Below are 288,358 nucleotides of genomic sequence, written 5' to 3'. Positions count from 1 at the left end.
CGCGAGTAGTGTTGACAGTGTCCTTGAGGCCGCCAAATTTTTCACTGTAATTCAGAGACTGTATGTGTTCTTTGCTGTCTCACCTAAGCGATGGAGGTATCTTTTGGACAGCATGGGCGGAACTGGCCAGCAGCTTGTTTTGAAAAGTATCTTTGAGAGCAGGTGGTCAGGACACGCTGAATCATGTAAAGCCATTCTGAAAATTTTCAATACGGTCTTGTGTTGCCTTGAAGCTATATCAAAGAACGAGGAAGAAAACGGTGACACTAGGAAAGAAGCACACGCTCTCTTCAAGAAAATGACAAAACTAGAGTCTGCATTCATGGCGATTTTCTGGAGTGAAATCTTGGAGCGCTTTGGCAAAACGAGCCTAGCACTTCTGAAACCAGCCCTAGATATTTCAACTGCTGTAGGCCTGCTGAGCTGTCTGGAAGGCTTTGTTAGTTCTTTGCGACCTCTCTTTGATACCTTCGAAGAAAGAGCACTCACGCTAAGTACCAATTAATATTATCAGGATGAGGGCAAACGCATAGTTTTGAGTAAACTCCCGGACGGAAAAAGCGATAGTGTGCTACAGGGTAGAAAAGTTTATCGTACAGACTTACAATGTTGTACTTGATAGTCTAGGCTCTGATTTGCGAATGCGAAAGGCTGCTTACACTTAACTCTGCGAGAGGTTCGGATTGTTAAAATGGCTAACAGAAGTTGGGACAGAGACCTCTCTGGCACAGCAGGCTGAGAAGACGGTGAAAACCTACAAAAATGATTTGGAGCCAACGTTTCCCGCTTAAATTGTTCAGTTTGCGAGCTTTCTGCACAACTCTGTGTACCAGGACATGAGTCCCCTGGGAGTAATGAAGTTGCTGCACGAAAGAAGGCTTATTGATGTGTTTCCTAACCTTTCTATTCCTTTGCGAAGGTAGTTAAGCATACCCGTGGGAAACTGTGAGACCGAACGATCGTTTTCCAAGTTTTCGATAATAAAAAATTGCCTTCGTTCGAGCCACCTTGACGACAAGGTGAACTCGCTTGCTATCATGTCCATTGAAAGTGACCTCCTCCGCGATCTATCCTTCGAAAAGACTATATCTAATTTGGCCAGAGCGAAGGCGCGAAAGATGCTATTTTAAAATAGGACTGTTTGCGCTATACATGAATAGTTCCAATAAGTGTGTTGTGTCCCCTCCCAGCCTCCACGTTGCCAATGAAACGCTGAGCAGTGTAATTCAAGATATGCAAATCGTTGTTGGTCTGTTGTTTGTTCTTGTTGTGATATTTTGCGTGCATATAAAGAACTATATTTTTGTTGTCTTTGATAGTGCCACGTTGATTTGATGTCGTCCTTGCTTGCGTTAGCGAAAATATTTTCAAATAATGTATTGTAATTACAGTTGGTAATTTTCATCCGTATTCTAGTGCATTTTTATGGTGTTTGTATTGCCTTAAGTATTGTATATATCTATTGGATATTTTTAGAGTAACGTGTGTAACCATTGCTGAAGTCTGATGCTTGAATTTTAATAAAGAATGTTTTGGATACAACCATGCATCCCGTAGCGGGATTAAACTTAGTGATGCAAACAAAGCCTAGCTTCATCTGAGCTGTGTTGTGTTTTCTATGTTCTTGTTCGTCTTGAGTGCACTAAACTTTCCCTTAAAGCCTAGCTTTTGCTGAAAACAGAATGCATATTAATCACAAAATGAACATATTTGGTGTTTACAACAGCACGCGTTTCAAGCAAGTTTTGTTGTTTTCCTTATTATAATAACAATAATATTAATCCAGTTGATCGCACTTTGTTGTTTTAATTTGGTGAAATTAAAAAGAAACATGGTATATTACCAGTAGCGTAGCAGGGGATAGGGGAGAGGGCGGGTAAGTATAGGGAAAGGGGGCCTGCATGCGCATTAACCCAGGGCCCCCGTTTTTCTTAATACGGCCCTGGGCGTCAACATAAACCACGTTCGGGGAATTGGCTAGGCGTCGGCGTAGGTAGGATACTCGCGCTCGTCGTCTGCTTGTGTGAACGCCTTTAAGCATATGTTTCGGTATCGGGGACACGCTGATGTATTTCCTGTGCTGTTTTTCTAGAAAGGATTGAGAATCTTGTGCGCGGATGCCCGCAACTGTGCCTATTAGGCGAAGGATAGCTCGTCCAGCATGGGTGGTCTGAAGTCTTAGTGTTTGAGGTGCACGGATGGCTTCTGTCAGTTCCGAAAAAGGTGTTGATTCCTAGTTCGGCCAAACGGTCCGTAGAGGTGTTTTTAGGAAGGTTAACGGCCGTCGTGTATACCCCCAATAATGGTGTCAGCTTGCTGCTCCTCTCCCTTTGTTAGCATGTGAAAGGATAGTCCGTATGTGATTCGGCTAAGTACCGGCGCTTGCACCAGCCGAAGAGTGTCCTCTTCTCGCATTCCTTGGCGATGCTTGATGATTCGGCTGATCATGCGAGCTGTCTGGTTTGCGGTGGTTTTGAGAGTCTGGATGGTGTGGGTAACACGGAGCTGCCGCGGGTACATATTTGTCTGTCACCAAAAGAGGCGAAGAACGACAACAGAGATCCAGTTATCCATCAAGAGATTCGGCAATGGGAGCTCTCCGGACGTGTCTGTTCCATGTCTATATGCGGAATCGAATGATTTGTCTCTTGATAAGCACAACTTTTTTTTTTCTTTTGGTGCATAACCTTTTCTAAGACTTCGAACCCTCCCAGAAAACCCAAACCGGGTCTTGACTCAAAACATAAATAAGAACGTCATTTTCAAAGTTCATTGGAGGCACTTATATATCTCGTAACTTAAGGCGAAAGCAGTTTGCGACTCATTGCACTGATTTGAATTTGCCGCGCATGAATTAATTTCTCGACAGTGAAGAGCAGCTGGCGCGAGCGTGGCAGAGGAAGCGGTGACGTCACGCTGCGCATGCGCAGCGCTTCGGCAGTTACTGCTTGGCGGCGTAACGCACTACTGCGTCGTCGTTTCGTCTGACGTGACCTCACCATCCACGCTTCCTCCTTTTTGAGCAGTTATTGCCCAAATTATACTTCACGTAAGGTCACGTGACCTTAAAACCACTTGACATCACAAGGTCACGTGACCTAGGTGTCGATGTAACGGACGGACGGTCACCGCGAGTATGAGCCATTAAAGGCGGTTGCTTTAGCATTGGAACAAGCATGGCTAAATAAGATACACTTGTCCATGGCCACAAAGAGCTCGCCCACAAAATTAATATCAGTGACATCTTGGGCGATTTTCTTTTCGGAAATAAGTTGTGCGACGAAATACATTCTTGATCGTGCGGTAGCTTTTGAATAAAATGAAGGACCGTGAACTTCATCACAGTAAAATGTGTCAGCTTTCTTCAAGCTATCGCAGCCCTTGAGCTCAAATTATCCCCTCCCATAAAATCTGCATTCAGCTCCCTGTGTTGCCGCTTAATTCGTCATTACAACTTTTGCTCTTTGACTCCTGTTTGTGTCCTTTGATTTGTATTCAGCCTGGTGGTCAGTTTACATTTTCGGCAGATGTCTAGTTCATAAGCCGTCTTTAAATTTTGAATTGCCAGCTACGTTACTGTGGAAATTTTTGTACAGCCCAGTGTTTCTTAGACAAGAAGTGTTCAAAAACTACATTTAATTTTTGAATTTTAGCAATTCTTGTAGAGGAGGAGGAGGAAACAACTTTTTTGACTCCAAAAACTGGGTCAAGTGAGGGGGGTGGGGCCGGGATGGGAAAGAGGAAGACAGAGGGCCCTCAGGCTGCTCTAGGTGGCCAAAAGTCGTTGGACTTCGGCGGCCCCTATGGCCCAGCGCACGATCCGGATTTGATCTACCGGCCGTGAGCTGCCTAGTACAGCCTCCCATCACTCCTGTCGCTCAGCCGCATCAAAAGGGGGATTAATGTTTTGGGAGCAATTACAATATTGTTACGACGAAGTGTCAGTGGAAGACGAAGTGGCCTCTCGCGTGAAAGGACGAACGAAGAAGAGGTGGTTAATGCAGCTCCCTGTTCGTGTTGGTGCTCCCTGCTAGGAACTCTTTATTCTAACCCCAACACTTGTAAATAAATGTAAATAGTTTTTCCCCGCAACATCCTTGGTGGAGGTGCGGCAAGACGGAACTACGTAGCGGATGATACCTACCACGGCTGACAATGACGGAGGCATCCCCCCTAGATTCGGCATCATCGGTGTCCTCCGTCATCCTCACTAACCCTCGTGATCCTGGACCCTTCTCTGGGGACGATGACGCCGACGTCGAGACTTGGCTTCACAGGTATGAACAGTGCAGCGCTAACAACCGCTGGGACCAAACTTTCATGCTTGCGAACATAGTTTTTACCTGAAGGGCAAGGCGTTCAAGTTGTATGATACCAACGAAGAGACGATGACCAGTTGGGCTAACTTAAAGCAGGAGCTTATCGACCTTTACTGCAAACCACTCGGCCGGCAGCTTGCCGCTATAAATGATCTTGCCAGTTGCGCCCAGTCATCCACGGAGTCCCACGTCTCTTATATTCAATATGTGTTGTCTCTGTGCTACACAGTGGATACAAAGATGAGCGAGGCTGACAAAGTCAGACATGTGCTGAAAGGCATCGCACACGACGCCTTCAATCTTCTCATCTACGAAAACTGCGACAAGATCGCCGACATCATAAAAGAATGCCGCCACTTCGAGGACACCAAGAGCCGACGGATCACCCACCATTTCGCACGCCTGCCCAACACGGCTACGTCTCCCTCCTGCCAAGATCTTTGTTCTCGGAACCAGCCGACCTCACCTGAGAACGTGACCCGTATTGTGCGCCGTGAGCTTGAAGCAATTGGTCCGGCTCCCTTAGCAACTCCTGTGGCCGACCAGCCTTTGACCCTTCCTCTTTTTCAAGCCGTCGTGCGACAGGAAATTGCTAACTTGGGTTTCAACTCAGTCGCCACTATTCATCCCCCCAAATACCCGAAGCCCTCCTCTTTATCCTGTCCGCCCTCTTTACGCCACTCCTCGACCACGCAATCTCTCCGAGTGGCGTACTCCTGACGACAGGCCCATATGTTTCAATTGTTCCCGTGTAGTCCACATCACCCGTCATTGCCGTAGTCGATGGTACTCCTCCGAGCGGACCCGTTCCTCCACTCCCCCTTATCGCCCCGACGCTGCCCGCTCATGCTCTCTCTCGCGATCCTTGGACCCATCAAGCCCCACCACCGACGTCTCGCCGCCCCGCTTCAGCGGCTCACCATCCCCACAGCGCCGCCAGTCCCGTTCGCCGCAACGACCACGCTTCCTCTCCTAGCCCCTACGGACGATCACAGGCGGAAAACTAGCTTCCGCAGCGTATAGAGGTAATGCTGCAGTGACGACCTCACCCCAAAATCCTCGTCTAGTTCTTCGTGTCCCGCGGAATTTACTGACCATACAAGTCGATGGAGTTGCCGTCTCTGTTCTGGTTGACACGGGCGCCCACAGTTCTGTGATGAGTTCCGACCTACGTCGCCGCCTCCGCAAAGTACTGACGCCTGCTCCTACAGCCCTTGTTCGATTTGCCGATGGCACAACGTCCCTAGTTTTCGGCCTGTGTGCTGCTCGTGTGACGATTTCTGATCGCCAAACCACCGTGCTCTTTACCGTTCTCAACCACTGCCCTCATGAAATCATACTCGGCCTTGATTTCCATAGTGATCACGCAGCCGTTATCGACTTTGCTACAAGTGTTGTTGAGTTGGACCTACCGTTCCTCTTAGAACCACCTGCCCCAGTTGTGCACCGTCTCTGTACTGCCGAGTTCACCCGCTTACCACCTGCAGCCAATACTTACGTATTGTTTAAATCTGCTCCACCTCTTCCCAACGGCCACTATGTCATCACTCCTGACCTTGATTTGCAAGTCACAAAGAATGCTGCCCTTGCACACACAGTTGTCACAGTATAGGCAAACAGCGCATGTCTACCTGTTCTCAACTTCAGTACGCAACTCCAGACGTTTCCTCAAGGCATGTGCTTCGCCACGCTGTCGCCGACCGACGAGTACGTGATCTCCGCAGTCGCAAACTTTCTATCGCCCTCTTCGGACGGTCATTTCACAGCTATTTCGAGACCTGACCATTATGCCAATATGATCGCTTCCGATCTCTCCGCAGACCAAGCACAGTCGCTTACCCATTTACTGGCATCCTTTCAGGACATACTTGATTTCAATGACCACCCTTTAGCGCGTAGGACTATTGTGCAGCATCGTATCAACACCGGTGACGCCGCTCCTCTGCGCCGCCGGCCTTACAGGGTGTCCAGTTCCGAACGCCAAGTGATACAAAAGGAAGTCGAAAGAATGCTCGCTAAGAACATCATCGAATCATCCTCCAGTCCTTGAGCCTCTCCCGTCGTCCTGGTCAAAAAGAAAGACGGCAGTTGGCGTTTCTGCGTTCATTTCCGCCACCTGAACCGCATCACGAGAAGAGACGTGCACCCACCCCCAAGAATCGATGACGCTATCGACTGCCTCCACGGATCTCATTACTTTTCTTCCATTGATCTTCGTTCCGGTTATTGGCAAATCGCCGTTGATGAGCCGGACCGCGAAAAAACGGCTTTTGTCCCACCTGATGGTTTACACCAGTTCAAATTTATGCCGTTCGGACTTTGTAATGCACCAGCTACTTTCGAAAGGATGATGGAACCCTGATAACAAATGCGTTTTGCAAGCTTGTTCGCCTGCTGAGGTCATCACCGATTCTCTCACACTTTGATCCCGCGGCCCCTACTGAACTATTTTGACTACAAGAACTGGGTCAGGTTGGGGGGGAGAGGAAGACAGTGGGCCCTCAGACCGCTCTAGGTGGCCAAAAGTCGGACTTCGGAGGCCCCTATGGCCCAGCGCACGATCCGGATTTGAGCTACCGACCGTGAGCTGCGCAGAGCAGCCTCCCATCGCTCCTGTCGCTCAGCCCCCTTAAAGGGGGGATTAGTGTTGTTGGAGCAATTACAATATATATGAATAAAATCTTCTTGCGAACTGGAGCAGAGACGATAATGGGATGAAGCGTCACCTGGACGAATTAGGGAATTAAGGCAATGTGACTGCATAATGCTCGCTTGTAATTGCCGCCACACAACTTGCTTGGCCTGGGAAAGGGATTTGTGAGGGGAAGGGTAGCTGAGGCGGAAATTGCGGAAGTGTAAAGTAATTTCGTGGTAGGTGAATAGGCATTCACGCGCCTGCGAAAGGGAGGTAGACTGTCCGCTGCCTTGGGCGGCTGTAATCCCGGCGTGTCCTCAGTGCACTGGGACCCATGGAATTGTGATTATGCGTTAGGTAGGCGGGATGAATTGGAGGACACGGTAAACGGGTGCATAGATTTGGCGCATAGCGAAGTTACGAATCGCCGTTTTTGGGCCTGAGAAAATGTATAAATCGGCCGGAGTGTGAGCAATTGCCAGAGAAATGGCTGCTTCTTCCGCCTCGATTGGTTGAGATACCCTGTCGGGGGTGGCTCAATGCTTGTATTATCCAGTGGTTTTTACGAACGAAAAGTTAGTAATGATTTTGCAATACTTGTATTGCTAGATTCATAGGGAAATTCTTGTGATGCCCAGTGTTTTCCCTCATTTCCAAGAATTTACTTTTTTATTTTATTACAGATACCTCAAGGTTCCTTGTGTAAGGGGTTTACATGAAGGGGCCTTTTCTTTTGTTAATTTATTTATATAGCATCTCAAGAACAATGCAATCATTGATTTAGCACATTCGCTCGACTAAATACAAACTGAAATTTACGTGTGCAGGAGCATGCGCGGGGAAGGCGACAGGATACGGTTGAAAAAGAAAGGTCCCTAACTGTGCCGCAGCCAATGCCAGCGCCTATGTAAGGGTGTTCTCTATGCAGTTTTGGAGGAGTGCCGAGTCGACAAGACCCCCGTCATTATTTTTTATGGTATGAAAAAAAATGAAGGTCGTCTAAGCCACTATCATATTTAAGAGGGAATGAAATTAAGCAATTTTCCCTCAAGCGAGGAGATTTTAAATGGAAAATTATATTTCCCCGTCTTCCCCCCCCCCCCCCCCCCCACTTCTTCGAAAGAGAGTGAAAGAATGGCAGATATTACCCTACCGTCTCCAACTACCGCTGCCGTGAGCTGTCCATTAATTCGCCCATGTTATAAGCCCGGACTAACAATTAAGCTGTAATGGGCGCAAAAGGTAAGGAGTGGTGGGGAGGGGGAGGCGAAATGGTTTTGAAAAGCATGCACATGGCCAGCTTTCTGGCGGGCGCCGCGATTATTTCCCAGCCTCGGCGTTCGTGCCCCTGTAGGTGCCGCCATCTAGTCGCACATTTTCGAAGCGTGACAATGTAACCGGCAGCTTATTGCCATGTCAGTTATTTCAATGCCTCTTGGTTTATTCTCGTCTTTCCAAGCCTATACAGGACCTGGATTTAGTAGAGTAATAATGACTGAGAAGATGTATGTTTGCAGGTTAACTTGGGGTCAAAACAAATTGCTCAACTAGCATCGGCTCCGAGATTGTTGATGGGGGAGGTGAAATTTGAGTCAGTACAACATGACTTTGAACCTTAGTGCCTTGTTCCACTGTGCTGTCATCGTTTCTGTGCCTCTGTGAAAGTTCTGAATGACGCATCTTAGGGAGGTGCGGAGTGGGGTGGGGGAGACGAAATGGTTTTGAAAAGCAGACACATCGCCGGATTTCTGGCGGACACCGCGATTATTCCCGGCCTCGACGTTTGCGCCATAGAATTTCCTCAATGTTAGTGGCGCTGCAGGTGCCGCCATCTATCCGCTGTTTTTTGAGCATGAGTAGGCGACACAGCCTATTGAGAACTGTGTGAACCACGCCTGGACTCATTGGCGAGCTGCGTGATTTACAACTTCACAGGAGCGTCGATCGCTGTCTGCTTGCCTTTTTGTGCTTTAAGTGAGTAATCAGCTTTGCTAGTTTTACACATTGGTCTTACTTCTGCGCTGCAATCCTGCCGACGCCTCATATTGGTACTAGGAAGAAGGCGAAATTTGAGTATCTATTGTGGCGCCATCCCATTACGCGAAAGAAAACTAGGTTATTGTTAATGTTCCTCGAATAGATTGTGAATGTTTTCCTTCATGGATAACTATGACTATCGTCATAGCTAAAATTCACCGAGCATTTTTTTTGTTTATGACAGTCGAAACCCAAATGAAATTGTTTAACAGAGATTGCGCCTCCTTGCGGAATTAAATCAGACCCTAAAACCGCTCTCCGCACTTCACATAGCCGAACGTAGTTAAATCTCTGGCTGATAGGTGGCGAAACCATCTGCTCTCTGACTTAAAATGGCCACCACGTATCTGAACCGGAGTTTCGCAACTGGTGCGATAGAAGTCGGAGAGCTGCTCGTACTTGAAGCTGAAGAGAGATAAAATAATGTGACGCGAAATATTGCCGCAGATTCCCACTTTTCGCCGTCTCGCACAAATGAGAAGTAGAGAATCGCGAAGTAGCAGCGTTGAGCAAGCCGTCGCGTATCGCGGCCGACGTCGACGATGCTCGAGCGGTCTCCGAAAGTATTCGGACGTTGGATGTATTAATTTGGAGTTATCTGCGTCGAAAATGAAATGGAAAAGAGCCATCAATTGAAAGAACTGAAAAACTCCGCCCATGTATATAAATAGCTATTTGGTGCGCGTGCACAATCACCGCAGCCGTGGTCTAGTGGGTTGGGTGCCCGCCTCGGCTTCGGGAGGTGGTTGGTTCGAAACCCACCGCCGGACACCCACCGGTAAAAATGGGTACAAGCGGCCCCCGGCCTGGCGCCCGGCTTTCTTCAGGGGTGTCCGCTTGGGAGAAGCTCCGTAAACCCCGCTGCGCCCCTCGCGGGCGAAGCCCCAATTTCGGACAACCTCGCAGCCTGCTAAAGGTGGTACTCCGGTCGACGTGTGCTCTGCAATGGAACACGACACAAAAAAACATGGGTGTGGCCGTGACAGTGGCGGGGGTTGCGGTCAATTCGCCCGCGGAGCTTCTTTTTTTTTTGTCCCGCCGCCATTCTGATTAAGTACATTGTTGGGAGAGTTCCCCAATCAGGGTACATGTGCACATGTCTATTCGGAACTGCAGATTAAAGTGTACCGGGTGTATCACCGCAGATGTTTCCCAATTATTGAAAATACATTTTTCTGGGTTATAAGAGCGCTTTTTTCGGCACAGCATTGTTAGCAGTGCAGCGCATCACGCTACAACAACATGTGCGAACAAGTAGGCTGGTTAGCTAGTGAATAGCTAGCTTTGTTAGTACACTGTTCGTCTCCCTGTTTACTTAGAGGCGTGTACCTGACGTAATATCATATCAGTCTTCCCAATACGCAGTTACCTTCGGCACTGTGGCCAAAACTTTTTTTCCTACATCGCGACAAAATACAAGCGCTGTTGAGAAGCTTCCAGGCGAAGTAACCCCTCCAGTGCAGGTAAACATTGTAGAATATCTAAGGCGAAACGCCCGTTAGCCCGCAATCACTTCGACTTTGTCGAAAATAACATGCACTGCAACGCGCAAACGCGAAAAATGAGTAAATTGTAGGGGCGGCATTATAGTATTCTAGAGCACTATAGTGGCATGCCACCGCAACAGTTTACTCACTTTACGCTGTACATAGGACAACTCTAATATTTAATTAAATTAACAATTCGCTTTAATATTTATAATGAGCTACAGTTCAGCAGCGTGCAAGAAAACATATATGAGAAAACTCCCTTCTTTATAGGATATATATTCCTCAACCTATTGCCCATTACCGCTATAGCTTCCACTTTCTTTTTTTTTTTTCATTAACTCAGCCTTGTCAACAGCTATTTTATGAGGTAGAATACAGCCTCTTTTTTTCCTTGTATACCCGCGTACAAAGGTCCACAGGGACCAGTTTTCGGAAGCCAGATTATACGACTCCCGACAAACAGCTGCTCGCACACTGCACAAGTATTACATATGTGCACGTACGTACACAACGGAAAATGCAAACCATCTGTAGGCTCGTTTACGTTCAACGTGCGGTCGTACCTCGCACGTACTGGCTATTGTGCACGTGCACGTGTGTTTATGTGTGTGTGCACCGAAGGATAAATCTGCGAAACATCATATGCATTCATCACATATACCCACAACTGGGGAGTCTAAGTTATTTATTTTTTTTATTTCAGAATACTGCAGGCCACTTCTTGGCCCAAGCCGGAATAGAAAATGCGCATTAATTACGCGTACACAAAATCGACATGTGCACACAACTAAGTCGTTCTAAGAAGCTCAACAGAAAAATTAGCCGTGTACTATTTTCTTTTTTCTTTAATTTTCCTGCGCTCCTGAGCGTTCGTTTCGTTGTACCTGCAGAGGGAGTAAGGCTGGGATCCTAATAGAAATAAAAAATGAATTTGTTGAGTATTCCGGACTATACTCTGGGCATGGTGAGCAACGAGAAGAAAAAGGCGAGGATCCCGTTTTAAGGTAAGATGAAGAGAGAGAAAGATACTTTATTTACACCGCCATGGACCTTGGGGCAAGGGCTCAGCCAGAGGGAGGGTCTCCCCCATGGAGGAAGAACCTCCATGGTCTCCCCCTTGCCCGCCCTCCAGCGCCGTGACCGCAGAGAAGGTCTTGAAGTAAGCCTCCTTCTTCAGGGCGTAGGAGGAGCTTTTGTACATCCGCATGCGCATCTGGGCTGCGGATGTAGGACTCCCAGGCAACTTGATCAATTTAGGAGATCACTCTGTTTAGCTCCCGGAGATTCGGGGCATTGCCAGATTAGATGATTTTGACTACGAGATGCGTTGCAGATATTGCAAGCCCATGGGTCGCCTGTAAGCTCATTATACAGAGTAACATAAGGAAAGAAGCGATTGGCCTCAATGTTTCGCCAGGTCATACACTCTCAAGGTGTTAGGGACCTACCTGGTGGTGGATACATCCTTCGGCCTGCTACTGGTGCGCGTATGATGTCGGAAATCTGTGCGTAATGATAGAAATAAATTTGCCTGAATTCTTGCAAACATGTAAAGTTTATTCATTATACCTACGTGTGTTCGTTTAACACCTTACGCGTACTTTTTCAGTGTTAAAGAAGGCTTGGAAGGTAAATATAGTTGGTCTGGCTACCTCAAGGTTTTCAAGTGCGATGTGAGATTGCAAGCCTATCGGTCGCCTGTAAGCTCATTATGCAGAGTAACATGAAAGAAGAAGCGATTGGCCTGAATTTTTCGCCAGGTCATACATTCCCAGGGTGTTAGGAACCTACCTGGTGGTGGATAGATCCATCGTAATGCTGCTGGTACGCGTATGGTGTCAGAAATCTGTGCGTAATGATAGAAATAAATTTGCCTGAATACTTGCAAACACGTAAAGATCTTTATTCATTATACCTTCGTGTGTTCATTTAACATTTTACGCGTACTTCTTCAGTGTTAAAGAAGGCTTGGAAGGTAAATATAGTTGGTCTGGACACCTCAACCTGTTCAAGTGCGATGTGAGCGGCGCTCTATTAACTCTCCTTCTACTCGTGCTAATTTTTTTTTATTTTCGCCATCCATCATATCTTCCAAGTTGTTTATCACGAAAGAGAAAGGAGCCCTGTCTAAGAATGCTGGTCCGCAAACACCGATCTTCTGCAGAAAATAAGCAAACTGATGTGGTGTCAAACAAAGGGCGGCAGACGGAAGCCCATCAGTGCAGGAGCCGGGCGCGCGCACATCGCGGAAACTTAGGCGCACAGAAGACAGGCCTGGCCAAGTCGCCGAACCCGCAGACCGCGGATACAACGTCTATAGCGTAGGAGAAGCCGCCATTCTGTGCTCGGTGTCGCCGCAGATGGCTTAGTCGTCCTGCGGCGCATGCGTGCAGAGTGAGTGGTTGTGCAGTGAAGCATGCATTAAGGTCAAGCAGCGAACAATCAAGGCCGGAATGCAGCTTTCTGCCTACCTTAATAAAAACACGCCCTAAGTGAGGCTACCCTCTCCTTTCGATCACGTTCCACGTGACACTGCAGGACCTTGTATATGAGCCGCAATAGACGAGGGTGGCGCTGGTGAACATGGTCATGGTTGGGATGCACGGAACATAAATACCCCCCCCCCCCCCCCCCCCAATTAGAAGTCTGGACCGCCACCGCCAAAGCTTACTTGGAGGAGCACCATGCACGACATTCGGAGGTTATGGGTTCGGATCCAACCGGCGGCATTTGATTGTTTTCTGCTTTCTAATCAATGATCTTTCCGCCATAAAATACCACGAATAAAATAACTATTCTCCTATGCATCCGTTCCTTTCGGTGACTGTTGGCTTCCTTAACATGTATGTTTAAGAAGCCCCTTATTTCCTTCCTTACCCTTGGCTCCTTAAGTGCTGCTTAGTACCGCGTGTTTAAATATTGACCGAAGAAAAGGGTAACGCTCTTAAAGCACCCTCACTGAAAACGGATCATTTTAAAGTTTGGCTCTATCACGCAGTGACTGTAATCGCTCAAGACAAAGGGCCAAATTCTAGAACGCTCCTTGCGTCAGTAAGGACGTATTAAGAGCACCTCGCCGTCCTTCAGTCAATTTGAATACGTCCCACTAAGGTGCAGTGCCTTAAGTGAGTCCTCCGTTGGAAGCTCTTTTTCTTGAGTTAGGCACAACGCTACCTTCATGCTTCTTTACCTCCCTCCTTGACCTGGACGCATGCTTCATTGCACAACCACCAGCTCTTCACGCGGGCGCAGTGGGTTGACGCCGGCGGCTACGGCGACAGGGAGTTCCAATTGGTAACTTCGTTCATATTAAACTTCGTATCGGCAGCATGCAGGTTCGACTACTTCCGCAGATTCCTTTCTATGTGGTTGAATTAGTGCGTGGACGTCCCACAGTGATGTTCTTGCGGGACAAGACCAAATACGATGGAACCGTACAGAGATCAAGAGTTTTCCCTCCGATTTTAATTCTCTAAGGAATCGGTGCTGGCGCTAATGAGAGACCTGCAGCTCCACCACAGCACTGACAACCGAGGGCATCCGCTTCCGCCGTTGCTCACGCTCATCATTACGCTTAGACTGTGTTTACAGCTGTTCCCGAAGCATGTGCGAATGCCAACAGCCAGGGAATCGAGGTTAGTGATTGCCAGGCGGAGGCAACCTGGAAGTATTTCACAACAGGAATGTCGTATTTATATCAAAGCACAAGTAAGTACTGTAGAGTTTTGAAAGAATATTTTATTATGCCGAAAACTGGCAAGTGTTCTTTATTTGTGCGTGCGTGCGTGCGCGCGCGCGCGCGCGTGTGTGTGTGTGTGTGTGTGTGTGCGTGTGTGTGTGTGTGTGTGTGTGTGTGTGTGTGTGTGTGTGTGTGTGTGTGTGTGTGTGTGTGTGTGTGTGTGTGTGTGTGTGTGTGTGTGTGTGTGTGTGTGTGTGTGTGTGTGTGTGTGTGTGTGTGTGTGTGTGTGTGTGTGTGCGCGCGTGCGTGCGTGCGTGCGTGCGTGTGCGTGTGCGCGTGCGTGCGTGCGTGCGTGCGTGCGCGCGTGCGCGCGTGTGTGCGCGTGTGCGTGCGTGTGCGAGAGAGAGAAGACGCACGCATATATTTTGATGCAATTTCTTGTGCCACAACGCATAATATGCGAAGTTGTCTACCAATTCTCAAGCTTAATAACTGCAATGATTCAACACTGAGGTTTATATAATATCAACATTATTACTAGTCATCCATGAAGTACCCGAGGCACTTCTACGTCCTGTCAAATAGCCTATCCTTTGTTCGTGGTGCTTTTCTTACGACAACTGGACAAACATATAGGCATCTGAATATTGCTTACAGGCAGTTACTGACCCTGAGTTGCAGTGTTTTGACGTCGCAAGTTGCCCATATGGTCCGCATACGACAGCAGAATTCTTTCGGGCAGTCGTGTAATGGCGATGACAAGCCGCCGTGGTCGCTCAGCGGTTTTGGTGCTCGCCTTCTGACCCGAAGGACGCTGGTTCGATCCCGGCCACGGCGGTCGAATTTCGGTGGAGGCGAAATGATAGAGGCCCGTGTTTTGTACGATGTCAATGCACGTTAAAGAACTCCAAATGGTCGTAATTTCCGTAGCCCTTCACTACGGCGTCCCTCATAGCCTGAGTCGGTTTGGGACGTTAAACACCCATAAACCATAGCCCATAATGACAAGATTATACGGGAATCTTCGTGTATGGCGTTTTGCTTGGGGACCAGGGATATGCCTTTCTTCCCTCGTGACAGCCCTTAGGACCCACGAACGTCCGCTAAGATAAGGCATAATGTAATAGCGTCTTTTTATTTTTTTACCGATACGCTCAGCAGAGGTCTGAAAAAACCTGCAATTTAATAGAAAGGACGCCCCGCAGGGGGGCGCCTGCAACCTGCAGGCGTCGCGACGGTGTGTGGCGACACCGCGGGTTCCCGAGCATCCGCAGGGACATCCCCGAAAGGGGATGTTCCTGTTCACCACATCCCCGAAAGGGGATGTGGTGAACAGTGCATCACCACGGACCCGAGCACCCACGTTTCGCCGTGCGTGGCATCGCCGTGTCCAGGGAAAAGGGGATCCTGGTGGTTGAGCCGATGCCGAGCGTTTGGACCTTAAGGCCCCTCGGCGGAGGCAACACACCACTTTGGCCCCAGCTTCCTGTAGACGGCACCTTCGGCCTGTCCCGACCGGGGGAAATCGGCAGTCGCCTTTTCCTATTCTCCACTTCATCTTTCACTTTCCTACCCCTTTCTCACAACTCTCCTGTCTCCCACTCACTTCTTTGTTTTTTTCCTTTTTCCTGGCGGCGAGGGTTAACCTTGTGTGGCTGACAAACCTTTGTTACGCCATATTTGGTTATAGTGATGGTGTACAGCTGGCGCAGACAGGGCTTTTTAAAGGCACCTGTCCCGTCCCCATGTAGGGCTCCATGGTGGGTGGCTGCCACCATTGCCGAACAAAGAACACATTCCATGGCTTCTCATTTTTTTCAACCCGATCTCCCTCGAAACAGAGGGCGCACCGAGACAGATAAATTCTTCAAAAAAAAAAACGCTACAAGCTTCCCTCGATTCCACGTTGTTCACAGCGAACACGAGGAACAGACTGCTAGACAAGTGTCACCATTCATTGTTACCAGGACTTTAACAAGTGCCATAGGAGAAGGGTACAAGATCAAAAAACTAGCAAACGGAGACCTTCTTTTAGAAGTTTTATACAACCACCAACAAGAGAAATTGTCAGAAGTAAAGTCATTCGGAGATATACCGGTCACAATCAGCACACACCGATCTTTGAATACTGTTAGGGGAGTTATCTCAGATGATGACCTCAAATATGTAACTGATGAAGAACTTTTGGAAGGTTTGAAGGAGCAAAACGTGACCAACGTGTACAGGATAAAAATGAGACGAGATAATAAAGAAATCCCCACAAAGCACATTGTCCTGACATTTGCATCTAGTATCCTCCCCGACTCCGTAGAAATAGGCTACATAAAGCTCCAACTAAGACAGTACATACCAAACCCACGACGCTGCTTCAAATGCCAACGTTATGGCCACAGCTCTCAGAGTTGCCGGGGCCAACTCACATGTGCAAAATGCTCTTCCCATGAACACGATTCCGAAAACTGTGCAGTTGAACCACACCTATGTGTAAATTGTGAGGGCAGCCATCCTGCATACTCACGCGCATGTCCAGTTTGGAAACAAGAAAAGGAGATTGTCACAATCAAAGTCAAAGAAAACATAACATTTAGGGAAGCGCGGAAGAGGGTAGCTTCGATACACAAACCTACTTTCTCCGATGTGGTGCAAAGAGGCACAGCACCACAGCCGCTTTTGGCTCCCACTCAGGTCACACGCAGTGAGCCTGTAGCGGGGCCACCCGTGCCCAAGGTGGCAGCAGCTAGCGCTGCGCCACCGCACACAAAACAGGACGCGCGGGCCTCCAGGTCCGCGGGCCCTAAGGTCCCTCCCCACACGGAGAGGCCGAACATGAAAACAAACGTGCGGCTCGCACGTTCGTCCAGCGTGTCGGAGGATGCGATGGACACGATGGACACAACTCAAAGTAGTCCTAAGGCGTCGACGTCGGAAGGGCGGCTGGGCTCCATAGACCGAAAAAAAAAGAAAAGCCCCGAATAAGGGCGCCTGAGAACCCAACCTAGTCCTTTCAGTACCCCCATAATACAAGATGGCTTTTATACACTGGAACTGTAGGGGACACTTACATAACCTAAGCGACATAAAATACATATTAGCCACATACTCACCTGTCGCCTTGTGTTTACAGGAGACAAATTTAGGCTTTAAACACGAAAACATTCTAAAACACTATAAGGTCTTCCGCCGTGACCGAGAGCAGGTGAGCCGGCTTTCGGGTGGCGTAGCCATCATTGTTAACAGTGGAATCGCAGCCCGAGAACACAAGCTTAAAACCAAATTAGAAGCTGTGGCGGCCATCGTGCACACATTTATAACACTCACAGTGTGCTGCGTTTATATAGATCCACATCTTAAAATAACACTCCAAGACTTGCAAGACCTTTTAGTGCAACTACCAGAACCGTTTTTCATGGTCGGAGATTTTAATGCCCACTCCAGTTTTTGGGGCAGTAACAAAACCGACACTAGAGGCCAACTGATTGAGGATTTTATACTCTCCAATAACCTTTGCCTCCTGAACACTGGCAAACAAACCTATTGTTCCCCTAGCTCAGGAAAATTCAGTTGCATAGATTTGTCTTTTAGTTCGTCCTCGATTTTTACAGATCTTAATTGGGATGTCTTAGATAACCAATATGGAAGTGATCATCTACCCATACTAATTAGCTTAGCACATTCACCCGAAGTAATCCCAACTAAACCACAACGATGGAAACTGCACTTAGCCGACTGGGCACTGTTCCGTGAAAAAGCCAGCCTAGATAGAATAGTTTCTGACGACGTGAGTGTAGACGAACTAAACGAATGTCTCACAAACTGTATTATTGCCGCTGCACGCCAAGCTATTCCTCAATCCTCTGGAATAGTAAAACAAAATCACAAATACTGGTACACAAAAGAATGTAAAGAAGCAAAAAAGAAACAAACCAAAGCCTGGGGCATTTTTCGCAGATACCCTACACAGGAGAATTTTATAAAATTTAAAAAGGCGAGAGCAAAAGCTCGTTATATCCGTCATAGTGCAGAAAAATCTTGGAAAAATTACGTGTCGTCGATAAACAACTCAACCACATCAAAACAAATGTGGGAGAAGGTCGGAAAGCTAAAAGGCAACTACTCTCCGTTCACAGTCCCCCTTCTTACCGCTCCCGGTGTACAGACTAGTCTAGAACAACAGGCAGATATTTTAGGCGAATATTTTTCCGAAGTTTCCAGCTCATCCCACTACAGCGATTCATTTTTAAAATACAAAAAGACAGGAGAGAAACAAAGACTGCCGACAGGTTGCGGTACAAACGAACCGTACAATAGTTTAATTGCAATACAAGAAATCCAAACAGTACTTTCTGCCGGTAAACATACCGCCCCCGGCCCAGACCAAATACATTACCAAATGCTAGCCCATCTTTCTGAACCTGCCGCAGAGGCACTTCTAAAGTTTTTTAACGAAGTTTGGGTATCAGGAAAAATACCCAAAGCTTGGAAGGAAGCTATTATTGTGCCGTTTCTTAAACCCGGGAAGCCACCAACCGCTCCGAACAGTTATAGACCCATAGCCCTTACCAGTTGCCTCGCCAAGTTCTTTGAAAGTGTCCTAAACATAAGATTAACTTTTGTCCTTCAATCCCGTGAACTTCTCGACAGCCATCAATGTGGTTTTAAAAAAAGGATGCTGCACCACAGATCACCTAGTCCGCCTTGAAAATACTGTCAGAGATGCGTTTATACACAGACAACAATGTCTTGCAGTCTTTTTTGACTTAGAAAAGGCATACGACACAACCTGGAGGTTTGGGATTCTGAAAGACCTTGCCGAGCTTGGCGTCCTCGGCAGGATGTTAAATTTCATAAAAGACTTTTTATCCAATCGCTCATTCCATGTGCGCCTAGGCTCTATCTTTTCAAAGAATTTTATTCAGGAAAATGGGGTACCCCAAGGCTGTATTTTAAGTACAACTCTCTTTGTCGTAAAAATGAATTCTATTAGGAAAATAATACCAAGGTCCATTATGTATTCTGTTTATGTGGACGATCTTCAGATAGCATGTACATCCTCAAACATATGCACTTGCGAAAGACAAATACAGCTAACAATAAATAAACTGGCAACATGGGCAGACAGGAATGGTTTCCAGTTCTCTCCACAGAAAACAGTGGCCTTACTTTTTTCACGGAAACGGGGTCTACAGACAGACCCCACATTACACTTAAACGAAACCCAGTTACCTTTAAGAACTGAACACAAATTCTTAAGCATAACATTTGACCGAAAACTAACTTTTCTACCTTACATAAATGCCTTGAAAAATAAAGCTTCTCGATCGCTGAATATACTCAAAGTGTTTTCACACAAACACTGGGGTTCTGACAGGGCAAGCCTTCTACACATCTATCGCTCTGTGGTACGGTCCTGCTTAGAATATGGTTGCCTGGTGTATAGTTCTGCAAGGCCATCCTACTTGAAACGACTAGATCCAGTGCATAATTTGGGGTTGCGTCTTTCCACTGGCGCTTACAGGACGTCGCCCATAAACAGTCTTTATGTCGAAACAAACGAACCATCACTTACAGATAGAAGAAGCATGCTTACATGCTCATACGTCCTAAAAATCCGTTCCCTTCCAAAACACATCTGTTATGAAATAGTTACAGTGTCCATCCAGAACCATTTTTAACAACAAACCGCAAACCACCAGGCCACTGCTCTTACGCTTTGAAGAGATCTGCCGGAATCTCGGCATACTGAACACATTACCCAGCATTGCGCAAAGACGAGGTCCACTGCCTCCATGGTACGATTTTCCTACATTGTGCGATTTCACTCTCACACAGTTCCGCAAAAAGCAAACTCCGCAACACCAAATAGTACAAGAATTTCTGGCACTTGAGGAAAAATACAATGGTTTCACAGCCTTTTATACTGACGGTTCGAAAACGGATACTTATATAGGAAGTGCAGTGGTGCGAGGGAATTCGGAGACAACAATACGACTTCCACAGTGAGCATCCATCTTCACTGCAGAATGTTACGCAGTATATACATGTGACCGTAGAAAAAATACTCAGCGAGAACCTCGAAAACGCTATTATTTACACAGACTCTTTAAGTATACTTACAGTCCTCCACTCAAGAAACGCAATCACTCCTATACTTGGTGACATTATACATGACATAGTAACAGCCACAGCTAGAAGACAAAACATTAAACTCTGCTGGGTCCCGAGTCATGTCGGCATAAAAGGCAATGAGCGAGCAGATTTCTGTGCTGCTCAAGCTCGTGGCAAGGAAATAAAAAAAATAAATATACCCTTGAATGACTGCATGAAATCAGTACAAAGGAAGTTAAGGAAAAAATGGCAATCGGCTTGGAACAGCGAATTGAATAATAAACTACACTTAGTAAAGCCGATTTTAGGTGAATTTAAGTCATGTGTGCACCAAGAACGTTTTAAAGAAGTGATTTTATGCCGTCTCAGAATAGGCCACACGCACCTTACGCACAACTTCTCGCTAACAAAACAAGATAAACCTGTTTGCGAAGAATGCGGAGATGAACTTACGGTTAACCACATTTTATTCTCATGCATAAAACTAGAAAAACTAAGAAAAAAATACTTCACTCAATTTTATCATGAATGCATTCCTTTCCAACCTACATTGCTTTTAGCTTATAATGCCATTGCTAACATACCTTCCATTTTTAGCTTTTTAAAAGCAGCAGGCGTACTTGAAAAGCTGTAATTTTTTAAACCACTGGATCGCTTTTATACATGATACACCTCAGCCACTTTCTCATTCTTGAGAAGTAGGCTGAGGCTGTTTATTTGATTGGTTGGGAGCCTCAGGATCCTTGCTAGCCAAGGAAAGACGCTTAGGCTGCCTGACCATCTTTAAGGCTTTTACCATTAGCCATTTCCAAATTTCTTCCCTTTTATTACTAGGGAGTACAATCTTTTTAAGTCATCTGCACCATCGCCTCTTTTTCATACTCCAAAATATTCTGTAGAAAAGCAATTCTATACCTTGTGCTTGGCGCATGATGGCCTTAGCTGCCTATGTGCCATAAAACCCAACACAACACAACACAATAGAAAGGACGTTCGATGTCTGGAAAAGGCGCTTCCCTTGCCTCAAAACAGCGCTCCGAACCAGAACGGCGAGATTTTGCGCAATCATTGCTGCATGTGCTGCACTCACAAAGTCGCTCGCAAAATGCATAACTTCTGCTCAGACGGTGACGATGATAAACCCGAGGATGATCATCCAGAACCAACAAGTCAAGCCGCCGGGGTGACTCAGGTATCACGGTGCTCGGCTGCCGACCCGAAAGACGCGGGTTCGCTGCCGGCCGCGGCGGTCGCATTTGGATGAAAGCGAGATGCCCCCGTGTACTGTGAGATGTCAGCGCACGATAAATAAGGCCAGGTGATCGAAATTTTGGGAGCCCTTAACTACAGCGTCCCTGAGTCTCAGTCCCTATGGGACGTTAAGCCCCCACAAACCATAAACCAAACCAACCGTGGAAACACAATAATAAAACCAAGTAGAGTAAACGGTTTGAGAAAAATGCGGACGTCTTTGACGTGACCTGGCACATGTCATCTCCCGGTAATGAGGAGCACATCATGGGAAGAGTAGCCTAAGCATATAACGGCTTGAAAACGTGCAAAAAGGAGTAAGCGTTCACCTGCAGTGACAAGGGTACTGTTAGCTTCTTGCTGACGAGCATGCAAGCTCCAAAGTCCTATTCGTGATCAAAGCTGCAAAAGTAGCAGAATTTGGCCTTCTAGGTATTTCATGATGGTAGCAACGCGCTTGACAGTTCACGCTCTTTGTCATGTGTCTTCGTTCCGTTATGCCTGTAGAACGTTCAGCGCGCTTACATCATTATGACCAAAGTTCCTATTTTATGATCTCAGAGTATCTGCCACATTCGCTTCACCTCATTCTTTTTCTGCAACTTATTTCAAGCTCGTAGTCCTGATCTGCGGTAGCTAGCTGCGCTAAGGAGATGTGTTCGTTTAATGCCTCCGATGCTTTGGCGCCTACTGTCAACTGCTTTTCCTATTCCGGGCTGTTTTCGTATCATTATTACTTAGACACACCGCTCTCATTTGCCTGTTTAATTGAGCAATCATCATCTGCATTTGCTCCACTGAGTTACTTGGCACAGAACTGTTGTCACGAGGTGGGAATTTACTCAGGCATTCTCCAGTTATGTGTATTTCTATGGCGCGAGAGTAAGTCGCATCGCACTAGCTGGTCCAGTTACCACTGCTGCGGAGCGTTGGCGCGCTTTGCGCGGCAGTCCCACTCGCGTTAGAGGTCAACAGCCCAGAGAACTTAACTTTCCCTTCATATCTGTCGTAATCGCAACACCATACTCAGCTATGCAGTCGCAATGTCGTTTTGCGATAGCGCAACACCATTCTTAACGACATTTATGACAAGATTCACGCACGTTCCATTCCGAAGGGGAACAGAGGGTCTGCACAAGCGCCAAAACACTCAAAATCTCAACATCTCCGGTTGCCTTGCTGCGCAGGCGCCTGTAAACACGTGCAGGCCTATATGTGACCGTTACGTGGAGATATGACACTTCGAGAGTCAATTCAAGACTGTATACAGTCGCCGCAGGCATGTTATACTATATGCTTGTTAACGATTTGACGAAGATTGAAAAAATTTTCGTACTACATACTCAGAAGCTAAGTGTTGCAGCTTTATGTCAGGACATTCAAGGACAATGCATGCTCTTCTTGAAAAGCATCGTTCCCATTCTAAAGGGGACATCACTTATAAGTGCGCGCTTTGTTATGTCTCTCACTGGCTCCAACCTTGCTGTGCTACTCTCTTCAGTTACCTTCAAGCAGCACGATTTTTGCCGTACGCAAATGTTAGCAACATGAATATCCTGTTATCGCAGGTTTCAGGGGCCAGACAGAAATGCAGCTTCAAGCCTAGAGTACAGCTGTACAAGGGTCTATGAGCCACTTTTTATTTAATGTCCATGTCTATAACATATCAGAGACATCCACGCACAAAATCCTCACAGGTGAAAACATTGTGTACCGCTGGCCAGCTTCCGATGGTCAACGGAAAGTCCAAGGACTGTTAGCTCGAAAAAATAGGTATCTACTAGATGTGTCGAAAGTTCCGATGCTCCCAGATGTTCACGAGACGTTCGTAGTCAAGTAGCTTGAAGAGGACTTGGCGACATGCCTGATACGCTACTTTTGCATCGAGTCGTTTATTCTTATCCACTTTGCTGCTGTTCCACACACCGCTCACCATCTCCGACGACAGATCCGGCGTTGCTCGAAACACCGTTTCGCGAGCAAAACTTCCAACACGAGGACCACCGACGCAGTTTCACAGCAGCCGAGGTTAAGGGAGCACAGCAGTTTACACACTAACCTGATTTCAGCTTCGCTCTGCTCCCACATTTTGTAACTGTCGTAGGAAAGATGATATAAGGATCGCAGTGAATGTATAGCCAGCCTGTCTCTAAGACGCGCGCCACAAATGACGTCATCTTGTCCCTGCATGGACTGTCCCTACAGCCACTAGGACGGCGGCTAGCTGCGTGTCGAACTTCGGTTCTCCCCGCACGATTCCGGAATAACGCGGATCGCATTCGACATTCTCTTCGGTCGCAAGGACGTGGGTACTACGGGTAATCATGGACGGGCACAACTTGTCGAAGTCAGATGGCGCTGCGCACGCCACCAACGCAGCATGGAGATCTCGGAGGAACTCGCTGTAAGCGGATTCGGTAGACAACGCCTTCACCACGTACGTGTCAGGGTCGGCGCACACGCGAAGTTGTCCCCTGCGCAGTTTGGGGACCAGTTTCTCGGCTGTGTCGTCGGAGTCCAGGCGCTCGCCGACGCCCACACTGGTGGTCAACACGCTCTGCACGTAAGCTGAAAGCAAGAACACACCCAGGGCCCAGAAGGTCAGGAACAGGCGTCCGGGGAGTCGGGAAATCAGGTTTCGGGGGTACGTCGGCGACAGGTTAAGCAACGCGCCCAACGCGGCGACCAGGAAAAGCCCCATGCGAAAGCGTGGACTCCTTCCTTGCGCTTTGTTTTGGAACCAAATCGGTACGACAAGCGAATAGCCGCAAGCGAAGACAGCGACCAAGAGGCTGGAGGCAGCGCCGTACGAGACGAAATTGACCCGGCAGCTCATCCTCTTCTGAACGTAGTAGCACACGGCGTTTGTTATCTTAGTGTAATAGAAATGTCAGGAGCGATCAAGGTCGTACGTCTTGTGCGCGTCCATAGCGTCGGCGCTGAACTCAACGGCGGCTCTCAGCCATCCATCGCAAGCTATATAAGTGTACTCGCAACTTGCGTTGAGCACAGTCAGGGTGTCCTGTAATCTATTCGCGCACGTGATGTTCCCTTCCCATATGTCAGTAAACGTGACGTCTTTGCATGGGAAGTTAGTTAAATTTTCGTGCAACATCTGCGTCTTCTCTGGGTTGCTAAGCAAATCCGATAAAATCTGTGCGGCGTCTCTGTGATTGCTCTTCCTGCATTTCAAACCCGCTCGCACCGAATGCGGCGCAAAGGCTCTATGAACGTTGTTAGTGGATTCGCAGATGATGTACGCGCTGGCGTTTCCACCCCGTCCGGCCATACTCTCCGCGACCCAATGCACGAGCGGAAAAATGTTCACGCGCGACTGCATGGCGGCGAACGCGCCCTCGGAGAACAGAGCTATCGGCAAGATGACTACAACCCTTTCTCCTCGAATGATGTGCTCGTCCAGGAGATCAAAGTACTGAGGCCACTGGCCGCACCGGCGCCCCGCCTTGACAGCACACCGCCGGAGAGCCGTCGCTGTGTCTCCGCACATGTCGGAGGAATAGAGCAGGTCAACGACGAACTCGTTGTTTACACTTGGCCGTTGGATTCGCTCGGCGGTCGAAGGACTGCTGAGAGTGCACGCCAAGCTCATCGCCAGGTGACAAGCGATAACACCTTTGAGCTGCATCTTCCCCGCAAGACGCGCTGTCTGCACTTCGCTTGCTTTCGCCGACAAGACAAGTGTTCGGCCAGATTCGCATTTTATGTAGACTAAGACGTCATCCGGAGTGCAGTATACCCTGTGAATGGGTCACATCGAACTTCCTGAATGACATCCGCGACTGCTGCAATGTTGTAATCGCAGAAGACAAAAAGGAGTATGATAGCATGGATCCGAATTAAAGGGAGGTAAATGGTGACGACAGAAGCGTAACTGCGTGCGCTGAAAGCACACGCCATGAGCGCGAACCAGTCAATATTTACGAAGATATGCTTGCACGCGTACTGGAGGCGGTTCTTGGCCCAGTCGAGATATCGATTAAAGGAGTAGCCTGCTCTTCTGTGCTCAAATAGAACGACGGAACAATAGTAATGTAGTCTATGCCTTAATAATAGGAAAGCGAGATCTGAAAACAATGTAAAAACCGTGCATAACATTTATTGAAGGACGCTGTGCGGCGCCCTATTTTGGTCTTTCGAGGAACATCAGAGATGACCGGTTTTTGGTGTTGCTGTGAGCGAAGGCGCTGTATTCGTGCGTGCATGTACAGGAGAGTCCCTGCACGCAATCGCAGTATCAAAGTGCTCACTCACTCCGCATATTCAGGGTATTAAAAATTAAGCTTTAGAGATTTCTTAAAATCAGGTGCCGTGAGGTACGTGACATCGAAATCTCCTCATAAGCTGACAGGCGGACACAAAATGAGATGATAATTCTCACCGTCGGGCACCTAATATTCCGGAATATATTTCTGAACTTTCTAGCCAATTCGCTTAGCGAGAATATTTGTATTGGAAAAATACAGGAGGTCACATTTCTAGGCTACCCCATTTCGTAGAATTCGTCTAGAGCATGCGTGTTCCGAGATATTCGCCCCCAAAGTTTCCATTCATTTCGAGTAATCACGCATTGATATGCTTGGGTATCGGGACCGAGGTCTTCACCGCATGACGATGAACTCTGCAGACGACGGAGGGAAGCCTTCAGGAGGGTTGGTAAACTTGTAGGTTTATTTACATATTTACAACAGAAGCAGGGAGACCAAAAGTCAGAGATGAAGTGCCGTGAAACCAGCCAAATTGCGGCTTAAATACAGTGGATATTCCCTAGGCACCTAGCTAGGGAAACCGGTGGCTGATCAAACGTCCAATGGGCAGACACACTCTTCATACTCTCTTCCCTAACCCCGTGACCGCTCCGCCCTCACAAACACGTGCACAGGCGATAAGGAATCCTGGCACCTTGAGGTCCTGGAATGCTGTTTCCGACGGGTTGACCAGGTGCATAAGGTCGTTGGCTTTGCAGGCGGTGATCCCCTCCGTGGGAAAGAGGCGTCCTGACGGCCCCGGGAATTCTAGAGGGTAAGATGAATCAGCCGTGTCCGCCCCAGCCTTGTCTCGCCGCGCAGGAGCAAGCGAGCGGGGAGGTTCCGGCGCCTTTGTTCGGGTCTTTCTGCCGGTCCACGTGAGGACGCAGTTCGGGAGAAATGCCGCATTCCATACTCCGGACGAAGGGATGAGAGGCCTTTCGTCACAGCTCACCGTCGCCAGGAGCCGTTCCTGATCCTCTTCTCAGGACGACAGCACCTTTGGTCAAACATAGTTCGATGGCGCCTGCCGGGCTCGTGTGTTCCCGCTGTCGGGGCCTCCGATCACAACAGCATACAAGGCGGTGGCAGTCGGCGCGAAACTCCTCCCTGGTGTGATGCAGCTGTTGCGTCGGGCATCATTCCCATTTCCATAGCCGAAAGTGAAAGGAAAACAGTGATCAGCTTCACCGGTCTCTCTGCGCCGTTGACAGACGAAACACCGCGTCACGACGGGAGGAGTTTCGAGCCGGTCTTCACCCCAACTACGCGGATCGAGCTGAAAATTCGGATGCAAATGTCTCAAAACACACGCATGCTAAAATAATTGCATCAAATTGAATTGTGTATGTATACGATTGCCTCTCAGTTTCCAATATAAACATGCCGGCTAACTGCTGTCACAAAAAAAAATTCATGAATTAATTTTCATTAGGTGCCTGACGGCGAAGTTCACTGTATCCTCCTGGGAACGTAACTTACGTGCAGAGGTAGTTTTCACAAACCGGCCAACGTCTAATTTATAAGAATCTATAAAGCGCAATTTTAAACACCTTGTATGTAGTTATCTTATTCAGAACACCGCCAGCAGCGCATGCGCCTTTCATGATTGTGTCTTCCTTTTGCATGTGTGTCATCTCTTTTTGCCTCTGGTTTCCGCTCGAAGCGCACATGTCTGCCGAAGAATCTTGGATTGTTTGGCCTGGCGTCTTGCTATTGGCGACGTGGAGCTGCGATGGGAGTTCTGCCACTCTACCGTTTCGAATGGAAGACATTTAAAACCGCAGGCTTAATTCCGAAACCTTGTTCGATCAGATGTTTCAACTATGCTACGACATTTATCTTTTGTTAATTTATTTGCCTGTCTCTGCACCGGCGTGTCCAGTGGTGTTCTGATGTGAAGACCCACGGGAGCGACCGCATACCCACCTTCCTCAAGATTCCAGGTCTTGGGGCGTCCGGCCCAGCTAAACACGCGCACATAGATTGGACGGCATTTAATACTCGAATGGAAAAGGCGTGTAAACAAGCCCTCACTTCCAGTTTGGAGGGCATTATAGCAACAGCAATGAAGGCTGCTAGAGGCTTCCTCACGTCAACTAGGATGCGCACCAAATTTGATGTCGAATTAGGCCACCTACGAGCTATTCATCGGCGTGCCGAAAGACGTTACAGACGGAACATATGCGTAAGTGACCTCAGGGAGGCGCGTCGTGTGCAGAGTAAAATCAAGCGACGAACGGACACGCCGGCAGACCAGCGCTGGAAGTCCTGTCAATCTCTGGATCCTCGAAAGCCTAAGTCCCTTATTTGGCGGACAGTTCGGGGGCTTCGAACGATTCCACAGCAAAGACAACCTTTCCACGCGTTGGCTCTACATCAAAACCGTCACCAGATTGATGTTGCAACTGACTTCTGCAGGACAATCGCGGGTGCAGTGGCTACCTCGAGTTCCCAGCGTGTTCCTCGTGCATTACGGGATTCAGCGATGGATGTTGTCTTTACTCGTGAAGAACTTGATGCTGCCCTTGCAGAATATAAGCATTCGTCTGCACCAGGTCCAGATGGCATTACATATGCTGCGGTGTGCCACATTGGCCACGACACGCGTAGATAGCTACTCGGCCTTTACAACCACTCGTGGCAAGACGGAGTTGTCCCTCCCCAGTGGAAATCCAGTCGATTGATACCATTACTAAAACCAGGGAAATCTCCGTTCGACCTGTCATCATACAGGCCGATAGCTTTAGCCAGTTGTGTGGGAATAGTCATGTAAATAATGCTTCTGGCGCGTCTTGAGTGGTACACTGAGCACGATAACGTGTATCCTAATGCAATGGCGGGTTTCTGACGGGGCCGCCCCTCTATAGACAACGTCTTTGATCTTGTGTCCACAGTACAGCAACAGGAACGCCAGAGGCGCATGTGCGCGGCACTTTTTCTTGATATCAAAGGTGCACACGATAACGTTACACATAAGACCATCCTTGATGCTCTAGAGGCTGTTGGAATCGGTGGACGGATGTTTAGGTGGATCCAAAGCTATCTGACCAGAAGGACATTTTTATTATGTATGAAGATGGCTTCCCACCCGTGCATTACACCTACCTGGCCTTGCCCTAGGCCGGAGTGCTCAATCCTACTTATTTTAATCTAACACTTATAAGACTCCAGGAGCACCTACCTAATACCATCTATATCTCTATGTGTGCCAATGACATCTGCATCTGGGCCTCCTCTGTCATGCGTCTCCAGGTGCGAGCAAAAATTCAGAGGGCAGGAACCATAAATTTCTCGTATTTCCGAGAGCAAGGCCTAGTGTGTCAGCCGAGAAGTGCGCTATAGTGGCATTTACGCGCAAAAGTATGACTCGTTTCCGCTAACTATTGACGGCATGTCATTGCATATCGTGCATCTCAGTTTTTAGGAATTGTTATAGATCAGAATTTATCATGGAGCCCACATTGCTGCATTGTAAAGCAAAAGCTAATCTCTATCACACACCTACTCAGATTTCTTGACGGCAGATCATGGGGCTTGCCGATTCTATCAGTGCTAGAACACTACAGAGCACTCTTTTTGGGATTTTCGCGGTATAGTGCACCAGCGCTTCCAAGCACATACAAGATGAATTTGGGTGCCCTCCAAACTATACAAGGTCAGGCACTTCGCACATGCCTGGGTCTCCCTCGCAGCGCATCAACAGTTGCCACCATTGCAATCGCCCAGGACTACCCACTCTCGACGCATATAACCCTTGAGACCCTGCGAATCTACATACGCATCTAACGAGGATTCCCCAGCACCACCTTGTGTCAGTGGCGGATAAAAAACCACACGCAGCGTTTTTAAAGGTTATAATAGCCCACCAGTCGTCCATTCCATCACAGTTCACCTCCCTGGCAGCACGCCCTTCCGCGGCGCTGTGGTGTCTCCGGGAGCCATGCAGGCGCCTTACAATTTCGGGCATAACGAAAAAATCGACATTATTGACACCGGCCGTTAAGCAGTTGAAACTCTACCTACTTCACGCCACATATAGTGACCGCACTCATGCGTATACAGATGGTTTGGTCTGAGGTACAAGTTCAACCTACGCCGTGGTCATTCCTGCGAGACAGACCAGTATTATCCAGCAAAGTTCGCATCGGACAACCTCCACCGGTTCAGAATTGGCCGCTCTTCGTACGGCTGTGCAGTACATCGGTACACAAACACCCCACAAAGGGCTGTTCTGCGACTCAAAAGCAGCCCTACAGTGTCTTAATTCTGCTTTACGCCATGGCGATCACGATCAACTCGTAACTGAATTAAGTCATCTCCAACACCGGGAGCAGGAATAGGGTCATGACATCGTCTTTCAGTGTATACCGGGACACTTTGGCATTGTCGGAAACGACGCAGCTGACGCTGCAGCTCGAGCGGCCCACGGCAGTGCCAACATTGTCCAGATACCGTTGGCAAGAGCCGACGCAGCAAGACATTGCGAATGCTTGGCCGAAGAGATTTTTTAGCGTCATGGTCTTCTACTGGCAACTCTACATGCCGTCTGCACCGCCTAGACCCCTTACTCCAACTCAGTCCTCCGTCCGGCCTCTCCCGCTGCGATTGTACGCTGTTGTGTCACCTGTGGCTGGGAGTGGCGTTCACAAATGCCTACTCCCACTTAATCGCAATGGCAGACTCTCCTGCGTGTGAGATCTGTGGGTGCGACGAAACTATAGAACAACTCCTTTGTAACTGCCCTCGGTTTCAGCGTGAGCGTGCACTCCTGGCTGCAACACTCCGCCATTTAGATCCTCGGCCCCCTCGTGAAGCCAAGATTCTGGGTCCTTGGAGTAAGCCTTCATCGCAGAGGACAGCTTTGAAGGCACTTTTCAAGTTCTTGAAGGACTCAGGACTGAGTGCAAGGTTGTGAACTGTCAGTGTGTGCCCTGTGTACCCTGCAAGTAATGGCCAACGGACATGTGGAAAAGTAATCATCTCCCTTTGATCTCTCCCCTTTCTATCTCTCCCTCCGTTCCCCTTCCCACGTGTAGGGTAGCATACCGGGCGCTGCCTAGTTGGCCTCACTGCATTTCCGTTTGTCTTTCTCTCTCTCTTTCTCTCTCACTCTCTCTCTATTTGCCTGTTTGCTTGTTTGCAATTTGTTTCTGTTAAGTGGGCGCGGAACATCTCTGTTCACCATGCGATTGATCGGCCCATATCAACCAAAGTCGTAGCCTCCACCGGTCAATACCAACTCCCTACTCCTCGATGCTAAGTAGTTTTCGTGAACTGCTAATCGCGAACTGCGGGTTTCAATGTCCCGAAGCGACACATAAGTTACGAGGAACGCCGTAGCGAAGGGCTCCGGATTAATTTTCACCACGTGGGGCTCTTTCGCGTGCACTGACATCATAGAGCACAGGAGTGGTTTTATATTTCGCCTCCACTAAAATACACGGCCACGACCGGGATGGAGCCCACAACCTTGGGATCTCTAGCCACAGAGGCACCGCGGCGAGTAGTAGCAGCTTTTATAGGGTGACGCAAAGTAATATGTAGCAATAATGTCATCTCGCTCTTTTGCAACATTGTTGTACAAAAAACAACTGCCACAAAATACGAATGATTCTTAGAAGGAAAAAAATTTCATCCAGTGAATCGATGCGGGCGTGGAAAGGTGCAGTACGGATAACGCTGACATAACGCTGCCGCGAAGATAATCGTGGCCTTACTTTTTTTATACCTTCAACACCTGTGTCGCCAGAGGTTTCCTCTAAATAAGAACATGTTTTCAACAATACTTTTACGCTCTATGAAGTTCGTCTAAAGCAGCATTGTAGTCAGTTGCCTTGTCCAGATGGGAATATCCTTAAGGAACTCAGTTTGCTAATTACAAAAACAAATGAATTAACTTTCGATTATTAACTTCAGCACAAATTTTTTTTATGTAAGACCTGGTAGCGCTGTGCTGAACACTGCCCATTTCAAGTGGTTCTTTCAATATAACTTCTGCGTGGTTTTTTTTTCTTTGTCTCAAAAATAAAAGCAGTAAGACTTAAAGACCGCTACGTTATGATGGGTTTCCACATCGCAATGTTAGCACCCTCAAAGTCAGCCCGATTTGAAGGAACTCAGTTGTGCACTCTTAGTCTCGGTTCCACATAAAGTGCTGTGGTTCCACACAAGTTCCGGTTGAAGCCTCTGTTCATTTATTTCATCTGGAACGAGGCTCGTTCCATCTTCTTTTCTAAGTGGGACGCACACTTTTAGTATAGATTACCAATATCCCTCAATAGAAAAGTGTACAAAAGGTATATGTTACCGGTACTCACCTACGGAGCAGAGACGTGAAGGCTAACGAATAGGGTTAAGCTTAAGTTAAGGTCAGCACAGCGATCCATGGAAAGGAAAATATAGGCGTAACGTTAAGAGACCGGAAGCAGGAAGAATGGGTGAGGGAACAAACGCGGGTTAATAAGCCTAGTCGAAATCAAGAGGAATACATGGGCTTGGGCAGGGCATGTACTGCAAACGCAAGATAACCTCTGGTCCTTAAGGGTGTTAGATGCGGGCCCCTGGTTCGCCTGTGCCGTCTCTCGCCAAGGTCGGTGTCCCCGGGTTCCGGATCGGGAGACTGCTGTTGTTGGGGTGACGAAGAGATGAGAGGGGCTCCGAGGTGAAGAAGAGACTGAAAGGGTTTATTTACATTTTTACAAAGTTCAAAAGAGTGAATCGGGAGCTGGCGAACACACGCCAGATCGTTGCTTAAATAGGGTCCCCTGTCCCCAGGTCCTTAGTTCATTAAAAATGCGTCGAATCACTGTGATGTAGATCACGTGTCCAGTCTTCCGGGTCCGCCTTCCAGGACGCCCCCAGCCACACACTCTTGCCACTTCTGGTAGATTATGGTCTGCGCTGTCCAGGCTTCAGTGATGAATAGCCCGAATGGGGTCTCATGGCAGCGTCGAAGGTCAGTCACCTGCACTTCACAGCGGTAGCGTGGGAACGAAAGGCTGCCACCGCAGTTTGCAGAAGCTTTCACGTGGAGCGTGGGAACTAAAGGTTGCCACTGCAGTTTGCAGAAGGTTCCACGTAAAGGAAAAGCACAGTCTAAGACGAAGTTGTTTTCGAAGCACGAGGATTCCGGCGACGTTGGCTTAGTCAAACCCGGCCGCATTTGCCACGGCTCATTTGCAGTCCCGCCGCTCGCCGGCTCCCCCGTCGTCCCCTCCAGGAGAAACATGTCCCGGGTGAGTCCGGCGTTGAGAACAAAAACAGGTTCACCAAAGCCGTTCTCAGACAGCGGAGGGCCGTTTCACCCCATAAACAGCAAGGGGGGGGGGGGGGGGGAAGGTCCCTTGTAGACGCCACCACCTGCACTCGTGGCGCTGCAACCACGTCGACGGCCCTTTGAAGCCTCTGTCGATTGAGGCTTCTCAGTGGCTTGAATATTCTTGTCATGTTGGCGTCTCCAAACGTAACAGCTCCTCCGCGGCCAGGACAATCTCGATCGGCCAGTGGTCACAATCACTGGTCGAGGAGAGATGGGAGTTGCAGCGTGGGAGGCCCTTCTTGATCTTCTCTGTGAGCACAGAACAGAGTCGTAAACCTCGTACAACAGAGGCATTAGTGAAACCAACCACTCAACATAGCGCCACTCCCCAGGCAGTGCCCAAAATTCCCCCGAGAGCCGCCAGGCTGTTATGCAAAACGACTGCATTGTCGACATGAACGTAAGCACAAAATTTTGTAGCTGACAGCAATAGTCTCGGCTACTAAGACCAGCTTCCATGTCTCCCAGATTCGCTGCCAAGGCCCGATTCGCCGAACACGACTTGAAGAGGGGTGACAAATTTGGAAGCAAAACTAGAATAAACAAACAAACTAGCACCTAAATTTTGCTCGAAATTAGGGTCATGAGAGCGTCCACGTCTCATCTGATGTCACCAAAGACACACTGCCAAGTTGTACAATACGCGGTGGTGTGTCAAAGCCTAAAAATTCTTGATTAGAAACTCTATTCCTTATCACTCAAAGCTCTGATCCCCTTATACCACCGGAATACCGATAGATTGCTTAAAATTTGGCCCACGATCAAATTAATCCACTGGCTCTTTCCAAAGAAGCTTGACGCTCGAGCCTAATAATCAACTGTTCGAGTTGAACTCGTAAAGACGCGACTGCGCATCGCAATTCTTACTCCTTCCCGTACTGGCGAGAGACTTCTCATAAACTGAATGAGTCAGTCATGCGCCTCGTCACCATCACTTGTACAGAAAGCTGCTACAGCTGTTCTCCAAAGAATTCTGCAGCCTCACTTCGTTCGCTTACTCTTTGAATGCCAAAATCGGCTAGCTAACCAAGCGCCGCTAAACACAGGTACTCAGATGGGCACAAATACCCGTACATTCATTGCGTCTGCAATGCGTTAGCTACACTGTAGCGAATGAGACAAATGTTTACCTAACTATGGCCCCCAACAGAACTTGTCCTCCGGTATCTGCTAAAGATACAAAGCGAAACGTGTGCTCAAAATTCAAACACAAAGAAATTTGCTTGCTCGGAACGGTTCTACATAAGCAAACAGCTCATCGTCTACTCGGGAACTGTCTTCGCGAAACTCCTGTGAGTGCCGTTATCACTCGGTAGCATCCCAAATTAACGCATGTCCTTTCTAACTGAATGGCACAATAACCTTGATCTAACTGTTAAGAAAACAGTAACACCTGATCAAATCCTAATCTTTAACGTAAAACAAAGTGGCATTTCCTTCCCCAATTTTACACGCACACACAAAAAAGAGGAATAAAAAAACAGCTACTTCGAATTGCTACGCGGGGTCAAACATGGCTCACCACCCCGCGTCGAAAGGAGTAGTCTTTCAGCCGAGCCCGCCGGGGTCGCGCTCTGACTGATTGTACGACTGTCAACTCGTGACAAAGGGCAACTGAAAGAAGACATTCCTGATCGCTACTGTCATCTGCACAGCCCCTCGACGCGCTCAGTAGGCCCCGGTAGCCCATGCAGTGGCGATAACCGATTCCGGGCGACGGACAGCGACCGGAGCGAGAAGCTGCTCTCTGTTCTTGCCCCAAGCAAGCCCGCCTACCCTTTCGCCCTGCGCGCTCCCTCGAATACAGTGCGGAAAGTGCAGGAGGCATCCTTCTCCAGAGCGCGCGCTGAACATGCCTGCGTGCGCGTTCTCTGTTGCTCGACCACTACACTCGCATGCGCCGGGTGTCCCGCGATCTAGCGCCTTCTGATTTTTCGGGCAGATTTCCTTTCTTCCTGACAGCCTTTCTGTCAGGTCGCGGTGGTCTGTGTCGTCCCGTAAGCCAATGCCCTCTGCAAAAACTCGCTCCTGTCCTGCTTGCAAGATGCGCTTTTCTCTTTCTGTTACTGCGGTCACCTTTAGAAGCACCTGCGCGTGCCGCCTGACCAGTAACTGTAGCTGCAAGATTACAAGGCCCAATGCGGGAAGGCTTTTCTTTCCCTTCAGCCGCACTTTTATCTGTGCTAATGTTAGCACCTGTCTGCGCCCCTGAATTTAGGGCTTGACATTTCAACCGTTTTTTCTTGGTCCGTGCCCTCTTCTTGTTTTTACGCCTAGACACTTCCGTTTGCGTCTCCTGATCACAACTAGCCTGATCTAGTTTTACAGAGGCAGCTCGGAGACATTCATTCAATTGCAAACTGGCCGCTTTGACTTCGCAGGTCAGTGTCAGCTCCACACTGCTGACACACGGACATTCCGCTGCCCCCGAGTTGGGCAGTTCGCTTTCCTGAAGGCAGTCCTCCACCGCCCGCTTATCGGCCTGAGCGCTTACCCCTTAAACGCCCTGCTCGCCTGCAATGGAGTTTTCGTCCTCTGTCTCCGCGCTGCTTTCGATACTGCGTTTCAACATTATCGCTCCGCAGTCTTCCTGGCGGTTGTGCGCTGTTTCACAATACGGTTTTATGTCGTCACGTCTGTCCAACTGGAACGATCCGGCCTGACTCGTTCTCTCTGGAGTCTTGGCTCTTGAGATCTCATCTTCCAGTTTCTTAATTTCATGCGCAAGCTGCAACCTTCTGAGCTCCCGTTCCTCTTGCTCGGCCGCTAGCCGTTGCTTTCGCTCCGCTTTGAGGAGTTCCCGCGTACTGCTAATTATTATTTCCTCCGCGGTTTCCAAGAGCAATTTGCAAATGTCCGTCTTTTTGATCTTAACCCCTACATCTACACCCAACTCTTCGCACAATGACAGCAAATCTGACCTTAGCAACTTCATTAGATCCATGTTTCCTGTTCTGAGCCTTGACTTTGCTGAACTGTTGACGTGAGCTACACACACTCGTCTCACTGATCAACTTCCCACGATTCCCAGCAGTTCAAAGTTTTAACCCAAATAATTGAAGCCTGGCGAATCTCAAGCAAAGTTCAAGCACTCACCCACGGAAGCAACACCAAGCCGTATGGTCGATCCAACCGCTGCCAACCAGTTGTTAAGTGTGGGGCTTCTATCCCATAGCAGGCCACCGGTGTTGGGGGATTGCGCTTCGATCCCACCGCTGCCCCCAGTTGTTAGATGCGGGCCCCTGGTTCGCCTGTGCCGTCTCTCGCCAAGGTCGGTGTCCCCGGGTTCCGGATCTGGAGACTGCTGTTGTTGGGGTGACGAAGAGATAAGAGGGGCTCCGAGGTGAAGAAGATACTGAAAGGGTTTATTTACATTTTTACAAAGTTCGAAAGAGTGAATCGGGAGCTGGCGAACACACGCCAGATCGCTGCTTAAATAGGGTCCCCTGTCCCCAGGTCCTTAGTTGGGGAATCTAGTTCATTAAAAATGCGTCATATCACTGTGATGTAGATAACGTGTCCAGTCTTCCGGGTCCGCCTTCCAGGACGCCCCCAGCCACACACTCTTGCCACTTCTGGTAGATTATGGTCCGCGCTGTCCAGGCTTCAGTGATGAATAGCCCGAATGGGGTCCCATGGCAGCGTCGAAGGTCAGTCACCTGCACTTCACAGCGGTAGCGTGGGAACGAAAGGTTGCCACCGCAGTTTGCAGAAGCTTTCACGTGGAGCGTGGGAACTAAAGGTTGCCACTGCAGTTTGCAGAAGGTTCCACGTATAAGGAAAAGCACAGTCTAAGACGAAGTTGTTTTCGAAGCACGAGGATTCCGGCGACGTTGGCTTAGTCAAACCCGGCCGCATTTGCCACGGCTCATTTGCAGTCCCGCCGCTCGCCGGCTCCCCCGTCGTCCCCTCCGGGAGAAACATGTCCCGGGTGGGTCCGGCGTTGAGAACAAAAAACAGGTTCACCAAAGCCGTTCTCAGACAGCGGAGGGCCGTTTCACCCCATAAACAGCAGGGGGGGGGGGGGGGGGAAGGTCCCTTGTAGACGCCACCACCTGCACTCGTGGCGCTGCAACCACGTCGACGGCCCTTTGAAGCCTCTGTCGATTGAGGCTTCTCAGTGGCTTGAATATTCTTGTCATGTTGGCGTCTCCAAACGTAACAAGGGTTACAGAGTGGATTCTAAGAGAAGGCAAGCGTATCAGGGGGCGGCAGAAGGTTAGGTGGGCGGATGAAGTCATGAAGTTTGTAGGCAAAGGGTGGATGCAGCTGGCAAAGGACCGGGTTAATTGGAGAGACATGGGAGAGGTCTTTGACCTGCAGTGGGTGTAGTCAGGCTGATGATGATGACGATGATGATGATTGAGGAGGGATTTCTACACGGAAAGCGCTTCATTGAGCTTACCGTGACTCTTTCTTTTGAACAAATGGCGGCTTCCGGTAAATGTGCATCGTTTGTGTGACTGTCAAATAAGAAACCACGTTTTTTGGTGCGAAAGCAGTTCTCGCTGCATACTCGGCGAAAGCTGTGGCATGAGTGAAGGCTCGTGGCGGGTCACGTGGCTCAATTAGCAGCGGCTGTTACGACCATTAATTTGTTTTGTTTGTGAGGAAAGTAAATGGCGCAGTAATTATCTCACATCACGGTGGAAACCAGAACCGCACGATAAGAGAAGGGAGGAAGGTGGGAGGGAAGAGGTGCCGTAGTGGAGGGCTCCGGAATAATATCGCCCACCTGGGGATCTTTAACGTCCACTGATATATCAGACACAGGGGTGCCTACACGTTTCTCCTCCTTCGAAACATCGCCGCCGCCGCCGGGTTCGAACCCGGGTAAAACGGATAAGCAGCCGAGCGCCTTAACCACCCAGCCACCGTGGCGTGTCTGTGAAAACAGCTGTTAAAAGATTTGGCCATGCCCCTGAAGGTTGGGGATGTGATTATGACATACCGTGGCATGGTCCATGCTCAAATATTGCATCGAACACCCGAAACTTGACCTTGATTTCACCTTGGCCAAAATTGGCGAAAATTGAAGGGTGGTTTCCTAACAGGTAGTAGGCATGTCCCTCATGTGGCCCATGCCCAAATATGGCACGGACAACCGAAATTTGAGCTTGAAGTGACTGGGTGAAATCGACGAAAATAGAATGGTGGGTTGCTAAGGTATAGCATGGCGCGTCCTCAACAAAGCCCATGGCGAAATATTGCATGCAACACCCAATTTTTTTATTTGGAATGACCTTGGCCGAATTTGACAGCCGGTGAATGAGGGTGTGCTCGGGTGAAAGACAGGCTCGACCTAATCTCAAAATGGAATTGGCCTACCTCCAAAAATTATTTTGGCCCATCCTCAAAATTTGCGTGGTCTAGCCCCAAAAATTGAAAATTGTGTTGACCCACCTCCGGAACCGACTTGGGACACCCCCAAAATACGCTCGGCCCACTCCATAAATTTTGAAAATTGAGTTCACTTACGCTCAGAACCGACCTGGGAACTCCTAGAATTGGTTTGACCCACACCTAAAATTTGCATTGCACCAGAAATTTGGGTGTCACATTGTGTTCGGCAGTGGTAAACCGCCAGCCATTTTGTTTGTGTTTCTCTACGTGGAAGGCTGCTCATAAGTGCATACTATGAAAAACGAGGAGGGTATTTTGTCCTGATCTATATATGAACGCTAAGAGCAGTTGGTCTGTACTCCATCGAAAATGATCGACTTTCGCTTTGAACGACGTGCTTTGAGACAACGGTTCCGTTTTATGTTGTTTTCGAGTTTGATCGTTCATTATTGTAACCCTTTGTTAGGTTCTGAATTGAGAGGCGTCTTTCTAATACCGAAATTTCCTTAGAGGTCCAAATTTCGTCAGTATCTTTTCGCTACATAGGCAATGCAAATGCGAAAATGGTTACGATAATCCTTTAACGACAATGTTCCAAGCCCACATTTAAAAGCTGTTCCATTTCTGTGCTTATAAATTCTTTGCATTCTTGGTATGCAACTCGTAGTAATTATTTGCGTTCTGTGTGCACGTATATTTATCACGATTTCAAAGTAAAGCATTTCTTTCGCGTAATATTTTAAACATATTAACAGGCTTTTTTTTCGCGGTAGTGATGCATGTATTTTTCGGAACACCCTTTTTCACTGTCTAAAAATAATCTCGATTTTCTGTGCAGAACATCTTGATTAATCGTTTTTTAACGAGCACTCCAATTATATCCGGCTGTATATAAGACGGTTTGATTGCAGCATTCAACACGCATGTCTCGGCTCTGCTCTTCACTTTCATTCGCAAGCACTTTTGACCTGAAAAAGTGGAACGCCGCCAAAATAAATACTTACGGTCAAGTTGCATGACTGAATATACCGGGTGCGTCATCGAAGGTTAACCAAAATTTTCAAAAGCATGATTTTTTATTTATGAAGGCGGCTTTTGAGGCACAATCCTACCTGCGCTGGGGGACATTAGAAAAGAGTGAATAATGTTAACTGGTTGGCAAGCTAGCTAATTTCTGCTAGTTAATTTTTTAACTATTACAGGTAGGCACCTGATTGCAATTAGAGATTTCTTGCCGGTCATTGGTAATACCCATGTAAGTTTTCACAATTCACAAAACGCGATTGCTCTCGACGCTGTGGCCCAACAAATTTTGGCTACATAGTTCCAGAATGCATGCTCTTTCGAAAGCATGCAGGCAAAGGAACCCCTCCAGTGCGCGTCTCATGTCGAAATAGGTAAATTTTGTTGAGCCGCAGTGTTAAGAGTGATCGCGTTTTCGAAATTCTAAACAACTGATATGGCTATTACTAGTGGCCAGATACACATCTCTGATTGCAGCCAGGTGTCTAACTGCAGCAGTTAAAAAGTTAATTGCCAGAAATTTCGTAAACGCCTTACTAGTTAACATAATTCCCTTGTTTGTGCCACAGAGGCCGCCCTAATACTTCAAAAAGCCTATTTTTAAAAATGGTGGTTCACGTTCGCTGAAACACCCGGCATATTCTAAAATGCCCCATGTGCACTGCAACGTTTCTAGTCTGTAGTGTAAGCAGTTTTAGTATATATATACTCAAATCTTCCATGAAGAAAAAAACGCATTAGTCACAATGGTAGTTCCGCGATCTGCCGAGCACTTCGTTTTGTCAGAATTATGAAGCAGCAAGTAGTGCGATCAAGCCGTCGACGTGTTACGGCTTAAAGCGCAGATAATTAGCTGCACGAGAAAAACTACAGAAACGGAATGACTTACCGGCTCTAAGACCGGAGTCATGTTCACAATGATAGCGAAAAATAGCGACAGAATATTGAATGACCGCCTTACTACGGCGTGTGACGGACTCCAGGCATCTTCAGTGGTCTATCGAAGATTTCCATAGTTGCGATTAAGCATGCGCGCAGTCTTGTGTATAACGAGCGACTTGGATTGCTACGATTTTACTCAATGACAAGGAACTCGCCTTTCTAGAACGGTATCAATGTGACTGCTTTTCCTGAGCTGTATTGACACTACTTTTGCATTATGATAGCTCTTAGGTTTTGTTTGAAAAATGTATCATGTGTTCTTTCTTCCGACAGCTTCCTTCTGTTCTGACCAAACTACTGCCTTATCACATATATCTTTAATGAAAAAGCTATTCTTGCCCCTTAGCCTTCTTCTGACCTTGAAACGCAGCTGGGGCCTAGTGGTTGGGCATCCGCTTCTCGTGCGCGAGGTGCGGGGTCCGATCCCCAGTGCCGCCCGGTGCCTTCCGGTCATGCAGAGGTTACAAGCTAACCCTGGCCTTGTGCTCGGCTTAATGAGAGTGAAATCCATGGGAAATAGGTATTTGACCTCATCTTGGCCAAACGAAAACACCCCTGTGCCATGGCGCGCTTTGGCCGCAGATGCCCTCGCGCCATAAATATTCACTGTCATCATCATCATCACTTCTGACGCTGTTTCTGCAAAAAAAATGTCTTGCCTCTTAGACTGGTATTGTTCTTAGTATCTGCCTCCTTTTTTGGCACATCCTTCGTTGAGCTCAGATTTATCTTATTTTCAAGCGGCAGCTTTACTTGCCGCGAACATGCGATTTCGCTGTGGCGGTGCTCCGAGGAGGCACATGACGTCACAACGCGCGCCTCGCCGCGCCTTTCCTCAAAATCCAACTTTCAATTTTCGGTTTTCTCTTTCTTCGTTCCCTCCCTCCTTTATTCCTTCCTTTACGGCGCGGTCCGGTTGTCCGCCGAGATATGTGAGACAGTTACTCTGTCATTTCCTGTCCTCAAAAACCAAACAAAACAAATGAGCCGACGGCGTTCATAGAGTTCACTGGCGTTGACAACTTTACAAAGGCCGTTCCATTCCACGAAAGGAAAGGCGTGCAACTGGCTCCGTGAGTCAGTGGAGACCTCATGCTCGCTTTCATGTACATGGCATTGGCGTCCAACTGCAAAAGCGTGTTTTGATTGCGTTCCGCACACTGGTTAGGCAGCGCGCCCTCCCTGCCACCCTGAGAGGTGGCATGCAGTTAATGGTTGATCGCGATAGATTGATCACCAAATGAACTCTGTGGCCTAGCTTTTGCTGCAGTGCAGCATGTCAGCCACAACGCTGTCACCACTAATGCATTCAGGCCACATCTCTCTCTCACCACCGCCACATGTATCAAAGCACGAATGAGGCGTCCGCATATCCACGGATGGAGCCAGTTATGCGCCCTTCCTTTCCTCACATTTTCAACGCCAACGCCAATGAACACAGTGAACGCCGACATCTTTCGCTTTGTATATCCTAGATTAGCTGGGCTAATGCACATTATTTTTTCTTTTCTTTTTTCCTATCTGCTGTCACTGGCTCCGATTCCTTTTACAGCTCTGGGTTTTGTTGTCATGACGTCCTCGTGATGACCGTGTTTAAGCACCATTCGGAGAGAGGCGCTTTCCTTCCGCCATCTTTGCGTACTTTTGTTCTTTTATCGTTTATGTTTACTTCCTCTTGTCATTTGTGTCACAGCTTGGGTCGAATTCTATAAACTGCACATTTTGCATTGTCCATTTTGCGTTCATTTGATCGTCTATCGTAGGTCCCTCCGATATACCCGCGGCTTTCAAGCGTCTGTCGGGAGCGACCCGGCCATTGGGGGTTGGCGACCGGACCTTAGCATTGGCATTAGCATACGCAGCCAATGCTAAGGTCCGGTCGCCAACCACCCAACTGCCGGGTCGCTCCCGACAGACGCTTGAAAGCCGCGCGTATATCGGAGTGACCTACGACAGAAGACTAAATGAACGCGAAATGGACAATGCAAAAGTGAACACCTTACAGAATACGGCCCATCATTGCCGTTCAGGTATTGCTCTTTTTTTAGCTTTACTTTTGCACATGCTGATTCACTGATGGCGCCGCATTACGGAATCGCTTAAATTTGAATCATCATCAGCAGCAGCCTGATTACGCCCACTGCAGGGAAAAGGACTCTCCCACGCCTCTCCATTCAACCGTCATTTGTCATCTGTGGCCATCGTACCACCGCAAACATCTCAATCTCTTCCGCCCACCTAACCTTCTGCCGCCCCCTGCTACGCTTGCCTTCCCTTAAAATCAAATCCGTTACCCTTAAGGACCAGCGGTTATCTTGCCTTCGCATTAGACGCCCTGCCCAAGCCCATCTCTACCTCTTGATTTCGACTAGAATGTCATTAACTCGTGTTTGCTCCCTCACCCACTCCGCCCGCTTCCGGTCTATTAACGTTCGTCACAAAATTCGGCGCATATTCGAAAAAAACCGGCGCTGCGCGTAAGGAATCGCGCCCACGCGCGGTAAAATAAAACAAAAACAGCGGGGAAGGATCCCCGGAGAGCGCGTAATGTTGTCTGTGCTGCTGCCCTTTCTACTTAGCTCGCCGGCGCGGAGCCAAAGTAAGCATAGCCACGCGCGGCGTCGATTTCTCTAGAATGTATGAGTAGTTTCTACTCGTCGTCGACGGAGAGGACGTGACCTAGACCGCGCTGAAGTGATAACCTCTCCCCTTCGCTCTCGCGCCGGCGTCTTCGCATGCGAGAAGGAACCAGAAATTTCTCGAAGGTGGTTTCCGCGCTCGACCAATGGGGTCGCGCCCGGCGCAAGAAGGAGAAGGAGTTTGTGCAGTTGAAGCTGCGTGTATGTGCGCGCCTGCCTTGGCGCGAACATCAAACGCGGACTACGCCTATAAATGAGGGGCTTCGACAGCTGTCGGTTAGAGCGCGCCCGCTCGACTCTCGGGAGAACAACACTCGCCCAGCCACGGACCTGCGAGGCGACGTGCGCCAGTCTGCGGATTAGACCCGTCGGGCTCCTCAGGCCGTCGGACTGTCGCAGTACCCGGTGAACAAATTGTGTTGAGTGGGTGGCTACGTGTCTGCTTCTAGCTCTGTGTTTTCGCTTTTCGCTGTCTTCTCGCGTGTGGCGTGGGTCGGACAGTGCCCTCCGTGAGACCGAATGCTGACGACGCCCCTGCGGAGAAATTCCCGGCAAGGTGGGCGCATTCTCAAGTGAGAAAACCCAACCGGAACCCTCAGGGGCAAGCTAGGCTTAGCTCGGCGCTGCCGAGCGAGGCCGCGCTACGCGTCTGCATGGATTCTGCGTTGTCGACGACAGCTACGCGGATGCCCGCTGTGTTGCCACCTGACGCAGCCTCCACGTCCACGCAATCGTCAGCGCCTCCGGGCCTCCAGCCTGCGCCGTCTTCCGATGCTACGACTTTGGCCTGTGACATGGACTGCTCCACCGCCTCCGTGCCCGTGACACTCCCTCAAGAAACTGTGCCCGTCGCGCCGTTTCAGTATTCCCACCAAGGGCCGTCACCAGCGTCTGAGCCTCCTCCACAGATGCCTCCCGTGAGTCAAGGCTCTCTTCCGCCTGCGGCGAACTCGTTCCGCGTTACCATCAAGCCTACATTGCGCTTTGATATGACTGCCATCCCTGCCCGGAATGTTCAAGCCACAATTGACCACGCTCTTGGCTCTTCGAACTACTGCGGGTTTGTCGTCCATCGCCCGTCGAACACCATCAGGGTAAACTTGTCATCCTTGATGGACGCCCAGAAACTTTGCGCAGTTACGCGGATCCCCCTGGATGACAGCAAGCATGTCCCGGTGAAAATATATTTTGCATCTGGTCCAGACACACTCCGCTGCATGGTTTATCATGTCGACAGCACGAGCCCTCCCGAGGAGGTGCGCGCAAATATTCGCTGCTCAACTCACGTTGTACTACAAGCACGGCCTATGGGTCGCCGGGGCTCATACCTGCTCATCTTGCAAGGCCCGTTGAATCTCCCGAAGTACCTTATCTACTACGGTGCGATTGTCAAACCACAGCCCTTCCGACCTCGTCGTATTTTTTGTTATCACTGTCACAAAGAAGGGCATATGCAAAATACCTGCCCTAATCCAGCAGCTGTGGCCGATATGAATGAACCAACAGTTCCTTGTGCCCTGTGCAAATCGCCGGACCATGAAATTCGCTCCCCCGCTTGTCCAAAGAAGAAGCAAGCGAAGAAATTTCACAAGTCGCCTGCAAAAATGGATATTCCTACAAGTAATTGCTTTGCAGCTCTCGCATGTGACGACAACGACTTCCCTGAACTTCCTTTATCTGAGCCCGCTGCTCACCATACGTCTCCTCACCAGCGTACATATGCACAAGCGGCTCACCTTCCCGGATCAAATGGTACGCCAAAACGTCCAGTGCATCCATCACATGTGGATACCACAGATGAAGACACAGCTTTAGACAATGCAATCGCGGAGGCTCGCCGCCGACTAGACGAACTCACCCAGCGCCAGGAACAGCGTCGTTCTCAATCCTCTCGAAGAATTATAATAACTCGGCAGCAATCATCAGAGTAATCACCTCGAGTAAGCACAGGGCCACAATCAGGTGCCGACCACCTGTTAGCCGTGACTAACCCGACAGTGGATAAGATATTAGCGCTGATGAAGCAGGTGACATCCCTCATCGTGGAAGCTCTTCGGTCTCGTCATGGATAGCGCATCATCATCTATGGTGGTGCAGTGGAACTGTCGAGGATTCGCTAATAAGGCCTCTGAAGTGAACATCCGCCTTCGCGACGGAAAGCTGAGGGCATGGGCGCTCCTACTGCAAGAGCATAATGTACTTCCACGCCTTTCAGGTTTCTGCGCATACCATTCACCCTCTATCCCTCATCGCCGTTGCAGCGCCTTCTCCCTCAGCCCAGGTAAATCTGCAACTTATATTCACAGTTCAGTTCCGCACGCACCGCTCGACCTTACACGGTGGTGCAACACACGTCAAGAGGCTGTCGCCCTTCTCGTAAAACCTGCACGCACACCCGTTGTCCTAGTTTCTTTTTATAGTTGTCCTGGCTCCGCATCTCCCAATCTGGGATGGGTTCGTTTTCTACGTTCTACCAACTCGGGTATTCCTATTCTAGTTGTCGGTGACTTCAACGGCGCACGTACTGCGTGGGGTTACCCATCGGATTCCCCAATGACTGCACACATCCAAGGGAGCTTTTCGGATCATTCCTTTCAACATTTAAGCCACCCGAATACTTCTACCTGCCAACGAGGTGGCCCGTATTCACCTGATCCTCATCCTACCATCCTCATCCTTCCTGTGCAGTCAACTGACAACACGAAACGGCTTAGCAGGCAAGTCGTCTCCGTAGAACTCGAGGACCTGGTGCCTAACGAAATCAACGACGTTCGAGTGAATGCGCGGAAGAACATTGTAGCCGTTTATGTCCACCATGCGGCTGCGTTGGAACCACTGAGGCCCATAACCCAGCTCGCCGGATTATCAGTACGTACTGTTATCCCCCTCGGCGGGAACGAGTCCTCTAACGGCGTAATTTGTGATGTCGACGAGGCTATCACGCGAGATGATTTGCCCATACTCTTGAAGCCGGCAAATGATGGCACCGTAATTCTATGGGTATCACGTCTGGGCAATTCACGTTGTGTGAAGATTTTGTTCCAAGGCGACAGACTTCCATCACACGTGAAGGTGGGCCATTTCCGTCTTACCGTGCGGCCATCCGTTCCGAAACCCCTGCAGTGCCACAAATGTTTGAAACTGGGTCATGTGAGCGGGGTCTGCGACAACACGACAGTGTGCTCTCATTGTGCCGGAGCTCACAGCGCTGAGTCATGTAATGCACAAGTGCTTAAGTGTGCCAACTGCAACGGGCCTCATGACGCCTCATATAAGAATTGTCCGCGCTTAAAAAACGAGCGTGCCGTTCTAAAGCAAATGGTCCGAGACAATTCTATGCACCGCGAAGCTGCTGCGACAGTTCGGGAAAGGCGTTCTCGCCGCAAGAAGAACTCAGAAAAGTGTATTGTAAAAAGCAACCACATCAACGCGCCCACGGCACCTCCTTCTCAACCTCCTCCCGTGTCGCCACGTACAAGTGTGTCCAGTCCGCAAAATATCGCCAATAATAATCAGGCCTCTTCGTGTGCGGATGCTTGGCTAGCACTTCCACCGTTACGTCCTGCTGAGCCTCCTCAGCGCAAGCTCCCATCGCCGAGCTCACCTGTCGTTAGAGAAAGGCTCCCAGAGCAAGATCACCAAGCCCCCGTGATCCTCAGGACAGTGGTCAACGCCATTCGCTTCGCCCTCTGATACAGGCCCTGCAATCGTCAACCGCCCGAAGCGTCTTACTGGTGCTGGACTCTCTGGTTCCAGCACTACAAGATCTTTAAAACATAATGGCTGGCCAGCTTCCAAAGTTGCATGAGGAAGTCGGGGGCGCTGCGGTCTTCCAGTTAAACGCAAAAGGCATAGAGTCACGAATCGCAAGTTTTCTGCAATATGTTTTCAACAACCACTTTCCGATATTAGTCATCTGTGAACCTAACTTGTGCCAAGCAATCAGCCTATCCGGGTACGACCCCTTCTTTGCTCCGGCATGCGGGGAGCGCAGCAAAGTTCTGGTCTACATCCGCACCGACATAACGTACGTTTGCTGCCCAGTTCAACCCCACAATGACAATCAGTACGTGTGTTTCATTGTCAAAAAAGGATCCATAGAGTTCACACTGATTGCGGCGTATGTCTCCCGTTCCTCTCAATTGGACTACGAGAGGTTGAAAAATTATGGAGGCAAGCCGGGCTCCTTGGATTATTAGCGGAGATTTCAACGCCCACAACCAACTTTGGGGAAGCCTATAGTCAACGCCAGAGGGCGGAATCCGGCCTTATTTGCTTCAGAAAACGAACTTTCCGTAATGAATGACGGCAGCCCGTCATACCTGCGAAGCAGTTCATACAACAGTTGCCTAGACCTGACGCTAGTTTCGCGGTCTCTGCGCCGGCGTCTCCAGTGGTTTTGTGATGTGAAAACCCACGGGAGTGACCACATACCCACGTACCTCAAGATTCCAGATCTCGGGGCGTACGGCCCAGCTAAACACGAGCACATCGATTGGACGGCATTTAAAACTCGAATGGAAGAGGCGTGTAAAGAAGCCCTCAGTTTCAGTTTGGAGGACATTATAGCAACAGCAATGAAGGCTGCTAGAGGCTTCCTCACGTCAACTAGAATGCACACCGAATTTGATGTCGAATTAGACCACCTACGTGCTATTCGTCGGCGTCCAGAAAGACGTTACAGAAGGACCAAATGCGTAAGGGACCTCAGAGAGGCGCGTCGTGTGCAGAGGAATATCTAGCGAAGAATGAACACGCTGGCGGAACAGCGCTGGAAGTCCTTCTGTCAATCTCTAGATCCTCGAAAGCCCATGTCCCTCATTTGTCGGACAGTGCGGGGGCTTCGAATGCTTCCACAGCAAAGACAGCCTTTCTGTGCGTTGGCTCTACACCAAAACCGTCACCAAATTGAAGTTGCAACTGACTTCTGCAGGACAATCGCGGATGCAGTGACTACCTCGGGCCCCCAGCGTGTTCCCCCTGCATCACGATATTCAGCCATGGATGTTGTCTTTACTCGTGAGGAACTTGGTGCTGCCCTTGCAGAATGTAAGCGTTCGTCTGGACCAGGTCCAGATGGCATTACATATGCTGCGCTGTGCCACCTTGGCCACGACGCGCGTAGAGAGCTACTCAGCCTTTACAACTACTCGTGGAAAGACGGAGTTGTCCCTCCCCTGTGGAAATGGAGCCGCATGATACCATTACTAAAACCAGGGAAATCCCCGCTCGACCTGTTATCATACAGGCCAATAGCTTTGGCCAGTTGTGTGGGAATAGTCATGGAAATAATGCTTCTGGCGCGTCTTTAGCTGTACCTTGAGCACAATAACGTGTATAATAATGCCATGGCGGGTTTCCGACGGGGTCGCTCATCTATAGACAACGTCATTGATCTCGTGTCCACGGTACAGCAACAGAAACGCCAGAAGCGCATGTGCACGACACTTTTCCTTGACATCAAAAGTGCATACGATAAAGTGACACATGAGGCCATCCTTGATGCGCTAGAGGCGGTTGGGATCGGTGGACGGATGTATAGGTGGATCCAAAGCTATCTGACCAAAAGGATATTTTTTATTATGTGTGAAGACGGCTCCACAGTCGTGCATTACACCTACTGGGGCGTGCCCTAGGGCGGAGTGCTCAGTCCTACTTTGTTTAATCTTACACTTATTAGGCTCCCGGAGTACTTATCTAATACCCCTCCATATCTCTATGTATTCCGATGATATCTTCATCTGGGCCTCCCCTGTGATGCGTCTCCAGGTGCGAGCAAGACTTTAGAGGGCGGCAACCGTAACTTCCTCCTATCTCCGAGAGCAAGGTCTGAGCGTTTCAGCCGAGAAGTGCGCTATATTGGCATTCACGCGCAAAAGTATGACTCGTTATCCGCTAACTATTGACAGCCATGTCATTGCCTATCGTGCATCTCATCGTTTTTTAGGAATTGTTATAGATCAAAATTTATCATGGAGGCCGCATTGCAGCATTGTAAAGAAAAAACTAATCTCTATCGCACACCTGCTCAGATTTCTTGGCGGCAAATCATGGGGATTGTCGATTCTATCAATGCTGCAACTCTACAGAGCACTCTTTTTGTGATTTTTGCGGTATAGTACACCAGTGCTTTCAAGCAGAAGCAAGACAAATTTGCGTGCCCTCCAAACAATACAAGGTCAGGCACTTCGCACATGCCTGGGTCTCCCTCGCAGCGCATCAACAGTTATTACCATTGCAATCATTCAGGACTACCCACTCTCGACGTATATAACCCTTGAAACCCTGCGGATCCACATACGGCATCTAACAAGGATTCCACAGCACCACCTTGTGTCAGTAGCGAATCAAAGACCACACGCAGCGTTTTCAAAGCTTATAGCAACCCACCAGTCGTCCATCCCATCGCAGTTCACCCCGGTAGCACGGCCTTCCTCTGCGCTGTGGTGTCTGCGGGAACCATGCTTGCGCCTTACAATTCCGGGCATAACGAAAAAATCGAACTTAGCGACACCGGCCATTAAACAGTTGACATTCTGCCTACTCCACACCGCATATAGTGACGGCACTCATGTGTATACAGACGGTTCGGTCTCAGGTACAAGTTCAACCTACGCCGTGGTCATTCCTGCGAGACAGACCAGTACTATCCAGCAAACTTCGCATCGGACAACCTCCACCGGGTCAGAATTGGCCGCTCTTCGTGCGGCTGTGCAGTACATCGGTACACAAACACCCCACAAATGGGCTGTGTTCTGCGACTCAAAAGCAGCCCTACAGTGTCTTAATTCTGCTTTACGCCATGGCGATCACGATCAACTCGTAACTGAATTAAGTCATCTCCAACACCGGGAGCAGGAAGAGGGTCATGACATCGTCTTCCAGTGGATACCGGGACACTCTGGCATTGTTGGAAACGGCGCAGCTGACGATACAGCTAGAGCGGCTCACGGCAGTGCCAACATTGTCCAGATACCGTTGACAAGAGCCGACGCAGCAAGACATCTGCGAATTCTTGGCCGAAGAGAGCTTTTAGCGTCATGTTCCTCTACTAGCAACTCCACATGCCGTCTGCACCGCCTAGACCCGTTACTCCGACTCAGTCCTCCGTCCAGCCTCTCCTGCTGCGACGTTACGCTGTTGTGTCGCCTGTGGCTGGGAGTGGCGTTCACAAATGCCTACTCCCACTTAATCGCAATGGCAGACTCTCCAGCGTGTGAGATGTGTGGGTGCGCCGAAACTATAGAGCAACTCCTTTGTAACTGCCCTCGGTTTCAGCGTGAGCGTGCACTCCTGGCTGCAACACTCAGCCGTTTAGATCCTCGGCCCCTTACCCATAGCCAAGATTCTGGGTCTTTGGAGTAAGCCTTCATCACAGAGGACAGCTTTGAAGGCACTTTTAAAGTTGTCGAAGGACTCCGGACTGAGTGCAAGATTGTGAACAATCAGAGTGTGCCCTGTGTACCCTACAAGTAACGGCCAACACGTGGAAAAGTGGCCACATGCCTTTGTTCTCTCTCTTTTATATATCTCTCTCCGTTCCCCTTCCCACGTGCAGGGTAGCATGCCGGGCGCTGCCTGGTTAACCTCCCTGCCTTTCCGTCCTTCTCTCTCTCTCTCTCTCTAATCTCTCTCAAGTGTTACTTTGCACGAGTTGCATTGTATTTGTAAATCACTTCGTATGCGCTCGTACGAGTGATTACGAAATCCTCTGTATCGTCTCTTTGCTGTATAAACTTTGTTTTTTTTGTGAACGTTTGGCTGCGACCCATTCTCTGGCTTGCGACCGGCGAAAGCTGGGCACCAAACGACCAACCCCCTTGCCACTTGGTAGCTGGTCTCCGGCTGAGCTTGCCAAGAAGAGTCGAGGGCATCTCCCTTGCGACCGAGACCGCTACCCCCACACGCTCTAAGGGTGTCTGAGAGCGCACGCAAAAGTGCGCGAACTGGTGACAACGTTACACCTATCAAGTTTTTGTTTCATAGCTCACTGCACTGTCCTACACTTAAGCAGAACCTCTTTCGTTAGCCTGACCTTTCTTGCCCCATAAGTGAGTTCTGGTACGATACAGCTGGTATATTGGTAAATTACCATTCACAATCTGAGAGAATCTGCCATACGCGCTCCGCCCCACTCTTACTCTGTCATTTATTTCCCTCTCATTATCCTGATCAGCTGTCATCACCTGCCTAAAGTAGACGTATTCCCTTACCACTTCCAGCACCTAGCTACCAATTTTGAACTGCTGTTTCCTTGCGAGACTGTTGAACATTACTTTGGTTTTCTACATGTTAATTTTTAGACCCACCGCTCTGCTCTGCCTCTCTAACTCAGTTATCATGCTTTGCAGTTCATCTCTCGAGTGACTTCGCGACGGAATTTCATCAGCCAATCGCGCATTACTTTATTCTGAATACACTGTCAATCTATCCATCATCAGTCTATATGCATAGTCTGTCAATCTATACATCATTAATCCATCAGAGACTATCAATCTGACTACAGTCTCAAAGACCCGCAACTATTGGCCGGTCCTGAACATGGCCAGGGCGTGCACCAGGGGCGACCAATAGGAGTGGGGCTTTGAGACTGTTTCGAGACTGTCTTCAGGTGGAGAGCGGCCCATAATTTTGGCCCGTATTTGCTGGCTGGCGCTCGCTCAAGGCGCATATCACAAGAGCGCAACATAATGCCGCGAACCTTTAGAGTGTTTGTTTGTTCATTCCTGAAAGCTGGCGCCACGCCGCTTTATCACTGTGTGGATGGAAGACGCGACCAAATTTATCTCCACTGATCGCATCCAGGCGGAGCCGATTTTACCTCGTTCCAGAATGTTCTAGTAACTTTGCACGCTTTATCTCCAAAGTTCGCTATCAGCCTTAAATTGAGCAAGGTTGGGAGCGGCGGACATTCTGTTCGACGACCGCCGAGCACGCTTGTTGCTACGCCGTGTGATTCAGTCCACTGTAGGCGCATTGTCAGCCCAAATAAACAGTTTTGATTAGACACCATTTTAACCGTCCCTCTGCTCTCCGGATCGCAGTCTCCACTTCGTGACATCTGGTGGAGGTGCAGGGTAGCTATCCATGTACCGGGCACCCCCTTCAAGTCTTGATGCCAGCCCTCTGCGCTTCGCACCCGAGGACGCACCAGCAGCTCACCGAGCCCGCCGACGTCTCCAGGGAGAGCAACCTGAGTTCGGGAACATGACGGACCGCACCCGACAAAGAAAAGGCGCCTCAACGTCGACCATGGCCTCGTCACAGACGTCGATCCCGATCGTCCTGCAGCAGCCGCCAATGCCGCACACATTCAGTGGCTCCCCGGGCGAATACCCCGAGGAATGGTTGGACCAATTTGAGCGTGTTGCATCGTTCAACAGTTGGCGTCATGCGACTAAGTAAGGGCACGTCTTTTTCTCAGTGGAGGGCTCAGCACGCACGTGGTACGAAAACCACGAGTCACCCTAACGACATGAGGGCTATTCAAGAAGGAACTATTGAAGGTATTCACCAGTGTAGTGAGGAAAGAAAGAGCCGAACGACTCATCGAGTCCAGGCTCCAGCTTCCGAACAAGCCCGTCCGCGGTTACGTCAAAGAGATAAAGCCCCTCTTTCCCCACGCCTATACCGGAGACAACCGAGGAAAAGAAAGTTTAGTTTTTAATGCGCGGCGTGAAAAAACATCTCTTTGCCGGCCTCGTCCGGCAGCCCCCCAAGAACTGTCGAGCAATTCATGGAAGAAGCCTGCACCAACGAGAAGACCCTCGACGTCCGGACCCGGCAGAGCAACCACCCTTCCTATGTCTGTGCAAGTCAACCGGACACGACGACCACCACCAGTGACAACATCGCAATCAGCATCGCAAGAGGCATCGCACATTTCCGCAAATGCCAGGCCGAAGTACTGCTGACTAACTTCAGCGAAGAATACCGGCACAATAACAGAGGAACGACGATTGCTTTCTTCGACGAAGTATCCGACGTACGAGACTCCGTTGTCCTCTCCGACCCCTCCGCAGAAGATTCGCCTGACCAAGAGAACTCGCCCATTTCCGACATCAACCCAGCCCTGCACCGGAATAGAAAAGCCCAGATCCGCAATCTGCTTCGAAGCTACAGCGAGTGTTTTTCTTCATCGTCGAAGGTCCGACAAACACTGATTACCAAGCGTCGCATTATAACCGACCAGCACGCCCGACCTCACCACCAAAGCACCTACCGTGTATCGCCGCGAGAACGACAAGCCATCTGGGACCAACTGGAAGAAATGCTCCACGACGACGTCATCCAGCATTCAAAAAGCCCATGGGCGGCACCGATTGTTCTAATGAGAAAGACAGCGCACTTCAATTCTGCTTTGATTACCGCCGCTTGAACAACATAACAAAGAAGGAAATCTACCCCATCCCCAGCATCAGCGACACTGGACCCAGTGTGGCCAAATCGTGGGAAATTTCCCATATCGGATGAAAATCAAGCCAGTGAGGGAATAAGGGAATTTTTTTTAATAACCCCTTGAAAACGTGGTAAGTATAGGTTTCGCTAAAGACCGGTCTTCTAAATGTGCTGTCTCGGGTAAATGGGCAGAGATGAAGGGAAAATGCTGTTATCATGGCGACCTGATTATAGTCCTGAGAAGAAATTTGGCTTAATGTTTTCCTTTAATTTGCTGTCTAGCCTTGGATACAGAGCCTTGGCCCACTCAGGTTCATTCGGGCTTCGTGTGCGGCGTCCTTGGATTTCTTCCAGCTATAGTGGCGGTGACCCTTCCATTAATTGCTTCCAAACACTCCCAGCTCTTTAGTCACACAATCACCCATGTATGCATCTTGTAAAGGAATTCCCGAAAATTTCTACGGTCTATCAGGAGAGGCTAGAAAGTAAATGGAAGTAGCCGAGCTGGTCCCCGTCCCATAAGGAGTGGCCTACCTCAAGATCGAGCACAGCGCTGCTATTATACACCTTTCCCTTCACCTCCAAAAAGTAACAACGAGCAACGCACATCCCGAAGCATGGCCTCGCGCCCCTTTATTAAAAGCTTATTTTCTGTATTGTCGTGCGTTTTGTGTATTTATGTGCCTTTGTATTCTTTTTCGATAGTTCCTCATTCTTTACACCTTGGTTTCTTATAAATATGGCTGCGTTCGATCGTCTAACCGTACTGTACATATGCCCACGTTTACTGCCCCTGTGGTCAAGAGTAAACAATTTTGGTACGTGTCCTGTTATGCCCGCGGCTCGTGCAGCGGACGACTACAGGAGACGAGCGGGTCCCGATGGGCGCTTGATCCCCTTACAAGCCAAGATGCTGCGCCGCATGGCACCGGCGTTAAGAGAAAAAGCCACGGCGCACCAGTGCTTGGCCCCGCGAGAAAGTCCCGCGAGAGATTTTTCCAGCAGGCGGAAGCATATGTTGTTGTTGTTGTTGTTGACCTCACACAATGGCACATACCCACAAGGGGGATTGGCCATAACCAGGCGGTGACTATTTAAATGACCAGTTGCATGTGGCAAGCATGGGACGACCTACCGAAATTTGGATCGCACAGTTTCCGTAGCCGAGGTGGTTGCAGGAGGTTAGGGGGGTCATACAAACTAAAATTTAGGCAAAGAAGGGGTAAGGATTACTATAAGTGGTTGTAAAAACCGAAATACAGAAGCTGATAATGGGATGGGCAGGACGAAAGCTCATGATGGTAGACGTTTTGATTCTAGGAGATAATTTTGAACGGCAGAGCAAACATTCCCATTGGTATGGCCAAGCATAGAAGCGCCAAGAGACACAACAACCGCAGAAGACAGGCGCAAACTGAGATTCCGTATTGGAACTTCTAACAGTCGCCTCCTAATCGATGAGTAGCGACGGCAAAAAAGAAGAAAGTGCTCTATTGTTTCCGGCTCCGCACAATACGGACACAATGGGGAGATCGCCAGACCAGGCCTGTAGAGGTAAAAATTTAGTTGCGGCACCCGGCAACGAAGCCTCGTGAAGGAAACTTCAAGATTGCGCGATCGCCAGACTGAGCTTCTCCAAGGGAACAGTAGGTGCTGGAAGTCGTCCAAGGAAGTAAGCGCTGATGCGCCCAATTCGTTCATTACAGTGTACCGTCGAAAGCGTGCCGCCGTGATGTAAGCAGTTGTTGGAAGCGGGTCAACAATCGGTCCACTCAGGGCTGCCTTCGCTAAAGCATCAGCTGATTCATTTAATAGAAGACCCCTGTGCCCAGGAACCCAAAGAAATCGAATTGATGTGATTTGTGGAGGGATCAGGAATTTTAGTATCCGAAAGAGCGGCGATTCAGTGGACGCCGAGAGGGAAGTGCATAAAGATAACGAGTCCGTAATTATTATTACTGCTGATAAAGAAATTGGTACCTTGCGCAGAGCGAGAACCACTGCTAGAAACTCAGCCAGATAGATAGGAGTGAAATCTTGGAGACGGAGAGAAAAGACCAGTCAAGGGACTGGGAGTAAATACCTACACCTGCCTTTTCTGCACACACCGAGCCATCAGTCGCAATTGCAACATGTGAGCTGAAGGTCCACAAATAACCCTGCAACATATCATTTAACCATGAGAAAGGCAGTAATTTTGCATTACATGGATAAATGTCATCGTAGATTATAGACACAGTTGCGGGGATGGACCGCACCGGAACAATTTCAGGTATTTGCACATTGAGTGAGCCCAGCAAAGATTCAACGAAACAGATTTGGGGAGTTTGAAGGCGAGACCATCCGACACCCAAGAACTCCGCTCGCTGCCCTAGGAAGATCAACTCGTATGCATGCTGCTCCGAGTCGCAAAACATTAAAACGTTTGTACTGTCAAAAGGCGAAACCTTGCAGTAAGAGACGGCACCCGCGCTTCCAGATACAAAACATTGTTTGCCACGTATTTAGGGAGACCCAAACACAGGCGCAGAGCTTCTCGCTCTAAGAGCAGAAGTGGGCGCAGTTTGTATGCAGCTGCTCCAGAAAACAAAACGCAACCGAATTCCAAGATTGGCCGGATATACATTTTGTAAATCAGCAGAAGAGCATGTCTGCGCATACAGCAGCGCGGGCTACTCATCCTTCGCAGAAGGCCTACCGCCCGAATCCCTTTCGCAGCAACCTGATCTATATGTGACCACCGAGAGAGAGAGGAGTCATAAGTTACCCCGAGATACTTTAGGGAACATACCTGAGGAATGATATGATGACGATAAGACAATGAAATGTGTACCTGTTGAGTAACCGGAAAAGGTAACAAAGCGCACTTGTTTACATTAAGACTTAAGCGTAATTCAAATAACCATCGGTCAAGGGAATTTAAATATGACTTTAAAACCATATACACAGAATGTAAGTCACTCGCAGCAGCAAAGAAAGCTATATCGTCTGCATACACGTACGTAGTCACGTCAGGGGAAGTCATAATCGAACTGAGTAAGAGGTTGAATAGAACAGGGGAGAGAACTGCACCTTGAGGCACACCTCTAGATTGATGAAATTTCCTTGTAGAAACTCCGCGTTGACAACAATAAAATTCTCTGTCAGCCAGGAAAGCTGACACCCATTCCACAAAATAACTTGGCAAGCCCAGAACCCGTAGTCTGTACATCAGAGGCCCATGTTCGACACTGTCATATGCTTTCGAGATGTCTAGAGTTACCAGCGCAGCATACTGTCGACGCCGGCGCGCTAGTCGGACACGGCTTTCGAGGTCAGTATGCGCACACCATATAGAGCACCCAGGCTTGAAACCAATCTGACAGGGGTTAAGTAGTCCCTTTTCAGTAATAATGGGCATGATTCGTCCATAGAGCACGCGTTCAACCAATTTCACCAGATTCGATGTCAATGAAATTGGTCGAATGTTGTCTAAGACCAACCCTTCGCCTGGATTTTTAAGCACCGGGATAATTTTGGAAACACGCCATACATCCGGGATCCATGGGGTTCTAATAGAGTAATTTACCAGCTCCAATATAGCATTGGGGGATTCGTCGAATAGTATTTTAATCATCGCAGAGGTGACACGGTCAGGACCAGGAGCTGCAGAAGGTAACCGATTTATCACCTGGGAGAGCTCAGAAACCGAGACATTAAGGAAATCATCATAGTGATTCCCAAGCAGTTGTGGGCGAGAGAGCGCAGCCGAAAAACGGTGTTCAAAGCCTTTGCCAATTTCTTCTAATGACCTGGCAAGCTCTACTGGAGTCAGCACATTAGAGGGAATGTTGTGAGGCGGTGGCAGCCTGTTCCTTGACCTCAGAAAGCGAGACAAGGCTTGTCTGTTATTAGATTTTGATAGATGGTCATAATTCTCTTCATCATATTTTTCTTTTGCCCTAGCGACTGTGCGCTTGAAGGTAGCTGCAAGAAACTTGTAATCGATCCAATTCCGGGAACATTGATTATGGATAAGTTTCTTCCAGGCTGCCTTGCGCCGCCTATAATCCTTTGAACATTCTGCATTCCACCAAGGGCTCAGAGAAGTGCCTATGCTATCGCACCCTGTAAACTCTGATTGCCTCTGTACCCGATCTAAAATAGAGCATAAACCTAACACCCTGCTCTCCTGAGACAAATTCGGCAAAGAGTGTAGTTCTGAACTGAGTGAACTTTTGAACTTGTTGTAATCGACTAGGGTGCAACTGAATCCGCCGATAGAAGTCATCGGACACACAATGTCAAAAGTGAGTGGGAAATGGTCACTGTTTGTTGCAGAGTCAACCGGAGTCCAGGAGGAAACTGCTACCCCTGGGGTTGAAAACGTTAAATCCAATGCTGATCGGGAGTGCCCACGGAGAAAGGTCGGAAAACCCGAATTATGACAGTTTAGGTTATTCACACAAGCCCAATCCCATAAACGCAAACCGCACTGATCTGTTCGATAACCCCAAGTCAAGTGATGCGAATTGAAATCCCCAACAAGCAACACATGTGATCTGCTGACAGAGAGTAAGGAATCTAATGGCCGTGTGTCATGAACCCCAGATGGAAAATATACATTTGCGACAGTAATGGGATGGAAACCAGGAACTGAAAGATCCAGTGCCTGAATTTCGCAATGAGCGTCCACACGCTGAAACACCAATCGTGCCTTGTGACAGAATCTGGATGAAACCAGCAGAAGCAAACCACCCCCCTTTATGGGCGGTCCATTCTAAAAATTCGATAATGTTCCATTTGAAATGAAAACTCTTTCGACAACCAGGTTTCTTGAAGCGCAATGACATGAGGAGAAAATTGATTTGAAAGAGTTACTAAATCAGTGAAAGCTGATTGAATGGAACGGCAGTTCCACTGCAGCACTCTCAGAGACCCTATTCTGCCGAGAGATCTGCAGCAGCAACTGCCTTTTCCAAAATGCTGTGGTGACCAGTTTTTCCTGAATTACTCTTTTTTGTTTTGGATTGAGGGGAGCTAGACGGACCAGCAACGGCCAAAGGAGACCGGCTACGTTTCTGAGCTCGAGCATCGAGCTCCATCAGCTCAACACACCCATCAATTGCTCCGGTCGTGACTTCAGGTACATGAGTTGGAGGCGTGCGCTCTTTTTGCGGCTGCACTGAAACAAGGGAAGGCGTCTCCGCACTGAGTTCAGTAGGTACTGCAGGATCCACGGATGACTTCAACGCAGCATTGGAGGTCATTATTGAAGAGGTCATTTGCGCCACCATTACTTGCGATATGCACTCTGTTACTGAATTCACTAGCCGATCCATGACCTTGGCCATTGCCTCTTCAACCGCTGTAGCAATCGCATCTGACAGGCTTGAATCCACGACCGCAGTCGTCTGCCGTGCTGCCACACTTGAATACCCGTACGTCCTTTCCTTAACAATAGCCATAGCCTCGCGCCTTGAGCACCGGCGCTTTTCTAACACTTCCAGCACCTTAACCTCCTCAGCCCTTGCAGGACAATTAGAATATGTGGCGGAGTGACTACCGCTGCACAAGCAACACATCTCATCTTTTGAACACCTTCCTTCACGGTCATGATTACCACAACACACACTGCACCTTGAGCTCGACTTGCAGGCGTTCGCGCTGTGGCCAAACCTCCAGCAGTTGCGGCATTGAAGTGGCCTTGAAGAATACGGATCGACCCTGAAAACCACGGGCCACACCTTCAACTCAGATGGACAGGAGAGACCCGCAAAAGTGGCAATTACCGTTTCAGTTGGAAGTTTTGTTCCCTCGACGACCCGAGTGCACGGATGTACAGAAATCACCCCTGCGGAGGAGAGTTTCTCTAGCGTTTTCTTAAGGCTAAGGCGTGGGTCAACCCCTCGCACCAGACCTTTAGAGCACGCCAAGTGCGGCGGTATAAATGCGCTTACCGACTGGCTTCCAAAAGCTGTGCACGTTAACAAATCCATGATGCAGGCCTGGTCGGCCGACCTGCACACCACGCCTCCTCTGCCGTACTGCCGGACATCGCAGATTTTTAAGAAGTGAGGCGTAATCGCCTGTAGCGCAGTCTGAACCGCATCCGGGTTATTGAGTCGAATGGAGCCACCATCCGATGGAACCAAGGCCACGGGAATAGTGCCGACGCCACCCCGAAAGAAGGCGTCCAGGGGGAGTTGGTTAGGGGGGAGGCTGGCCGACCAGGGGGAGTTCCCCTGGCCAGGAGAGGACGTCGACATGCGCCCCTAGCGACCTGCAAGCGCCCTGCAAAAGCGAAAGACAATCAAGCAATCAGAAGCTAGTGATACGAACAGTCACCGCCTAGTGAGACCACGCCCGCCTGTGGTATGTGGCTGGGATAGCTACACCGCAAACCTGTACAGCATATGCCTTTAAATCAAACCTCCAAACGCAAAAACTAATAAGAACGAGATGGTGATTGACGATGATGCAACCAAGAATAATCCAGCCCTGTTGTTCATTATTTATTGGCTTTGTATTTTTTTGTTTTACTCATTCTTATATTTACTATCTTGGCTGTATTCCCTCTAAAATTACTGTATTTTTGAAGAAAAAAAAATGTTTGTGGGGAAAAATGGGAAATTTTGAGCCGAACTCTGGGAAAAACCAACTGTCCAATGCGGCAACACTGACACGACCGTCTCTGCAACGCCAAGTATTCCTCATCGATGGACCTTGAGAGCGGCTACTGACAATTTGAGGCCGATGGAAGAGATCGCGAGGTGCTCTTAATGTGCTCGTTTTTAGAGCAGGTCCAATTTCAAACACTAGGTCAGTTTCCACATTCTAACCATAGCATTTGCCATTGGCAATTAGTTTGTTGTGCCTTAAATTGACTTTTAAACGAAACTCCTTTGCATAGCCAATCAGCCGCTTTCTCGCCTTACGTGTCGCCGCAGAAAGATCCTCACTTAAAGATACTTCTTGTTCCTTCAACAACGATCGCTTTGGGTGCACTTGAACCGTGGTTTTTCGTGCGGCGAATTTTGCCATCACGGGCCTGGTTTTCTTCTCGTCGAATCTCGTCGAATTCTGTGCGCACGAGCAATGCAGTCACTCGTTAAGGAGGGATTAATGTGTCGGAGAAAAGGTTAAGAAATTTTTCTTCACATTGCGTCGCTTGACCAGCGAACTGCCTGCGGGCGTCTGCGGGAGCCAGCCCCGTGTCTTCAGCGTCACTTCACCAGCGCACTGGCTGCGGGCGTCTGTGGGAGCCAGCCCCGTGGTTTCAGCGTCACTTGACCAGCGCTCTGTCTGTGAGCGTTTGCGGGAGCCAGACCCGTGGCTTCAGCATCGCTTGACCAGCGCACTGGCTGCGAGCGTCTGCGGGAGCCACACCGTGGCTTCAGCGTCGCTTGACCTGCGCACTGGCTGTGGGCGTCTGCGGGAGCCAGCCCCCATGGCTTCAGCGTCGCTTGACCAGCGCACTGGCTGCGGGCGTCTGCGGGAGCCAGTCCCGTGTCTTCAGCGTCACTTCACCAGCGCACTGGCCGCGGGCGTCTGCGGGAGCCAGCCCCCGTGGCTTCAGCGTCGCTTGACCAGCGCACTGGCTGCGGGCGTCTGCGGGAGCCAGCCCCCGTGGAATCAGCGCCACTTCACCAGCGCACTGGCTGCGGGCGTCTGCGGGAGCCAGCCACCGTGGCTTCAGCGTCGCTTCACCAGCGCACTGGCTGCGGGCGTCTGCGGGAGCCAGCCCCCGTGGCTTCAGCGTCGCTTGACCAGCGCACTGGCTGCGGGCGTATGCGGGAGCCAGCCCCGTGTCTTCAGCGTCACTTCAGCGCACTGGCCGCGGGCGTCTGCGGGAGCCAGCCCCCGTGGAATCAGCGTCACTTCACCAGCGCACTGGCTGCGGGCGTCTGCGGGAGCCAGCCCCCGTGGAATCAGCGTCACTTCACCAGCGCACTGGCTGCGGGCGTCTGCGGGAGCTAGCCCCCGTGGCTTCAGCGTCGCTGACCAGCGCACTGGCTGTGGGCGTCTGCGGGAGCCAGCCCCCGTGGCTTCAGAGTCGCTTGACCAGCGCACTGGCTGCGGGCGGCTGCGGGAGCCAGCCCCCTTGTCTTCAGCATCACTTCAGCGCACTGGCCGCGGGCGTCTGCGGGAGCCAGCCCCCGTGGCTTCAGCGTCGCTTGACCAGCGCACTGGCTGCGGGCGTCTGCGGGAGCCAGCCCCGTGTCTTCAGCGTCACTTCACCAGCGCACTGGCTGCGGGCGTCTGTGGGAGCCAGCCGCCGTGGCTTCAGCGTCGCTTCACCAGCGCACTGGCTGCGGGCGTCTGCGGCAGCCAGCCCACGTGGCTTCAGCGTCGCTTTTTCAGCGCACTGGCTGCGGGCGTCTGCGGGAGCCAGCCCCCCTGGCTTCAGCGTCGCTTGACCAGCGCCCCGGCTGCGAGCGTCTGCGGGAGCCAGCCCCGTGTCTTCAGCGTCACTTCACCAGCGCACTGGCTGCGGGCGTCTGCGGGAGCCAGCCCCGTGTCTTCAGCGTCACTTCTTCAGCGCACTGGCTGCGGGCGTCTGTGGGAGCCAGCCGCCGTGGCTTCAGCGTCGCTTCACCAGCGCACTGACTGCGGGCGTCTGCGGGAGCCAGCCCCCGTGGCTTCAGCGTCGCTTGACCAGCGCACTGGCTGCGGGCGTCTGCGGGAGCCAGCCCCGTGTCTTCAGCGTCACTTCACCAGCGCACTGGCCGCGGGCGTCTGCGGGAGCCAGCCCCCATGGCTTCAGCGTCGCTTGACCAGCGCACTGGCTGCGGGCGTCTGCGGGAGCCAGCCGCCGTGGCTTCAGCGTCGCTTCACCAGCGCACTGGCTGCGGGCTTCTGCGGGAGCCAGCCCCCGTGGCTTCAGCGTCGCTTGACCAGCGCACTGGCTGCGGGCGTCTGCGGGAGCCAGCCCCGTGTCTTCAGCGTCACTTCAGCGCACTGGCCGCGGGCGTCTGCGGGAGCCAGCCCCCGTGGCTTCAGCGTCGCTTGACCAGCGCACTGGCTGCGGGCGTATGCGGGAGCCAGCCCCGTGTCTTCAGCGTCACTTCAGCGCACTGGCCGCGGGCGTCTGCGGGAGCCAGCCCCCGTGGCTTCAGCGTCGCTTGACCAGCGCACTGGCTGCGGGCGTCTGCGGGAGCCAGCCCCCGTGGAATCAGCGTCACTTCACCAGCGCACTGGCTGCGGGCGTCTGCGGGAGCCAGCCCCCGTGGAATCAGCGTCACTTCACCAGCGCACTGGCTGCGGGCGTCTGCGGGAGCTAGCCCCCGTGGCTTCAGCGTCGCTGACCAGCGCACTGGCTGCGGGCGTCTGCGGGAGCCAGCCCCGTGTCTTCAGCGTCACTTCACCAGCGCACTGGCTGCGGGCGTCTGCGGGAGCCAGCCCCGTGTCTTCAGCGTCACTTCACCAGCGCACTGGCCGCGGGCGTCTGCGGGAGCCAGCCCCCGTGGCTTCAGCGTCGCTTGACCAGCGCACTGGCTGCGGGCGTCTGCGGGAGCCAGCCCCCGTGGAATCAGCGCCACTTCACCAGAGCACTGGCTGCGGGCGTCTGCGGGAGCCAGCCCCGTGTCTTCAGCGTCACTTCACCAGCGCACTGGCCGCGGGCGTCTGCGGGAGCCAGCCCCCGTGGCTTCAGCGTCGCTTGACCAGCGCACTGGCTGCGGGCGTCTGCGGGAGCCAGCCGCCGTGGCTTCAGCGTCGCTTCACCAGCGCACTGGCTGCGGGCGTCTGCGGGAGCCAGCCCCCGTGGCTTCAGCGTCGCTTGACCAGCGCACTGGCTGCGGGCGTCTGCGGGAGCCAGCCCCGTGTCTTCAGCGTCACTTCAGCGCACTGGCCGCGGGCGTCTGCGGGAGCCAGCCCCCGTGGCTTCAGCGTCGCTTGACCAGCGCACTGGCTGCGGGCGTATGCGGGAGCCAGCCCCGTGTCTTCAGCGTCACTTCAGCGCACTGGCCGCGGGCGTCTGCGGGAGCCAGCCCCCGTGGCTTCAGCGTCGCTTGACCAGCGCACTGGCTGCGGGCGTCTGCGGGAGCCAGCCCCGTGTCTTCAGCGTCACTTCACCAGCGCACTGGCCGAGGGCGTCTGCGGGAGCCAGCCCCCGTGGAATCAGCGTCACTTCACCAGCGCACTGGCTGCGGGCGTCTGCGGGAGCTAGCCCCCGTGGAATCAGCGTCACTTCAGCGCACTGGCCGCGGGCGTCTGCGGGAGCCATCCCCCGTGGCTTCAGCGTCGCTTGACCAGCGCACTGGCCGCGGGCGTCTGCGGGAGCCAGCCCCCGTGGAATCAGCGTCACTTCACCAGCGCACTGGCTGCGGGCGTCTGCGGGAGCCAGCCCCCGTGGAATCAGCGTCACTTCACCAGCGCACTGGCTGCGGGCGTCTGCGGGAGCCAGCCCCGTGGCTTCAGCGTCGCTGACCAGCGCACTGGCTGCGGGCGTCTGCGGGAGCCAGCCGCCGTGGCTTCAGGGTCGCTTCACCAGCGCACTGGCTGCGGGCGTCTGCGGGAGCCAGCCCCCGTGGCTTCAGCGTCGCTTGACCAGCGCACTGGCTGCGGGCGTCTGCGGGAGCCAGCCCCGTGTCTTCAGCGTCACTTCAGCGCACTGGCCGCGGGCGTCTGCGGGAGCCAGCCCCCGTGGCTTCAGCGTCGCTTGACCAGCGCACTGGCTGCGGGCGTATGCGGGAGCCAGCCCCGTGTCTTCAGCGTCACTTCAGCGCACTGGCCGCGGGCGTCTGCGGGAGCCAGCCCCCGTGGCTTCAGCGTCGCTTGACCAGCGCACTGGCTGCGGGCGTCTGCGGGAGCCAGCCCCGTGTCTTCAGCGTCACTTCACCAGCGCACTGGCCGCGGGCGTCTGCGGGAGCCAGCCCCCGTGGAATCAGCGTCACTTCACCAGCGCACTGGCTGCGGGCGTCTGCGGGAGCTAGCCCCCGTGGAATCAGCGTCACTTCAGCGCACTGGCCGCGGGCGTCTGCGGGAGCCATCCCCCGTGGCTTCAGCGTCGCTTGACCAGCGCACTGGCCGCGGGCGTCTGCGGGAGCCAGCCCCCGTGGAATCAGCGTCACTTCACCAGCGCACTGGCTGCGGGCGTCTGCGGGAGCCAGCCCCCGTGGAATCAGCGTCGCTTGACCAGCGCACTGGCTGCGGGCGTATGCGGGAGCCAGCCCCGTGTCTTCAGCGTCACTTCAGCGCACTGGCCGCGGGCGTCTGCGGGAGCCAGCCCCCGTGGCTTCAGCGTCGCTTGACCAGCGCACTGGCTGCGGGCGTCTGCGGGAGCCAGCCCCGTGTCTTCAGCGTCACTTCACCAGCGCACTGGCCGCGGGCGTCTGCGGGAGCCAGCCCCCGTGGAATCAGCGTCACTTCACCAGCGCACTGGCTGCGGGCGTCTGCGGGAGCTAGCCCCCGTGGAATCAGCGTCACTTCAGCGCACTGGCCGCGGGCGTCTGCGGGAGCCATCCCCCGTGGCTTCAGCGTCGCTTGACCAGCGCACTGGCCGCGGGCGTCTGCGGGAGCCAGCCCCCGTGGAATCAGCGTCACTTCACCAGCGCACTGGCTGCGGGCGTCTGCGGGAGCCAGCCCCCGTGGAATCAGCGTCACTTCACCAGCGCACTGGCTGCGGGCGTCTGCGGGAGCCAGCCCCGTGGCTTCAGCGTCGCTGACCAGCGCACTGGCTGCGGGCGTCTGCGGGAGCCAGCCCCGTGTCTTCAGCGTCACTTCACCAGCGCACTGGCTGCCGGCGTCTGTGGGAGCCAGCCGCCGTGGCTTCAGCGTCGCTTCACCAGCGCACTGGCTGCGGGCGTCTGCGGGAGCCAGCCCCGTGTCTTCAGCGTCACTTCACCAGCGCAATGGCCGCGGGCGTCTGCGGGAGCCAGCCCCCTGGCTTCAGCGTCGCTTGACCAGCGCACTGGCTGCGGGCGTCTGCGGGAGCCAGCCCCGTGTCTTCAGCGTCACTTCACCAGCGCACTGGCCGCGGGCGTCTGCGGGAGCCAGCCCCCCTGGCTTCAGCGTCGCTTGACCAGCGCACTGGCTGCGGGCGTCTGCGGGAGCCAGCCCCGTGTCTTCAGCGTCACTTCACCAGCGCACTGGCTGCGGGCGTCTGTGGGAGCCAGCCGCCGTGGCTTCAGCGTCGCTTCACCAGCGCACTGGCTGCGGGCGTCTGCGGGAGCCAGCCCCGTGTCTTCAGCGTCACTTCAGCGCACTGGCCGCGGGCGTCTGCGGGAGCCAGCCCCCGTGGCTTCAGCGTCGCTTGACCAGCGCACTGGCTGCGGGCGTATGCGGGAGCCAGCCCCGTGTCTTCAGCGTCACTTCAGCGCACTGGCCGCGGGCGTCTGCGGGAGCCAGCCCCCGTGGCTTCAGCGTCGCTTGACCAGCGCACTGGCTGCGGGCGTCTGCGGGAGCCAGCCCCGTGTCTTCAGCGTCACTTCACCAGCGCACTGGCCGCGGGCGTCTGCGGGAGCCAGCCCCCGTGGAATCAGCGTCACTTCACCAGCGCACTGGCTGCGGGCGTCTGCGGGAGCTAGCCCCCGTGGAATCAGCGTCACTTCAGCGCACTGGCCGCGGGCGTCTGCGGGAGCCATCCCCCGTGGCTTCAGCGTCGCTTGACCAGCGCACTGGCTGCGGGCGTCTGCGGGAGCCAGCCCCGTGTCTTCAGCGCCACTTCACCAGCGCACTGGCCGCGGGCGTCTGCGGGAGCCAGCCCCCGTGGCTTCAGCGTCGCTTGACCAGCGCACTGGCCGCGGGCGTCTGCGGGAGCCAGCCCCCGTGGTATCAGCGTCACTTCACCAGCGCACTGGCTGCGGGCGTCTGCGGGAGCCAGCCCCCGTGGAATCAGCGTCACTTCACCAGCGCACTGGCTGCGGGCGTCTGCGGGAGCCAGCCCCGTGGCTTCAGCGTCGCTGACCAGCGCACTGGCTGCGGGCGTCTGCGGGAGCCAGCCCCGTGTCTTCAGCGTCACTTCACCAGCGCACTGGCTGCGGGCGTCTGTGGGAGCCAGCCGCCGTGGCTTCAGCGTCGCTTCACCAGCGCACTGGCTGCGGGCGTCTGCGGGAGCCAGCCCCGTGTCTTCAGCGTCACTTCACCAGCGCACTGGCCGCGGGCGTCTGCGGGAGCCAGCCCCCCTGGCTTCAGCGTCGCTTGACCAGCGCACTGGCTGCGGGCGTCTGCGGGAGCCAGCCCCGTGTCTTCAGCGTCACTTCACCAGCGCACTGGCCGCGGGCGTCTGCGGGAGCCAGCCCCCCTGGCTTCAGCGTCGCTTGACCAGCGCACTGGCTGCGGGCGTCTGCGGGAGCCAGCCCCGTGTCTTCAGCGTCACTTCACCAGCGCACTATCTGCGGGCGTCTGTGGGAGCCAGCCGCCGTGGCTTCAGCGTCGCTTCACCAGCGCACTGGCCGCGGGCGTCTGCGGGTGCCAGCCCCCCTGGCTTCAGCGTCGCTTGACCAGCGCACTGGCTGCGGGCGTCTGCGGGAGCCAGCCCCGTGTCTTCAGCGTCACTTCACCAGCGCACTGGCTGCGGGCGTCTGTGGGAGCCAGCCGCCGTGGCTTCAGCGTCGCTTCACCAGCGCACTGGCTGCGGGCGTCTGCGGGAGCCAGCCCCCCTGGCTTCAGCGTCGCTTGACCAGCACCCCGGCTGCGAGCGTCTGCGGGAGCCAGCCCCGTGTCTTCAGCGTCACTTCACCAGCGCACTGGCTGCGGGCGTCTGTGGGAGCCAGCCCCGTGGTTTCAGCGTCACTTGACCAGCGCTCTGTCTGTGAGCGTTTGCGGGAGCCAGCCCCGTGGCTTCAGCATCGCTTGACCAGCGCACTGGCTGCGAGCGTCTGCGGGAGCCAGCCCCGTGGCTTCAGCGTCACTTCACCAGCGCACTCGCTGCGGGCGTCTGTGGGAGCTAGCCCCGTGGTTTCAGCGTCACTTGACCAGCGCTCTGTCTGTGAGCGTTTGCGGGAGCCAGCCCCGTGGCTTCAGCATCGCTTGACCAGCGCACTGGCCGCGGGCGTCTGCGGGAGCCAGCCCCCGTGGCTTCAGCGTCGCTTGACCAGCGCACTGGCTGCGGGCGTCTGCGGGAGCCAGCCCCCGTGGAATCAGCGCCACTTCACCAGCGCACTGGCTGCGGGCGTCTGCGGGAGCCAGCCCCGTGTCTTCAGCGTCACTTCACCAGCGCACTGGCCGCGGGCGTCTGCGGGAGCCAGCCCCCGTGGCTTCAGCGTCGCTTGACCAGCGCACTGGCTGCGGGCGTCTGCGGGAGCCAGCCGCCGTGGCTTCAGCGTCGCTTCACCAGCGCACTGGCTGCGGGCGTCTGCGGGAGCCAGCCCCCGTGGCTTCAGCGTCGCTTGACCAGCGCACTGGCTGCGGGCGTCTGCGGGAGCCAGCCCCGTGTCTTCAGCGTCACTTCAGCGCACTGGCCGCGGGCGTCTGCGGGAGCCAGCCCCCGTGGCTTCAGCGTCGCTTGACCAGCGCACTGGCTGCGGGCGTATGCGGGAGCCAGCCCCGTGTCTTCAGCGTCACTTCAGCGCACTGGCTGCGGGCGTCTGCGGGAGCCAGCCCCCGTGGCTTCAGCGTCGCTTGACCAGCGCACTGGCTGCGGGCGTCTGCGGGAGCCAGCCCCGTGTCTTCAGCGTCGCTTGACCAGCGCACTGGCCGCGGGCGTCTGCGGGAGCCAGCCCCCGTGGAATCAGCGTCACTTCACCAGCGCACTGGCTGCGGGCGTCTGCGGGAGCCAGCCCCCGTGGCTTCAGCGTCGCTTGACCAGCGCACTGGCTGCGGGCGTCTGCGGGAGCCAGCCCCGTGTCTTCAGCGTCACTTCACCAGCGCACTGGCTGCGGGCGTCTGCGGGAGCCAGCCCCCGTGGAATCAGCGTCACTTCACCAGCGCACTGGCTGCGGGCGTGTGCGGGAGCCAGCCCCGTGGCTTCAGCGTCGCTGACCAGCGCACTGGCTGCGGGCGTCTGCGGGAGCCAGCCCCCGTGGAATCAGCGTCACTTCACCAGCGCACTGGCTGCGGGCGTCTGCGGGAGCCAGCCCCCGTGGAATCAGCGTCACTTCACCAGCGCACTGGCCGCGGGCGTCTGCGGGAGCCAGCCCCCGTGGCTTCAGCGTCGCTTGACCAGCGCACTGGCTGCGGGCGTCTGCGGGAGCCAGCCCCTGTGGAATCAGCGTCACTTCACCAGCGCACTGGCTGCGGGCGTCTGCGGGAGCCAGCCCCGTGGCTTCAGCGTCGCTGACCAGCGCACTGGCTGCGGGCGTCTGCGGGAGCCAGCCCCGTGTCTTCAGCGTTACTTCACCAGCGCACTGGCCGCGGGCGTCTGCGGGAGCCAGCCCCCGTGGCTTCAGCGTCGCTTGACCAGCGCACTGGCCGCGGGCGTCTGCGGGAGCCAGCCCCCGTGGCTTCAGCGTCACTTCACCAGCGCACTGGCTGCGGGCGTCTGCGGGAGCCAGCCCCTGTGGAATCAGCGTCACTTCACCAGCGCACTGGCTGCGGGCGTCTGCGGGAGCCAGCCCCGTGGCTTCAGCGTCGCTGACCAGCGCACTGGCTGCGGGCGTCTGCGGGAGCCAGCCCCGTGTCTTCAGCGTCACTTCACCAGCGCACTGGCTGCGGGCGTCTGTGGGAGCCAGCCGCCGTGGCTTCAGCGTCACTTCACCAGCGCACTGGCCGCGGGCGTCTGCGGGAACCAGCCCCCCTGGCTTCAGCGTCGCTTGACCAGCGCACTGGCTGCGGGCGTCTGCGGGAGCCAGCCCCGTGTCTTCAGCGTCACTTCACCAGCGCACTGGCTGCGGGCGTCTGTGGGAGCCAGCCGCCGTGGCTTCAGCGTCGCTTCACCAGCGCACTGGCTGCGGGCGTCTGCGGGAGCCAGCCCCGTGTCTTCAGCGTCACTTCACCAGCGCACTGGCTGCGGGCGTCTGTGGGAGCCAGCCGCCGTGGCTTCAGCGTCGCTTCACCAGCACACTGGCTGCGGGCGTCTGCGGGAGCCAGCCCCCGTGGCTTCAGCGTCGCTTTTTCAGCGCACTGGCTGCGGGCGTCTGCGGGTGCCAGCCCCGTGTCTTCAGCGTCACTTCACCAGCGCACTGGCTGCGGGCGTCTGTGGGAGCCAGCCCCGTGGTTTCAGCGTCACTTGACCAGCGCTCTGTCTGTGAGCGTTTGCGGGAGCCAGCCCCGTGGCTTCAGCATCGCTTGACCAGCGCACTGGCTGCGAGCGTCTGCGGGAGCCAGCCCCGTGGCTTCAGCGTCACTTCACCAGCGCACTGGCTGCGGGCGTCTGTGGGAGCTAGCCCCGTGGTTTCAGCGTCACTTGACCAGCGCTCTGTCTGTGAGCGTTTGCGGGAGCCAGCCCCGTGGCTTCAGCATCGCTTGACCAGCGCACTGGCTGCGAGCGTCTGCGGGAGCCAGCCCCGTGGCTTCAGCGTCACTTCACCAGCGCACTGGCTGCGGGCGTCTGTGGGAGCTAGCCCCGTGGTTTCAGCGTCACTTGACCAGCGCTCTGTCTGTGAGCGTTTGCGGGAGCCAGCCCCGTGGCTTCAGCATCGCTTGACCAGCGCACTGGCTGCGAGCGTCTGCGGGAGCCAGCCCCGTGGCTTCAGCGTCACTCAACCAGCGCACTGGCTGCGGGCGTCTGTGGGAGCCAGCCCCGTGGTTTCAGCGTCACTTTACCAGCGCTCTGTCTGTGAGCGTTTGCGGGAGCCAGCCCCGTGGCTTCAGCATCGCTTGACCAGCGCACTGGCTGCGAGCGTCTGCGGGAGCCAGCCCCGTGGCTTCAGCGTCACTTCACCAGCGCACTGGCTGCGGGCGTCTGTGGGAGCTAGCCCCGTGGTTTCAGCGTCGCTTGACCAGCGCTCTGGCTGTGAGCGTCTGCGGAATCCTACCCCGTGGCTTCAGCATCGCTTGACCAGCGCACTGGCTGCGAGCGTCTGCTGGAGCCAGCCTCGTGTGTTCAGCGTCACTTTACCAGCGCACTGGCTGCAGGCGTCTGCGGGAGCCAGCCCTGTGGTTTCAGCGTCACTTGACCAGCGCACTGGCTGCGAGCGTCTGCGGGAGCCAGCCCCGTGGTTTCAGCGTCACTTACCAGCGCTCTGGCTGAGAGCGTCTGCGGGAGCCAGCCTCGTGTGTTCAGCGTCACTTTGCAAGCGCTCTGGCGGCGAGCGTCTGCGGGACCCAGCCCCGTGATTTCAGCGTCACTGCATTCAGCCTGGACTCCATGTACGCGAAAACTCACGCGAACGCGAAGGCGACGGCGGCGGCGACGGCTGGCGTTCGCTCTGTCGCTTGTGGGCAACCTCCATGCAAGCGAAGGCGGCAGGCGACGCGAACCCGCGACGTGCGCAGCGGATTCCGTGCTTTGCGCACTCAAGCTTAGAAACACGCCCGTAACCTGTTCTCTCTCTTAAAATTTTGTGAGTGTGCCTCATAGTCAGGGCCAAAGGAATATTTCCTCTACGGCAGCGGTGTACCGGCAGTGGAGATAGCCAAAGGCGTGCTTGCGGAGACGAAGTCACATCACGGGTTCACGGGGGAGGTGTGCTTTCGTTCGGTGCCTGTGCACTCCGGCTTAGTAAAAACACTCCCATGAACTGTCACCGCAACCTGACTGTAAGTGAGCAAACTATAATATACCACTGAGAATGCGCGCCGCGAGTGTTTCTGCACAGTTGGAGCGCAGCGGCACGGTGGATCGAGCGCCGGTACCCGCGGCTCGACACGCATCTCCCCCTGCAGTACGCCCGCTCGCGTAGCCCGCTCCAAATGCTGTTAGCCCTCCGCACCCAACAAGTAGATTGTTTTAATTATTTAAATCGTGCGGGTCTCCCTCTCAGCTACAAAACCAAATATTTTCTCGACGGTGGCGATGACCAAGACGACGGGCTGGTTTCGTGAGATGTGCCCGTGAGAAACCGTGGACAAACCGGAAACGGCTTTGGGGGGCTCTGATTGGCCAGTCGCGTGGGGGACTTCCGGGCGACGAGCGAAATTTTCTGTGGGTGCAGATCCGAGCGACACGGCAAGCGACACATGCATTTTGCTTCGCGCGACGGCGTCGCTCGTCGCTTGCCGCCGTCGCCTTCGCGTTCGCGTGAGTTTTCGCGTACATGGAGTCCAGTCTTTCAGCTCCCTGTGTTGATTTTATGGGAGGGGATAATTTGAGCTCAAGGGCTGCGACAACTTGAAGAAAGCTGGCGCATATTACTGTGGTGAAGTTCACGGTCCTTCATTTTATACAAAGGCTGCCGCACGATCAAGAATGCATTTCGTCGCAGCTTATCTCCGAAAAGAAAATCGTCCACGATGCCACCATTTATTCTGTTGGCGAGCTCTTTGAGGCCATGGAGGAGTGCTATCTTATTTAACCATGCTTGTTCCATTGTTAAGGCGACAGCCTTTAATGGCTCCTACTCGCGGTGACCGTCCGTCCATTACATCGCCGCCTAGGTCTTGTGACCTTGTGATGTCACGTGACCTTGTCATGTCACGCGACCTTAAAGGGACACTGAGGAGAACTCTATCATTTTGTTTGTTAGCAAAATCTGATAGTTCGGCATTTCATGACTTTGTTGCCGCTTGTCCGGGCGCGAAAGATGCATTTATTTCAAAGAAATTTGGATTCGAAGATGAAGTTTTTCCCGCCGCTCTGATTCAAACTCAGGGAGCTCTTATGACGCCACGGCAACTCTTATGACGTCTCAGAACGGAGTGACGTGATACGTGTCGTAAACGCAGACTCCGTGATTTCTGACGGCTAGCGGTGCGGTGCGCAACCTTTTTTTGCTAGCCTCAGAGATTCGTGGCTTCCATGAAGTAAGGAAAATTCCTCCAAGGTAGCGCCTCTTGTCCTAGGAAGTCATCACGCTTGTACTTGCGAGATTGGCCTGTGGCGGCGACACCTGTATTTTGATTCTTGCTATTTTCTACATTACAAGAGCTTTGTTTTCAGTAAGAGTGGCGTTTTTGTGATCAGGAGCTGCTATTCTATAGATACAAGCCAACTTCAATTTCTCCTCAGTGTCCCTTTAAGATCGCAAACGGTTTTCGCCTTCCCGCAGTTAAGGGATATCAAGTGCCTCCTCCATTCAGTTCCCTGTGTTGGATCCGGATTACCCGGGTTCGAACCCGACCGCGACAGCTCCGTTTTTATGGAGGAAAAACGCCAAGGCGCCCGTGTGCTGTGCGATGTCAGTGCACGTTAAAGATCTCTATTTGGTCGAAATTATGCCGCAGGCCTCCACTACGGCACCTCTTTCTTCCTTTCTTCTTTCACTCCCTCCTTTATCCCTTGCCTTACGGCGCGGTTCAGGTGTCCGCCTATATATGAGACAGATACTGCGCCATTTCCTTTCCCCAAAAACCAATTATTTTTATTATTATTATTATTATTATTATTATTATTATTATTATTATTATTATTATTATCTACCTGCCGCGAGCTGCGCAGAGAAGCCTCCCATCGCTCCTGTCGCTCAGCCCCCTCAGAGGGGGGATTAGTATTGTTGGAGAATTACAACATATACGAATAAAATGTGCTCACGGACTGGAGCAGAGACGATAATGGGATGAAGCGTCACCTGGAAAATTTAGGGAATTAAGGCAATTAGACTGCATAATGCTCGCTTACAATTGACGCCAAACAACTTACTTGGCCTGGGACAGGGATTTATGAGGGGAAGGGTAGCTGAGGCGGGAATTGCGGTAGTGCAAAATAACTTCGTGGTATGTGAGTAGGCATTCACGCGCCCTGCGAAAGGGTGGTAGACTGTCCGCTGCCTGGTTGGCGAGAACTCTGGCGTGTCCATGGGCGGCTGTATTCCCGGGGTATCCGCAGTGCACTGGGACCCATGGAATGGTGATTATGCGTTGGGTAGGAGGGATGAATTGGAGGATACAGTAAGCGAGCGCATGGATTTGGCGCATAGCGATGTTACGAATCGGCGTTTTTGATTCTGAGAAAATGTATAATTCGGCCTTGGTGTGAGCAATTGCCAGAGCATTAGTGGCTTCTTCCGCCTCTATTGGTTGAGTACCCTAGGTGTCGAGGGTGGCGCAATGCTTGTATTATCTAGTGGTTTTTACAAACGAAAAGTTGGTAATGAGTTTGCAATATTTTAATTGCTAGCTTGTTGAGGAAATATTTTGTGATGCCCAGTGTTTTCCCTCACTTCCCAGAGTTTACTTTTTATTTTGTTACTGATACCTCAAGGGCCCTTGGGTGAGGGATTTACACGAGAGGTGTCTTTTCTTTTGTTATTTTATTTATATAGCATCTCAAGAACCATATGGAATCATTTATTTAGCACATTCGCTCGACTAGAGACAAGATGAAATTTACGTATACAGGAGCATGCGCGGGGAAGGGAACAGGATACGGTTAAAAAGAGAGAGGGCTCTAACTGTGCCGCAGCCAACGTCGGCGCCTATGTCAGGTTGTTCTCTATGCAGTATTGGAGGAGTGTCGAGTCCACAAGACCGCCGTCATTATTTTTTATGGTATGAAAAATGATGAAGGTCGTCTACGGCACTATCAAACTTAAGAGGGAAGGGAATGAAGCAATTTTTCCTGAAGCGAGGAAATTTTAATTGGAAAATTATATTTCCCCGTCTTTTCTTTTTCCCGGAGAAAAAGAGTTACGGAATATGGCAGATATGACCCTGCCCTCTCCAACTACCACTGCCATGAGTTGTCCATTAATCCGCCCATGTAATAAGCGCGGACGAACAATTAAGCTGTAAGGGGCAAAAGGTAAGGAGCGATGGGGGACGGGGAGACGAAATGGTTTTGTAAAGCAGGCACATCGCCAGCTTTCTGGCGGACGCCGCGATCATTTCCCAGTCTCGGCGTTCGCGCCGCTGCAGGTTCCGCCATCTAGTCGCACTTTTTCGAAGCGTGACAAAGTAACCGGCAGCTTATTGCCATGTCAGTTATTTCAGAGCCTCTTGGTTGCTTCTGGTATTTCTAAACGTATACAGGACCTGATTTTAGTAGAGCAATAATGAGTGAGAAGATGTATTTTTGCAGGTTAACTTGAGATCAAAATAAAAGTGCTCAACTGACATGGCCTCCGAGATAGTTGATGAGGGAGATGAAATTTGAGTCAGTACAACAGGACTTCGAGCCTTAGTGCCTTGTTCCACTGTGCTGTCATCGTTTCTGGGCCTTTGTGAAAGTTCTGAATGACGCATCTTAGGGAGGGGAGGAGGGGGGGGGGGGAGACGAAATAGTTTTGAAAAGCAGACATATCGCCGGATTTCCGGCGGACACCGCGATTATTTCCCGGCCTCTACGTTTGCGCCATGGAATTTCCTCCATGTTTGGGCCGCTGCAGGTGCCGCCATCTAGCCGCACTTTTTTGAGCATAAGTAAGCGACACAGCCTGTTGAGAACTGCAAGAACCACGCCTGAACTCATTGGCGAGCTGCGTGATTTACAGCTTCACAGGAGCGTCAATCGCTGTCTGCATGCCTTTTTGTAGTCTAAGTGAGTAATCAGCTGTGCTAGTTTGACACACTCGTCTTCGTTCTGCGCTGCAATCCTGCCGACGCTTCATACTGGTACTAGAAAGAACTGAAGACAGTAAAGCAGAAGCAGACGAAATTTGACTATCTATTGTGGCGCCATCCCATTACATTAAGGAAAACCAGGTTATTGTTAATGTTCCGCGAATAGGTTGTGAATGTTTTCCAGCACTAATAATCATGAATATCGTCATACTCAAAACTTATCGGTTTCCTTTTAATTGTTTATCACAGACCAAATCAATTTGAAAATGTTGAGTAAATTGAGATTCTTTGAATGTTCGGTGGAGGTAGGGAGGGGGGGGTGAAAAAAATGTTGAGTAAAGATTGCGCCACCTTCCGGAATTAATTCAGCTACTTAAACCGCTCTCCACACGTCACATGGCTTACAGTAGTTCCATCTCTGGCTGAGAGGGGGCGAAACCATCTGCTCAGTGGCTTAAAATGGCAATCACGTATATGAACCGGGGTTTCGCAACTGGTGTGATAGAAGTCGGTGAGCTGCTCGTACTTGAATCTGAAGAGAGATAAAATAATGAGACGCGAAATATTGCCGCAGATTCCCACTGTTCGGCGTCTTGCTCTAATGAGAAGTAGTGCATCGCGAAGTAGCAGCGTTGAGCAAGCCGTCTCGTATCGCGGCCGACGTCGACGATGCTCAAGCGGTCGCCGAAAGTATTCGGACGTTGGATGTATTAATTTGGAGTTATATTCGCCGAAATTAAAATGGAAAAGAGCCACCGATTGACAGAACTGAAAAACTGCGCCCGTGTATATAAATAGCTATTTGGTGCGCGTGCACCATCACCGCAGCCGTGGCCTAGTGGGTTGGGCGCCCGTCTCGGCTGCGGGAGGTGGTTGGTTCGAAACCCACCGCCGGACACCCACCGGTAAAAATGGGTACAAGCGGCCCCCGGCCTGGCGCCCGGCTTTCTTTAGGGGTGTCCGCTTGGGAGAAGCTCCGTAAACCCCGCTGCGCCCCTCGCGGGCTAAGCCCCAGTTTCGAACGACCTCGCAGCCTGCTAAAGGTGGTACCCCTTCGGCCAACGTGGTTCGAACGCGAGCATAGCCTCGATGCGCTGTCCCTGGGCGCGCGCACGCCCCAGCGCAACGGCCTCTCCTCCTCCGTGAGGACAAAGCAGACCTTCTCCGCAGAGAAGGCAACTCGCCCAGCGCCACGGTGTCTCCGCGATGACGTGAGACGCATACCGTCGCCCGCAGTTCTCTCGACAGAACTCTCGCCGAACCTTGATCCGCTGGCACACAGCAACAGCAGCAGCAGTCATAACAAAAAGCATGGGTGTGGCCGTGACAGTGGCGGGGGTTGCGGTCAATTAGCCCGCGGAGCTTCTTTTTTTGTCCCGCCGCCAATAACAATGTTCGGCGAGTTCCCATTGAGCGGGCATGTCTGTCGGAACTGTGGCTCAAAGTGTACCGGGTATTTCGCCGGAGATCGTTCGCAATTTTTCAAACTACATTTTTCTGGGTTATAAGAGCGCTTTTTTCGGCACAGTGTAGCGCATCATGATACAACAACACGTGCGAACTAGTAGGCTGGTTAACTAGTGAATAGCGAACCTTGTGAGCACACTGTTCGTCTCCCTGTTTATTTAGAGGTGTGTAATATCATATCAAGTAATATCATATCAGTTTTCAGAATTCCGAATACCCAGTTACCTTCGGCACTGTGGCCAAAATTTTTTTTTCCTGCATCGCGACAAAATACAAGCGCTTTTGAGAAGCTTGCAGGTGAAGAAACCCCTTCGGTGCTCGCAAAAATTGTAGAATATCTTGGGCGAAACGCCCGTTAGCCAGCAATCACTTCGACTTTGTCGAAAATAATATCCACTGCAACGCGCAAACGCGAAAAATGAGTAAATTGTAGGGGCGGCATTATAGTATTCTAGAGCACTATAGTGGCATGCCACCACCAAAGTTTACTCACTTTACGCTGTGCATTGGACAACTCCATGATTTAATTAAATTAACAATTCGCTTTAAGATTTATAATGAGCTACAGTGCAGCAGCGTGCAAGAAAACACATTCCACAACCTATTGCCCATTACCGCTATAGCTTTCACTTTCTTTTTTTTTTCATTAACTCAGCCTTGTCAACAGCTGTGTGATGAGATAGAATACAGCCCCTTTTTTTCCTTGTATACCCGCGTACAAAGGTCCACAGGGACCAGTTTTCGGAAGCCAGATTATACGACTCCCGACAAACAGCTGCTCGCACACTGCACAAGTATTACATATGTGCACGTACGTACACAACGGAAAATGCACACCATATGCATGCTTGTTTACGTTCAACGTGCGGTCGTACCTCGCACGTACCAGCTATTGTGCACGTGCAGGTGTGTATATGTGTGTGTGCACCGAAGGATAAATCTGCGAATCATCATATGCATTCATCACATATATCCCACAACTGGGGAGTCTGGGTTATAGATAATGCGCATTCATTATGCGTACATAAAATCGACATGTGCACACAACTAAGTCGTTCTAAGAAGGTCAAAAGCAAAATGAGCCGTGTGATATTTTCTTTTTTAAATTTTCCTGCGCTCCTGAGCGTTCGTTTCACCTGCAGAGAGTAACGCTGAGATCCTATAATAGGAAAAAAAAATTGAATTTGTTGAGTATTCTGGACTATACTCTGGGCATGGTGAGCAACGAGAAGCAAAAGGCGAGGATCCCGTTTTAAGGTAAGATGGAGAGAGAGAGAGAGACTTTATTTACACAGACATGGACCTCGGGGCAGGGGCTCAGAAAGAGGGAGGGCTTCCCCCTGGCCCGCCCTCGTGCGCCGTGACCGCTGAGGTGTTGGAGTAAGCCTCTTCTTCAGGGCATAGGACGATCTTTTGTACATGCGCATTTGGGCTGCGTATGTAGGACTCCCAGGCAACTTGGTCAATTTAGGGGATCACTCTGTTTAGCTCCCGGAGATTCGGGGAATTGCCAGATTAGATGATTTTGACTCAGAGGTGCGTTGCAGAGATTACCTCTGGGTCCCCTGTAATCTGATTATGGTGATCGGGTAACAGGGGGAAGAAGCAATTGGCCTGAATTTTTCGCCAGACCCTACATTCTGAGGGTGTTTAGGGAGCTATCTGGTGGTGGATAGATCCTTCGGCCTAGTCTGGGAGTCTCGAGCTCCTTGTAGTTGATGAGGGGGCATTTGTCTCCGGGTAGCGCGGGGTCTCAGTCAGCAGTCTCCTCAGCGCCATTAGGATCCTGGGGTATTTCCTACAGCAGAACCACCATCCTTAAAAAGCTTCAGACGTATATCTACCAGGTAAAGGGGATATTCAGGCGAATCTCCCTCAGGCACAAAAGCCTAGCTCAGAGAACACTGCCTAATAATAAGGCTGGTTATTTAGTGCCTTCATAATCAGCAGAATAGCTTATGCCACCCCCTTTCTCAATCCCAATCATGGCAAAGCGGAGAAGTTCGATATAATTATCAGAACGTCATTCAGAAGAGCTTTAGGCATCCCCCCTCCCCAACTCCTCCAGAGATTTCCGGCAATATCCCGGAGCAAAACAATTGAAACTCGCGCCAGAAACACAAAAAAGTGTACGCAGGCGTCACCTGTTGTATAACAAATTCACTACTGTGCGTGCGTGTTCACTTCTGAGCATGAGATGACGCGGCTGGAGAATAAGAATTGCAGTGGTTCGCGCGGCTGTAAGGCTGCTGTGCGCGCTTCGGCAGCTTCGGTCTGCGCTGCTGTACTGCCGGAGGTTCGTAGGGGACCACCCTTTTCCTCCGCCTGTTAAGCCAACGTCGCTGCGTCGTTGGATTGCGTGTTGGATTGCCTCGTGTCAGCAGTGCACGTACTACGGCCTCGCTTCGCGAGTCAAACCGCGCTATCGACTCAGCTGTGCGCCTCAGTACTGACAGACGGTGCCGATAATCTCTGTGCGATTTCGCGCGGCCCTTTCTTCGGACGATAAAATTCGCTGTTGGCAAGTTGAGTGGCTGATAGGGCCGCCGGCCTCGTGACGGGGGCGTATTCGTGACGCCCTGTCAGATCTGCCGCGCTCCGAGCACGCCGCATTCCCTTTCGCCGCTGACGGATAGCACCTTCCGACCACGGCCTGCCGCTAGTCTCTTCGAGCTGCGTCGCATACTCCTCAACAATGGCCTGGACCAAGTACCAAGTGTTCCTCGCACTCATGCTCGTCTTCACGGGCTCCATCAACACGCTGGCGACAAAGTAAGTCTGGGATGACACCAACTTTCGTTTCTCAGCTCCCGGAACACTCGGTTTACCGTGGAAATGGTTCCATTAAAACCTGTCATCGCTTGGGTGATTTTTTAGTGTGGTTGCGATTACACTTGGGAGGCGTGAAACATTGAACACCTGGCTTCAGGGAACCTAATTGTTGGCATTTGATTTCAGATGGGCGGACAACTCCTATTCGATCGGTCGGGACGGCAAGCTGAGGCTTTTCGACCATCCATTCTTGCAGGTAAGTTGTTTTGCTTGTGTAAAGCGCGTCCACGTGATGTGCTGCTGTGACACTTGATCAGCGGCTCGAACATTGGACTAGCTGAAGCGCTCCGTCGAGAGCGGTCACCGCGCGTCGCTTGCTTTGGCTAAACTTTCGTGGCATACGCAGCGCGTCACACCGACCGCAACGCAGGGCGCACGTTCGGCCGATGGCTCAGCCGTGGCGACGCGGTGACTCAGCGCAAGAAATCGTCACGTGCGTTCGTGACACAATTCGGTGAACGATGGGCCGTCTTCTGTTTCCGCGGGGTTCGGGGCTGCTCTCAACCGCGCGCAACTTTCGGTGCGTTCAAACGCAAACGCGTGTGAATCGCCATTCGTAGTTGGTACTGGCATAGTTTAGTTGCAGCACGCGCTGTCGCGGGGGCGTACGCGCGTTATTAAGAGGGCCATATCTCGGCCACTGCCGCTAAGCCGGGCTGGCCGCAATGCATCAAAAACAGTCACGCATTTCCCCCGTTTCTTGAGTTTCTTAGCCTATAGGAAATTGTGTGCCGCCTTTGAGAACCTAAGCAAGACCAGTGAAGAAAATCTTCGGTACCAAGTAGCAAGCGTTATGAAAGCACCAGTGTGATCATATTAGCTTGTGGCACATTATAACTCGTACATTCTGCGAGAGCTTTTGTTTAGGTCGTGAATGGTGAGCTGCTTAGCAAAGTTTTCGAGATTGAAAGACTGCTCTTGAACTTTAGCTACCTTTTCAGCTTGAATTAGAATAGCTGCAATTGTCTTGCACCATAACTCACGGAGCAGGATGTGTGTTGGGTAATTATGTGAATTAATTAGTCATGGAAGTGTCGTACAGTTGGCCAGATATTGGGATTAGCATGCCTGCTTGTTCCATTTATTCGTTTGGAAATGTTGGCATGTAATATTTTCTTTATCTGTCGTAAAAGAGTACTGTGCTGTGAACCGGCTGCTTTCGAGTGACCTTCCCCGGGAACGCTTGGAGACGGCATTCTGAACAAGGTTCTGAACTCGTGCCTTTTTTTTTGCTCAGTTAGCGGTTCGAGCAAGTATCTTCTATGATTGTGAGCAGGAATATTAATTTCATACTTTCTAATTAGTTTCACCCAGTAGCATTTTAACACTCGTAGGTGGAATCAAGTGTTGGGAAAGGCTTTGCTTTCTACTGGGTCAACTGCAGGTGCATAGACCAACTTCCTGAATGGTGCTTTGACTCTCTGTAGCAGCTGCAGGCACACAAAAGGAAGTACAACCACAGAGTCGTAAATGTTGATTGCAGCCACCTGTGCCAGAATACTTAAGCCAGCCATTAGTGCACCCTCATCTGAGATTAGTGTTGTAAGTTGTGTCAAAGCAGGGCCAGGGTGCACCTTGTGACGACGTCCACGCGGGAGTGTCCAGACTTATACTCGAACCTTCAATAGCAGCATGCCAAACTCTGCACTCATTGGTGGCGTTTTCCTGGAATTCAGCTTTGAATTTTGTTCTGCATGCAGTTGGAAATGAATGAATGAACTTTCACTGAGGCATAGGAAGGCCTGTGGCCATGGTTGGCAGATGGGGAAGAGGATTCATTACATGAACTGAACTCGTAGGGCTACAAGTCAGAAAGGAGGTATGAGTTACCCACTGAGTGGGTTGAGAAGCCCCGCCTCACACTGTTCGTATAAGGCCACTTTGTCTATCATAGGCAGGAAGGTCCTCCTTAATGCTGTGGAGGTTAAAATAAAAACATAACCTGAGCTTTATAGCAAAGTCCCATCTTGAGTATCTTAGTACCAAGGTGTGTAATGAAGTTTCATTTCGTGGCCAGCCTGGAAGAGCAGCCAGTTTGCACCAGTGGCATGGTACAGCCAAATTGTGTTGAGCCACTTTCTTCAAGGTGCCCGTTGAGTACTGCTCAGTAATTTGGCTAGCACCAGACTTCAAAAGCACATTGAGGTTGATGCTTGATCAGAAGCAATCATTGGTGTCAGCAAAACAATCCGCCGAGCCTTGTTTATGTAGATGCCTCTAAGTGGAAGACCATCTTTAGGGCCTTGATTTTACTACCAAACATGTCTCCCCTATTTCTCCATGTAGGTGGGTACTCGTGGCAGCAAATGACCGACATGGCTGTAGTATTCGCTGTTGTATTCTGTCGAATGCCGCAGGTTTTGCAGAGTGTACAGACACCACAAAGGGAACCTTTGTGTTTAGGCCTATGTCTGTATTGTGCAAATGACCACATCCACGGGAATGCGGGTTCTACTGCTGGGCATGCTCTACAATTGCTTCAGAAAGCGGAAAACACTGCCATCACTGTTTCGGATCGCATTAGTTGTCCCACTGCATCTAAATCACTCAACTGCCTGTGCTTGCTTTCAAATGCTTTAATATAAATTGCAAATAAAGTAACATTCCGTCGTTTCAGCCAGGATGACGTCACATTAAAGACAAGTCAGCTGTCATCACACAGCTGTCATGTTTGCATTTAAGGCTCCAGCCACTTAGCATAAATCGAAGCAGACATGTGCTCTTGGTGGACATTTCCAGAATATAGACCCATGTCTGCAGTGATCAATGTTCACCTCTTTGTGTGTGCGCTGGTGCATCCGTCAACCTAGCCTGGTGGAGTGTGATAAGCTCTTTTGTTCTCCTCTTGCGGCCATTCTGCGAGTGCGGTATCCTTACGCGCACAATAGGTGCTTGGTTTCCAGACTGCCAATAAGTTAGGTCGTGCGACGTTACTGCTGTATTGCTCATTCTTTCTGGCTGTGGCGGCAACAAAGAGAAAGATTGTTACAGCTTTAGTTGTGTGGCTCACAGTGTCGTGGAACTTGCCTTTCAGATTATCTGAGACAGAGAGAGGAACTTTATTGGGATGTTCATGTGGAGTTTGTGTGTACTGTCGCCCTCATTATGATATCCAACGTGTGATGACTGGATTTTAATGACGCAAGGGCAGCTTGGGCAAATGTACTCGGCTGGCTCAAGCTCCGGTTCGGCATTTATTTTGCAAGCATTTCACTCAAGAGAAGCAGAGTAGCAGGCCAGAGGGAAGCTTGCACAGATTGGGAACCTGGTGGGTGCCCAGCAGCACTGGAGGTCCTTCCACATCCAAGTCAGATGCTTCTCGATAACCTCGGGGGAACCCAGATGGCTTTCAGATGAGGAACTTCAGTGTCTGGGCTTCTATCCCTTCCTGTCGAATGTACACACAAAAAGAAGAGCCTGCATTAAAATTGTGCATAAATTAAAATAACTGGCTGTATAATGAGGCAGTCCACTACTAGGAGAGGTTGGACTGTTTCAGTTCATGCCAAAAAATACTGGTGACAAACGGTGCACAGTTCAATTTCTTAAATTCGGTTCTGACTGAGAAAGCTCAGCATCCCTGAAATGCACGCTCCAGCTGGAGTTGCACTAAGTCGAAGAGAAAAATTTACAATGTACAGAAACGTCAGGAGTGTCGTGAGACGGTGGTACCGTAGTATTATGGTGCAGTTTTGCATTCTAAAGCATTGCTCCGCTACCTTACATGCCTCTGCAGAGTGGGAAGCTCCACCTCCTCACCATCTGGTAGCAAAGTCTATTTCCTCACTGTAGTATCACTCGTTTAAGGCAGTTACTTGGTCAAGGATGATCCTCCATCGCATATAGAGACACTGAAGAGGAATTATACATAAAGGTTGTGAGCGCCATATTCTGACCACCACGACAATGCAGCGGCAGTTCCGTCGTAGCCGTCAACACGCAGATGACGTGATGCGCCATCCTCTTGCTCAACCCAGCGCAACCGAGCGATAGCATGCCAACCCAGTTTTAGAAGTAAACTTCTGTTTGAGCTGTTGTCTGCCAGCTCCATCACTTGACTTCCATTGCATTTTTAAAATTGCGTCAGCACTTCCTTCAACAGGCACACGTCCAAGTGCTACAATTTGTGCAGTACCGGTAAATCGACTGCTTGTGCCCACAAAAAGGCCATGACAAACTTTAAGTGACTTTTGATCGCACAGGAGTGCCGCAATTTATCTCCAAAAGAGCACCAGTATTTGACTGAATAAAATAACATTTGCTGAAAAAAAGTTGAAAATGCGTTCTGAAATAAGTACCGAGAAGTCAAACTTCTAGCCACCAGCTATTACAGTATTAGTTCCAAATTGAAGCTGATAAAGGAAAGTCATAGGCAAAAGCATATACAAATTTATGTGTTGGAGGAGCCCAAACCTAACCTAAAAAGAACTCGAAGGAGCTGAAGGTTTCCACAGAAGCCAGTTAATAACCTCCCTGCACAAAGTCAGTCACCACTGCAGTGACTTGGTGACAAGCAGTGGCCAAACAACGGTGACATACCCGAGTATGAAGGGAAGGCTTTGCCTTTTCTACAGATTCATCTTTTCAAGATTCATCCTTTTCCTCTCAAGTGGCAAAGGCATGCATTCCCACTGGTGATCTCTTCATTTAAAGCCTTGAGGAGGTAGTGACCAAATTTTTCATCATGAATTCTTGCTTTCGAATGATGCGTGAAGCATTAGTACACATGGATCACTGGATGACATTCGCTTTCGCTGAGTGATTGAAAATTGGATTTCTTCTTCCATGCAGTTTTTGTTTCGGTTTCAGCAGTCGGAGGGTGGTTTTGACGTCACAAGTATATCACGCGGGGCACACAAAAACTGCAAGATAATAGCCCTTTGTTCGCTTGCTGTTGTTCTGGCTTCTAGAGCTGTTTAGTGTAATTGTTGCAGTGGATTGAAATGAGAACAACGATTATATTGCATCTTTTTTATGCCTGACGTGATCATGTACCTTTTTGTGACCTTGCAACCATCGTTCGGCAACTGAAACTACTAGGGGAGAAGAAATTCAATTTCAAAATCTATTTGTTGAGTGCTGGCAAATTCCACATTCTGATCTGTGTTTAATAATGTCCTATGCATCACTCGAAAGTAAAAACTCACTGTGAAAAAATTTGGTGTCTGCATCCCTTAAAAGACGGGACTCGGATCAGGCACTCTCTAAAGCCTGCCTGAGTGGGAACTTAGTATATTCAAAGCTGCATGTAGGATAGTCATTTCATTAATAACTTTGCAGTCTTGCAGTGAAAACTAACCAACTTTGTAAAGCCACGCTCAGTGAGCCATTCTTAATGCTATCATACCCTAGGTGCACCCTGGTTTTACTGCTCCTTTCAAATATATTATGCGCCGCCACAGTGGTTCGGTATTTATTGTGGTTGGCTACTGTCGTGAAAGACGTGGGTTCAGTCCCGGCCACGGCGGTCGCAATTCGATGGAGGTGAAATGCTAGAGTCCTGTGTACTGCAGAATGTCGGCACACGTTAAAGAACCCCAGGTAGTCGAAATTTCCGTTGCGCTTCACTACGGCATCTCTCCTAGCCTGAGTCGCTTTGGGACGTTAAACCCCCACAAACCAAATACATTTCCCCAGCCTTGACTCAAGCAACTTTCTTGCTTACGCAGCAGAGAAACTGCTTGTTTTAACAGAGCAACACAGTGTTCAGTGTTGCACTCAAGCCTGCACTTATTATCAGCATCGCTTACAAAGCGCGCTTTACTCTTGCTTGCATTTATCTCTCCGTAATGCTGCAATGCAAATATAGAAGGGGATAAGACAAACAATGTTTTACTGACATGTTTGCTGCTGACACAAGGAAGTTTGAGCTTACCGTGTCTGCACTGCAACATTGTAAAAAATCATTCAATAAAAGATAAACATGAGCAGCACCTTTCCTTCGGATCTCCTCTTCGTCCATGTGTCCCCTTTAGCGCTTTTTTCAGCTATGCATTTCAACCAACTTGCCCAACTTTCCGCTCTTCTAAGCAAAGCAGGATGTATAAGAAAAACAAGTGCCAAGGTCTTAAGCTGTTAATTATAATGTTTTTATGTTAAGAGTAATAAGGCTGCTGGGAGAAAGAGGAAAGGATGTACAAACACAAGTGTCAGAATTTTCTTTTCTCCTAGTCCCTCTAACCACGTTATTTTTAGTCTGTCAAGGCGAAATGTTGTTTCTCTGAACTTGTGCCAAGCTCTGGTGCTGTGCAACATTGTGAACATCGTCCAAGTTTCCCAATATTGATTGCACCCATTTACAATTTCTCTGTCTGTTCGCTTTACCTGTTGACCCACTGTGGTGGCTTAGTGGCTGTAGTGCTCACATGCTGAGGCCAAGAACATGGGATTGGATCTCAGCGGTAACAGCCACACTTTGATGAAGGTGATATGCAACTATGCTCCTGCACTGTGTGATGTCAGTGCGTGTTAAAGCATCTAGCTGGTCAAAATTAATCGGAAGCTTCCACTACAGTGTACCATGGTAGCCATGTGCAGCTTTTAGATGTTACGTCTCGCATACCAAACTGTGTTCGGCTGTTTGTGTTGCAGTTGCACTTGTAACAGACGTGTACATGCCCACTGTTGCCACACTTTTTGTTTGATTGCCTTTAAATTAGAAAAAAAGGAGCAGTGGAAAGAATCTTGTGTTGAGTGGAACATGTTTCTTATTACATTGAGCCCCCTGTTGCTTGCCGTAATTAAGTCAGTCTGAAATTTTTGGTTAAGACAACACATCAGCCTTCTAACGTGAGAGCAGTTTTGGGTTTAGCAGATGCACAGGGCGAAATGTTTACCTGTCCTCAATGCTGGGCCTCTCTGTTCTGGATGTGGCAAGCAAACTGTAAACGTGGTTTAGAAAATGGGGGTGGTTAAGCAGCAGTCATACAGGCATTGCAGATTCAGGGTGTGTAGAAGAGCCTTATGTCAAAATACTGGAAGATATATATATATAACAACTACACAGCTACAATAGTCCTCCATAAAGTCAGCAGTAAAATTCCATAAAGAAGGGTGTCAGGCAAGGAGACACGATCTCGCCAATGCTATTCGCCGCCTGTTTACAGGAGGTATTGAGAGGCCTGAATTGGGAACAGTTGGGGTAAGAGTTAATGGAGAATGCGAAAATAATCTGCGATTCGCTTATGACATTGCCTTGAATCATTCAGGAGTTGAACTGCAAATGATGATTCAATGAGTTACAGGCAGAGCAGAACGTTTGGTCTAAAATTAACATGCAAAAAATCAGCCGTGTTAGACAGTCTTGCAAGGGAAACGCAGTTCACAATTGGCAGCGAGGTGCTGGAAGTGGTAAAGTCTAGTTAGGGCAGGTAGTGACAGCTGATCCGTATCATGAGAGGGAAGTAACTAGAAGGAGGATAAGAATGGGGTGGAGCTGATATGGCAGGTTCTGTGATCATGAATGGCGGTTTACCAATATCCATCAAGAAGAAAGTGCACAACAGCTGTATCTTACGGTACTCACCTGCAGGGCAGAAACATGGCGGCTAATGAATAGGGTTCAACTTAAGTTAAAGGGCAGGTGAAGAGGTTTTATAATTTGACATGTTTAAAGGGCAGATTGTGTGAAACTTGGAGGTAATGCATGTGAAGTATTTTTCTGCTAGGATTTGAAATGGTGACGTAATTGCAGAATAAATCCGCATTGGTGGTCAGGCTTCTCTGCAGTGCGCAGCGATAGGCAGAGGCTGCAACAATGACATCACATAGGGCGGAGCTGTGTTTCCAGCTAATAAACGGTTGTTTCAAGGAAGTAAATCGATGCCGCCAACGGCGAAGCCCATGAAGCATTGTTTGGTGGTGTTGGAAGGCTCACTGCAGCTCGTGGGAGAAGGTAGCGGACATACGAGATTTCGGCAGCAGTGATGTCATCACGAGTTTTTCCGCACTTCTCTAGCGTAATGAGGAGAAGCCTGACTATCAATGTGGTTTTAATCAGCAATTTCGTCAATTTTTTAAATACTGGCAAAAAAATGCTTGGCATGCTTTACCTTGAAGCTTCATAGATTCGATTTCTTGAACCTCAAATCCTCAGAAAACCATTTCACCTTCTCTTTAAGGACAACGCAGAGAGTCATGGAAAGAAAAATGGTAGGTGCAACGTTAGGAGACCGGAAGCGCGCAGAGTGGGTGAGGGAACAAACGTGGGTAAGTGACATCTTAGTCGAAATCAAGGGGAACAAATGCACTTGGGCAGGGCATGTAATGCGAAGGAAAGATAACCGCTGGTCCTTCAGGGTAACGGAGTGGATTCCAAGAGAAGACGCATAACAGGGGGCGGTAGACAGTTAGGTGGGCGGATGAGATTAAAAAGTTTGCAGGCATAGGGTGGGCACAGCTGGCAAAGGGCCGGGTTAATTGGACAGACAAGGGAGAGCCCTTTGCCTTGCAGTGGGTGTAGTCAGGCTGATGATGATGGTGCATTTCTGTGACAGAGGTGGACTGGTCCTTCTCTGGATTTGTGTAGTTTCTTTTTGCAGTTTTCACTGCATTGTCGGAAAAGAACGAAAGGTTTAGTTTGTCGAAACGGTAGTTTCGGACTAATACTTGATTACGGGGATTAGCCTTCATGTCACGCATGAAAAACAAAGCAGCTACAGTGCAATATTGCGTATTTCTTAGCAAGTGGGGCTAGGAAGGACTCGGAGCTAGCTACAACAAGCATCTGTTTGTAGTAGTGGCTGACCAAGTCTTCGTGCAATGCCTCTCGATTCTTATTTCATGGGATTTGGCGACCCCCGAATGTTGTCGTGAGAATGCCAGGGAAAGCTGCACAAACAGTTTTAAGAGTTCAGACTTCCTTTTCGCCTAGTAGGATCAACGATAGTATGAGAAAGACATGAAGAAAAAATAAATTTCAGTGATACCCTTATATACTATATGCACCATGTATGCATCAGCATCTTGGAACACTGGGGAAGAAAAAAGAAAAAAAAGACACCACATATTAGAATACAGATGCTTCAGTATCTGCAGGTGGGGTCTCGGTTTATGGGCACTTGACAAAACAGAGCCAGCCTGTATAGCTTCAGGAATAATATGAACAATTTTAGGAGCATCACAGCCTATGCTTCTGTTGAAGACTGATGCTTCTGAAACTGTTGGAGTGGATCTAGTAGCTGAAGCATTGATCTTTGGGTGGAGGTGGGGCAGGCTTTTACCACCAGGTGATGTTCCCAGGGTTGCAAGGTTAGATTTTTCTCCAATTTGTACTTTGGCTGCAAAGGATATGGCTGTAACATTGTTATTGTTTCTGTGCTGCTATGAAGAGTAGCCACACCCCCCTCTCAAGTGTTGCCTCGTGGCGTTCACAGGCGGTGGGCATGTTCCTGGGTGAGCTGTCGTGCCTGCTGGCCTTCCGGCTAGTGTTCTGGTACTACTCGCGCAAGGCCAAGGCGGGCGAGCCGGTGGAGCTGCCACCCAGCGCCAGCGGCAGCCGCGACTTCAACCCATTAATCTTCTTGCCTCCCGCTATGTGCGACCTGGTCGGTACCTCCATCATGTACGTCGGGCTCAACCTCACCTATGCCTCCAGTTTCCAGATGCTGCGAGGTGAGTCGTAAACCCACCATCGGTTTCTGCTGTGCAGCCATTCAATGAGTGGCTGGTGGTGGCCATTGTACTCTTTAGTGTGGATGGAGATTCTCTCTCTGTTTAATGTCTTTCCTTTTGAACTCTGCAACATGGCTGTAGTCGTCACACTGTTTCGCCTGCATAAATCATTTATGGCTTAGTATGGCTCACTGCTGGTTGGCAGTTGCAGGTGTTTTCCAAACAGCAGCTCACCGAAGGAAAAAGGAATCGTTGTTGCCTTTTCCGTACCTATCCCCGTGCTTGAGTGGCTATGTGTTACGGAGCAAGAGGTTGTGGGTTCAGTCCCAGCTGTGGTGAAATACAAGAGCACCATTGCGCTAAGCAGTCAGAATTGATCCCAAGCAAACCGCAGGTGCCCGTGTGCTGTGCGTGCAGGTTAGAGATCCCCAGGTGGTTGAAATTGTTCCGGAGCCCTCCACTGCGGCACCTCTATCTTCCTTTCTTCTTTCACTCCCTGCATTACCCCTACCCTTATGGCGCAGTTCAGGTGTCCAAGAATATATGAGACAGATAATGCGCCATTTCCTTTCCCCCAAAACCAATTATTATTATTATTATTAAACTGCAGCCTGCCTCTTGCTGTCCCCTTGTTTGTTTATTTATTACAAATACCTACAGTGCTTGTTGGTAGGGGGGTTACTTGCAGACACAAAGGTAAAAAGAGCATGAACAAAAGCAACAAATCATTTATAAATTGAAAATGCTACAAACTACTAACTAAAAGTGGAAGACAACACATTGAACAAAAAGCAAGGTATCCAATTACAAAAGCTGTTACGCAATTCAAAAAACAGAACACTGGAAGTATGAAACAAATTAGATTGCTGTGATGCTTTCTATGGCAGATGGGTGCCACGCTACGTACGCTTATTCTAATACAGGGCTAATATTAGTAAAGTACAGTTTCCTTCAAAGCTTTAGGATCTTTGAAATTGTGAAATGGTTACATCATTGTTGAAGACTTAATTCAAACCCATGACAATTTCAGGTCCATGCCACGCTTGGCCATCTCTATTCGAGCTTTCTTTTTGAACACGGCATAATGTACAGATCTTGTTCATTTAATATCCTGAAAAAACTTTTCATGTTCCTGCTGCAGTACACTCCTTTAGCATTGGCTGCTTGTGCATTTGGTGGCTGAGCAGTGCTTGTTCTAAGGCAGAAGAATCAGTAGTGGTTTTTTACCCTTTTACTGCAGTGAGTCCAGGCAAAACGTAAAGTGACCTGACACACTGACACAGACAAAATGGGTAAAAGTGACAGCAGGGAGAATGCAGGGCTAGGGCGGTTTCCTTCTCCTTGGCAAGCATTCTAGGACAAGCTCGTTTTCACCCGGCATTGTCTGAGCCCTGGAATAGGCCCCTATCAGTAATGCTGCAGCAGTGGCGTCTTCAGTAACACTGTCGGTGTGTGGCTGTGCAGGCTGGCCGACTGAGTGGGTCACTCCCGTGGTCCTTATCAGGCGAGGCCACAGTCGTAAGATAGCCACGGCGTTGTGATCGGCACAAGTTCTGGAATGCGGTCATTGTCTTAGATACTGTGATACAGGAAAGTCTCTTGAGCGCCTTTCAATGCTTCGAGTGTGCCAACTGTTTTGTTGACTTTTTTCGCACACACACGGCAGTAGTTGACAATGCAGATTAAAGCGCTCATCATAGCCGACACAGGTATCTGGGATGCCAAAAAATTGGTCTATGATAGTTCATCATAGCCGTCTTAGATTGTCGCAGCCGACAAACTTGTCTTGCTTAGTAAAAGTGAAGCTAGCCTTCAGTGATGTAGACTTGCCATTTGCCCGTGTTAGATTCGTTTTATCAGTCCTTCTCTTGCATTAAAGCACTTTGCTTATCAAGCATAGGTTAACTAAAAAAACAAACTACCATAGTATTGCAAGCATGGGTTAATTGCCATTGTCTGCACACTTGGTTGTGGATTGCAGTGCGGTGTGATAGCATCTGTGGCTTCATCACAGGGCTTGCTGTGTAGTGAAGTTGATACCCGAGGGCCAAGCGTGCTCCAAACCTCGAGAAAGCACTTTGGGACCTCACTTTGCAATGCACAAGTGTTTTGGACAACCCATGTTTATTGCGTGTCATATCTAGATGTACTCAGGAAATGTTTGAGATTTGGACACCTCTAGCTCGCATTGTGGTCGAAGTTGTTGCTTCTCATGTTTCGCAAGGCGCAGTTACCTGCCTGGCATTACACTTGTAAAGTGCTTTGGGCTCATTGTGAGGCCTGCAGTCAGCGAGTGCTTTTTGTCCATGTTTGGTTGAGTCCGCTAAAGCACATTACTCTCTCTGTCCCAGAGTGTTGCCTTTATATCTTCCATTGCTTGCTGTGTGCTCCTTTCAATAGCCTGCTAGTTACAGTGATTGGCAAGCTTTGGCTCCTTCATTTTGGAGGATGGTGGCCAGCTGTTGCTTATTAGTTGAGCTGCAAGAAAATCTAGTAGCCTTCCTCTTGTCGTAGCATTTCTCATGCTAAGAATCTTCATTTGGCTCCTGGATTGGATAGTTGCACTCCCTCACTACTTCCTGTACCTTGGTACCCATTTGCAAACGTGTACCTTCTTCGGGCTCTGAAATATTAGCTTAGTTTTATTTAAATTGCTATATTCAGTGTTTATTGTTCAGTTGCGAGATGAAGCATGGCCAGCCTTGCAGTTGCCCGTGGCCATTGCTCTGCTGAAGTGACACCTTAGATAAAAATCAATAAGGTACAAAAATGTTGTTTGTGCTCATGTAGAAAGCTTTGGAAATGTTGAGTGGTCTTTGCTAATTTCAGTGGTTTGGCATTTCTGCTGTGGCACTTGCGATGCTTTTATGAGCCACATGGAAATGGCGCTTGTACACAACTCCATTTGGTGGCACTGATGTTTGCTTATGCCAGCTGTCTTCCTAGTGCTACATGTGCATTCTTTGCTTAGCGTGTGGCTGTGATCACAAGTGACTAAAAGCATGTGGCAGTAAAGGTCCTAGTTTTGGGCATACATTGTTGCAGATTTGCGGTTACTAGAGGAAAGCGTGGAAGCATGAGAGCACTTTGCTCATGGCGATTCATGGATTGAGTTTGCAGTGAAAGAATAATTTCCCCCACACATACAGGTGCGGTAATCATCTTCACGGGCCTGCTGTCGGTGGCATTCCTGGGTCGGCGCCTGCGGTCGTATGAGTGGATCGGCATCTTCACCGTCATGTGTGGCCTGGTGGTGGTCGGTCTGTCTGACATCCTCTTCCCCGACAGCCATGCCACAAAGGGACCTAACAGCATTATCACTGGTGGGTACTGGGCTGGAAACATGGCCTGTCTCCTGCATCAATTAACTGCTGCTGCACTGCGCTAGAAGTGGTGTGAGAACTCCCAGGGATTGCCGTTGAGGGGGTTGTAACATCAACACCATGTGACCACCAGTGGACCAGTCATAGGGCTTTGCCAAATTTCGAAGCTGGCGCATCCCCGAGATGGATTAAGGCAAATTAGTGGGTATTAATGGGTGAATTAAGGTGTATTAGTGGGTTGGTTTAGTATAATCCTATATAATCCAGTGGAAGGTGCTCTATCATTCTTGTAGGTGATGACTCATGCATACCATATAAGGGCAATGGAACCAGATCCAAGTGGCATTTTGGTGGGAAAATGGGAAGAAAAATAGACATTGTAACCACCATAGCAGGCAACCTAAATGCTATCACATTTTCTTCTTTAATAATGTGATTAAGAACGCTCTCAAGTTTTTTGTAGCAATAGCTACATTATGGTAGCATTTCGAGCCTTCAGCCTGGCGGCGCCATGGCGGTGCCGCCACCCTGTGGCTGCGTTGTCACGCTGTCGCGTGGTGCGGAGCAGCTGCTGGTGGCATGTCGCCATGGCTGATCACGTGGTTCGTCACATGGTTGGTCACGTGAGCAAGTTCCACTTGGCCAGCTGTAGCTATCGCATCACTCCAAGTTTAACCAAAGCTAAACCACCTCCAAATTTTTTTCCTCAGTGCCTCATGTGCTAAAATGGTGTAGTTTGATTTTCCTCATCTTCGTTTGACTTTAAATACACTTAATACAACTGTGGTCAGTATGTCTAAAACTTTTATTTGCTTAAAATCCACTTAACTGCTGTGACTAAGGTTACCTTCGCATTAGTGATGTAAATGACAGACAGCATCATTTTTCATGCATTCAACATGCTAGCATACACTGCTGAGAGATCCTGCTAGGTGTGGAGTGCCTTACAGCCAGTGCTTGCCATCTGCACACATGTAACTGCACAGGACAACATAGCAGCATACTAACAGGCAGTAAAGGAGCTTACTTCGGTGTTTGAGTGAGCTACTTAACGTTTCAGCAGAGTAGTTAAAGCACATATATGAAATCAGAGGCGAGATGGCTACAGCTCGTTTTGAGTTGTTGTATTAAGGAGTACAGGCGCCAAATTTTTGGTTGATGTTTTCTTCTTTGGAATAGCTCGTAACGCATTAATATGCGTGGATGAGCACGTAAATAATTTGATTACATTTGTTCTTTTATGCTGTTTCGGTTTTCATTTCACTGGCCAAAGAGGGATTGTTTCCGAGCATTGCTGCAAAGAAAGATCGTGCAAGCAATATTTTATGACTGCCCTTTAAAGTGCTGCTGGGGTCCACTCTGACCTTCTGCCTGGGTGACGTCTCTCTCCCAGGTGACCTGCTGATCGTCCTGGCCCAGGTGATCACTGCCTCACAGATGGTCATCGAGGAGAAGTTTGTCACCAAGTACAAGGTGGCACCACTGCAGGCCGTCGGCTGGGAAGGCAAGTGCCAGCTGTGTCCTTATTGATATGTCGCAAAGCGGCAGTGGAAACAAGCGTCGAGAACTGGCGCAAAGCCTGCCACTGTAGGACCTTTTCCCGGCTGTTCTTTTCGTCTTGCGTTGCAGTTTTTTTTTTCTGGCACAAGTTCACCACACAAGAATCGGCATAGAATGCTGCTTTTGGAGCTGTTGGTTTTTCACTGGCAAGCATTGCCATGCTTCTGCTGGCACCAGTCAGTCTGAAAGTGTGGGAACAGGCCTCTTGTGAACGCCTTTTTTTTTCTGTTGGGGCCATCTCTGGTCCAGAGCACTAATGCAGCTGAGCAAGCTGGCTGCCGCAAAGCTTTTCATGAAGGTGAAAGTTAGCACAGTGCGAGGACACCCTCGTGCCCAAAAGAAATTTTCATTTGGCCTTCTGGCTTGAAATGGTTAACTGTTTAGCAACTGCTGTGCGCGTTGATTGTTTCGTATTTGGACGAGTTTTTAAGTGCCTTGAAACGGAAACGGGTAGTGGGAGGAAGCAGCAAAACTACAGCATGATTGAGCAAAATGTCCATAGGGCGCAAATTAGTGGTCTCAGTGGTCACAATGTAGGCAATAGAATCCACAAATGCTACATACCAAGGGTGAAAATTTAAATGACAAAATTGCTCCTAACACGTACTTACTGCTTGCAGCATGTAATACTGTAAAAAATGACTACTGTAAGCTTATGAAATAAGACTCATATACAAGGCTACTTAAAACAACAGAATTTTCCATCAGTGAAGTGTTCAGTCAACAAGGCTGTTGTTGCCACTGTGATGTAAAACAGCTAAGGCATTGCAAAAGCATTGGATATTAATGCTGAGTAAATGCTTGAAAAGGGAGTTTTTGCATCATTTTGGCATTTGGCCCAATAAACAGTTATTTAATCAAGGAGGAAGGGGAAGAAAGGCAGGGAGGTTAACCAGAAGAATAAGTGGTTTGCCACCATGTAGGTACTACTGTCAATGTCTCATAATATTGACATGGGCCGCCGCCGCGGCTAAGCTCTTATGGCGCTCGGCTGGTGACCCGAAAAACGCAGGTTCGATCCCGGCCACGGTGGTCGAATTTCAGTGGAGGCGAAATTCTTGAGGCCCATGTACTGTGCAATGTCAGTGCACGTTAAAGAACCCCAGGTGGCTGAAATTTCCGGAGCCCTTCACTACGACGTCCCTCATAGCCTGAGTCGCTTTGGGACGTTATACCCCCATAAACCAAACCTAAACCAATCATAATATTGACATGTTTTGAGGTTGAACGAGCGAACTCCAGTATAGTTGAACCTCGTGAATTCGAAGCCTGTCATACTGTGTAAAATATTCGTATTAAGTGGGTTTTAAATTATCGGAAGCGGTTTAAATTATCGGTTCAGCATGAAGTGTTCAACTGCTTGCGTGCACATTAGCATTGCTGCCATTGCACTCAGCACAGCTGCATTTGACTCCTGCGATGGTAGCTCGTTTGGATTCATCTTGGTGTCATTGTCAGTCACCCAAAGTTCTATCTGGCTGGTTTAGATGTCTGCAGAATATAGTCATGCGTCTCTCAGCATAGCTATTATTGCCAAAGCTCTTTGCTGGCAATTTTGTACTCAGATTTTCTCAGCATACATGAGGGCAGCGGTCAAGGTGGGATACTCCAGATTAGTGGCGTTTCACAGCTATGTGCACTGTACAGCTGCCGGTTAAAAGGAAACAGGAAGAGTGCACACACGGTCCATTCGGTCAGTCTGGGTATGACGTGGTGTATTTTGTATTGACGAGTTTGGCGCAGCCTGAGTGTTAATGCAGTGTGCACAGTCAGTGCCACACTGTCTGCGTAATGGTGCGTGAAGCATTGATTAGTTAGATTAAGCATTGCACTGCTTAACGCGGGCTCATACGCCTATTATAAGCGGTGTGATGCTGTTTTACCCAGTCGAATTTGGCTGTTCCGGCAGAGCCCCCCAGGTCTTCGATTTAACCAAGCCGTTGCAAACTTCCAGCTTGAATTATCCGGTAAAATTAACATCACAAAAACGGCCACGGGGATTCTACCGAATTATCCAGAATTATATCAAGGTTTTAGCATACATTGGGCTCCCCTTAAAGCAAACTTTTTGCACCTGAATCTTTTTGTGAGACAAGCAGTTTGGAAACCGTCTAAAATTCCCATGGACACAATGCATTGATTCATGTATCTGTACCCTGCGTGCATTCTCTCTCTCTCTCTCATGGCCTCCTTAGTGATGCCAGCCAGTGGTGAAGGCTCACTTTTTCATGCAGTTTTACAACCTCAAAGTGTCAGTTTTGTTGTTTATTTGCAGAGGCATATTATCAACACAGTGCTTACACCTTTTTTTTGTTCTTTGGCGCTCCTTGCAGGCTTCTTTGGCTTTTTTGTGCTGGGCATTCTGCTGGTGCCCATGTACTTCATCCCGGCAGGCAACACCATCTTCCAGAACCCTGGTGGCCAGTTGGAGGACGCCATTGATGGCTTCATCCAGATTGGCAACAGCTGGCAGGTCTGCGCTGGTGTCATTGGTGAGTCCACTGGTTCCTTTCCTGGGGCTTTTCCTGGCCCATTGCTCTGTGCCAGCCATAGCTACCACTTACCAGTGTGCATTTCTGTACGGGAATTGTAATTTATTTGTTTTGGTTTCGTGTGTGCATCTGAGTTCCCAATACGGGCATTCTCTTCCGTGTATGTTTTCATGTCAGCTGTGTTTGTGGTTTTATAATAAGGGCAATGAGAAATCAGTGATGGGGCATTTCGGGCTTTGCATTGGCTCTTGAATATTCCATAGTGGTGGCTGTGCAGGTGAGGTTTTTTGAAGTTAACGACATTGCGGTTATTGGCAGTTGCGGGCGTAGCACATTGTAGCCGAAAACGATGTCCCACCCAAGCATTGCATGCATGATTTCGGTTTTTGGTTCCCCCAATGAGAAGGCAAGGAAGGAGTGCAGCGCTCGCTTTGGCATCACTCTGGGCAAGCTTGGAAATGCCGATAGTTGTTGCTTTGCTTACTAGTTTCACTACTGGTGAGCCAGGCTCTTGTTGTGTTTTAAGCTGCTGCTTGTAAATAGTTATGAAGTGGAGGAAAGAAAGCCAGGGAGGCTAACCAGACTTGAATCCACTTGGCTACCCGGCCATGAAGGGGCACAAACAGGTGTAAAGGAGAGTGAGGAGCCCACATAGGGTGCACATATGCACTGCAGAGTGCCTGCACGTGTGTCGTGTGAAGTGTGCTGGCGTTCCACTTGTAGACACCAATTTTGAAGAGCGCAAGCATTGCAATGCTGGGTGTGTGCTCATTCATTGAAGCAGGGCCTTCACTGCATCACAGTATTTTACTTTCTCACAGGCTCTTTTCTGCTTCTGTGAAAAAATTTTCAGCCTGGCTGTGTATCTTAGCTAACCCATCTTTGTAATGATGCACTGGAAGTTGAGACATTGAAGCTGGCCGTATGGTCACTTTCTCAACAAGTGTATTCTTCTCTTCTTGTGCTGTTTGTCCCCTAGCTATGATTGCACACCTTGACCTTGGTTATATACAATGGGGCAAGAGGCAAATTGGAAAAATCTATTGGTGGTAAACAGCAGTTATTGGGAGAGCAGTTGCTTCAGCCTAAGGATCATAGCGATGTTTTGCAGGCTGACTCATTTTTATGTCCGCCTTCAGCAGTGCACATGCTAATGTAGCATTGTTTCTGCATGTGCAGGCACGGTGCTGAGCATATCCTTCTTCAACTTTGCTGGCATCAGCGTGACCAAGGAGCTGAGCGCCACGACACGCATGGTCCTGGACAGCGTGCGCACGTTGGTCATCTGGCTCTTCTCGCTGTCTGTCCGCTGGCAGAGCTTCAACTGGACCCAGATCGTCGGCTTCGTGGTGCTCATCCTGGGCATGTTCCTCTACAACGATGTCATCGTGCGACCATTCCTGCTGCGTCAGGGCTGCCTCAAGGAGAGCCAGCCCCAGGATGACCTCAGTGGGCTTGTACAGGAAGAGCGCGGACCTTCGCGGCAGTCTTCTACCGCGGACGCGCCGGGCCCCTGAAGAGCGTGCAAAGGAGTGGCACCTTTCGCGCGGGGAGACGCAGCAGTGGATTTATATGCAGATTAACACTGCGCCTTTTGAAGGCACATTGGATCGGTGACTGTTCAAAGGCAGACTTATCGTTCAAATTTGGAAAGTTTGGGTGCTGGCCTGAGCTGCAAGGACTGCCTTTGAACATAGTGAGATTGGCTGGAATTATAATTCGGTGCCTGTCGACTGGCATCATCTAACTGTTCACTTGTAATTTGCGAGGCATTAGCAACTTACAGCCGCCCACTTCCGAGGCCCAGAGCTTGTCACAGTTGTTGACTTTTCCTCTGGTTGGTTTATGTTGCTGTCACAAAGCTCCTAATGACCACAGGGTGCAGGTGCAGTGCCGTGAGACAGTGTTGTGCGTGCCCGATTCTTGGTGCATTGCTGCGTTCCTCCCCACCGTTGAGAGAATGCCTGCAGAAGAGTTCCTCCATGAATCCTGTGAGCATTTGTGGATGCACCCAGTGCCTGCTACTGTTTAGGTTTTGGAGGTGGACTGTTCTCAGTGTTGTCGTTATGTGCCGGCCAGTGTCTTGCGATGACATGTTCTGCTGAATGGGTGCAGTGCTCACATGTGGGCCAGTGTGTGATAGGTGTATTCTTTTCCGACGGTGGCTTTCAGCAGCATTGGCAGGGCTGTGCCCCTGTTTAGGCTCCAGCTTATGTGTGGTCTTCCTCACTTGCAAGGCTAGGATGGGGCTGTTTTACATGAGCATTGTTTAGGTTCTTTTTTGAAGCCAGAGTTGACCTTGAATGTAATCCCCGAAATCCTCCGCAAGGAACCCTAGAAGGCCTGCGCTGTCCGCTCAGCCTGCCAGTGTTGTTATGGGCTTTTTTTTCTTTGTTGTTGCAGTACCTGTACATTAAATTTCCCCATGGCTACGTTTCCATATTGTATTGGAGAATCTCTGCTATTCTCTTCAATATAGGTACAAATGCAAAGCAGTGGAAACTTTTTGAGCCATTTGCAGTGGGTCCAGGGCTCCCTGCCTAATGGTTACCACTTGTTCTGAGAAAAAAGTACTTTTCTCTCCTTTTGTACATTTTGTACTCCTCATTCTGGTGCACATTTGCAGTCCAGTCACCACCTTGGCTCGTTACATTCCAGGCATTAGCAGGTGCCGAGCAGAGCTGTTGTGCACTGTTCTATTTGTCATGTGAATCTGCCAGAGAGTTGTAAATAAGTTGAACTCTCGTTGTTTGGAAGTTTTTCTGCTTGTTGCCAAGACATGGCACACTAGGAATTAATGAAGTTTAGTATTTTGCAGGAGTGCTTGTCAAGTTTCATGTGCATATCAGTGAGTTGTAGTGTCAGCTAGGACAGCTACGGTCTTACGGTTTTACACCCTGTACAGATTTTGTTTGTGTATGGCACTACTTTTTAGCCAAGTTATGCACACCAAAAACAGTGGCAGTGCTCTATAGTGGTTGATGAAGTTCTGACTCTGCTTTGTAGCCACACGCATGCTTTTATCACCAAGTGCCTTCTTGAGTATGAAGCTGTGCAATCGGGGTCACAGTTGCATTGGGCTTGAGAAGTTTTATTTCCTTGGATATTAATGTAATTGCTGCCACTAAATTTTTAACATGTCCATGGTGGTTTTTTATCCGGTTCCCAAGGAATCCGATTCACTGCCACTTAACTAGTTTCTCATAAGTGCTCTTCAATTAAAGATTATGATTCTCCACCTTGTCTGTCCTCTCGTTTTTACTAGTTGTCCTTGGCAAAAACACGTTGCGCGACTGCATTCCATCACAGTCGTACAGGTGTGGCCAAAATAACACTGAGCACACTTTGATGTTTGAACTTGAGAAAAGTTGGTAACATATAACTTTTTCGGGTTTTTACTCGAGTGCAGTAGCTGCATTTTTTAATTTTTTTTTTTTTTCAGTTTACCTTAAAAGCCCACGTGGGCATTACATAGGTGGCAAACATCACTGAAAAAAAATGAACAAAATACAATAGTAATTATAACCAAGCATGCTGAAGTACATAATGGAAGGGTTCAGCAATTTGCGGCAATTAATGTCCTGTGCATAAAGTACCTCATAATTTCTGCTGGTTAAGCAGTTATTGTTGCCGATGCATGCTCCACATTATTGCGGTGTCACTGTACATGCTGGGAAAACCCTAGTGCTTTTTTTGTAACCGAGTAGCTAGGCACAGTCACTTCCTGCAGCAAATGTCTGTCAACAAGCGTCTGCTTTTCTTTTCGGACGTTTCGTTGAAATGCGGCAAGCTGTGCTTACTGCGTTGGATGGACCATAGTTGCAATAATGGTGATGCTTTTGTTTTGATGGCATGACTGTGGTTCCCTTTAACACCCTTTTTTGTCTTTCAGCATACATGCAGCTATACTGTGCATGCACTGGCATTGCTGAACACTGGTTTAAGGAAGCTTCCAGGAAAGGTTGAATTGGAAATTTCTCCATGGCGGTGCTGCATTGGCCCTCTGGTCTATTGGAATGGAGCACGTTAACACAGCTGGGGGAAGAGTAGCAGTGATGCCAGTGGCAATGTGGCTACGTTGCCTTGCATATTGCCTCAAGGCTTTCAACAGCTGACTGTTAAAGGGTGTACATGCTTTCCTAGTCTGTTGAGAGATTGACAACCCTTTTTCTTGTGGCATACTTTACTGCAGCTCGTTTCTAAGTCCGCACTGTTGCCTGTGTAGTTCAGTTCAAAAGTTTCAGCTAAGTATTGCGTAGAGCAGCATGTCTTACAAAAGACATTCGGTGGTGTGCGAGACTTTGCAGAGGAAATCTTAAAATTTAGGGGTCGGTTCTAGTATCGCGGTCAAATGCAGAACCATGCCGAGGGAAGGGAAAGAAACTGCTCAGCAACACCGAAGCGGCGAGAGGCAAAAAAAAATTGGAACAATAACTTAAGCGACATGCCAATCAGCGTTCAAAAAATGCGCTCAGCTGGGTTATGTTGGCTCGCTGATGCTGGCTCTCCGAGCCTACGTCGTGGAAGCTAGTGCGAAGCTCGGGAAAGTGACACCGAAACTAAGCGGTCTGGCTGTTCTTAGAGGCAGTGGTGTTCATTCGTCACGACGACTGTCGCGCGCACATCAGAGTTATGCGGGCGACTCTGTAGCATGCAACCAATGGAACTCTTGGTTTTGTATAGGGCTATTTCAAGATTTCCTGCTGTGCCGGTCATATCTGGACGAGGCCTCCTTCGGGAGCCCATTCGAATTAACTAGTGCGAGACCCGTAGCATCCAAATTAGCGAGCGTCCGCTGCCATTCATTTACATGGGTGTTGACCAGGACCGAGCCAGCAGTTTGCCGGAGCTGATCACGAAGCTGCAAATTACCGTATTTACTTGATTCTAACACAACCTAGATTGAAACGCGCACCCGTTTCGCCACGGTTGGCAAGTGATGGCCAATGAATTATATTTAGTCAACTCAAAGTAACTAAGGTCCTATGGCTGATGCTGTAGATATCCTCAGTAGAATGCAGAGCTACATTGCTAAACCAAAGCTGCAACAACTTTTGCTGTAAAAAGCAGGCAAAAACATGAAGTCGTATTCTTGTTGATGCTTTACGCAGCACTGCTGGTGATCCTGAGGAGTGGTGCATAGAAGTCTCTAAAAGTGAACAAAAAATAATGACAGGAATTTCCATCTTCATTCACATGAGGAGAGTGCAAACAAGCTTTGTGCAGCTGTCACCTGTCTTTTCACTGTGATAAAATGTGCAATCTGAAGTGTCTCGGAAGATATGTAATTTGCATGAGCGTCTCAGCACTGTCCACATGCTGCCCGTGCAACTACAGCTAATGAAATTGTTCATTAAACGTTATGCTAAAGTATTCTGCTATCTGAAATGTCCTGGTTACACGTTAAAGCGAGTATAGGTATTTTACTGCCACAGCTCTAGCAGCAACTACCAATTGATTCATTAAAATAACATGAGACTGATCATTTCAATGGACAAAGCAGCCGTTTAATCTGACGTCAGTACAATTTAATGCAATAAAAAGAAAAAGGCACACTGCATTCAGCCAAGCACTGGAAACGTGCTCAGTGACTGTAGATACAGTATGCATGTATGTGTTGACTCGGGCAGCAGAGGCGAGGCAACTGCACAATCTTCACACAGCAGTTGACACAGCTATCTTGACTTTTGTTGGGATTCTTGCAAAACAACTGAAGGACCACCTGCATATAGGTATGTCAATTATACTGTTGGCATTCCTGCAAACATCTTTGTGTGAAGTGCACTTGATAGGACTAAGCAGAATTTCTAAATTTCGGAAATAGATGAAAGGGAACTTGTGGACAAGAAAGCAATTTGGAGCTTTGAAAACAACCATGACAGCATTTCTGATCTCCTCACAAATACACTTCTAGGCATCTCCTTAATGTTCTGACACCAACAAATACACTGGTCCAAACCGCTAGTGCCAAAGCTATTAGCAGCTGAAGTATTTCCGCAAGAGGGGTGAACAAAAAGTTTCACACAGAGTCTCAAGAAGTGCCTTTAAATATTCAAGAATCAGTATGCTGATCTGTGTAACCTTGAAGTGCATGTCATCTCCTGCACAAGGGACAATCAAATTTGTTTTTCTTCAGCTGATGCGCAGCATGTACGAAAATTACATCACAATTACCAAATCATTTGGCCATGTAAAGCAGGCACTTAAACTTCTTCCAGATAAAATGTATAATTACACAAAACGTAGAATGTATCCTGTACAAGAAATTTGTGGCAGCAACCAGCAGTTATACGCTGCAAACTGGCCCACTTGAAAAGATCTAAGCTGTTGCTGAACCCTCGGAATCTGTTGCATGCAACAGCATTCAGGTTTCTCAAGACAATGTGCATGGCTCTGTGAATGCCCGACGTGCCGTCTCTTGCGCCATACTTTGGCTCTCATCACTGGGTGGCCAACAATGTGGTACACAAGAGCAGCGCCTACGCCATTTCCGACACTGGGCATCACTGGAACTGGACCGTCTCGACAACAGTCTCTACGCCCTGCACAGACTCGACGGCGCCCAGCAGCAGTGCATCGGCTGGCAGCGTCTCAGCCGTAAGCGTAACAGTGAGTGTGCCGTCGTCAGCCACGCTGAGCGTGTCTTCCGCCTCAGCACCCGCGATGACCTGGTGGTGTTGCAGCTCGACCACGTCCTCTTCCTCAGCCAGCACCGCATCACCTCCTCCCGCAGCCACGGCGGAGGTGGCGTTGAGAAGCAGAGCAGCCACCGCCTTGGTGTGCTTGCCAGTGGCACCCAGCATGTGGCCGTGCACGTGGACCAGGTGTCGGCGCAGCATCTTGTTGGAGACGACGCCCTTGTGGCACATTGGGCAGAAGATGTGGTAGTCACCCGTGTGGAAGCGGGTGATGTGGTGCCGCCGTGACATGGCCAGCGTGAACGCCTTGTCGCAGTAGGGGCACTTGAAGGGCTTCTCGCCCCGGTGGCGACGCATGTGCGCCTCGAACACGCCCTGCAACGGGGGAGGAGAAAGGGGAAGGCTCACATGCGAGCCCCTGCCATACCTCATCCAATATTGAAGGCAGAAATAACTTGACCATCCTTCATGCAAGTGAGGCTGTGCCCATTTTATGCCTTCATACCTATTTGTGATGACATATAACACAGTCACAGCTAGCCTCCCCTTGTTGGCACTCTTAGCTCCACATTAAGCGACTTCAAACTCAGCACAGCCTTTGCATTGCCACCAGCAGTGATGGATCTTGAGTGAGCTTTTCAGGCTGCTAGACATGATGGCAGGGTATCATAAGAACACGCACACCGTGCTATCCCCTTAAAGCAACTCCGCTTGAATGGCGAAGCGAGCATCTGTTGTCCTCACTGCCTGCCATCAGGCATTTAATAATACTCACTATAGTAATTTATTACGTAAAGTTAGACCATATTATCAGTGGAAACATATTTGAGACCATTTTGCCTTGGCAGTAGCCAGTCAGCTTGTTTTTTCTACAGTATACTCATGCACGTTGTCCCTGTTATTTGAAGAAAACAATGTGCGAAAGGCACCACCTTCCATGGGATGCCAACCCTCCCCTGAAGGAAGACGCCCACCTCCGAGTGGAGGGTGACTTGGCAGAGGTCGCACTTGAAGACGGTGTCCTGTGCGTGCCGGTAACGGTGGGCGGCCAGGCTGCCTGGGTACTTGAAGCGCTTCTTGCACACCTCGCATGCGTGGCTCCAGGTGCTGGGGCCCGCCTTCTCGTGCTTGTGCACGATGGCGTGGAAGTTGAGCGAGGCAATCTTGTTGAAGCCCTGGCCACACGTGTGGCACCGGTAGTGCAGCTCTCGGGAGTGCGCCTGTACAAGCATCGCCAGCCACATTACCACGATGGTTGGCAGGGAGAGGTGCCACACTGGTCTCAGTCAAACAATACCGGCTTGTCACATGCACCTTCTGGGTGCAAAATATGCTAGTGTGTTCCCCCCGTGAATACATCAAAATCATATTCTAGACCTTTGATACATAAAGCACTGATTGACAAATGTACGAAGCAGATGGTGAGATGTGGGAAAAGCATTGGCGAACAAATCAGAAGTGACCATTCTGGGTAGCCAGTCTGCAGGCTGAGCAATGCTCCGAGGCTGCAACTAAACTTGAACTGTCTGATCAGCAGTGCATTGACTTCTGAAACTACCCGGTAAAATTGGCATGGTAAATGTCAGAACCACCAAAATCTGAATTAATGAGGACTCCGAATAAACCACTCACATTTTATCAAGGCTTTGCTGTGTAACAGGGGACAGGACATAAAGCTTTAGTTGTCCTGGGACTGAAACTAAGTGAGCTACAAAATGTGCCTGAAAACATGCAATCATCTAGTGTAGCTTGTGTGGCGCACATCACGTGGATTCTGAGTTGAGAACCTGGTTATCATGATGATATGCCAACGTGGTAACGAAAATACTTTACAAAGCAAAGGTAACAAAACAGCGGCATTTAATAGAGTTTGATTCGAAGCACATAAAAAAAGAATTAATAGCACTCTGCCTCTGAGACCTCTGGCCAGCCATATCTACTGCAAATCTTGAACGAGTGCCCGATAATTTTAGTATGCACAAGTTATTAGTTGATCTGAATTTAAAACTAAAATGTTTGCACGCTTCAACTAACACGTGCATCCATCTTTCAAATGATTGAATGCAAGTCTGAATGGCAAGCAAACACATTGGTAGGTGGAGTGCAATGCAATAGATTGAATTGCCATTCTCTTATCCAGATTGATCATATATGGCTCAGTCACAAGTAGATGAGAACTACTGCTGCCAAGTACCAGGATGCCCGTCCACAAGGATTTGTAAGTGCATCTCTGGGGACATAAGTGCATGGCTTCACCTTCCAAAATGCTGCCTCCTTCCCTCCATGGCCTATTTTCCCACGGCCTGACTGAAACTGAATGCATCCTAGCTGGCTGTCTTAACACAGGCTCAACACTCTAAAGTTTCATCTCTACTTGGTTTTGTGCGATCCAATTTGCTCCGTCTTGTCACACAACTTCTGCATTGCTGGCTTTTAATGAGATATATGCTAGTACAAAGTCCTCAGGACCAGTGTCCACACTGTGCAGCCCCGTGAAAGCTACATAGGAGGAGAGGAACACCATCTGCAGTGCTTGGCCAGCTGGCACGATGAAGCACTGCGAAAGTTAGAAGAGGGAGAAAAAACACACAGCGATGCACAAATGAAGCATTGTAGAATCTAGGGCAAGGGGAGAAATCCACTGCTGCTGCACAGGCACAGTGACAGTTTACACCGTACAGAGAAGCCGGTACGGGGTGCTAGCGTCGAGGAAGGACGTGAACCATGTGGTGTGTAGTGACCGTATTGGGAATAGATGATAGGCGCATGTGTATGTATATAACAATGTGACAGGGCACGTGCGTCAGTGCTACGTTGCATACAATGGATGCAGCTGGACCGCACAGTGCCATGTTCATGCACTGCACTCGCAATTGGGTGTCACGGATGTGGCGCTTGTTTTGCTCCATGACATTCTACAGCATGTAGCTATGTGATCTACACTAGTCTAACAGCTATCACCGAGTTTCGCACATTACATAGCACAGCATAGGTATTGTCAATTTCTTTGTTACTTCCGCATTACCGCGTTAAAGAGCCGGGAGAGGAGACAGGCAGGTGTGTGCACATACCTGCAGGTGCAGGTCGTACAGACCCTGGGTCTCAAAGTACTTGGCACACTGTGGGCAGGCACTTCCCCGCTGCTCCTCGTGTGCCTCCAGGTGCTCCTGGAAGCTGGAGGGCAGCACAAAGACACGCGGACAGCGGGGACACGGGTAGCTCTCGCTGGTGTGTGCCGTGCGGATGTGGCGCTCGGCCTGGTTGCGCTCAATGAACCCTTTGCTGCAGAGGTCGCACGCAAAGGGCCACACGCCCGTGTGGTCCACCAGGTGGCGCAGGTAGCCCTTGCGGCTGTACGACATGTACGTGCAGTGCTCGCACCGGAACAGCTTCAGGTTGGGCGCACTCTGCACAAAGGCGAGAGATGTAAGGCTCTACCAGCTGCTACACAGGTGAACAGAACAAGGAAAAGACCAGGTGCGAAGAAAAAGCCTTGGACAAAGAAAAAAAAAGCTGAAAATATTAACAGGTGCTGACTAGAGAGTTCAGTTTAGAAAACACCAGAATACAAAGTCTATCTGGAAAGTGTCCAATTTACCCACTCCAGAAACCTGCGACTCAGACTGCACTCAATTTGGCTGTCTGCTACAGCGATGACCTAACATTACATACATGTAAATCAGGGCCCTCATTTCTCGCCGCTAAATGAGGAGATTTATAGTACTGGCGTGGTATTCACAATGGCAGGGCAACTTGATCAGCACATTTGCATCAAGGCTTCTGCCCCTGAACTGAGAGCAGCAGGATTTTATTGGTGCTTCACTCTAGGAACTGTCCCCAAAACGCTGATGAGTTGATGATTCAAACAGTTTGAAAGGGTCTGAGCTCTGGACAAGAGAAATAAGCAAAATGCAGTGATCCAATCTTTCCACCATTCTGAACCCAACACTGGCTTCCTTTATTCTCTGAGATCCCGGTGCCGACTGACTAGAGTAAAACAGCACAGTTCATTTACACACACAGCCCCTTCCAGCAAACATACATCCCAACGAGGTGCAGAATCTCAACAAGCTACTATTCTGAAGGAGGGCAGTATGAATAAGATGCGCTCTGGGCAAACAGTGCCTGTTTCAGGAAAGAAAATGTCACCCACATCAACTTTTGAAACATTTGCGTGCTTCTTCTTAGCGTACTGCGCATGTTTGTCTGCACCTGCAGTTAGGCAAGCGAACCACAACAGGTTACGTTCACACCGAAAGCAATCACATATTCCATGACGACACCCAAATGATAGCAAAACCACTGTGAAGATTATGCGAGCATACATGACAGCTAGCAAAGTCTCAAAGGTTTTATCCCTAAGAATAGAAGGCCTATGCTTCTGCTGGTCTCTTTTTGTGCTTCTATGCTTTTTTTTTTTATTTCTTCCACACCATGGCGCATGGCAAGAACCTGCATTAAGCAGAGAAAGATTTGAAGTGCAGACTGGTGCCACTCTGCTCTGCGATCTCAAGACTGTTGGGTATTCTGGAGGAAGGCAGTACGAATACACAATTGAGGAGCTTGGACACAAAAGCCTGACACAGAGAACCCGGTGCCTCAATACCCAGCCAAGAGCCCAAACAGATGTTCACAGCCACAAGCAGAGGTTTGATGGAATGGCATTCTACGTCATTACAGAGGGAACGCTATGATAAACACAAGTGACACCATGATAATCTGACTGTTACGTTTGAATGCATGTGCCATCTTAATGTCCTTGCCACTAGCTCGTTTGCAATGTTTTGAGATGTACTGGTAAGACTCTGACGACCTAACTTTATTTCTAATTTTACTTCCCTGTCACCTTTCAAAAATAACATGTAGAAGCCAAAAGGTCACTGCTCTTAATCCTACAGCTCCCACATTCCCACCAAAGACAACTCAATGTAGTGTCACATTTTTCTCCAGGTGTTGCCCCTTATAAAACTTAATGCTCTGACAAAATGAGTGACACTGGGACATTAAACTTACACGAGGTCAGTTTAGGACACTGTAAATCACAAGCATCACACACATTGCAATCTATGGCACGAAGCTAGGTTACAACCGAGCAAAATGAAAGTCTCTGTGAGCACTGGTGTTTGCTGAAGATTCTAGAAGGAAGCAAAAGGGAGACTAACCGTTCCATCAGGCATCAAGGCTCCCCCTTTCTCCGAAGTTTCTGGCTGGACTGTACATGAAAAAAAAAAAATTATAAGCGTACATCGTGCAATCAAATTATGAAATGAATGTAGAAAAACATTTACACGGATCTGCATTTGCACTTGCCACATTTATCTAGGCACACCCTGTCTAAGTACACCACAGACGCACATCAGTGCAAGCAGAAAAAGTCAACCACTTTGATTCTTTAACAGGAGCACTACATCAAAACGCAGCTCAGCAACAACGCCAACTTGGTCGATTTCTCCGCCAAGTGCGATCAGAAGCGACATCCATCTCATCTTCAGTGTGAGAAAGTATTGGAAAAATAAGCAAACAGCCAGTTCATTACTGCTTCTGAATTAAAAAAAAAAAAGATTTTCTGACATCTTTCCTAGGAGTAACCAAAGCTTTACTAGGCCTCTTTGGAATTCTGTCGCACTTGCAAAAAAACAGCATTCAAGAGGTACCTCCTTGTATATCAGAGTAACTGATAGCAGTCATATACCCAGTAATTGTAAACCTTAATGCTGCATTATTCCAAACCATTACACTGGCTTCTTCCTCTGCATAGAGAATGTGCTCTTTCACTTCAACCACAGTAAAACCCCATTTACACATTCCTGGTTCATGCGATTTCCAAGTCCGTATGCTCAAAATTACAGACACTGAAGCTGTCTAATAGAGTTACAGTACATTTCTCCTGGTCGTTACACTCCCGGATAACACGATTTCTCAGCTACTATGTTTAAAATTTTGACAAATGGTGGTCATATAATACGTTCACTGACCAGCCACACACGTGCAATCATAAACGTGGGCCGAACATGAGGGCACGCAACATGGGCTAAAATACAGTGGCAGTCACCCACCATGATGGCTCCTCTGCAGTGTCTAGGTGCAAAGATGATGATGATGATTATGGGTTTTTATGGCGCAAGGGCATCTATGGCCAAAGAATGCCATGACACAAGGTATTTTCAATTACTCAAGGTGGGGTCAGAGACCCATTTCCCAAGCATTTCACCCTAAATTGGCCGAGCACCAGTCCAGGGGAAAGCTTGTACCCATTGTATCACCGGTGGGTACCCGGCGGGACTGGGGGGATCGAACCCCGCACCTCCCGCATACGAGGCGGATGCTCAACCACTTGGCCACCGCTGCGGTTTCCTAGGTGCAAAGAGGCGAAGCACCACCACCACCAACAACAACAAAAACGGTGCACTAGCATTCGAGAGAGATGTTTTTGCGTTTTCTTTAAGAAACATATCAACGAGGTTTTACTCTACTTCCCTTGCTTTCTGCAGGATATAGTTACAGTAACTCAAGCAGTTTGCGAAACCCCAGATCCCCTAGAACCTCTGCAACTGCTTGCTTGGGGCTGGAGGCGGTCTACACCACACGAAAACACAGACTCCGCCTGTATGGTAAACAGATGTTACGCACACTTGTGTCCACAGAGCAGGTGCAGCATGAGCTCGCGTCGTGTCATGAAGCGCATCGGGCACAGGGAGCACACGTGGTTGGTCTGGCGCAGGTGGACGCGGCTCACGTGGCGCTTCTTCTGCGCCAGGAAGTTGAAACCCTTGGAGCAGTGCTCGCACTTGAACGCCCGGCTGGTGCCGTGCTTCGCCTGCCTGCGTAAGGGGGCACCAAGTGTGGTGAAGGGAAAGGGGACGCTATGCACCGGGCTGTAGTTCTGGACCCATTTCATATTCTGACAGTGTCTTCCACGGTATAGACAACACTGCTGCAGTCCAGAAAGAAAGCCAGTCCATGCATGAAACTGCAGCACTGTGCAGCCACTGCACATCTGCGTATCACTCTCTAAAACACAATCCATTTGCTTGAAAAGAAAAAAAAGCCCCGTTTTCCCAGAGCGTTTTGTAAAACATGATGTGGGTGATGACGAAACTAGTAGTGCTTGACACACAAGGACGTAACAAAGTGGACAACACACGCGTCACTCAATTCGTTCCACTTTTGTGTGTCAAGCGGTAGAAGTTTTGTCGCGATAACTGTGCCATCTTCACTAAATTCACTGCCTAAAATTCCCTCATCACGCTATTTTGAAAGCAGCACAGCCTCTGCAGGTTCCCCATGGGGTACAGCAGTGAAGACCTATTACAGTCGAACCCAGATATATCGAACCCGCATATTTCGAATTATTGGCTATATCGAACACACAGGTTACCCCCTTGAAAATACTATGTAAAAGTATAGGACAATTGCGTAGTATATCGAATTCCATTTTCGTCGGACATTCGATGTATCAAACGGTGCGCTGCACCGCGCCAATGCAAGGTGCGCTTTTCCCAAAGACATTCATGTCCGGTCCTGAGAGGTAAACTTTTCCGCAGAGTCAGTCAGCAGGCTCCTCCTCTGCGCATGCGCGGCCGTCGCCTAGCAACGGAGACGCAGAGCCTTTCCCCCGTTCTTGCGCCCCACCGGCGCGAGCTCTCTCGCTCCTCCTCTACCGCCGGCATGTGCATTGGGCAAGGGCATTGGAGCTCATCGAAGAGAGTGCGCGGCATGGAGACGCGGCGACGTTTCCAAGCCACGCTTCCTGGGAAAAGGGAGAGAGAGAGAGAGTGAAGGGTCGGCACGGTCGCTCGTGGGCCAGGGGAGACGAGAGAGCCAGAGAGGGCTTAAAAAACGAACATAGCGCCTTCGACGGCATATTCCGCCGATCTTTTTCCCCGCTCTCTTCTTTCTTTTCCCTTTGTCGTTCCTTCACAGCCCCGTTGACTGTCGCTCGAACAGGCTTCGCTCGGACTGCTCCATCTGCACATCGTGCGTGTTGTTGTGCATACCTCTGTTTCAACGTGCCGTGTGTAGCGTGTGTGATTGCAGTCATCTGGTGAGCTATGGCATCCGCGGACATAAAAAAGAGGAAGAATCTGGACTTTGCAAGAAAGCTTGAAGTAATCCGGCGTGTCGAGAATGGAGAAAAGAAGTCCTCCGTGGCAGACGCATTCGGCATTCCGCGGAGTACTTTAAGTACGTTGTTAAAAAACAAGCAGGACATCAAGCTTAAAGCAGGTGAGGAAAGTCACTCGGGAGCGTGTCGTGTGCGCCCTGCTGCTTTTGACAAAGTGGAGAAGGCACTCTACACGTGGTTTCTTGAAATCCGAGCGAAAAATATTCCCGTGGATGGCCCGACCTTAATCGAAAAGGCCAAATGGTTTGCTACGGCTCTTGGCGAAGAGAACTTTTGCGGTGGCACTGGATGGCTGCAACGGTTTAAAAACCGCCACGGCATTGTAGGAAAGGCCATTTCAGGCGAAAGTGGGGCTGTCAGCAGCCAGGAGATGCAGCAGTGGCTTTCTGAGGAGTGGCCGAAGATCACTGAGAAGTTTTCGCCTGCAGAAATCTTTAATGCAGACGAAACTGGTCTCTTTTGGCAAATGTTGCCGAATAAGACACTCGCTCTTCGTGGAACCACATGCCACGGTGGTAAAATGAGCAAAGTGCGTGTGTCGGTGCTGCTTGCAGCCAACATGGACAGCTCGTGCAAGCTATGGCCATTCGTGATCGGGAAGAGCAAGTCACCGCGCTGCTTCAAGAACTGTAAACAGCTTCCCATCCGCTACGACTGTAATAGGAAGGCCTGGATGACACGTCAACTTTTTGTTGAATGGCTGCAGGCTTGGGACGCTGAGTTGGGCAAGTCGGGCCGCCGAGTTTGCCTTCTGGTAGACAACTGTTCGGCCCATCAAACAACTTGCAAGCTGCAGCACATCGAATTGAAGTTTCTCCCGCCGAACACCACAGCGAGACTGCAGCCCCTCGACCAGGGTATCATAAAGGCATTCAAGGTAGGCTATCGGAAGTGACTTATTCAACGGCTCCTCATAAACCTCCGCATGGGAACCGATCTCAAGATTGACCTGCTTGGCGCGATCCAGATGATTACCGGCGCTTGGGGCGACGTGAAGCAGGCCACAGTAGCCAACTGTTTTGGCAAGGCAGGCCTTGAAGTGGCCAGAGATGAATGTCCGGAAGCTTTAGATGACGATGAGTGCTTGGAGGACGCGTTCCGCGACTTGTCCAATTTTTCCGGCACCGTCCCGCCCGAAGTTACTGTTGATGATTTCATTAACGTTGACAGCGAAGTTCAAGCAGTAGCCGACCTCGCTGATGAGGACATTGTGGCCGGAATAGCTGGCGTTCAAGACAGCGATTCCAGCGACAACGAGGGCAACTGTGTTTTCGAAGAAACGCGTCCGTGCACAGCCACTGAACTGGCGTCAGCATTCAGCCTGATTCGACGCTGTTGCGGTGAAATGGAAGGCACTGGGCGCTCGCACCTAGACAGTCTCGAGAAGATTGAAACTAGTGTTTTAAACTTCATTTCCCAGAAAAAAAAGCAGCCCAAAATTAGTGATTTTTTTTCCGTGAAATAAAGCGCTTTCATATTGTGTGCACATGCCATGTGATTCGCGGCTGTTCCAATTGGTAAGCCACAATTTTTTATGATCGCGAGTGCTTTTTTGGCCTATATCTGTATATCGAATTTTCGCTATATCGAACTATTTTCCGATCCCCGTCGAATTCGATATATCCGAGTTCGACTGTAATACCACTCCCAGGTTAAACACTACCAATGGATGGCAGAAGAGCAGAGAGTTCCCATTTGCAAGCATAGGTTCTTTGGACATGAGCAACTCTTCTGAAATTACAGACCCATTTTACTCAGCGGGAAGGCAGATGAAGAGATCATTTGCCACAGCGGCCTCATCACAGCAGCCAAGACACATCAGAAACTGCAAGTGCAGCACATTGTACTATCTCATTTCATTTAGAGTTTCACAAACTGGATCTACTGCTCGGCTGATCTGATGCAGCACTTTCCCCTCAATGGCTCCACAGCAAGCAATGCCAACAGGAGGGGCTGGAGGCACTTACTGGTGGTACTTGAGCGTGGTGCTGGTCTTGAAGCTCTCCCCACACTGTTCGCAGCTGAAGCTGCGGTCTTGGCCGTGGCAGAGCTGGTGGTTGCGCAGTGCTGTCTTACTGCTCAGACACTTGCCACACTGGTCACACTGTGGGCGCTGCTGGCACCGGCGTCGTTCCACGTGCCGCTGGTACCGGACCTGTTGACACAGCACGAGAGCACAACTATATAGCGTAGCCAAAGTCCTCTGCACCCAGCTTCTCCATGCAGCAAGGGATCTAGAACCAGCACAGTCTTCAAAAGGTTAGCTAAGCACTTTTAAGGAAGTGCGTAGCCCGGTCTTCCTCAGCATTCTGGAGAGATGATTCACGAGGTCTTCCCTCTCAAGGCAGGGTGCAGACAATCTACAGATGCTGGCAGCAGCAGCACTAGATGGCATCAGCCATCCAGTGTATGCAAAATATATATGCCATTACATTTATTGCTGCTTTAGGCCACACAAGGATGGTCTTTAGGAATGACACCAAGTAATGCACAGTTGCAGGCTTGGTTTGTCAGCCAGTGGTTTGCCTCAGCACTGGGAAGTCGAATCACAATAGTGGTTGAGTGTTTGCAGGCTATGAAACCCCTTTAAAGAATCTCCACTGAGGCTGCATGCACTATCAGTAGTGAGTTGGAAGATCAACTTGCATTGGGAAGACAGCACCAGAGTGAAGGCAACAGAGCCTGAACTGCAAGCAGGCACTGTGTGTAAAGCATAAGTTTGCAGGAGGGGGAAAGGAGTGTGCAGCAGCTGCTGGATTTGTTGCAGCTGATTTGTGCAGCTGTGCTGCTCTCTGAAACCATGCAAGCGTGAATAGCCTTATTTTGCACGTTAACTACAACTGGGGGGTTATATAGGACTACTGCAATAAACAAGCAGTCTTGCATATGCACTTTCATTATGCCCAATTTAAGCTCACTGAAGAGTGTTTACATAAAAATGTAAAAGATCAAGCAGTCTATAATCGCTTGCACAGATTCAAGGTCTTCTACTTAGAGTCTGCTATAAAACCGACATTAAGACTTGTTACAAGGTTTGTCCTGAAAGCTATGACAGTGCTAAGCAATAAAACTGCTCAACAGACTGGCGCAGTGTCGACCTGCTCAATACTGGAACATCTAATAGTATAATGAATGACTCTGAGATGAATGAAGGACACCTTGCTGGTACTTGTGTTCCAGTTCTTCGGCTATTTGCATTGTAAGTGAACATTAATTTACTCATCTAAATGTAGAGCATAGTCAACACACTTGTGGAGAAGAGAATTAGTAAGAGGACTCTGTCAGGCAGCGGGGGCAGTGGAGACGTACCTCGCTCGAGAACTCCTTGTCGCAGTGGTCGCAGGCATAGAAGCGGATCTCCGGGTGGGAGGACAGGTGCCCCTGGATGTCCTCCAAGGCAGCCCCGATGTAGGTGCAGTAGTTGCACTTGAAATGCGGCAGGCTGGGGCCAGATGCCTGCAGCACACAGTTAAAGACCTCGGGGGCTCTCATACTGCTCAGATTGCTGTTGGTATTCGAGTCAGTGCTGCCCTAATCACACTCTTCCTGACACTGCCTCTACTGCACATTCACTGAAATTTATCACTGTTGCAAAACTGTTCTCAACAGCCTTGCTTGTTTGTGGTTTCGCAGTCTGAGGCATCTTTGACTGCAATGAGTCATGTGCGGCAAAAGAATGTGACATTAAGAGACATAGCTGCTCCGGGGCGCAAGACAGGAAAAGAATAAGGACAGACCAGCTACGTCAGTGCTCTGGGTCACACATGTGCATCTCTTTCGCTTCAGCCATTTCCCAAACGATGGCCACAAGTGGTTGTAATAGTACAATAAATAAAGCATAAATGTTTGCCCACACAGGCTTTGTTCCCCTCTGTTACGGTGGGCCTCCCAATGTGGAGCTGATATCAAATAAGGCAAAGAATTAACACTATGCTGTACAGGCAGTTGGGCACATTAATAAAGCTTCAAAGCAGAATTAGGGAGTAATTCCTCGTTACCATCCAGATGCACCCGTAAGGCTACAAAAAAAAAGTTATAGAGCTCTGTAACTCTATAGACCAGGAAAGTGACTGGTAGTGTGAGCAAGCCAGGTAAACGGCACATGGAGTTTTAATTTTTGATAGCAGAGCCGATTTGGATATGAATAGAAACCAGTATTGACCCCATATATAGAATGACACCCCTATTTCAGATCATGACTTCTGGGGAAAAAAAGAAAAGTCAGCTTTTACGCAGCGATATACAGTAAATTACACATGAGAACAAGCGACAGAGGGTACCCCTTTGATGTCTACCCTACGAAACCTTAAGCAGCATTGACAGCAGAGGCGTCAGCAGCGCATCAGTGATGGAAGTGCACTTTGGTCAATTCAGCAGTGCGTCTTGTTATTTCATTTGTTCCACAAGGTTCTCAATAGCTTCTAACACCTGGCTGCTTTGAACCATCTGTGACAGAACAGGAGGCAACCAAGGTTTGCAGTCCCGCATGCTCTTGCAGCATGGTAAAAAAAAAAAAACGAGCGAGGGCAGGGCTCCAATAAGGTCCCCATCAAGGTAACAGAAAGGCACAGTGCTAAGCTGGGGGGAGAAGGAAGGAGCATTGACCCAGCTGACCACTGTGCAGTGTATCACTGCTGAAGTAGCAACAGGCAATTTCATCACTCACTGTCGAAGATGGTGACAAAGCTCAACGCCAAATGACAGCCATTAGGAGCCTCATGCTTTTTTCTTTTTTTTTTTCCCCCAGCTGAATTCACAGTTCAGCTTCCCCTGTGCAGTGCTCAGCTTTGCCTCTCACACAGTAGGTGAGCCGGGTGACACTTAAACTCTGCGCCAGCAGCTGAGAGAAGCGAGATAAAAATACTGAAGGCCTGTACCGGAGAAGGAAATCACCTGATGCAGAACGTACAGTAGTGTGGTGCACACACGGTATTTTTGCATCCTTAAGGGGGGAAAATGCAACTTTCAAAACCAACCCTCTTATTTTTGATGAATTTTAATGAAACTCTTTCTGCACATTAGTAATGTTTCAAACTTAAGTGCACAAATTTTCAGCATTATATGTCAAAACTTTTCTGCACATTCATTTTTTGTACACCTTGTGGAAACCCTGCAGACCAGACAAAATGTGATAGGAGACTGCTTCTATCACATTTCTTCAAACAGCTTCAACTTCACTGGATTTTTGAATGTACACTACACATCATGGCAATTTTTTTTTTTTTTTACCCCAGCATAAAGTTTTTGGTTGTCATTTTCTGTGGTATATTTTCCGTAGACATGTGTAGACTGCAAAGAAAATATCATAACAAGAACTCAAAATTCAGCGTCCTCAAAAAATAAGATTGTCATTGCATTTGATGCAGTTCAGGGAGTGCAACGAAACAAATGGGGCCAAACTAAACCGCAGCGGTGGCCAAGTGGTTGAGCATCCGCCTCGCATGCGGGAGGTGCGGGGTTCGATCCCCAGTGCTGCCGGGTACCCACCGGTGGTACAATGGGTACAAGCTTTTCCCTGGTCTGATGCTCGGCTTATTTAGGGTGAAATGCTTACGAAATGGGTCTTTGACCCCACCTTGAGAAGTCGAAAATACCTTGTGTCATGGCGCTCTTTGGCCATAGATGCCCTTGCGCCATAAAAATCCATAATAATCATCATCATCACCAAACTAAACATACGTAATGGTCGTCAAGAAATCAGCTCTACAAGGTGAGTAACAGCCCAAGAAAGCAGTTTTGAGAGAAAGGCGTCCAATGCTGAGCACCATGTTTACTTTTCCAGAGGACAGCAAGACAGTAGCCCACGGTGCCTTGTGCGCTTTTGATGACTCCTTTCTGTCCAAGTCGTACTTTTGAGCTGCTGGCAGTAGATTGCTGCGCATTAGCAATGGCACCCCAAGAGCTCGGCTGTACTTCCATGACGTCCGCCACATGGCTTTCATCGCCGATCAAGCCATTTTTTTAGAGAAACACCACCAGCAGAACCTGAAGTGCTCAGATACGTGTCTATGAAACTTTCCACAATAAATTCCCTCGCAGAAGCCTGCAAAAAGGTCTTCTTAGTATTCTCGGCGGTTGGCAGCTTTCACTTGCGGCTGCCATAACAATTTGACATTTTGTACTTCTCAAAGTGATGCCAGTTTCCCAAGACTTGAGTGTCGCTGAAGTCCCAACCAAAATAATATAAGGGGAGACAACCAAGCATAGCTCACCGAGCACAAGAGCCCGTGCAATCTCCATCCATTGCCAGAAACAACCGCTGAGCAGACCAATGCTGACGTGGGCAGTCAGGTGGTGAGATACTGAAACTTTTGCTTTTGTATATTTGCTCGTGCTTGTAAAATCAAGCTCAAAAACCAGTTTTGAAGATGAGAAAAAACAAAGCTTCTCAGCAAGCCGAAAATAGAGCCGAGTTGCCGTGCCACAAAAATACCAGGGTTCAAAAAATGCTTATTTTTTGCCAATTCAAGTAACTGAGGTTATAAGAACAGTGCAGCAGCAATCGGTATTCCATCACTCGTCACTGCAGCGCGCAAAAATTTTTAAGCTAGCTTCATTAGCACCGATAGATATCAGCAATTAAAAATGATGCAACCCCCTCTCCCCCTTCAGTTCATACACGCGGCAGAAAAAAAAATGTAATGAAACAGATCGGAACTGCGCCCTGCCAAACGCCATCCTGCCCACATCACTTGGGCACACCCATTCCCCACAGTACGTCAGTGGGGTAAGGGCGGCTAAAAATGCAAGGTGAGGGCGTTCACCCCAATTTTTAAAAATCATTTGTAAGTTATAAAGTTCCTGGAGAGCTTTTAAATTTCACTCGAATACTGAAAGAAGCCACCTGTACAGATCTGTTTGCATTAGAATATAAGCATCAAAATCATTTCAGGGTCCCCCTTAAGAACTCAGAGGCAACCACCCTGGCGAGTATCCGTGTCAGCACTCCCATACATTAATTGCAACCCCTGAAAGGAACCTATCGAAAAGACTCACGGCTTCATGCTGTGCGCCTGTGGATGAGGCAGGTGCTGTTGCTGACCATGTAGTGACCTATAGAAAAATGAAAACATGTTTTAACGCGACAGCGTGGTACAGCTTGTTCCGGCCGAAAAAGCCATCGCACACCACGTGTGGGAATAATCGGGGGCTGCGAAAAAAAAAAATCGTATCATGGTAATTTGTGGTTTGTAGTGATTGATGACTGATTGGTGTGTGATAAGCATTGTATGTGTTAATGAAATCATTGTGATTAACTGATTAATTAAAGGAAATCAAAAATGAAAAAACAAGGAAAGGGGGGGTTTTCAAGCTGTCAGAATGCTCAGATGAAAAGTCAATGCTTGATGATTGCAAATTAAGGAATTAATTCAATCAATTAATTAACCGAAACAATTGCAAATGCATCAAAATGCATGTCAAAGGTGTTTCCAAAGGGTAAGGCGTCGCGCCGAATGGGCAATGGGTGTTCTATGACTCCCTTGCAGCACTGCAACACCCTGTCGCATTCCACTCTTAACAGCGAGGCTTAAACGTCCTGCAATTTTTTAAGGAGTAATAGCTCCACCGAATGCAAACTGTACCGCACCTCCCACAGGCCAGAAGCACCTTTCAGGGACAGTGCTACACTTTCAGGTTAAAATTCGACAGACTAAGTACAAGTGCATTTGCCCCCAGGGAGGAAACTTTGCTCCGACGGGTCCACAGTCAAAAGAAGCTTCTCCGCGCTTTCATTTTACACCCAGTATCGACAAGAAAACTGCACGTCTTTTCACTAGCTCGCTACCTGGCAGTGCCGGATCATCACTCAATCTGTGGTGGGCGTCCTGGAAAGTGCCCGGTCCAGGTTCTTCTGGAACATGAACCCTCGACGACACATCGTGCACTGCAGCGGGTACGCCTTGGGTGTGCCTTGCCGCACCACGTGGTGGTCTCGTTTCAGGGCCCCGCTCAAAATAGCTTGCCGCACAGTGGGCATGCATAATCTGTAGCCGCTCTGTCCAACGTCATCTCTGGAAACGCAACAAGCCCAGGTGAATAACAGCAATCAGCGACTTGTGAGAATTGAGTTCCATGAGCTCTGTTAAAGGCAGCTACACCTTCGGCCACCACTGCCCCACAGTTAACACTGAATTTCTAGCGCTAATAGCATCAAGCTGAGGGGCACTGCAGAAACAAGAACCTCCAGCAGAACTGGTACTCGCTTACATACGATATCAACTAGAGGCGTGCAAATATATTGAAATTTTTGAATACGAATCGAACACGAATGTGAAGAAAAAAAAAGCCTTTCCAATATGAACAATGGTTCAGTATGAAAAAAATATCTGAAGATAAGAGGAAAACACTGTTCTTTTTTTTTTTCAAAAACAGTGTGTGGTATTTACAAACAAAACTAGGCTGAATACCTTACAGAAAAAAAAAAAATTACATGCACAGAAGTGAATACCGCTTGATTTAAACAGCATTAACAGTATGCAAATCCCACCTGTACATGCGGTGATGCAAAATGAGTGACAAATGATATCCATGAATAACTGACACATAACTAAGAAACTATACACAACACAATGAGCAAACCCTCATTAATTTCGACTTCAAAGAACCTGGACAAATTGACCGATTTATGCGAAACCTCAGTTGCAAAAATCAACCCCCACCCCCCTCAGCTCCTCAAAAAAAAAAAAAAAAAAACTTCTGTAAATGCAGTGAAGCGTTGAGACTAGGCTCTTATTACACAAACAGCAAACGCCTCTCAGGAGCGCAGTTTCGCCATGCTGGAGAACAACAAGGACGTAAGCGAGGGAAAACACACATTAGCGCCGGAAATGGCGAGGACTCCTTATAAAAAGACCCTGAGACGCACCAGTTGGCTTCGAAAGTGGCACACAGCTAGGTTTGGACGGCTGTAAAATGCGCCAGCTGTTAGCCACTGCCGTCGCAGGTTGGCGATGAAGCTCAGAAACCAAATCTGCAAAGCCAGGCAATTGTTTGGTCCTAGAGACAGGGGCTGTTCTATTGTTGTAGCGACTGCCATTATGAGAACGGTCGGAGCTTCGCGGGTTATAATTCACCATTCAACAGGCTGGATTTTTACACGATCACTTGCCCCTGCATGTGACACCTCAACTCAGCCCAGCTTTGGAAGCCCACGCAAAAACCCACAAGTGGGTTTCCCCGCATATTCCTTGTGACCAAAACAAGCCAACGGAGCTCATACTAGAAGAGCGGACAGGCATGAGCGTCATGGGTGTGGGCATTAAGTATGAAACAAATAAGCATGAATCAAAACAAAAAACAGGCACTGGCCATTTTGTTCTCCATCATGTGTGATATAGGGAAAGCCCAGTTACGGACTTTCGCATGGGGTCCACGCAATAAACATCGGAGAGAGAAAGCGAGAAGGACGCCTTTGTACTAATCTCCCGGCACTTTAAACTCGATCACTGGTTAATCTGCCCAATGCAGTGGTTTTTTTCAAGTCTGACTTATGAATCTCGGCGCAGTATACAATCTGCTGAATATTCCCGAAATTCTCAAATGTCAATTTCTCAGACCGAATATGAATGGAATAACAAACATATTCACTTCTTACCTAAAATTCTTTGAATATTTGCACACCCCTAATACCAACCTCTGAACCCTTTGGGTTGTGAATCCAAAACTGAGCAAGCATATCACATGAGGTTTGAGGCAAAAAATCTCTCATGCTCATCTATAGAAAGGGAGCTCAAAGGAGTAAAATACACATGATAAAAAAGTTTCTTCAGGTTTGAAAACACCAGGGACTTCGACACAGCAAATCTTTAGCTGTAGGTGTGCTTTCCGAACATTGTTACAGGGTGTGCACTTCTGTCAATAACAGTGCAATGCAGAACCAGCACTTCAGCCTCTAGCAGTGTCCTCCTGAACACCGCTCAACGAACAACAAAACAGAACGTTACACTGTGCAGCACAATTTCCCTTTGTCCTTTGTTAAACTACATTTAAATCAGTAATGCACTACAGTTGGGCACAAGTCAAGAAAAAGTGGCTTTTAAAACCCCGTCAAAGGACCTCCTCCGGCCAGTGGCATCAGCCGATTCTGAACCGGAATGTACTGCGACCATGACTGTAATGCAAAGGCTGGGTTGTTGTGGACGCATAAAGAAAAAAGAAAACAGGAGGTAATGTGCCGAAATTGATGCCACCAGTATTACAGAGATGAGTAGAAATTTACAAAATTTACAAACAAAAGTACCTAAACAAATGGCTTTCACATGCCCTTTCTGTTTCAGAGAGCCACGCAAAAGATTGCCCAAATAGGACCGATACAAAGATAAGTACAGAGTCAGACCGCACCGTCACTGCGGTCGCCCATGCGTTTTAGTGACGCCTCGTCGTAAAAAATGAAACTTCTCCCAGTTGCCAAAACCGAGCGACGAGTGATGCTTCCTGAACGTCAGTGGCAGTTCTCGGCAACATTTAAGGGGGGGAATGTGAGTCCCAGCAAAAATTTTTTATTTCTTAATGTATTTATTTTTTCATATTAAAAATAATTTTATGACTACCTTGCACAAAATTTCACCGTTACATTCCAGAAATTTGTTTTCCAATATATTTTTCCTCTGAACCTTGTGAAAAGGCTGCAGAGCTAAGGCTGGTAGCAGAAGGCTGGTTCAGCATTCATTACGTTTCTACAAACATGCTACACAGGTCAAGACATTCTTTAATTTTTTTTCACGACGCTCAAATGTTGATTGTGGTGAAAATTTCATACAAGAAATTTAAAATGTATAAATTTGAAAAATAAAGAATGCCTTGACATGCGCTATGGTCCTAGGTGTGCAATAAAAAAAAAACGGAGTCAAAATAAATAAAACAGTCCTGAAAAAATCTGCTCCACAAGATAATTATCTGGGCAGAAAATTGTAAGAAAAAAATGCCGAATTGATTGAGCATTTCCCCCAGATGCAAAGCCACCGAGTGTTCAAGAAAAAATGTTTTTAGAGTACTTCCCGGTCGATCACAGCAATGAAACTTTGGGCCAACGTAAAAAATGAGGCGCACAAGTGGATACAATAATTTTCAAAAAAAAAATATTTTTTGTACATATTTCAATATCACTCCCCCCTCTAAATGAGTCATTGCCTTGTGTGGAACTAATGTAAAACTGCTCGATTTCAACGTCGCCGAAAAGTGCAATACTGAGAAAAGTAGTGAGCGCGCCTTTTCAAGTGCAATAGCAACGGCAAGCTTTCCACGCACCAGAAGCAGATTATTGCCATTAGCGTGCAGCATCGGCAGCACTGTGAAGATTCTGGCAGCATGCTGAACTTTCAGAGAACGAAACATAGGTCTTTATGATGCTTTCAAGTAGCGTGCATTCTATGGCATTTCCTCAAGCTGATGCGTAGAGTCTGTGCTCGGTACTCAAATGTGCCATCTCTGGCAAGAAGTTTCTGACTGTCCGGCCACTGCTCTGATATGTTATGATTGGTATTTGTGGCTCAAAGCTTCCGCTAGTCGACCAATACGGCATTCTAAATTTTTCTTCTTCTGTTTCCAAAGTTGGGGGCCAGCCTGCCCAAAGCATCAACCAATGTGCAAGTAAACTCGCATTACATTCGAGCAAATACTGTACAACATGAACGCGCATGTTGTGTTCTTTGTGTGACATTTTTTTCAGGAAGGAATGGCATGGCATTTTGTCGCACCAAACCTTCCCGTGAACAAGGGAGATTTCATTTTCTTTACAACCCACCGCATGCCTACCCTTCAGCACTGGTGCAAGCAAGAAGGCTCACGCATGGCTAAGAACTGGATAAGAACTGTCCCTTGGTAGTGTGATGTCAGCCACGACACCCCCATCTGTCATTCTGCCCACACTGGTGCCTCCATCTAGTTGTGACCCTACTTCCATGGGAGTGGTGGGTCCAAGGTGGGCCCAGCCCTTACGCTCATGACTGCCCTCGTCCGCAGCTGCTGTTCCAGTCTCAGTGTCCATGGCTGCCACTGTTGCCATCCCGGCGTTGCTATCGCCTTCCTCACTGGCAGCGTCCTGAAGCGCTGCCATGGGTGCATCCGAGAAAACGGTCGCGGCGCCCGCAGGCATGGCGGACACCATAGTTGCCACGAAAGGCGTTGCTGCAGCTGTTGTCTGCAAAAGCCACAGCAAGGGATGTGGCAGATCAAAAAGGCATCACAGAAGCCACTCAGCTGGTCACTTTTATGCACTTTTGCCATGGGGCTGTTTTAAAAAAAAATGTAGCCAATTTCCAACATATAATACCTCTCCAGTGGCGAAATACAGCAGAACCTCGTCGATATATTTCTGGTTCGTACGATTTTCCGCTCCACGCGCTCAAAATCATGAGCAATAAAAATGTCCCATAGAGTGCATTGTTTTTCATCCAGTTAACACATTCCTGGATGATACAATTTCCTGGAAAGTATGTTCATGAATTTACGAAATTTCAATCATATGATACATTTAGTGACAAATAGAAGATGCGCTAACAAACAAGCAGGCCAAGCCTGGGGACACATGGCATAGAGGCGCTGCGGCAATCACCCACTAGGATGGTTTCTCCGCAGTGCATAAACGCATTGTATAAACGCAGTGAAGAGGCATCGATTACTGTCCCCCTTGCCGGTAGCCGAACAACGTAAATGTGGATAGAAGTCTAAAACCACTAGAAACGCTCTTCAGATTTGGCGCCCACAAGAACTGACAGGCCTCCTTTTTAAGTGAAAGTGTTTGCAAATGCCTTTGCATTTCAATCTTGTCACAATTTTGAAAATAAAAAGTGGTTTCGATTAAACGCTTTCCCGGACAATACAGTTTTTTCCAGCATCAAAAAAAAAAAACAACGTATCAATGACGTTCTACTGATGTCACAAGGTGTCACAAGATGTCACAGAATATCACAAAAGTAAGGTTTGGAGGAAGCAAAACTGGGTAGCACAGTGATTCCAACACCACACTTCGCTGAATGCTAAAACAAAAAAATAGGGACGCAGCCACTACAAGCTCCCCAAATACAATGAAAAAAGTACTTCAAGTGAGATACATGCCAACTACAACAATGTCACATTTATTTCCTCCCAGTCCATCAGTGTGCATCCTCGCAGCTGCAGCACTACAGTGAAATGTGAAATTCACACTAATACCTGTGTGTGTGACCCTTGTACAATTCAGAAAATTTTCCAAGTCAGATTAATAGTATGGTTATGTGCGGAAAGCATTAAAAGTGGTCAGAAAAATTTCTTGCAGTAAGAAAACAGGCCAGAAGAATTAAAATAACACAGAGATCTAGCAGTAGCCTTGAATTTCCTAGTGATACTAATCTAATGCGTCAACTTGCCATTACATCCACAGGGACATAATAACAGGGGGCAAGGTTTGGAGCAAACAATCAACTTGTTCACTGCTGTTCTCACATGTGATAGCTTTTTTTAATGTTTTTCATAACAGAGCCAAGCATGTACCATGCGTTGGTCACTGCTCGTCTCGAAGGGTCTCGGTCACAAAATTTGGACCTATAAAAATCTGGGCTGTGAAGCCTTGAAAGGGGCCATCACAGTCATTAGACCACTCGGTTTACATATCACGCTGCAAACCATGGCCTGAAACAACCGAGCGCCACAATATGCACCAGTCGGCGCAACTGACAGCCAGTGCATGCAACCTTCTCTGCCAGCTTCGAACCTTGGAGAATTTGCACAGAAGATGTGAGGTGACAACGGGATCCATTATTTAGGGCAACAATTGATGGGGAGATCGAAAGAGGGAAAGTTGGAAAAGGCAGGCACAGGGTTGCTCAAAAGTTCCCATGCCACAAGGTCTGCCTTTCAGCCAGGTAGTGAGGCACTTACAACTGCCCCAATCTCTGAAGACTGAGGAGGGGTTCCATCCTCACCTTCGAGAACCTTGGTAGATTCATCGGTGCCTTCAGTGCCTGATTGTACTGCTTGTAAAGGTGCAAATCAAGGAATAGATATGGACGACCACAATCTTTGTTAGCACACCGCAGCTCAGTAGTCAAGCATTTGTGAGCGCCAAACTGAACCTCGTCGGCTTCGTCTTCTCTCCTTCGGCGGCACTGGCCGCTGGGGCATCAAACCCCAACTGTCTGTCTTACAATACCCACAAGGTGAAAAGGCGCCATCCTGGTGGCCTAAGGGCACAAGATGAATAGCGGGGTCGTAGTAGGGTTTCAGGCGGTCGAAGTGAACAATTTACGGCCGCGGCGGTGATGATCCGGCGAAGGCGAGAGGGGCTCGACGAGATAAATAACTGGATATGTCTGCTGAACTACACGATAGAGGCCATGGTATTTTCTCAGCAGTTTTGTAGACTGGCCCGGGCTGGAGGAGGGCACCCAAAGCCAAACAGGATTCAGGAAGGTAATTCGGTGGCAGACAGGTAGAAGTGGAGCGGGAACTTTTCTGATAGTGCTGGTCGTGGGAAGTAAAGGAACGGGCGAGTTGACGGCATTCTTTGGCATGTGCAGCAGCTTGAGAGATGGTAGTAAATTCACAGGAATCTGGCCGGTAAGGGAGTATGGTGTCCATAATAGAAGATGGTTCCCGGCCGTAGAGAAGAAAATATGGGCAAGAACCAGTAGTTGCTTGCGTTGCAGAATTGTAAGCGTAGGTAACGAATGGTAGAATGGGGTCCCAGTTTGAGTGATCGGATGAAATGTACTTGGCCATTATGTCGCCGAGGGTCCGGTTAAAGTGCTCGGTCATGCCGTTCGTCTGGGGATGGTATGAAGATGTTGTGAGGTGAACGATGTGACACTCCCGAAGAAGGGCCTCCAAGACGCCGGACAAGAAGACGCGACCTCGATCGCTGAGCAATTCCTGAGGCGCACCGTGGTGAAGAATGATGTTCTTAAGTATGAAACCAGCTACGTGAGAGGCCGTTGCAGCTGGTAACGGGGAAGTTTCTGCATAGCGCGTGAGATGATCTATGGCGACAATGATCCAACGGAACCCTGCAGAAGTGCTAGGAAGAGGGCCGTAAAGGTCGATTCCAACATGGTCGAAAGGCTGGGCAGGACAATGTAAAGATTGCAGAGGAGCCGGTGAGTGCTAAGGTGGATCCTTATGATGCAGTAGTCAAGCGTTCGTGAGCGCCAAACTGAACTTTGTCAGCTTCGTCTTCCGTCTGCTTCCTCTCCTTCGGCAGCACTGGCCACTGGGGCATCAAACACCTATTGTCTGTCTTACACAATAAAAAAAAAAGAAAATATTATAGCCTGAGAACTTTTGAGCAACCCTGTACCCCACCCTTCCCCTTCACGGGTGCCCGCCAGTACCGCAGCTGCGACGTAAATAGTAGCAACTGCAGCTGCTGTTGCACTGTCAACATCATCATGCGCTCAAAGCTCGTAAGTTTTTTTGTTTGTCACCCATGCTTCTTCACTGCTGCCACGGTGCTACAAAATACTCCTTTATTGTTGTTTAAGCGCTCGGCTTATGCAGCAGAGCTTGTGCTGCTAAGTAGATAGAAACAGAAAGCATAAATTTACGTAATCACGATAATAGTATGAACCTGGTTGGTACAAATTTATTTTGGCATGATCCAAATTCGTAAAATTCCCCGGCCGGACTGCATCCTGCACAATGTGCAGAATTTTGGATGTTCCAAGCATTCTGTCGCACCACTACAGACGATGCAAACTCTCGAGCCATGACTGCACCCTCGAGCACTAAGCGCTGCCCGCACATCGCCGACTCCACAAGAGCGAGTCGCAGTGTTCCACACTGCGAGTAGTGAGCTTTGGCCGAGCGATCGTAAATAAAGCCCGTCAGTCATAAACAGATCTGCATGAACACATTTTCCAATGCTTCTGTATACCGACTTTGTTAGTTTTGGATGATACGAATATTTTTCGCGACCCTGTGAGATTCTACTGTACATTGTTTGTCTTGAAAAAATCTCCCATTTTTATGATTTCAAGTTAATAAGGGTTCACTGTAGTATGTTCCTACTCTATGGCCTTATGCACACATGTAAAGGCAACTTGATGCATGGCATAAATACCAATTAGAGATCCAGTGCCGCTCTAGCGTCAATATGTCACTTTTAAAGCCCTAATCTGCTGTCACGTTACTAGCTGGAATTCTCACCAAGATGAAACGGCAAACCCAAATGAATGATATTCCCATAAATACAACAACCATTGGCTCAACAACAGCCTTGTGAACTTACTTCTCTACATTACTGGTTTGTTTCTGCTGAAATTTCCCACGAAAAAATCCTATACCGTGATCACTGTGTGTAACAGTTTGCTTGGTATGGCTCTCTAATACTTGCATGGTTTGCATAGCAGCAAGAGGAAACTGCTTTCATCTGTACTTGGAAAAGCTAGCATTGCAGTATTCCGACCGACATAATAGGAGAGTATAGAGAGTGGACCAATTTAGCCGACTCCCAGAAGAATGAAGTGAACAGCCCTGTTGAAGATTTCCATCATTCGTGACCCCCCCCACTGGTTAGCTAAACCTGCCTCCACTACCCCAATCTAGCAAATAGTAGAAGTGTGAAATGTGTTCACAAGTGAAGAATGCCCGAAAATGTGATGTCCATTCAAATTTTAGTGCAAGCAAAGCGAAGGTGCAGGAAAGGTATTCTGGGGCAAGAAATAAAAAAGCAACCGTACGTGCACAGGCGTTACCATACGGACACGACTGACTAGCCGTGAGCCGCACCACACAAGAGAAGGGAGTCACCTCGATCGCAGGCTGAGCTTTCGTTGCGGCAGACCCCTGCTGGCCAGCCTGCCGGGAATGCTTGCGTTGGTGCATGCGCAGGCCTCGGTAGCTGGTGAAGGAGCGGTCGCACTGGGTGCAGGCGTGCTCCCCGCTCGGTGGTTGGCCCTCGAAGTGCAGCCGCTCGTGCACCTGCAGAGCGGACGCTGACGAAAAGGTGCGCGAGCATGCGCAGCACTGCAGAGTTGGAGGGCCCCTGCCCACTGTGGTACCCTCGGTGTCGTTTGCATCGGTCTCGTCCTCATCGTCGACACCGCCGTGGCGCTGCTCTATGTGGCGCTCGAGCCAGGCCTGCACACCAGCGGTGAAAGAGAGGGACGTGCAGTCGTGCACTTGATTATTACCATGACCCCTTTGAGGGTGCAATGTGGTTTTGCTTATTAAAAGGACAAACTGATGATGGCCTCTATCAACAGACTGCTTCATTCTGATGGCACTACTAGCACTGAAAGCAGAGCTTCTGCAAGCTAAAAAAAAGGTTAAAAAAAATGTCACCACTGCAACAGTTTGTGCAAGCAAAAACTACAATGGCGTCAGTACTATTTTTCTACTGCAGATCTCACTGGCTTGGTCACATTGTCAACTACTGCCAAAAAACCAGCTAGACAAACTGACCATGATTCAGCCAATATGTTTTAAACTCTTGTTGTTAACCATAACCAACCCACATCACCTTGTGTTTGGCCCATTACGGTTCAAGTCGCCACTGAGCCATTAAACCTTCAACTTCTTCTACTACTACTGCTACTGGCCTGTTCCGGACAGTAATCAGAGGATTCTCTTTGGTCCCTACATCTGAAGTTTAATCAAGCAGGGGGATAAAAAATTATTAATAATATAAATCCAGTTTCTCAGCAACGAATGTGTCTTTTGCACTCTTTGCAGAAAAAAAAATTTCAACATAGCCAGAATCCGTCTGGCCCTGGACACCGCTGAATCCCAAGGGATCCCAGCCTGCTGAAAGGGGAGGAAGATGACGGCGGTCAAGACTCGTCTTTTTCGCCCTCTGATTCCTTGACGGGTGCAAATAAAGTTATTTCATCAACATAGCCAGAAAGTGTCATACAATTTATTTGTAACAAGAACAGAAATTGGATAAAGGAGCTGTGCTCAGTGTGCCTTTAATTTGTTCCTTGCTTGACCTTCACAACCTAGACTGCACTAGAGAAGAAAGTAGGTGGTGTGTCACATAATCTAAGGCACAAAGCAAACTATAAATACAGCAAACACCGCTACAAGCACTGCAATAGCACACAACTTAAAAAAACAGCAGTTGGTAACCATGGGCCATGATTCACGGCATAGGTGGTATTTAGGGGAGTTTGCCTCTCTCCACCTGCCATCTGTCAAGCCTGTTTCACATGCAAGCGAACCGCTCGCGAATTCCACCGCGGCGGCGAATACACCCTATCTCAAGTGGCGGAGAAAGCTCCAGCGGCTGGAGCGACGAGGTTGGGGCAAGCTGGAAATTTTCGCGGCGGCGACATCTCAACCAATGATGGCCCCGCGTTGCCACGAGAGTTTGTATGCTGCACGTACAAACTTTTGTTTAAAAAAGAAATTGTATAAAGTGCTGTTTAATGCTTAAAACGCAAGAATTATATTTATTTAAATTAACTGTGAAAAGAAATGACAAAATAATGCTTTTATATTACGCTTTTTTGTGTTTGCAGGCCACCAAAACCGGTTGCAAGCGCATATCTTTTGCCAGCAACATTGGTTTTCGCAGCGGTGGGAAACGCGCAGCGGCAATGCATGTGAAACGAAAGCTCGCGAACCGCTTCGCAGCGCCGCGCCGCCGTTCGCTCTGTTCGCCAATTCGCTTGCATGTGAACCGCCCTTCAGCCGTCCTCCCCCTCTCGACTTGTAGGAGAGAGGTGGGAGACACCAGACACAGAATGACTCAGCAAAAACGAAAATGACTAAGAAAATGACCCAGACAGCAGCAGGCCTGCATGCAAAATACACAGCCTCCCAAGGAACTGTGTGCGCAAATATTATAAGGCCTGCGGGAGCTATTCTTTCTTGCAGAGATGATTACGTATTTACACAACTGTAAGTCGACTCGAATGTAAGTCGACACCTCCCAAATCACATTTCCGAAAAAAAAAAAAACTTAGAGGTTGTTTAAGCTTGGAATTGAATAATTGAATGCGACAGCATTATCCAGCGGCCGTCGTTTATCGCCAGCCGCTATCGGCTGCTGCGCGTGGGCGTGCCCGTGGGCACACTCCAAAACGAAAATGTATTAGTCACTGGACTACTCGTCCACACTTGCGCCATCGTCCTCACTCGTGCTGCCATCGTGATCGCTGCTGCGGTCCCACAGCACGTCGTTCTAACGTCGTCGTCCAGCGAAACCCCGCGCTTTGTTAACAGCCACATCACGACATCGCGTAGAACAGCTGAAAATTTTCCTCGCTGCAGCTGCCACACCTGTGTCGCCCGTTGTGAACGTCGAACTTGCGACCCGGCATGCAGCTGTTCATTTCTTCGGCGTAAAGAATAGCAGCCATCTTGAATGTAGCCGTGAACGAGCACCGGTCGCTTGCCGGACCTGGAGCACAAATGCCGACTGACGAAGCACTACATTAAAACTTGTGAAACGCGGCCGGCAGTAGTCAAATGCGTCAGAGCCAAAGAGAAACTACGCATGAATGGCATCGGCTCTTCCGTCAGCTACAGACACTCCCCGGCACTGCTGCTGTTTCGAGTGGGGGTGCCGCCTCGATTGGAACAGCGGCCCTTCCATTAACTATCAACGCTCCCTTGAGTGCCGAGCGCGCATTTGAAAGTAAAAAGAAAACTTGTTGGACGCTTGAGCTTCGCGTAGAACGCACTTACGTTATCGGGCCGCCGCCACTTACCAGCAACCACAGTCAGCAGCCATGTATGGGGTGCCAGTTTGCTGTTTATCGATAGCCGCCATCGGCCGCCGCCAGCGCACGCGAAGAGGGGATGCCAGTTCTGCGCACTGACATAGCAGCTGCTCAAGGCCAGCACCAAAAGCGATGCGACGGAGCCACGCAGCAAAAATGCAACCGCACTGTAGCATACCTGATACCTCATTTGTCTCGCCTTTACTTATAGTACGATGTTTTCGTTTTTATTCTCTCCCCCCCCCCGCTTCGGCTTTTCAAGTTTTGAAAAATACCTAGGTCGACTTACAATTGTGTAAATACGGTAGATGACTACATAGCTCTCACTCTGCAAGAGGCATCTTCTGCAGGGAGGCAGGACTCCCTCCAGCTTTTGCCCACTAAATCTGGATCTAAGGTACATTTCACACTTCAATGCAATACTACAACTGTCACTGGTCCCTGCTTGACAAACTCATTCACAGTGCCCTGGAGTGACAAACGGTGGCCGCTGCTGCCCCAGGATACCTGTGAGCGGAAGAGCTTGCCACAGGCACCGCACGAGAGCAGAGCGGCCCTCCGGGGGTGCACCGGAGCGGGACGAGGAGGTGGCGGCGGTGGCTTGGGGGCATGCTGGTCGCAGTGCTCCTTGAACTCGGCCAGTGTGTGGAACTGCTGCTGGCACAGCTTGCAACACAGCTCCCCTTGCACCGCGTGCAGACGGATGTGGTAGCGCAGGTCATCCCTGCAACCGCGGCCAACAAGAGCAACCGTCATAACAAAAGCAAGGAGCCAAAAGAAATGCAGGACTAACTTTGCACCATTACTGGAAATTATTTTTTTTTCTTTCAAAAAACATGCCATTAGTTTGCTCACAAATTTCTCCTAATTTATGCCAGCCTCATTCCTGGTTTGTTAACAGTGCCTAAACGCTCTCAAAAAGCCTGACATTTGGGGTCTTTCTGTAAGGCTGAAGAGATTTAGAAAGTACTATCATATCTGCCATAAGGGCTCTCTACAGTAGTACGACGGCTGCACTGCACTTAGCGCAACAGAGTATGCACGCTACCAAAGATAGGGTGACCCAACGAAGAGGATAAATCAAGAAAAAGTCCACTGAAGCATGCAAAAGTGATTAAACGGTAAACTCCCAAGTACGTAAGCTTCCTCACGCAGATTCAGTCACGTAGTCGCACACGGTGCAAGTCCGGGCACTGGAACTGACGGGAAGCGCTGAAAACGAGAACGGTGATAGCCAAGTGGCCAGAGCTGTATCTGCACTACAAGGCATACCACAGCCAAGTTCTCCGGAATGTGTTTTGCTGCCCGCTGTTTGTTAAAAGCCCAGAAAGGTGCCTTTGAAGGGGGCCCAGTAAGAGTTCCCTAAGACTTATCGTATTGACTTCATGATCGTAATGACTTCAGCGCATTTAAGCAATGCACACAGGGATTTTCAGAAATTTTAAGAGCTAAGGAACTAGGCGTAACCACGCTGCCAACACTTGTGCACTCTGCACCACCCACCAGCACCAATTTGTGACCAGCACACATCATGACATTCTGTGTCAACATCATTCAGTTATATGCACCCAGGAAAGCCGTACAAGATGAAAAAAAAATGTTTGGCACATTCCTAAAGAAAGATTTAATATAGCATTCAGAGGTAATATGCTGGAGGCTTTTGCTTTTGGGCACTTGGGAGTAACTATGGCTGTAAAAATGAGTTAACAACAAAATACAGTAATTCCCCCGCTATGAGAATAATCACAAATAAATGAATAACAATCATAATAAAACTGAAAAAAGTGATGGTTATAATTAAGATTTACTATATGTGGGCCGGTCTGGCAGAGAATCTAACAAATAACAGTTACATAGAGTTGCTGTACCTCTTTTCTGCAGCACGTGTTTTAGTACAGCTCAGTGCTAAAACTTTCATCAGAAACTCAAAGCTGATATCTGTGTGAAGGTCACTCTCAAGCACTTAAGATAGCACACGCTAGGAATAAAACGCAAGCAGCGAATCTACTACTTCATATCTCAGACTTCAAGCAACTACAACCTGAAACAATGCATAAGACGATGTAAGAGAAAGGTGGAAAGTTAGAATTCTGTGCTTGCCTCAGCATCATGTGGAGCTTGACAATCAAGTTGTGAATCACATCCACCTAACTGCACTGCATGTAACATGAGGGAAGTCCTTCAATTAACAACTTATGTATGAGTAACATGCTCCAAGTAGACAGTGGTGCTACAAATGAACTGCAGTCAGTGGCATTCTCATTCCTGTGACTGCTGTCACTGCTAGTATCACTGGCACAACCATGTAAAAACCTTCCCACTTGGCAACATAATCTGTGCAAAATGCATTTACATTCCAAAATGTTGCTAAGAAATGCCGATATATTCTGAAACAAAAAATAAAGAGCATTCTAAAAGAAGGAAATGGATCATTTTATTCAATACGTGGATGGTAATCACATTCTTATAAGCAGTAACTTTTGCAGTGAAGCAGTACGAAACTGGACACAAAAGTGCTAATGATTAAACGTGTAACTGCCAAAGTAGCATGCACTGAACACAGGAGTGCATTCAGTTTTACTAAAACCACGTAGGCTTTGTACAAGCTAGAGCTGAATCTAACATGCCTGTGCATAAATAAATACAGCTCATAACTGACCGGCAGTCATGTGCCGCCTCATCAGGGCACCTAATGAAGCAACACAGCCAACTGCAAATCAATGTCACAAACAACCAGCACTGTGGTTTCATCCTGAAAAAAGCTGACACAAGCTCTACTCAGCCAAAAACAACCAATTGGATATTCCAAAAATACAGCTGGAACCAAGTGAAGACTAAAAATCAGTTGGATTTCAAATGATACCAACTGTGTTCCTAGAAATTCCAACTGACTTAATTTGCCTGTATAGTTTACAGAGTATTCAATGGTTTGGGATTTGATTATCACAACAGTGCAATAAAGGGTACCTGCAGCAAGGCTGTCCGCCATGTCCGAGTCCTCCTGAAAAATTATAAAAAACAAAAGGTATTATACGCGGGCATACTCGTGACTGTAGGCACAGTGAACCAATTGTTGTAACTGTGTCCAAAAAAAAAGTTTGAACATATAATCTACCATGCCAATGAAAGAAAATCTGCACCATCTTCTTAATTTAACCCGCACACAACTGTGTACAAAGCGAACTTGCAGCTTTTTCTGAGAATCGTTGCACCTAGCAGCGATTTCTTTGCTTCAGGTGAATTTCACATCCTTCTTGAAAATTAGCTGCCATATAGTGAATGCACTAAAAATATTTCACGAAACAGTGAGCGGTGTAGCATGTCGTCCGCTATTTTCGTGCAAAAACATTTTGCCAATAGTAGTAACATCATTTTCGTTCCACAATTTCAAGCGTAATGTGCACGTTCGAAATAGGAATTATTTCCAGGACCCTTCGGGAGTCTACTTGACAAGTCACAGCATTTCGATGTTGCTGGTTTCATCAATTATGACAATTTGTACAAAATTTCGCACACCCCAGTGAAAAATGATTTGCCAGCACTTTGCACTGGAAAACTAACAAATTGTCTTTCTTAAGGCCAGAATATACTATTTAGAAGGTGCAAAAATATTTAACATTTTGATAGGAACAAAAAAAATGGCATGTCAAAGTGTTCAAATTTACCTTCAGTGAAACTGACAGATTTACTCCTGCTTATTTGGAGAATTCGATCACAAAGCAAAATGGCAAAAAACGTCGCCAGTGCAACCAGGAGTGGCAAAATGCAGTTATGAGGACAGTCTTAATCCTAAATGGGCACAATTGAATATGTGACGACTAGAGCACGCAGAACTCCAAATAATGCACTCATTTCAAATTTTTTACATTTCCAGTATCTTATACTAATTTTTATCTTTACAATTTTCACATGTTCGGAAACATAACAAGGTACCTCCTGTTCTGTAAAGGTTGTCTGCCCAACAGACTGCTGCTTACAATAATGTTCCTGCACCTCTGCCACTGAGCTCAGCACTTTTCATGGACAAATGTTTCAAACCCTGCAGTCAAACCCACAACAGGCCGGCAGCTGGAAGGCTAGACGCTCAATACGCCAACCAATAATGCTTTAGCCAAGCGGCTCATCACCCACCAACTGGCAGCTTGGAAAGAAAAAAGTGCACTTCTGACCGGCACACTACTCACCAGTGCAACAGGGAGATTTGGAACATCTGGAAAACAGAAGGTAAATCATTGCATATGAATTCACAGCAGATAGTGCAAGTTAGCCGGTCGTCCACTCAGTGAGCCAGCGAATGAATCAGTGGGAAATTTTTTTTTTCAGGGCAATAACGAAACGGCCCCAGTTTTCGGTAACGTGAATGGCCATTACTAACAAACAGAAATGTTCACTGACACACACCACGAAAGTGCTTGGCTTTTCATGAGCATTGGTGTGCGAATATGTATTAAAAATTCAAACTCAGTATCACTCATTTAAATTGCATGTTACTTTAAAATTGACTCTTTGGCATCACTCATTACTGAAGCATAATACAATAATTATGTCCATATTTTTAGGCTCCCTCAAAGCAAAGTCCATCACTGCTTGTATCACGATTGTAACATTCAGTGTTGTATAAGTAAATCTATAGCATTCTGTTTTTAGCCATTATTACAAGCTGTTTTATCTATAAAATTATAGTGTGTTACATTTGGTCAGATTGTGACCAAACATAATTTTCACATGCAACTTGTCACATGTGTTTCCAGTGTTCCATCATTATTGCTGTCATGCAGTAAATGCTACCCAGTTGAGTGAGCTTCGATTTCCTTGTAAACAGCACCACGTGCTCACATGGCTGTAAATAACATTTATCTACACCCTTGCTCTTACTGACATTCTTACTCAATATCTAGGAACACAAAAAAAGAAATCATCATTCATTCAATCCACTTAGTTTGCCAAAACAGCGAAAATTTTTTCTCCCTAAAAACTGTTGACTCTCAATAATTCGAATTTGACTGAGATTAAAAGTTTGTTTGAATCAGGCGAAGCTGAAAGTAAGGGAAGCCTTTTTTTTTTAGCCGTGAAGTGCGAGTTCAAATAAACCAGAAGTTTAAATTAAGCATGTTCGAATTAACGGATGTCCACCATAATGTTCAATGTGTCCGGTACGTTGATGCAACTTATATATGCTAATGTCAGAGGCAAGCTCAGCTTCAAACCACTTCACACTGTGTCTAGGAATCATGGATGATCGAAAATTTAGTCAAGGATAGCCTAACCTGATATGATACACAATGATGATCAACGTAAAACATGACTACAGGTGGCATCATGCAGCTATGAGAATGTGAACCGATAACGACAAAAAAACCATCACAAGAGTAAAGACATGAACCTTGTCTCATTGTTAGTTTGTTTTCGTGAATGCACAAAGTCATTAGTAATTTCTGGCCATCATTCTGGCATTGCAAGAAAATGAACCATTCCACAACTTTCCTTACAGCACAAGAAAAGTCTGTTCCCTTACAGTGTGTAACCACTGCTTTAATTTCTTTTTATAGCTAAGACCAGTGTATTATGTGGATAGGGCCACATTAAGGTTTTTCTTAATGAATTCGAGAACTTTGTGCATGTCATAAAGACAGCAGGTATAAGAAGACTCATGATTTTGAAGTTGTTGTAATCACCACTAATAGTTTTGTAAATTACACAAGCGTCCAACTTATGCACCAACCATCTAAAAATAAATACAACTTGCAGGTCTGCCAAGACTTACAAAAAGGTGCGAGCTATAGACTGCTAAATACAGGAACACAAAAATTTCGCATTCTTAACAGCCACAGTGACCAGCATTTCTGCCATTGTTAAGCTAACAGTGCACATTTTAACAATTCCAGCCCTTAGACACACAATGGTTTTTTGGCGCAGAATGACTTCAAAGTAATTCACCCTGAAAAACCTTGACCAGCCAGTTTAAACAACTGCACCATGAGATCAGAAGATTCAGCACAGCAATTACTGAAAGGTGTGATTCTAGAAATAAAGGGGGCCTTCTTAATCATGTTCTTAGAGCAGGAAATGCTAGTGCATTTAGGCTGCCTGCTGTGGTGCCTACAGTGAATGTCTAACGTTCTTGTAATTTTCCCGCCAAGACTCCAGTTGGAACAGGTTCCATTGCCCTTATATGGTACGCATGGGTCATCACATCCTATAATTTTGAGGTGCCTTTCAATGGATTATCATATGGGATTACAGTCGTGCCCCGCTAATACCACCTCCGTTTATGTGGATGGCTAAAATTATGGACAGTTTCTTGGGGTACCAAACTTTTTCAATGTATTTACACCTCGTTAATATGGAAACTTGCTGTCCAGACAATGGACAGGGTGGAAACGCACAGAGACCATTGCGGCCCATATATTTTTGCTGTATTGATATGGACAGCGATGAGAAGAAAACATCGACTACCCCAAGAGCAAGAGGCAGTGCAAAAGTAGAAATGCCTAAATGATGCCCCACCCCCTACTTCCCAGTCAACGCACCTTATGACTAGCAGTACTGCGTAAATGGCTGTCAAGAAAAACTTCTGCAGCTTGCGCTATGTTAAAAGCCACGTACAGCAGCTGTCAGTCGACTGAGAACAGCTATGTACTATCAGTTTGTGGGATATGTGAACAGCACTAGTAAGTCATCTCGCATTAGGTGCCATCACTTGTCTCATGGACCACTAAGTCAATCAAACTGCCCCACATCACCTTCAAGATAAAGGCAACTAAGATAATGCAGTTCTGCATCCTAGATTTTGTCTATTGTCAACTTCACTGCTCGCCATGTATGCACAGAAGTAGGCCTTAACATAGTTTTAATGTACTTATTTTTCTTTGCGATTCGTTACTACGGACAACTCACTTTATGGAAATTTTTGTCCCGGAACCAAGGTGTCCATATAAATGACGCACGACTGTATACTAATCCGACCCATTAATCCTCTTTAATCCATTTTCTGGGGTGGGCCTGCTTCCAAATTTTCGGAGGTCCTTTGGAATTGTTGGGGGTTGGCCAACATCCGAATTCTGGGGCTCCTCAAATTTGGCAGAGCCCTGATTGGTCCCCTGGTGGTCAAGTGATGTTGATGACATCACGACCCTCTCAATCGCATTCACAGATCGCAGGGAGACCTCATACCCTTACTGGTGCAGCGGTGCAGCTATTCAGCGATGCGCCACTGCCCAGGCCGGTAGATGGCTTTTTCAAACACAGCTACCAGTGGGGCTTGCGAGACCCACGTTGCTCTTCCCAAGCTCCCGTATTACATGCAGTACCACGGTGCGCACATGGCAAGTGCACTGAATTTGGTCCGGAGGGCAGGTTGCAATCACTTCACAGGGTCACGTGACCTATCTCGACCAGTCCGGGAATTTCGTGACAGAGAAGCCGGAAATGTGTTGCGAGACGACAACCTAAATACGATTACATTAAAAAGAATTATGAGTGGGACAAATACGAACTGAACTGAAATTAAGTGCATCAAGAGGCCCCACAGGCATGACAAACAGCCCGCCTCCAGAGCCCACCCTCGACCGTCGTCAAAAGTGGCACATCTCAAAGGTGACAAAGTGGTAAGCCAACTTGTGCAGTTAAAAATAAATGCATGCGATCCTACACTAAGCCAGCAGTTCTAAAAGCAGGCATCGCAAAACCCTTGGGCTCCCTGCAGTGCATTTTGAAATCCCAAAGCACTTAGATTAATACATGGCTGCACACCCACTGTTCTTTCATGCACTTTACTTAGAAACTAACCATACTGTAATTGCTTGTAGTAGCGGATTGTCTCACACTAGCAGTGTTGTTACTTGAATTTGGCCATGTTTTGAAGGGTCTTGTATATGAATGCTCGTTTTTGACATGCATGTCTGGCAGGAGGGAATATAGAAGCTAAGTCATGCGGGGCTGCTCGGCACACTTTGAAAATCGCTGGGGTCTCCCGAGCAGAAAAGGACTGAGAACTGCCGCACTAGGAATTTCTGCAGGGAGGTGAAGCTACAATGTGTGGGCACTTACCTTGCTGCCTGCTGGGTCCACCAAATGCACCAGGGACCTGGCGATTAGAAGGCGGGTGTGCTCATGCTACAAAAGCCACTTTTTCCACCACACAGACCATTGTGTAAAATTAAAAAAGGACTGACTAGAGCAGTGTACTGCACATTTGGTGCAAATGGTGGAAATAACGTCCACAAGAATGGTGGGCGTATATGATGAAAAATGTGCATGAGATCAGTCACCATCACTGCTGCTGTCATCAGCAAAGTCTACTACAGGCCAAAGCAAAGCCCCTTTCCAATGTTCTCCAGCAACCTGCGATCACTGCTGGCCACACCCAGAGCTGATGTGTAAATTCTCGACCTCAACACTTCACCTGATGCTATGCCACCCCTGGCATTTCCATTCCCTGCATGTCTGCCATGTTGCCCTAACAGAACATCAGATAACCAGTAAGTTGTTTGCATGTTTCACCACTCGTTTCCCCCCGTTTCAACAAGAACATGCGTCGGCTCACTGGCTGGCCACACTGCTTACCAAGCTCACCTGAAAATCAAGGTCGTCATCATCTTCATCCTCTTCAGCAGAGCTGGCTCCAGATGCATCTGGGGAGCCTGCAGACATGAGACATGCACACAGAGTTCAGCAGATGCATGTCAGAGAAACGATGCACTCAGCTCTACTAGGTCACTACATGCTTCTGCACTGCAGATGCGGGAAAGCTGTGCACCGCCAAACTAATATGGCACACACGTGCAGCTAAATCTTGATCTGACAAACGCTCGAGGCAGCATTAAATTATTTCACTACATCGAGAACAGTAAAAGCTTTTGGCCTCACAGCTGCCCACTCGGAAATTGGAATCTGCTTGCCGAGTCAGAAAAGCAAAAGAGCTCAAATTTTCTCAAGAAAAATCATTCTAAAAAAAGAGTTCATTTTCCACTCAGTCATCCCTCCTAATTTTAGCTGAAGTGTTCGAAATCCTGAAATGTTATCCCGGAACCAATTCACAGTTTCAAAGCAGACTCCACCGAAAGCACCACTAGCAACAGTGCGTAACTAGGCTGGTTGGTGTAGATTCAAGAGCACGATAAGAAAACAGTGCACCGATGCTTCTGCTGGACTGAAAAAAAAAAAAAAAGGATAGTCTTTATAAGGTCAGGGCACTGCTTCCCATGTGTACGCACACAAGGTCTGCAGTGGAGGGCTAGGAACATCCTCCAGTTAGTGAAAAAAAAAAATAACTCCACAGTGCATTGCCATCTGGTACTATTTAATAATAATACAGTAAAACTCCAACTCCAGTTCCACCTTCAGCAGTTCTGCTATAGCTCCCCAGCTTCTTTCATCTGAGGCTAAACTATCAACTGGGCACCTCTACTTGGAACGATTTTTCATCACCATCATAATAACCAGCCTGACTACACCCACTGCAGGGCAAGGGCCTCTCCCACGTCTCTCCAATTAACCTTGTCCTGAGCCAGCTGGGGCCACCCCATCCCCGCAAACTTCTTAGTCTCATCCGCCTACCTAACTTTCTGCCACCGTCTGTTAAGCTTGCCTTCTCTTGGAATCCATTCCATTACCCTTAAGGACCAGCGGTTATCCTACCTTCGCATTACATGTCCTGCACAAGCCCATTTCTTCCTCTTGATTTCGACTAAGATGTCATTAACCCGCGTTTGTTCCCTCACCCACTCTGTCCGCTTCTGGTCTCCTAACGTTACGTCTACCATTTTCCATTCTATGTCTCGCTGCGCTGTTCAAAATTTTATTTCAAGCCATTTTCATTAACAAGAAAACACAGAGTTGTTGCAAAACTTGGTGAAAAAAACCAAAAACCTGCAGAGAACATGACATGAAAGTTTTAGTAAAACCAGACGAGGTAGAAAAAATGTTGGAGTTGTTTTTTAACACTATCGCATCACATATCCTTAAGGTGAAGCTTAAGTGTTTCCTCAAGATTTTCCGTAACCACTTCCAAAGCTTTAATACCTATCGTAAACAGTTGTTCCTTTCTGAGACTGATTAGTTTTCTGCACATAAATTTTTAGGCCCACTGTTCTGCTTTGCCTGTCTAGGTCCTCGATCATTCTTTACAATTCATCCCCTGAGTAACTTAGCAAGGTATTACCTTACCTTAATAATCTCAGTAGCCCGTTAGTGACATTAGCAAGATACGCATTTTAATGCAACAGCATTAGAGGTGCCATTCTTGAGGGAAGCTGCCGTCTGTCCATCCGTGTCATGAAAAGGCAGGTGGCAACAAAATTAATGCAAATATAAATTCAATGCAATCGCCACCTGTCCACTGTGGCACTGTGCATCAGCTCATTGGTCTAGACAGGCAGTCTTCCAAAGAACTATCTGTGCAAAAATGAGCCTTGAAAACAGCCACAATTACACAGAACAACCTAACATACCAATTCTTAGCACAATTTTGATCCAACATACATAATGTGTATGTTGTATTCTGTCACAATGATGATATTCCTAGGTTTGCAGTTTAGTCGTGAACTGAGAAAAAGAGACTCACTGTTTCAACAGCCCGCAATTTCATTTCAAGAACTGATATTTAAAAAAAAAAGTTAAAATTTTCTTCACGACAAATCATTCAAGATTCGCTTTTTGAGAACTATCAATATGTTACAATTTACCACCCAGTTAATCTACTCCAATCAATTTGTACTGAGTAAAGCGAAACATCTGTGCTCTGCAGCAGGCTTCTGTGCACTGGAAAGGGTGAAAAATGACACTTCCCCAATGAGGTTAATATTTACTTCCCAATCAGCTCCTGCTGAACATCAAAAGAATATTTTCAAAACAGCATACGCAAGCACTTTTTCGGAATTCAAGACTCGCGCACCACCAGCATTTCAGTAAACTTTAATTTGCTGCTTTCTACTGCAAATACTGCACTGAAACTTTGCACACAGCTCCTTGAGGTGTTGGGGAGTGGACTGCAACCACTTGACCTGAAAACGCATTTCTTGGAAAAAAATTGCAGCCTTTGCCCCGCACCTACCCCTTTCTAAGATTGGTTAACTTTTGTTGTCCTGTCAAATGTCCAGATGAGACAGCGAGCCTGACGCTCCAAGCTGCAGTTTAATGAAACAAAGTGCAATGCCTGGGCATCACAGGATGTGGTGTTTCAGAGAGTGGGTAACCTACCAGCTGGAAACATGGTGGGGCTGCTGGGGAGGCAGTCGAGCACCTTGCCAATTGGTGGAAATGACAGGTCCTGCTCTGTGGTGACCTGCAGCCACAGGGATGATCCAAGGATCGTGCATTTAATGCCATTTGGCATACAAATTCAAGGGGAGGGGAAGAAACACTTATTACTTAAGTGCATCCTTAAAAAGGAAGAAGCTCCGAGGAAACAAAGTTTTCATTGTGACTATATTTTGTTCCTTCTCTTTTTTTAACCTGTCAACTTGGCAATATAACCCAAATTCCAAGCTTAGCATTGCTGTACATGCTACAGGCTGCAACTTCCTGCAGCTCCAACTCTGACTTGCACACCATGCACAGTTTGTATTCATTTAATTGCTCTGAAGAACACTTATCTCACTGTGCTCCCAGGTTTCTACTGAAAAAAAAAACAAAAACATCAGGTAGTTTCGGCAGCAGTTTCTCCTCAAGCACTTCTCTGCAATAACTGTTTTGTAGCAGATGCGATGAATTTTTAGACTGAAAGCAGATGGCACGAGAAGGGCACCGCTTGGCATATCCTATGATCTAACACTGACAAAGGCCAATACCTCATGCTGATTCATCATCTTTCCCTGTTAGCCACCTCTGAATGTGTACTGCATGGTTCAATGTACTAGTTCAAAGCCTAACATCTCCTCGAGTGCCTGGCCACAGAAAGTGCTGTTCCATATGCTAGAACAACTTACCAAAGCAATCACATACCAGGAGCCAGGTGTGAGCTACCTGCTGCATTGCACCACATGGAAGCAACCAAGTGCAGTTTGGGGAATCCTCCCTTTTTCGTGGAATTTGAGAGGTGAAATTTGGCAAAAAAAAAGTATTTTTACGGAGTTTCATGGAGTTTCGAGAACCAATATTGTCTCACTTTTCCCAAATTTATAGTTTTACACTTTCGCAGGGAAAAGGAGCCAGAAGTACGGAATTTTGGGTCTAAATGAGGAAAATTTTCAGATTGGATATGATAAATGACCGTACCATGCCTTGCACACTGTGCATTAGTCACATAAATGCCTAGCTGTTTTTAATAACATTATAGCTTTACAGACAATGAAAGCTATGCTGCATCAGGAGCCAGGCACATATGCAGCCATAAAAGTCAGCACAGTCAGGCTAGGTACCTCAAAAGTGCTTTATACAGTGCCTTATATGACAACTCACACAAGAAGCACAAGTAGCTTCCTACTACAGCAAAATCAACTTGACTGGTCACAAATGCTGCCAAGGTGTAGAATCTTGATGCCAGGGTAAATTGTCCCGGAAAATACTGGTAGCCCTTCTTGCAGATTGCTCATCTACTCTTTCCTCTCTTGATATGAGCTTGTGGAGGATGTGTCAAGACTCCGTCAAGACCACCAGCAGTATGAATGAGTAGTCATTTTTTCTTAGTTTGGCACACAGGCACAAGCATGGTGCATGGAATTATCTCATCAACTCAATTGTTCATGTTCCCTTCCCAGAAACCTTAGTGCATGTTCAAAATTATTTGAAACAAATCAAATATGTTCTCAAGTTTTCCAATACTTTTCAAATAATTGACACAAAGTTCAAATAAGGCTCGCTGTAAGTAGTTTTCTTCGGCGACAGTTCCAGAACACAGCATGCTGCCATGACTGGTCTGTGCGAAATGGAAGGTTTAGCGCCATAATGCTGTCCATTTGCTTTGCGGTGTTCATAATGCTCATACATGACCTCCAAGATTAGGCAGGTTGACCAAACCCTGCTCTGATGCCTAATCTCAGAAGCAATGACGTCTACGTAATTGTTGGCACTGTCACCCACTAAGATGTGGTGCTAGATTATTCGCGCTCAAATTCAATAAAAAAAGGTAATTTTTCTATAGATGCAACATGATGGTCATAGAAAAAAAACTGTACACTCAGTCTGGCATCTTTTGGTGGCTACAGCTAGAACTCCACATGCTACAACGCCACACCAGTGCCACTGGTAGAGCTTTGCTGTTTTGCACAATTATTCGTTTTGTGCGAATTTTTGTACAAGCAGCAAATATTCAGAAGATTATTCGATCTGTATCTGATTCGATTTTTAGCTACACTATTGTATTCAATCTGGCAGCAAAGCTACATTATTCATATTCGATTCGGTTTTGGAAAAGTACTATTCGCAGGTCCCTACCAACATCCCTTCCCACTGAAGTTCAGAGTGCGACAAAATCCCATCTGGCTGGGAGGGTAAACATGAAAACAAAAGAAATGCTGGCCAGTAAAAAAGGTCGTTGTTGACGTTTTGGCTTCCAGTGCAGAAGCCTTGTCTTAATCTTTTTTACTGGTCAGCGTGTTTTTTGTTTTCATGCCATCCTGTTGTGCGACGTGCCCTTTTACTTAAGTCACTCGCAAAAGCGCACAACTTCGCTCCTGTGTTTGGTGCACGATAGCCTCAGCCACTTGTACATGCCCTGGCAGAACACCACTCAACACACAACTTTGCTGCACACTACACAAGTTATCACTATAAATTCTTATGTCTGGGCTATTTCGTTCATTCTTGCAAAAATGTCTTATTGGTATCATTACTGTTCATTACTTTTTTGTACCACATTACTACAGGTTCTCTATTAACACAAACCACTGAACACATTATGTCAAGTGCACAAGAGCAGACATACGTGAAAACAAATCTAGAACAAATACTGCCCTGAGGGCACACATCATGGAAAGAAGCATAAAGAGAATGACATACGAGGGTAATCCCAAAAGTAAGGTCTCCAAAGGGCTGCGGCTGCAGGGAAACTAGGTATTTGCGTGGCTGCTTGCCATACTGCTACGTTCATTGTTCCCGTCTTCCAAACAAGCCATGACTCAGCGCGAAAGGGACTGTCAGTCTTGGCACGGCAGCTATTTGAAATGAAGCTCCCGTTTGTCGCTACCACCAGGTGCGAAGTTCGCACAGTTATTCGATTTTTGAACGCAGAAGGCGTTTAACCAATTGAAATTCATCGCCAGTTGACGGAAAGGTACGGAGAGTAGTGCATGAATATTAAAAACGTCCGCTAGTGGTGTAGGGAGTTCGCAGCTGGTCGCACTGAAATTCACGACGAAGAAAGAAGCGGGAGACCGTCAATTTCTGAAGAGACAATCGCGAAGGTCGAAGAAATGATGCAGCAAGATCGGAGGATCACACTCGACAAACTCTGCATTTTGGTTCCTGGCATTTCTGGAAGCACTATTCATAGGATCTTGACGGCAAAGTTGAAATATCGCAAGGTGTGCGCAAGATGGGTTCCGCGAATGCTCACAGACGACCATCAATGGCAATGTGTTGACTCCTCCCACGAATTTCTTCGGTGTTATGGAGATGAAAAGGAGACCTTTTTGGGTTCCATTGTTACGGGTGATGAAACCTGGGCATTCCACTTCACGCCTGACAGCAAACAAGAAACACGTGAGTGGCGGCACTCCTCTTCGCCCAAGCGACTAAAATTCAAGCGAACCCAGTCTGCCGGCAAAGTCATGGCAACTGAGTTTTGGGATCGAAAAGGAGTATTGTTGGTAGACTTCCTGGCTCCTGCCATCACAGTAAACACGGACAGATATTGTGAGACCCTTAAGAAACTTAGAAGGGCGATTCAAATGCGCAGAAGAGGAATGCTGAGCAAGGGCATGAGTCTTCTTCACAACAAAGCTCGCCCCCACGTTGCCTGCCAAACAGTCGCTCTCCTGCAACAGTTTGGATGGGACGTCATCAGCAACCCACCCTACAGTCCGGACTTGACACCAAGTGACGACCACTTGTTTCCGAAGCTAAAAGAACATCTCACTGGAAGGCGCTTCACCAATGATGACGAAGTGAAAGATGCGGTCAAACACTTCCTCACCGGCATGGCGGCAAGCTGGTATGACATGGGCATACAAAAACTGCCCCAGCATCTGCAAAAATGCATAGACCGCAACGGCGATTATGTGGAAAAGTGGAAGAATGGTCTGCCTTTCAAGTGATTTGTAAAATGCTTAAAATAAACATTTCTTTCGATTTATAAAAGAACTGGAGACCTTAATTTGGGGATGACCCTCGTAACTAGCGAGAAAGAGGTGGAACAGAGAAAGAAAGAATGCTGCCCCACCTCTTTTTCTGCATAAACCTTGGGTGCCAGCCTGACAACGCAGGGCAGTTTGCCTGCAAGAGAGACCACAGTAATCAGTGACAACTTCTCATCCCATAAAGCGACAGTGGGTGCAGATTAACTGGGCCGGGGAAAGCAAGCTCCTCAGGCTTTGGCATTCCTTTGCCATTCCTACAGTGTTCCTCTCTGCGCTCCTAGCCTGCTGGAAAGTACAGTGCCTACGCATACTGAGGGCTGTAACCAGTGCACACGCACCACACAGTGCTGCTGATGTTTGGGCAGTGGTGCGCGAGCACATTAGTATTATTTTTTTCACCTTTTTCTTAATAATTCACTTGTCAATGCATTCAACTCTTGGCTTGCATAAAGGCCAGCCAATGGCAACATTCTGCTACATGCTTTGATGAAAAATAACCGGGTATGACGAACCAGTTAGAGAAAAAACAAGGTGAGGTCAAAAGATGATGAGAGCAGAGGGGGTTTCGGAGCCCCTGGTTCAGCAACTAAGGTTTAAAACATCAGCATGCATTTTGACTGTTTTGCCATCTGAGGTTTAAAAGCTTCCTCATTATTTCTTCAGGCAAACATGTTTCACAATAGTCCACTATGCACTGTGCAAAGCATGTGAGAAGCAACTACGCAATTATCTGTTCTTTAATGTCTTAATGACTGGATGAACCAATAAAAAACCACCCCAGGCCATTACAACCATGGGTCCCCATAAAGGTAGTAGTGCAGCAGCCGAACAAAAAGAAATACTAAATGATGGTTTATGGGGCTTAACGTCCCAAAGCGACTCAGGCTATGGGGGATGCCGTAGTGAAGGGCTCCGGAAATTTCCGCCACCTGGGGTTCCTTAACGTGCACTGATATCGCACAGTACACAGGCCTAGGTCTTTGGCCCCACCTTGAGAAAAAGAAAAATACCTTGTGTCATGGCGCTCTTTGGCCATAGATGCCCTTGCGCCATAAAAATCCATAATCATCATCATCATCTAGAATTTCACCTCCATCAAAATTTGACCGCCGTGGCCGGGATCGAACCCATGCATTTCGGTTCCACAACCAAGCACCATAACCACTGAGCCACCATGGCGTGCTCAAATACTAAATGAGTTCCTCGTACTCAAACAAGTACTCAATGATGTGCAGGATGTCAGACTGCAAGTAAACAAAAAGTCTAACTACTTCCACTCCTAAAATAGAGCATTACCCAGATTCACATGCACAGAGAAGTGCACCCTCACCACTGGCCAATGGTGGTGCCTCGATTTTGACCTTCTGCAGTGTCTGGATGCATGCCTGAAAAAGAACAATTGAAAGCACTCTGTGTTCACCTTGCTCTCGAGTTCTACAATGAAAATATGCAGTCTTGGGTGCTGGAAGCGTTCTCAGCAATTTGGACGAAGAGTTTTGCACCTAGAGTCATCAATTTGTTTTTTGGAGTTCACAAGAAAGATAAAAAAAATCAAGCAGTGCAAAAAAATGAACCCTTCAATAACTGCATCACATTATGGACAGTTGTGTGACATTATCCGGATAACTAAGAGGTCCATATTTTCTGCATCTCAAAGATTGGCCTTTGGCTATATATGGGAAGGAGCGATGATGGTTGTTTCTACACAATGGCAGCTCCTTTTCATGACACACAGCATGTTCCATCCAAAATTTCCACTCCAGCAAGCAACTTATGCCTTTGTATCTGAACACCTGCTTGCTATGTCTTCCTAATTTTCCTGATTATGTACTACTAATTTGAAATTCTTGTAAGAGTCAAAGAAAAAAGGCCCCTGAAGGGAACATTTCCTTGCTGGCTATGCCTTTATGGCTGCTATGCATTGACATAACGTGACCTCGAAAGGGATACCCTCCACACACATTTTCCAATTCGAACAAAAGGTCAAGCTTGAGCACAAAAAGATGAAGTTCATGAAACTTGAGTCAAGCTACATGAACCAGTAACGATTTAAATAACAATTTTTCTTCCCGTGGTCATATGAAAATTGTGCATCCTAGCACTGACACCTTTACAATGCTGACATGAAATGCTTTGGCTAAACTATATGCTAGGTGTTCAATTTATTAATGTCAAAGCATTATATGGTTATGTCGCATCAGCAAAAAGTGTCCGCAAAACATGTCTGCAAATTTTGTCGGCACGATCCTGTCGTCGTGTATTGATGTGAAAAAGTTTAATTGTGTTAGGTAGTGGGTGAGTACATCTTGAAATGGAAGAAATTTAGTTGACAAATTGCAATTAGTTAATTAAATTGATTTATATAATTTAAAACTGTCCACAAAATTTGTCCACATGATCATGTCGTGCAATATAGATAGATGTGAAAAAGTTTAATTGTGTTAGGTAGTGTGTGAGTACATCTTGAAATGGGAGAAATTTGGTTGAGGAATTGTCATTAGTTATTTAATTAAATTGATTTATACAACTAATTGCTGCATGTGAAGCGGGTTTTATGCGACTTATTCGATAAATTACGTAAATGCGTAAGAAGGCTTACTTAGTATAAAAAAGATTAAATAAAGAAATGAGAAATGAAAAAATTGACGGTGGTTTAGCTCTGGTTAAACCTGGAGTTACGCGATAGCTACAGCTGGCCGAGTGGAACTTGGTCACGTGACCAACCACGCGATCAGCCACGGCGCCGCGCCGCCGGCAGCTGCTCCGCACCACGCGACCAACCACATGACAGCGTGGCGGCGCCGCCACGCTGAACGCTCGAAATGCTACCGTAATGTAGCTATCACTAGAAAACGGAGGGAGAAGGAAAGAGACAACAGGCTTTTGCATTTCCGCTCTTAAGCAGACTTAAGTGCAATCCTGTAATCTTTTCCGAAAGGAGCAGGTGTACAATACGTCATCCAACCTTTGTAAGCGTACAGGAGTGTATAGAGTGGATGCTATAAATAAGAATCGCTCTATTATTGACCACAAGACGTAGCTACAGTTGTTAGTTTTCACCATGTCTCTGTGGCTATAGCATTCGGCATACCCAGAAGCAAGCTGGCACAGGTCCTGGAGCAAGAACTGCAACGACAAGTGTCAGCCAGATCCCTGGAGAGCCAGAGAGGTGAATGATGGTGAATCTCTTGGTTAACGCCAGCCAACAACAGAGCATGTGGCAGCCTTCACAAACTACTGCTCCTCTTGTTTATCACTACTGACAGCACACTAGGAAAAATCTGTACTGAAAGTTACGGCCTACTCGTACATGTACAGAGTAAAACGGCTCGGGTTCACTTTATTCCTCTGGTATTAGACAGCAGTAGAGGTGAGACTTACTGCGAGGTCATCTTCAACGGTGACTGTACGGACGATTGGGATGATCTCATCTAAAAGATAATGATACAACACTCAGCTTCCCAACATACTTGGATTTCTGATTAAGGAACATACTTTACTACAGTATACAACACTAATGCAATGCAACACACTAATATGTAAAGCTTGGCAAGACATTGACGACAAGTCTCACATTTGCCCTCCCCCCCCCCGCCTAATTATACTGTGTCAAGAACAGTGATTAGTTTGCCAACAGATGTAAGCCACTAAGCAAACATTTTGACGCGGTCTGAGGACTTTGCTTCAGCCAAACTTGATCATTGCTGTAAAACGGCATTTGTTACTCTCTCTCAACAGAGAGCAGGTCCTGAAGTCCAGTCAGTTTTACTGAAATAATTTGCATACAACTAATAATGATTTCTGTCCTGAATGCTCAGTCCTTCACCAATCTTTAATGCAGTTGCCAAAAGTTCCAAAGAATTTCTTTAGAAAGCAGTTCAACCTTTCCTATCATTCGTAAATACCATCTTTTTATGAATTTACACCCCTGTTGCTGGCCTGCAATGATGCCCTCATGTCAATTCTGGTAAGCCTTTCGCACACAGGCGGCTGAATTTTGTTAGACAGCCATATGGCAGCCGAAGTTCTCTCGTGGGATTAAGGGGAATATACAGTATGGGTGACTCTCAAGAATTTTAAAAAATGACACTGCCTTGAGCCTTCATGGCAACAGAGGGTATCATTCATGGACGGATGCCATCACATACTGCCGTCACCAAAAGTTTGCAGCAAGCTGGGTCCGTCAAAAACGTGAATCATGGCAGATCTAACACAGAGAAGTGCACAATGTGAGTTGTGCAATGTTGACATGTGTATGAGGAACTTTAATACATCTTACTTAAAAATTGAATACGGTTATGTCACATCTATTGATCTGCTGATCGCCAGCGTTTTGCCTTCTTGCACGTTGTGGAAACTGGCAGGACTGCGCAGACATTTATTAGGAGCATTGGCAGCTTTGGATGCAATGCTGTTAGTAACGGCCGGTGCGGACAACGAAATCTTGCACAGATGTGCAGCATCCCATCACCTCTTCATGAATTTATCAAATTGAAGTTAGTGTGAGCTTATAAACCAACAGCTACTAGGAGACCATGAAAGAAGCTCCCTGCTCCCTTGGTCCCCCGTGTAATATATTGCTTCCATTAAAAATGCATGGATTTAGTTAGAAGGTTCTACTTCCCAAGAATATCATCATTATCATCATCATCATCAGCCTGACTACACCCACTGCAGGGCAAAGGCCTCTCCCACGTCTCTCCAATTCACCCTGTCCTGAGCCAGCTGGGGCCACCCTTTGCCTGCAAACTTCCTAATCTCATCCGCCCACCTAACCTTCTGCCGCCCCCTGCTACACTTGCCTTCTCATAGAATCCACTTCGTTATCCTTACGGACCAGCGCTTATCTTGCCTTCGCAAGAATATGTCCTGTGCAAAGTGCAACATTGTGAGCCTTGCTATAAATCACAGCATTTGTTTCTTGATCTCCGTTCGATTGTATATCATTACCATTCTGTTACAATTGTTCGTTTCATTTGTGCACATAGTCCGTGCCCTGTACGCTTTCTCCTGGCGAGGCTATACAGTTCCTCCGAAGAAGGAACGGCTTGTCCAACGAAATTTTGTTTTCCTCCCAGCCTCTTTTACCCTTTGTGATGGAAATGAAGGCATTAAATTGTTACTATAGTTATCAATAAAAGCGCACATCTTATTTCATACTAAGAATGCGGCCATTACAAGCAAACCAGCAAGCAAAGCGTACAGTGACACCTGAGGCCTTAAAATTCTAGATGCCAATGAACAAAAACTAGAACGTGAAACTGTGACTACAAAACCCTCCTGATGGCAGCCTATTTTGTTTTCAAATCCAGCTAAAACTGATGAACTGCTATAAAAGAAAATAACCTAAACTAAAGCTACACTCTGTGCCAGGCAATTTGCGCTGTCAAGCCTAGCACTGTTCAGCAGGATGCATCAATTGCTGGGCGAGTTGGTTTGTATCAGTTACAAGACAAATGGGTCACACCAAAACTGACGTACACAAGAGAGAACAAGACTCTCCCGTCTATATTGTTCTCCCAAGTGCACGTCAGTTTTCAGGCAACCATTCTACATGTAACTTAGCATTGTTGACAGGCAGCACGCTGTTCAGTTGAAATACCAACAAATCAAGTTTACGTAAGCAGCTCGAATAGGAAATGCCTAAAGTAGGCTAAAGAAAAAAAATTGGACAGAACACTTAAGTTCCGCCTTAAGGGTATGATGCGATAGCTTAGTGGGTTAAACTTTCCATTCTGAGTAGTTTGACACCTTTGAATGCATTTTTCATTTTTTCAATTGTTTAAATTAATTAGTTGATCAATTACACTCTAAATTTTCTCAATTAGCATCATCAAGCATTGGCTTTTCATTCTGAGGATTTTGACACCTTTGAACCCCTCTTTTTCCAATTTTTTTCATTTCTTTAATTAATAGATTAATTAATTACAATGATTTCAATAACTCTTCACTGTCTACCATACACCAATTAATCAGCAGTCACTAGAGCCCCAAATTACCATATTTGTTTTACTCAGCACCCCCCCCCCCAATTATTTCCGACTGCCAACTACGCCAACGGCCTTTCAATTGAATGAGCTGTATATGCTATTGCGTAAAAACTCTCATGCATGAATGCGGAATGCATGCTTATACAGCTGACTCCCAGTCTCGTTACAAAGAATGACACTTAAGAGCACAATCTCAATAGGTGTTAAATATACATATCAGTGCATGATTGCTATATTTGACACTGACATACTGCGCACCTAACTATCCGGGTACATTCTATAACTTCAAAGCTTGTTTTCTAGATTTTAAACACCCATTGATTTCAATTTCCCCACAAATTTGACCTCAATTTTCTAAATTTCTGCATAGCTATAACCAACCCATCATGGACAGCTAAATGCCTCAAATTCTGGACATTTATCCAATGATTTCATGGTCTAGGCACTGCAGGTTCATAATTATGGCCCTTGATTTCTCACTTTCAATTCCTTCCAATTTCAGGTGATAAGGATGCGACAATAGGTTGCTCATTGAAAACGACATGAAAATTGCACCTTTCCAAAAATTATTGTACAATATGGGCTATTTCAACCAATAAAAAGAATTATGCATTGAGCACCAATTTTGCTCACTCTTTTTGCTAAACATACAGTGCTTTAGTCATTGTTGATTTTTCAAAGCAAGTTATAAATCAAAGATTTCACAAAGAAAATATCAATAAACTTACAATATTATTTATTACAAATCCTCGTTCATGTCCATTACTATCTGCATCCACAGAACTTCTACATACACTAGACCTGCCCACGCCTGTACAGACCGTGCAAAATGCCATAGCTGCAATTTGGAATTCAAAACTCGTTCGAGCAATACACTGTTGACATGGGGTAACACCTGACCCAACAATGCTTATGAGATGCTTCGCGTGCTTCTAAGGGAAACATTTATTCCCAAACGGAGCCGCAGCTTGAATGCCAGTGCGTAAAAAAGGTTTACAATCAACAATACTTGAAGAAATGCATATATCTGAAACAGGTCAAAGATATCCACTAAAAACAGGTTAAAAATATCCACTAATTTTTTTCCAGTAACTTCAGCTGTTCATACTCACAAGGTATAGTTCAGAATAGCAGCATTTTAAGCAGAAATTGGATTTAATCTGCTTTTTATAGTTTGCTCATGGTGCAAGAATTAGGAAAGAATATTTGCTTTTCGTGCAACATTAATCCCCCACCCCCGCCCAACATAATAAATAAGTTTGGTGTTGCCTATAACAATGCAAGTAAAGCTTACACAACATTCCTATAGTTAAAATTCTGGTCTGGTTTATGGGGATTTAACATCCCAAAGCGGCTCCGACTATGAGGGACGCCGTAATGAAGGGCTCTGGAAATTTCGACCACCCGGGGTTCTTTAACGTGCATTGACATCGCACAGTACACAGGCCTTTAGAATTCCGCCTACATCAAAATTCAAGTTAATTCTTTCTGTAAGACATAAATATCAAGACGATGCTGAGCACAGTCATGAGGGCAACATTACTGTAATACACCCACGATGCACAGAGTCAACTCTTGATAATTAAAACTTGAAGAGTACCTGAATTTGTTCGAGATATGTGAAGTTCCAATCAACACGAACCTTTTTAACAAATGGTTAAAGAATGCAGCACGAAAAGACGAGGACAAACGAAGTGGACAGGACTGGCGCTGTGTTTCGTTTGTCCTTGTCTTTTCGCACTGCATCCGTTAACCATGATCACTGGCCAACAAGCCCAAACAGCCTCTTTAGTTCTTTTTAACACCACTGGTGTTAATAGGACCGAACTGCAATATCGAATTAAGCCCATTTGATTTAATGAGAGCCCGCTTATTATAAAACGCTTTGTATCATGCACATACAGGGTCGTCCACTAATAAAGCACAATATACTGAAAAAAGTTGTATGATGCAATAACCTCATCCAGGCTTTTTCTTACAAATGTCATACAATTTGTATGATATTGTATGACATCAGTATGACAGATGTATGATTTTGCAAAAATGAATGACAACTGTATGATAATTTTGTTTGATTTGTATGATTATTGTATGACAATTGTATGAAAAACTGTATGAGTTTACTGCATCATACAACTTTTTTCAGCAGAGGTATGTGCAATATGGTGGATACTTGCAAACTAACGAGTAGATGCAGGAAGTACAGCGAGCTGCTATGGTTCCCACACTTCTAGCATGTGTGAAACAAAGTGGACACCCCTGCAACGTCACAGTCTGCAAAGCTGTGATTTAACTTCATCAAGCACTCCTGTGTTCAGCTTAAAAGTTGACAACTTTTTTGTTATTGTTAGCTTTTCTAGTTATGTTGGCAGAGTGACTGTTCGTGGGCCAGTGTTTCTATGTTAGCACCTCAGAACAGACAATTTTCCTTCGATTGCAAAGATTATGTCTAAGCAGTACAGCTTGCACTGATGGCCATTAGGCTATTCTCAAGGGAGTGTTATTGGTAGTCCTTAACCAATTTAAAATCTATTCCACTTTGCAGAATTCCCTGAAGTGCACTGAATGAAGTACAGCTTCTGTAATGATTAGCAAAAAAAACACTACATTAACAGTACATTTTCATTAGTTTGAACTACTTGAAATCCCAAAGTTACCACCAAGCCATGAGCTGCAAGCATTCTAGTAGAACGGTGCAGAGCATTGGGAAAATTGTTTAACAATCATCACATTGTGCTAGCATGACAAACATAAGGAACAGCAAACAACGCACAGTGTGTTTCCTTTCATTGCTGCTCATTGGGTTTGTCAAGCTAGAGCAATATAACGACCACCTAGTCCGCCTACTCAAAAGAGCGACTAATCTTGTCCAGTAGTAGTGCCGAGGACCAGCACCAGTCCAGAAAGAAGTTTTCTGCAACTACTAACTTTGCTTTAAGAAGTCAAGGTTACATCCCTAATGGCCTCCTGGCTCGATGACACATTGAGTGTGAAGACAACTCTTAGACTGAAAAATATGGTCAGGACATGTTGCACACTAGTAACCTGTAAAGCATGTTTCAGGGGCTTTCATAAGACAGCAAAGAGTACAAAGCTTCTACTTAATGATCATTTGTGTTGGGCAAGATACTTTAGCATGCTGCGACTATCAAGTGTATCTCAGTGGTCCGCAATGACTACTGACTACATGACTATTGCATCTATCTACTAGCCGATCAATTAAGAGCTACTGAGCTCTAGCATGGCAGTGAACAAGTTCCAAAAGGTGCACAACAATGGGTAACCATTCGACAGCTTGAATGATGTGTGCATTTATATGGTGCTAAATTGGGTTTCAGGGGCCGAGCCCAGGTTGAAAATGCAAATCAGTAGGCTTTATGAGATGTCAACAAGTAACATCAACTTCTCACGAAACAGATCTGAAGTGGCACAAAACAGTGGCCATTAAAAATAGCATCCTTTCCAGTGACGTCATTGATTGCAACACCAGGACGACTAATACAAAGCTGTCTAAACTGCCGGTGAACATTGGCTGTGTCAAGCACATATGCACAAAACATGTTGTGAACGTGCAGTATACAACATCGCAGTGTGCGGGACGGTGTTTGTTGGCTCAGTTATGTCAAAGTAAACTTAATATTACCCTGTAACACCCTGGAATGGCCAACAGTATTTGGAAATAAATTGTGCTAAATGTAGAAATGACTCGAGTGGCTCGCCTCTCGAGGAAATTAAATAAAGGCAATGCGCAGGTCGCTAATCGATGGAACGTATATATGATCAATGCTTACTGTTAACGTGGCTGAACTGAACTCCCGACTTCTCCTCGCCGACCAGTTTCTGTTTGAGAGCAAGCAGAGCAGAACGACACGCATCACCATTGGAGATTCGTTTACTAACGCCACCTGAAGAGGCCGCAGTTACCTGTCCTGGCGCTGTTAGGATGATCGTCAGATATCCACCTGTGCAGAAAGGAAAACTTTGAATGCATGCGACGAGGTCCTGATGCAACGCGATCGTAGGCTGCTCCCCGAATACCCGTACAAGCGAGATCCGACGCGCACACACGACTGTGGTTGTACACCACTACCGCGCTTGAAACGACCCGGCCTTCAGTGCAACGGTGTTCCTTCAACGCCTATTCATAAGTCGCCGCGTACGACACACACACGGCTGTGGTTGTACACAACTACCGTGTTTGAAACAACCCGCCTTGCGATCTAACTAAAACCTATTCATGTGTCGCCACATCACAGATAGTGAATGCTGGCCGTACAACTAAAGATTCGCGCCATTTATTTAAAACCGCCAAATCGCGCCAAATCCCGAATAAGCGCCAGAAACGGTACCTGTCAACGCAGCAACTTTTATGCAAACTCATGTGTAAGGCCGGCGAACATTGCAACAATCATGCAAAATATGAGCGACATTTTATGGCGCTACGTTCAGCACGACGTTTTCGTCTTCAACTAATGTCAAAAGTAACGATTTTTGCTCAGATCGCAGTATACCGAATAGATATAACAGTCGAAAACATATAAATGTGTTCTTGCTTCACTATGCGCGAGTTGAACGAATTTGCAAGTTTTGTCCTGTTCCAACAGTGAAGTGCGAATGTCTAAGCCTAAGTCATACGACGTACCTACCTTCTTCAATGCCCTCCGGAAATTCCAAATCGACCACGAGTGGAGTCGCCTCCAAGAAGACTTTAATAGTCATGTTGGAACGTTATCCGATCTCGTTTCCCTATGTTAATATGGCCGAGATATGAAAGGAACTGAGTGTTGGGCAACGCCTTCCATTCAACACCAGCGCGGGCTCAACAAACCATCGGGGAAAACATGGACGACCAATGCCGCGTTGTCGACATACGGGTCGCCCAAAACGTATTTGCGAAGAAAGCATTTTATTCGAGCAAACAATTCACGCATCTAGTAGACGGCACACCAACGAAGAATCACTGACCACTAACCGCTCGCGTCAACTGCAAAACACCGAGAAACTCAAATATTCCACTTTCTTCTAGGCCTGCTTCTCTGCTATTTCTATCCGCTAGGCGTCCCAGTGGTTAGGCACAAAACTGAATCCGAAACTGCGAAAGTTTCATAGCAGGCAGCAGTGTTGTCATGCGTTAGGTCAACAGATGCTGGCTGCTTGCGTTTTGTGCGTTTTAATTTACTGGAACGCATATGATATGACCCATTTTGTGGGCAATGCAGTATCCTGAGTACAAACACCCCCGCTGGTTGAGTGCACTCATTTGTAGGCTTATGCATAGTAGGACACCTCAGCAACGTACGCCGTTGTTGTAGGAAGGTTGGATAAACCGCGGAAAAGAAAAAAAGAAAATATTAAAGGCTCTGAAAAAAGCTAGGCATGGTTTAACCACGGTTATACCCAAAGGTCTAGCATTTTGGCAATGGCTCGGGCAAAATTTGGAGGTCGCCATCGTGTCGGCCTTTTGGCCAAATCCGCCAAGGTCAAACTTCGGAGGTTGTCCAGGCCTAGTTTAATTGGAGGCCACCAAGGTCAAGGTCGTTTTTTTTTTTGGAGGGAGGCGAGCCAAATTTTTGGCAATGACCAGTGGAAATTTTGGAGGTCGCCATCGTGTCGGGCACGGTCAGAATATAGTTAATAATAATAATAATTGGTTTTGGGGAAAAGGAAATGGCGCAGTATCTGTCTCATATATCGTTTGACAACTGAACCGCGCCGTGAGGGAAGGGATAAAGGAAGGAGTGAAAGAAGAAATGAAGAAGGAGGTGCCGTAGTGGAGGGCTCCGGAATAATTTAGACCACCTGGGGATCTTCAACGTGCACTGACATCGCACAATTAACACACGGGCGCCTTAGCGTTTTTCCTCCATAAAAACGCAGCCGCCGCGGTCGGGGTCAGAATATTAGTACTGAAATCGATATTGGTCCAAATCGGCCGAGGTCAAATTTCGGGGTAGCCCGGCTCAAATTTTGGCAATGCCCTGGGCCGAATTGGAGGTCGCCATCGTGTCGGACTCGCCGCGGTGGCTCAGTGGTTTGGGCGCTCGGCTACTGATCCGGAGTTCCCGGGTTCAAACCCGACCGTGGCGGCTGCGTTTTTATTGAGGCAAAACGCTAAGGCGCCCGTGTGCTGTGCGATGTCAGTGCACGTTATAAAGATCCCCAGGTGGTAGAAATTATTCCGGAGCACTCCACTATACGGCACCTCTTCCTTTCTTCTTTCACTCCCTCCTTTATCCCTTCCCTTACGGCGCGGTTCTGGTGTCCAACGATATATGAGACAGATATACTGCGCCATTTCCTTCCCCCAAAAACCAATTGTTATTATTATTATTATTGTCCAACGATATATATGAGACAGATACTGCGCCATTTCCCTTCCGCCAAAACCAATTATTATTGCATCGTGTCGAGCACACTCAATTATGGATGGACATCGATTTTGTCGTGTCAAATTTCGTGGGTGGGCCAGACCCAAATTTGGAGATCGCCATGTATATGTGTCGGGCACGGTTATGGTTGCAATTTATGGACATCCATTTTGGTCCACATTTCCGGCCAAGGTATCTATCAACCAATCTGCTATGCTATTCTTCTCGAGGTTAAACCAAGGTCAAACCAGGCACGGAATGGTGAGCTACTTTTGTGTTAACTGAGTGCCGCTTTAAGTACGCGTCGCTCTAAAATGTAGAACAGAGGCGGTGAATTTACCCCTGAACGTACCCTTCCAGCAGCAAAGTCGGCTCTCAGAACGACTTTTTCATGCCACGGGTGCGGGGTATACGCTGCAGCTGTATACAGCGCTCGCGTACGTGGCTGCTGAGCCGGACTACGGCCCGGTTTCGAACCCGACCAGCTGCGGCGCACAGCACGCTGAGATCGTAAAGCCCCTCAATGAACTGAGGGGCTTTATGAGATCGCACAGCACGCCTAAATTTGTGCTGTGCAACCTCAGCGTCGCCAGAGCCGGGCGGGTTCGAAACCGGTGTATAGTCCGGCTCAGCAGCCACGCGACCCGGGCCCGCACCGGTAGCAGGAATTCGGGCACGAAATTATTTCGGAGCCATCCACTCCACCCGCCGCGTACGTGGCTGCGTTTCGATGCAGGCGAAACGATCCCGTGTGCTGTACGATGTCTAGCACGTTAAAGATCTCCAGGTGGTCGAAATTATACTATTCAGTAGCCCTCCACTACGGCACCTTTCTTCTTTCACTCTTTCCTTCATCCTTACCCTTACGGCGCGGTTCAGGTGTCCGCCGAGGCGCGAGAGATACTGCGCGCCAGGAATCCTTTCCCAAAAAAACAATTTTCAATTTCCCTCCACCCCCACCTTACTCCCTTCCCTCACGGCCAGTTCAATTGTCCATCGAGAAGTGAGACAGTTACAGCGCCATTTCCTTTCCTAAAAAAAAAATACTAAAAGTTTTTCGTACCGAACCCGCCCATCGAGGTGGTTCAGTACGTGGTTAGAGCGCTCGGCTATTGCGCCACAGTACCCGGGTTCGACGCCGGCCGCGGCGGCCGTGTTTCGATGGAGGCGAAACGCAAAAGGCGCCCGTGTGCAAGCTGTGCGATGTCAGTGCACGTTAAACATCCCCAGGTGGCTGAAATTGTTCTGGAGCTCTCCACTAGGGCATCTCTTTTTTCTTCTGCGTCCTCTTAAGGCATGACACTCTTTTTTCTTTCACTCCCACCTTCATCTTTTTTTAAAACGAAAGCTTTACTACGCCAGCCAGCGAGCCATTTCGGCTCGTCGCGCACTTCAGCCGTATGTCGTGGCCGGCGACCTTGAGCCGCCGTTGGCTAGCAACGCCGCAGTCGCGTTCCAACAGATGGCGCCGCCGTCGCTCCACCAGATGTGCTCCGCTGGGGTAGAGGGAGGAGTTTCGCTTGCGGGGGGGGGGAGGCTATATATATATATATATATATATATATATATATATATATATATCATCAGCCTTACTACAATCACTGCAGGGCAAAGGCCTCTCCCATGTCTCTCCAATTAACCCTGTCCTTTGCCAGCTGCATCCACCCTTTGCCTGCAAACTTCTTAATCTCATACACCCATCTAACCTTCTGCCGCCCCCTAGGTGCTACGCTTACTTTCTCTTGGAACCCACTCCGTTACCCTTAAAGACCAGCGGTTATCTTGCCTTACACTGATATATATATATATATATATCAGTGTATTGTAGTCGTTATAGAGGGCGCGAAAGAGACGCAACAAAGACAGAACGAAGCGAGGAAGAGAGGCGCTCAAGAGACGCCAGAAGAACGCGCCGCACGACTCGAGGAGCGTCGTAACGAAGATGCGGCTAGAAGTCGTGCCACGTCCCGGAGTGACTGTTTAACTGCGGAAGAGACCGGTTTCAGTTCTCGAGAGCGTCGGAATAAGACGCTGCGTAGACGACGACGTGCCGAGGAAACGAAGCTTTTGCAATTCAACTTGGGTTAACCAGAGCTAAACCACAGCCAATTTTTTTAAAGCAATGTTTATTGCCTCAGGGCATAAAGGGGTATGAAATGAGGGATGGCAAGGATGCTTAAATGAAAAAAGGTTGTCTCAACTCAGCAGCACTTTTATGGTCCCCTTTCCCATCAGTAGTGCTAATAATTAGTAAGTTAGTGAAGCTGTCTGCTCATAGGGGGGATGTCACAGTTGGGGCTACAAAAACAATGCAACGAAGCTCCAGAATAAGCACGACCGCCAGTTCTTTAACCTGTACTGACACCGCACAGCAAATGGGCATATTTGCATTTAGCCTCCCTCGAAATGTGGCCCTCACAAGCAGGGTTCTGATCGTGTGACCTGCGGCTCAGCAGCTTTAAAGGGCCACTCCCGAGTCAGCCAACACAGCGGGTTTCGTTACACGGTTACACTCCCATGTATGAAAACGAGTTCCCGTTAACCAAACCCGTGGAGATCCATAGAAAGCAGCATTGGAAGAGTGCAGCCTATATCCACAACTGCTCAGATGGCTTTGGGATGCACCAGGCATCTATACCAGTCCAGACGTTGAGGTACAACAGACATCCTATGCATAGACACATCTGCAAAGTCGCCGTGCTAGCCAATGCATGCAATCTTTTCTTGTACAATATTCTGCCTCTTTTAAACTGCACCAGCCATACGGGCACACATCTTTAATGTCTATGATGCAAGCACAACTCTCTCTCAAGTACTATAGTTGCCAATTGGCCTCATTCCGCATAAGTAGAGGAGGTGAATGCACAATCCTGGACACATTACGGAGCATGCTTTAGTGGTGAAACTTTTCTCATGCTATACCCTACAAAAATGAGGAATACATATGTCAGTACATCCTACTGATGCACTTGCATATTAAGCGAATAAACCATATCTTGTCTACGGAACACACGAGAAAATTTCAAGCGTCGATATGCACCGTATTTTGGCTGCACCTGTACATATGCTATTCTTCGAACAAAAGCGTTGCCATTTTCACGATCTGAAATGCTTTCAGCTTGAAATGCCCAAATAACAGCACCATCTAGATTCGTTAATCTGGCAGGTGCTGTTATCTGGATAATATTAATTAGTGGCACATTTTCAAACAAACCTCAAATGTCCATTACGGAGAATAAAATGACACATCAAAACTTACCTGTGACTGCCCTGTGCATTTCAAGATTGATATTTGCTAACTGCTGTAATCAACCCTGTTGAATAAAAATGGATCTACTTAAATTCAATTCTTTTAAGTGCAACCAAGTTTCTGTGCTCCTGATCACTCACAATGATGCAAAAAGGAGTTTGTTTTCACTGCATGCACACACACACACACAAAAATGAGAACAGTCTAACGGGTGTATGAAATAAAGCCTTTTATTTGTCCTAATTACAATCTGCACAGCTCGCGGTAAAGTCCATTCCAGTCTCAAAAAGCGATGTTGCAAAATGAACAGCGTCAGAGAGGCAGCATTCAAAGCCTCAGTCATGCAAAATAAAAAAGGAAACAGCAAAAGCTGGACAGAGAGAAAGAATTTCAACAGGGGTCCATTTTCATTGTTTCCGGCACCCACAAGTTCATCTTCATCAATCCTGGAGGACACAGGTCCACTTTCACCGCTTCTGCCGCCCTTTGGCCCTGTCTTCTTTTCCAAGACTGCACATAAGCGAAGAAGGAAAGCCACATATTAGAGACCTTAGTGACTTCAAAAGGCCGCTCTCATTCTTGGACATGGCACTGAAGGAGATGAATGGCTAAACGGTACTGCTTTACAACACCCTTACACCTTGACTACTTTTTTCTTGCGAAATAGGAAAAGGTAGGTACACAGGAGAGCGTAACATCGCAAAGCTGCATGCTGCCCACTAGGGGCGTTGACTATACATGTTTTTCGCCACCACCGCCCACAGCTGCATACGAGGGACGCCACAGTGGGGAACTCCAGACTGGTTTCAACCACCTGGGTCTCTCATGTGCACTGCCATTGCAGATGACACGCGCTTTGTGCTCAGAAAAAGTGTCTGGCTCTGCAGTTATCTGTACAAAGTGGCTTTGTCACTGCCCGGCTGTCAGAGGCCCCTTGTACACGGTTTGGCGCACCCCGGAAGAAGAGGCAAGAGGTGCACTTCAGTTTGCCTGGACAATGTCGAGTCATGTGGTCTTAGCCAACAGTGCAGCAGAATAGCGGCTGACAACTCCTGGCCAGTCCGTGCATGGCCAACAACCTCTAGCACAGCTAAGCAAGTGCATGTGCTGAAATGTGCACTCCGGTCGCAGTGCGTTCACAGAACACATTTTGAGGGCAGACTACGCAGCCTCGATGGCAGTGATTTTTTTGGCATAAAATATAATACAGAACAAAACGTGCATGCAACTTGATTTCCACAGTTACATTTATTTTTATTCCTGCAATAAACCAGCAAAACAAATTGAAAAATGAAAATTTGTTTTTGGGGAAAGGAAAGCATCTGTTGCATATCTTGGTGGACACCTGAACCACACCATAAGGGAAAGGATAAAGGAGGGACTAAGAGAAGAAAGGAAGAAAAAGGTGCAGTATTAGAGGGCTCCAGAATAACATGGACCACCTAGGGATCTTGGGGGCACTGACATCTGACATCCCACAGCACAGGGCGCCTTTCGCTGCACCCGGGTACTCCGGATCAGTAGCCAAGCGCACATCACTAAAACGCATTGTAGTCTGCCATGTTGTCCGAATATGGGATGTGCTAGACTTACTATTAGCAAAACACAAATTTAATGTGGTCATGGCCGAAAATTTAGTTATGTCCGTTTTATGTGCTCTACTGCTCTAAACAAGCATAATTCTGAAGGTTATGTTTACAGATTGCCATTTCAAGGAATTTTGTGTTAGTCAGCTGCCATTTTTGTACCTATGGACGGACTCCCGTTTTCAGTTCCACGCTAGAGGGGCTGAAGCACACTCCCCATAAAGGGGCTCTGAAACTCCTTCCGAGGAGAGCCCATCAACCCGCTCAATCACTTTACTGTGTTGTCACGAACACCTGAGCCAAACAATACACTTCTACATGCAGCAGACAACCCACAATCACGTGCGAAAGTTGGCAACCCTTTTCGACGAAATTTTCATGCTCGCACCTTCCCCCATTGCACCACTCCTATGTGTACCAATTCAGAGATGGCTACTGGTTACATTCTTTCAGATGCCAGGCAGCTGCTACCATGGCCGCAGCCAATAAGCAACGTATAGCTCCTGCAGGTCAGGAAGCTGACTGCAGATAACTCAGCTTATACGAAGTGCATCAAAAGAATTGTTGCTGGAGGATATTTATGAAGTGGCATTTTTTAACGTCACAGGCATACCGCAACTTTGTAAGAGCCCCTTTCAGAGCTCCTTTATTAAGTGCACTTTATTTTGCGTGCTTGACAGGGGTATTATTTTACTGTGCAGTCCAGCATGCTTTGAGTTTCATTAAGTGCACTGCAATGGCAAGATTACTCTTCCTCTTGGTTCACAAGGATGCAGCATAAATATAGTAGCTTGGGTTGTTCCCCAGTGGCCATCAGCAACATTAAATCTGTGCTACTACAAGGCACCCCTGCCACACATTATCCACGCTTTGCCTTCCACCTTTCAAAGTAGAAACAACTCACTTTGGTGCAGGCATCAAGGGCACTGTGTCGGGGGGAAGCTTGAGAACAACCTGCACAACATGTCACAGTGAGTCAGCTCTGACAAACGCCATCAGTTCTGAATTGGCTCAAAGAATAAACAACAAAACACTTAACACTTTGGCGAGTGGCAATCATGGATTGCAACCTAGTCTGCCATTGCACAATGGTTATTAAAAGCACATGCCTGTTTTAGTTTCGCAGGCTCCCGATAGTAGCATTGAGTGTGTTACCACCCTGGAGTAAGCTCAACGTATCCATTTGCTTCTGTATTTCTGCGTGCTGCCTCCATTCTTTTTCGGGCCTTCGGCGCCTCGGCCGTATAGTAAAACCGCGTTGATATGTTTAAAAAATACTGAGGAAGAAAATGCGTTACCCGGGAAAATGTATGATCCCAACCGCCTAAACGTAACTGTTGAATGAGGTACAAAGACATTTATTGACAAACTCACTTCATAAAAATGTCAATTAGCATTTCTTGGCACAAGATCTGAACAGATACTTTGCTAGAGCTCACACAATTCAGCCAGAGTTTGCATTGTCACATGCAAGGAAGGCAGCAATGACGAAAGTAACCATAATCTCTTCCTCGTCATTTTTACCTAAATCTAGTATGTATTACGGGGGGAAGCCAAAGCAGCAGCTGAATGTCACAGCCTTTTTGCTTCTTAAGCAGCGCTTCCCAAAGACCCGACCTGCTCGCATGTAAGTGCACCGCTGCAGTTCATAGATGCTTTGCCCCTTTGCCCTTACGCACAGCGAAGAAACCTAAGCATTTCTCCTCTTCATGTCATGTCCCCGCAAAAACTGCTCTCTCATATGCTGATGATGGTGATCATGACTATACCCTTTTCAATGTAGACCATGGAGTGCATCGCAATGCTAAGCCAAAAAAAAAGCAGGCAAACAGTCGTTCACACAACATGATGTTACCCAGTCAGTACATAGGTATCTGGCCACCTTACAAGGCTTCACGATAACATACAGTAAGCTCCTTTGTCATGCAAGCATCAAGTCAAACTGCCATACTAGTATAACAATTTTTTTCACTGAACATAATAACGTTACCCAAAGAGGTGTACCCAAGTTATTACTCGTAAAATAAGCTTTTTTAGAATTACAATCCCCTACTCCTCTTTTATTTAATGCCTGGTGTGCCTTATAGGTAAAGTAGATCCCTGCTGTTACATTCCCAGTCGCTGCATTTTTGCAGCAGCTGTATTTGAGACCCAATCCTACTCAAGTGCAAATAGAAACACAACAAATACAGACTTGATTATTATGATGCACCTCAGCATTCATACAATACGTTGCGAAGGCCACCTTCGGATAATGTTTTACCGAGTACCGGCATTGTGGCATCCTATGCTATATGTTTCATCGTACACGTTTCATAAGTGCACGCTTCATTGCCCGTAATGCACCTCTGAACTGCGCACGCGACATGGTGTTTAAATCAGACCCCCCCCTTGTGCCCAGTGCTGCGCATCACCAGCTTGTGTGTCAGAAGCAAGGAAAACGATGTCTGACAGCACAAAAGGACGCATATGCACACAGCAAGTTCTCAACACCAGAAATGCAACATCTGATAGTGTGGTGATACAGTTCTGCCTATATTTACTGCGTTTTACACTGCCCATCAATACGAAATACTGTATAAGGGCATGTAGGGGCCATACCCTGTTTTTCCGGAAGGAGATATTATTTAAAAGAAAAAGATCCATGCAAGGGCCGCACCCAAACTTTCCACGGCCCACGCAGGAATACCCTTTGAAATACGCACAGGAGCTTCCAGGTGTCGCCCACTGACGGTGCCCGATGGCACGGGTAATCATCATCATCGTCAACGTTTTCCTCGGCCGCAAGCTCCCGCTATCCGTATCGGCATCATTATCACCAGCTCCAGCCAGTGCATGAGCCAGTGTGCATTCCTCCAGCTTTTTGTGGCTCGCAAAGGCATGCGTATAGTCTATCTATTTCACTACAGCATGGGAGTTCTGGGAGGTGGTAGTTCACCGTAGTTGTGGCTTTTGTGTGCTGCCACCGAGCGTTGCAGTCTTAGCACGATGGACAAGCACCTTGATAGCTACACGGCTGTGTGTTTGCTCTTGAACACGGCAAGCACGTGGCGGGCAGGAAATTACACTTGGACAAGAACTGCGCCCGACGATGATGCAACCGAAAGGGTGCATTGAGGAACACAAGCTGCAAAAAACGCCCTTTCCGAGGCAAGCAGTGCAAGTTTCCCGAACTGGAAGAAGAGCTGCTCTGCTAAGTGACGGAGTGCGGAACAATGGCTACACGTTGACAACAGACATACTGCACGACTTCTTGTGGGATGAGTACGCACCAGAGCACAGCTCTGTGCCAGAAGACTCAGCGAGTGACGATTGAACATAGAAGAAATGCCACTCATTCCCCGATTGGTGTGTTTTTACTCAAAAAAAAACAAACTTTTTGCACATCCCATACATGAGCCGCACCCCAAAAATTGGCCCTTGGATCTGGAATAAAATGCGGCCATTACACACGTTCATACGACATCTCCACATATGGCTAAATTTTTTGCCCATGTTTACTATGACACCACAATTTCACACAATTTCCAATTGTACAGATGCCGCAAGTGGAGATGCAATACACAGAAGTAGGCACACTAAACCTGAAATGCAACAACCAGAGAAACATACCAGTGGGATTCTACTGCACAGGCAAAGCACAACCGTAGTTGGACATGCATGCTGGTTATCCTGCTGCTGTAGGCAGCATGAATGAGGAGAAGGCTCATAAGAGAGGAAGAGCTGCAAATGCAACCAAGCCCAGCCCACCTGGTACTTCAGGGGATCGTTGGGCACGACTGTGATAAGTATGTCAAGCAGCTCGAACACGCCCACATGAACTGCCACGTATTCATCCGCCGAGCGCGTCGACTGGTAGTACAGCTCAAGGGAGTGCCGGCCGCCTTCCGTCGAGTGGGTGAAGTCCCTCAGTCCGAGCTTCTGCAGGAAGAGACATACACAGTAGAGGGAGGGGGGTCTCAAAGACCACAGTGCTGCTGAGCGGTCAGGGCTGACCACAGCTCCCTTGTGGCCTGCTCTCAAAGTACCACCTGGTGCTACATGTTATGCCAGCCGTCCTCCACAATCACAAAATATTTTAAAGCCAATGGTCCGCCGATCGATTATTTACGCTGCCATTGAGACACGTTTGAACCGACATCAACAACACTAATTACAGCCAGCTGGAAATACAATGACCTTGGTTTCCTTGTTGGTGGGGATGTCGGCTATTGAGTGCTCCATTATGTGATGCATTACACATTCCGAGCTTGACTTGATTATGAAGTGGACGCATTCAAATGCATGCCAGACTATATTCACTCATCCTGGCCCTTATTCTGCCTTTGGTCCTAAATGAAAAAAGTGATTCCGTACAGCAAACAGGCTATTTCTTGAAGCAGCAGAAAACTTTCAGGTGGTTGAGCAGTCACAAATAGTACAGGCACACCGTGACATATGCCACTGGAGCAAAGAACTGAAGCGCGCAGGGGCTCTGAAAACTCTTTTCAAACTGAAAACACAACATCGTTAAACAAGATGGTGTGGCTTTAGAAAACAGATCTGCAATTTATCACAGCTTTATGCAACTGCCATGATGCAACGCAGCATCTCAAAGGCCAACTGGAACAAAATTTTTAAGACTTTTCTCTAGTGGTAAGTCAAGAAAGTGTGCAAAAACAAGACATGGCATCTGTAATAGGAGTGAGTGCATAAGAAATTGCTCGCAAAGATCATCATTTTTCACACCAAAACTTGAAAAAGGTAAGCCATTAATAAGTGCCCGAAACGACCTACAGTGAAACCTCGTTAATTCATAAATACGAATAATTTAAACTGCCAACATGGTCCAGGCCAACGTCTGCGTAAGTCTTTGGTGGCTGACACTTGTTAATTCTAATGCTGACCGGGCTCACACACTGGTTAATTCAGACACGTTCCCGACTGGAGGACGTGTTGCTGTATGAAAGACATAAGAAGCGACCATGTTAAAATTCTGCGTCATGTCAAATATCATGTTAGAGCGGTGCCTGTGCACCTCTTGCGACAGGCAATGAAGGTGTGATGACATTTGAAAGGGCCCCGAAGCTGCAAAAAAATTGCGCGGCCGCACCGTTTCGACTTCCCTTTCCCGAGTTTTGCTCAAGACCATCGTAATGGTGGCCTGGCCAGCCATTTGAGCACAGTTTCACGCAGTAATTTGGATCTTCAGATAATTCAGACATTACCCCAGTGCCTTGAAGTTCAAATTACCAAGGTTTCACTGTATACGGTAGAATCACGATAATACAATCATGGCTGATACGAATTTTTAAAATCCCCTGGCCAGAGTGCATTCACACAATAATTTCTGATGCTCTTAACATTCCTCTGCACCATTACGGGTGATGTGAATGCATGAACCACGGCCGCAACACCTAGTGTTCACTAAGTGTTGCCTGCACATCGCTGACGTGATGATCACCAGTCGTGCGGTATGCATAGTAGTGAGTGGCAGCGTACGGCCCACACATTGTTGATGTCACAATCACCCATGATGCGGTGTGCACAGTGACAGTAAGGGGCGGTGCGGCACCATGAACAAATCCTGCCAGCTGTACATAGATCTTTGTGAATGCTTTTCCTATGGTTCTGCATAGAGATCGTTTGTTTTGGTTAATATGAATTTCGAATGATATGAATATTTGTCGTGACCCTGCCAAATTAGTGTCATCGGGAGTCTACTGTAAACAGGAACACTTGGAACCACTTAGCCCCGTAGTTGTGACGCCTTGGGGGCTTGCTGCAGCGAGTGAGCACGTGTTATAAGCGTGTACTGCGAAGAATGTGAATGCCGGCTGCATGAATTTACAGCACCGCGAACAAACACACCAGCGAACAGGGACCACTTTGGCTTCGCACTGTCTGCTTTTGCGAGAACTTTTCTGGCTGGAACACGCAGAGTGATGTGACCTGTCAATTCATGACCTACGCAAAAACCCTATCAGAGCGCCAGGTGAAAGAAAACAGATTGCCGCATGCCGCCCCGATGCTCTTCATTCGTCATACTTCAGAAACGCATGTTCGTCCATCTGTAGCGTTCGAGTTCGTGCATGGTAATTGCGGCTGAAATTTCACACAAAATAAAACTTGGGACTCCCAAGTGGCGTTTTAGCCTCCAGCCTTTCACTTCACACCTTCGTTATTGCCTGCAATTTGTTATTCGTCTTTCACTCATTCTCAATAGGACCGGTACGAGGAGAGCTGTCAGTTTCCTGTATCTGCGCCATATCCGGCAAGTTTCCAAACTTCACAACACGCCACCAGGTGCACGCGTTGTCTGCTGCAGAACCTTTTAAACACTAGTAACAACTCTGTGCGGCAACTGAGAGCCACAGCTGCCTCCACCGCTTCAAACAATTAGCATGGGATCGAATGGCCCACATAACTGAGCAGGAAGAGAGAAAGCACCCTCACATCACAGTAGACGCGCTTGACCATGCCGATGCCGAGCGCCAGCACATCGAAGGCGTGCTCCAGCACGGCCACAACCATGGCCCGGTCCATGAAGGAGCCACACTGCTCCACAAAGGCGTGCAGGAACAAGTCCGTGTTTATCTCCTGTACTGTGCGTGCCTTGTACTTGTTGTCGTTGCAGTGGTCCGCCACCGCCTGTAGCTGCTCGATGCTTGCCTCCACTGCGGGGCCGCAGCCTGCACTCACACAACAAGGGCAGAAAGAGACACTGATTAGCCCAATAACGAAGGCAAATGCCCGTATGATAGTTCTGCCTCGCAAGCTCTGCCTTTCTGTTTGGTGCCCTCTATACAAAAGGCTCAGCATAACGCCTGCTGTGACATGCCGCATAGGTCCAATGTATAAATGTGCCTGAAATGTCGGACACATCACAACTAACTGCTAGATTTTTTAGACCTCATTTGCGCTCACCTCAGCCGCCTTTAGCCAAGCCACCATATAATGTATAATGGAACCACGTTCAAAGAGGACTGAGTGAAAACGTGACCGAGTAAAGTAGAATTCAAGCTTAAAAGAGGAACTCTAAAAATGGTGGGACTGGCATTCTCCGTGGGCTGGCACAAGACGCACGCGTGGTCACAGGCCTGTACCGTTCTCAGAGATCACCTGCAGCCCAAACTTGAATAGCAGTCTCATTCTGTGCCAAGCCGTCCCATCCTGAAAATGCAAAGAGGCAGCAGCAAAGCATGTGGGAGGTGTATGGCTGCACGGAGACAACGAGCAGAAGAAGATGGCTGTGCTATTCAAAGTAAGAAACTCACACCCGTAACAAACTGCACCACTGCCCCCAATATTCTTTCACAGAACCGTCAACACTGGTGTTTTCATGACAGGCAAAATGGCTCTCATGATACACAGGCCACGGCGCAGCACACACAATACTGCACCACCAGTTCCAAGATTGGTTTTCAGCTCTAGACACTAGGCCTAAATACGAAGGCCAGCACTGGCAGAGTGCTTGCTTCGGCAGTTTGTCAGTTTTCTTATCACTACTGCCGTCTTTGCCCTTTTGTTTCAGGCTTTCCATGCAGCGGGTGCTGCACAGTTCCCACAGCAGCGGGGTTTGCTTTTGCTCTAGAAATAGTCCTGACCCATGCATTCATCTGTAATGTGCTGATAGCAATCAACACCGAACTCCTGACAGTGGTCGCCACCAGTTGTCTGTGCACACGATGCACAGCGAGAATAAGTCATGTAATGCTTCAGAATGTACACAAAACTACTGTCTCCTTCCTCTATCATACTGGCTATTAGAACTGATGCAACTTACGCGGTGGAATTTTTTGGACTGCCTGATTTTTCACACATTTTGACGTTCCGTAAAGAGTCCAAAAGATTGATTGGCAACTGTAAACGACTGGTCAAGACAGCTAGACAGCCCAAGAACTGGGGTGATGCTTCAACGCAGATGGTGAGACTCACCGAGGGCAGCGGCCAGTTGCCGGTGGACCACAATGTCCGCGTAACGGCGGATGGGCGATGTGAAGTGCGTGTAGAGGGGCACATTGAGTGCATAGTGGGCAAACGATGATGGGTCGTCCCGATGCCCAGCACAGAAGTAGACAGCCATCTGTGGCAGAAACACATTCACCACCTTGAATGAGAGCTTCCACAACGGGGGAACAGCAAGAGTGGCTGCTGGTCTAATGGCCTCATTTCAAGCCCAGGCTACAGCTACAGCTGCAATCACAAGATGTGAATTTTCACCGATATTTCACTGTGCACACTGCATGTAAGTTATTTGTGGTAGTGTTGCCAGCTACACCCAATACTACCTAATACCTGGCCCCAAGGTGAAAAAAAAAAAAAAGAGCATTCACTTTCCTTGCGCGCACAGCACAGCCAAGTAACACAGCTATCGTCATGAGTGGCACCGCGCTTTGTACATCTATTACAACACAAAAAGTCTCCCACAATAATGACCAGTTAGCCCTGTCCAGTGCCAGCTGTATCATGCATAGGCCCCTACCATTCTGTGGTGGAAAATTTTAAACTCCATGGATGGAGAACAAAGAATCTGCGAAATTCCGCAGGAAACATCTAAAGCTAATCCCTCACAATGTACCTTGCATTATATCTGGAATCAAGGTGTTGATATACAGTGTGAATTCTCTTTCTTCAGAGCATTTCAAGATAAGTAAAGTGACCTTCGCCACAAGGCTTAGCAGCCAACTTTTTAATGAACGTTGGGCAATGCGCGCGGCGTGCAAGTGCAGAGAAGGTGGGTGTGGGCATGGAAAAAAAGGATCTCCGTACCAACACTAGCATCTAAAAAGAGAATGCTAACACACACAATTCTGCAAAAAATGCTTAAACCCGAGATTTTTCATGGAATTGCAGAAAACTAGGGGCCTTAATCATGCTGAACCATAAAATGGAGTTACTGCCAGTGTTCCACAGAGGGCAAGTAAAGCCGAAAGTAAAGTGGTGGTGGCGGTGCAAATGTACAGGTGGGATTAGCCTTACAGCGGCTGGTCTGCAACCACTCCACCCGAGTCCCAGATTTGAACAATTGTGCCTCGACCACTGTTCCATAAGGCCAGTGTCCTCTAAAAATTTTAAGAATGATTTTGACACTGATCCGCCACTCTGTTCGGCACCCCTGAGGGTACATGATGCAAGAGACATCGTCCAATTGAACATTCAATCTCCTCAGGTTGCCCAGGTATGTATCATGCTTGGCACAAAAACGTGGGCTTGCTAAAAGGAAATTGTGCACGTCACCCACAACAGCACAGATTACGCCCATAGGTCAGGTGGTGGGCGGATGAGATTAGGATGTCTGAGACGATTAGGTAGCCACAACTGGTACGGGGCAGGATTAATTGTGAGGATATGGAGCTACCTTTGTCCAGCAATGAAGTAGTTAGGTTGATGATGATGATGATGATGAATTGTCAGTGGGGCTTGACCGGTCTGGAAGCCATGCATTACACTACTGTTACATACAAATCATGGCCTATGATGGCTTGGGTATGTCGCCCTGTCCCCAGCAGTCCCCAGCCCCCTTCCAGCAAAGCTGGAACACTCTTTCTGTGCAGCCTGCAAGCTGGAAGCCCTTACTTACCTTCATGGGCTTGGAGAGCATGTGGGTGAGCACGTTGAGTTTGGCATGCGACAGCTCGTCATCCGTACCCACCAGGGCGTTGAGGGAGGCCTGCACACCACAAGACAAAGACCACGATCACGAAAGGCACACTTGCACTCTCAACAAGGTCGCAGCTGGGAGATCGTCGGGATGTTTTGCTTGGACGCTAACACCATACCTCCTGTGAGCAAAGACAAGAAAGCAGATCCTAGGTAAATAACTATAACCAATGACTTCGTATAACTCGCAGCAGTCAAACGTAGCAATCTCCATGAATGCCACTACATTCCCCTCTCTTTGCTGGGCTGACAACCACCACACACACAAAAAAGATAGAGAAGTGCACAAGCAGTGGCGCTATGATCTGAATGTGCCTAGAGCCAAGGCAGATGCCCACAATGTTTCTCTTTGTCTACCTCAGCCTGTATTTACTTTCTGTTCGGAATGCTTTTTTTTCCCCTTCAACAGTTTCTTTTACGGGCTGTAAAAAAAAAGTAAGCGTCCAGAATTTCAAGCTTTGAAATGATCGCCCGATGAGCAATGGGCCATGAATGAGAACCAAATTGAAAGCGAGCAAGATAATCCAGCTACCTCAGCAGTGAAGGGCTGACAAAAAAGCGGCCACCTCGCAAAAAATCTCATCACTCTGCCACTTCAGAGAAAGGATGTGATCACTGAAGGAAAGGAAGGCTGCTGGGTGCACGTAAACCGCTCACTGAGCTAAGAGCTGCACCAGGCTGCAGGGATAGGGGAAATATGGGTTAAAAAGAGGAGGGAGACGCAGAACACTAGCAGTTAACTGAGGGAAAGAGATACAGAAGAGGCCCGCTACAGTAAACTCTCATATAGTAAAGTAAAGCTGCGGACCGATTTCGCCTTCCATAGACAAGTGTACATTTTTTTCAATCGTAGCAAAGATTTTTTTTTTTTTTAAGGAACTGCTACAAAAAGAGCAGCTGGTCTAGCGATGTGCTTCCCACGGATTGATGACATCGCGGCACGCGCGAAGGCAAGGATCGCGAGGCCAGTACACAGAGGCAAATGGATACCGAACACTACAGAACGGTGCTCTTTGAGATTGCTTCGCCACGCAGCTCAAGAGCTGCGAGCAGAAGCCAAATTCTCGAAGACATTCAGGCTGTGGCCAAAGCGTGCGGCGCGCACTGGAAAAGTAAAGCTGGCTATGAAGGCAGAAAGAAGAAGGCGGCACGGGTAGTCGCTGAGAAAGGAAAGACAGTAAAAATGCAGTGAAGAGTAGGGAAGGGAAGAAAAGGGACGCACGTTCATACATTAAAGCTGCGAACTGGGCGAGTTGGTATTGATTCATATTTGAACAGCGCAATAAAACAACGGGACACAACGAAGAAAGGACACCACAAGCGCTGACTCGCAACTAGATTTTAATTCACGTCCAAGCATCTTAAATACTAAGAACGCCAAACACAAACAAGAGGGAAAAACCAAAAGAAAAACGATACACAGCTGCTAATCATGCCCACAAAGGTGACAATCAGCACGAGCGCGAGACTACACATCTTGGCCGGATAAAAACATCATCTCTTTATCAGTTAGTGTGACAGAAGGATCACTAATACAGCTATCAGGTTCCAAGCGGATGTGAAAAGCCTCCAAAATTTCCCGCGTTAGGCATAGCATGGCAGCGCAAAACACGGGGAAGAGGCGGCAAGAAGCAGAGGTGCGGTGGCACTGCACGGACCGCTTTGTCATGCTCGACTGTGTTGGGCGCATTTCGTAACTATTGCCTCTTAACTCTTCCCTTACTGCGCAAAAATTGCCGAATTTGGGTGTATTAAAAGATATTTTTTCTTTTTTGTGAGAATCGCCAAATGCATCGCACATTTGCAAAGCCTGATATTGCATCTTGGGTGCACTTTTGAATGAAAAAAACGGCCGAGTTGTGTGTGCAAAACTTTTCAAAAATTTATTGGTTAAATAATGCTGGTAACGCACACAAAAAAAGAATACAACTGAAACAAAAATAAGCCGCTACACTGAGCCACTCACATCACCAAAATGAAAAATCTGCTGGCACACTGTGTAAAATATCTTGGCAGTATGTTCTAAAGACCAACAACAAAAAAAACCGCTCTCATCATTTACAAATCAAGTGCACTACATAAAAATACAACATTGACAGTAAAACACAACATGTGCAAGCACACGCTCATGTCCCGGGGCCTCTGAGAGGAACTCTCACAATCGAAACTGAAATCAGACTACAGTTGAATCCCGCCACAACGAAATCGGCGGGGCGTACGAAAAATTTCGCTGTCGCGGAATTTCGTTGTCGAGAAATTATAGCCCGAGTCGGCTGATCCCGGGCTGGCGTTGCATACGACTGTTCTTACGTCGCCGCGCATGTGAAAGTGCGTGGCGCGAAACGACTGCACCATGTGTCTGCGCATAGGCGACTTGGTGTAGAGAGAGGAACTCGAGTGAGACAAAGCGGGAAGCATCGTGCCTGCATGCTCTGCCGAAGCGCGATTGGTGGCCCCGAGAGGGACCGTTGAAAAAAAAAAAGCTGCCAAAGGAGCTTTGAGAGAAGAGGAGGAGGAGAGGCGGCGTTGCGAAAAAAAAAAATTATTTCCAGAGTCCGTAAGCTTTGTCTGCTTGCGTTTTGCTGCCAGCAGCGGTGTCACGCGACTCTCACACTCTGTTATGAGAGCCATCGCAACGTCGTCGTCGTGAGAGCCCAGAAACTTCCTGATAAGATCGAAGGCATCAAACACCTGCGACGAGGTTGCCAAGGCGGATGAATCCTGGGCGGAGTCGTCTTCAGCTTCGGACGGCGGCTCTTCTGGCTCGCGAACACTTTTAATTAGTATGTCCTCATCACTGAGCTCCTCGTAAACAAGCACATCCGCATCAGTGTTGAGGAAATCGTCCAGCTCGATATCGCCGGGGATGTTTCCTGCATCCTGGAGGGATTTCCAGGCCGTACTGATCCCCGGAGTCGACGATGATGGAGCGTCATCCTCCGCGGCTGCAGCTGTGCTGGTCGCCTCCTGGTCAACAAACCCGGCGTGCTTGAAGCAGTTGTTGATCAAGGTGGACCGCGTCACGTTCCACGCAGCAGCTATAATCTGCAGAGCCATGAAGAGGTCCACCTTCGTCTCCCTGCCCGTCTCGATATTCAAAAGAATACGCTGAATCAGCCTCTCCCGATAAGCACACTTCACGCTTCTGATAATGCCTTGATCCAGCGGCTGAATGATCGAAGTGCAGTTAGGCGGGAAGAATCTCACCTCAACGCTTGACAACTTGACGTCGTCGATGCGGTGGGCAGAACAATTGTCCAAGAGCAAACAAACCTTTCGGTTCTGCCTGCTCATGTCGCGGTCAAGTGCCGTAAGCCAGTCTGCAAATATGGCACGGGTCATCCACGACCGCCCGTTAGCGAGTACTTGACGGGAAGGCTTCTGTTTCCCTTGAAGCAGCGCGGTTTAGCACTTTTCCCAATAACTAACGGGGGACGCCTGTCCGACCCATCCATATTCGTGCACAGCAGCACTGTCACTCTTTTCTTGCTGTGCTTGCCACCCTGGCAACGCTGCCCTTTAAAATCCAGTGTCCTCGCTGGCAGCATCTCGTAAAAGAGGCCCGTCTCGTCCGCGTTATAAATATCGGACGGCACGTAGCCGCTCATGATATCAGCCACGTTGTCCACCACCCATTCTGAGGCGCCGCCAGTGTCCGCGGAACTTGCTTCCCCGCACAAAACTTTCCCGACGACGTTGTGCCTCACTTTGAAGCGACTGAGCCAACCTGTGCTGGCCTTAAAGTCATCCAGGCCTAGCAAACAGGCATAAATGAGGGCCTTCTGCTGAACAATGCTGCCGCTAAGCGGGATGTTCTTGGCTTGCGTTTCGACAAACCAGGTGTAGACAGCCTTATCGAGCTCTTCGTAAGTTGGCTGCGTCACCTTCTTGTGTTGAGCTGAAGTGCCCGACGCAAGTGCCTTGCCGATGTTTTCTTTGCTCTTGAGTATCGTTGATAACGAACTCGGCGCGATGCCAAAATCTGCCGCAATAATCGACTTCTTCTTCCCACTTTCTGCTTCGGCGATAATACGCGCTTTTTCTTCTAGCGAAAGAAATTTCCGCTTCTTCGCTGGCGGCGACATCCTAGGAATTCAGCAGAGCAGAGACGCGACGAGACCACGCTAAACGGTGCACACACAAAGGAAGAAATGGTGAAGCGGAGTGGGCTTCTTCCTGCACTCTCGCGTTTTCCTTTTTTTTTTTTTCTCCGACAGGACACGAAGCTCCGCCCACCGATGGCTCCGTCCACCGGTCCACACAGACTGCCTGAAACGCGCTCGGTGCCTAGCAGACGACGCGGCCACGGAGGACGCGGCCGAAGACACTAGCAGATGGTGTGCACTGGCGCATTTTACACGCGCTTTCGAAGAGCCCCTCTTCGCTTGGAGGCCGCGAACGCTTACCAGCCAACACCGCTAGCAAGTGATCATGACGCGCTTTCGTGCTTGACAGGAAACTGCGAGCACCATGACAGCGAGCTACATCAATCGAAGAAGCCCAGCAAAGAGCCAATGAGCGGGGCGTGACGTCACTTCAAAAATCACGTGGGCATCTGGAGAAAAAAAAAAAGCGCACGAGGGTGTGGATGTGCTATCGTCACGCCTGCCGTTACACCCACTAAAGAGGTGCGCGGGTTACAATGCACCATGCTATAGGCGGGATTTTTACAGGATCGCTTGCCCTATTGTGACAACTCGACACGCCCCTTCAGGGGGCTCCCGCGGCATTCCGCAAGTAGGCTTTCCCGCATAGCGTAGTTTACAAAACGGGATCGTGGAGGTCATGCTCGGAGAGTTATGAAGGCGACAGGACGCATTCGTCGGATGTGGGCATTAAATAAGTGAGGTATTATGGAAGGATTAAAAAAAAAAGCGAGATTTCGCGTTGCGATTGTTCGAAGCGGGCCGTTGGCCATCTTGTTCGCAGCACGTGTGATATGTGGAAAAGCCCACTTGCGGAATTTCGCACGAGGTCAAGCCTAGTGGTGTCGGAATGCAATCGGTTCGCGTGATAAACGACAGAGAAGGAAGGGAATAGGACCTCAGTACTGTTTTCCTGGAATTTTTAACTCGATCATCGGCTAATTTGCCCAGATACTGCGCTCTTGCCACGGTCGAATTTATGAAGGTCTGCGCAGTATACAAACACTGGCGAATATTCGGGAATTTTCGAATGTTAGGAAATTCTCGAAAAGAAATTTCTCGAATACGAATCGAATATCAAACATATTCGATTCGTATTAGAAATTTTGAATATTCGCACACCCCTAGTTTTCACATATAATCAAACTCACTTTATATTTGTAGCTCCATTGCATTCACGTAAATGCGGTACTTACACAAGACGCAAACGAAATAGAAAAACGTGATAACATGTGATAATTGAAAAAAATATCACAAAGAGATAAAAGCAGGATTTAACGTACAGTGGAACCTCGTTAATTCGAAGTCCGTCGGACCGCGAAAAATCAACGAATTAACCGGGTTTTCGAATTATCAAAAATGGACGAAAAACGAGAAATAAACGTACAAAACGTGGCTGTATCAACACTGTACCTTTACTTCGCCTGAAAAACGGTCACTTGAAGTAGTCATCGATGCGCGACTGCTTGGCGCGGTAGTTAGCCGCACCGTAGGCTGCGTCCTCCAGTCTGCTTACAGTGCGCAGCAATTCGCTGTTACCGCCGCTACACTCCACAAAACTGCGCACAACGTTCAGCGACTCGACGACTGCAGCTAAAGCTGGTGCTCGGGCGGGCTCAACATCGCCTTCACCTTCGCTGGAAGGCCCGTTGTCACATATTTCTCCTTCCAAGTCGGCATAAGACGTTTGGACATCAAGTTCGGCGCTCAAATAGTCCGCAAAGGTCAATCCGTTGCTCTTGCCGCCGTTTTCTTCGTCGAAGTCGGTCATGCGCGCACACAATAACTCTCCATCATCCAGTGTGCAGCTGGCATCAGATGCATCCTCGGGACTGTCATCTTGTTGCTTGGAAAAACCGGCGTGCATAAAGCAACGCCTGATCATATCTCCCTCCACCTGCTTCCAGGCGTACACGATTAGGCAAATGGCACCCAGTAGGTCCACGGAATATTGCTTACCGTTGTCATAGCACAACAAGATCCTTTTAAGTAAATGGCAGCGATAAATCTTCCTCGCTTGCAGAATAACGCCTTGGTCCATAGGCTGCGACACAGCTGTAACATTCGGCGGCAGGAAGACAAGCCTAACTGCTGTCAAGTTCTGGATGTCGGCGTGGGCTGGGCAGTTGTCAACAACAAAAACAACTTTTCGTCCCGCGGCAGCAAACTTACGGTCAAGGTGCCTCACGTACTCCTCGAACAGCGCTGCCGTCATCCAAGCCTTTTTGTTGCTTCTGTACAGCACGTCATCTTTAGGAGGAAGTCGTGCGTTCTTGAAGCACCGAGGCTTCTCCACTTTTCCTATGATCAGCAGCGGCAGTTTGTGACTGCCGGACATATTCGCACCAAACAGAATGGTTATTCTGTCTTTGGGTTGTTTTTTTCCCGTGACTACCGCATCCTTTGGGGCAAACGTCTTCGTAGGCAGCATTTTGTAAAACAATGCAGCCCCGTCCATCGTCCTCCGTGTACTGCTGAAGCAGCGGAGCCAGTGTATGCTTTTTCCAATTCTCGACAACATTTGGGTCGACACTCCCACTTTCGCCGCACACTGTCACGAATTTGAGGTTATTGCGGTCTTTAAATCTAGACAACCAGCCGTTGCTGCACTTAAATGCTTCATGGCCCAGCCGCAGTGCAAGCTCATCGGCCTTTTCGCGCAGCAGCGTGCCGTTCACAGGCAGGTGTGCTGCATTTGCATGCTGAAGCCACTTTATCAAGGCGTCTTCAACGTCCGGATACGTAGGAAAACTAATCCTTGTCCGCTTCGTCGAATGCGTTTTCCCGTAGGCCTCGAGGATCTTCGTCTTATTTTTCAATATAGTCGAAAGGGTCGATAAAGGCACCTTGTGCTTTTCCTCCAACTGCGTTTTGGAGCTCGTCCATTTTTCAGCCTCCTCAATTAGGCACACTTTCTGGCAGAGAGTCAGAGTTCTGTACTTCGGCATTTTCTTAACACCAACACCGCGCACGTGGTCAAGAACTAGCAGAGCACAGTACTCGCCTGGTCGCGGCACCGAACAATAAAGAACAACGAGCAGTGCCTGCCACAAGCGAGACAAACAACAAAAACGGAAACGGAACCAGAAAAATTTTGACCTAGTGGCACCTGCTTGTTGCTTTGTCAACTAAAGCTAGCCCCCAAAACCGGTGCAGATCACTGAGGCACAACAAAGCACCGGAAACAGAAAGTTGATTTAAAGTGCCGCCTGGCTTCCACTCCGGCAACTATACTGGCCTCAGAGACTGGCACTATGGAAAAAATCACGGAGGCCATGGCTTAAATTGACATATTATCCGGATGAGGGCGCGCTGGCTGTTCAAATTATCCGGCAAAATTTGCATGCAAACTGTTGGGACCGCCGAAAACCTTCGAATTATGCGGGATTTCGAATAAACAGAGTTCGAATTAACGAGGTTTTACTGTATTTCTTGGTGTTTCTTTCATAAGCCAACACTCAGTGCTTTGTAAGCAGCCAGAGAGCATCCTCAGAGCCATGCCATCGCCAACAACTGATACAGTAAAGACAGTGATAGAGCAAACATTGTTTTCTGATTCGTGTTACTTTATTATACTGTTCTACTGTATGGGGAGGAAGGGAGGAGAAGGGGTACTGGAGGGAGAGGGCAGAGATTGCAGTCTGAAAGGGCCTCTGGAGGGATAAAGCAAACTGTGCCAGTGGGTATACAAATGCGGCTTCACTGATGCACCCCGGTTATGCACGAGTCGAACGCTGGAGTGGAAATCTCCACTGAAGAATGCCACATAGAAATTAAAGAGAAGAAAAAACGGAAGGGTCCTGGAGAGATCAAAGTGGGCGCTGGTAAAGCAAGCAGTGAGGCCAGAATCTGAGAAACTGCAGCAAGCTACGGAACTGCCTGGATGTCGGATGGAGCACCCCGTGGAAAGAGGACAGCCAACTGTGGTGTGGCTGGCAAGTTCCTGGCACTCAGAGAAAAGGTGCTTTAGCTGCACCGATAGTCTTGGGTGTCAAAGGGGGTGGCAGGGCCAGTGGCCTCACCTGCAGAGTGCCAGCTGTGGTGGTGTCAAGGGCCACCCCATGGGCAGAGCAGAGTGCCTCCACCTCCACCATCTGGGCATCGTCGGGTGGCGGATGTGAGCGCAGGAAGGCCTGGTCGGGGAATGCCTTGTACAAGCGGTGTGCCACCGCCATGTTGGCCAGCAGCATCAGCTCCTCGATTAGCCTGCACGTCAGGCACACCGCTGGTCAGTGTGGTCAGTAACTGCTGCATCTTTTTCAGTCATCTTTATCCGTTGCCCATGCACGTCTCTGCCGTTCCAATGATGTTATTTTTCCATGACAAACCATCACCGTGGTTAAGCGGCACACTGTATTGGAGGGTACTGGATTATTCTGGACCACCTAAGGTTCATTCAAAGTGCACTGAAAACTCACTTCACAAATGGTCCTTTCATACCACCTCAGTTGAAACTCTGCTGCGGAGGCCTGGCTTTATACCATGACCCTGCGTTAAGTACCCCAACACCAGAGCCACAAACGATTTAATCTTACCCCAAATGCTAAACATTTGCAAAACAATCCACCCCTGCATCACAGAGCACGACAAAATGAAAGCGGCAGTTGAGATAAGTTGTACTGAACATTGCCTACAACAGCCAACTGCATATTGGGGCATGTCATAGCAAGGATGTGGCGGCTGCTGCCGCACTCGTGTTAACGCGATCGTCAAGTGCTTCTGCACATGCTTCTGCAACTACCGAAAAAACAACAGAGGTAGTGTTACTGTGAACGTCTGTTAGACCATTTTATTACATTTATTTTTCATTTTGTCCAGGTTTAACTGTAGTCTGATATAATTCAAGAACAATGCACCAAACACTTCTCATGCCAATGGCATCGATCGACTGTCATTACCGTGAAAACCCGCGTAAAATATGAGGTTTTTTTCTTTCAGATTTTAGCATGTGAAATTTCCATCTCGTATTATATGCGTATCCAAACAATTTTCGGCCAAAATCCGCAGTTAAAGTTTAGTTATTGTTGGGCGCTATACAGTGAAAGCTCATTAATTCGCACCTCGTTAATTCGAACTTTTGGATAATTCGAACTGACCGTTACAGTCCGGCCACGCTCCATAGGTGTCTATGGGTAAACCAACTCGTTATTTCGTCCGCACGTCGGCTCCTCCATGGATAATTCGAACTGCGCGCCGCCGCGTGGTGATATTTCATACTTCACTACAAGCTTTCTTTGTGTAACGATAGGTGGCGCGAACGCTCCAATCCAGCTCACCCACTATCATCGCCATCAGCTCAGTCCCGGATGAGCGGAGCGAGGGGGAGAGGGCAGCGAGGTGTCGCGAGTAGCAACAGGTTCTTTTTCCTTGTGGGTTGCTCTTTGTGCCGGGTCGCCCTTTGTGTCGTGTCACTAGGCCTAGTATTTTCTTCGACGCTCCGGAATCGTCCTGCTGCTGTGCGATCCGTGCCTCGAGTCTTAAGAGCTGTTTCCTTCGATCGTTGCGGAGTTCGCAATGTCTTCTCGCGGCCAAGGCTACAGCGCCAAAACGCTCAAGGAGAAGGTAGAAATCCTTCCTGAAGTGGATGCCGGGAAGGCAAGCAAATTGGAAATTGCGAAGAAGCATGGCATCCCTAAAAGCACGCTCTCAACTTATATCAAGAACAAGAGAGCGATTGAGGATGCCTATGAAAACGAAGTTTTCGCCAGCAGTCGCAAGAGACTTCGGCCTGCGAAGCACCCGGAATTGGAGCACGCGATGGTCAGTTGGATAAGAGAGATGAGAAGCCAGGACATTCCAGTGAGTGGCCCGATGGTCATGACGAAGGCAGCAGACTACGCGCTTCGCCTTCACATCGAAGGTTTCAACGCCTCAGAAGGCTGGCTTCATCGCTTCCGGGACAGGCACAACATTGTGTTTCGCGCTTTGTCGGGTGAAAGCAAAGATGTCAACAGCGAGACATGCACGACGTGGCAAATGGGTGCTTTGCGGGAGTACCTGGAAGCCTATTCGCCGCATGGTATATTCAATGCGGATGAAACAGCGCTCTTCTACAAGCTGCTACCAAGTAAGACGATGACTTACAAGGGAGACAGCTGTGCAGGCGGGAAGCGTAGCAAGGAGCGCGTAACCGTCTTGGTCGCAGCAAACATGACCGGGACGGAGAAGCTGCCCCTGCTCGTCGTAGGTAAGGCCCTGAAGCCTCGCTGCTTCAAGAACATCCGGACGCTGCCAGTGGAATACACCGCTAATCGTAAAGCGTGGATGACGCGGGAAATATTCAGACAGTGGCTGATCAAGCTCGACCGCAAGTTTGAACTGAGTGGAAGAAAGGTTCTTTTTATTGTGGACAATTGTTCCGCACACATGGTTGATGTGGAACTGAAGACTATTAGGCTGGCCTTTCTCCCGCCGAACACAACTGCAGCTCTGCAACCCATGGACCAGGGCGTCATTAAGAATGTAAAGTCATTTTACAGGCGCCACATGTTGGAACGCTTGGTTTTGTGCGCGGGCACGGACTACTCTGTGACACTGCTCACAGCTTTGCATATGTTGGTGCGTGCCTGGGATCAGGTCACGGCAGCAACAGTTTCTAACTGTTTCCGGCACTGTGGCTTCAGTGTGGCCGATGAGGGCCCAGGCACGGAAGCAGCTTGTGAGCCAAGTCAGGAGTGGATCATCCCCGCAGGTTTGCGTGATGCGCTGGAAGATGTCAGCTTCGACGACTACATCGACGTAGACAACAGTGCAGTGGTGTGTGGTGCTTTGACCGACGAGGACATCATCGCGCAGGTAACGGGCGAAGAACCTGTCGTCGATGACGACGAAAAAGACGACGAAGAAGAGGCGCCAGTGCGGCCTTCAGCTTCGCAAGTGATGGAGGCGATCGGTGTCGCGCGCCTGTTTTTCAGTTTTGAGGAGGGCGAGGATGATGCTCTGCATCAATGTCGCACTTTGGAAAGCAAAGTGATGAACATTGCTTTCAAAGAAAAAAAGCAGAAAGTGATCACTGATTACTTTCGTCAATGAATAAAGTGAGTTGCAAGTGTTTTCTAGCAACCCAGTCTCGTTTCTGGCGTTTTTTTTCATGCCTTTCGTTATTTCGAATTCGGCTTAATTCGAACTCGTTAAGCGTCCCCGTGGAATTCGAATTAACGAGCTTTCACTGTATCACCACCACAATTTGAGCGAGAGGAGGTGCCATCTAGCGGTGGCATAGGTCGGCAGTTTCAACTTCGATGACAGTTCGCTAGCATAAAATTACGAATAAGCGCTCCCACACATGCAAGGGCCCCCTCTAACTTAACTGCTAATTTCACATTTTCCGCGCCGTTCAGTCTTTGAGGTGACTGCCTTTCCTTACTCGCAGTATACTTGGATGAAAACTTGTTGTTCGGTTTTTCCTATCCCCAAATTACTATACCTCGTATTTTATGTGGGTCTGCATTATATGCGGGTTTTTACGGTACATTGCAGTTTAATACCATTTCAAGGAGGCACCTGACAGCCACCTGTGATGTGACGCTAGAGGATTGCCTAAGTTGTATGCAACTGTAGCGTTGCCCATTGATATCGCTTTGTGACTTCACCACCATAGTGACTAATCAAAATCCCCCAAATTTTAAACCAAACTGCGGCTAGAATCCAATGTATAGGGGTTTATGAGGAAATTTAGCAAACTTTAAAAAGCTGTTGTAACGTCCGCCCTTTCTCTCCTCCACCCGGACGACACTGTCCCCCTTACCTGTGGCTCTCGGTGTGCTCATAGACGGAGAAGCCATACGGCTGGAAGTTCTGGCCCAGGGAGAAGACCACTTTGACCTGGTCCAGCCGCAGGGCACCCCCCTTGAAGCGGCGCTTGCGCATGGCCTCCGTCATGCCCTGTAGCACACGCAGGCACTCGCCAACCTGCTCCACAGTGTAGCCACCCAACACCTGGGGCAGCTCGCTTGGCTCCCGCTGCTGTGTGGGCTTGTCATCCAGCAAGTCCTGCAAAGGGTAGGTTGCTTGTGTACATTTGGGCTGTTAAGAAAGCCATGCCTAACAGCATGGGCAGTCAGAGTAATCGTTATACATCCTGGATGGCTCGACTTTGCACAGGTTTCCAGCCATTAATGAGTGCAACGTTAATAGGCCCCCAGGCTCACATCAACCTAAACAAATTTGTGCTCGGCCTGTTCCACCTTTCACCATGTACATCAATGCACAAAAAGGAAGCCTTGGAGAATGACCAAAAATTGATGCAGGAGAGAGAATTGCAGTTATACCCCACGCGGTTTCTCTTCCATCAGCCTGTATTATTACCCACTGTTCAGCATTTCCAATCTATTTCTACCCTGCTCCTGGAAACTCCCTGCAGTTTTGGAGGAGGCAAATATCCCAGGGCCACATTTCACTAAACACTGATGATGCATGGCAAGCTTGTACCCACTGTAACACCGGTGGGCACCCGGCAGCACTGGGGATCAAACCCCGCGCCTCCTGCATGCGAGGCAGATGCTCAAGCCACTAAGCCACTACTGCAGTTATTCACAGTGACTTGTGAAAGGTCCCATACGCAGTACAGTAAAAGCTCATTAATTAGACCCCCACTGATTAGGAAACCCGGACAATTCAAACCGCCAGCTCGGTACCAGCTAACGGTACCAGCAACCCCCCCCCCCCCCCCCCCCCCTTTCCCCCAATCTACCACCCTTTTTTCTCGTCGCTTTGGTTCAGTTTCCTTCGCTTGCATCCGTGTGGTGTAGCGAAGCCTACTCACATGTGATGGCACCACTTATGATGGTTGTGAAGTAGCGGTGCAGCTGCACTGCATCGCACCGTGAAAGATGCAGGAGGCCCTTACGATTCTGGAGCAGTATCACTTCTATGTTCCTGATACAGTTAAACATGGATGTAATGAACCTCCAAAAATTGAATTCCTCAATATTACGAAGTTTCCCCAACGACACCTCTGTTAGCTAGTGCTGAGTTACTCGAAATATGGCAGAACCACGCAAAAGTTTCGTGATAAAGCACGAACTGACATGATGGGAATGCCTATCCCAACGAGCGACCGCAGTTGACCCAATGCGCCGTGCTCTAGCGTCGTTGGCACATCTCCAGTGCTCTCTCTTTTGAAATGCCATACCACGTGGAATTACAACAGTTCATGCTCAAAAGCAATGAAAAGTTATAGGGCACAACAAAGTAATAGGGCACAACAAACAATAGGGCACAACAGTGCCCGGCCATCGCCACCACGTAGTTGCTCGTGTAATTCCGGCACCAATAGCTCTCGTGCATCGGGAACGGGAACGGTGGAGAGCGCCAGAGACACAAGGTCAAGAGTCCGTTTCCTAAGGCTACAGCAAAGGGAAGACAGAGAGGGAATGTGCGGGTAGATGTATATGCCTCCACAGCAGGTCTACGCGGCGGCGCGATCACGCGCACTCTGCACTAGCTCGGCCGCAGTGCCCCGCCTCCCCCATCCTCCCCACCCCACTCCTAACGGCGTTGAGCAAGCTGCGGTGGAGATGGTGGTGGCTGCAGCCGCAGTCGCACTGTCAGTGCTGTCATGAAATGCTTCTTTGCGTTCATGACTTCAAGTAACGGGGTTTTCTGTTGACATTTTCAGGGGGATTGCACCTACATTTATTATTTTGGCTTCTGTTCTGCACTGTCCTTTTGCCTCTTCTCGCAAAAACTGCATGTAACGAAAAATCTGACTTTTTTGCAATTTCGTTATAACCAGGTTTAACTGTAGCAAGAATGCAATAACCCATTGATGGAAACATAAAAACAGCCAATGCTACACTGTCCTCATCTCAAAATCAGACAACCATTGCCCAGTTAAATAAGTTACTGTGCTGCCAGCAATTCTTAACAGTTTTTTTTGGGGTCATTCAATAATTTGAACTTTTGGATAATTCGAGCATTCCTCCTAATCCCCTGAAATTCGAAATTAACAAGCCTTTACTGCACTCCAAAAATCCAAGGTGGGTCCCCCATGATTTCTCAGCAGAACCAAGGAGCCCCCTGAACACAGGTCCACAGTGGATGCAGGTTGTTCAGGGCCAAGAACGGTGAACCCACCTGGGCATGCTCATAGCTGAGTTTGCAGCATGACCGGATGATGGAGCGACCGAACCACTCGCTGAGCACCCGGCCATCGGAGGTGAGTATCCAAAGAACTGAAAAGGTCAGCTTGTCCTCGCCAGGGTGCAAGCTGCACAGATTGTCACACAGGAGCCGTGGCAGCATCGGGATCACCTGCACATACAAGATGAGCAGGCATTCACAGCTGTGCAGGTCATCCACCTATCAGCCTTGTGTTCCATATCAGCCATGTCGAGGTCAGTAAAAGTAAAAAAATCAGCAAAAATCAGTAAAAAAAAAATGGGCCCTTCCCACACGTCTCCAATTACAGGTTTAAAACCAGATTTTTCTAAACACAACTAGGACTGTCGTCGACTGCGAAAAATGAACCGTGTTCGAAGCACCTGCAAACATCTACTTGACAGAGATGCTCTAAAGAAGTGGTGAATGCTTTTCTGCAGATTCAGGTGCTTCAAAGCGGTCGTAACACTCGGAATCTTGACAAGCGTCATGCTGTCATGAAACTACCACTGTTGTAAAACTCAAACGAGCAACCATGCAGCTCCAAAAAACCGAACGCAGGTTACATGCTTTCAAACAAACCAGAAAAACCTGCCAACACTACAAAGGTCATATAATCATTTCATTCCCAGCAACACGTTCACTAGATCAGTCATCTGAGTCCCTGATGCAGAGCAATAATCATCATGGGCACAGAAGACGGCTTACAGCTAGGATCAAGAAAGTGTGGGGAATTAGTGTGACATTTGAGTTGCTTGTCATCCCATGTGAAAGTGAGCTAGGACAACAAGCCCGACTCTGGGTAATTGACCACACCACTGTTATCCCAGAATGCTTAGTACAAAGAACACACTGCAGCAATTTACACTACAGCAATTTAGTGGCAGAATGGTATGCGATAAAGCTTAAGCAGAAGCTGGCCTTTCAGTTTGTATCGTTGAGATTTGCAGTTGTGAATGAACATGCAGCAACACAAGCTGTTTGATTGCTCATCCGAAGAATACAAACCATATAGAGGATGACAATGAACATTTCTCTGGCTGGCACTGCACTATTCAGGGACATTTGCAATTATCATTTGTAACCTTGAAAAACTGCTTATAACGAAGCGTCCTGACCCTGTGACTCACTTCACTTTGGTGTTAACAACAAAGCACAAGTCCGCGCTCACGCGGTCTCAGCAGAAAAGGATCACCAAGAAAAAAATAAAATCATACAGGGCTAAATAAACAAAAGGACAGGGATATATGAATGTTCCCCAAGGATAATAAACAACACAGTCCTCGGGGCATTTTGAAAAGCATGAACTGCTTGTGCAACTTCAATGCCAGTTTTCTAAAGTTTTTTTTTTTTTTTTTGACCCCACTGCCCTGCTTGCAGAACGCATAGCACACCAATGGCTTGATGGACGTCCATGTAGTTCTTTGCAATGTCTTCCTAGATAAATTCTTTGTGCAATAATTTTTCTAAACTTCCTGAATTATTTTCTCATTCCTTTACTCTATCACTAATTCGACATGACGATAATGAGTGCATTATGTAAGCATGAATATAACACTGTGTAGAAAAAAAAAATCGGGCTGACATAAGTTTTTGCAGAAAGTCTTTGCATCAACCATTCCTTTGGGTAAAATTTAGGAGTGACTGCAGGCTTCTGCCATGACTTTACGTTATGCTAGGCTTCCTGCAAGTTTGGCATAGCTGTGAAGCATGTAAAAATTCAGAATGTTAAAACTAAGGTATTTAAAATTTTGTATTTAATCACTGAATGCATATCCGAATAAGCACGCAAAATTTCATCGCTCTACGGCAGAGTTTTCTTCTAATCCACAGCTACCGTATTTACACGATTGTAAGTCGACCCTTTTTTTGAAATTTAAAATTCTGAAGTGGGGGGGGGGGGGGTCGACTTACAATCGAAACGAAACCTTGAACTTCCTATAAAAGCAAGAAAAACAATCTATCAGGGACGCTACTGCGATGTTAGAAGTTTTTGTTTGCTCTACGGCTCCAAGCGTAGCATTCAGGTATTCCGCGGCCTTTTTGGCCAAGATTTTTCATTTTTTGTTTTTACTGCGCACACCGTTACCCACCGCGATGGTTCAGTGCTACTGAACAGGATACCCGGGTTAAAACCCGACCGCGGCGGCAGCGTTTCGATGGAAGTGAAACGCAAAGGCGCCCGTGTGCTGTGCGATGTCAGTACAGCAGGTTAAAGATCCCCAGGTGGTCGAAATTATTCGGGAGCCCTTCACTACGGCACCTCGTTCTTCCTTTCTTCTTTCACTCCCTCCTTTGTCTCTTCCCTTACAACTGGGTTTCCGGCCCCGATATTTGAGAGAAATACTGCGCCACTTCCTTTCCCCCAAAACCAATTTCATTTCATTTCACTCGCGGGAAGGGCCGCTGTCCCGCTGTTCCAATCGCGGAGTCTGCGCCAGCGCCCGGGAGTGTCGCTAGCTGAGGGAAGAGCTGCTATTTCAGTTGGTTGCGCAATATGTAACAGCGGCGTTTCTGGGGAATGCTGATGTTTGCTGGAAGAGCCGATGACCCGACACCGATCACTCTTGTTTGGTGGTGCTTGGAGTTGGTGCTTTTGACTCGACTGCCGGCCACGTGTTTTGCCATGAGCTCTCCAGGTTCAAAAAGCAATTGGCGCTCATTCACTGCAGCGTTCAAGAGGGAGGCCATCATTTATGCCGAAGAAACCAACAACTGCGCGGCGGGCCGCAAATTCAACGTTTCTGAACGGTTGGTGCGGGAGTGGCGGAAGTAGCGAGACAAAATTTTCGATTGCAACTCCAAGCGAAGAGGTTTCCGCGGGCCAAAGTCTGGACACTTTCTGGAGCTGGAGATCAAGCTTGCAGCATATGTCACCGAAATACGTGATCGGTCCCTTCCAGTGACATGCGAAATGATCACGCAACAAGCCCGGGTCTTTGCTGCGGAAGCTGGAATACTCCGAACAAACTTCAAAGCCAGCAGGGCTTGGGCTTCGAAATTTATGAAGATGGCTGGCTTCTCTCTTCGTTGGTGTACTAGTGTATGCCAGAAGCTGCCTGCTGCTTACGAGGAGAAAGTTCTCGCCTTCCACAGGCACTACCTCAAGCTACGCGACTCGCGGCGATACCTGCTCGGCCAAATCGGCAATGCGAACCAGACTCCTGTCTACTTCGACATGACGAGCAACACAACAGTGAGCGTGAGGGGAGCTCGCGAGGTTAAGCTTCTCACGACAGGAAATGAGAAACTTCGGTCCACTGTTATGCTATCATGCTTGGCAGATGGCACAAAGCTCCGACCGTACATTGTCTTCAAAAGAAAAACTATGCCAAAGGAAATGTTCCCGTAAGGTGTGATTGTGTGAGTGAACGAAAAAGGCTTTATGACGGACGACTTAGTTATTGATTGGTACCGTCGGGTGTGGCGTTTGAGGCCAGGGGCATCCCTCAAAAATCGCAATCCGAACCTCTTCGTGCTGGACTCATTTCGCGGCCACCTTACCGTGAAAGTGAAGGCAGAGCTCCGAAAAGAAGATAGATATGCTGGTGATTCCGGGCGGTTTGACGGGGCAGCTGCAGTCGCTAGACGTTGGCATTAACAAGCCATTCAAGGACTTGCTCCGGCGTGAGTACGAGTGGCTAGCGGCAGAAGGGCGGGAACTTACGCCAACGGGGCACGAGAAGAGAGCCTCCCTGGCGGCTGTGTGCGGGTGGGTGATTTCCGCTTGGGCGGCCATTCCACGCGATGTTGTGGTGCGGTCATTTAGGAAGTGCGGGCTTTCCATGGAGGACGATGTGCTGTGGGATCGCAGCGGCGACGACGACGACAGCAGTACTACTGAAGATGACTCAAGTGAGGATGAATAGCCCATCTATGCAATAAATTTTCGTTTTTGAAGCGCTCCACCGGTGTTTTTTTTTTTTTTCCGGACATGCGATTGGGGGGGTCGACTTACATTCATGTCAACTTTTTTTTTTTTTTGGACATGCGATTTGGGGGGGTCGACACATTCGAGTTGACTTACAATCATGTAAATACGGTACCTCCTCAAACCTGGATGTAACGAACCTCCATGTAGCAAACTACGTGGTATTACGAAGTTCTCAATTCTGCAATGCTGCTTCCATTGAAGTGCTTGTATGTCTGTGAACTCCATGATCTGTCTTCTGGCTGGTTTAAAATGAAACAAAGGTGTTGCGGCAGTTGATCTTGATATAATAAACTCGCTACGCCAACTATCAGCTAGCACAGATATACTTGAAATTTGGCCAAACCATGCTGAATACTCAAGACAATAAGATATAAAATGTCACGACAGGAATGTCTAAGATTGCAATCGGTGATCGCAATGAGTGTGTTGGGCCGCACAAAGCCCACCACTGAGGCAGCGCCTGCCATTGCAGGGCCATCGCTCAACCACTCTGCCACTGCGCCAGGAGGGATATGAGGACTCACAGGGATCTATCAATGTAGAGTAGAGAATGACCTTGTGCATATGTGAGAAGTAACCCACTATGCTACCGCATCATACCCTTAAGGCGGAGCTTAAGTGTTCCCTCTAATTTTGGTTCCCGTTCTGCATTGCCATTTAGAGCCCCCACGCAATAAAGTGCATGTAACAAAAATGCAACCAAAAAATCACGGACATTTTGCCATCTCCTTATATCCTGGTTTAACCGTACTATCACAGCACATGCTTTTATTCATGCACTTAATAAAAATGGTCAGATGTAAAGCATCGACTCCAAACAAAGAGCATGTCTTTCACATATAAAATCCGTGCCTCTGTTGGCAGGGTATAAACTAGGAAGCTGTGCCCTCTGGAAGAACAGCGGACCCCCACCTGTTCCACGAGGTAGACGCTGGTGGCCCTCTTCTGAGCCACGCTGTCGAGTTGCGTCCCGGGCTTCACGAAGCGCGACACGTCCGCAATGTGCACTCCAACCTCCCATAGCTCCTGCTGCCCCCCCTCGGGGATGATCAGACGGCGGCACGAGATGGCATCGTCCAGGTCCCGTGCAGTCTTGGGGTCCACCGTAAATACCAGCTGGTCCCTGAAGTCCCGACGGCCCACCAGGTCCTCCTGCAGACATCAAAGGGGGAGTCACAAGCAGCCATCTGACTGCCACTTCACCACCAAGGGTGGACAATAAATATGTCCCTGCAGCCACATGACACTTCCCACACCAGGTGCCTGCACTTGATCAGCACCTTGGCAAGGACTGATGACCACAGAAGGGTACACCTGCAAATTTGCCAATGTCGAAATTTGGAAGATAACACAGTGGCAAATATTAAGTCAATGTGTCTAGAGGTTGTAAAGTTGAACCTTGCCATTGCTCACAGGTAAGAAGGTGATAAAATAGTGGACATTCGTGATCTGAACGCTTGCCAAAAACGCATGAAGGACTAGTACGATTTAGTCCATTATGAGACAAACTCAGGCGACCCTTACAACAGAGTAGGAACAGCTCAGGCTTAGGCGCAGTTTTGAAGGTGATCACAATAATTCTTGAGCCCACAAAAAAACAGTGACAAACGCCAGTTAGGATGGCTTCCCTGCATAGGCTAGCTTCCCCACGTTACAGCATTGTTGCGTGTCAAAACGTCCTCACACTGGCACGTTGTCAAAATGGCAAGTCGGTACGAAAGCCACCATCGTTTTAGCCACCTCCTTGACAGTTGGCGTGAATTGGACAGCCCCACTGTGAGATGGTTTTGGCACCTTAAAGTGGGCCACTTCTGAATGACAGACAGTTTTCAATGCCTCTTCCACACCATCAAGGATGATGCACCAAATAACAACTATGCTCCCACCCTCATTCTGTGTTCTACCTTGCCACAGAACCACGTCCTGCGCAACAGAACCACGTCCCTTGCTGTGCCCAAAATGGACGTGGCTTGAAAGTGGATATCCAAAGGTGCATGCATGCAACCTTGTCAGTTTCCGTGATGCTTATCTTTAGCACCACAGATACACTCTCGCAGGCCACACACTGCAGTATTCCTTTTATCACATATGAGTTCTGTGCATATTTGAAAGAGACGCCAATAGTTTCGGGTGGGCACCTTGGACCTATTATGCACTCTCTTCATATTTTTGTTGCATCTCTTAATGATCGCAAGGAAAATGGCGAACAGTCTGAACGTGCAACAAAAGTTCACTAGAAACCCACTAAACCAACAAAAAAATCAAACATGGAGGCTTGTGCAGGGTGCGATCAGTAGCAGGAAAAGCATTTTTTTTTTTCAGGAACCCATCTTTCCGACTGCGGTCCTTTAAAATTTGGTAGGAAACATGTGTTAGTCACACAGGAAAGTAGGCAGTTTGTCAGAAAGGAATAATAAATCCAAATAATCGAAGTTAAAAAAATCTGCCCATGGCTGCAGTAGTCTCAGTCAATTTGGCTTTGGTCGGATAACAAGTTCATACTGGCGGTTATGGTTTGCCTATGGTATGCAGCATGCTTTGTTGAAGAAAATATTTCCGAATAAAGTTGGGGACAATTTTCGAGAGAAATAAGGTTATATATACAGCAGGAGCTAGCGCCCTCTATGTGCCATCAGAGTTATGATTACCCATCACGTAAGGGTAACAAGCCTGGCTACACGGGGGGGGGCTTCTGAACAAAAATAGACAGCTACATGTCTGGTGCAGCAGTCTGAGGGGCGTTATCGTATGTGTGGTTTGATTGGGCCTAATCCATGCAAGTCATCCAACGCGGCTAGGAGCGCGTATCAAGGACCCACATACAGTAGCCAACGGATAATTCGGACTCCAATAACTCGGACTTGCAGGACATTTCGGACTTCGATGAGGCACTGTCAGTCACCCAACAGAAGCGCATACATATTCGCGACAGATATTTCGGCCTTTAAAAGTTCGAAAGTCCGATTTTTCGCACCAATTTCAGTCGCCTGCGGGCCAAAATCGACCATCTTATCGGTTCTTTACGGTGCAAAAGGCTCCATATTAGATTGAGGTGGGTTTACTCTGCAGTTGTATTGGCTTCACATACCTTCGGTACCTCATTTTTGCCAGTAGAGGCCTCTCTGACACTTCAAGGTGGCAGTTGTATTGTCATCGCTGTCAACTTGTTTTTGTCGCCAACGTTGTCGTGGGCAGTAATCACTTGTCTCACACATTGAAAATTGGTTGTTGGGGCTCGGCGGGCACCTGACCCGCGCATTAAGGGAAGAAATATTAGAGGGACTGAGAGAAGAAACTTAGAAAGAGGTGCCGTAGTGGTGGGCTCCGGAATAATTTCAACCACCAGGAGATCATTAACGTGCACTGACATCGCACAGCACACGGGTGCCTTTGAGTTTCGCCTCCATCGAAACGCAGCCACCGCGGTCTGGTTCGAACCCGGGTACTCCGGATCAGTAGCCGTTCTCCCTAACCACTGAGCCACCACGGCAGGTGTCATACGTTCATCATTCGCCATTTCATCACTTGGATTTCTCCGACCGCATCGACCGAGCGGCGCTCAGTCTTCAAGAAGTTAGATCCGTTCGCCGTTTTGTGATTGCGTCCGGCGGTTCCACCGCTTTGAACAAAAAGTGCCTTGTCTTTGCGTGTGCTTGACGAGCGGTGTGGTGCCCACTTGGGTTGTGGACAACATGGCCCTCCTGGTGCCACCGGGTCCATCAAAGAAGCATCACAAGTATTCAACTAAACGCCGTGACCTTGCTGTCTAGCATGCACAGTGAAAGCACAACTTTGGCAAAAATACCGGCACAAATCGTCACCAGCAAGAAAAATTTGCCGCAAGGTAAAATCAGTGACTTTTTCAAGCCGATTTCATCTGAATAAAGTGATTTTCTTTATACTTCATATATTTTTTGGACTGTTCAATTATTCAGACCATTTTTTGGGTCCCTTCGAGTCCGAAAAATCAGTTGGCGACTGTATAACATAAGGTTGTGTCTATACATTAAGGAGGTTTGGTTGAAATCTGGGCATCTCCTAGACAATTTGTGCAAAGAATCAAGTGATGAACTTTTTGTAACGCTGCCTCTTGCTTGCTGAAAAGGCCACCACAATAGGAGCAGAATGGTGTGCAAGGGCTTAATTAGAGATCATTCAGTCATTATGAGAACATTGTCTCAAATATGGACCGTTCAACTTAGCACTAGCTGACACTGAACTACAACAGTCACCGAACCTTCAATATTAACGAAGGCACGTTTGAATTGCAATAGGCATCTTTAAAAACAAACTCCCATACCTATTTTGTGCGTTTTACGTTTCCTACAAGCGCACAGAAATAGAAACACTCGAACAGAAACACTCACACAACCTGCCCGCTCCTCCTCCAGAGAGGAGGAGCTGCCAGGGCTTCGACAGCTGCAGTGCAGTGCAGGTTCTACACTCCAGTCCCACATTTGGAAACATTCATTTTGAGACTATGCCACTCAGTGCAGTCAATGTGAATAAAGCAGTGCGACTCTTGAAATGTGCATTGTGCCAACTGCAACAGCCACAGTGCTTTATTCACTCTGACTGCATGTTTATCACAATCCCATCCCAATTGATTGAAGTAAACACGAATGCTGCGCAGACAAATACCGCTGCCTCAGCATAAGGTGCACTGCTCGACTGCTGCTACAGTATGCAATCTGCACAGGCAATTGATGAGCTGTGTCAGAAGAGCTAAATGGTGGGCTAATTGGTGATGTGCCGTTACATTTCACACACACAGTGCAAAAAGAATAAGGACGAGGATCGTCATTCTCTGTAGTCTTCGTCTTTTTGCGCTGCAGATGTGAAGATGTGCTGTGTATCCATTACCAATGCCAGCCATGCCAACTTTTGGTGAGCTGTCCTTCCTAACGCTATTCCACATGCTACGGGAGACTGGATACATCTCATGCAGTCAGCACTGACCTCTGGCACCTTCCACCCTGGGCTGACCCCAAGGTCGTTGAGGATGTCTGGCGCGAAGTCCTCATGGTCTATCCCGTACGACTCGAGGATGGCGCTGGTCTCCACTTCCAGGCTGCCCGCGGTGCCCAGCAGGCGAATGAGCCGCCTGCGCATACACAGCTGCGTTTCTCCTCTCTGCCTTCAGACAGACCTCAGCCATGTACCATAAGCAACAAATGAAAAGTGAACAAGACAAATCAACCATGGACAGCAAAATGAGAAGCTCTTAGTCGGGGGAAACTAGCCTCCGAAGGCGTGAGGACTGTCCTCCAGCAGTGTCAATCAACCTCACTTTTATTTCCTCTCGAGGTGCTAATATGCTGGCACTTTAGTGTTGGCACTTCAATTCCCTTGTCCAAGTTTCATTCATTGCTGAAATAGTAAAACATCGTTGATAAGTTTTTTTTTTTTATTGTGGGGAAAAAATGTATTATCCGGGAAAACGTATTATCCAAACCGCCTGATTTTGAGAAATGTAACTGTTGAATGAGGTAAACAGACGTTTATTGACTATTTCACTTTATAAAAATGCCGACTAGGCATATCTTGGCACAAGAGCTGAACAGAACCTATTCCAGAGCAAGCTGAATTCAGTCCGTGTTTGCGCTTTTTTTAGCGCGGAAGGAAATTCGTAACGCATCCGGTACGTCCACAGCAGTGACGAAAGTAGCCAAATCTCTTCCTTGTCATTTTCGGATGCTTCGCCCCTTTGCTCCACAGTACTGTGGGAAATCCACCGCGGCGGCTGATTGTCGCAGTGTGTCTGCTTTTTAAGCTGCGTTTCCCAGACCCGGCCTGTTTGTATATAAGAGCATCGCTGTAAGCAGCTTCGCCTCTTTTCCTTTACCACAAAAAAACCTCAGCGTTGCCCCGCTTCATATCGCGCCCCGCACAAACAGCAGTCGCGAATGCTAGCGCGCCGTTTCTATTTTTTTTGTTCTTGGTGATAGTAATAATGCTTCGCCTCGTTGCATCTAGGCACTACAGAGAAGCCACCACAGAGGGTAACTGCCGCAAAAAAACATGCCGCGTGACCTCTCGTTCGGCCCACTTGTATGTTTGTACATGTGTGCTTGGTTAATAAACGTATTATAAGACCATAATTTGTTGAAATTTTAAACAAAGTAGCCGGGAACTTATTAACCGGGAAAAATATAGTCTAACTCTATGGGACATTTTTAATATTTGCGATTTTGAGTGTACGGGCCGGGAAATCGTTAGAACTGGGATTGTATCGACGAGGTTTTACTGTAGTACAGCATGCACAGGGCCAGCTAAATGGACCTACATCGTGTTACCCACGGAAGGCAACTGATGCCTGTGCTGTGCTTACTTTATCGTTACTTTTTGGATGCTGGCCGTCAAACAGTATAGTATTGCAGGAAAAAACGGACGGAGTATGACATCACCGCACCAGATTTTGCAAGTCAATTCCATCTTGATGCAATCCTTTGTGCAGTTTTCTTGTATTCAGCCGCCGAAGCTGTTACAATGTACGACCACAGAGTGGCCCAAATGCAGTTGCTGCAGCAGAGGACTACATATAACCTTCAGCAGGTTACAGCGCAAAGCCCGAATAAAAAGGCACGAAATGAACATCAGTGCAGACCCTTCTTTTTTTTTGGAGGCTCCGATGTCTTTGCCTAGCCCTGTTTTTCACTGGAACAATCACCACACTACCTCACCTGATAGAGGCCCGTGTACTGTTTGATACCAGTGCACGTTAAAGAAGCCCTTCACTACGGCGTCCTTCATAACCCGAGTCGCTTTGGCACATTAAACACTCATAAACCATAAACTTTGGAACAGATTCTCGCTTGACACACTTCCACGATTCACTTAGTGGCATGAGGCAATCGTGCTTCAAACTTAAACTGTCGCTCAGACAGTTAGTCAAAAGGAACTGGAAATTTGTGAACGAGAACTTGTGATGCTGCAGGAAGCAGCACAGAAGTTGCCGCGCACAGGTTGAGATAGCGGGTGACGACCAGGGATGACATTTGCTGCCCTTAGAGATCACTCACCCTTGAGCGAAGGTGGAGTCCGGCAGCCACTTCGTCATCTCGGCAAGAAACAGGGTGTTGGCAAAGTCGGCTGTCCGCTCAAAAAAACCTGCACGAGACAGGGTTCAGGCTCTGTGAATCAGGTGGGTTAAAAAAAAAAAAGCCTGGTTGAACTCCACGGGCTACAGCACAAAAGATGCATGTGCCAACGGCGCTCGTAGGCAATGTAGGAAGTGCAAATTCCACCTATTCGTGCACATAGTGGAATATTCATTACGTGCTCCAATTCACACCACAACCTCATTGATACGGTTACTGTTCATGCATTCGAAATTGCAGACAATAAAAGCGTTCCTTAGAGTTGCACTATTTGCCTTCCAGTTAATGCGTCCTTGAATACCGCTATTCACTTCAAGGCCTTAATCCACATGGACCAATCTGCCACTCTCCACGAGAGAGAACTGACCAGGGGGGCACTCCTGGGAGGGGATCATGAGTCGGGGAAAGCGCGAGTCCCTCGGCGAGAAAAGCACCCAGGCCGCGTTGCGGTCCTGCAGCATCCGCAGCACACCGGCCGTCACCCGCGAGCTCTTGTTCTCCAGTATGTGCACCACCTGGGCAACACAAGAGGAGGAATGTCAGTGCAGCCGAAGTTAAGGTGACTGCTGCAGAGATGTCACTGACGAATATTTTCTAGGTTCTTCAGTCTCCCATCAGCATTTATAACCGCACACTTACCAGCTTTGCGAAATCGGACATTTTTTTTTTCAGCCCTTTCGGCCCACTGACTAAGCATTTTTATCAGCAGGAAACATGTCACAGCATCAGGGTTTCCGACCAGTGTAGCTCAGTTGAGGCACTGCTCAAGGCACGGCTGTGCAAGTCGTGGAAGCGTAAACCTTGGACACCACTTTTGTCTTCACAAGCAAAGTGAGCCAGTGGTCACAGCTGCTCTGACAATGTTAAGTGGCCTGCCTTGATGGTTTTAGATGAAAAATTTCGATTAATGATGTCACAGAATTTGAACTATGAAATTTTCAGAAAATGTAGTTTTGAGTGCAGGTTCCAAATATATCATTTAATTTTATGTAAAACAAGTCCTTGCGCACTTATGTAGCAAGTTATGCAAGTTTTTTGTAGAGAGCTTTTAAAAATTTTGCTACAGGAAACTTGCTACAATGTATGCCACTGGTTTCTCTTGCCATAAAGGAATGCAACAAAGGTGAAATTGCTACTCTGCCCATCACAGAACTCTAGTTTTGGGGTTCTCAAGTTGCTACTTCACAAACGGGAAGGAGTTTTTTTATTTCTGTTTCTGAAACAGAAGCCTGAAAGGCCTACGCAGTAAAAGCTTGCTGGTAATTTGACTCCCATTAATCCATAACCCAGATAATTCAAACTGCCACCACAGTCCTGCCAAATGCCTATGCAAGTCTATGCGGTCAGACACTTCTAATTTGGACTCTACTGGTCTTGCGCCAGTTATTCCGAACAGGCTCCCTAAAGGAGGCAGTGTCTAGGCGTGAACAGCACGGTGAGCAATTGTCAAGATAGCTGTACTCAAACCTGAATTGAATGCTGGAGAATCAACTGTGTACATCACGCGTGACAAAAATAAACTACCTTGTGCTTGAGAATACATAGTCTGACTGCTTAGTTTCCATTTTGCTTTTCTGAGCTTTGCGCCAGCCCATGGTGACGAAGTTTACTGGCCACGTATCAACCAGCCAACCAAGCCCAGCTGTGCTGTTTCAAATGCCGATTGATAACAGCACACATTTCCCTCGCTTCCACCCGCATAGCTCTTTCATTCATCCATTGAGCTGAACTGCGCACTCATCACGGGCCATTTGCTCCTTTGAGCAGTGAAGCCACCACGCGTGCGAGGCAGCCGCCTGTGAGGGGGCGCTCCAGTGCTAACGAGTCCCACTCTGAAGGGTGGCCGGGCAGCCCCTTACCACTGTGGAGAAGTGCTACGATGATCCTGACAGTGCGCACGCAATAAAGCATTGATGACAATGTGAAAAATAGTCACTGCTGGGTGTTCTCATCTCAAGAGCAGGCGACCATTGCCCAGTCTATCACTAAATAAATTTCACGTGATGCAGGCGGTTGCAGGGACTGAATTTACACATTTGGAATCTGCACACAATAATACACATTCCCCGAAGGCATCATAACTGTGTCTTCACCATTTAAAACAATCGCTAAACTAGGCAATGGCCCAGTCAAAGATTGAGCCCAGCGAGCCGATGGCTGGGCGGCGGCGGCAGCGGCGACTGCTTCCTCCTGACGCTTCCCACATTCTCGCTCCAGCGCGGCACTCGTAGCACGAACCTTATCAGAGACAGCAGGGAATCTCTACTGAGCTCCCTCGAGTACCGTATTGACACGATTGCAAGTCGACTCGAATGTAAATCGACCCCCTCAAATCACATTTCCGAAAAATAAAAAAAAACTTCCAAGGATGTTTAAGGTTGGCCTTTAATAGTTGAATGCGATAGCATTATCCAGCGGCCGTCGTTGATCGCCAGCTGCTATCGGCTGCAGCGCGCGGGCGTGCCTGTGGGCACATTCCAAAACGAAAATGTATTAGTCACTGGACTACACGTCCACACTTGCGCCATCGTCCTCACTAAACGCTGCCGTCGTGGTCGCTGCTGCGGTCCCACAGCATGCCCTTCTAACGTCGTCATCCAGTGAAACCCCGCACTTTGCAAACAGCCATGTCATGACATTGCGTGGAACAGCTGAAAATTTTCCTCGCTGCAGCTGCCATACCTGTATCACCCATTGTGAACGTCGAACTTGCGGCCTGGGGTGCGGCTGTTCGCTACTTCGGCGTAAAAAATGGCAGCCATCTTGAATGTAGCCGTGAGCGAGCGCCGGTCACTTGCTGGACCTGGCGCACAAATGATGACTGACGAAGCACTACATTAAAAACTTGTGAAACGCGGCCGGCAGTAGTCAAATGCGCCAGGGCCAGAAAGAAACTACACGTGAATGGCGTTGGCTCTTCCGTCTGCTAACAACGCTCCTTGGCACCGCTGCCGTTCCAAGTGGGGGTGCCGCCTAGATTGGAACAGCAGCCCTTCCATCAACTATCTACGCTCCCTTTTTGAAAGTAAAAAGAAAACTTGGACGCTCGAGTTTCCCATTGAACGCGATTGCGTTACCGGGCCGCAGCCGCTTATCAGCAACTGCAGTCAGCAGCCCCGTGTGGGGTGCCAGTTTGCTGTTTATCGATAGCCACCATCGGCCGCCGCCCGCGCATGCGGAGAGGGAATGCCAGTTCTGCGCATTGACATAGCAGCTGCTCAAGGCCAGCACCAAAAGCGATGCGACGGAGCCACGCAGCAAAAATGCAACCACGTGCATGCGTGATATCTCGTTTGTCTCGCCTTTACTTATAGTGCGATGTTTTCGTTTCAATTGTAAGTCGACTGACCCCACTTCTGATTTTCAAATCAAAAAAAAAATAGGTCGACTTACAATTGTGTAAATACGGTACTTAGCTTTTGAGCTGCAGCCACTCTGGGGAGAAAGAACCGATTAGACCGGCTAACATCGGCAATGGCCTTCATGGCTCCGATGGCAACTGGCGGGCGGTATCGCTGCGTGTGTTTGAGATTCAGATCCAATTGCTCTCTCCGCAACAGTGTTCCTTCATTTTCTCCCCTTTCCTGTCTTATTTTGCCATTGGTTGGCCTTGCTGATTTCTTCTTTCTCTCCTCGCCAACGTTTTTTTAATATTTTAAAAATTTCTCTGTCGGCAACAGCATCCCTCCATTTTCTCCCCCTACTTCCATTTTCTTTCTATCCTGGCCCCTTCGATCAGTGACCTTTGACAGGCTTCATCCATGCGGTCGCTCGAGATGGCCTCCGTATAACTTCTTACACCATAAAATTTTCATTGAAGACTCTTTGAAATAAGCGCTAAGCACTCGTATTGGGTTGTCATTCTGGAGTTCTAGTGCTTCACACTTTTTTATAAAATGAATCGTGTCCAACTCACAAAGCTTCCACTCTACTACAAATCCCTTCACCAGCAACACCACCACAGAATCTGTGCGCAATGACGAGCATTTCCATCCTACTTGTCCCAGAGTTCCCGCATCCTGTTCGTCACAAGCAACAGAAACTGAAGCTAGCCTCCCAGTCACTTCCAAGCAAGCAGCAAGGCACCCACCTTTCCTGTGCGCTGGACAAAGCGCTTGGAGAGCGGGTGCCGCAGGATGTCTGCCACAGTCAGCTGCTTCTGCGACTGGTCTTGTGACTGCTGCTCCACCTTTTCGGGGGACAATGTCTCCACGCCAGATGAGGCCACCACCTTCCGGCGCATCTTCTTCTCCTTGCGCCGTTTGTTGCCAGGGACTTTTTTGCCCTTGCGGGCTTTGACGGGACCATTCTGCTCCATTTTGGGTGCTGCCTCTGCCAGAGCACCTGAAAGCGGGAAACAATGCAGCAGTACAATGACTGTTTGTTGCCAAGGGATGGGATAAAAGTAGGAGTGACAAACGTCCCTATCCAGCCCTTACTAAACAGCGTGTGATGGCCACTTCCCCAAGCAGGCCAACTGCCCATCACAACATAGCCCAGTTCATACGTAAAGTGGCCAGCAAACACGGACCTCATGTCTTCATTGCGCAGAGTGTGCAACAGAGTATGTGGCAATGTTTGTCATGCATGGTGATTGGTTTTATGTTTGGTTTATGGGGGTTTAACGTCCCAAAGCGACTCAGGCTATGAGAGACGCCGTAGTGAAGCGCTCCGGAAATTTCGACCACCTGGAGTTCTTTCACGTGCACCGACATCGCACAGTACACGGGCCTCTAGAATTTCACCTCCATCGAAATTCGACCGCCGCGGCCGGTATCAAACCCGCGTCTTTCGGGTCAGCAGCCGAGCGCCATAACCACTGAGCCAACGCGGTGGCTAGACAGCACCTTGAAGAAGTTCATAAAAGAGATCATGGAAAATGCGTGGCCGTTGTTCTACACCTCTGGAAAGCAGGTAAGAATGTTGTCCCCAACCTCATGACGTTTCAACACAGCCAATGGTGCTGCAAAAGGCCCACTTGCACGGTCTGGCACCAGCTTCCGCTGAACGAGTAACATACACTTTGTTTTGGCAAAAGTGCCATATGCATGCAAGGCACCAGTGCCAAACATAAGCAACAGCCGGTCGAAGCACACTTCAGACTTGATAAACAGCGTCTGCCAATGTCGGCTCATAGACAGAAATCACAAAACAGTCCTATCTGACACTTTCCCAAGCTCTGCACATGAGGAGAGTAGTCACAAGGATGCTTTACTAAGCGAGCATCTTATATTAACTGTTGACTGCAATTCGTCCACAAAAGATTGCACGGCACTGCCTTCATCATCATCAGCATCAGCCTGACTACACCCTTTGCAGGGCAAAAGGCCTCTCCCATGCCTCTCCAATTGACCCTGTCCTTTGCCAGCTGCGCCCACCCTATGCCTGCAAACTTCTTAATCTCATCCGCCCACCTAACCTTCTGCCGCCCCCCCTGCTACGCTTGCCTTCTCTTGGAATCCACTCCGTCACCCTTAAGGACCAGCTGTTATCCTACCTTTGCATTACATGCCCTGCCCAAGCTGATTTCTTCCTCTTGATTTCGATTAGGATTTCATTAACCTGCATTTGTTCCCTCACCCACTCTGCCCGCTTCCGGTCTCTTAACGTTACACCTATCATTTTTCTTTCCAAGGCTCGCTGCGCTGTCCTTAACTTAAGCTGAACTCTTTTCGTTAGCCTCCATGTTTGTACCCCGTAGGTGAGTACCGGTAAGATACAGCTGCTGCACACGTTTCTCTTGAGGGATATTAGTAAACTGCCATTCATGATCCCAGAGAGCCTGCCTATGCGCTCCAACCCATTCTTAAATGCACACATGCAATCGCACATGCATGCAACGCACAAAAACAGGGCCGCATGTGCGGACCCCATGCCACTCAAGGTATGGCACTGCCTTAGCAGTGGCTAATGAGCACAGAATGCTGCAAGAAGGATATTGAAGCAAGATATGAAAACCTGGACAAGTATAACTATTTAAAATTCTAGGATGCAAATACGTCACCTCATATGGAAAGAACCAAGGACAACACACATACAGCTTTGCACTCTTGTCTACTCTTTGCAACCAGTCACCACGTGCACTACGAGTGCTGGGCGTAAGGTGCCACTCAATACCAATCCAAGAGAGTACCAAATACAAACGGTAGCTTGCGAGAACCAGACAGGGGACTGAGCATAAACGCACGCATGCAATTGCACAAGCAAGCACAAAAAAAGGGCCACATGTGCGGACCGCATGCCACTCAAGGCATGGTCAAATAGCACAGATTGCACGCAGCTCGATAAATTCAGAATGGTCGAAAGGCAGCAATATTCAGCACAAGCGAACAGATTGATCCTGCCTCACAACTCTGTAGGACTTCGGCAGTGTGCCATTTCAGGGCAAAAGTGGAGCAGTCAAGAATTTTGGTGTAGGTTGCCCTCTCTGAGGCTTGCACCAGGCGCACCTTCTGCCGCTGCTGCAGCAGCAGGCTTCTCTCCCAGTGCTGCTTCGTTGTCAGTATTGGGAGTCACGCCCCACGTCAGTGGTTGCTCTCCCCAGCCACCATTTGGCGTTGTCGCCACGCCACTGCCACTGCGGTTGGCCAGTCCTGATTCTGGCGCAGGAGGTGGAGAGGGCAGCCTGACGACACAGTCTACCTGGAAAGATGCAAGGAGCACTTTCTACTGTTTCCCGAGCGGCACACCTGCCTCGGCTGACATCACTGGACCATCCTGCAGGTTGCTCCATGTCCAATCCACTCAGAAGGCTGCCCAGACACTCCACTACGCCCTTTCATGCCATAAACAAAAATCATGCATGACGCATTGACTGCACAAATGCCATACTAGTACAACCCATTTATGGGCCATTCCCACAACTTAGAAACAGTCAATAAGGGACCCCCCAAAAGAAAAACTTGCCAAAGACCAATTCTGTTTCACATGTGTATAATTTTGGGCTAGAGCTGAGTATGACATACAGTACCCCTTATCAAAGACATGCCATTCCTTTCACACTCCGCCTTGATCCGCAGCACTTAGTGGCTTCACCATTATGCAGCAGCATCTACGCGCGGCCTGACCTTATTTTATGTGCTAGACAATGGCACTAACAGGGCCAGAAACATTACCACCATGACCACTTGCTGTGAAAAAGTAATAATGGAGTGCACCCACATAAGGAACACATCTCTTACCCACCGGCGTACCACCCACCAGCACGCCAGGCAGCAAGACAGTGGTAGCCACTCCCTTGGTGCCGCCAGGGTGCTTCAAGCAGAAGCCACAGTGGGAGGTGCTATGAAACTATACTCACTGGTTATCATAAGTGAATATTCTCGTCCCAATGAGATGAGGGATGCCGGAGTGAAGGGATCCGGAAATTTCGACCCCCTGGGGTTCTTTAACGTGCACTGTCATCACACAGAACATGGGCCCATGGAATTTTGCCTCAATCGAAATTCAACCGCCGCGGCCGAGATCGCACCTGCGTCTTTCAAGTCAGCAGCCGAATGCCATAACCAATAAGCCACTGTGGCAGCATTTATGGCCTGATCTAATCTGACCAAGCATTGCATGAGGCTGTGACCGCCGCCCATGTATTCAACCTTCGGGGTATTTCGAATCGCGAAGGCAGTGGCAGCTTTTATGAGGATATTTCGACGTGGGGGGGGGGGTTGGTTCACAGAAGTCTACAAGAGTATCACGCTGGAAAGCGCCGCAAATGCCATGGCACGAGTCTGAGGTAGTATTTGTTGTGCTCAAAAAAGGATTAGCCACTCATTGTGGGTATGCAGAACGATCGTGAAAACTAAACCGATTTGCAGTAGGGGTTTAGCATGATTACTGAGTAATTTTTTCCCCGAGATGTGCAGCCGTGAAGTTTGAAAAAAGATTCGGCACAGCGTTGTCAACGACACTGTGCAAATTCTACGGTTCAAGTGTTGGCGTTCACGCAGCGTCGTGTATGCACCACTGACAAATGTCTAGTGACCCTAACCCGCATTTAGACCATTTGCCTAGTCGGGTGGCGTGAATTGAGCATGAAGCCTGAACTCCATGTACGCGAAAACTCACGCGAACGCAAAGGCGACGGCGGTAAGTGACAAGCGACGCCGTCGCGCGAAGCATTTTTGCCGTGTCGCTTGTCTCGTCATTCGGAGATTGCGGTGACAGTTTATGGGAGTGTTTTTACTAAGCCGGAGTGCACAGGCACCGAACGAAAGCACACCTCCCCGTGAATTCGTGATGTGACTTCGTCTCCGCAAGCCCGCCGGCTTGGTTATCTCCACTGCCGTAGAGGAAATATTTATTTTGCCCTGACTATAAGGCACACTCACAAAATTTTAAGAGAGAGAACAGGTTACAGGCGTGTTTATTAAGCTCATGCGCGCAAGCACTGAGTCCGTTGTGCACGTCGCGGGTGCGCGTCGCCTGCCGCCTTCGCTTGCATGGAGGTTGCCCATTAAGCAACGAAGCGATGTTGCCGCGCCGCCTCGTCGCGTCGCTCTCTTTTTTGCGTACATGGAGCCCATGCTTGACCGGCTCGAGAAAATCACCGGGGAAACACCGTGGTTACGTTGACCCGCCATATATACAGCCTGACTCGCCGCTGGTGACGCTTGAATTTTTCGTGTTTTCGGCAAGTTATCGGTCGATCTGCACCGTCAAAAGTGCAACGATGCTAGGGGCAGTGTTTTTTTTGCGATGCAGGCCGATTATGGCAAGCGGCGAGCAAATTTCTAGACCGGCCTCCTCTAAGTCACCTTCCTGATTTATTAACGTAGCTCCTCGCATCGAACATAACAAAGGGCATGCGACCAGGCAGCAGCTCGACAACACTGCTGTTCAAACTTGCAAGCGCGACCTGTATGTCGCCTTCTCGTTTGAAGCGAAAACTCTCGGGAATGACCTTGTTTGCGCACTTTCAAAAGTTTCGTCTGTTTTGGCCAATGCGAAACGGTCAGGCTTAGCGAAGACTATGGCACCCAAGGAGCAGCTCAATTCACTGCCGTTCATAGTCTGCATTGTCACCGAAAGCTCGGCTCGCTCGCTGTTTGGTTCAGCAGTTTGCGACTAGCAGTCGCAATGCAGGATAATCGAGCATCGAGTGACTGGCCTGTGACTGTCGCTTTTCAACCAATGCAACCGTTTTCAACTGTCACTTTTCGACCAAAACAATCGCACAACCTCTGTGACTCGCAAATGTGAAGGGGCTGATAATCTTACGGACACTTCTTACGGACCACTGTTTTCTGACACCGCAAAGCGCCAGAAAAACTATTTTCGTGTGGATTCTACCATGGGGACATCAGCGATGTGATTGCGACAGAGATTAATGGTTCGAGTGCGCTGCACCATGAAATTTGTTCGCTCCACTGTAAACAGCTAGGGGCACTCTGCACTCGCTTGGTACCCGTTGCAAGACAGGTTATTGGTTGTAGGCTTGGTACTTCTGTGGCCTGATCTGTGCCTGCATGAGGCTAATTTGTCGGCGGTATTAATTTGATACTGCATGTGCAAAAGGGTCACCGCCGCTCGGTGGTGGCAATGCCTCTGCTCGCTACTTCGCTCTAAGTGGGTCAAGCTTTTCGTGCGGTTCGAGTAATGCGGCTTTGAATGCATGCATTTGAGTCGACACCGGAAGAAATTTCGAATAAAGCGATATTTTGAGTCAAGCGCTTTCGTTATAACGAGGGATTATGTATGTTTGCAAGAGTCACGCAAGCTGAACTCAAGAAATAGAGTATGTAACGCAAGCATAAGTGAAGGCTCAAAATGAAATAGCCTTTGCCGCATGCGCACTTCAAAGAATGCTACCCATATGCCCGTATGCTTATTTCGCAGCGTCAGAATGTAGCCTGTGCACTCATCGCAGCTTTGGTGGCGCTGCAAGGAACTACTGGGATGGAGTATAAAGATGGGGCTGAGTTGTGGCACCATCTACCAGGGTGGGTGGTCCCTACAGAGTAGTCACGTAATATTTCTCGGGACGTATGCTAGAGTTACAGATGGTCAATGAGTAGGTGGCCCTCTGCGCCGGTTGTTAGCATCTGCCAACAAAATATTTTGCCAAATTGTTTTACTCCGGGTAGTTCCTGCCAGTCGTTGCACCCGGTGAAGCATGCAACATACTTATTCGAATGTAAAGCGAGAGCATACACTCAAATCCCGTTACAACGAACACCACATTAACGAACATTTCAGATTAACGAACTTTTAAGAAATCCCATGCCGAATGCTTATAGTTTCAACGTAAAAATATTTCACTACTACGAACTTCAGAATAACGAACATTTCAGAATAACAATCGTTATTTAATTTCCGTGTCACCTTAACAACACCTCAGTACTACGAACTCATATCCCGAAATGCGAGGATTCTTAGATTTCAGTGTATCCGTTACAGCAGTTGGAGCTCTAAGCTAGCAGACGACGCAGCGCGAAGAGCAGGCGCCTTGCAACTTGCTTCCCGCAAAAACCTGAGATGGCGCGGGAGGAGAAAGATGCGGGCGGGGACTTTTTTTTTTTTTCCTTCTCCGTTGTGGAGGCAACGACGCACCAGCTTTTGTGAGAGGAGAGGCGGGGAGCATGGGCTCGTAAAACCTGAGACTGTGCGGCAGAAGGAAAAAAAAAAAGTAGTAATTAACGCTGAAGTGGGCCTTTTCTTTTTTTTCTGTTGTGGAGGCGATGATGCATCACGTTTTTCTTGCTTGTTTTCTCAGTTGTTCGCGTGCTGTCACCCGTATCAGGCCTGTCCATCTTGTTTTTCTTCTGGTTATATTATTGTGTTAGAAGTGCGCGCCGGCGTTCGCGTTGCTATGAGCTCAACAACTCTAACCACGGCGAAGAAGCGAAAGCAGTTTTCTTTGAGCGAGAAAGTAGACATTCTTCGCGAGCTAGAAGACGGGAAGAAACAATCCGTCGTGGCTAAAGACACAGCATTGCTGACTTGGTTTAAAGACGTGAGAGCACAGAATGTGCCCGTGTCAGGCTCAATGCTGCAGGAGAAGGCGCGGCAGTTCGCTGCAATTCTTGAGGTCACCGGCTTCAAAGCGTCTTCTGGCTGGCTCCATCGTTTTCGCCAACGAAACAACGTAGCCTGGCAGTCTGTGTCTGGCGAGGAGAAGGCAGCAGATGAAGCAGCAGCAGCCACGTGGAGGGAGGAAAGCTTCCACGAAATGGTCAAGTCTTACGCAACAGCTCATGTTTTTAATGCAGACGAGATGGCCTGCTTTTATCAGCTGCTCCCGGACAAGACAATGCATTTTAAAGAAGAACAGCACAGAGGCGGCAAAAAGTCGAAGCTTCGCGTCACCGTGCTGTATTGCTGCAATGCAGATGGCACTGAAAAGTTGAAGCCTCTGGTGATCAGGAGGTTTTCGAAGCCGCGCTGCTTGAAAAATGTAGTGTCGCTGCCATGCCAGTATAGGGCGAATCAGCGTGCTTGGATGACCCGCGAGCTCTTTTCCGAGTGGCTGCTGACGGTAAACGAGATGAGGAAGGAGGGGCGACACATTGTGATGATTGTGGACAATTGCTCGGCACACATAGTCAACATACGGCTCACGAATGTGCGTCGCGAGTATCTGCCACCGAACTGCACATCAGTACTTCAGCCACTGGACCAAGGAATAATAAGGAGCGTGAAGTCGCACTTCTGGAAGCGCCTGCAGTGCTCGACAGCCATCAACGTCCGACAGGTTGCGGAAATGCTGACAGGCGCATGGTGGAGCGTCACGTCCACCACCATCCAAAACTGCTGGAAGAAGGCCGGCCTGACGATCACAGATGGCCAACCAAAAACTGATGAACCGGCAGCGGAGGACAGTTCGAGCGAGCTTTGGAGCGAGGTGGCTGAGCAGCTAGCCGTCGATCCTTCAGTCACATTTGACGACTATGTCCAGTGTGACAAGGCGACATGGACCTCAGCGCAGCTTACCACTGATGACATGCTGCAGAGTGTCCAGGGCCCGGGGACTCAAGATGAGGAATGCAGCGACGACATGGACGATGGCGTTACGGCAGCACCCGAAGACTGCGACGAGTCCGTGTCGGCCACAAATGCGTTGAACTGCTTGCGAAAACTCCGCATATTTATAGCCAAAAGCGGCACAGCGACTGAAGGCGTGCATAAGAATGCGGACGGTCTGGAATCGTTCGTGCTGCAGAGTCTGTGCTGCACTTGTCAGAAGACGATCACGGACTATTTCAAATAAATGTGCTTTGTCTGACGATCACGTGTGCATTGTGTGAGAAACGAGTTCAAGGAGGTACCGTTTCAAAGGTAGGACGTTTGCGTTACTGAAATGCTATTGTTATGGCTAATTTTTGGGCTTTCACTATAACGACCTTTCAGAATAACGAACATTTTCCCGCGGTCCCCTGAAGTTTGTTATACCGAGATTTCACTGTAGTCGACTACAGTAAAAGCTTGTTAATCCAAACTTAAAGGGGACCGGAAAATTGTTCGAATTAAACGAAGTTCAAATTATCGAATGGGCGCTAGAATGAGCAGTCATTGCGCCCCGCCATGCGGGCAGAACCTGCCGAAGCAGTCACATCTCGACCCGTTATCGCGAGCTAGGCGCGACTACATGTTTGTAGCGGCGATTCTGAGAATTAAATTCATGGGGTTCCATTGGCAAATGAAATAAATTGATTGGCCAGTTATGCGCCAGAAACAAGTACTGGAATGCATTCGCGTGAGCAGCGAGCCTCAGTGCTCGAATACAGTCAAACCCACTTATAACAATTCTGAAGTGCCACAGAAATATCACTGTTATAACCGATAATTGTTATAACCAAGTTATGCAATAAAACAAAACAAAGAAAACATGAAAACTTAAGAGCATTTATTGAGGGCAAAATAGCTTGCACTTCTCACTTCTTTGCTGAAACAAACCCGTAATCAATGAGTTTCGACTGCTTCGTGGCAATTTTGCCGACACCTTTCTGGAGGGCATCCAAATGCTGAACATATCCGAGCGAAAGGTTTTTTGCAAAAATTAAGTCCCGCAGGGACTCTATCACTCTTGAGGCCTCCTGATGAGACACAACTTGCACAAGTTCCAGTGCATCTTCGTCATCGCTGCTGTCATCGTCTTCCGCGCCGGTGACTGCTGCGACGATCGCCTCATCAGTCAATTCCTCATTTGTCGTGACTGCATCGTCGGCGTGCAAGAACTCTTCAAGCCCCTTCGCGTCGCCGTCATCACCGCGCACTGTAGACCAAAGTTCTGTAATCGCTCCATCAGCAGGAGCGTCGCGACACTCCGCGTCACTGATGTCCCCGGCAAAGCCAGCTTTTCGGAAACAATTCATGACGGTGGAGGAGCTGACTTCTGCCCATGCCCCAAAAATGAATTGGACAGCCATCAGAAGCGAAATCTTAAAGTCTGGAGTGGGTCGGCATTCATGCACAGCAATGTACAGGTTAAGAGCAAGCCTGCTCAACACACGTAGGCAATACAATGCCTTGAAGAATGCAATCAAGCCTGCGTCCATGGGCTGCGAGCCTGCAGTTGTGTTCGGCGGCAGGAAAAAAATTTTCACATGCGACAGCTTCTGGGCAGTCTGGTGTGCAGTACCGTTACCAAGGACCAACGCCACCTTCCTGCCTTCGTGCTGCATCTGCTGATCGCACTCGCACTGCCACTCGCGGAAAAGTTCACGCGTCATCCACGCTTTCTTATTATGACGGTAACGAACTGGAATCCTCGCAGCACCACGGAAACAGCGGGGATTCCTGCATTTTCCAATTACGAAGGCGGGGCACTTGTTGCTGCCGTCCATATTCGCACAGAGGAAAACAATCGCCCACAATTTGCCCTGCTTGCTGCCCTTAGAGGGATCGCCTTTGAGTGCATGCGTCTTCGACGGAAGCATTTGGAAGAATAGCCCGGTCTTGTCACCATTGTACAAGTCCCGGTACGCATATGCTTCAAGGATGTACGGCAGTGTCTCTTCCAACCACTTCCGTCTAGCGTCGACATCGAGCGACCCTGCCTCGCCCACAACTGCCTTGTAGACGATTCCGTGCCTCTCCTTGAAGCGCTGAATCCAGCCACCACCAGGCTGGAAATCGGTGTTTTCAAGGAGATGCGCAAAGTGCTTCGCCTTCTTTGCTAAAATCGGGCCACTAATTGGCAAGTTGATAGCACGTCGCTAAGGAACCACTGATACAGTGCCTCCTCCACGTCTTTGTAGGCCGAATCCTTTTCTGGCCATCCTCCATATCATGGCCAGCACTAGCATGGCATTCGTTTTCAGTCACCTTGAGCGCGTTGCGGATAATGGTTGAAACCGTCGGCTGTGACAGGCCGTACTTGCGCACCAAGTTGCACACTTTTTCACCACCTCTGTGCTCTCTCAAAATGTTCCGCTTTGTTTCCAAAGATATTGCCGCTCGCTCTCTCTTCTGCGGCAGTTGAGCCACGCTGGCCACGCTTCCTGAAGGAGAATCCTCCATTTTTGAACTCTGGGGGAATCCGATGGGCTTGCAGAACTGGCAGGACCGAGGCTGGTGATGGCAGATGATGAAAACCACGCTGGCAACGCACGTGCTTTGATGCTGTACGCTGCCCTCGGGACATGTGCAACTCGTGAAGCAGGAACCAAAGAGAATGGGATAGGTGGGGCAGCCCACACTCAAATGCCTTGACGCGTCTTCAACGGGCGGTGCACCCTCAGAATGGACTGCTCCCCGTGCCCTGGTACAAAAGCAACAAAAGGAAGTGCCTCCCTACCCTCTCCACCTCTGCCCCGAGGAAAGTGTCCGTCTTTTCTCCTCCTCCGAGTCATACAAGCTTCTTGGGGTGCGTGGTCACGTAAGCGCAGCGTCAAGTGCGCCACGTGCGCCTTAAGCGTAGTTTGGCTGGCGTGGTCGCTGCGTTTGCGCGTTTTTTTCTTTGAGGGTTGGCTCTAAATTTAATTGTTACAACCGACAATCTAGTATGACAGCATTGCTATAAGCGGTTTATTTTACCATAGAACACATTGCAAAGGTGATGCTGCCGCGGCTGTCCATTGCTATATCCGATATATTGTTAAAAGCGGTATTGTTAAAAGTGGATTTAACTGTATAATGCTCCAAAACGTTTATTTACGGGGCAGGGTTGTCAAAATTTAAAGTAATCAGTGGTGCGCATTCGCTTGCGTTTCTTCTGCCGAGACTCCATCAGCATCATCTGCAGTTTGCCCAAGAGCTCCAGCACAGCCTCCAAGTTCGCATTGGCAGAGAAGTAGCGTGCTCCTACATCGAGCGCTGACGCTACTTCACGTGCACTTGGCGGTGGCATAGGCTCTTCGCTGCAGTCGGACTCCATCACTCTCGGTTGTGCTCACCGCACGTCAGCCCTGTGTCGTCTGCTGACAGCATGTAGCCTCAATTATATCGGTGTCACTCAAGGGCTGCAACGTCTTCACACTGCTGTCCATGTAGCTCGTGGCCCCAACAAAACGCATCACGGTGGCACCCAAACCACCATACTGCGTTATGTACACCACGTGATCGCGGCCCAGCGACCGCAACGACGACAGCCTGGAACAGCTTGCGCTGAAGCATTGGTGGCGCAGGCGAGTGCTCCAGCAATAAAAGTCTCCTTCAGCATGCACCGGAGCGCAGGCGGAGTCTCAAGTGCTCGTCTTTTTTCCTTTCTATTAATTTACATCTCTAGTGAATTCGCAGCGTGTTATACTAGCTATGGGTCAACTTTTTATCTATGGGGAATGGTGTCAGCCAGGGGCTCTTAGTTCGTATTAACCGTAGTGGATGCCGCCTTGTTTCGAACTATCGGGAGTTTTCCCTTATTGAAATACACAGGGCTGTGCCGGGACCCGGGCGTCAGTTCGAATTAACCGTAAGTTTGATTTAACAGAGTTCGAATTAACGAGCTTTTACTGTACCACGATTTGATTGCCCTCAAGCAGTGCCTGCTGTGGTGCAGCTATTTGGAAGCAATCTCACCTCTGAGTTTGCGCAGTTCCGCAATGTTATGTTGGCAACGTAAGTACCATTGAAGCCAAGTCTCAATACACCCAAAGTCAAAAACGGCATTCTTTGTGTAAGCTGGGATACCGTGTGTCACGTTATGGCGTCATGTTCTTTATATGTGGCATTGCGGTGCGGTTTTTTTTTACTGCTACTGCTTGTTGAGTCCACACGACGGCAGCACGTGCTCAGTATTATGCTCGTTTGCTTCACCCTGTGTCAATTGTGGTGTTGGATCCGTTTTGTGGACACCTGACCCCTTAGGCGAAGAAACTAGAATCAAAACCCCACCTAGATATCATCCAGGGAGATAATATCTGTGCTGCAGCCACTGGACATCTGCCTAAATAAATGAGAGTGCAGAAACTGGCCACCAAATATATCTGGGAGGATCATACCCTGACACCCTCTGGAAGAAACGAGCAACTGTGCGCATCACAGGCTGCCAGGTGGGTGTCTGCCGCTTGGTGCAGCTTGCCTTGCGAAACGGAATTAGGTCGTTCAAGAAATGCTCCATATCAAATGACCTCGACGGCACCGAGGATGATGTCTTGGAGGTCGAGAGCGAGAGGTAGGACTTGTCTTCCGAGATCTTGGCCTCCGAAAACAAGAAACAGTGAATGCTCTTGAAAAAAAAAAAAAAAAAAGAGACAGCGAGTGATAGCCACAATGTCTATTAAAGGTAGATGCGTTTTTCTGCATCTGTTGATTTCACGTTCAATTTGTGGTTTTACTTCTTCCCACTGGGCAGCATGTGAAGTCGCCCCACGCATTACACCATTACACTAAAGTAAATACAGTACAATTTCATGTTATACCATCCCGACGCCTAATGCACCGCGTGTGCTATCTATGGTTCCCTGGGCATGTACTAGTCCACCATTTCACCGTCACCTAACTGGGAGATGCATGCGGTGCTCCTCTGTAGACAGAAAGGGCACGAGAGGCTGGACTTCCCCTCCGCGCTCACCTCCGTGGCTATGGTTGCAGAGCTGCGCCCAATGCGTTCCGCCACACTTTCCCCCCCTTGGCCTGGCTGGCGCCCAGTGCTGGTAGCCGTGCTGTTGTCGCCCTGGTCGCCGTTGTTGGAGCCAGTGGCATTGTTGTTGCGTGCGTCTAGGGAAGCCTGCAGGAAGGCCATGTCCTCGATGTGCTGCTCGAGCGCTGCACTGCCTGTGCTCTCGGCATCTGACGACCAGTCCTCTTCGCCGCTCAGCTCGTCGGGGGCCACTGCCCACCCCTGGGACGGAGAAGAGGGCATGCACCGCCTCTCCTCCTCGGGAACCTGTGAGCGGGCAAAACGGGTCAACCAACTCCTCTGCACTGCACCCACCAGAGAGTTAAGGGGGGATGCAGCTTTGAGCAAAAATTTTCTGTTTCTTGATGCATATGCCTATATGGAATTTTTTGAGCACATCAGAAATACTACTTTCACAAAATTTCACTCTTATATCTCAACAATCTTAATTTATATTTCTAAATTCCTAATATATATTTTCCCTAGAAATGTTTTAAAAAAGCTGCAGGGTTAAGAATGGAAGGCTGGCTCGCTTTCCTACTGACTTGCTACAGGTCAAGGCATTCTTAGAAAGCTGTCACGGAGTATAGCCCCAGTCATAGCTTTGTTAATACCGAGCTCCTTTCCCATATGAACCGCAGCTCTTGAAACACAAGGGGAAAAAAGGAAGCAGATATGCATAAACTGTCGCCAAAATTAAGTGCATGTATTGTCTGCTTTTCCCGCTTCCATGTTTCAAGGGCTGCACTTCTGGTCACGAGCAACCTACTTGCCCAAACAGCTACACTGACCTTTCCCGGATCCGCTGCTGCTTCTGAGGAGCAAATCACTAGGCTTCACCTACTTGGAACCTGAACGCTAGGCTACAACCTGCAAAATACACACACCCCAAAGCTAACAACCTGCACCCCACACGTACAAGGCACCCTACAGCCGGGACCACTGCCCTGAAACATGAACACAGGCTACCACAAAGGCTACAGGAAAGCACATGCATCCCACCTCACAAGACAGGACATCCCATGTACAGAAGCAACACCACACCCCCAATCGCAGGCACCCCCCCACACAGCCATCTTCCTGGACACCTGCACCACCCCAGGAGCAGCAACCCTCAGAACCACAAACACCACAGAGGCAGAATGCCTGGCCACATCTGTACCCTTCTCACAAACCCAAGCACAGTAAAAGCTTCTCTGTAAAGCCATCGCCCCTTAATCTTCAGGCCACTTACTATCGATGGTACCGGTACCACAGCAACAAATCACTTATGTGCGACCCTGGGCTGGAGGGCACTTCCAGAAGTGAGTGCATTCAGTTGACCCACGAGCTTAGTGCCCGGGTGCTGGTCGATGGCCTCCCCAACTCGCATCCACATGCTAGCAACCGAAATGAGCCCATTGACTACTGCACCCTAATACACTACAGGCAAAGCTGCATCATCCTCCCCACTCCATATTAGACCACTCAGAAAGCACACACTGGAGGCAGCTTCAAACCAACTCATTCCCATCCCCCCAGTTTGCCCACCTGTTTCACTCTTCCCTCTGCACTGTACCACCTATGGAGTCACCCACACTGTTTCAAAGTCTGGGGATGCCCAAACTCAATCGCTTCTGACCCGTTCCCTGCCCCACCAAAATCTACTGGGAGGGGAAGCAGGAACAAACATTACTGTCCTTCTGAGAGAGAGCCCTTCTGGCCACACAAGCTGGAAAACAGCTCCAGGCAGGATGGGGAGGCCAGAGGACTCGTGGACTAAGAAGCCCTCTAGAGAAAGTTTCTAACCTTGCTTTAGAATAAAGTTCGTTCTCCCTCTCTCCCAAGCCAATTCAATTGAAAAACCTTTACTGTACAGATGACTAGAGGCTGCAGAGGGCAGAGAGTAAGGTGGGATTAAGAGCGGCCGGCTGTGGCCGCCTTGCACATGGAGCACCACAATGTGCCCCGTCACTGCAGCCATTCAGGATGCCCACCTCGAGCAGTTGCTCGGGTGTGAAGATCATGATGGAACCCAGGTCCCCCGTCTCGGCCCAAGGGTCCACACTGGAGGGCCCAGCCAGCTCCGGCTCTGCAGGCAGCCGGTCTCCATCCAGCATGGTGGCCATGAGCGCTGAGGGAGGCGGAGCCAGTGACGCCTCCAGGGAGCAGGGCATGGGCACGCGACCTGGAGGGTGGCCACCGGGCCTCCGGCTGTTCTTGTTCTTGCCGTTGCGGCGCTGTCTTTGCACGTACTCCTGCACCTGTTGTTGCCCAGAGCCAGCCAGTGTCAGTGGACACACAAGAGTCCAAGCTGGTCACTGACACCGCGCACTTTCATATAATCACGATGACAGGACCATGGTTGATTCAAGTTTCAGTATCATAAAATTTGCAACATTCCCCGGCTGAAGTAGTGCATTGTGTAAGATAAGGCAGAATTTCAGTTACTACTTTGACCACTCTTCTGTGCCACAAGAGATGATACAAAAGCTGGAGTCATGGCTGCTAGTAACAGTGAAGGGGCCCCCAACACATCTGAGAACTTGCCGGCAACACTGAAGCAAGCTCTGAACAGCACAGCTGAAAGATGTGGTATGCAGGGCAGGATGGCATTAGCATGCTGCATGCTGTACATAGGACTGTGACCGCACAGATTTTGTTCACCTTTAGAAGATATGAACTTCAGCTGACACGAACATTCCTGACCCAGTGAAATACATCCTTTATAATACTACTCTACAAAGAAAACCTGGCACCACTGTCTCCTGAAGCCATCAATGCAGCTGTTGTTCCCGCTCCAATCATATGAAACGTCGCTAGAGTTATTGCACGTTGATGCCAGCTTTGTAGCGAGGCTACAGTCACCATTGTCCTGCACTAACTTTACAGAACCATGGAAGATTTTGCACATCACAGTTGTGACATCCACAATGGAGAAATGAGCACAGGGCTTCGCAGCTGACACAGCCAAACTGCATCACTCTTCAAAATACAGTCGAGCCCACTTATAAGGAATCTGACAGTCACGCGGATTCTGTTCGTTGTATCCGATGTTCGTAGTAAGTGGACTCTCCGTACAGCAGCCAAAAATACTAAGGCCGCTAAAAGTTGTTTTTTATTTCTTATAGAAGGGTCAACCCACGTCAAACGTTCCAGACGTTGCGCTCAGCCATCTCCAATTTGTTCCAGAAAACTCACACACTTATCCCAATGTGCGTAAATAAAGCCTGGCATAGTTTTGCTGAAAAAAATTTATTCGCATGGTGAGCGCAATTTGAATATTTATAAAAGGCGAGAAACTAGGCACTGCTCATTAATTAAAAATTGAATATTTTAGAAAACACTCCACAATTTTTTCAGTGATATCTACACAGATTCTGGCTTTCGATATAAATCTGAATATGCAGCTTTATATAGCACAAATATTTTTTAAAGATGGAAAGAAACTGAAAATGTTTCATTTTTGTCGTTTTTTTAAAATATGATCTTCCTCTCCGAAATTCAGAAATTGCCTTTTTGCTTCTCTAGATGTCTAGTATCTATAACAAAAGTTGCAGGTGACGAAAATATGAACATAGAAGTAAAAAAAATACAGAAGGTGCGAAAAAGTGCGTTTAGAGCTAAAAATGCTCGTAAATTTCACCGAGGTGGTCCTGTTAAAAATACAAACAATAGCGGGTTGGGTTACGTAGAAGAGTCCATCGCCTTGCATTTCTGAAATTTTAATTGAAGCAATTTTTCTTTTAAGCGAGAAAAGAAATTTTGAATTTGAGCTCTCGCGCCGCAAGCTTCATCGTGTCTTTAACGCCTCTTCATCGCACAACACGACACCTGGCATGGCACAATCCTTATGGCCAGATAACCGCTTCAGTTTGTCATCGCTTGCTGTTGTGCATTTTTAGGGATAGAGCTAAAGAAGATGCCGCGTGACATTCGGCGGGGGGTGGTATGCAATAAACGAGATCGTTCTTGCTTTTGAAGGTCGAAGTTCGAACAGATCTGCATTGGTGCGGCAAGCAAAGAGAAGAAAAACAAGGGTATTATGCGTGCTGTCTCGCATCGACCATGAGGATGGAACGATCAGCCCGCATTGCCGGCCTATCACAAGTGGTTTATTTTATAGCAATACCTAGCTACATTAAGCTAGCATTTCGAGCCTTCAGCGTGACGGCACCGTGGCTACCGTGGCAGTGCCGTTGGTCACATGGGTTGGTCACGTGGTGTGGAGGAGCTGCTGCTGCCGGCGACGCGGCGTGCAACAGCTACAAAAGCTCTGCACATGCGTCGTGTCAAGTGGGACAATGATAATAATAATAATAATAGTCATGTTTATTTTTGCCACTGAGTACAGAGGAGCGAAAATAGGTGGCTGGAGAAAAAGCTGCTCTATGGGCAGCGTGACGGCGCTCCAGCCACCGTTACATCAGGAGCAATGGCGAGGCATAGTGCATATCTGAAAAACACCATTGTTTTCCGTTTCACCCAGCGAAACGGAGCAGCGAAAGACTGACTTTGCAATTCGACTGAGCGAGTTCCATTCGGTGAGCTGTAGCTATCATGTCACCCCATGTTTAATGAGAGCTAAACCACAGACATTTTTTTTATCCGAAGAATAAGATCGCGGAGCGCACATGACGATGCGAAGTGAGCACTGCTGCAGCGAGTAACCCGAGACTCGCTGGCGGTGAGCGCAACCCGCTAGTGAGTACGTAGGCGTGTTGCTCGCATGAAGGTGCATTACCAGCCTGGAGGCTTGTCTACAGTCGCAGTCAGGTCGCTGCTAAGGACGGAAGTTTTCTTCTCATGGAGGAACCAGGCCCATCTAGCAGTTTTGCGGGTCCTGTGGATGTCGGTGCGGGTAAGTAAGGAAGAATTAATGTTTGGTTTACTAAACTAAGGTGATAGTATGCGTTGCTTAAATTTAGATCTATGTATTCTGTCAGCATTTACTCCTGCATTATCTTGTTTTTGTTTTACCTTTTTAGTGAGACCACAGAAAAAAAAAACAAGAAAGAATGCTGCTCGCTGTAGAATGAAGGCTCGTTCGGGGTATATGAGACACAGATGGGCACAAATTAACCACCGCGAACAACTATTTGAAGGCAAATGCAGTCACATTACACACCTGAGTTGTGGGGTCCCATCTGAATTGTGTAAAACTTGCATGTGTCAGACGTCTATGAGTTAAGGTGTTTTCATAGATGTGCATGAATTTCTGTTTCGTTTGTAGAAACTGAACTTCCTCCATGCTCGCTTGGTCCAACTGGGTGCCGCAAGCTAACGCACACCAAGAAACGTTCCATCATCATTTATGAAAAACTGGCATACACACACAAGAGACTTCTCTGTGCTCAGGGCGCCCACAAGAAGACATCAGTACCATGTGTGCTCATCACTATCACAAAGCCAGAATCTGTGTAGATATCACTGAAAAAATTGTGGAGTGCTTTCTAAAATATTCAATTTTTAATTTTTATTGAGCAGTGCCTAGTTTCTTGCCTTTTATAAATATTCAAATTGTGCTCACCATGTGAATAAATTTTTTTCGGCAAAAATATGCCAGGCTTTGATTACATGCATTGGGATAAGTGTCCGTGAATTTCCTTGAACAAATTGGAGATCGTCGAGCGCAATGTCTAGGACGTTTGGCGCGGAATGACCCAAAACCCGAGTTGTGCGCGCCTACTTGTCCAAAGCAGAGCCTGCCGTGGCTCTTTCCAGGCTATCTAGGGCAGTCATTAAATCCTCGCCGAGACCCTTACTGCTGGCAACTATCAAATTTAGGGATGGGATACAACTAATCGTGGTTGAAGCGTCTACGGCAGCTGGTCGCAGGTAGGCCGCATTAAAGATTCCTAGCAGTAGGGGAATGCTCACACTTGGTGTTCAAAGTCTTCGTCAGAGCACGCGCTTCTGCGATTTTGTTGCCCGCAGGAACGTAGTCATCCGAGGAAACATCTGGCCAGCTATGCATCAATGATTATGGTTTATGGGGATTTAACGTCCCAAAGAGACTGAGGCTAGGAGGTGGTGGAAACTTTATTAGACACAGGGGAGTTTAGGACGCGCAGGTCCTTGTGCCCCGCACGGCCCCACTGCACTCAAATGTTCATGTCCCGGAGGCTCGTGACGCTGGCAGCCTGGCCTGTGGTGATGGCTTGCTTGGCCGGGTCCTCTGAGCGCAGTAGGGTCTCCCAAGCCTCCCTAGTGGTAAGGTGTTCCAGGCCCCGCGGGGGAGGAGCCGCCGGGCAGAGGAAAAGGATATGATCGAGAGTGGCTTTGGGGTGGTGGCAGAGGGTACAGGAGGGGTTTGTGTGGACTTGGTGATAGCGCGAGCGTGCATAAGGGGAGAGTAAGGTGCGTGTTTTGAGCCGCCTCCAAAGTGTCTGGTGATAATTGGTCGAGGGAGGGATGGGGTGGGGGTAGAGCCGATGCTCGGCTTTGCAGGCCTCTGTCATTTCACTTAAGGAATGTGTGTTCCCGTGAGAACTCCAGATTGGAGGTCGCCGGTGCCCTGTTGAGAGAACCTCGGGCTAAAGCGTTGGCAGCCTCGTTTCCGGGAGTCCCGGAGTAGGCAGGCACCCATATGAGCTCCATGTGGCAGGGCGGGTGTGTGGCGAGGGAGTTCAATATGCAAAATGCAGGGACGTGAACTCTCTCGCGGGCGAAATTTAGTATGGCAGTTTTAGAGTCCGACAGTATATACCGGGCCTCCATGCGCGTGATGGCAAGGGCAATGACGGCCTCTTCAGCCTCTTCCGAAGTGGCAGGGGGGATTTGTGAAGGGTGGCAATCGGTTGGAGGGAGGGGTTCGTGATGGCTACAACCACGTCTTCGCCTGTGCATGCGGCAGTCACCCACACGGCATCCGGTGCCATGCCATAGAGTTTGTGGAGCGCCCGTTCGCGAGCTCTGCGGCGGGATTCGTGGTAGGTGGGGTGAATGTTTGTGGGGAGAGGTTTAATAAGTAGCTCGCGGTGAATGTGGTAGGAGACCTGGAGCTGTGTGGGATCAGTGGCTGGTATCCTGATACCGAGGGTGTGTAGGATGTGTCTGCCAGTAGTGGTTCTCGTGAGATGTATGTATTGTGTCCATCGGTGGGCCTCGATAAGCTCACCTATCGTGTTGTGTAAGCCTAGCTGGAGGAGTTTTTCGGTTGAGGTATTTAGGGGTAGGTGTAGTGCTGTCTTAAATGCTGTTCGGATCATGGCATCCAGGCTAGGAGGGACGCCGTAGTGGAGGGCTCTGGGAATTTCAACCACCTGGGGTTCTCTAACGTGCACTGACATCGCACAGCACGCAGGCCTCTACAATTTCGCTTCCATCAAAATTTGACTGGCGCAGCCGGGATCGAACCCGTGTCTTTTGGGTCAGCAGCCGAGCATCATAACCACTGAGCCGCTATGCATCCGTGAAGCATTGCCACAAATCTACATGCGTCTGATCACATGTGTTTTCGAGCTTCATCTGTCGTCCCTGGCCCATGCAGCAACGAAAGTAGTGCAGCGCTCATGGCACGGAGTGCATCAGCTGCAGCGCTGCCTTTTTATTGCATTTTTGGGTCGAAGCGTTCTTTCCAGTGTGGTATTGCAAAGGTTGAGAGGCACTCTCATCTCCGCGCTTACTAGAAGCACGACCTCTTCAACTTTGGGGGAAGAGCTCATGATGCCTCCTTGTTCGCTGTAACCGAGTGGTGTGGCCCAAGTTGTTTGTTGAATCTGCGGCGAATTGCCATTGCCCTTATACATATTTTGAAGGTAGCACCACACCCATTCATAATAAGCAAGCGTTCGTTATATCTGCGGCCGTTACAAGTGGAGTCGACAACACTCAATCTCTGTCAATCAACTTTCTAAGTGCGGCTTTTACACAGGCACCCACTTTCTGCACTTCAATGTCCATCACAGAAATGCTACGAATTCATATGTGTTGAATTCTGGGCGCCCATTCTGCATTGCAGCGAAGGCTTCTGTGTGTCGTTTCTCTCTCGCTCGCTTCTGCTAGAAGAAATCAATGTACAAGAACAGAACTTTGTCATTCCTCCAGGCAAGGCAAGCCTCACATTAGAGAGACCCCGACAGAGTGGTGCCTATGTTCGGACGCCCATGGTCATCCACTTTTTTTTTAAAGCATTTCAGAAGCTACACCATATTGGTCACATGCTTCAACTGGGCAAACGCAACAAGCACCACAAGTTCTTTTCGTGTTTGCTCTTTTTGCGACCACAGAAACCACAGTGCTGCCTCAAAAGAAAAAATGATTTTTTGAAGAAAGAAAACTATGCAGTAACTGTCTCGCATGGTATCTCAGTAGACACTGGAACTACATCATACAGGAAAGGATAAAGGAAGGAGTGAAAGAAAGAAGGATGAGGTGCTGTAGTGGAGGTCTCCGGAATTATTTCGACCACCTGGGGGTCTTTAACATGTACTGACATCACACAGCACACGGGCACCCTTGGCGTTTCGCCTTCATCGAAACGCGACTGCTGCAGTTGGGTTCGAACCCGGGTACTACGACTCAGTAGACGAGTGCTTTAATGACATAAGAAAAAAAAAAGCCCAAACAAAATTTTGAGCGAGACCAAAATGGTGCCAGAGGAGTGTCTAGTTCCCGGATTATGAGCCATGGAATTCAGTAACATTCTGATCCCAGTTTAGAAGGCAATGCACGTTGCACTCGCTTCTTCAGATTAGTTTAACGACAAAAATATGCATACCTTTTGAATCAAACTATTCAGACGCGATAATGAGTCATGACCGTAACAGACTGCCCCCCTCTTAACACTGCATTCGACAAACGAAGGCAGAAAGAATCAAGGTGCTGTGCTATAAAGCTGTGCACTCACCTGTCCAATCAAGCGCTCGATGCCAAGCACCTCGATGGTGTCCGAAGGCCGAGGACCTCCAGAGATGGGTGAGGACCTGTCCCAGGAAGACCGCTCCCAGGTGGGCATTGGCGAATCGGGAAGCTCGTCGGGGCACCCTATCTCGTAGTCCTCCTGTTGGAGTGAAAACCCCTCCACTAGTACAGTAGAACCTCACTGACACGTTCCCAGCTCATACACTTTCACACTAAGTACGTTCAAAATGTCACCAACTATGATAGCGTGTTACGTTTAGTGGTCATCCAAATGCGCGCAAACATACAAGTGGCCAAGTGTGGGACACACACATCGCACCAGCGGCAGCCAGCCCGGATTTTCCGCATCGCACCAGTGCAACGGCACGAAGCATTTCAAATCAATGCTGAGCGAGAACAGGTTAGCCCTGGGGTGTGGGGGCACCACGCAAGAGTGGCTTCTCCGCATAGCATACAGGCAATGGGCATCCGAAAACGACGGCAACAGCTTTTTACTCCCTCGCCACTGCTAGCCTATTCAATACGTTGCTGTTTGATTCATGCTAAAGACTATGCAAATACGATAGAACCTTACAAGCACCACAAAAGTTCTTTGGATCTTGCACCAACCAGCGCTAGACCACCTTTAAAGGAAGTGAAAGTAAATATATGTATTTGCACTTTATTCTAAGTAAGATTTTTCCAAACCTTAGCAATTTTGGATGATACGTTTTCCTGGATAATGCGTTTTTCTCGTACACTTTTTAAGAAAATGCATTACTGAGGCTTTATTGTACGCCACTCTTTCCAGGAAGGCCGATTCCTGCTCGCAGGGAAAGGACAAGAGAGAGAGAGGTGATATCAGACAGCAAAGATGTGGACTGAACAAAAATGTGTCCATAAATAAGTATTGTGAGCAAGTTGTTTTACCCTGCATACAGTTTGCGACGCTGCACTGCTCCACATGCTCAGCACCGAAGCACATACCCTACCATGCTACTTCTGAAAAGCCATGCACGTATAACAACTGCCTGCCGCACGCGGAGGCCAGCATGACAAGCATTCAGAACTAGTCCCAGAATTAAAAAATAAATAAAAAGCTAGCTTCCCCATTCATGAAGTTGTCTCAGTTGAAACAATCATGGCAACTAAACGTGCCGGCTAATAAAAACAATAAAAACAATTCCAGAGTGATGCTCTTGAAGACGACACAGAAGATGTCCCTGAAGATGACACGCCGGAGAAGACAAAGTGTCAGCCGGTTCTAGGTAGTGCTCCTTGCTATCTTGCAACTTTTAGCTGGGGCAAGGCCATGTCAAACAGTTACCCGTGGGACTGCCCGTTATACAAAGTGCAAAAACAACACCACTTTTTCTCATGCCTGAACGTGCTTGCTAGAATAGCACTCATTTGGTGCCAATGGTGGCACAATGCCGCAGCACGACGACAGCAGGGAGACAGTGCCGAGCTGACCGCGTCACCCACCTCCAACAGCATGTCGTACAGCTCGTCTTCCTGCGCGCCTCCCTCCTCGTCTACTGTAGCTGCAGTCTTCTGGCCCGAGTTCTTCGGTACGTCGTGAATGGACTCTCCTGTCTTCTGCTCCCACAGGTGGATCCGATCCCACAGGATCTGAAATGCGCCCAGAGACAGTTTTGCAGGCCCTTCTTCAAGGTGTATATTTACTGGCTGGTGCCGCACTGTGGCCCCAAGATTTCTTTAGCGTGATGGCATTAGGGGTCCTGTTCACAAGAAAAGCCGCTGTCCGTTCGTCCATGTCATGAAAACAGCTGGTTACAGCAGTGTTTGAAACAACCACCTGCCAGGGCAGTGGCACATCGTTTAACCGCTGCATCTCTGTGCCAGGAGTGGTATGAGGACTTGTGCGGGAGGAATCTCTAATGCTAGTATCGCACTGTACTCTCAAGGGTAGCAAGTTTTTCTTTTGAGTTGGCACGCGGTGATGCTAACGTACGAGCTTGCCAGTGCAGTGTCATGGCAGCTGAAGAAAAAGCTGACTGCGCTTGTTGCAGCGCAACCTGGAACTTGAAGGGCAACTAATGGTTGCTGCTTACAAAGTGGCCCTACTTCTCACAGAATATAAGGATGAGGTTTGGCCAGGTACTTTCATTTTGCTCGCTGTACAGAATGCCAAGAGGCGAACAGGAGCTGCATGCCCGATAAAGAGAAAATGTCTCCATTAGGATTAGTGGGCAAACCTGGAAACCACTTCTGCAATGCTGCCCACTTCTGATAAAATCAGCTAGGCAAATGTGACGTTTGTAGCTACATTTAGCAATAAGACAGCAAAATGGTCAAGTAATCAATCACACTGCCCCAGCATGGTATGTGTGAGAGCACAAACAAACAAAAAAACGTACACATGTAATGCGAGAAAACTTGGCACCAGCTAATATATGTGTAAAGGTGGCGTGGAAGATCGGATGCAACAAGAGAATGTGTTCGGGAGTTCAGTTGATTTACGGGTGACATAAGCCCATAACATCACCTGTGAAAATGAGATGCAAGAAATAAAAAAGAAAATGAGAACTAAATAAAATGTGACCTAAATCATCATCATTTATTCGACCCTTAAAGGCCCCTTAATCAAAACACCTTGCGGGGCTAGTTGGTGATGCATTCTTCTTGAAATTAAACAGCGCTACATATATGGACGAATACACCGAAAGACATGACAGGACAGCGCCCATCCTGTCATGTCTGTGCATTCGTCCATATGTAGCGCTGTTTAATTTTAAGATAAAGGCCCCTGGTGGGGGATTATATAAGGGGGGAGTACACAAAAAGTAACACTGATGTGTGGGTAAACAAAAGAAGTAATAAAAACTACACAGACAACAGCAGAAGTACAAAGGAAGCATGAAAAGGAAACAATTCATGGAGGAAGACAGATCATCAGGAGTTCTTTAAAGCTTACGGGATCACACTCAATGACAATGGAATTGGGAAGTTGATCCAATTCTTGTATTGCGATTGGAAAAAAAGATTTGTTCAAAGCGTTAGTTGATCTATGTAAACGTTGGATGCTTATGGAACTGAATAAACAGGATGATGCGAGCACAGGTGGCACTACAAGCAACTCGTGGACATCGTGATGCCCTTTTATACCGACAAAGACGACCATGAGATGGCAATGCCGCCAAGGGTATTTGCTGCTGCAGATGCACTGCTGGCTATGGGATGAGGTGCGAACGAAACAACCTCCGTAGAAGCCTTCAACAGCTTATATATATAAAAAAAAACTTGCCTTCCACTCCTCCTGTGGCTTGATCTGCACAGCCACGACATCCCCGTTGAGGGCTCGGTTCCGGTCATGTAGACCGCCAATATAGATGTCCATCTGACTGTCCTGAAACACACACGACCACCAGAAGAAGGCATTGTCAGCTAGGCTGCACGCACTGCTGCAGTGATATCCATCTGACCACCAGCACTGATTCTGACAATGACCACCTTGGCACAATGATGGACCATGAGTCAGGCATGCAAAAACATTTTTTTTTTTTTCAAATGCCTACTTGTGGCCTCCCCAAACTAACAAGGAATGAAGATGCTTTGAGCAGTTACCAAAGCCTAATGTGGAGGAGCTAGTTTTTGTTAAAAGTGAAACAATAAAGTATTAGAACTGCAGAAAAAACAAACAAAAATATAAATGGCATTGCCGTGCAACTTTCCATTCAGCTTTCTCAGCTGCAGCAAAGTGCCAACAAGGCATATGAACGGACAGGGTGTGTGGGCTAAGCAAGAAAATGTGCACAAGCATGTGCAGCTACTGGGGACAGCAACGTTGACAAAGAAGCGAGGAACTGCAAGAACTGCCGCTCTGCTCCTGGACCTTGTCTACTAAAGTTTCTTGGCTGAGCATAACAATACTGCAAAATAAAATTAAGGGGGGGGGGGAGTCTTATTGGTAAACATTGTGGAGCAAATGTTTTTAGCAAATAAATACGCTCATTGTATCATTTACCCGTCAAGTAAAAAAAAATTATGGATGATCAATCCAACTGACATGGCAGAGTATGCGTCAGCATCAGTTTTCCCCCCCCAGACTGAGCAGCCACTGCCGCTAACAGGGCATGATCCAGTCCGTCAATCACCCGCCACCTCTCACCCCCTGTCCCACTTTCACTCTCCACTTTGCCACCTGCCAACACAGGCCTTAAAAGAGACAAATGGAGGGACAGATTTTTCTGACATGGGGTTTTAATGCCAATGCATAAAAAGAAAAATTGCACATCTTGAATCATGTGTTTCAGGCACAGTGCAAACAAAGCATACTGCTCTCATGGAGAACTTCATTTCTTATTAAGCTGTCATATTCCAGGCACACTTGGCAGAAGCACCATTTTTGACACCCACCCCACGTTCAAAACAGAGCACAATTATATGCTCATTTATGCAAAACATGAGAAAAAAGCATGTTGTCTCGCAATACATACATGAATCATTAACCATACAAGCTGAAGAAACGAACATTATGCAGTAAGTAAGTACATGTCTAGAAGTCAGACTCCAAACTGCTCACATGACTTAAACCTACCCATTCAATCGGCCGTTAATCTACCCAATCTAACCCATTGAAATGCTTCCATTGTCCCAGTACTATTCTTGATTCCATTGGAAAGTGCTGCCTTCATTTGCCCACCATGTGTGGCCCACGAGGGTACCCACAGTACTAAATAGTTAAATATAACAAAAAATTCATGAAGCTGACACAGCTGCAAAAGTTGGACTCCGCATGGCATCTTCCATGATGTGAATTAACGTGGCAAGCTGTCCCTTAGCGCAGTTCTGCGATGAATAATTTGTACAAACTTGCTACATTAGTTCATGGCCCTTTCAGTACCTATCCCATCCTCCGCAAGGGTGTCACACAGCCAATATTTAATGCCAAGTCCTGCCAATGGATATGTATACGTAATGGTTAAGCACAAGAGTGCATTTGCATGAACAGGTGCCAGCTTCAATAGACATTAACCAGCAAGCACAGGGCCTTGAACTCTCCTGCCGAGAGCTGGACATGAAAGCCAACTCAAACAGTGCCATTCCAACACTGTCACTGTCACATGGCCTGTCAGCACAGCCCTCAGCTGCACAACATGTTGCCAGAGAGGCACAGTCTTGTTTGTGCTGATGCATTCCAATGTGGCACAGTAGTGAAACAAATTGCCTTTTTATGAACCCCCCCCAACCCCAGAAACCACATTCAAATGATGGGCCATCCCACAGCACACTGGCGCCTTTGCGTTTCGCCTCGATCAAAACCCGACCTGAAGCCCTACCTCAGCGGCCACCTTTCCTTGGAGGTGAAAGGCACCCCTGTGCTGTGGGATGTCAGTGCATTGAAATTATTCCAGAGCCCTCTGCTACGGCACCTCTTTCTACCTTTATTTTCTTAATCCCTCCTTTATCCCTTCCCATAGGGCACCACTATGGCACCTCTTTCTTCCTTTCTTCTCTTAATCCCTCCTTTATCCCTCAGGTGTACACTGATATGAGAGACAGATAATGCGCCATTTCCTTTTCCCAAAAACCAAAACCAATGGTATCATGTTTGTTAAAAGTGATCGGGCTGCCTTTACCGCTTCTCATGCTATTGGGAGGCTTTTATCAACCAGAGAAAGATAGAAATGGTGCAGGTTCGCATTACACAGGCTACCTGTGCAGCTAGGACAGCAGCTTCGGCATGTTGGTTACACATTTGTGGTGGAACAACGCCAAACACCGGGACAAGAGACAAGCGCTGTCTTACAAGAAGTTGTAAGACAGCGCTTGTCTCTTGTACCAGTGTTCTCCACTGTTCCATCACAAACTGTCTGTACAGCTAGTGAGGCCTGGTGAATGCAGCAACAAACATGCTCCGTCTGTGCTTATGGCATGGTTACGCTTGGCAAAAGTGGTATATTTTAACGTGAATGAACAGTGGAAACCAAACTATCCATGAACGTCTCTGGCACGCTTCAATACATTAAGGCTCAAAATACTCATTGTAAGCCCATACAGCGTTGATCTCAAATGCAAGCTTGTTTATTTGCCTAGTTGCATCACAGTGACCCATTATTGTGAAAGTAGATATGACACCTGTTTCCAGCACATTCACTTCAATAAGCACGCGTCTCTTTGATGAAGCAATTAGTCTTTGGGGCCATCATGACCATAATGCTGGCAAGTGATGCCAGAGGTAAAGACTAATTTAGCTCGCTATGAATTATGTGCAAGCAGTGCATACTTCAGTCATCAACTTGAGGCCATACTGCACTAAGCCCTGTAGCTGAAAAGCTACACCTGAAAAGCAGCGAAGGGCACTCTTTCAGCTGTACTACAACATAAGCACCTCAGCAGCCACGAAGGCAAACTTCTAAGGCTTGCTTGAAAGCCTGCTTAATCCTCAAAACTGGCAAATGATTCCTCTAAGTAATTTATGGTTAAACTATATGCACTATACAGACTATGCCTCAGCAATTACTTTTAAAAAATGCATGCAGAATGAAATTTGAAAAAAAAAAAGCAGGGAGGTGAACGAGTATTTTCATAAACAAGCCAATTGGAGTGTTTTAGATGTGATGTCAAAGCGATTTCTCTTAATCAGTCCCGAATGCACATAATTTCGGAACAGAAAAGACCACACGGTGAGCATAAAACCACCACATTGTAAGCAATGCTCATACCAATTAATCTACGGTGAGAACTCCACTCTACATCGACAGGCATAAGCGGATATGTACAGGTGCCAGAGATAGTGCGTGTTAAGCCAGCAACACTCGTGAGCCCAGAAGGTATGCAAAATATTGTGATGAAGACGAAGCTGGCAATGGCGTGAGACGGAGCGCTTGTGCTAGGCTGGCAGCCATTAAATCATCTCTTGTCCATCGTTTGTCGCGCCTCATTCTTCGGCTGGCTGCCACGTAACAATATTATCCTGTGAAACATTTCTACAATGTTTCATGTCTACAATTTCTAGTTTGGTAACCCCAAGGAATAAGTAAGGATATGAGAGGTGTCAACTCTGAAATTATTATTAATTGAAAGAAAAACTAAGTGCATATGCGATTTCTCTTAGGAATAGAGGGTAAGCTGCTTTTTTTAAAGAGGTCACTGACTGATGCTCGCCCGTAAGTGTTATAAACCTTACTGCTTTCTTTTGGACTCTCTCAAGTTTATTTATGTTTACCTTTGTAAAAGGGTCCCAAATAATTCCTGTATATTCTAAGATTGGTATAATAATAGTGTTGTAGGCAAGGAGGCATGTACCAGGGGTTGCTAACTTAAGCGAGAGTCGTAAGAAAGAAAGCTTTCGGAGAGCATTTGCTGAAACACAGTCGACATGCTTGGTCCAAGAGAGGTTATCAGAAATCCATAGGCCTAGACACTTGTATAAGTTGAGATGCGCCTTAGAAATTATGCAGTAGTCCAGAGACTTATACAGCAAACCATGCTAATTTTGATCCTGCTTTGCATCTCCTTACAGGCTGCTCCATAAGGTGACGCCTAAATGTCGATGCTCTTTGCACACTACATCAGTTAAGGATCACTGTGGCTTCACTCAGTCTTGCAGGCACTTATTTCTTATGCTAGCTTTATGGCACATCAGCGGTTCAGGCTATCATGTGCTTAACAAAAAAGCCTAACCTTTTTACGCGTTACATTTTATAGTGTCATAGTTTGAATTTGTTTCTTTTACAAACATAAAGCACAATCATATTTTACAAGCATTACAAGGCACAAATCAAGTGTACACTTTCCTGGGAGTAATCTAGGGTGGATTGTGTTCATCATAAAACTGTGCAAAAAGCTGTTTCTTGAGTTTTGTGCATGAAAATAAAATGGTGTTCACCACAACCACTTTTCTACACACATCGCGTTCACAGGTTGTGTTTTGCGATACGATAGCTAGCAGGGTGTGTGAACCCAGTGCACGGACAACAAAAGATCGCCTTGGATAAAATGCGTGTGGGTGTTTGCACAGTGTTTGCTCTTAACATGGGCCCCGTGTTTACTTCATTACCTCACGTACCCAGCCATTCAGCTATCAGGTTACGCACCCAAATGTGTGTTAGGCCACAGTTTTCCTTTTCGATAGGGCTGACCATAAACTATGGACCCTTTTTCGAACCTTACTCGACAGTGGACGGGGGTGCTGTGCAACACCGACCATGCGCGTCAACTCGCCACAGGGATAAACGCAGTCTCATGGTGGCGTGCTTAAAAAAATTACTGAGTTTTATTATTTCTCTTTATTATAGTAAACCAAAATGTACCTAAAGGATCTTTTCAAGGATTAGCTGAGTAATAGCATACCAAAAATGAAAATTGCTTGGCAGAACATCTGTGACCAGCACAGATATGAAGCAAGAAAACTGAAGGATATGCATAGATGAAAAACTGCTGGCACAGTACTTTTGTAATAATAAAAAATTTAGCCCTTGTGCCGATTATGCTATTCTGCAAAGCAGGCAGACTTCACAGGCCTCGCAAAAAAAGAAATGCTCGTCATATGTCTAACTCTGCAATTTTCACTGCAAAGCTTAAGCTTTCAATGCTCCTTCACTACTTTTAAAGCATTATTTGTGAGTTGGCCAAGGCTGAACATGCTTAAGGCCTCTAGCTTTCTGTGGCTGAAAATTTTAAATTCTGCAAATTGAAAACAAAGAATCTGCAAAATTCCGAGAGAGACATCAAATAAAACTTAATACACCAGAATATTTGGAACCGAGACACGAATATAGTGAGAATTTTTTTTCTCCCGAGCTTTTATACATGGAAACAGCGACCTTTGCCACGAGACTTCAGAGCCAACAGGAGAAGCTAGCTATGTAATGACCTCGGGGGGGGGGGGGGGGGGGGGGGGGGGGGGGGGGGGGGGGGGGGGGGGCAAATTGCACAGTGAGCAAGTGCAAAGGCGGCGGCTATGGATATAGGAAGAAGGAGTTTAGTGGAGTAGGGAAAGCAAAGTAAAAGCAAACGGGTGCACAATTAAGTATCGGAGGCTTGGCTTCTCTCCATTGTGGCAAGCACATCTGAAACATTGCCTCTTAAAGTCGACATATCCGCTACTTCCATATTTTAGTGTGCTGTATGCAGGTTTTTTTTTTCTTCGACGGAGGGGCCTTGGATATGGTTGCCCTGAAGAGTTTAAGACTGCATTGTTATCTTGAAAATATTCATTCCAAAATTTTCCAGAGTTCTGAAGCCCATGGTCACATGTCAGCAATGGTCATGGTCACATGTCAGCAATGTGCGGGCAAGTGAAAAATTTGGACGATCACTCACTGCACCAGTTGACCCGCGACATTGACTCTGGTAAGGAGCTGGTCCGAATTATCTGGTGTGAGCCCAGCTGCGTCCGACACCACAGACTTACATAGACATTGGCCAGGACCGCATCGGCAGTCCAAATTATCCGGATTTCAGAATTAACGGGGGTCAAAGTAAAGACGTTTCACCGGATTACGCAAGATACATGTAGAGAAAATCAGCAGATGGATGTATTACTCATTACATTTGACTTTATTAACACCACCAGCCCTTCACTTCTCACAGACAGAGTATAGTTGTACAATTTGCTTTGTCCTGTCATCCACATGGCAATGTTATGCAGCCCAGAGGATAAGCTAGTGAAAGTTTCTTTGTGTTGTCATATGGCCTGGGCAGTTTGCAAACAATCATCACTTTTTGTATATCTGCAACAAATGAGTAGAAGACATTTTGTGTGAAGTAAAAGCAAGAACCTGCACACAAGCAATCGTAAGAAAAAAATGGAAAAATAATATTGTGCAAGTGCACACTGTTTGGCCCGACGAACAATAAAACTGCACTGTCCAATGAGAATCAGCAAATCGTTACGCTTGGTTCGTGGGATTTAGTGTCCTGAAACTGAACATGGGCTATCAGCCACTCTATGCGCAATAAATGGTGTGTTTACTTTGTTCTTTAACTCCCAATGTCCCTTGAATATATTGTTTTTTACCATGTTACACACTGGGCAGCCTACCCCTAGTAAAGTTCCCTCTTGCTCCAATGTATTCCATTTCCATTTAAAGGCCGAACCGCAAAGCAGCGCTTCTCAAGCGTTGTGGCAATGTATTGCCTACAGGTGTCATCCCTAGGCACAGGCAGGAGAGGGAGACCATATACGAGTGCATATGAATTGGCCTCTGACGCAGCTGTGTAGAGATTGTGGATGTTCGGAGGATTTTCTCCTGCCTGTAGCTATACTCAGTTTCATTTATAGCAGCCAATGCTGCCAACACTAGTGTGCCGGTTCACGCAGGCTGAAAAGGTCCTGAAAGTAGTTTACCGTACAAGCAATACAACCTAAGTTAACACAGGCATATTTCGATGTGACAAATCTTAAGCACTGTGACTGCCAACCTCCCACACCTCGTTTTACCTTCACATATTGTTTCGAAATGAGCAGAAGCCAACGACAATTCACTGTCACCTTCAAGAAAAACGCGATTCAGTACGCAGAAGCTCACAGAAACCTGGCGGCATAGCATGAATTTGGAGTATCCGAAAACCGCATTCAGTACTGGTGGAGGCAGAAGCTGCATATTACAACTTGCAGCAACCACAAGAAAACATTTCGTGGGCGGACTGCAGCATATCCAGAATTGGAAGGAAAGGTTGCGCTGCGTGCAAGATCGCTGCCTGTGGCTGCCAAATGCATTCGTGTGGTTGCGGTAGAGACCGCGCATGCCTCTAGACTCACGAGGGCGCAATTCAAGGGCTCGCCATCCTGGGAGCGGCGATTCATGAAGAGGAAGGGCTTTCTCCTATGGTGCCGTACTAATGTGTGCCAGAAACAAACACTTGGGTCGATGGACGCGCGATACTGTTAGAAAATTGGCCGGGTGTACATACGAGCACCATTTAAATTAAAATAAATACTGTCACCATTGTGCAACCTGTTGAGTTGCATTGGTTTCAAGGTAAGGGTGTCTTTCGGTACTTTTTCTATTGTAAAAATTTTTTTTTTCATTTTTAGAATTGGTTAGTTATGGGGTCGACCTATATTCCAGCCCGACCTATAGTCCGGTTTTTACGGTAGTTCATGTGAACACAGATTGCGTAACAGCTTCAACCGTGATTCCCAATGCTATACCTTCGTTTTATATTGCTCTTTTGTCCAAGCACTCATCAAGTCTTCGAGAAGAATGATATGTGGCAGAGTAATATGGTTTTGCGAGTGCCCTACTCCTGCAGCCTTTGTAGCGTTGATTGCTTTGTATAAAACAGTACGATAAGCCCAGTCAGCCGATGATGAGAACCTACTGCGGCCTCAAGGGGGCCCAGCTGGCATAGGGGGAGCAGTGGTGCTTCCACCTTCGCAATAGCGGACTGTGCCAGTGACTAACACACAAGTGCGGGTTAATCCGGAAGTCACTGCCAATGTGCTTTATTATGTCATTGGTGGCTATTGCTCCCCATCTGCAAAGCATTCCCGGTGTGAACAACGAGACCCGGAACTGCCAGATCTCTGCGTCTCCGTATGTTGCCTTGATAAGAGCATCACAAATTCGCCCCTGGCGACGCCGGTAACAGTAGTGCAGACACGATATCCAAAAAGCCCTTTGTGGTTAAGGTTTAAATTGCACTAATTCAGGTAAGTGATTTTCGGTGCACAAATTGTAAAAAATGGTAGCGCTGTGCCAAAGATGAGCAGCAAACTAAACCAAATCGTGAAGTACAGTAGAGTGTTGCATGCGCTACCATTGCACGTGCATAAAGATTAATGTCAAAATGGGAAGGTAGATGCAGAACACATTACTGAATTATGAGTTAGACATCTGCAGTGGATACTACAAACATCTTGCTTCACAGTGCATACACTGTGAAAACACTGAAACCATGTTTCAATGCTTCTACCCATGCCCCCAGCACTTGCGAGAATGAAGTCATAACCACAGCGATGCCCTACAACAGAGAGTGACTTGCTTCAAAGTGGATCTGAAGCCACTGCTGCACCGCCCCACATTTTCATTGCCCAAAAGTAGCAAACAGGGCCACCATTTCATCTCAAATCACCCATTACATAAAGAATGAGCTTTAAATCTGCGCTGCTTTCGAATGGTGAGAGACTGCACTCCTTTTAGGCCTCCAAAACATGGGCTTTGGCTTCTATGGCAATGCCGGAGTGCGGGCCTGGCCGGATGTCTCTGCTCACTGTCGCTTTACTTATTCCACTTTCATGTTTTGATTTACTAAAAGTGCATTCGCAACACAAGCCGCTACATTTCATAAACTCGCTGTATGTAGTGTACGTTGACGCTTGAATGGAACACAGTGGACTCTGGTTGATTTCAAATCGCCTCATTTGAATATCCTGTTTACTTGAATTGCCATTTTGGTCTCGTCAACAAAAATATATGGACATGAAAGACTCGTACAGGATGAAGCATACTCAACTGTTTATTGCAAAAAAAAAAATTTGCAAAAAAAAATTAAGCTCCAAATTTCTCAGGCACAAATGTGAGGACGAGGCAGACACATTTTGTTCTGCCTGTTCCCCACTTTTACCGCTATGCGTCCAATGCCACCATTAGCAGTGAAAACTTTTTCAAGATCCGTTACACTCATTGACCGGTGGCCAGTCACCTGCTGACTCAACACGGTTACTGATAAACACAGCCATGGCTATCCACGGTTGCTACCAGATGTGGGAAGCACTAGATGCTCCCACGGTCAGTCTCATAACACTTGTGACTGAGGCGGTTACCATATGCAATATGAACCACCACAACTGATTTCAAACTGGGGCTTCCTTCAACTATCTCCACTGTTCAGCCCCAGGTAAAGGTCATCCGCTCCCTTATCGTTCATCTGCTCTGAGCACTGCCACCCCCACTTCCCAGATCATTGTCGCAAACGCCAGTGCATATCTACAGCTGCTTTGCAGTGCAACAATGAAGCAAGTGATAAAAAAAATATGCACAGCCAAAGAGCAACCTCTGCTTACATATTGCCCGCAAAGGACTGGTAGAAAACGGAGCATTGTGGGCTGTGCAAATGCTGCTTACTGGTCCAAATCCTTTGCCAAAGTTTCACTCTCCCATGCCTCAAGATGGTGTACACGTGGCTAAGCCTAAAACCACAATGACACGAACTGTTCCCTAAATAAAAAAAAAAAAGTCACCCCAATGCGCATGAGAGAAGTACGTACAGCGGTGCCATCTGACGGTGGTTCTTCCACTTTGCATTGCTTAGGAACAGACAGCGAAGCAGGTGACCAAGCGTGTTGTAGAGTTCTTCGCCCATAATTCAAAACGCCGCTTGAGCAGCGCCCATCTTGCTAGTCACGAAATGCCATCAGGCGCATAAAAGCAGCAGCAGCACCATGCTTGAACGTCAACCGTCAAATGTTCCACCATTTTCATACATTTTCGTGTGTATCGCACCCATCGATGGTGCTCCGGAAGCAGTGGCACAGAGAGGTGTAGTAACCTTTATGCGTTCACACAGGCTGTGACAGAGGTGGTAAAATCGAGACTGGTTTCATCCTGGCATGCCACTTTCTGAGTGGCATTACTATTGTGCACAGAAGCCACCCAAGCTGATATCTGATCTGCCACCACAAAGTGCTGGCGCTGCTTTGAGGGGATGACAACCTGACTGGCTTTTGGCGCCTGAAAAACAAGTCTCTTCCCTGCTATGCAGTAAACTCCACCCAAGTTGCCATCCCTTCTCTGACTAAATGTGCTGCCCTTGTGCACATTTTTGATGAAATTTCATATTACTAACATCGGCCGAATCAAAAAATATCTAAATATTTTTTAACGGTTCTCTTTAACGAGGTTTGACAGCTTCACGCAATGCAGGCGAATGTACTTGCCCCACCCTGAAGCTTTCCTTTGCAGCTAGATGGCAGTGCACGGGTAAATGCTAATGAGCGATTACTCCTTCGATTGAAATTTACACCACTTTGAGGGTTCCCCTAAATACTTAAGGCAATTACCACAGTCGCACAATTCTTGCCCTGTAGTGTGAACAAACACTGGTGCCAAAAAAAAAAAAAAAGGCGGACATTCAAAACGAAGCACATTGCATGCTGTGCAGCACACAGTGAAGGCCAAGCATGAAACAACAGCATGACAGGCCACAGAAAAGCAGGAAAGCAAAAGAATGAAAGGAAAAAACCGCAGCCCTGAGCACAGCTATGGTGCAAACTCTCAGCAAAGTGACTGTGCTGCAAACTTTGCAAGTGTGCAAACACACAACTTCTACATATAAAATGAGAACGGATATGAGAATTGTTTTAAGTGCAAAATACTAACAACACTTGGGTTGTCACTTAGTTACAGTGGGTATCTGTGCCGGCAGTTTGACTCCTTGTGTTAGGGTACACCCAATGGCAGATGTTCTCAAAAGGAGTTTAACCCATATATGCGGAAACTTCAGAAACTTGAACAAATAAATAAATAAATAAATAAACAAACAAACAAACATTTTTCGCTATAAATTGTTTATTTCAGTTCACAATTAATAAACACCCTTTTATTGGTGGAAATATTTACTCAACACAGACTGAGCTGTCGTACAAAGTAGAATACCAGGCTAATTCGCTACCTGTTACGTGCAGTGAATCTTCAAACATTCGACATTGACATTAAAATCTCACTCCTCATCTCGCACTATGCTTTCCTTGTAACAATGTGCAAAAATGACATGTTTTTCTTGCGGAATTAGAGCGTAGTTGATGGGTTTGAATTCCAAAAAATGGCATCTGAGAAAACTGGCATATCTTTCTGAACACACAGAACAAAACCTTTGCAAAGGAAAAGTTAAGACCTTCTTGAACCAAAGCTAGCGGGCACAAGCTCTTACACAATAAACTTTTAGATTTACTGTGCAAGAAAGCAGTGTCCTATACTTAAGAAGTTAGGCATATATGGGTTAACACCGAGCAGTGAGCATATGGTGTGGTGCCCACAGGTTTTGCCTGCTGAATTCGAACTAGGTGCCAATCAATCTGACCTGTGCACCACGTCAGCGGAAGTGCCTGACATTTACTCCTAGTACCAGGAAAATTGACAGGTACAGCAGCCAATGTAATCCTACTGCCGGCACTTCAACTCCCAGTGCAGACTCGCGTGCAGAAAAAAACACTACAAGTGATTTTCCACCAGAGACAAATGCCACGAACTGACGAGTTTTTAGGCTGGAAGACTTAAGGCTTCATTGCAACAAGGTTGTTCATTGGCTCTGTGTTCAGTTAAGGGGGGACGCGGCAGTTAAACTATTTTCAATATTTATGTATGAAATGCCACAAAATTCCGTACAGGTATGAAACTTCTTATACAGATTTCAGAGCAACATTTATTTTGCACCAGCTGTTAAGTTGCTGAGTAATAACAATTAACACCCTCTGATTATGTCATCCTTGAGTTATTGAACAATTGAAGAGAAAATGCACAAGTTGCTGATTTCAGCACGTTCATGAAGACCTGTTCTGTGCAATAAAGCTATTAGATTTATTTTAGATACCTACTACCAATAGAAATAAAAAAACATAAGCTGGACTCTAGAATGCACATTTACACGAAACCATTTCTTACCGAAATGCAGAAATTAATTTCTTACATATTCAGAAAAACTGAGGACTTAATTGCACTCAATATCTGAGGACTAATGTGCAAAAAAAGACTAATAATCACTGCTGTCATTCATAACGAAACGAGGAATGAATGAGTGATAGCAACAGCAGAAAATGTGAAAGCTGAGAAAATCAACCCTCAAGTTTATTTTGCTACATCTGTCGCAAAGACAAACTAAAATCTCTCTCCTGGGCACATCGGTTCGATAGCATGGCGGCAAAGATTGCCTCGATCATTACTGTCACCGAAGCAACAAAGCAAGAAGAAGCCGCTTGAGTGCAATCTTGCCGTGTTTGCCCATTGCACACGCCGAAGACTCCAAACACTGTGCTGATTCAGACATTTCTAGGGACCACAGCAGACGACACACTCATCCCGCCACAACTCGATGCACACGTGTCAAGTGCTACAGATGCATGTGCACCTCAGCCAGTGGCGGCCCTCTCTGGTTATTACGAGACTGAAGCAGCTAATCGCAGTGCTACTTTTACCGTTTTTTGATCCCCTAGTTACTTTTGTTGTTTTTACTCGGAGGACTGCAGCATTGTGGCTATCAGAGGCACTGCTCTTCATAGTGATGCCAAGGTGGTGGTAATTCACATGGAAAGCCTAGGAATCTGCGATGCACCAGGACACGAAATTCACTGGATGCCAGTGGCCAGAAAAAGTACCACTCATCCACCTCCAGACCGAGCCTGTGATCACATCTTGCAGCGGCCGAGTGGTGCAACCTCGCCTATCTTGTTGCCATAGGAACTGGATGCTACTGCCTGGTGCATTTTTCCTGGAGTTTGTTTTGTGTTTCTTTTATAATGATGGCATTTGACCGGGCGTGCAGTGACAGACATAAGAAGCGGCAATGAAAGAACATGCCAACGATCAAGTGAACAAACGAACGAATGCCACATACGAGTTATTGCTTTGGCATCAACACGCCAGTTCTAGCATATGCAACAGGCTTCTTCAATAATATGCGAAAGCAGGCTGCTGAGCGAAAAGAACTCATGGTGCCTAAAAGAACTAGGCGACTTTATCTGTACATGGTGCAGGCTACTGTGTCCCCACCTATGTATATCACACTGTGGCAAGGGCAATCACAAGCACGATTTAATCAAGATTTTCTATAACCACATGTAAAACACAATCCTTCTCTAAATTTGCACTGCACATTTTACTATAATTTTTTCTGGGAGACAGTTGAAGACCTGAGGATCATGAAAAAAAATTGAGAAATTGAGAATCTCAACCAAATTGGCTCATTTTATTTGCCGCGTCCCCCTTACTCTTTTCCACTGTAAATCCTATCTCTAAGAAAAGATTATGCTATCCTCCAACACACTGTTCCTTCAGGATTTCCTTGTGTTGTTAAGCCTCTTTTGCTTGAGAATAAGCAACTTGGCCAGGGCTGCAGTTACAGCACCACCACCACCAGCACAGATGTTAGTGAGAGGCCAAGAGGTTAAGATGAGAGAGAGTGAGAAAAAAAGGGAGAGAGGGGAAAGAGGAAGGAGCCAGCGAAATAGGACTACCGAGGATTACCGGCGCACTGATAAAGGAGTCCTCGTAGTTCCGCGGGTTGATGCGCAGCACCCCCTGCGAGGGAGAAGAAAAACACATGACTGATGTTCCCGCACTGGGTGCAGTCCTTCAGTGCACACCAGAGTTTCGGTATGAAGTGTCTGCACTTCAGTTGCGGCTGCAGACTTATGACAAGTGCACCAAAATGGCAGTTTATTGCAGAGAGAGAAAGTGGTGCTTAGTAGTATAAAAACCAAGGCGAGACATAGAATCGCACTGAACATCGTCGCCGAACGAGCATGAAAGTAAGCACACTGCCGTCATAACCTTAGCTTCATGTAGCACACATGTACCAAACACACACACAAGCCACCACAACGTGTTAGCACGGAGTCCAACAATACGAATGGGCAGACAAAAAAAAGTAGCAACACGGCAATGATTTGCCACAGCATGCATTACCACTCCGAGCAAACTGTAGTGTACAACTACTACTACTATTATGGTGACTGCACTTTTAAAGATGGCATACAGAGATGAAGGTCAAGGCTCTCACCTCCACGACTTCCCCTTTCTTCAAGGCCTGCTGCACTTCGCATAGGGGCATGTATGCCTCATACTGCACAGGGCGAAAGCACATGAGAAAACACATCAGCTGTTTCTACAAAAATGTGCACACATGCCCAGTGCTGAGCTGCATGATGCAAAAACAAGATCACTGACTACAAGCTTGTAAAGCAAAGGCAGGCTATAGAAAGCTCAGTTCAGTGTTAACTCTGCTCGTGTGCAAGATGCAGACAACTGCCGATTTTATGCTGACTGCAGATGCAACTTATGCAGCAGCAACTGTATTCTTTATGTGAACTGTTGCTGCTGCATAAGTTGCATGTGCAGTCAACATAAAATTGGCAGTTGTCTGCACCTTGCACATGAGCAGAGTTCTCACTTCACTTTGCAAAAAGAATATTAAAAAACATTGTAAATTGCACTTGTTTTTTTTTTTTCAGAAATCTGAGTAATTTGGACGCTGGCGAGGTTATAGTCGATGCCCACGTCGGATACTCATTAATTTCGATGATTCTGCTCACACCAATTAATTCGGACTGGCTCCCAACGAGGCGCTACGAGATATGAGCAGAACAGCAAATGAGCATCCAATTATCACTCGTCAAGCCTGAATTTCATGTTGCAGTGCTGCCCATGAACATCTGACTGATGCAAAAAGGTAGCTGCAACGCCAATTGGAGGGCCTGTAAACATACAAGTCCAGGTTCGTGGTTTCTGTTTTGCATCTGAGCTTAGTGCCAGCCCATGGCAACACCGGCTCTTGGTCGCATATCGGCAAGCCAGCTTAGCACAGATGCGCATCGCTTTGGCCACTGATCTGTGCATCACTGGAGTTTTCTTTTTGTGTCTAGCCGTTCTGGCATGCATTTTCTTTACTGCCATCATTGCAGCTCTTCCAGTGTGCCAAAACTACACGCTCGCCCCATGCTATTCGAAGTTTGTGCGATGGAACCACCTCACATGTGACGACACTGCTTGTGAGGCTCCACTGGTACTGCTGTGCACTGTGAAAGAGGCCGTGAAGGCCTTTACCATTTTGGAGCAGTCTGATGTTCCCGACAACACGCACGCAGTAAACCACCCGACAGAACTGAAAAAGCACAGTTGCCACTGTTTTTATCTAAAAAGCAGATCATTATTGTCTGTGTCTTTACCAAATAGAATTACCATGATGCGAATGGCTTTCAGTTGTTTTTTGGGGTCATTCCACAAATTTACTGCACCTCCAACCAGATACTATTTACCGTCTACCAGCTAGCAAATAGTCTTCACCAGTTGCAGCTTTCTCCTTGCCTGAAGGCTACTCCTATTCTCATTATTAACCTTGAGGTTACTACAGCTGCAGACATGGCGGGACCCGGAAAATGGTCCGAATAATCGAACAGTCCGAAACACCCATGAACTTCAAGGAAACGATCTTTCTGCGAAAAACCGGCCTTAAAAACGGTCGCTGCCGTCTGGAAGACATTGAAGTATCGCGCGTAAAATGAAAGTCTTTCCGCGTCTAGCGAGGCCAGTGAAGAAAACCCTGAGCAGTTCGGAAAAGTAACAACTTTTCTATCTAGAGGAGCGATCGACGCCTAGCGCCATCTATCAAAGAAATTACGATGCACGCCTACCCGTTGTCAAGTTACACCCCCTCAAGATAGTCCCAAATGGAATTTGCTTCGTTTGGGGGTTAAGGTGGGCCTAGAATTTGGCTTGCGGTGCGTATGGTAACGCTTCAATTAGTAATTGCATGTATACAATATTTACCTATTGTTTAATTACAGTTTTATTTCTATACCACAACCCACAGGGTTTTATTTGCCTACCAAATTCGGTACACAACTGTCCCCGGATGGGTGCCCCTTGCTGTCGGAGTATATATAGTGCAACTGTTCCGCTATATAAAATTGGTTGTGTGCAGGGCACAACCACTTTTAATGGCTGCCATCTTGGATTCGAGAAACCGAAACTACCGTAAAATTCCAAATAATCCCCCCCCCCATGCAACGGCCCCCCTAACTTTATAGTCAATTTCATATTTCCGCGCCGTTCCGGGAAAGCGCCCCCTGTCCCCGCCCGCGCCCTTATCACGCGCCGCACCTAAGCAACATTGATCTGCCCCATCCAGTCCAAGAAGCTAATCAAATCCAATCCTTCTTTTCAAGCCATTTGCAGTCTTCTTTTGGCGTTGTGAAGTTCGCGATGCCGATGCATTCGTACACAGAGGCGAAGAAAGTTGAGGTCGTACAATGGCATCGGGAAAACAGAAGAAACATGCACCAAATGTCTCGACATTTCAAGCTCGACCGCAAACGAATACGGGAATGGGACAGTAATTTCGAGAAGTTGCTTCAGCAAAACTACAGGAGAGCAAACCTTCGCAAAAAGCTGAGTAACGGCGCCCCAGTTTTCAGTGAATGCGTGGACGATGCTGCGCCCTTCGAGTAGGAAAGAGCGGCCGGACATGGCGTTAGAAACCGGCTTCTCTCTGAAGAGGCTGTCAGAACAGCCAAAAACATGCAGTTGGGAAACTTCGTAGCTTCCAGCCATTACATAAGTCGATGGAAGCAGCGGTTCGGCGTGTCAATGCGCCGTTCTACGAATGAGAGCCAGAAGATGCTCGAAGAGTTTTCGGAGGCAGCAAGTGCCTTACGGTCTGCTGAAAACTCCCTGCGACAGCGCAACGACTACAAATTGTACAACGTTGCCAATATGAACCAGACGATGGTCCGAATAGACAGCCCAGCCAACAGGACAAACAACGTGGTCGGTGAAAGCATCATACGGATCGCTAACACTGGATGTGCCTGACAAGGCTTCAAGGTTTGCCTAGCCGCACGTGCCACCGGCCACAAGCTCCCGGCATTATTTTCAAGGAACAAACCGGGAAAATTCCAGCCAGGGTCTTCGCGAGCCTTCGCATACCAGGGGAGAATGTTTTGTTTTTTTTTCAATGGGGCGACACAATGTTGCTAATGGGGCGACACAATGTTGCTAAGTTCATTCTATAAAAACGTTGACTTTTTTTTTTTCTTTCACTCGTAGCAAATGTTCGTCTCACCGCCACAAGAAATGGCTGGATGACATCGGAAAAGATGCAGGAGTGGCTGTCAAGAATCTGGGGCCTAAACGTTGATGACGTGCGGCGTTTAATGATACTGGACCAAGCGCCCATCCATAAAACTCAAGCTGCCAAGAATGCTTTCGAGGAGCGCGATACTGATGTGCTCTATGTGCCTGCGGGGTGCACGAGCATCCTGCAGCCTGCAAAAACCAAACTTTTGGACTCCACAGAGCGTGAAATATCAGTGGTGAAAATGTAGAAATTCCAATGAGGTGCCCGACGGTTCCTCAGCAACGTCCAAAATATTGTGCAAGTCCGAATTATTACAGTCCGAAAAATTGGTCGGCTACTGTATCAAAGTTGTTAGCCCCATGCCTGCACTCGTCTGATAGTACATGAATCAGTGTTCTCTTTTTTTTCTCTGCCACAGTAGCACAGGCAGGAACCACAGAGTATGGCACTCACCTTGGTAGCCCGCTCCTTGGCCTTTGGCCGTTGTGATGAAAATGAGGGAGAGGCCAGGTGGGTCTCTGCAACACACACAGGTAAAACGGACAAGTCACCAACAGTTTACAGAATGGAAGAAGGTGCTTCCGTGTAAGAAACACATCTATCCCGATAGGTTCCCCAATGACAGCTGGTGCCTGAGTGCCACATCTCTGGAAATAGGGTTATAGGGTTATCAGAACTGCAATCCATGGCCAGGGTATTTACAGCTTACCAGTGTGATTTTTGTAAAAATATGGTTGAAGTATCAGTGAGATATCCCCCCCCCCCCCTTGTCATAGAGAATTAATTTTTTTAGCGTTTAGCTTTTTTTGGCGGGTTCCTCTGTTTTTGCACCATCCGAAGCGCAGACTTTCGAAGATGCTGTTTGCCGATAACATCACTCCTCGTTTATCTTTTGAGGAGAGCTCCTGCCAGAGGGATTGAAGGGGGCTCTGCGAACTTGGCAGAGCGGCAAGATGCTGTGTGCTCCAAGCTAAGGCTTGCACATTCGCATTACACACTCGTAGCCATCCTGTGTGTTTTTTTAATCTCCCGTGAAAAAACGCACACCTTACCTTCAGTGCCGGTATTCAGACTGTTCGTGTAATCTCGCCGCAATTGGCCGGTGCTGCCGGCTACCAAAAAAAAATCAGATCGCGTCAAATTGAATGATACTAAACACCCGCAGCATGAACGCATCTGACCGTGTGTGTTTGTTGATAACGGATGGACAGAGCTGTGATATCACTCCTTGTTTATCTTTTGAGGAGAGCTCCTGCCAGAGGGATTGGGGGGAAGGGAGGGGGTGCAGATGAGTGTGCAGATGGGATTAATTAAGAAGCTTGTGGGGATAGGGTGACCACAGCTGGTACAGGACAGGGTTAATTGGAAAGATATTGGAGAGGCCTTTGTCCTGCAGTGGGCATAGTCAGGCTGCTGATGATGATGAACATTTTCTGGGGCAAACGCCAAGCATGCGAGACGAGTTAGCAGCGCCGCGGCACCATGCGTTCACGGTTCCAGGCAGCGTTAAGCACACGGGACGACGCGTGCATGGCCGTAACGAGTGTCGCAGGCAATTACTGTCTATCAGCTCCCAGAGTAATGTACGATGTGGGCAAAATTATGCACACATGAAGCAATTCTTTAGGCTGACTTTTTTTTTTTTTTTTTCAGAAGTACCAGCTGCCAAGTTGGGGGTATGGCCCTTACATGAGTATATAGCTGCCAAGTTGGGGGTGCAGCCCTTACACAGTATATAGGGTATTATCATTACACAGCCAAAAACTCAAGCATGATGCACAAAGGTCCCACAACTGCAATAGACTCCTTTTGAAGATGGGCTGCCGTGGTGGTTCAGAGGTTCTCGGCTGCTGGCTTGATATATGTGGGTTTGATCCCGGCTGTGGGGTCGCATTTCGATGGAGGTGAAATCCTAGAGGCTCATGTACTGTGTGATGTCAATGCATGTTAAAGAACTCCAAGTAGCCGTAACTACCTAGAGTCCTCCACTACGACATCCCCCCTCAGTCGCTTTGGAACGTTAAACCCCATAAAAATTTGGTATCGCATGGTGCGCGAGATTTAACATCTCAAACCTGCATATGGCCATGAGAGATGTGGTTGGTAGCTCCGAATTAATTTCGGGTACATGAGGTTCTTTTAATATGCACCGACTTTACACTGCACCCAAGAGTTTCGGCATTTCGTGTGCACCAAAATGAGGCCGCCGCGTTTGGGATTCAGTGCTGCGACCTTTGTCTTAACAGCTGTATGCCATTGCCACTTCGTCCCTGCAGGAAGTCCATGAAAGTAACCCGCCCTGCAACCCCCAAAGAAGCTTTTCCACACCTCTGCACAAAGGTGTGGGGTAGCTTTCCTGTGGTGCGTGGTTTCTTGCAGTAAAGCACTCTTTCTTTCATAACTGGCTTCATACTGCTCCCCAGACATTCCCTAGGTACCTTTGTATGCCACCACTTAGGTCCGTGGTAACTGTGAAAGTTCATCTAACATGGACATTTTTTTTATATACAGTCGAGCCCGCTTATAACGAATATCAGCATCACGTGGTGCCCATTCGTTATATCCCAAAGTTCGTAGTGAGTGGACCACAGCTTTAAAGACAGTTGCTTGTCAAAAAACAAAATTTTTTCTTTGCGAAAAAGTCTGTGATGGACATTTGTTTTTGCAGTGCAGATCCGATGAGGGAGGTTTCCAGTTTATTTAAAGCAGAACCATGTCTGAGGCTTTTTATGTAGCCCATTGCTACAGGCGCGCTTATGGGTGCTGGCTCTGAAGTTTCATCCTCATCTGATTCCTCCGTGTCACTGTCGTCCCGCACTTCGGAAACGATGCCCTCGTCCGTGCATGGTTCCGCAGTGTCGGCGTCATCATCGACAGAAATAAAATCATTCCAACCAATGTCATCACCCCTATGTCAGAGTCGTCGAAGCGCTACCACAAATCGCTGCCGGGCTGGTCATCTTCCGAAGCATCAGGCTGGGCATCAGACATTCGACGAAGCCAGCCTTGCGGAAGCAGTTCCGCTCGCCAGTGGCAGTCACCTCTGCCCAGGCCGCTTTCATCATGTCTACAGCTGAATACAATGAAAATGGACATGGTGTTCTTGTCCGCCATCTCGAATTACAACCAAGGCCCCGAGATTTGAACGAAACCAACGAAACGTCCGCACTGCAACAAGAGTGACAAAAATGCGCGATGGGGTAGACGTGCAGTGCACACAGGCAGCAATCAAGTCAATCAAGCTAAACATGCAGATGCACAGCGCCAGTGGAGAGACCAATGAGGGGCATCCGTGAGCGTCAGTGCAGCCACCTCTTGGCTCCCACGGAAGGCCTGCTTCACGAAGCGTGGTCTCCGTAATCGGCGGCAGCACAGTTGATCGCGGAGGTCACGCAAGGATTTGCAAGAATGAGTAGAGGGGAGCGGAGTTGCAAGGAGGGGCGGGAGGGCGATCTTGGAAGGCGTGTCGGCGGGGAAAGGGCAGCTCGCTTGAGAGCGGCACGAAACAAGGCGGGCAGTTCGCCTGCGATGAGGCTTTGGAAAATATACCGCGTGCCGGGCGCACAAAGGGGTCGGAGGCAGGTTGTCTGGCATTGCGGCGCCAGGCTTACGCCGTCCGTTTGCTGTAACCGAGCAGCAGGGCTTAATGACGTTCGTTATACATGTGATTTTGTGCCATTGAAACAATGTATATTTTGATGGTCTCGCAGGTCTCATTCGTCATAAGCAAAAGTTCGTTTTAAGTGGGGCCATTATATGTGGGCTCGACTGTATTCAGTGTACAGAAACATAGGAACCATTCCGAATTGTTCATCAGATCCAAGAATTTCTACGGGAGTCTACTGTAATGCAGTGAACAATGGTGAGACTATGTAACAAAAGCTTTGCCGTTCGTGCTTGCAGTCAAAGCCACTGTGAGTGAAGGCACCGCATACCTGAGCTTCGTCGGCTGGAGGGAAAAGAGCCCTCTGACAATGTAGCTGCACTCGATGGACTGCAGGGACTCCGGCGGACGTGGGATGAAGAAGCCAGTGGACTCGAACCACTGTCAGATCTGCAGCACAAGAATCACAACAGCCAAGCAAGGCATGCTCAAATGCATGTTAAGAAAGTCAAATATATATATATATATATATATATATATATATATATATATATATATATATGACACATGAAAACAATGAATAAAATCACCTTGCCTTTGAGAAGATAATAGCAAAAAGATTTACTGCACTATGGACAAAGTGAGCTCAACAGGGACCGCATGGAACGAGCTCCCATCATCCGAATTGAAATAGGCATCCGCCTAGGCTTCTCTTTCTCCAGTCTTTCTCAAACTCCCTCTACCACCACGAAAGCCATTTGTGTTCTTTTTCTGGTGCTTTACACCCATCATGAGTGCTCCTAAAGTGTTCAGCTGGCTAACCACATGGTGCAGACTGAAATCCCGTGATCATAGTTTTCTTTCTCCTTGTCCCTTATTTAATTCCTTCCGCAGCATGGCTAACACCACCTCTACCAGCAGGTGCGCACAGACTCCTTCCGTTAGTCGCTGGCGGCACGCACATGGCGCTACTATATGGCTTTGTCAGATCTGTGCGCCACGAAAACGTGTGTTGCAATGCTGTGTCGGCTGAGCATCTGCATCAGATTTAAGCCTGAGGTCAAAGAGTTGGTGCACTCTCCGCCTATACACCGTTTCGTCCACCGCAGGCAACATGGAGCACATGCGCACACAACACCAAGATCTGGCTTCACAGATCTGCACTACGTGCAGGCAAGCAAGCATGCCACCTCCAGATTCACAAGAAAGCTTCCCTGTGCCTTTGCGCAAATGTGTGAGGAAGCTTTCTTTTACGGGCAAGCTCTCTTGCAGGGAAGCATACTTTTAGTGCGCCAGCACTAAACCCCCAAACCGAGATTTCGCCGGTGTTTGTCTGGGTGAAGCTCTTTTCCGTGACCTTGAAGTTGCTCGGGAAGAGCGACCTGGGTCTCGCAAGCCTCATTGGTGGCAGCACCTGCCATCACAGGGCAGTGGCACATGGCTTAGAGCTTTTTTGTTGCAAAAGCAACACTACGCCAGCCAGCGAGCCATTTCGGCTCGTGCGCACTTCAGCCGTATGCCGTGGCAGACGAACAACCTTGAGCCGCCGTTGCGTTCCAACAGATGGCGCCGCCGTCGACGCTACCGCCGTTGGTGCTCGCTCCACCAGATGTGCTCCGCTGGGGTCGAGGGAGAGGATGTGTCGCCTCGCAGGGGTATATATATATATATATGTGCTTTGCCTCAGTGTATTGTAGTTGTTATGGAGAACGCGAAAGAGACATAACAACAAAAGAACGAAGCGAGGAAGAGACAACGCGCTCAAGAGACGCCAGAAGAACGCGCCGCACGACGTCGTAACAAAGATGCGGCTAGAAGAAGTGTGCCACGTCCCGAAGTGACCCTTCAAATATGGAAGAGACCGGTTTGAGTTCTCGAGAGCATTGGAATGAGACACTGCGTAGACGACGTGCCGAGGAAACAAAGCTTTTGCAATTCAACTAGGGTTAACCAGAGCTAAACCACAGCCAATTCTTTTCTTATATATGGGTCGATTTAGATGAAATTTGCACCACTCAAATATTTTGGCATGCTGATTTCAAATATATAATTAGTTTTTTTGTATAAAACATTTAAATTTTGTCTAATCAATGTTCTTCATTTGGAGGTGAGCTAATTACTAAGCACTACGGCATGATGAAAGTGGGCCTGCCAAAATCATCTAGAAAGATCATAGAGTATAAAAAACCAAGAATTCATGCGCTAGATTTCATTGAATTTAAGTCAGAGTACAGCAAACTTTTGTGCATAAAAGCCCAAGTTGACACCCAGGACAAATCGTTAGTTCTGTAAATGTTTTCTCGTCATTACTGTATACTATAGCTAAGTCTTAGTGCACGTTTCATGAGTTTCTTTGTAAACAAAAGAATGAAAACAATAGCGCAAGTAGTTCAATTCTCCAAAACTTCTGCACCCTCAAAATTGCAGTTTTGAGAAAAGGAGGGAAAAACATTTCAGACCATGTAGACAAATTGTGGGAATGACTGCCATCTCAATATGATCAGAAATGGTTGGAAAGTGAATGAAAGCAAAAATTAATATTCTATGCCAATTTGAGCCACAGTTACACGATGGAAAACTTCTGAAAGGAAAGGTCCATTCTGGTACCAAGACAACCTTTTCAGTAAACTTTCCCATACGGTTATTACATTTACCTTGGTGTCAAAAGATGAAAGAAACCACCTTTCTAGCAGAAGAAAATAACTACAGCCACCAACCAATTTTTCGGACTCGGAAGGGACCCGGATAATGGTCCGAATAATCGAACAGTCCGAAAAATCCGTGAAGTACAAAAAAAACCACTTTATTGAGATGAAACCAGCTTAACTCTTTCGCTACCACGGGAAAAAGGGCAGTTTTCACTAGGTGGAAGGAAATATTTTTTGGCGGCTAGACAGTAATGCGTCATTTATATTGTTTGGTACCAAAATGTAGCTAAAAGAATTTGCTGTTCAGGATCGTAAACCTTGCCTATATATTTATTACACAAGTTAATGAAAAAAAGTTTATATTGTCAAAATTTATACAGTAATGGTATCGTTCTGCTTGAAAAAAGGAGCACAACTTTAAAAATATCAAGAGTGAAAAAAATTCAAGATATACATTCTGTAGGTAATTATATCATAAAGCGATAACACAATTTGCAGAGGGTATTGCCGAAAACTGTTCTTCCCGCAAAAAAAAAAGTTAGCATGGGTGTGTGGCGTGCCATTCTCCAAAGCAGTCCCTTGTCGGGATGAAACACAGATACACACTGCATGGCTCACAAAAAACTGCCGTCTTTCTTTCGACTTTGCTCTTCCCGTAGCAGAGCTTGCAGTTGTGACGCTTTTCTTGCACCTGGGGCTTGTGCTCGGGCTTCTTTGAAGGAGGTGGAGGGTGGACAGCTCTGTCGTCCATCCCAAAAATCTGGTTGACCAGCTCAATTCGGAATGCGAGCTGGTCAAAACCAGCCTGTCTGGTGAGCTCCTCTATCTCGCGGTGATGTTCCCTGTGTCCTTGGAAGATGACAAAGCTGTTTACGACAGCAATGTCAATGCAGTGGAAAAACAGTGTCTTCCACCACCTGACACATTTCATCAATACATTGTAAGAAGCTATCAGTTGATCTGACTTGTCAACACCAAGCATGCCCTTATTATAGTCGCCTATCAAGAGCGGCTTCATGACGGGTATCTTTGTCCATTGGTCTCCTCTCTTCACTTTTCGCACTGCTGTGACGTGTTTGTTGGCAGTGTGTGCTGTGCTCATCATGTTCACAATGCGCTTGTCTTTCCACTGCAAATACAGCACATCACGGCAGCGCAGCCAGCGAATGTCCCCTCGATTTGATCTTTTCTCCCAAGCGGTATCTTTCAACTGGGAGGGAAACCCGCGACAATCTTTGCGCGTTGTTCCACAAGAGAGAGTTTTCCTCTCAAGAAGATGTTCAAAAAGGGAGGTAGACGTGTAAAAGTTATCAAGGTAGATAATGTACCCTTGATCCAAATATTCATCACACAGGCGGGTTACTACATCATAAGCCAGTCCCTTTGAGCTAGGTGTTTCTCTCTTCCCGGTGTAAACGCTGAATTGTACAGTGTAGCCTGTGCTAGAGTCAGCAAGGACCCACAGCTTGTACCCCCATTTGACTCCCTTGTCACGCATATACTGCCGAATGCCCGATCGTCCTTTTGATTTCACCATCCGTTCATCCACGCACAAATTTCTGTATGGCTGAAAATGCTGACGTGACACGTCATTCATGTGCTGCAGTAGATGTGAGATCCTGTGAAGCTTGCCATCGCGGACGGGGTCAGTCTTCTCCGGGTCCATGACACTGATAAACGCAAGGAACGCGAAAAATCGGCTCCTGGGCATAATCTTTGGAGGAATGAGGCCCGAAAATAATGCTGAGGTGTTCCAGTATAGATGGAGGCGAGGCAGTTCCACAATTCCCATGTAGATCAGAATTCCTATGCACTGCATTACTTCATCGGGACTGAAATTTTTCCATGAGCCGTCCTTTTCTGCGTACGTCTGCCTCTCTAAAATATGCATCCACGCATATTTGTTCGTGTTTTCGCAGATCATGTTGATTAGCTCTGCGGTGAAAAAGAGTTTGAAGACATCGACGGCCCGCACGAAGTGCCATGCGCTACTCCGGACCGTGCCGCCAACTTCGACTCCCGGGATTCGTCTAGGCAAAAACTGCACGCGTTTCACAGCTGCAGGCAAGGAATCACGTCCATATGACGTTGAGACTCTGAAAATAAATAATATAGCCGTGAGTACATGCTGCGCCGCTCATAACTATTTATTAGTAATCGAAATGTGCGCGGCACATAGAGCCGACACTCACCCGCTGGATGTTCCGGCTTGACTTGACGCATCCTCGTCATCTGCGCTGAAATCTGACGTGTCCACGTCTTCTTCCGGCTCACTACTGCTGATTGCATCAGCAAAATCGGCTCCTGAAGCGCTCGATCGCCTAGAAACACAACGTCTTCTAGGAGCGGCCGCACGTGATGACGACGCCATGATCGAAGCGCTCCCCGTCAACCCAAAACTTTCCGCGGCTCAGGGAGAAGAGCCCAAAAGCAAAACATCGACAAAACAAGGCGGAAAACGTCGTTTGTTTCTCCCTTTCTAACCTAGATGGCGCTAGGCGTCCGTAAACCGCGCGAGAATTTGAACTCAAAATGCGTCGATCAAATTGATCGATTTGTATAGGCGCGGTAGCGAAAGAGTTAAAGGCGGAACCGCATGGCGCGATTTCAGGCGCGATTGACGCGCGGATGATGGGACGCGCGCGTCATTTTGACGCGTGCCCAGTATGATCCGTCACGAAATCGCGCCGCCGCGTGCTCCTACTAGGAGTAGAAAAAAATGCCTCACGCGGCTCGTCCGCCAATCAGAGTTCAGGTAAGTCGCGTGGTATTTGGTTTAGGTTTTTGGTTTTGCCACCAGATGGCCTTGCTCTCTGCGCATCTCGACGGAACCTCTTTGCACAATTTTTTTTTCTCGGCTGAACTTGCGCGTGCGTCTAAGAAAACACGTGCTACCGTGATTTCGTTCGCGAATCGTGTTCACCTGAAATGGACAAAGCAACCTTCAACTAGGCCCTAATAACTTAAGTGGAGAAGCGTCGCGTCCCATGGGACGTACGCGACCGCAACTACAAAAACATGAAACGTGGCAAGGCTTAATTGGCGAGCTATATAGCAGATGCCCTCAGCGTAGACGGTATTTACAAAATCTGTGCACACGTGATGTTGCCCTGCTTGTTTTATATACATTCACCTCGACAAGCGTGTCAACTTGGCATGTTTACCCGCCGTTTTCGTATTTATCTCGCTAGCAGAGAGCATGGCGCCGCGACGCGAAAGCGCCGCTCCCTTTTTTCGTGCGGGTGCTCGCGCGTCGGCGACAACGCAGGCATTCGCCGCGCGTCGCGTTTTTCGCTCGCGGAAAACGCGCCATGCGGTTCCAGCTTAAAAATGTCACTGATTTTACCTTGCGGAAAATTTCTCTTGCTGGCGACGATTTGCGCCTGCATTTGCGCCAAAGTTGTGCTTTCACTGTACACGCTAGACAGCAAGGTCACCGTATTTAGTTGGAATACTTCCCATGCTTCTTTGACGGACCCGGCGGGGCCATGTTGTCCACAACCCGAGCGTGCACCACACCGCTCGTCAAACACATGCAAAGATAAGGCACTTTTCGTTCAAAGTGGCGGAACCGCCGGACGCAATCACAAACTGTGAACGGATGTAACTTCGTGAAGACTGAGCGCCACTCGATCGACGTGGTCTGAGGAACCCAAGTGATGAAACGACGAATGGCAAACGTATGAGACCCGCCATGGTGGCTCAGTGGTTAGGGCGCTCGGCTAGTGGTCCGGAGTACCCGGGTTGGGTCCCGACCGCAGTGGCCGCGTTTCGATGGAGACAAAACGCTAAGGCGCCCATGTGCTGTGCGATGTTAAAGATCCCCAGGTGGTCTAAATTATTCCGGAGCCCTCCATTACGACTCCTCTTTCTTCCTTCCTTCTCTCAGTTCCTCCTTTATTCCTTCCAGGCCGAGATGCGAGATAGCTCCTGCACAATTTCCATCCCCCAACAACCAATTTTCAACGTATGGGACAAGCAATAACTGGCCGCGACAACGTCGGCGACAAAAATAAGTTGACGGCGATGACAATCTGGCTGCCACCTCGAAGTGTCAGAGATCGCAGGGACTTCTATTGGCAACAATGAGGTACCAAAAGTATGTCAAGCCAATCCAACTGCAGCGTAAATCTGCCTCACTCCAAGATGGCACCTTTTGCGCCGGCGAAAAGCCGATAAGATGGCCGATTTTGGCCCACAGGCAACTGAAATTAGTCCGAAAAATCAAACTTTCAGACTTTTGATGTCCGCAATATCCGCCGCGAATATGTATGTGCTTCTATGGGGTGACTGACGGTGCCTCATTGAGGTCCAAAATATCCTACAAGTCTGAACTATTGGAGTCCGAATTGCCCGTCGGCTACTGTATGTAGCAAGAGCATTACCAGAGATATTGATCTCCTAAAACTGATACACCATCAAAAGTGGGAAATTGTGAGGAGCACACAAGTCTCACAGTATATTTAATCAGGAAAGAAATCCAGACTTTCTCATGCTTTAAAATGCACCAGGAGGATAAGTCTGGGTGCATGCTGTTGCGATACTTTTCTTTTTTTTCTTTGCCTCAGCAAGAACAAGTGAAGCTGTCTGCTCGTTACCAAAATGTGTGCTACAGTGCAGGTCCTTCCTCTTCGCGCCTCTCGAGCCAGTTGCTGTCACAATCGTGTCGCATTCTTGCAGGATTGCTGCCAGCACTGAAGTGCAGCACAGCTTCTGCTGTGGTTGCTTCCACAGCAAACAACAACACGTGCCGCTCTTTGTGCATCATTGTCCAGATGATGGAGTGAAAGCTCTCGTTAAGAGTTCTGGGCCTTCCCCTGCAGGCATCTCTGCAGCAGGACCTTCTCTGACATGTGATTGTAGACGGGCAAAAGAGCTTCAGCCACATAGCTTGGCAGTCTCTACTTGTACCTGGGTTCAGGCTCCTGTCTAGCTTGTGCAGCACTGTGGTGGCACCAAGACTGCTCTCCAGTAGGGCACAAGGTGCGAATGGGGCAATCATCATCAGTGGATGTGACATGGTAACATGTTGCCCTCATGGCTTGCTGCATGGCATCCACACCACCTGCATTAGATCTCAGTGCTTAGCCATAATATACAGCCAGCTTGTCATCTAGCTCTGCTTTGAGTTGTCTCCTTCCACCGAGGCTTTGCTTGCCCTCACCCTTGTGCTTCTGCAATAAGTTGTGCAGTGTTGGCCCCATGCGCTTCCACATGTGATCAATGCAGTCTTTGACAACCTCAATGTAGCCATAGCCTTTCACATCTTGAATGGCATTGAATATGTGACTGTCCCCATCGCATAACATGGTCGTGTGGCACAGGTTATGTTGCTGTAGCGACCGCCCAAACAGAATTTTGCCTTCCTCCACCTCCATTTGGCCAGACTTGCCAGTGGTGTTTTTCTGGCACTGGTGGTGCGATTTCAGAAGTTCGTAGCCATCAGTGTTTGGCTTTGGTTCATTTTCGCGTCCCAGAAAAAAAGTTGGATAGTACCGCATAGTCCAGGACATAACCACCGAACAGTTCCACTATGGCAACGACAGCTATATGGGACAAATGCCCGCACATCATCCATGTGCCGTTGTAGCACACTGCAATGTTTACCTGTGCCCAAAACGTAAGTCATCATACACCTTCACCACAGCATATGTGGTCTGTGCCACAGCGGCTGCGGCAGTTTGAGTCGCAACAGGTTGAAGAATGCTTTCAAATGCCGTTGAATGTCTTGTGCACTCCATGGCTAGAAAATCCCATCCCCAAAAAGATGTTCATGGCCGTTACTGGACAACAGCATTGCACGACTAGTCAGCATATTAACCTCAAAGGATTGCATTTTTCCTTGCCGCCATCAACCCTCTGTGAGCTCTACTTGACTGCTTGACAGTCGTCACCGAGCATGGTAAGTTTCATGGCGAAGTCATATGCACGGTCTCTTGTAACCAACCTCACGCATCTGCAACAGGCATGTTTTGCACTGCACAGCATCCAGAAGAACGTTTGCAATTTTGAGGCCGATCACTGTATATGACGCTGCTTTGTCTGTGGCCGATGCTGTGGGCGCACTACTTGAAACAGTGAAGACCGCGGTCTTTCATGCAGTCGCGGTCTTTCATGCACTTGAGTTAGTGCCCGTCAATTCATATGCGATTGCAGTTTGCACAAAGAAAATCACCATTGTCCGGTGGAGTCTGAAGAGCGCTGCCGACCGCAACACAATTGTCAGGCAATTGCATAGCACTGGCACTTGCTTGTCGGTCACCAGTCATAGGATGCAACGATGTCGTGTCATTAACACGTTTTTCTTCTTCTTCGCTCACTTTCGCTCGAACTTGTTCACAGAGCGCTACTTCTTCACACCTCCTGCCATGGTTCTCATGTTGCACTAGCATGGTAGAAAAACAAAATGGCACCGCAGGGCGTCTGCATTCCAAGGCTAGCTTGCCACAGCCAACCAAAAGATGCCACTTTTGTTTACGTGCCTCAACTAGGCAATAGCAGCACATGCTGCATGTTACTTTGGCATTCTTTTTTTCCGAAAAGACGGCATGTACAGGGCTGCTGCTTGCAAGGAAAACAAAGCTGAAAGTGCGCACCTTCGAACGGGACCAAAACGGCCGCAGTAGAGCACAGAGTTTCCAAACACCGGGCAATCGAAATTGGGTGTTGTTTGCCCACAATTTAAAGGGCAGTGAGTGTCATACTGCATTTTCGGATTGCTGTAACGCCATAATTACTAGGTGTATACTAACGACAATTTGCAGGCAGATGCAAAATGGTGCAAGGAACGCGAAAATGAAAAAGATTGAAAATTCAATAAATGCGCTAAATCAGCCGCCATTCTTTTTAGAGCAACAGCTGTTACCAGTGCATTCGATGCAAATCCCTAGGCGGTGGCCGCAGTAGCTGTGCACATGTGTGGGCAACAAATCTGCGCTGTACCGAGTTGCGAGCAGCTTCCACTAACAGTGTGCTAGTGTTGTGCCAGTGGAAGACTTGTGACACGGGTGGCAACAGCTGTGTCTGTGCTGCCACCACCGTCATGAAAGCCGGCCCACAGTGACAGTGCGGTGCGAGAGTTCCCACTACATGCGTGACAACTCGTTCAGTTTCGCACCTTCTGCGTGCGAATGTTTGCATTTCCAGTCGGATTCGTACCCGTTAAAACTGAAGCGTCATGTCGCTCTTGTAGTGAGATTGTTAGGGGGACCTGGAAGTGCTTCATTTGTGCTTGTTGTGTATGAACGCTGTGCATAACAGAAAGGTACCACATCTCTCCACAGCCAACCGCTACTGCAGAATTCTGTGCATAGCGCAGCACGGAATAAACCTGGCTACATTTTTTTCTTGCTTGCCTTCAGAGTGTCGCACGGACGCTCTGCGAGTATTGCTACGCAGACAGTCTGCACAAAAGTTCATCTTAACTGAGAAACAAGCAACACAGCTCATCTTAAGTGAATTTTTGTTACACTTAGTCCATGGAAAACCAACCAAATGGTGTCAGACTGTTCATGTTATTTAAGAATTTATGCTAATGTGAGAGCACTCTGCGCTCCTTCTTGACTGTACGGAGGAAGCACGTGGTATGTGGCACAGTATTGACTTTCAAGAGAAAGTAAGCTAGAGAGGCAATTTGACTCAACCCGTTGCCAGCTGTATTTGCACTGCTTCAGAGTGTACGGCCACTGATTTTCCTGTCAGCCCACCTGCTGCCAGGAGGAGGCCCTCCGCCCGTGCGCTTGCAGCGGTGGGCTGCGTGCTGCTCCTTAAGCCCCGGAGGCAGGAATGTTGCTGTTCCACTTGCACCTCCGCGCCGGGGATCCGAGCCCGCTCGGTCCCGCGTGGGGCCCCAGGAGGCTGCACCCGAGAGGGACGAAGAAGGGCTGGCGCTCAGCGGGGCGGAGGGGTGCCGGCAGGCCAGAGGAGACCGAGACGCCACCGCGGTGGAGGCATTGGCACGCAGGTTGCTGGGGTCACTGACAGACAGGCGGCCACGCTCGCACGTGGCCAGGGACAGCTGCTGTCGCTTCGCCTGCACGCATTCACACCAATGGCACGGCCTTGTAAGCTCATGCCTATAACAGAAATTATTTTTACCACAGATCAAAAAATGAGGTTGCAGGGATTTCCTCCAAAACCATGCAACATTTCACACCACCTATGTCGTGTCCTTTCCCTGCATGACATAGATGGATGGTCTTCTCACGGGAGTGCATGTTTTTGGAAAGGAGGAAGCCTTCTTGCTGATGCTGAGGTCTGATATGGCCAGATCCCAGCATTGCGCGTGTTATGTGCCACACACTGCCTCCTACAGGCTTAATAAAGACGCGTAAGAGCAAAGTGCATCTGCTCGTTGACTTGGGGCTTTAGAACTCCAGGGTCACATTTACAAATGATGTGGCATCACAACACGCGTTATCCCGATACAGAGATGGCCAGATTTTGGTGCTGTGCGCAATGCCTGCAGTGTACAGAAAGGCGCGCGGTGTGCCTGCTCATGGAGTTGGTAACGGCAGGATGGAAAGCAAAATAAAAAAGAGCGCACACACGCACGCACACACACATGCACACGCAAAATTCAGCCACCGTGGGATACCATGGGAAAAGCAACCATGCCATTTTCAAGTAGAATAACATGAGCTTGTTTCATGTCCACCGTCTTTAGCTCATTTAATGGACTGTCTAATAAACACTATTCGCTCCCAGAAAGGCTATTTCATCCATTGTTTTCATGCACTATTATATAGTAAAACAACGTTAACTTGGACTCCAAGGGAGCGGAAAAACGTCCGCATTATCTGAAATTATTGAATGCCCCCCCCCCCGAAACTGCCAAAAACCGTTCACGTGAAAGCGAAATTTATTTAGTGGGAACCACGGCGGTTATATCTTTTTAAGACGAAAACTTCGCAACAGCGAATTCTCGCAGTTCCGTCAAATGTTTCAATTAGTGCATGCTATTTGGAGTGGCGGAAGCAGAAATGGTTCACAAGGGTTACGGTTCCCGCGACTTCTTTAAGTGTCCAAAATGGTAGTGTTGGAGCTTTGTGGCGTGTGGCATCGCATGTGAGGAGACTTCTTCGCACAAATGGCGAACCACACGTGATGACCGTGGAGTTTCAGCGCGCTGGAAGAACAGGAATACCATGCGGACTGAAGCGAAGGAAATTTGCGCATTGGCGCCAGTGTGGCAGCATGCCTTTGAAAAGCAAAAAAAAAAAAAAGTAGTGTTTTAACGTAGTTAACAGTAGGACATGTGAAAGCACTTGAGGCAACAATACCTCAAAGGCAACCGCATGAAAAGACACGGCACGAGCAGCACGCGTCCACTGCCGCGCTGTTGGTCGCGTGATTCCGGCGCCGATGTCTCTCGCGCGTCAGGAGCGGGGACGGCGGAGCGCGCCGGTGAAGCAAGGCGAAGAATCCCTTTCCCGGAGCAACAGTGATGGGAAGACCGAAAGAGGGAACATGTGGAAGAGGCGGCTCTGCGGCTGGTCTACGAGCCTCCCCCTTGTTCCCACCCCTTTCGTAGCGGTGTCGTGTGAGCCGCAGCGGAGGTGGTGACTGCTGCTGCCGCAGTCGCGCTAGGAGCACACAGGAAGGGGGCGGGGGGGTGCCGGTTCTGTGGGCTGACGGAGCAGCTGCGCAAGGCTTCCGCCCCCGCTAGCCCATCAAAGGTTGAGGCTTCCTTTATGCCTTGGGTTTTTCAGCTTTGCTAGCGAAGTAGCACTTTCGCACTGAAAAAGACCAGCAACAAGACAGTCATCATACCAAAAGCTGTGCAGCTCGGCTGGCTGGCTCATATGCGTAGCGGATAGCTGCCGTTGCCGCGGGCTAGAAGCAAAGCTCTGAAAATGGAACTATACGGCCGGATTCTCTCTCGGCCTATCAACGGGAACTTGCCGACTGTCAACATGCCTGCCTTTGCGCGCACATCAGAGGGGAGCGGAAGACAATGCAATATGCAATTCAGGCAATTGGACGATCGTCTGTCAAGGCACGTGTGGGAGTTTCGGAGTGCCGTACCATTCTCTGGCTGGCGAGGCGCACTGTGGAGACAGAGGAAAGCAGACGCTTTCCTCCTTCCCCACGGGCGAGTAGCCAGAGGGTCTGCTCGAGAGCGCTGCGCCGCCTCCTTCCTCAAAACCGGTCGCAAGTGTGCACCGCCAGGCGCCGCCGGAGCGGTTGCTGATTGGCCGAATGTGACAATGGGCAAGTGCGCCGAGATCGGCGGGTACCGGCCGTGGCCGGAGAGAGACGACAGTGAGCTGCGACAGCGAGAGGACATCGGGTACATACCTCCCATCTTCCCTCTTTGTTGTCGCTATCTTGCCCCGTCAGCCGCATGACCAAGCCAGACGGCAAGGGTCGCAAATCATCCAGCAACCAGCGATTTTGGGAGAACCCAATAAACATTTGGCCCCGGGCAAAGCGTCCTGTTGCGTGTTGTTTATTTCGCATTTCCGCTGCGCCGCTGTGAGAGCGGCCACGCGTGGTGTGTGATACCGGGAGCTCGGAGTTCACGACCTAGACCGCAAAGGAGGCTCAACGGCCTAGTAAGAACCTCCCACACGTCATGTCCCGACACGACGACCCTTCGGGAGCCCACCCGAATTAACTGATGCCAGCCCTGCTGCGTCCGAATGAACTAGCTTCCGACGCCATAGACTTGCATGGGTGTTTGGCGGGACTCTGACGATAGTCCGAATTTCTGAATTAACAGGGGTCGAATTAATGAGCTTTTACTGTATATGAATGCACCTAGCATGCTCACATTTTATTTTGGGGCACTCCTGTTATTGTGAACTTCTGATAAGGTAACAAATTTTCTGGTCCCTTCAAGTTCGTCTTAAACGGGGAGTCTCTGTATACAGTGCTTGAAAGCTCTAGCTAGCACTAAGCGTGTTGCAATACCCAAGCATAGACAGCACTGCACTCTGCTACCAAGAAAGCACAGTGCGACAAGTGAGTAGAGCCCAGGCTTACCACTAAAGCCTTCTCCTTAGAGCCCTACTGGTCGGGGTGTCACATTTTACCGAGAGTAAGATTGAAGTAAACGAAAGAAACGTAAGAGACCATAACAAAAATTAAATGCACATTAGGCTAGCTAAGGCCAGACAAAGCTGCGCGGAAGACTGTCACAGCAGCACACAAAGGGAGCAGTGCTACTGGGACGGTCAGCTCCCCATGATCGATTCACAACAGGAGACAAAGCCAGACGCGGATTAAAGATGGACGACGACAAAACACTGACAGTTTGAGTTGTGTTGTCTTCCGCCTTTGGCCCATGTCTGTTTTTCGGTGCAACACTGTGGCACTAACCGGGCACTACTCTGCTGGCACAGTAGCTGCCAGTATCAGGCTCCGAGGTGCAGTACAGAAGTGTATAGACCACAAAGCCAAAACAAAAAAAGCATGCAACTCTAAAAGACCTTAGCAGCAAGATGCCCAAAAGAAAGTGCAACAGAAGTTCAGAAAAGACGATACAAGTCAGGAGAGGCAGTGGCTAGTATAGCCACATCCATGCATGACCACCAAGGACCGCAAGCTGGGTTCACAGGTATTACTAATGGGTGGTGACGTGCCACGCCACATGTGGATGCAATCAGAGAGAAAGCGGGCAGTTTCACCTTGGTGTTCTTGCCCTGTCCACGCTTGCCGCTCTTCCCCACCTTGGAGGTGGCGGGTGGCACAACAGGGGCCGCCGCGGGTGGGGGCTGCGCAGCTGTGGCAGCCCCCGGATCGGCCGGACCGAGGCTTAGCTGGCCAAGGCCGTCTCTCAGCAGTGCCGCCGTCGATGCCTGACCTGAGTCCACTGCCACCTCCTGGGGTCCCTGTGGTCCACTCTCCATGTGACACTCATGGGCCTCGCCTGCATGGAAACATAAGTGCAGGATTTATTTTCTTTTCCTTACACAGCACTCCACGAGCGTATCTGATTCACGGCCCCATTTCCTTCGATAACATCCTCTTAGCATGATTCATATGGCATGAGCAGGCCTCCCACTTTTGTGTGCCCTGTCTCCATACTTTGTTTTCTACCATTATACAGCAACTTCTTGTAACAAGCAACAAGGCCTGCCATTAGAGCAAGGCACAGCTTCCTTCCCAGATTGCAAATTTTCCCTCTATTCCTCCTAACAATTACGGTACTAATATATCACCTCATCAGACATTTTCTGTTTTCACCACTGCAAACATTTTTGCTCTAAAGACCGACATGAAACCATTAAAATGGCATGTGCTTCAAAAATGCTCCATTGCCAAGTCGTTTGCAAAGTCATTGCCAAAGCAATTTAAATTACACAAATAGTGATATTCAAATGAATATTTTCAGCTTCCGTTTACTACCCACACAACTAGGTTACCATAAGTAATTATAAACATTTACACGCTTAATTAAATGCTTTTTAAAAAAGTCCTTTCAAAAACGAGCAGCGACAGTTGTGAAGCCAGCTTATACCCGTGTCACACAGACACTGTAAAGGTACAGTACTCACGGATTGAAATAGGACATTGGGAGCGCTAGCCTTGCAGTGCCACGCAGGCCTGTGGTAAACCACAGGCCGGCTCATTGGCTACTGGAAGGAACAATTCTGCTTTGTAGATGTTCTCCCTCTCGCGCCATACCACAATGCACCACCTTGGTTCCATGAGCGTCTACGGGCGGTGCTCCATGAAGCGACGGCCACGCGCTCCGAATGTCCTATTTCAATCCTTGAGTACTGTACTTTGAACTAATGCTCCATTACTCTAAGGACGAACGCGCGCTGCCACACGGACGCGCCAAAGGACACCTAGCTCAAAGGAGCTTCGAAACAAGGCAGCTCGAGTTCGTCCTTTGAGGCTTCAAGGGAGTACTCTCTCTCCCAGCGAGTTAACAGCATAAATAAATTGAGAAAAGAAACGTTCAATTTTCATTTTATAAATTCACTTCATAAGATTAGTGGTGTTTTAAAATCTAAGATCATTTGTTTTGTGGCAGTCTCACCACGCCATACTCTCGTTCCAGATATATAAGCGTCACGGTAGCCACGGTAAATATGCCGCCATGTCGGCACACTCATTGCAAGCGCAATTTCAAAGTTTCTCTCGTCGTCGCGTGAATCGTCACTCATTTTGATGGAGACCGCCAAACACAAGGCACACCAGAAAAACATGACCACAAAAACAACGATCGCAGGGGCAAAAGAATCAAAGGGAACAACCGAAGAACTAAGCTGAGCCTGAGCCAGACTGAGCGAGTTGGGCTCAGTGTGGCCAGCACTGTGATGTTATGCTCTGTACTTGGAAAATCATGTCATTATTGTAGTTAAAATTGCGTTGCTTTAACATAATACGATTATAAAACTAATTTACTAAAAAAAATTTGACATTTCTGTATTTACATGTGCAGTGAGGTTTGCAATTTTAATGACGCTTTTCGCCGATGAGGGCGCTAAAAACTTCTTGCGAAGGTCGTTCCGCGACCGTGTAGCACGGACGAACTCCCTTGAAGTAGTGCTCCTTTGGGAGCGTAAAGGAGCATTAGTTCAAAGTGCCCTTAGAGTGCCCGTCCACCAAAGCCTAAGCGGCCACTGCAGTTATCCTGCTTTGATTGCTGATTTACTCTGTTTAATAGGCCAAGAATAAGACCTCTTTTATACCCTTCAATCATGCTGAGGTTCAAGGTCATTGAAATACAGATTTGTTCAAGCTTTGCAACTATAGCTTATAAGCACAATTGCACTTCCTTTTGCATCATTAGAAAAAAATCAACCCTTCGATCTCTGCAAAATGCATACCTTCAACTTGAACAACTTCAATAAACTTAATAGTCCCTGGCGGCTTGCCTCAAAAAACAAAATCCCCCTTTGTGCAAATAACTCCCCAAAATTCCCCCAAACCAGAAAGTCCCCTTAAGCTCGCAGCCCTCAATGGATACACATCTCAAGGCTTCAGTAACCCACAACTTGGCCTACCAACAGATATAGAAAGCCATCAAGCGGTCTGTGCAGCCATCTTAGACATTACAAGACTTCCTGACAAGCAAAGGCGTTTGCTGTATTCTGTTAGCAAAGAGAGACATTCAAATGTAATTTTTGTAGATGGTTTAGATAGATGGACACATCAACCTGCTAATAGCTCCAAGCAACCACACCGTGCACTACATTGTCTTCCAATTCTAGTGGAACCCCGACTATCACTATAATAACTAGAGGATAAAAATCGCTAGCATTATAGACATATGCAATAAGGGCTACCTGGGCGCTGCCATATTGCTTGCTGGACTGTCATGCCTCTCAAACCAGCCCTGCGAAAGCAGCAGTGGAACCGGTTTCATATAGCCCAGACAGACAGAGAAGAGTTTCGACAACTCCCTTGCCCAATGCAAAGGTCTATACACAAATACATGCATCGCCCTGTTAGAAAATGGTGGAAACTTGAATTCTCTCACAGACAAGCAAATACAAATAGAGGGCTCGCCAGTATTTAGGCAGCAAACCAGCACATATGATAGTGCTGCAAAGTCTTGCATTGCAGTAAGCCACCCATTTCAATAATTCTTCCTTGGCAAATGACTAGCGCCATCCACAGCCTACTTGCTAAAATGGCTAGTGGGCGCAGTCCCTGGTAGAAGCTTAGTTACTGGTTATACCATACCGTAACAGTTTGAAGAGCTAGCGAAAAGAATGCTTGCTTAGTTTTACAATCATGACATGTGCCATGCAGTGGTGTCTTCTGGCTACGTCATGGTACACTGAACGACTTTGGAACAGGGGAAGCAAGGCGGCCGGTCTGCACACCCCCAACACTTCTGCAGAAAGGGCAGTGCCCCCAGTCTCGAGCTGTTTGCGATCACATCAAATTTCTGAAAAAAGCTTCAATTCTAGTTGTTATTATTGTAAAGCACAGTCCAACTCAGTTAGCTGCCTTCGTAGCCAGTCTTAAAGCTTTTTGTTCGTGTAACCTAAACCATGTTCAAACAAAAGCTGTTGATTGACAGATTTCTGTTCATGAGCATGATTACCAAAAAAAGAGAACACGCAAACTTCTCATCACTACTCGTGTGCACATCTTTATAACGCTGTACACTTCATTTTAATTTTATATGCACTAAACAATACACCTTTCAGTAAAATATAAACAAAAATAAACTTGAAAATTTTAATCGTTTAATTTTAATTTTTTTTTACCGAGCATGTACTGGAGGTATGGCCAGCAGTGCCTCAAAAGACATGGCACAACAGACGCACGAAGCTGTCACTGAATGGCCAGTTATGCTGAAACGGGATGCAAGGAGAAAATTGGAGGGGACACATAAGCTCCGCCTGAAGGGTAAGACGTGATAGCACTAATGGATGAATGGCCATATAAGCGGAATTCGCCATTCTCGACTTTACATTCAGGAATCCTTGGGATGCCTCATACCACCACTCCTGGTGGTTACGCTCTGGTGCAGTGGTTCAGCGATGCGCCACTCCCCTGTGATGGCACCAGTGGGGCTTGTGCGACACAGGCTGCTCTTTTCGAGCAACCTCTTGCAGCCAATCATTGATTAAACTGCCTCCTGCCACACAAAGGCACAAAGTCACATCACCTAGGTTGCTTCTCTGGGGATTTTTCACTCACAACGCCGCCGCTGCTGCCCACGCCGGATTTTCTGCGGAACGGGAGGCTTAATGTTATCGTGTTAAAAACCATTAAGGGTTGGGTTTCTCATACCAATACAGACACGATTGTTTAGAGAAATTTGTATGTAGGCAGTTAACACGTTACTATTATTAGCAGCATTTTCATTTATGTCGAGTACCACAAGGTTGCCCCGCTTTAACAGAGAAGACCAGTAATGTCATGTTAACCAGCGTGTGCCCAAAGCTAGATCCAGGATCAGCAGGACATCAATATGAACATCCCAAAATAGTGTTCAGCAACCCACTCACTACAATGTCTTGGAGCTGAATTCAGGCAAGAATGTGCACACTTTTGTGTCCTAATTCAAAAGAATAATGGCTGCAGAACTACAGTTTTCTTTTGCTTGAAATATGCTCTACAGGTTATACACATGTAGCATCAATTAGGTAATTTTAACGTCAAGGTTAGTTTATCAGGCTACAGTCACCGTATTTTTTTCCTGTGTATACAAGCGAAGCTGTTCCCCTGTCTTTATAATGGCAAGCTGCACTCACTATTGGCACTCGAGTCACTATGATAGTGAAGTGAGGTCAACTCTACAGATAACTTAGAAGGGTGAGAGTTCGGGCTCGTGGGTAGTCAACATGAGGATCCATAGCACACACAAATGAGGGGACAACACGAGCGCTCGTGTTGTGTCCCCTCATTTGTGTGCGCTATGGATCCTCATGTCTACAGATAAATTGCACACATTACTTCCCAAAATTACGTTAATCATTTTAGTGCCTAACTTAGGTATGGCGCAAAAATCATTGTAAAGTTATACTCAGCTTTACAGTAGTGAAGCTGCCTGCCCAGAGCATTTCTCTTGTTAGTGCCAAATTGCATAAAGCAAGGACTGTATGCTTAAAAAATAATTGCTGCTTAATGTAAGCAAAGTGTTTTCGTTATTATAAAAACAGATATAATCTGATATATGGAAATCATTGTGTGCAAGCAACATGCCATGGCCTAACCAATCTTAAAAATACAGCACTTTTCATTGTAGTTAAGAGACTTCTATGAGACGGTGCTTTTCACCCTTGAATTAAGCTACAAAACTAACACATTCACAGCCATGTCAGAAAGCGATCAGCAGTTATTAATTGAAAAAGACTGCAACCGAAATAATGCACACACGTAATAATGGAGCAATGAATTTTTGGAAGAAAAACTGTCTGCCATAGCACAATGAATGAGTAAACTCGGGCATAGGAGCTAAGTTTGTAGGCAGCCATAACTTGCAGAAAGCAATAGTGCTCTCCACTTTAAATTTGTGCAGTAAAGTGACCCACAAAATTCTTTCCAAACCTCTTCACTTGTACCAATACAGCATTGAAGCCAGTGCACTTCTGAAAAGTCAGCCTGAAGCTACTCATAAAAGAAACAGCATCCCCTCTTTTGCAAATCCCCAGGTAATCAAATAGTTTTGAGAAGCCTCGAATTCAACAAGAATGGTACCACAGGAACCCCCTGCCAGCTCAGTTAATTCCTAAAGAACTCCACAAGGCAACAATGACAGCTCCCTCTAAAGATGAGTGTAAGGACTCATGCACGTGTTCTTATTTTCCTCTGCTTGCAAAGCAAAGCACCAAGGGTAAACCAGCCTACCAGGTTGAAAGCACAGCGGCCCAAAAAAGAGCAGAAGGCATCGTGCACATGCTGTCACATGAAGCAGACGCACCCCAACAGATGGCGTTGTGTTAACGCTTTCTCCCCAGCAATCGTAGGACTGGAGCATTTGCTCAAGGTTGCCCAAAGTTTTCCGCCCTCCAGGAAAGGTCAAGAACACAGGCACGACAATGACTGCTACTCAGCTCTTACCACCTCCATCACCTCTTGCGACAGCAGATATTTTCTGGGAGCAGTCTGTCACAAGCAAGTATAGGCCATCAGCCCGCAACTACAGCTACAGGCTGCAATGGCCTTTTGTTTCCTAAACAGTACACATGCAATAGCAGGCAAGCATTAGTCTAGGGCTCGACTAGGCCGCTTTCTTGCTCCTATGAGTGTTTTAAGAAAGTACAACAATACACTGTAGCACATACCCCAGTTTGCTGGGACAAATAGTGAATGCGTGCATAAAAATACCGCTCAAATTAATTAGCCACAGAACAGGCAGGCCTATGCTGTCTGTGCCACAGAATTTTTCATGTGCTAATTCCTGCTGACTGCACTGTTCGTTTTTCATTCTTGTAGTGTACATTTGCAAGCCATTTGGAACGAATGTGCACTGGTGGCCCAGTTTGCCACAACAATCCACACAAAGGATAAAGCTAAAAGAATCAAAGCTATTAGGTGTGGCTGCTAATTGAACGCAAAAGTTCAAACCCTTTCTTTTTCTGCTCTCCAAGCTCAAGACCATAAAACAGGAGTATCCTGCTAATGATAAGAGCATGTATGCTGACAGGAGTTTCCTTTATTTTTCATAAGACATGTTCCATGGAAGCAAGGAAGTGGCTACAAATATGCACTCCCCTCAATAGCCAAGGTTTTTTTTCGGGAGGAGCCTGAGTTAATTTCTTGTACTGGGGAGAAGGGTGCATGGTGGTACATGCCCCGCAAAAGCACTACTCTACTTTGCGACAACTTTTCTGGAACTGGAGCGTAAGCTACAGAACTGAAACATGCCCTCTTTTCCTACGGACCGGAATATAGTTCCCACTTGCAGTTATTACTTTCATGTTAAAGCATGGTACACTGTCAATATTCATTATTTAAGGCATATCTCTAACATAACTATCAATACTCACTATCCAAAATCAAGGAAGAAACAGTTTTCTTGAATACAATGAGTTTGCTAGGTGCGTCTAGTTACATAAAGCTTCCATGCATGATGCCAGCTACACCAGTGATGGAGCGGAAGAACCGAGGAGCGAGAAACGCGCCAAGGAGTCAGGCGCACCATCATGTCGCTAAATTATTTGATGGAATGAGACAGTTACAGATGGTAGACCACTAAGCCGCCCCTTCATTGACAATGAAAGCTGCCGCCACGTGTAAGAATTTTTAGAGCGAAAGTTGTACTTCGTGACCGAAGCTGCAAAAGTAGATTCTTCCCTGAAGCTTTGATCTTGACCTTATATAAATAAATAAATGTTGCTGCGACTGGGATTCGACAGATCAACTTTGCTGGCCACTGTACGAGAGCACTATGCTACCGCCGCAGCCGATCGCGCCTCCTGTTAAACTGCAACATGCTCTTGCGCTGTGCATGGCACATTGTCATCTCCATCACCTTCCATCTGTGTGCACGAACAGATCACATCAGCCTGACCTCGATCAGAGCTTAACCTGAGTCTAATATCATCACTGGATACGACGATGACCCTGCATAAAAACCATAAGCCAATCAGGCTAAACACATGCTTTTTTACGTCTACTCAGTTTAACTACACTAAAACCCTATCATATATATATTTTGTGGAGGGTGGGGGGAGCACAGTTTAAGTAAGGTGCCAAAAATGCCATTTTTTTTTTCAACCTTAGGTATTACAAGGCTACATAAATGCATGTTCACAATCACATCTGCAATAAACGACCAAACAGGATGGAATCTTTATTCATGCACAGATCTGTGACAGAAAAAACAAAGTATGACGTGTAGAGTTTGTAAACACGAGCAAATGGCAATATACCAAACTCAACTGTCATTGAAACTGCTCAGACATTTATGGCTGCGAGAAACCAATGTCAAAATAAGTAAAACCGCAGGTAAAACACAATATGCCTCAATATGACATGAAAAGTAGATCAATTATGTGCATTGTCATTTTTCTTTTTTGCTGTAAGCGAAGGTCGCAACCCGGAAAGGCACCACGACGCGCCGCAACTGTGGTTCTGTAATGCGCAGTCGCTACCAAGAAAAACAAAAACACGATAGCCTACATTCTCCGTAAACGCAAAAAAAAAAGGGTGGGGGGGGGGGGGGGGAGGAGAGTAAAGTGCACGCTTGAGACCCCGGAGAACTGTACCAAGCGCAACGCCACGTACCACGCCGCGTTCGCGTTAGGACCGCTCTCCTCGCTAAACAGCGTTCCAGCCTCGCGTGCTTAGCGCACAACGCAGGCCGCGACGCCGATCGATTCCAAGCTGCGGCGAGGAGGCAGTGGGACGCGCTCGCTGCTTCTTCCGGTAAGGAAACATGCTCCTTTTCCACACCGCATCCCTTAGCCTCCCCCATCAACCCAAGGACACGAGAACGCGGCGGTGGAAATACAAAAAATAAAAACGAAACAGAAACACGCAGGCACTACACGCACCGCAGATAGCGGCGGAGCTTTCCCTGGGATAAGGCTGGCAGAGGGGCATCAGCTGTTTCGCAGTATTCGCGTAGAGTGTACGCGGCCGGTCCCTCGCCATTTCACGAACGCAGCCGGTATGTTCGAGGCGAAATGAAATAGCAAAAAAAGAAAGAAGGGGGCATCTCCACGGTAAAAAGAGCATTTCGCTACTTCTAGTACTCAGCAAGTGCAATGCGATACCTACGCCGACAAAACCGTGCGCAACGCTGGGAGCCGACGGCTCAGGTCGGAATAGAACGTGCATCTACGACGCCGATACTATTGTGATAAGTGAACATGGGTGCAATGCTATGAGCGGAGACAGCTCTGTCGTTGTGTGGGTGTCATAACACGACGAAGTAAAAACAGACGAAGGAAGGGTTGCATCAAACGTGTCAGTTCTGTGAGAGCGACGCCGCTCGTGCTGCGCGGCATGACTGCCCGTGAAATAGCCTTATGAGCTAAAGGCAGCAACTAGTGAGAGGTACGGGTTACGCCTTACCTGGAACAGTTTTTGAGGAGGTGGATTCCTGCTGTGACGCGCAGCCGGTGCGAACGTTCCACGCTGGGACACGATCTGTCCGCGGACAGGATCTAATGGCCGACGCAAAGCCAGCGGCCGGTGGATTGGGAAAGGAAAGTAGGAAAGGACGAGGCAAAGAGCTATCTGACATTTCTAGTTGCGAAACTTCTCATAGGCTTCATATATTAGAAAAACGGCGGTCAAAGCTTGCAAAAATAAAGGTGTTACAGATTGCCGCGTCCCCAGTGGTTAATAATGTAATCTGTGTTCAAGTAGCAAACTTCTCGAGATTTTCATTAATCGCACAATAACCTGGAACCAATCTCTGAAACAAATAATGCATTAACAAAAATTCATAACTATAATAACCCAATTATTAATTAGGAGGTAAATTTAAAAAAAAAGCGCTTTGCAGAAGACGACTACAAATGGCAATATCTTTTATTTGTCCTTCCAGACGGCGCTTCAATCCGTAAAGATACGAAAAGCAGCCGATGGGGCCAGTCACTTTTCGAAGCTGTGTGCGCTCTGGGTTAATATGGGCATAGGACAAGGGAGGGCTTTCACGATGGCGATCGCGCTTCTGAGCTGCAAAGAGCGAACCGTTTCGATTTCGGCTGTGAACCGAGCCCGTCGCCAAATGCGCTCGATCGAAGCCGCGCGCCATCGAACAGCATGCATAGCACCTAAGAGCTAAGCAGCCGACGACGCACAGGGAGAGGAGAAAAAAAATCTATACCCCGGACGCGCCTTAGAGTGTTAACTCTGAGGAGCCCGATGAGAACAGTACGTTGTTCGAGCCGGTACACAAGGTTGCAACATCCGCTGAGCGAGCTCTTCGAAATGAGATTCAAATCTTTTGACTGTTGACAAAAAAAAAATCCACATATATAACGCGCAGTGTTCTTTGTGCGCAGCAGTGCGTTGAACACCGGCATCTTTAAAGAAAATTGTTTTCAGCGAGCACGCGGAGAGCACTTACGGATATACCGGGTCACCTATTTGTTCGACAATTATATTAACCGCTCAATTAATATTGAAATTACATATAAGCCCGTTTATTTAATATTTAAAACGCCCACACAATTACCAAACAGTGCAGCACCTATTGTAGCCCTCCCACAACATAAACGCAATCGTCGTACCGTTATGGTGGCGTCATCATGCAATAACCATCTCGCGAACCAGATAGTAGGGCTGATCCCTCGTCGTACACTTGGGGTAGGTGGTCGTTAACTTTTTGTCCCTTATAGTATAAAAATGTACATTTTATGAATATGTATACATATGAGAACGTATAGAAACCCAACAATATGAACGTTTTCAAGATTGTGATTGTGCTACCCGCAGTGAGAGTATCTAATTAATTATTGATTATCCTCCGCTGACAAATTTCTGACTCAATGTCTTCACTAGGGTCTTTTTATCTTGTGTATTTAGGTGCACACACGGTCTCAGAAAATCTGAAATTCCCAACCATTCTGCAAAAGTGAGTAAAATGCAGTCACGTTGAAGTTATACATTTATGATTGAGCGAAAATTAACATTTAAATAAATAACAAATAATGAAAAGGGAACAGAATCAAGAAATAATATATTACCACGTTTAAATTTTGCTTTTATTATCTGATTTACCTCTCTTTGCACTATACAGATACCGCCCAACTTTGCGCCAATCCCTTAGCGACTCCAAAACAGCCACACTTCGCACGCGGAAAGGTGCATGCTCGGTGCCTGTTAGGATGGACCACCCCAATTCAACCGCAACACGCAGAGCTCATCTGGGTGCCTGCACACTGGGGGAATCCGTGGAACGAGGCCGCCGATAAATTAGCCTGAGAGTTAAGGGAGCAGGCGATCAGGAGGAGACTCCAGACCCGCACGCTCTCTTCCCCCTCTCTTCTCTCTTATTTTCGTCCCACATTCTCGGCCTGCGCTTTCTGAGCATCCTCAAGGGAGGGCCACCCTTGCCCACATCCTTCTGGACTGCCCGGCGGATCCTCCCTCCGCTGAACCCTCATCATGCAAGACCTGGAAGGAATGGGAGGCCGCTCTCCGATACGAGGACCCCGCTCAGCAGAAGATCGCCACCAGAAGCGCCATCAACGCCATGGACCGTCATCACATGAACATTTATTTGATCGCGGGTGAGGCAGTTCGGGGATCCAGAACCCTAAGGGACTGAACACATTTGCTTTATTAATGTTTTCGCCACCACCGCCACTCTCTTTTCGAGTTAGAGCCAACAGTTTCAGAGCAGAAAAGCAGTCCTCCAGCTGCAGTGACATTAATGTACCCCCTTTTTACAAAAGTAACCGGGCACAGGTGGTTTGTTTCTTAGGCGCGTGGCGAAGCACTTACGCCAACCCTTAAGCTCTGAATCTGTGCAAAGTAAGGTGAACCCTTGTCCTCGTGTTTGCCACCTTTCGATCTTTAGGGGCGCCGTAAAGGCCAGTTATACGATTGAGAAGGAAAAACCTGCTGCTCGGTTACTTTTCACAAAGGGTGTACCTAGGCACGCGGGATAGTTCGGAACGCGGAGAAGAAGAATCAGCACGAGAAAGGCGCGCGACAGCCTTCTACGAACCGCTGACCCGCAGCTGTTCACGACCGAAAACTACCGACTAGCCGTCCGCAAGCCCCACTGGGGACCGACCCTTGGTTACTCCGACGCTACGGTGCCCAAAGCGTGCAAGCGCGGTGTCACCAGGGGACGAGTGGGGAATCGTCGTCAAGGGCGGCCGTTCTCCTCGGCAAAACGGCCATGGAAGGAGACCAGGACAAGGCGCCCGCTCCGAGCCGGGACAGCAAGCGGAGCGCGGACGGGGCACGGCGTGGGCATCGGCGCAGACGGAAAGACGAGCAGACGTCTTCGTCGGGCGCGTCGCGGTCCGAGGGCAGCGGCACGTCCAAGAGGACGCGCAACGCTGGTGGAGCGCCTGAGAAGTCGGCGCGTCCGCCTAAAAAGCGCCCTTCCGGGCCAGACAAAGAGACTGCAATCACGGACGCGAGCGGAACACCTGCCCCATCTGCAACGAAGGCCGTTCGGGAGGACGTCACACAAGACCAGGCCACCGTGGAATGTCTGGGGTGAGCGACAGCTCGAACTGTACTGCCAGCAGCTGCTATGCACTCTCGCCCGAGTCAGCTAAGCAGGCGCAGTCGGTGAACATATAGGGCGCTTCGTAAGTAGGAAGAGCGCCGATACTGCTCAGCGGCATCTCAACACTATTTGTCGTAGAGAACAGGCAGCAACTGCCGGGACCACTGCCTTTAATGGCTGAAAAACACTGCTTGTAGACTGGTTCCGCGGCCCATGCACACCAGAGCTTATGTCTAGCCTGTGTTGATTTAATAGTCCCTGAAGCCGCCTAGCTGAATTGAACATCGATAAAATTGAACACTGCCCTTTGGATTCAATTGGAATAGAAGAACTAACCTGCCCATCCAAGTGGAATTAGGGAACCAGCTGGACTATCCAACTGGAACAACGGAACCAGATGGAATGTCCAGCTACGAATAAGAAAACCAATTGGATAATCCAACTGTAAGACATAATTCTTAGCGAGCAACCGCAACGGCACAAGGCCGAAAGGAGAAGACTGGACGAGGAACAGTGCTTCATCGTTCATTAATTTTGTCTAACTCGCCCACCAATTCATGTTGTACAATTGTAAGAGTCAAACCGAAAGGGACTCATCGAGTCGAGTAGACAGTCCTGTCACCGAACTGGAAAACTCAATTGGATCCAACAGTTTTTTTTTTTAACTGGGGAAACCCGCGGTGCTGGGTATACTTCCGCAACCCTGAAGATTGCTCCGGCCACACTGCCAAGTGCTCTCAATTCTGCGGAAGACCTTCGTACATACACGTGAAAAATGTTCTTGTCCAACGTATATCGGCGGAGAATAATTTCAAGGTATTCAAAAAACTAATGACCATCTGTTATACTTATAAGAGGAGTTGGCCAAGAAGCACACGTTTATGGCGCAGACGTGTTTAAAGTTTGTGTCTGATATTTTGTGCTGTTTATATTTTACCTTTTGACAGATGCATAAGGGTTGACCTCCTGTTCCCACTGTAATAATAATAATGGTTTTGGGGGAAAGGAAATGGCGCAGTATCTGTCTCATATATCGTTGGACACCTAAACCGCGCCGTAAGGGAAGAGATAAAGGAGGGAGTGAAAGAAGAAAGGAAGAAAGAGGTGCCGTATTGGAGGGCTCCGGAATAATTTCGACCACCTGGGGATCTTTAGCGTGCACTGACATCGCATAGCACACGGGCGCCTTAGCGTATTGCCTCCATAAAAAACGCAGCCGGGTCAGGTTCGAACCCGGGAACTCCGGATCAGTAGCCGAGCGCCCTAACCACTGAGCCACCGCGGCGGGTGTGGCGCGGGGCTAAATACTGTTCTAGTGTTCCTGTTCTAGGTCTCTTAAACTAACGGAGTGGATTACAAGAAAGCAAGCGTATAGCAGGGGGCGTCAGAGGGCCAGGTGGATGGATGAGATTAGGAGGTTTGCGGGAATAAGGTGGCTAAAGCTGGCACAATAGAGAGTTAATCGATAGGATATCAGGTAAGCATTTGTCCTGCAGTGGACGTAGTCGGGCTGATGACGATGACCCGAAGATCTTCCTGTCGGCTGGTCGCGATAAACGCACTGGAAATAGCAGGAAGCATGAGGAACGGGATCGACTCGAAATATCTTAAACGTTGACCGCATTCCAACAGCGATGCGTAGGGGCCATCGGAGCAACGGTGGCGCTGGTTTTTTACAGAGCGCGTGGTGTCACTAAACGCCGTCACTTGTGACTTCACTGTGTTCGGACCACCCAGCGCGCCGCGTTGCCATGTCCTGATTCGTGGCCGCATTCGCACTCTAATCAATCAGCGCAGCTGGTGCGCTGAACCTGCTTTCGCTCTATTTCCCGTTTCCTTCTCGCATTTCCTTGTGTGACGTCCACGACGTAGCAGAAAGAGGAAAACGCGTGGCCTCAACAGCTCTCGCGGTAAATGTTGTCACTCGTTGGATGTGCGAGCAGGGTGACAAGCGCCGGCCCTCCGACATCCAGCTTCGAGCTCGTGGTAGGGACCGAGCCCATGAACGTGGCGGCGCCCAAGGACAGCCAGCCGCCGCCCAGCACGCTGAGACTCGCCGAGAAGAGGGCGCCGCAGGGAGCCGCGCTCACTGCGGCCGCCGGCCCGCCTGCCGTATTCCGAGAAGAACGCCAGCAGGTATGCGTGCGGGACTGCTCCGCCGCCTGGCGCATGTTCTTGTGCGTGCGTAGCGTCCCACAGGCGCCTCAAGAGAGCGACGCGATTTTCCTCTTCTCGCCTCGCCGCTTACACGAGGCCGACCAGCGGTGGAGGCGGCCGCGTTAATTGTGAAAAATTTGAAAAATAATAAAAGTCATCTCAGCGGAAAATATGCGACTATGATTGGCGGCTGCAGTTTCTGCAGTGATTTACTTTGTTACTAGGTGGAATGTAGAGCCCCGTCAAATGTGTACGGCCCAAGGGGTTTGATTCTGAGCTGTTTAGTCTGGCTCCCTGTAACATCAAGCAGACCAAGCCTTGGGAGGATTGAGGACGCGAAACCATTCGTATTTCAAAGATTACGGGAGCTGAGGATGGATGGAAAACGAGGCATGCTGGAGGCCTCACAACCAAACCCCTTGGGCAGTGTACTTTTGACGGAGTGTGTACATAAAGGAACTGTCATAAAGAAAACGAGCAAATGTCGCATAGGCCAATTACGGTCTTAGGTGCGATTTAGTTGGTTACTAGCTGGAATATGCGTATACATAAAGAAACTGTTCTGAAGAAAACGCGCAATTCAGATCTCGTAAAAGCCAATTACGGCATTCAAGTTTGAGAGGTGGTAGGTGAGTTCGACAATTATACCTAAAGATTGCGATTCTGAGACCTTTCACATGGTCGGTTGTGCTTTCAAGTACGTACGTATATGATGAAAGTACTCCAGAACGTTAGTAACTGTTGCTGTAGTAGACTCACGGCAGTGAGATCAGCCCCCGCGCACGCGTCGGTTCCCCGCAACGAAACGGCACACGAGTTAGCCCGAGATCTCTATCTACTTCAGGGTAATCGTGGAACCGCCGGACTGTCGGAACCTGGACGTGCTCGCGCAAACCTATTCCGAAATCGTTGAGAACTATAGACTAAACAGAAAACTGGTGCCACCACCGGATAATAATCTAAGTAATAAAGAAGCGACGGCATGGCGGCGCCTACAAGCCGGAAATTTCGGTAACCCAGTATGGGCCTTTCATGTCCTACCAGGGGAACACGAAAACAATCTTTCTAAAAGATGAAAAGACGTTTCGGGAGCACTACGGCTCCCTTGTTCACTATGAAGCAATCGGCGCACGGATTCGTCCTTTTGTAGCACCCAGTAGCGTTTTTAATGATTTAGCATAGATAGGATGTAGAGTTCCGTCGTTCCTGTTTAATGTGTTAGACGATGTCTGTATGATAAGGGACTCAAGATTCTGCCGTGCTGATGTGTTCTTTTCTGTTGTCAATATATTTACTTGATCCCAGTTAATCTCGTGGCCGGATTCTTGCACATGCTCGGCGATGGCGTTAGATGCTGCTTTCCGGTTTCGGACGTCGTTCTGGTGCTCTCTCAGGCGTCTCCTGAAGTCCTTTATTTCACCGATATATATTGATGAGCAATCGGCGCAGTCTATCTCATATACAACACCTGGAAATCTTTCACGAGGGAGCTTGTCCTTCACATTCACCAGTTCTGTTCGCACCTTGCCAGCGGGGACGTGCGCGATGTTGACGCCATGCTTGCGGAAAATACGTGCAAGCGCTTCGCTAATTCCCGCCACGTATGGGACAGCAGCTCGTTTTTCTTTTGTTTTTTCTGTGCGCTCGCGTTCTTCGGGGGTAGGCTGATTCGCTGTCATTCTTCTTTCGGTGTTCCTGATGAAGGAAAGAGGGTAGCCGTTTCTTCGAAGATCCGACTCTATTCTTTTCATTTCGCTCTTTAGATCGGCATCTTGACTGCAGACCTGTCTGGCACGGTTGATCAGAGAGACAACCACAGACCGTTTGTGAGCGACTGGGTGCACAGAACTGAAATTTAAATATCTTCCAGTGTGCGTAGGTTTGCGGTAAACATTAAATACGAGGCCAGTCGGAGTACGGGTTACCGTGGTGTCCAGGAATGGGAGGCAGCCGTCGGTTTCTTCCTCAAAAGTGAACTTGATTGAGGGTTCAATGGAGTTCAGGTGGTCTAGAAAAAGGGCCATGTGCTTGCGCTCTAGGACACAGAAACAGTCGTCCACATACCTTAGAAATATTTTTGGTCGCGGCTGGAAAGTGGTTAGGGCTTTGTTTTCGATGACTTCCATCGTGATGTTCGCCGCTGTCACCGAGATTGCTGCGCCCATTGCTGTTCCGAAGGTCTGTTGGTAAAAGGTGCCATTGTAAGTAAAATAGGTGTTAGCGAGACAGAAGCGCAATAGCTCGCAAAGCTCTGCTGCGTCGAAAGGGGTCCGATCTTGCCATGAGTCCTCATCTTCGAGACGTTGCCTGCAAGCTTCAACGGCCAGATTGACAGGAACGCTGGTGAACAGTGAACAGACGTCGAAAGACACGAGCATGTCGTTGTCTTCAGGGACAATGGCTTTTACCTTGTCGATGAAATCGGACGAGTTCTTGACGTTCGTTTCTGTCTTTCCAACCAGTGGAGCCAAAACACCGTGGAGGTATTGCGACAGAGAGTGCACAGGAGACCGTCTGAAGTCTACTATTAGGCGTAGACTACCAAAAGACGCCGACTACCAAAAGACCCCACGTCAAAGGTGCAGACGTCTCTTCAGAAAATGCTCGCAAAAATCTTCGAGGGCCTTCCACCATCCATGAAGCGCCTCTACTATCAGCTGCTTTGCACGAACGGCTCGGCACCCGCCATATACGGGCTTCCAAAGGTTCATAAAGAAGGCACCCTCTACGCCCAATAGTAGACTTCAGAAGGTCTCCTGTGCACTCTCTGTCGCAATACCTCCACGGTGTTTTGGCTCCACTGGTTGGAAAGACAGAAACGAACGTCAAGAACTCGTCCGATTTCATCGACAAGGTAAAAGCCATTGTCCCTGAAGACAACGACATGCTCGTGTCTTTCGACGTCTGTTCACTGTTCACCAGCGTTCCTGTCAATCTGGCCGTTGAAGCTTGCAGGCAACGTCTCGAAGATGAGGACTCATGGCAAGATCGGACCCCTTTCGACGCAGCAGAGCTTTGCGAGCTATTGCGCTTCTGTCTCGCTAACACCTATTTTACTTACAATGGCACCTTTTACCAACAGACCTTCGGAACAGCAATGGGCGCAGCAATCTCGGTGACAGCGGCGAACATCACGATGGAAGTCATCGAAAACAAAGCCCTAACCACTTTCCAGCCGCGACCAAAAATATTTCTAAGGTATGTGGACGACTGTTTCTGTGTCCTAGAGCGCAAGCACATGGCCCTTTTTCTAGACCACCTGAACTCCATTGAACCCTCAATCAAGTTCACTTTTGAGGAAGAAACCGACGGCTGCCTCCCATTCCTGGACACCACGGTAACCCGTACTCCGACTGGCCTCGTATTTAATGTTTACCGCAAACCTACGCACACTGGAAGATATTTAAATTTCAGTTCTGTGCACCCAGTCGCTCACAAACGGTCTGTGGTTGTCTCTCTGATCAACCGTGCCAGACAGGTCTGCAGTCAAGATGCCGATCTAAAGAGCGAAATGAAAAGAATAGAGTCGGATCTTCGAAGAAACGGCTACCCTCTTTCCTTCATCAGGAACACCGAAAGAAGAATGACAGCGAATCAGCCTACCCCCGAAGAACGCGAGAGCACAGAAAAAACAAAAGAAAAACGAGCTGCTGTCCCATACGTGGCGGGAATTAGCGAAGCGCTTGCACGTATTTTCCGCAAGCATGGCGTCAACATCGCGCACGTCCCCGCTGGCAAGGTGCGAACAGAACTGGTGAATGTGAAGGACAAGCTCCCTCGTGAAAGATTTCCAGGTGTTGTATATGAGATAGACTGCGCCGATTGCTCATCAATATATATCGGTGAAACAAAGGACTTCAGGAGACGCCTGAGAGAGCACCAGAACGACGTCCGAAACCGGAAAGCAGCATCTAACGCCATCGCCGAGCATGTGCAAGAATCCGGCCACGAGATTAACTGGGATCAAGTAAAGATATTGACAACAGAAAAGAACACATCAGCACGGCAGAATCTTGAGTCCCTTATCATACAGACATCGTCTAACACATTAAACAGGAACGACGGAACTCTACATCCTATCTATGCTAAATCATTAAAAACGCTACTGGGTGCTACAAAAGGACGAATCCGTGCGCCGATTGCTTCATAGTGAACAAGGGAGCCGTAGTGCTCCCGAAACGTCTTTTCATCTTTTGACTTTGGCCAGTGACCAGCAATCTGCATCAACATGACTCCTGACCAGACGGTATGCCGTCAAACCCTCGACTAAATCTTTCTAAAACATGCGGGGAGAGGGGCACCGCACCCTCGACCACATAATGGGAATGCGCCGACTCCCCCGGTGTCGAAGAAAATATTCATAGCACAGAAAGCTGGGAAGCCCTGCTGCGGAGCGAAGATCCCTCTCGGCAGAAACTAGTTACCCGCCCGGCGGCTGAGGCCGCGAAGAGACAAAATCTATTTGTTAGCCTAAGTCGCGGAGGCTCCGGCCCCCGTCCTCCAGGCCTGCGTGCTGGGGGCGGGGAGCAGTAAAGGGTCTCCATTTCCGGTAGAAATAAGTTGCCATCCATCCATCCATCCATCCATCCATCCATCCATCCATCCATCCATCCATCCATCCATCCATCCATCCATCCATCCATCCATCCATCCATCCATCCATCCATCCATCCATCCATCCATCCATCCATCCATCCACCCACCCACTTACCCATCCATCCATCCATCCATCCATCCATCCATCCATCCATCCATCCATCCATCCATCCATCCATCCATCCATCCATCCATCCATCCATCCATCCATCCATCCATCGTCCGTCCGTTCGTTCGTTCGTTCGTTCGTCCTAGGCCTTTCACGTGGTACCAGGGGAACACGGGGAACACGAAAACTATTTTTTTAAAACGTTCCGTCCGTCCGTCCGTCCGTCCGTCCATCCATCCATCCATCCATCCATCCATCCATCCATCCATCCATCCATCCATCCATCCATCCATCCATCCATATCCATCCATCCATCCATCCATCCATCCATCCATCCATCCATCCATCCATCCATCCATCCATCCATCCATCCATCCATCAGGGGAGAGGTCGGTGGCGGCGAGCCCAATGAACACGAACTAAAACGTTAATGCAAACGTGAACAACTCGTAATGGAACGCCACTTCAGAATGCAGTGGCATACGTATCGCGGTTCACACTGTCAGCTCGCGTTCTTTCGGACTGTGTTCGCTGTGTTTCTGGGCAGTGCTGCTGAGACGTTTGCGAGCGAGGTAGTACCTACAATGCCTGGGTTCTGCTGCGCACCAAACTGCCGCTCTAACTATGCCAATGGACCCAGAGCGCGCGTGCATAGGATTCTGTCGGAATCAACTCAAAATGCAGCGTGGACAAAGGCTGTGCAGCGGAGACTTCGCACCGACGAAGTGCACTGCATGTGGTAAGAACGCATTCTTGTCTGCTTTCATGATGGTCGTGCTGCTCTCATACCCAACAATTCTGGACAGAACTAGTTTTGAGCGGGAAACCGTTAATGAAGGCAATTTCTTCATGCAATGTAAGATTTAACTATAACAATCAATACATCTGCAGATCACCCCACGGCAGTCCTGTATTTTGTTTGCCATTAACGTTCTTGCTATCGTCAAAACCGTTCCGCATTGGTTTTCTATGGCAGTCTTAATTGCTCGATACGATCGATAGAAACGCGCTAAAAGAAGAACTGGACCATTACTTTGAATATTTCCATAACAGTATCTTACAATTTTCAAAATTTCGGTCCGAGAATGTTGGACATGTCACCATTAGGTGATTTAGTACCGTATACAATTGCGTATGCATGCCCATATCGAGTGCACAGCTTAGACAGCATAGCAACGAATAATTGTAGCATTGTAGCATTCGGAATGTTTTGAGTGTGGAACAAAAATTGTGTCCCAACCTAAATTAGTTCTTGATGGAAAAAAACAAAATAAATGTGGGTTAGCTCAGCTAATCCAGGATATACAAAACGAAAGCTGTCAGCGTTAATTGTGTTCATTGGCGTTGGCGTTGACAACATCCTAGACGCCGATGATTTTGAAGAAAGGAAGGGCGGATAGCTGGGAGAGAGAGAAACAACTTTATTGCCATAGAATGTCAGGATATAGGGCAGGTGTGGGCTTGGTGTGGGGCTCGTGGGAGCTGGCAGTAAGGTTCGGGGCGGCAAGTTTCCAGCGCAACCACAGAGGATATGCGTCTGGGTGGCGATTCCTCCCTGGTTACATTTTTCGCAGGACGGGTCGTATTCCTCGTCAGTGATTAGTGATAATCTATAATGGCTAAGGATCGAGTGTCTGCAACCTGCGGAGCACGGTGGCTTGCGCTCGATTTAAGTCGGGGTGGGGAGGCGGGAATAGGCGTCTCGTCTCTTTGTGGAGGTTGGCGATTTCGGCAACGGTCTGTGGAGCCTCAGCAAGAGCGTCTGGATCCGTGGTGCTGGTCGCCCGGTTGGTTATGCCTCGCGTTAGTCGGTCGACCTTTTCGTTTCCACAGTTTCCCGCGTGGGCGGGTACCCACACCAGGTTGATCCTACGGTCGGGAGTACAGCCGCGAAGGATGCGTGGTGCGGGGTGGCAGATAAATTCTGTAGAGTAATTTTGTATCGCTCATTTAAAGCGAGAGCTTCACTGGCCGCGAACTTGCGGTTTCGCCGTGGCGGTGCTCCGAGGAGGCACATGACGCCAGAACGCGCGCCTCGCCGCGGAGCCGAACCGGTCTGGCCGGACCGGCGGCGGCTGGCGCACTCGGCGCGAAATAGAGACGTGCTCCAAGTGTCCATGTGTGTGATGGATGCGGTGCAGTGGAGACACTGGAGCACCTGCTTCTCCGCTGTGCCTCGTTCGCTGACGCTCGTCGTGATATGCTCGCGGCCTACAGGGCGCTGGGCATACTCCCAGACTCGCTCAAGACGCTGTTGTGGCCGCAGGACAGGGCGCGCACCCGTGAGCGAACCATGGTGATCCTCTGTGCATTTCTCAAACAGATGGGCTTGACGTCCCGTCTGTTTTGCGCCAGGTAGTGACGTGCAATGACCGAATGCTCCGCGTGAACTACCTCGGAAGAATAACAGCTGGGCGCCCCACCCCAGCTGTTGTGTGCAAAGTGTTGTGCGCGTGTGTTTTTATTTTTACTTCTTTCTCGACTGCACATGCGCACATCCTGGACAATTTTATTGTTACCCTTTGTAAATACTGTATATATGACCACTCCCTGTGTCCTTTCTTGCTATCCACTGACCTCTTTCATTTTACTTCTTCAAGCTGCCTGCTATCCCCTATTTCCGCTGCCCCAGCTCAGGTGCCGCTGCCACAGGGATGGCAGATGCCGGGGTTAGCAAAAATCTTTCAACTTCCAATTTATTATTATTTTTATTAAACACTTACTACTACTACTACTCTAAGTGTCCGCCAGTGCGGTCAAAGTGCGCCAAAGCCGCCGAAAGCGTCGGCGGTCAAGCGCAGTTGGAGTATAGAAGGGTCTCGCTTTGGCCAATGTGACGTCGTCCAGCGCGCGCGCGCGCTGCGCGAGAGTATAAACGCGCCTTAACAGAGCCTGCGCTCAACCGCTAACCAACGTATTCGGCGGCGGCATCTATGGGAGCCACTGAAACCCCCCGCACACTCACTGAATAAAAAAATTTAAGACCAGGACGCGACAGCGTGTTGAAGCGTTGCCAAGGGATCCACGGAACCCCATTATCCTTCGGTGCGACCCCTTTCCCGGACAATTTAAGGAAATGAAACATATCTTGGTGGACACCCGAACCGCACCGTAAGGCAAGGAAATTGAAAATAAATTTTTTAAGGAAAGGAAAGGACGCCTGTCTCGCATATCTCGGTGGACACCCGAACCGGGCCGTAAGGGAAGGAAATTGAAATGAAAATTGGTTTTAAGGAAAGGAAATGACGCCTTTCTCGCAATTATCGCTGGGAACCCATACTGCACCCTAAGGAAAGGAAAATCCATTCCCTTACGGCGCGGTTCAGGTGTCCACCAACAATTGCCATTTTTCGCTCACGGCCAAAGACGCCGAAGACACCGGCTTTTCTGCGGCACGAGCTCCTTAGCGCTGTCGCGTTAAAAAAATTATGTTGATTAGCTGAGCTGATTCAGTATATACAAAGCGAAAGATGTCGGCGTTCACTGTGTTCATTGGAGTTGGCGTTGACTGTTCTAGACGGCGATGGCTTTGAGCAAAGTAAGGGCGCATAATCCCTGGGTATGCGGACGCCTCATTCGTGCTTTGATATATGTGGCGGTGGTGAGAGAGAGATGTGGCCTGAATGCATTAGCGCTGACAGAGTTGTGGCTGACATGCGGCACTGCAGCAATAGTTAGGCCGCAGCGTTCATTTGGTGATCATTCTGTAGCGATCAACCATTAACTGCATGCCACCTCCCCCGGTGGCAGGGAGGGGCGCGCTGCCTATCCAGTGGGCGGAACGCAATCAAGGCAGGCTTTTGCAGTGTGACACAAACGCCACGTACATGAAAGCGAGATTGAGGTCTCCACTGACCCACGGAGCCGGTTGTGCGCCTTTCCTTTCGTGAAAATGAATAATAATAATAATAATAATAATAGTAATAATATTAATAATAATAATAATAAAGTAATAATTGGTTTTGGGGGAAAGGATATGGCGCAGTATGTCTCATATATCGTTGGACACCTGAACCGCGCCGTACGGAAAGGGATAAAGGAGGGAGTGAAAGAATAAAGGAAGAGGTGCCGTAGTGGAGGGCTCCGGAATAATTTCGACCACCTGGGGATCTTTAACACGCACTGACATCGCACAGCACACGGGCGCCTTTGCGTTTTGCCTCTATTGAAACGCAGGAAAAGCGCTACGCTGCGGCGGAACGCCTGTGGCTCGGTGCTACTAGTGGCGCATGCACAGTAGTGACTAAGGAGCGAGAGAGAGAGAAAGAGAAATATCCGCGGCGAGGCGGACGTTGTGACGTCATGTGCCTCCTTGGAGCACCGTCACGGCGAAATCACAAAGTTCGCGGCCAGTAAAGCGTTGGCTTGAAAAAGAAAACACCTGTGCCGAGGCTAGGAATCGAACCAGGGCCTTTGGCGTTTGAGGCGGCGACGCTGCGACTTCGCCAAAACGGCTCAACCTGTTGGCACGAATAAAGGCCCGTCCAGTGAATGTGCACTCTTCCGATGCAGAAGTCTCCGCGCTTTCGCTACGTATATCCTGGCCTAACCGAGCTAGGCCATCAGCAATTTTTTGCAGTCGCTTATGGCTGTGCGTGTACGTGAGTCAACGATGGCCAGCGCGATGGCGGCCTGTTTTGCTGCGGTGAGCGAGTGGGCTCGTACTGTGGGGATGGTGACGAGAGTGGTCTGTGGCGTGGTTGTACAAGCCACGTATGTGGTTGCGTCTTGTCGTGCAGCGTCCACGTAGTATATTGCGTGCTCCACGGCAAGGTATGCGGCATCCAGTGCTTGGGCTTTAAGCTGGCGGCGCGTATCATGGTGGCCAGGTAGCACGTTTTTGGGGATTGGTTTGAAGACAAGGCGGCTATGGGCCCCTATCGGGGCCTTGGGGTGGATGTCGCCTATGGGGTTCATGTTGAGGCGTTCAGGTACGAGCCGGTCGTGTCTCTCTGGGTCAGTGGACGCCTCAATCGCGCTTTGAGGCACGTGGCGGTGGTGAGAGATATGGGCTGCATGCATTAGCACTGACAACGTTGTGGCAGACACGCGGCACTGCAGCAATAGGCCGCAGCGTTCGGTGGGTGACCAACCTCTCGCGATCAACCATTAACTGCCACCTGCCAGGGTGGCGGGTTGGGCACGCTGCCTGTCCAGTGTCCGAAACACAATCAAAGCTGGCTTTTGAAGCGAAAGCTTCACTACGCTACCTCGTAACGATTTTGCGGTGCTTGCGGTTGTGACCTTCAAGTGAGACAGAGGTCAAAGCTCCTTACGGCGCGGTTCGGGTGTCCATCGATATATGTGAGACAGCTACTGCGCCGTTTCCTTTCCTCAAAATCGTTTCGGTTGGCGACCGATATATGTGAGACAGTTACTGCGCCATTTCCTTCGTTCAAAACAAATTTTGAAAACCAATCTTCAGTTTTGATCGAAAGCAAAAGAAAGGCGCATAACTGGCCTCCATGGTACGGTGGAAACCTCAGTCGCGCTTCAAGCTACATGGCGGTAGTGACAGATGTGCGCTGCATGCGTTGGCATTCACAACGTTGTAGCATAAACGCGGCACTGAAGCTATAAACCGTTGGCGTCCTTTGTCTTCATTGGCGTTGACAATCCTCTAGACTCCCACGATTTTGAAGCGAAAAGCTTCACTGCGACAGCTTTTCGAGCCGTCAACGGGGCCGCAAGTTTCACCTTGAAACCAGCTGGAGGTCAGCGTGGCCGCAAGTTTCACCTTGAATGCAGGTAGATTTGAAACCATCAGCATAACCGGTGGTAGTCAGGTTCGGCACATGACGTCAGCTACAGCAGTGACACCAGCGGCTGTTACAACAACAATTTCTATTTTGACCTTGACCCATCATCTTTGACCTTTGACACTTACCTTCGGTCAAGCGGGACGGCATTTGCCGGCATTGCATGCGCAGATTAAGCGCTAATTCACTTTGATGCGTTCAGCGGAACGTTCGATGCGTTTGATGCGTTCAGCGGAGCGTTCGGTGGGTGACCAACCTCTCGCGATCAACCATTAACTGCCACCTGCCAGGGTGGCGGGTTGGGCACGCTGCCTGTCCAGTGTCCGAAACACAATCAAAGCTGGCTTTTGAAGCGAAAGCTTCACTACGCTACCTCGTAACGATTTTGCGGTGCTTGCGGTTGTCACCTTCAAGTGAGACAGAGGTCAAAGCTCCTTACGGCGCGGTTCGGGTGTCCATCGATATATGTGAGACAGCTACTGCGCCATTTCCTTTCCTCAAAATCGTTTCGGTTGGCGACCGATATATGTGAGACAGTTACTGCGCCATTTCCTTCGTTCAAAACAAATTTTGAAAACCAATCTTCAGTTTTGATCGAAAGCAAAAGAAAGGCGCATAACTGGCCTCCATGGTACGGTGGACACCTCAGTCGCGCTTCAAGCTACATGGCGGTAGTGACAGATGTGCGCTGCATGCGTTGGCATTCACAACGTTGTAGCATAAACGCGGCACTGAAGCTATAAACCGTCGGCGTCCTTTGTCTTCATTGGCGTTGACAATCCTCTAGACTCCCACGATTTTGAAGCGAAAAGCTTCACTGCGACAGCTTTTCGAGCCGTCAACGGGGCCGCAAGTTTCACCTTGAAACCAGCTGGAGGTCAGCGTGGCCGCAAGTTTCACCTTGAATGCAGGTAGATTTGAAACCATCAGCATAACCGGTGGTAGTCAGGTTCGGCACATGACGTCAGCTACAGCAGTGACACCAGCGGCTGTTACACCAACAATTTCTATTTTGACCTTGACCCATCATCTTTGACCTTTGACACTTACCTTCGGTCAAGCGGGACGGCATTTGCCGGCATTGCATGCGCAGATTAAGCGCCAATTCACTTTGATGCGTTCAGCGGAACGTTACCTGTGATCGATGTGACGCCTGCCATGGAGCTAGAGGTCAAACAAGGAAATGTCTCCTGTTTCACATATCTCGGCGGACACCCGAACCGCGCCCGTAAGGGAAGGAAAATGAAGTGAAAATCTGTGAACTAACGCCTGTATCGCATATCTCGGTGGACAAACAAACCGCGCCGGAAGGAAGGAAAGTAAAATGAAAGTTGGCTTTAAGGAAAGGAAATTACGCCTGTCTCATGTCTCGGTGCACACCCGAATCGCGCCGAAA

General features: G+C 48.4%; 3 protein-coding genes across 3 annotated transcripts; 1 reads left to right on the top strand and 2 right to left on the bottom strand.

Annotated features, from left to right (window-relative positions):
• The first annotated feature begins 78,529 nt into the window (after nucleotides 1-78,529).
• On the top strand, nucleotides 78,530-99,430 carry Tango9 (transport and golgi organization 9). Its single transcript, XM_077655438.1, has 7 exons — nucleotides 78,530-79,145; nucleotides 79,332-79,401; nucleotides 88,580-88,817; nucleotides 91,967-92,140; nucleotides 93,534-93,644; nucleotides 96,034-96,192; nucleotides 97,372-99,430. Exons 1-7 carry the CDS (start codon nucleotides 79,069-79,071, stop codon nucleotides 97,707-97,709), a joined length of 1,167 nt encoding a protein of 388 aa, XP_077511564.1. The 5' UTR covers nucleotides 78,530-79,068; the 3' UTR covers nucleotides 97,710-99,430.
• Nucleotides 99,431-101,677: 2,247 nt separating this feature from the next.
• LOC144120221 (uncharacterized) lies at nucleotides 101,678-156,678 on the bottom strand. The gene is given in 25 exon segments (XM_077652627.1): nucleotides 101,678-103,205; nucleotides 103,805-104,050; nucleotides 105,902-106,237; nucleotides 107,993-108,042; nucleotides 109,461-109,651; nucleotides 112,923-113,110; nucleotides 114,265-114,411; nucleotides 117,952-118,008; nucleotides 118,769-118,906; nucleotides 118,909-118,967; nucleotides 122,824-123,094; nucleotides 127,678-128,007; nucleotides 131,103-131,319; nucleotides 131,747-131,807; nucleotides 133,563-133,596; nucleotides 134,780-134,805; nucleotides 138,645-138,681; nucleotides 139,170-139,237; nucleotides 141,795-141,879; nucleotides 145,915-145,967; nucleotides 147,162-147,216; nucleotides 149,213-149,262; nucleotides 155,613-155,661; nucleotides 155,746-155,783; nucleotides 156,468-156,678. Coding segments are annotated over 25 exon segments (3,369 nt in total). The 5' UTR covers nucleotides 156,541-156,678; the 3' UTR covers nucleotides 101,678-102,695.
• Nucleotides 156,679-161,651: 4,973 nt separating this feature from the next.
• Nucleotides 161,652-271,350, bottom strand: LOC144121970 (uncharacterized). The gene is made up of 27 exons (XM_077655437.1): nucleotides 271,218-271,350; nucleotides 262,409-262,650; nucleotides 258,485-258,810; nucleotides 248,462-248,580; nucleotides 244,980-245,044; nucleotides 241,452-241,514; nucleotides 240,917-240,970; nucleotides 227,032-227,133; nucleotides 225,249-225,395; nucleotides 223,771-223,923; nucleotides 216,917-217,183; nucleotides 214,893-215,207; nucleotides 204,397-204,589; nucleotides 202,038-202,291; nucleotides 198,315-198,462; nucleotides 197,870-197,957; nucleotides 195,807-195,951; nucleotides 191,760-191,999; nucleotides 186,890-187,066; nucleotides 184,560-184,804; nucleotides 180,835-181,018; nucleotides 172,588-172,677; nucleotides 170,943-171,090; nucleotides 169,461-169,696; nucleotides 166,776-166,946; nucleotides 163,930-163,979; nucleotides 161,652-161,949 (listed from the first exon to the last, which is right to left on the bottom strand). Exons 2-27 carry the CDS (start codon nucleotides 262,628-262,630, stop codon nucleotides 161,907-161,909), a joined length of 4,245 nt encoding a protein of 1,414 aa, XP_077511563.1. The 5' UTR covers nucleotides 262,631-262,650; nucleotides 271,218-271,350; the 3' UTR covers nucleotides 161,652-161,906.
• Between the last annotated feature and the right edge of the window lie 17,008 nt (nucleotides 271,351-288,358).

The sequence above is a fragment of the Amblyomma americanum genome, chromosome 2 (assembly GCF_052857255.1).
Source record: "Amblyomma americanum isolate KBUSLIRL-KWMA chromosome 2, ASM5285725v1, whole genome shotgun sequence".
Classification (NCBI taxonomy): domain Eukaryota; kingdom Metazoa; phylum Arthropoda; class Arachnida; order Ixodida; family Ixodidae; genus Amblyomma; species Amblyomma americanum.
Note: the sequence above shows the minus strand (reverse complement) of the source record. Positions and strands in the feature narration are given on the sequence as shown.

What these genes read in the sequence shown, in the direction of transcription:
- Tango9 (XM_077655438.1), top strand. Translation starts at nt 79,069, where the DNA reads ATGGCCTGGACCAAGTACCAAGTGTTCCTCGCACTCATGCTCGTCTTC. An exon ending in CAGTTTCCAGATGCTGCGAG is followed by an intron (nt 88,818 to 91,966) that starts GTGAGTCGTAAA and finishes CCACACATACAG; the next exon opens with GTGCGGTAATCATCTTCACG. An exon ending in GGTCTGCGCTGGTGTCATTG is followed by an intron (nt 96,193 to 97,371) that starts GTGAGTCCACTG and finishes CTGCATGTGCAG; the next exon opens with GCACGGTGCTGAGCATATCC.
- LOC144121970 (XM_077655437.1), bottom strand. Translation starts at nt 262,630, where the DNA reads ATGGAGAGTGGACCACAGGGACCCCAGGAGGTGGCAGTGGACTCAGGT. An exon ending in AGAAAGGGGAAGTCGTGGAG is followed by an intron (nt 240,971 to 241,451) that starts GTGAGAGCCTTG and finishes TCTCCCTCGCAG; the next exon opens with GGGGTGCTGCGCATCAACCC. An exon ending in TGTACGACATGCTGTTGGAG is followed by an intron (nt 223,924 to 225,248) that starts GTGGGTGACGCG and finishes TCACTCCAACAG; the next exon opens with GAGGACTACGAGATAGGGTG.